The 251,942-nt window shown below is 48.8% G+C and overlaps 5 protein-coding genes across 5 annotated transcripts; 3 read left to right on the top strand and 2 right to left on the bottom strand.

Annotated features, from left to right (window-relative positions):
• Nucleotides 1-35,353: 35,353 nt before the first annotated feature.
• Nucleotides 35,354-37,484, top strand: C1H3orf22 (chromosome 1 C3orf22 homolog). The gene is made up of 3 exons (XM_021695274.1): nt 35,354-35,442; nt 36,165-36,296; nt 37,313-37,484. The coding sequence occupies exons 1-3, from the start codon at nt 35,354-35,356 to the stop codon at nt 37,482-37,484; spliced, it is 393 nt and encodes a 130-aa protein (XP_021550949.1).
• Nucleotides 37,485-43,968: 6,484 nt separating this feature from the next.
• CHST13 (carbohydrate sulfotransferase 13) lies at nt 43,969-67,915 on the bottom strand. Its single transcript, XM_021695127.2, has 3 exons — nt 67,780-67,915; nt 48,871-48,950; nt 43,969-44,880 (listed from the first exon to the last, which is right to left on the bottom strand). Exons 1-3 carry the CDS (start codon nt 67,874-67,876, stop codon nt 44,035-44,037), a joined length of 1,023 nt encoding a protein of 340 aa, XP_021550802.1. The 5' UTR covers nt 67,877-67,915; the 3' UTR covers nt 43,969-44,034.
• A 5,655-nt stretch (nt 67,916-73,570) lies between these two features.
• On the top strand, nt 73,571-116,610 carry UROC1 (urocanate hydratase 1). The gene is given in 21 exon segments (XM_021695073.1): nt 73,571-73,696; nt 82,788-82,817; nt 82,819-82,919; nt 84,039-84,132; nt 85,055-85,114; nt 85,439-85,567; nt 85,693-85,754; nt 89,730-89,796; nt 89,883-90,026; nt 91,992-92,080; nt 94,544-94,606; nt 94,912-95,091; nt 95,390-95,487; nt 96,339-96,411; nt 98,018-98,139; nt 99,801-99,871; nt 103,004-103,102; nt 105,380-105,479; nt 108,730-108,811; nt 115,040-115,139; nt 116,248-116,610. Coding segments are annotated over 21 exon segments (2,031 nt in total). The 3' UTR covers nt 116,389-116,610.
• Nucleotides 116,611-130,942: 14,332 nt separating this feature from the next.
• Nucleotides 130,943-172,227, top strand: ZXDC (ZXD family zinc finger C). The gene is made up of 10 exons (XM_021694934.1): nt 130,943-131,906; nt 134,376-134,528; nt 134,625-134,703; nt 135,652-135,782; nt 140,652-140,822; nt 144,768-145,456; nt 147,332-147,416; nt 166,602-166,771; nt 168,913-169,014; nt 170,584-172,227. The coding sequence occupies exons 1-10, from the start codon at nt 130,943-130,945 to the stop codon at nt 170,668-170,670; spliced, it is 2,631 nt and encodes an 876-aa protein (XP_021550609.1). The 3' UTR covers nt 170,671-172,227.
• Nucleotides 172,228-172,641: 414 nt separating this feature from the next.
• CFAP100 (cilia and flagella associated protein 100) lies at nt 172,642-203,898 on the bottom strand. Its single transcript, XM_021695275.1, has 14 exons — nt 203,803-203,898; nt 200,969-201,161; nt 199,275-199,342; nt 199,028-199,191; nt 198,729-198,809; nt 198,050-198,231; nt 197,671-197,703; nt 197,468-197,594; nt 191,863-191,911; nt 191,626-191,777; nt 175,951-176,086; nt 174,733-174,938; nt 173,641-173,734; nt 172,642-172,755 (listed from the first exon to the last, which is right to left on the bottom strand). The coding sequence occupies exons 1-14, from the start codon at nt 203,896-203,898 to the stop codon at nt 172,642-172,644; spliced, it is 1,695 nt and encodes a 564-aa protein (XP_021550950.1).
• Nucleotides 203,899-251,942: the final 48,044 nt, after the last annotated feature.

The raw sequence follows: 251,942 nt of genomic DNA, 5'->3' as shown, positions 1-251,942 counted from the left end.
TTGCAAGGAAAAATAGACATCCTCTATTATAGTAGAGATTTTAATATTCCTCAGTAATTAGATCAAACACAAGAAAAGTCAGTAAATTACTGAGCCATAGAAAAGAATGAAATCTTGTCATTTGCAACTACATGGATGGAACTGGCGAGTATTATGTTAAGTGAAATAATTCAGTCAGAGAAAGACAAATACCATATGATTTCACTCATATGTGGAATTTGAGAAACAAAACAGATGAACTAGGGGAAGGGAAGGAAAAAAATGAAAACAGGGAGGCAAATTATAAGAGACTCTTAACTCTAGGAAACAAACAGGGTTGCTAGAGTGGAGGTGTGGGGTGGGGGATGGGGTAGTTGGGTGAGGGTATTAAGGAGGGCACATGATGGACTGAGCCCTGGTGTTATATGCAACTGGTGAATCACTAAATTCTACCCCTGAAACAAATAATACAGTATATGTTAACTAAATTGAATTTAAATAAAAAAATTTTTAAAGTCAGTAAAAAAATACAGGTTTGAATAATATAATTAACAAGCTCAGTTTAATGAACTCAGAAGAGCATCACATTCAACATGAAAACTTACTCATTTCAAGCACACGTGGAATATTTACAAACTTCGCCTATGCTAGCTTCAACAAATTTCAGAAGACTGATATCATAAAGGAATGGGTAAAAAGATTTCTGCTGCAGGACTAACACTAAGAAACCAGGAACCTTAAAATCCATACAGTGTGATGGAAAGTGAGGTATGGAGGTAGTGTGAGGTGAGTGAAGGGTTAGAGGGAGATCAAGCTGGAAAGAGCTAGGTTAGAGCCAGGAACCAGTCAACAAGAAGGAGTTCTGGAAAAATCCTAGACTTTGAAGAATGATGACTTGTGAATGCCTGGTCCTGTGACTTATGACATATGACTTATATGACAGAAAAAGTTGCTTAACTTTTCTTATTCTTCATTTATTACGTATGAACAATATTGCTTGTTTCACAGACTTAAACACATTTATTAAGTTCCTTGCATACTGCATATTGGTGTAGGATATCTTGGCTTCTGTGATCATAAATTGGGGCCTTATTAAGGAAAGCTCTTGTAGACGCACAATAGTATAGCCAATAGATAGGCTGATGGGAGAAATATTGACAAATCAGTGCTTTGGCAGACTTCACCGTGGTAGGCAGCCTCCAAGTTGGCTCCCAGGTTGGACTCCCCAGCTGCAGGTAATCACATCCTTGTGTAGTCTCCTCCCACATTGTACCAAGGTTGGTCTCTGTGACCAGTAGCATTTGGCAGAATTGGTGGTATGCACTTCTAAGATTAGGTCATAAAAGGACATGCACTCTCTTGGATCACTTACTCTGGGAGAAGGCAGCTGCCATGTCATGAAAACTCTCAGGAAGCCCATGAAGAGGCCCAGGTGGTGAGGAACTGCAGTTTCCAGCCAACAGCAAGTACCTAAGGTCTGCCATTGTCCATGTGAATGAGCTTGGAAGTGAATGCTTCCCAGGCAATTTTTCCTCCAGCTAGCAGCCTGACTGAAATTTCATTAGCGGTTTTGGGCCACTCCCAGAGTCCTGACCCTCAGGAACTGTGAGATAATAATTATTTTTTAATCCACTAAGTTTTGGAGTAATCTGTTACACAGCAATAGATATCTAATATGGCCACCAAGGAAAATTAGAAGTAGTAGAAATCTATTCAGATAACTAAAATGTTTTGGGGACTTCTTTCCTATGACAAACAAAGCTCATACAGATTTGGGATCTCAACAAAAAGGGAGTGGAGCTCAAACTTAGTACTGAACTGAACTCCTCATCATGGAGAAAGTAACTCCAAATGAGAAAGTTCAAGAGGCCTCAGTGGAGTGCCTTCTGAGTTGGTGGTCTTGGGCTGTGGCTGTGGTGGGTCCCTGCTAAACTTCCTTGGAGCATCCATGATTGTCAAAGCTCACACTGAAAAACAAAACAAAATAACAAAATCCTGGAGAAACCTGTTCATACAAAGGTGGGTTCATCAAACTTAGCAAGGGAGAGCACTACCTTGACAGAGTCTTGGTGTCCTCTCACATGGGAGCTAGGGAAGGGTACCTAGAGGATTTGGGAGGCCAGAGTTAGTTAAGGAGTAGTTACACAATAAAGGTTAGTAAGTGGGTCTGGGCAGGAATTGGCCAGAATTTGTAATTGAGGCTAGCTGCTGGAAAAGTGTCAGTGGTCTTATCTTTTGAATTTGGGATGGAGCTCCTGGGTGGCTCAGTTGATGAAGCATCTGACTCTTGATTTCAGCTCAGGTCATGATCTCAGGGTCATGAACTCAAGTCCCACACCAGGCTCCATGTTTAGGGTGAAGTCTTCTTGAGATTTTCTTTCTTCCTCTCCCTCTGCCCCTCCACCAGTCATGTGCACACTCTCTCTCCAAAATAAAAGTAAAAAAAAAAAAAAGAATTTGAGATATATGAGACCATACAGAGCTACTGTTACTGTAGTCTTCTCTTGGAACATACAGCTCTAAGTGAGTAGTGTTAATACAGCTTGACTTGTATGATGTGGTTTACAACACTTTATCTGTTTTTGAATAGTAGTGCAGTTTTTCAAGTTGTGGTTTATTTCCCAGTGAAGAATCATCCAGTGCTTTTAAGCAGGGTGTGACAGGGAAACCTGTTAGGAATTTAATGCAAGAGATCACCAAGTATTTATGTAGATTTATGCTTCCACCCATGCTACTAGATGTAATAGCCCACCATAAGCAAACTGGAGGAAATATGAAATGACTACACTCAGCCATGGAACAACAGTGTAGGACTATGATCCTTGAGAGAAGGGAAATGTGAAGTGATCCAATTACCCCAAATTTCTGCCAGGAAGTACTTTTCAGACTACAAACACAAGGAAGAACCCAAATCAAAGAAGCCTGGCTATCTTGCTAAAGTGAGGTGGGGGTTGGAGTTCAGGAAGGCTAAGGCAGCTGGAAGTTGCGGGTTGGAGGCTATGCAAAAAAGGGCTCCAGAATTATGCAACAGGATCGCCTTGAGTCTTTGCTGAACACTAAGCTACACATCCTCAGAGTAAAATCTTGAAAGGTAAGGCAAGAAATAATGAGGAGTTGTAAGTTTGCCACAGGTCTTAGAAGATGGAAAATTTAATTGACCAGCAGAGGAGAGTCCTCAATAATACCCCAGGCATTAAGTGGAAACCTTTATGGGGTCATGCCTTAGTGATAAACTGAACTATCCCAGGAGGGAAGTCTACTGTATACCTACCCTAACAGTGTATAAAAATAGACTTTAATGGAATCAAGATGATTTGGAAGTCACTGCCTGCAAAAGAAAGCACAACACTTTCTAGGAAGACAACAAAACATTCAACACTATAACAATAATGTCCAATAGCCAGTCAAAAATTACTAGACATGCCAAGAAGCAGGAAAATACCCATAATAAAAATCTGTGAATGGAAATAGACCCAGAAATGACTACCTGATTGAACTAACACCCAAGCATATTAAAACCACTATTAAAACTATGCACAAGTATTTAAAGGGAAACATGAAAACAATGAAAAAAAAGTGGAAGATATTTAAAAGAACCAAAATAGCTTGTAGAGATGAAAAATATAATACCTGTTTTAGGCATAACAAGTAAATTTAATGTGGTATCCTGGATGGGATTTTGGAATAGAAAAAGACATTGGGTAAAAACTAAAGAAATCTGAATAAAGTATGGACTTTAGTTAATAATAATATATCAGTATTGGTTCATGAATTGTACTGTGTGCCATACTAATAAGGAAACTGGGTGAGGGGGTATATGGGAACTCTACTTTCTTCTCCTCTTCCTTCTCCTTTGTAAATCTAAACTGTTTAAAAGTAGAAACCTTTTTTCTAAATGAAAAAGATCCTGCAGACATTTAAAAAATAGTAGAATATCTTGATCAATGTTATCCCAGTGTATTCAACAAGTTTGAGAAAAATGGACAAGTACCTAAAAAGACACAAAGTACCAAAACTGATTCAAGAAGAAATAGAAAATCTAAAGAGCACTACATTCATTAAATAAATAGAATGTATAACTTAAAGTCTTCCTATGGTGAAAAATCAAGGACTAGATGGGGTTTTTTTTGTTTTTTTTTTAAAGATTTTATTTATTTATTTGACAGAGAGAGACACAGCGAGAGAGGGAACACAAGCAGGGGAGTGGGAGAGGGAGAAGCAGGCTCCCTGCAGAGCAGGGAGCCCGATGCGGGACTCGATCCCAGGACCCTGGGATCATGACCTGAGCTGAAGGCAGTCGCTTAACCAACTGAGCCACCCAGGCGCCCAGGACTAGATGGTTTTGCTGTCAAATTCTATCAAACATTTAAGGAAGAAAAAACAAGTTCTATACAAATGTTTCATAAATAGAAGAGGAGGAACACTTGCAACACTGAGTCCAGTGTAACCCTTGCAACACTGAATCCAGTGTAACCCTGCTACCAAACACTGACAAATATTTTGAAGGAAAGATAGCTATACACCAATATTACTCATGAAAGTCAACTCAACCTTCCTAACAAAATACCACCAAATTGAATCCAGCAACATATAAAATGGATGATACATCATGACCAAGTTTGCTCCAGGAATTCAGGATTGGTTCAAGTTATGGGCTGGGGAGGAGAAAACAATATAGTTATCGCAGTAGATGCAGGAGACAAAATTTAATACCAACTTATGATATAAACTCTCAGCAAACTAGGATGAGAAGAAACCATGCTCAAACTAGTAAAGAGCCTCGACAAAAGGAAACTATAGCCAACAACATACTTAATGGTGTGCCTTGAGAACAAGGCAGGGATGCCAACCTGCACCATTTATATTCAGCACTATAGTGGAGGTCCTAGGCAGTGCAACAATACAAGAAACATAAACAGATTTGAAAGAGAAACATAGACTATCCTTATTTGTAGATGACATGATTGTGTACCTAGAAAATCTTAAGAAATTGGGGCGCCTTGGTGGCATCAGTTGATTGACCAACTCTTGGTTTGAGTTCAGGTCATGATCTTAGGGTCCTTGGATTGAGCCCTGCATCAGGCTCTGTGCTCAGCACGGACTCTGCTGGAGATTATTTCCTTCTCCCTCTGCTTTTCCTCTGCTCACACACACTGTCTCACTCTCTCTCTCTCAAATGAAAAAATAAAATCTTTAAAAAAAAGAAAATCAAGAAATTTACCCAAAAAATCTAGAATTTGTAGGTGAACTTAGGAGTCAAAGAATACAAAATCAATATACAAAATCAATTGTATTTCTAACAACAAAGCATTGTGAATTGAAAATAAAGACTATAACAGCATATAAATATGAAACACTTTGAGATAGATCTAATGAAATATATGTAAGACCTAGAGACTGAAACTATAAAACATTTCTGGGAGAAATTAAAAACCTAAATAAATAGAAAATATACCATTTTCACTATTAGAAGACTCAGTATTAAGTTATTCCTTTCTCCTTAAATTGATTTTTGGATTCCATGCAACTCCAGTCAAAAGTCCCAGCAGATCTGCTGGCAAAAAAAAAAATTTCTTAGGGTATCTCGGTGGCTCAGTCATTTGAGTGTCCAGCTCTTGATTTTGGCTCAGGTCATGATCTCAGGGTCGTGTGATCATGCCCTGCATCAGGCTCTGTGCTCAGCATAGAGTCTGCTTGGGATTCTCTCTCCCACTCTCTCTGCCCCTCCACCACCCCCTCCCTCTCAAATAAATAAACAAATCTTTTTAAAAATTCCCTTTTCTTTCATTGGAGAATGTCTTTATTTCATCTCCATTCCTGATGGATATTTTTGCTGGGTATAGAATTCTGGTTCTTTTTTTCAGCATTTAAGAAATGTGCCAATTCCTTTCGCTTCTGTGGTTCTAATGGCAAATCTGCCATAATTTGAATTGTTGTTCCTCTATAGGTAATATGTTGATTTTTTCTGGCTGCTTTTAAGGCCCATTCTTTGTCTTTAGTTTTTAGTAGTTTGATTATGATGCATTTAGATGTGGATTTCTTTGGTAGATTATTTATTTGGGGTTCACAAAATTTCTTTAATATGTAGGTTTATGTCTTTTGTCAAATTTGGTGAGTTTTCAGCCATTATTTCTTTAAATATGTTTTTATCCCTATACTCTTTCTCCTCTCCTCTGGGATTCTGATGACACAAATGTTCAATCTCTTATCATTACCCCCAGAGTTCCATGGGGCTCTGTTTATTTTTAAAAATCTTTTTTTACCTCTCAGTTGTTTAGACTGGGTAATTTCTAATGATCTCTCTTCAAGTTGACAGACTTCCCTGTTGTCTCTATTTTGCTATTGAGTCCAATAATTTCTTATTGCATTTTTCAGTTCTAAAGTTCCCATTTATTTTTTATGTCTTCTGTTTCTTTCTTGAGACTTCTATCTTTTTATTCATTTCAAGAGTGTTTTCTGTTGTTAGAGATTTTTATAACAGCTGTTTTCACAGCTCTGTCAGCTATGAATGTGTTACCTCAGCATCGCCATCTATTTATTGTCTCTTCTCATGCAAATAGAGATTTTACTGGTTTTTCATAAACCAAATTATTTTGTATTGTATCTCAGATATTTTGGGTATTATGTTATGAGTTTTTTGGTCTTCTTTAAATCTTACAGAGAAAGTTGACATTTTTGTTTTATCAGGCAGTTGAGCTGATTGGGTTCAGTTCACAAGTTTGAGCAAGCATTCTGTGTTGTGAATTCAATGTTGGTTCCTTTTCCACAGTGTCTATTCCCAGTATTCTCTCTGTGATTGGGCTGCCCCATAATTCAATTCTCAACATCAGTAGTATGTTATATGGTCATATCCATGAATATACAGTGTGGGCATTGAGCCCAGAGGTTTACGGACAACTTTATGGTGTCACTTCTCCATGTTCCTCCCTCTCCACGATCTCAGCAGTATTTTTTTGTTCTCTGGGCCCCACAGCTGGGGCTTTATTTACCTCATTCTGCCACACACTTTATGCAACTGTGTCCACATCAGGGGCCCAGTGGTTCCTCTCCCTCAGAGTTTTAGACATCTGTCTTCCTTGCTGTTTCTGCCACCACTGTTGTTGCCATGGGGCAGAGGGAACAGAGAAGAAAACCCACTCTCTCTCTGAGGGTTAAGGGACCCCCATCCCCACTCCTCAAGCCAGAAGTAGAAAGGTTTCAACTCGCTCCTTCTCTGTCCCCACCGATACCCAGTTTAGCATTTCAGGCTACACTGAGTCCAGACTGGGGGCTATGAAATAGAAAATAGATGTTAAACTCACTGCCAATTTAGTGTCCCAATTCTTTTTTATCTTCTTCCCCAGTTCTGCTACTATTTACTTTCCAGCCTCATTGCTATTCTGCATTCTGTCCAGATTTTATAGCTGGGAGAGACAGGATGGAATGTGCTAGCTTTTTCTTATGCAGAACTAGAACCTTCCAGCAGTCTTTTTAAAAAAACTAAATTGTGGGGCGCCTGGGTGGCCCAGTCGTTAAGTGTCTGCTTTCATTTCAGGTCATGATCCCAAGGTCCTGGGATCGAGCCCCGTGTCAGTCTCCCTGCTCAGTGGTAAGCCTGCTTCTCCCTCTCCCACTCTCCCTGTTTGTGTTCCCTCTCTCACTGCCTCTCTCTCTGTCAAATAAAGAAAGAAAAATCTTTAAAAAAATAAATAAAAAATAAATAAATTGTGAAAAAACAAATGCTCCAATTAAAAAATGGGCAGAGGACCTGAATATATATTTTTCCAAAGAAGATATACAGATGGCCAACAGACACATGAAAAGATGTTCAGTATTACTAATCATCAGGGAAATGCAAATAAGAACCATAATGAGATATCACCTTATACCTGTCAGAATAGCTAGTATCAAAAAGACAAGAAATAACTAGTGCTGGTGAGATGTAGAGGAAAGGGAACCCTCATGCACCACTGGTGGGAATGTAAATTGGTGCAGCCACTGGGGAAAACTGTATGGAGATTCCTCAAAAAATTAAAAGTAGAAATACTGTATGATCCAAAAATTCCACTAGTAGGTATTTACCTAAAGAAAACAAAAACACTAATTTGAAAAGATACATGCCCCCCATGTTTATAGCAGCATTATTATTTACAATGGCCAAAATATGGAAGCAGCCCAAGTGTCCATGGACAGAAGAATGGATAAAGAAGATGTGGTATATAATGGAATATTACTCATCCATCAAAAAGAATGAGATCTTGCAATTTGCAACAACATGTATGGACCTAGAGGGTACTGTTCTAAGTGAGATAGGTCATACACAGAAAGACAAATACCATATGATTTCACTTACATGTAGAATGTAAAAAACAAAACAAATGAAAAAACAATCAGAAAGAAACCCATAAATACAGAGAATAAACTGATGGTTGCCAGAGGGGAGGAAGGCAAAAAGGGTTTGGGCAAAATGGGTGAAGGGAGGTGGGAAGTATAGGCTTCCAGTTATGGAATGATAAGTCATGGGGATGAAAGGCACAGCACAAGGAACGTAGTCAATGGTACTGTAGCAGCGTCATATGGGGACAGATGGCAGCTACACTTGTGGTGAACATAGCATAACATGTAGAGTTAGTCACATCACCATGCTGTACACCTGAAACTAATGTGACATTGGGTGTTCACTACACCCCAGTGAAAAATTAAAGACAAAAAAAAACACTGGGTGGCACAGTTGTTTAAGCTCCCTACTCTTGGTTTTGGCTCAGGTCGTGATCTCAGGGTTGTGGGATCGGGCCCTGTGTTGGGCTCCATGCTGAGCACTGAATCTGCTTGGGTTTCTCTCTCCCTCTCCTTCTGCCTCTCTCCCTGCTCGCTCACACACTCTCTCTCTCTCAAATAAATAAATCTTAAAAAAAAAAAACAACAAAGTTCATGCAGATTAAATAGACTTCTGTGTCATGTTTAAAAGATAAATAAATACGAATAAAAATAAATAGTGAAAAACTGAATCTAAAATTTATATGAAGATGTGGTGGATTTCCAGATAGCTAAAACTACATTGGAAAATAGAGGTTTATTTATTTTTTTTATTACTTTATTTCTCTACTTACTATAACACTGCAGTAGCAAAGACAGTGTGGTATTGGCATAAGGCTGGATAAATAGATCATTGGAGCAGAAGCACAGTCCAGAAATAGCCCACCTATATTGGTCTGTTGCTTTGACAAATGTACTGAGGTAAATCTATGACAAAATGATAAACTTTTCAACAAAATGAAAGGTGTTGCTGGAACAAGTGGGTATCCATAAGGGGAAAAGATGAACTTTGGCCTTCTCTAATCACAAACAAAAATCAACTAAAATGGATTATAATAAAACCTAAAACTTCTAGAAGAAATCATAGGTGAAAACTTCATGATTGTGAGGTAGACAGAGATTTCTTAGTATTCAAAAAGTATGAATCATAAAAGAAAAGAGGGATAAATTGTACTTGATCACTTTTTAAAAATTCAATTAGTCAACACATAGTACATCATTAGTTTCACATGTAGTGGTCAGCAATTCGTCAGTTGCTTATAACACCCAGTGCTCATCACATCACATGCCCTCCTTAATGCCCATCACCCGGTTACCCCATTCCCCCCCCACCTCCCCTCCAGCAACCCTCAGCTTGTTTCCCATAGTTAAGTCTCTCATGGTTTGTCTCCCTCTCTGATTAAAACCTCTTTGAAAGACGGCATTTAAAAAGTGAAATGTGAGCCACCAATTAGGAGAAAAATATTTGCAATGCACATATCCAACAGAGGACTTGTAGTCAGAGTATACAGTTTCCAATAAGAAGAGAAACAACCCAATAAAAAATGGGCAAAAGATTTGAGCAGAATTTCTTCACACTTGGCAACAAAAGTACACACTTGACCAAAAAAAGCAACATAAAAACTAGCCCGACATCACTGGGGTAGGGAAATACAAGTGAAAAACACAGCAAGAAACTACTGCACATCCACTAGGATGGCTAAAATTTATACTGACAAAACCAAATGTTGGTGGGGATGTGTAGCAACAGGAACTCTCATACGTTTTTGGTAGGAGTGTGGAATGGTTGAACTACTTTGAAAACAGTTTGGCAGTTCCTAAGTTAGTCACATACTTACCATATGTCCCAGCAAGTCATCTCCTGGGTGTCGCACAAAAACTCATGTGTGAATATTCATAGCAACTTTATTCATAACAGCATAAAATTGTAAAAAACCCAAATGTCCATTGAAAGATGAATGGATGAACAAATTGTGATATATTCATATAATAAAATATTATTCAACAATAAAAAATGAATGAACCACTGGCAAATGCAACAGCATATATAAATTTCAAGATCATTATTTTGAGCAAAAGAAGCCAGGCTAAAAAAACATATACATTCTTGTGTATGTTCATACTTGTGTATGAAATTCTAGAAAAGGCCAATCTACTTTATAGTGATAAAAAGCGATCATTGCTCACCTAGAGGTGAGGGTCAGTGATTGGGAAAGAGGACTTCTTGGATCTTGATTGTGGTGGTGGCTACAGAATTGCATGAATTCATCAACTTATCGATTAATCATAAGTCAAAACGAACACTTAAATGGGTGCAAATTTACAGTATGTAAATTATACTTCAAAATTGATTTTTGGGGCGCCTGGGTGGCTCAGTCGTTAAGCGTCTGCCTTCGGCTCAGGTCATGATCCCAGGGTCCTGGGATCGAGCCCCACATCGGGCTCCCTGCTCTGCGGGAAGTCTGCTTCTCCCTCTCCCACTCCCCCTGCTTGTGTTCCTTCTCTCACTGTGTCTCTCTCTATCAAATAAATAAAATCTTTTAAAAAAATTGATTTTTATTCAATGCTTAAATGTTTATTGAACATTTCCTAAATAGTAGGCCCTGGTTGGGTGAGAAGAATGAATGTAGCAAGAGGAATTGGGGGTGTCTCAAATGTTTGTGGCTGAAGTGGCTGAGAAGAGGATGAATCAAGAGAGATAAGGATCCAGATAGAGGGGTGTGTGTGTGTGTGTGTTTGTGTCTGTGTGTCTGTGTGTGTGTGTGTCTGTGTGTCTGTGTGTGTGATCCTGAGTTGGCATCTGTGACTCAGTGCCTCAGAATTTGCCCATTTGTAGACTGGCAATTTCATGAAGCCCCCTGATCAGTAATGTATTCCATTAGCACTGACGGACTGCCCCAAGGTTTGATTATTTGTTCCCCACTGTGACCAGCATCTAGGAAGGGCCATGTGGCATCAGTGCCCAGGTCTAGTGGCATCATTGTTTCTGTTTGCACTACCTGCTTAGAGCTCCTATGGATTGAACCAGGCTACCTCTACCCCAGTTCACCCAGATTTCTTCAGTCCTTCTACGTTCCCCCTAAATTCAAAGATGATACGTGACTGCCACAGTTTGGGGAGCAATGAACTTGGTTTCAATTCTCTTTTGTTAGATCACCTGCCAAGTAAGTGGGGAAAAAACTGAAATTTATTGTGGCTTTCCCGGGAAGAAGTTTCTACCATGGGGATGAATGCAGGATGGCAGTTTTGTACTTGTTTGCTCGGTGATGTAAATCTTTGGGTGAAATCACGGCTGGATGTTGGCAAAGCTGTGCAGACGGAGTGGGCCGTGCGAGGGAACGCACTCAGTGCACGCACTCATGGCAGACATGCTGCGACTCTATCCCCCCAAATTGCCTTCTTACAACACAACTGATTCCTCAGTATGTTTTCTCTGTGTGATACTAATGACCACAGACTATTGAATCAGCTCTTCCCTGGAGGCTCTCTGATTATACTAGGTGGGGAATGTTCTCTGCACTGCTTAATTGCCTTCATCCCCTTCTAAAGGCAAAAGCCCCCGTCACAGAAAGCTGTGATGACTTTGTAAGGTGGTATGCATGACTCCTTCACCTTAAACTGAACGCCGGTGAACTCATTCACTATCACTGACAGCCGTTAGCTCGTCTGGCGGAACTGCCAGGTGAAGTGAGCGGTGTGACTACTGCAGCGCTGGGAAATCATGCTCGCTCCTTCAGCCTGTGGGGGACACACTGTGCCTTAGACCCAGCCTCGCCTGGGAGTTGTATATGGTCTCTGCCCTCCAAGAGTTTACAGTTGAGTGGGAATACCAGACACAGATAAATAGTCAAGTATACAAATTAGTTTTGTCATCTATAGGGAAGCAAATGACTCTTGAATTCTATCATAAGCCAGACCGATGCTTGGGTCACACATTTATCTAACCCAATCATATCGATTATAAGCACAGATGAGGAAACCATGTCCACAGGAGAGTTACCTGTGCAGCCGGGTTTCACACCTAAGCTTGTCGACTCCAAACGCAATCCTTTTGCATTCTATCACAGCAGCAGGGGAGAATGTTACTAAATTCATGGATCAGGGCTCTGTTTTTGTTTAGTGTGACCAGGACATTTTACCGTTGGTGGGGAGGGACATAACTGGTCTGCCAGCTTCCACTCGTTAAAATTGCCATAAAAGAGGGGCGCCTGGGTGGTTCAGATGGTTAAGCATCTGCCTTCGGCTCGGGTCATGATCCTAGGGTCCTGGGATCGAGCCCCACGTCCAGCTCCGGGCTCAGCGGGGAGCCTGCTGCTTTCTCTGCCTCTCCCTCTGCTCGTGCTCTCTCTCTCTCTCTCTGTATCCCTGTGTCTCGAGTGAATAAATAAAATCTTAAAAAAAAAATTGCCATAAAAGAGAAACACTTCAGTTTGAGAGGCATGTGCATTTAAAGGCAGAGACCCCTCCTCGCTTAGAATCTCTTCTACTGATGGAAATTTGAGCCTCTCAGGGTGATCAGAGACCAGGCTGTGGCTGTTCAAGCGGTTCAGACAAAGTCCTCAGCTGCAATCCCTCAGCCATCCATGCTGCTTGTAGCCATCAACGGGAAGACCCGGGGCTCAGGTTGTTCGCCGGCGAGGATAAATGAGGCTTCTTTGGGACAGGAGGGGTTTGCCTCATCTGCTCTTGAACCATGTCATGCTGCAGGTTGTGTTTGGCTCCATCTGCCTCTCTTGGGAACTCCTGGACCTCAAATTGCTCCCCTGCTCTCCTCCACCTGGCTCCCTGGACCACCTCCGCATCCTCCTCAGGGAAGGCCACACACCTCCAAATCAGGCTCTGGGAATCACATGTACATATTTTGATTTCTAGGAAGTTAAGCCATTTTCCATTTGTCCTGCAAGTGAAAACAAAACAAAACAACTCAGTTTTATCTGTCTTGAGAGCTTGTAGCATTTCTCACAGATCTGCCGGAGACGGATTTCCCCAGCTTTTGTCTCCCTGAAAATGTCTTTATGCCAATATCATTTTTGAGGGATATTTTTGCTGGCCGGAGAAGTCGAGTTTCACATCCCCCAAGCCCCACCCTTCAGCACTTGAAGGGATTCCCACCATCTTCCTGTTTCCCTTGGTGCAGACCCTTGATCAAAGGCCCTTCCCCCTTAGACCTGGCCCCTGGTTTGAGGGAGTGGGAGAGGGTGAAGAGGAGGAGGGTTCTTGGTGACCCCCAGAGCCAGAGGCGCCATGGGAGCAGACCCACAGGTCTGGGTCTAGCCTGTGAAAGGGTGAGCGGGGGTGCAGAGGGGACTAGGGCCCCCCTCCTGGCTTGGTCCCTTCTCTTGGAAGGGCAGTATGTATGACACTCGCTGAGACCACAAGAAGGACTCAGAGAAAGCAATCTGGAAACAGGCCTGTGAACACCTGGAGAGGATGGTCAGGGGCTGGAGTCCTTTCTACAGCTCACTTCCTGCCTCCAGCCCTCAAACTGGACCCTCCTGAAGGCACAGGTGCTCCAGGACCTTCCTGAGCACAGTGATGGGAGTCGCTGGGGACTGACGCTCTGAGGCCCAGCGAAGGCAGCCTTCTCGCCTGCTTTGTGGCGCTGAGTGGCTAAGCTGGCAGGCACCCAGCCTGGGAACCGATTTGTCTGCTTTAACCCCACAACCAGACTGCAAGGCGGTATAGCATATCCCCCATCTCTGTTTGAGGAAACATGTTCTGGGAGATGAAGGACTTGCCCAGGGTCACACAGCTTGTAAGTGGCAGGACAGGAGCAGGCCCGGGCTGGCTAAGCCAGGTCTCGCCCTCCACATGCCCTGTCTGCCAGGGCGCACCCACAGGGAGGCCCAGCTGGCCCTGGGGCTGTAGTTCGTGTTAATTTTTTATTAACCTTGTTAATAAAGCCTTTTGCCTCTGACCATTCCGGGCAGGGAAGTTGCTCCCAGGGCCTCTGAAGAAGATGTGGATGTGGGCTGCCCTTGTAGAGTGGTACTTCCGGCATGGCTAGGGGGTTGGGGAGCAGGGACTAGAGGGTCCAATCCGAGCACACTAACATGGGAGGGGCTAATGGGCTGGTGCTGCGAAGATTGATTTCTGCACTGAAAGGTTGGTGGGTTCAGCTGCAGTGTCAGGAGAAGTGTGTGCTGGGAGTCTAGGACTGCCTGTGTGTAGTGGGGTGGCCCCCAGGCCTGGAGCAATGTTTCTTGCCCGTGGGGAGGGGGAAGGAGGGGATTTTGCCCCCAGGGGACGTTTGGCAATGACTGGAGACATTTTGGTTGTCACAACTGGTGAATGGGGAGCTGCCGCTGACATTTGGTTGACAGAGGACAGGGATGCAGGCAAACAGGGCATTCCCCACAGGAAGGGGTCATGGCCCAAATGTCAGCATTGCTAAGGCTAAAGACCCCCATCCCTCCTGACGCCCTCAGTCCTTGCTGCGCCACCCTTCCCGGACCCTCCATCCCTGCCACGGCCCCCAGAGCACACCTGCCTCGATCACCAGAGCTGAGCCAAGAGCTCTGGCCTCCCCTAGCACTCATCACCTGGGCCCAGTGGCCTAGAACAATTCTTGTCCTACCTGTGTCTGATTCTCTCCCAGGACCCCCATCTCAGCCAATGGCACCCCTACCCGGCCCAAACTCGGATTATCCTAGACATTTCCTTCACCTCCCTCTTCACATCCATCCCTCTTCCACTTCCTAAATCCCTCCTGGCGTGCCCTGCACACTCTACCTGCCCTCCCTGTGTCCATACACCTGACGGTGGGTGGCACTCTCCTGCTTAAAACCTGACAAAGACACCTGCTTCTCCTGGGCCACATAAGAGCAAGCACCACGTACACTACAAGCACTTCCTGTGTGCAAGCACGGGGCGGAGGACCTGGACGTGGTCACTTCGTCCTCCCCACAACTGACCATCACCCCCATTTTACGGAGGAGGAAGCTGAGGCACAGAAAGTGTAAGTAGGAAGTCCACAGTCACCACTACCCTGTCTGTGCCCGAGGCCAGTAGTCTCTGAGGCCACAGGCCAGTCTCCAGCATGCTGCTGGTTTTCTTTGGCTGATTAAGTTAGGGTGTGTTTTAATTTCTAATATTCTGTATTGTCCAAAAGTTCTGCATTGAGGGTCCCTTAAACAAAGAGTTGTGATGACCCTGCTTTGCAGTGTCCCCTTCTGTTGAGGCATGCTGCCACCTGTCGTATCCATGTGCTGTCACCTGCATCTCCCACAGTCTTCCTCCCAGCCCCAAGACACCTGCGCAGGAATCGGCCCTGCTTTGTTATCATCAAATAGACCTTTTAACTTAGGCAAGGTCAAATTCAGATCCAAGCTGATGTTTTTGAAGCAAACAAACATTCCAACAATGTTATTGAGGTATATAATTTACAAGCTGTAAAATTCACCTTGTTTTCAGGGTGGTTTTAAATACATTGACAGAGTTGGGCAACCATCAGTACAATCCAGTGTTAGAACATTTCCATCCCAGAAAGATCCCTCGAGCCCATTGGCAGTCAATCCCTGTTCCCACCTCCACCCAGGCAGCCGCTCAGCTGTTTCCTGGCTACAGAGATTGGCCTATTCTGGACATCATGTATAAATGTGATCATACAATAGGTAGTTTTTATGTATTTGCCTTCTTTCCCTGAACATAATGCCCTCAGGTTTCATCCATGTTGTCAGTACTTCATTCCTTTTTACGGCTGAGTAATATTCCATTATCTGGATAGACCACATTTTATTTATCCACTCATCAGCGAACAGACACTGGGTTGTCTCTACTTTTTGGCTACTATCAATAAGGCTGCTATGAATATTCATACACTAGTCCTCATGGGCACCTGTGTTTCCATTTCTCTTGAAAGAAATGAGAAAAGGAATTGCTGGTCATATGGTCAGTTTATGTTTAACTTTCTAAGAAACTGCCAGCCTGTTTTTCAAAGTGGCTATACCAATTTACGCTCCTACTAACAATGTCTGACATTTTCGGTTTGTCCACATCCTCGCCAATAATTATTATAGCCACCTAGGGGGTGCAAAGTTGTATCTCATTGAGGTTTTAATTTACAGTCTCCTAATGACTAACAATATTGAGACTCTTTTCCTGTGCTTTTAAGCCAATCATATACCTTCTTTGATGAAATATCTATTCAAATCTTTTGTTCATTTTGTAATTGGGTTGTTTTCCTATTATTGGGTTGTAAGAGGTCTTTCACAAACAATGAATCATGGAACACTACATCAAAAACTAATGATGTAATGTATGGTGATTAACATAACAATAAAAAATTTTTAAAAAAGAGTTCTTTATATATTATGGATACGAGTCACTTAGCATATATGTGATTTGAAAATATCTCCTCCCAGTTTGTGCCTCATCTTTTCCTTTTCATGATGATGTCTTTGGAAGTGCAAACATGTGATTTGGATGAAGTCTATTATCTATCAGTCATTCCTCTTATGGCTTGTGATTTTGGAATCTTATTTAAGAATTGTGCTTAACCCAGAATAATGAACATTTTTCTCCTGTTTTTTTTCTAGAATTTTTATAGTTTTAGCTCTCATATTTAGGTGTATGATTTTTTTAAATTTTTGTGTACGATGTGAAGTAAGCATCTTTTGGCCTGTAGATATCCAGTTGTTCCAGCACTATGTGTTGAAAAGACTACCTTTTCCCCATTGAATTGCCTGGCACCTTTGCCAAAAACCAATTGGTCATAAATGTAAGTACAGAAGGACTCTCCTTCTATTCTCTTGTCCTTATGCCAATACCAGACAGTCTGGATTATCGTAGCTTTGTAGGAATTTTGAAAGTAGGAAGAGTGAGTCCTACAACTTTGTTCTTCTTTTTCAAGATTGTTTTGGCTGTTTTGTATCCTTTGCATTTCTATATAAATTTTAGGATCAGCTTATCAGTTTCTGAAAAAAAAATTTTTTTAATCCTGCTGTGGGATTTTGATAGGGATGGTATTGAATATATGGATCACTTTAGAGAGTATTTCCATCATAGAAATAGAGTCTTAGGATCCATAAATATGGGATTTATATAGACCTCTTTAATTTCTCTCAGCAATGTTTTATAGTTTTCAGGGTGTAAGTCTTGTACTTCTTTGGTTAAATTTAGTCCCAAATATTTTATTCTTTTTGATGTTATTGTTAATGGCATTGTTTCCTTAATTTCATTTCTGGATTGTTCATTGCTAGTGTATAGAGGTACAATTGATTTTTTAAAATTGATCTTGTATCCTGAAACCTTGCTGAACTTGTTTATTAGTTCTACAGGCTTTTCTAATGGGTTCTTTAGGACTTTCTGCATATAGGATCATGTTGTCAACAGATAAAGATGGTTTTAGTTCTTCTTTTCCCATCTGGATTTCTTTTTTGCTTCCCCATTGCACTGGCTAGAGCCTCTAGTATAATGTTGAATAGGAGTAGTGAGAACAGACATCCTTCCTGGCCTTCAGGGGAAATCATGTAGTCTCTCGCCATAAAGTATTATGTAAACTGTAGGTTTCTCGTAGCTGCCCTTTATTGGGTTGAGGAAATTTCCTTCTATCCCTAGTTCACGGAGAGATTTTACCATTAAGGAGTGTTGGATTTTGTCAAATGCTTTCCTCTGTCTCTTAAAGTGATAGTGTGACTTTTTCAAAGCAACCAAATTTAAAGATTCAGTTAGGTATGTTTTTTACTTTCCTAATCATTAAAAAAATAATTGAATTTCAGAAATATAAGAAACCCTGAAATTCATTTAGCCGTGTGTTTTCTGAATTTCCATAATTCATGACTCATGTCTCTTTTCACTTGTACGATTTACTCAATAACGTCTTCATAAATCAACTCACATTTAATAAATATGTACTTAAGTATATGTCTTTTAAAAGGAAATTCATATTGCCACTACAAATAGAAACCAGTCTTATTTGCCTTAAACAGAAAGTAATTATAATAGTCAAAGCACTAAAGAAAAGATATTATAGCATAAAAATAAAATGGCTTCCTGGTTAGGATGGTGGGTTGAAAACAAATGTAATAATACTTCCTGTCTCCCTGCTCAAAGCCCTCTCAAGTTGCAGTAAAGGGATGTTTCATTAAAGCTCAGTCTCACCAGGGGTTGGGAGGGGCAGGAGACCCCAGCCCCTGACTGTGGGAGCTGGAGCACCAGAGGACGACTAACTCGGGGACGTGTGGTGGGAGAGGGGTCTCCAGAGTGCCTGGCCAGAGCTGAGAGCTGAGTGACAGAGGCCATGGGGACTCAAAGCCCAGACCGTGCCATGCTGGGACAGGGACCGGGCGTGGAGGGCACTGGGGAAGGCGGGAAGAAGCAGTCACACCCTGGGCTGCCAGCCCCTCTGCCCCCCATCACGGGGAGGTTGAGCGCTGGTCCCCATCAGTGCAGACCTGAGTACTCTGGAGAGTGTGGAACAAAGGCTTCTGGACTAGGGTCCAGCCCCTGGGAAGGGCTGAGAGACTAGTCCAGATGAAAGTGATCAAGGCTGACGACAGGCCCTCTTCAGCTGCCCAGCTCCAGGCCTTTACCCTCCAGCTAGGAGACTGGAAGAGGCCTTCCTGGGGGCCTGAGCAGCTGGGAGGAAAGGCCTGGAGAAGTGATTCGGGCCCTGGAGGAAAGGAAAGGATCAGAAAAGATCATACTTGCTCAGGCAAGTATGATGAGGCAGAGCATTGATTTAACGGAAAGTTGTCACGGAACTACTCTGGGGAGGTGAGAGGGGTGCGGAGGCGGCGTGTCTGGGACAGAGGAGCCCTCATCCCCCGCCACAGACTCAAGAGATGGTCAGTGAAATGGAAGAATCCAGACACTGCACTGTTCCCAAATGGCTTGCAACGCCCTGAGGTAGATATGCTGGAACGGGACAGCTAAAGCAGACAGCAGTCACGGCCTTGGGGGAAAGGGGATGGCTGTCGCCCGAGAAGATGGAGGATGGCAACTGCTGAGAGAGGTCTGGATTTTAGTTTTGAAGGCAGCCAGCGGGGAGAACCCTGCGTCATGTGTGTAAAGGAACAAAGGGCAGGACGTAGCTGCCTCTCCGCTGCTCTGGCAGCCGGTCGAGCCCCGCAAAGCAAGTCCTGCCGCAGAATGATTGTGCTGGGTATTGTGTTTGCACTTCCAGCCTCTTCTCCACCTGCCCTGTGTCCTGGGAGATGATGGGGGCCTCGTCGGTAGGACTAGCTGAGTCCAGCCAGTGGGAGGCACTCAGAAGAGACCCGAGGGGCTGGGAGCCCCGCCCCCCCGTGGGCCCTCCCATAGCTGCGGCCACCCCTCCCTTCCCACTGTGGGTGCAAACAGCTCCCCACCGTGACCCTCGGTCCCCATCACCCTACCCCCTCTTCCGGCACATTCCGCCTGGGACTCTCCCAGCCCCCAGCCCCCGGGAGCAGGCCAGCTAGTGTTTCCTGCGGGAACCTGACGGGTGGGAGGGGAGAGCCTGGGGCTTCGCGGCGTTTTATTTCAAGGAGCCGTCTAGGGCGCGCTCGGGAATCCGCTCCTCCACACACGTCAAGGTCTTCTGTAATGCTGGCCAAGTGATGCGGAGGGATTCCTTGTCCACTTGCCACTGTCGTCCAGTCGGGGAGGAGACTGAGGAAGCCCTGCCAGCAAGCCCCGGGCTCCCCGCGTCGCCCAGGCCCTGCTCTGGGAGCTCGGCTGAGTCCTGGAGCGCGTCGCGGCGGGCGGCGGGGGGTCTTTGCTCTCGCGCACTTGGCTCTCAGCCGCGTGCCTCCCTGCCTGAACCGAGGCGCGGCAGACCGGAGCGCTGAGTCAGGGAGCGCGAGCCGCCAAGGGAAGGGTGTGGCGCGCTGTCAGCCACGGCGGCGCGCTGGGTGCCCTCCTCCCCCCAGCTCCGCAGACGCCCCAGCAAGCAGGGCCCCTGGTGTCCCCACTTTACAGCTGAGGACAGTGCAGGCCCACAGAGCGGGGCCGCGAGCAGCCGGACGGACTGGCGCGTGCTTGGGGCAGGGCGCCGGGGGGCCTCCTCAGCTGCTCGCCGCCGCCCGCCTCACCCCAGACAGCTTGGACGAGCGACCGCGGCTGCGGGCTGGGCTGCTCGGCCACCGCAGCCCCTCTGCGCACCTGCCCCTGCTGCCCGCGCTTCCCGACCGCCGCCGCCACTGCCACCGCGCGGGAGGGGATGGGGGGTGGGGCAAAGACCGCCCCACGGAAAGCCCTGCGGGCATATGCCTCCGCTTCCAGGGCCACCTGACTGTGGTGTTTGGGGAAAGACGTCAGACTTCTGGCTTCTCCCACAGCTACCCGTGGTGCCAGGGCCCCCGCTCTCATGGCCGCTGTCCTGAGAAGACGCGGTCTCTGGGCCACCGTCCGCCCGGGGGGGTGCAACTCCCACCACAGGGCCGGGCCACACCAAGCACTCAGGACGAAGACACAAGTTTTGAGGATTTCACCCAAGTGAAATGTCACCAATATCAAATGTCCTTGCTCTGGCAGTAGCCACAAGCCAGACCCAGGTTTGGGAAGGAGCTCACCCTGCAGTTCCCCCACCCCACAAACACAGCACTCTACTGGCAAAGTTGAATTTGGGTCTCTGTGGTTAACATTATGCAGTTTGGGTTTTCTTTTTAATGGACTCTCGGGCCCCAGGCTCCAATTTTCAGCAGGATTCAAGGTCCCAAGATCTGGGCGTGTCCAGATGGGAGGTGGGAGGGGGAGGGGAGAGTTGCATTATCCCGGAAGAAACCTCATGGCCCAGGCAAAATCCTCGGTCACAATCATAATGTCAGAAAAAAAGAATCGAAAGGAAAAGATGTTGAACAGGACAAGGAGGGTTTTGTCCATACTGGGAATATAAACATCCAGAACCTCTTGGCTGGCTGTGAAGCTCCAGAAACTCTGAGGGCAAATGTGGTTTCAGCTCCTGCTCACCCCTCCAGCCCAGACACGCCGGTCAGAGAGCGCAGGCTTGCTGGGCGCCTGGGGCTGCTTCTCTCCTCTCCCCTCTAACGGAAGTACCGTTCACATACAATATCATATGTTTCAGGTGCACAGCATAGCGATTCAACAATTATATACAACTGACTCTTGAACAACACGGGGGTTAGGGGCGCCCACCACCTGCACAGCTGAAAATGCACAAAAACCCACTTCCGACTCCCCCAAAACTTAACAACTAATAATAGCCTACTGTTGACCAGAAGCCTTACTGATAACATCAACAGTCGGTCAACACGTATTTTGTATGTTGTATGTATGATAAACTGTATTCTTACAATAAAGTAAGCTGGAGAAAAGAAAATGTTATTAAGAAAATCATAAGGAAGAGAAAATACATTTACAGTAGTATACAGTAAAAATCCGCATATAAATGGACCTACGCAGTTCAAACCTGTGTTGTCCAAGGAGTCAACTGTACCTTACGTAATGCTCACCGTGGTAAGTGTAGTTGTCATCTGTAATTCCACTGCTGGGTATTTACCCAAAGAAAATGAAAACACAAATTCAGAAAGATATATGCACCCTTACGTTTATTGCCCTTTCTAGATGCTCAAAATCTCTAAGGCCTGAAAAGTCCCAAAGGGAGTTGGTAAATCTCCAAGGAGCCACTGCTGCTCTTCCCCCCTGTGCCCACACGATGGCACCAGAGAGGCAGTTTCCACCGCTGCAGGGAAAGGGTTGAGCAAGGCCGGTGCAGGGGTGGGGGTGGGGGGCGGAGGTTCTAGGTGAGGAGTGTGCTCTTCCTGCAGACTCCCACAAGCTGCCCTGGCCTTGGGCTCCCAAGACACAGCTCTCAGTCCCTGTGCTGCTTCAGTCCTGTTCTGTCCTGTAGTCCATTTAGGAGGCAGGCAAAATTCTCTTTTAGTCAGGAGTCTCAACCTTGGGTGTCTTCAGGGCCAGGTGCTAAGTCAGAAGGTGCCCAGGCACCAGGGCAGGTTCCAGTCTCCCCCCAGCCCGCTACTGCCCCCTGGTAATGTGGGCCTGTTGGGGGAAGGACCCCCCCCCCCAAAGAGTTCAGAAAAACGAGGAATTCGTGTTTCTAAGTGAATCTCTTTCAAATACAGGCAACTAAGTCCTTTACTATCAGGTTCACTGAGGTCGCCACCTCTGTGATCATCATTCAGAATAATTCCACAGTCCTAAAAAAGTTCCCTTGTGCCCATCTGAAACCAGTCTACTCCTCCCCAGGGCTGACCCCTGGCAACAACCAGTCTGTTCCTGTCACAACCGTTTTGCAAATGGAATCAGAGGGTACTTAGTCTTCAGCGGCTCACTTTATCAGTTAGCCTGATGCATGTGAGACTCTCCCTATTGTTGTGACTATCAGCTGTTCATGCCTTTCTATGGCTGAGTCCCATCAGACTAATGAAACACAGTTGTCCCAATTTGACCAGTTCGAACTAGATCTGTGTCATTTTGATGTATCCTCATTCTTTGATCACTTCCCTTCTGGCAAACAAGATGTTCGAGACTTTCGTGTGTGTGTGTGTGTGTGTGTGTGTTTTAATATCAAGATAAATTCACATAACATGAATTAACCATCTTAAAACATACAGTTCAGTGGCATTTCATACATTAAACAGTAACTCCCAACTCCTGGCTCCTCCCTAGCACCTGGAACTCTTTGTTCTACTTTCTGCCTTGATGCATTTGTCTATTGTAGTTTCCACAAGTGGAATCACACAAGGGCGCCTGGGTGGCTCAGTTGGTTAAGCTTCCAACTCTTGATTTTGGCTCAGCTCACGATCTCAGGGTTGTGAGTTTGAGCCCCGCATCAGGCTCTGTGCTGGGAGTGGAGCCTGCTTAAGACTCTCTCTTTCTCCTCCTTCTGCCCCTCCACTACTTGCACACGTGTGCACTCTCACTCTCTCCCTCTCTAAGAAAAAAAAGTGGAATCACACATATTTGCCCTTTTGTGTCTGGCTTATTTCACTTAGCCTAATGTTTTCAAAGCTTGTGTGGTAGCATGGATCAGAATTTCATTCCTTTTTAAGGCTAAGATTCCAATGTATGGGTATGCCACATTTCGCTTATCCATTCATCTCTTGATGGACACAAGTTGTTTCCACGTTTTGGCTATTGTGAATAACTTTCCAGTGAACCTTCACTGTGAGTATCATTCTAAGTCCCTGTTTTCAATTCTTCGGGGTATCTTAAGAGTGGAATTGCTGGGTCACATGATAACTCTATGTTTAACTTTTTGAGGAGCAGCCAAACTATTTTCCACAGAGGCTGCCCCATTTTACATTCCCACCAGCAATGCACAAGGGTCCTGATTTTTCCACATCCTCACTAACACTTGTTTGTCTTTCTCTTTTTCTTATAATGGCCATCTGAATGGGCCTGAAATGGTATCTCATGTGGTTTTTGTTTGCATTTCCCTGATGTCTGATGATGTTGAGCATTTTTTTATGTGTTAGTTGCCTACTTGTACTTTTGCTTTGGTGAAGCATCTATTCAAGTCCTTTGCCCATTTTTAAATTAATGGTTTGTCTTGTTGTTGAACTCAACAACCATCATGAGATATGTGTTTTGCAACTATTTTCTCCCCTTATATGGATTATTTTTTAATTTTTTGATAGTGTCCTTTGAAGAAAAAAGGTCTTAATTTTGATGGGGTCCAATTTATCTGTTTGTTCTTTGACTGCTTATGCTACTGGTGTCATATTTAAGAAGCCCTTGCCTTATCCATGGTGACAAAGAGCAACACCTATGTTTTTTCTCAGAGTTTTATAGTTTAGAAGATTTTTTTTTAAAAGATTTTATTTATTTATTTGAGAGATAGAGAGAGAACAAGAGTGGGGTAGAGGGGCAGAGGGAGAGGGAGAAGCAGACTCCCCACTGAGCAGGGAGTCTGACTCAGGGCTCGATCCCAGGACCCTGAGATCATGACCTGAGCCAAAGGCAGACGCTTAACCCATTGAGCCACACAGATGCCCCTAGAAGACACTTTATAAGAGTCTTAGATATATTTAGGTTTTGGATTTACTTTGAGTTAATTTTTGTATATCATATGAGGTGTGGGCCCAATTTCATTCCTTTGCATGTGGAACTTCCAGTTGTCCCAGCACCATTTGTTCAAGAGACTATGCTCTTCCCACCAAGTGGTCCTGGCACCCTTGTCAAAATCAATGGACTGTAACTGGGGGTTTGTTTCTGGACTCTCAATTCTATTCCCTTGATCTTTGTCTCTCCCAGGGCCAGTACCACTCTGTTTTGATTACTGTTGCTTTGTAGCAAGTTTTGAAATCAAGAACTATGAGTCTTTCAAGTATGTTTTACTTTCTCAGGATTATTTTGGCTAATTGGGGCCCGTTGAAATTCCATGTGAATTTTAGAATCAGCTTTTTTATTTCTGTACAAATCTGATGGGATTTTGATAGGGGTTGCATTAAGCCTATGGAATATTTTATTGTCATATTAGCAATATTAAATCTTCCATTCCAGGGGCACCTGGGTGGCTCAGTCAGTTAAGCATCTGCCTTCAGCTCAGGTCATGATCCCAGAGTGCTGGGATCAGGCCCCTAATTGGGCTCCCTGCTCAGTGGGGAGCCTGTTTCTCCCTCTCCCTCTGCCGCTCCCCCTGCTTGTGCTCTCTCTCTCACTCAGTCAAATAAATAAATAAATCTTAAAAAAATATCTTCCAGTCCAGAAACAAGGTTGTCTCCTCATTTACTTAGGTATTATTTAATTTCCTTCAGAATAGCAACAGAGGCAAATAAAAATGAAATTTTGGAAAGAAAGCGCATAGATAGGTTTAAGAAAATTTTATAAGCACATAAGGGAAAAGTCAAGAAACCAGCTTGGCTTCTCATCAAAGTCATCAAAGGTTAGTGACACCATGTATGTCTGGAGGGGCTTTGGGGGCCAGCTGACATCAAGCAGGCCAAAAATCCATTTAAGAAATAATGAGGGGCGCCTAGGTGGCTCAGTTGGTTAAGCAACTGCCTTCGGCTCAGGTCATGATTCTGGAGTCCCGGGATCGAGTCCCACATCGGGCTCCCTGCTCAGTGGGGGGTCTGCTTCTCCCTCTGACCCTTCCCCCTCTCATGCTCTCTGTCTCCCATTCTCTCTCTCAGATAAATAAATAAAATCTTTAAAAAAAATAAAAATAAAAATAAAAAAAGAAATAATGAGACTTTCACCTCTGGACACTCTACAGAGCACTTTCTACACACTGGCAAATATCTGGAAGGTTATTTTTTGGAAATGTTTAAAACCAAAGGCCTCTTGACTAGGGGCACTGAGATCAAATGAAGGTGTGCTATCCCAGCACAATATTGAAGTGAGAAAATACATACTGAATCCTACACATCTCCCACTGAGCTCCTGGAACTCTGGCAACCCAGCCCTTTACCCTTCTCTGGCCAGAGGTGGGTAGAGTCTGATTTCTCAGGGGACTCTGACAGCCCATAGAAAAAGACCTAAAGATACTGAATAAGGGTCCCCAAATGAACTTCCCAGTTAGAAAATTGGACAGTGAAGTCCAAATTCAGTAAGCTGTAAACACAAGCTCAGAGCTTTCAAACTTGAAAAGAAAAATTTTAAATTGAGGCATAATTTACTTACAACAAAATGAAGATTTTTTGTTGTTGTTGTTCAAACATTTGTAAAACCACCATTGGAATCAGGATAAAGAACAGTTTCATCATCCCCAAAGTGAAACATCTTTTTAATCTCCAACATTTAACATGAACATACGAATCATACAAAGTACATGGCTTGAAAGAAATGGAGACTGTACATATGCTTAGAGATAATGTATTCCACTCAGGAACAGAGAATAGGAAGGACTTCCCTTCAGAAGTAACATTCTGAGAACCATAGGACACTTGTTAGAAATGCAAAATATGATAGCAGAAATTAAAAACCCATTGGATGGGCATTTATCCCAGAGAAACAAAGACTTCTATTCATCTCCATGTGTACATGATTGTTTATAGCAGCTTTATTCATAATAACCCCAAAATGAAAACAACTGAAATGTCCTACAGTGGGTTAATGGTTAAACAAACAGTGATGCATCCTACTCAGCAACAAAGGTAGATGAACAGGAGTGACATTATGGAAATGGTAGAGTAGGATGCTCCAGGAATCCATCCCTCCACTGAAACAATAATTGAGCTGGCAGGAACTGTCTGAAGCAAGTGTTTGGGAACTCTAGAATCTAATCAAATACCTACAGCATTCAGGGGAGAGCTTGATGAAGAGGCTTATAAATTTTAGTGAATTTCCATGTTTCCGGGCTTCCAGCGGCTAACACCCTGCATCCTCCAGCACCATAGCAGGTAGCCACAGGCACAGGGGCCTGTGTTCATGGTGGGGCTTACTGGGGCAAAAGGACCCTGTCCTTTAAAACTCAGGTTTGTTTTGTTTTGTTTTGACTGCTGGTTGCTGCTACTGACTGCTGAGGGGCTAGCACAGAGGCTGATCATTCAACCCTCACAATCTGAAGCAACTTCCCTACCACAAGAGAATTTAAAGAGACAGTACTTCTTAAATATTTTATTTTATTTTTCCCCCTTTGGAAGCCAGATACTTAAAGAAATCTTTGTCAAGTTACTAGATGACCACAGGAAACAGAAACTCAGTGACCACACACAATAAGGAACACACACTTTCCAAATTGTTTGGAAAAGTCACAAACAGATGGGTCTAGCCTTCAACAAACAAACATCAGCAGATCCTGAGTATGGGAATATGTATTTTCCAGAGTTATCATATATTTAGAATGTCCAGTTCTCAAGAAAAAAAAACAAAAACAAAGATATGTGTTAGTTTGCTAGGGCTGCTGTAGTAACGTACCACAGACTGGGTGGCTTACACAACAGACATTTATTATCTCATAGTTCTGGAGGCTAGAAGTCTGAGATCAAGGTGTCATCAAGGTTGGTTCCTTTTGAGGGTACTGAGTGAGAATATGTTCCATCCCTCTCTGTCAGCTTCTGGTGGTCGCTGGTGATCTCTGGCATTTCTTGGCTTATAAATCTCTGCTTTTATATTCACATGTTATTCTCTCTATGTGTGTGTCTGCATCCAAAATTTTCTCTTTTCATATGGACATAAGTCATGTTGGGTTAGGAGACCACTCTACTCTAGTATGGCCTCATCTTAACTGATTTCATTTGCAATGACCCTATATCCAGATAAACTCACATTCTGGGGTTTTGGACTTCCACATATGAATTTTGAAGGGACACAGTTTAACCTGTAACTTGGAGGTAAGGCAATCAAAATTATCCAGTTTGAAAAATAAAAAAGAAGAATGAAGAAAAATGCCTCAGGCCAAAACCTGAGGTATCAGTGTGATACCATCAAGAATACCAACAGAGGGATGTCTGGCTGGCTCAGTCAATAGAGCATGTGACTCTTGATCTTGGGGTTGTGAGTTCAAGCCCCATGTTGGGTGTAGAAATTACTCAACAAATAAAATCTTAAAAAGAATACCAACTATCTACCAATAGTAGATAAAGAGAAAGGGACAGAAACTATTTGAAGAAATAATGGCTGACAACTTCCCAAATCTGATGAAAAGCATGATGTGATTCGGAAAAGAATATTTGGGGAAAACAACTTTGTTTTTCTGAGTTGGTGCTTAGGCATTTTACCTAGTATGATAACCCTGCACACACCCATACTCTGGATATTTAGATAAGGAATTGAGTTTAGGATGCCCACCATAAGTTCCTGTTTTACTTTTCCCAGGCACCTTTAAAAGTAATCACTTTATTGTTGAGCCCACAAAAAGTGACCTACACCCCAACCATCTTGTAAGTAATAGGTCCTTGCTACCTGCTCTCTATCTCCTGCTTGCTTGTGACCTGGGGAGCTGCCCTCCCTCCACTGGCTCAGTTGCACCTCCTCACATCTGGGATCTCTGAGTAATAATAACTCTGGTAGCTACTTTCTTGTGTGGGTGTATTGAAACTGTGTCTTCAATCAAAATGACTTCATGGGTCTCACTTCCCATCCAGAGGGAACTTGGATGCTGAGGGAGCTACTTGCTGACCCCCATGTGGGTGGCTTGTGCCCTCTCATTCATCAGGTCATAATCTACATATTCTTAATTCAATACAGCAGCTCTGTCTTCCCTACAATATGATAATGCATACCTAATAACCTCAATGAACTCAATGCAGGATAAACTCAAACTGATCCACACCAACACACGATAGTCTTATTGTCAAAACTCAAAGACAAAGAGAGAATCTTGAAAGCAGCAAGAGAGAGGTTACTCATCACATTCAAGGGATTCTTAATAAGGTTAACAGATGATTTCTCATCAGAAGCTAAGGAAGCCAGAAAGCAGAGGGATGACATATTTGTAGACCTGAAAGGAAAAGAAACTCTCAACCAAGATTTCTATATCCGGCGAAAGTATCCTTTGGGAATGAAGGAAAAATTAAGACATTTCCAAATAAACAAAAACAGAGGGAGTTCGTAGACCTGCCCTACAAGAAATGCTAAAGGGGGTCTTTCGGGTGAAATTGAAAGGACATTAGACAGTAACTCAAAGCTATAGGAAGAAATAAGAACAATGCTAATGGCAAGTATATAAGTAAATGTTAAGGTCAATGTGATTGTATTTTGGGTTTATAACCCCTCCTTTTTTCTATATGAAAAGATAAATGCATGATGCAATAATTGCAAATCTGTGTTAATGGTGTGATGGGTGACAATAACAGTATAAAGAGAGGAGAAGACGTATAGGAGCAGAGTGTTTTGTGCACAATTCTAACTCAGTTGCTGTTATTCATACTCAGTTGTTATAAATGTAAGGTTTCCATCATAACTGCCAAAGTAACCACTAAGATAGTAACTGAAAATATATATAGAAAAGGACAGAAAGGAACCAAAGTTGTACATTACCGAATTCAATTAAATACAAAAACAAGAGAGTAATAGAGGAATTGAGGAAAAAGACATATCAGACATAAAAAAAGCAAACACTAAATGGCAGAAGAAAGTCCTTCCTTATCAGTAATTATAGTAAATGTAAATAGATTAAACTCTCCAATTAGTAGGCAGAGATTATTTTAAAATGTATAAAAATAATCCATCTATATGTTGTCTACAAGAAACTCATTTTAGATATAAAACACAGAGAAGTTGAAAGCAAAAGGATGAAAGAAGATATTCCATGAAAATAGTAACCTGAAGAGGGCTGGGTAGCTATATTATTGTTAGACAAAGTACACTCTAAGTCAAAAGATTACAAGAGGCAAAGAACATTAAATATTGATAAAAGGGTCAACCCATCCAGAAGATATAACTATTATTTGTTTATTTTTATTCTGTTTTTTTTAAAGATTTTATTTATTTATTTGACAGAGAGAGAGAGAGAGAGGGAACATAAGCAGGGGGAGTGGGAGAGGGAGAAGCAGGCTCTGCACCGAGCAGGGAGCCTGATGTGGGGCTCGATCCCAGGACCCTGGGATCATGACCTTAGCTGAAGGCAGATGCTTAATGACTGAGCCACCCAGGCACTCCAAGAAGATATAACTATTATAAACATATACACACTTAACAACAGAGCCCAAAAATATATCAAAATTTAACAAAATTGGATAGCAAAGTAGGTCTACTATAATAGAGAAGTCAATACCCTACCTTCAATAATAGATAGAACTAAACAGAAGATCAATAAAGATATGGAGCACTTGAGCAACACTATAAACCAAATGTAGACCTTACAGACATTCAGAAAACTCCACTGAACAATAGCAGAATATACATTTTTCTCAACTGTATCTGGAATATTCTCCAAGATGCATTAGGCCACAAAACAAGTCTTATTAAATTTAATAAGTTTTAAAAAAATTCAAGCCATACAAAATGTATTTTCTGATCACAATGGAATGAAACTAGAAATTGACAGAAAATTGGAAAATTCACAAATAGGTGGCAGCTGAACAACATTTCTTAAACAATCACTGAATCAAAGGAGAAATCACAAGGGAATTTAAGAAATGCCTTCAGATGAATGAAAACAAAATCAAAACATACCACACTTGTAGGATGCAGTGAAAGCAGTGTAAAGAGGGAAATTTATATATCTTCAAAAAGAAGAAAGATCCCCAATTGATAATCTAATTATGTAACTTAAGGAACTAGAAGATGCAGAGCAAATTAATCCAAAGCTAGCAGAAGAAAGGAGACGATAAAGATTAGAATAAACATAAATAAAACACAGAGTAGAAAGTTATGTAGAAAATCAACAAAACCAAAAGTCGATTTTTGAAATAATCAACAAGATTGTGAATCCTTTAGTTAGATTGACTAAGAAAAAAACGTGAAGATTCAAATTACTAAAATCTTTCCTTTTTAAAAAGATTTATTTATTTATTTGACACAGAGAGAGAGACAGCTAGAGAGGGAACACAAGCAGGGGGAGTGGGAGAGGGAGAAGCAGGCTTCCCGCCGAGCAGGGAGCCCGATGTGGGGCTCGATCCCAGGACCCTGGGATCATGACCCAAGCCGAAGGCAGATGCTTAACAGCTGAGCCACCCAGGCATCCCCAAATTACTAAAATCTTAAATGAAAATGGGAACATTACTACTGATTATACAGAATTAAAAGGATTATAAGAGAATACTATGAACAACTGTATGTTAACAAATTGGATAACCTGGATGAAATGGGCAGATTCCCAGAAACACACAACCTACCAAGACTGAATCATGAATAGAAAATCTGAATAGACAAATAAATAAACTAATAAGTATAAATAAGTAAATAAATAAATAAGTAAACTAATTCAGTAATCAAAAACCACCCAACAAAGAAAACCCCTGGAACAGATGGTTTCACTGAATTCTACCAAACATTTAAAGAACTAATATCAATCCTTTCCAAACTTTTCCAAAAAATTGAAGAGGGGGAAACACTTCCCATCTCATTCTATGAAGCCAGCATTTCCCTGATAACAAAGCCAGAAGACACTACAAGAAAAGAAAACTAAGACTGATATCCCTTATGAATATTGATGTAAAAATCTTCAATGAAATACTAGCAAACTGAATTCAGCAGCATATTAAGAGGATTATATGCCATGACCATGTGAGATTTATATCTGGAATGCAAGAATGGTTCAATTTATGAAAGGCAATCAAATATGCCACATTAAAGAAAAATGAAAATAAACCCCACATGATGATCTCAATTGATGTCAAAAAAGCATTTGACAAAATTCAACACACTTTCCTGATTAAAAAAAAACACTCAGCAAACTAGTAATAGAAAAAACCTACCTCAACATAATAAAAACTCCACACTTAATGTCCAACTCAACGGTAAAAAGACTGAAAATTTTCCCACTAGGATCAGGAACAAGGCAAGGATGCCTGCTTTTGCCACTTGTATTCAACATAGTACTAAAAGTTCTATCCAGAGCAATTACAAACCCCTAAGAGTCACACACACACACACACACACACATACACACACACACACAAGCAAAGAAAAGGCCAGGACCAGATGGCTTCACTGGTGAATTCTACCAAACATTTACAAAAAATTAACACCAGTCCTCATCAAAGTTCCCAAAAAATTGAAAAGGAGGGAACGCTTCCAAGCTCATTTTATGAGGTCATGATTACCCTGATAGCAAAGCCAAAAAAAGACACTACAAGACAAGAAAACTTCAGGTCAATGCCCCTTATGAATATAGATTACAAAATCCTTGACAAAATACTATCAAAGTAAATTCGGCAGCATATTAAAAGGATTATGTGTCGTGACTAGGTGGGATTTGTGCCCACAATGCCAAGGTGCTTCTTAATAAGAAAATCAATGTAATGCATCACATTAGTAGAACGAAGGCAGAACAGAGAATGGAGAATGGCTCGGGTGAAATCGCCATAGCACCTCCAGTTCAACTCCTTCACCTTCTCATTCCTCGACTCTTTGTAGTCTGGCATGCGTTCCTCCACAGAAACAGCTCTGCATAAAACGAAACAGCACTAAAACCTAAAGTTACTTCTTTCTTCTCACCTGCTCACAACCATCTGCAGCACTGGCACCACTGACCAGTCTATGCCTCTTGAGCTGGAATCATCCCCTGGCTTCCATGATGCCACTGACTTCGTCCTCTCTGTCCGTGCCTCTGTCTGGGTCACAGGCACTAAATATTTACTTGATCATTAAATACTGAGTATCTTAACACTCAGGCCAATGCCCTCTTCACTTCTTCCACATCGCCTTCCATTCGGATAATTGTCTTCAATGACCACTGATACATCAGTGACACCCAAACATACTTTGTGCCCAGGTCTCACCCCTCTGGATCTCAGACCCAGATGTAGAAGTGTCTAAGTGGAGGGAGGCCTCAGTGTCAGTAAAGAAACCCAGAGTCATTGTTGGCCCTCCCACAGCCTCTGTCACCACTCTGTGTTAACTTGGTCACCTGAAATCTCTCAAATCCACCCCCTTCCCTCCATCTCCATCACTACCTCATTCCAAGGCACCACCACCCCTCATCAGTGTTACTGCCTTTGCTGGTCACCTGGTCTACCCACTGGTCTACCTACTCCTGGCCCTGTTCACTTTGTTCTCCACACTGCCACCAGAGCGATTTTTTCAAAACACATATGCAGTCTGGGACACAGGCACAGAGAGACTGAGCTGCTTGCCTGAGGCCACACAGAAGGTAGTGACCCAGACTGGGAGAAAGTGGCCTTTTGGGCCCTGCCCTAAACTCTCACACTCCCCTGGGCTCAAACCCTCATCCCCATGATTGCTGGGCTGTGGCTAAGGCTCAGGTCAGAGTCAGCCAGGATAACTTTTCTGCAACCAAAGTAAGGTTTTAGCTATTTCTGGGATATCTCTTCTGTTCCCAGAATCTGCATGGGAGAGATCCCTGCTAAGGAATATGTTCAGGTGGATGCTCCACCCAGGGTGCTGAGCGTGGGAATGCCAGCAAGCCCTGGCTTACTCGCTGCCATCTCTACAGCCACTCTGGGCTAGAGGGGCTTCAGGCCAGCTTCTGAGCCACATGGTTCAGCAACTGCAGTGTCACTGATTGTGACTTCAAGGGCTTCTGATGTCACAATGATCCTGTGGGCCTGGCCTGCTGGGGCCCCAGGGCCAGTGCTCCTGTGGCACCATGGCAGCCAGGGCCATGGCCAGCTTCTGCCCTTCTGGCGTCACATAAGTGAGCCCGTGAGTAGCCTGCAGCTTGGATGGTCCACTCACCCACTCCTTTCTGGCTGGAGACTCTGTGTACGCAGGCCTGTGCCTCTCTATATCACTGAACCAAGAGAGTGTTGTAGCCAGCGGGAACCAGGCTTGGGAGGTCAAGGGGCATAGCAGCTCTCATACCTGCTGTCTTCCTGACACTGCCAGGGCACCCTGAGACAAGCCCCCATCATGGTCACTACTAGGATTTAGGGAGGCAGCCTGGGTGGCTGGGAAGGACAGTCCCAGATCAGCTAGGGAAGCAGGAGCAAGATAGCGCCCGGGACAGATGGCCATGGTGTCAGAGTCCTGCCCTGGCCTCTGCAGTGGCCCTTCTGCCCCTGAGGGAGGCAGACTCAGCTGTGTCAGTTTGCAGGGTCACACTGACAGCTTAAGGGGTCTGCAGGTAGGTATGGGGTGGGCCTGAGGGGTGTCCCTTCCCCTGCCTCCTCCAGACCGCTGGGTTCCTGTAGTGGTGCCACTTCCTCAGGTCGATGGCTGGTATAGTCACATCTCCCAGCCCCGTTTGGGACTGTTTGAGGCTGTAGAGCTCAGATGGCCACTCTGGACCCCACCTTGTCCCCTACTCACCACGTGGGTCGGGATGTAGGCAAAGCACCTAACCTTTCAGAGCCTGTTTCCTTCCCTGGAAAACGGGGGTGACCGTCATCTCTGTCAGGTGGAGAACATTAAATGAGGTCACACATGGAGCTTAGCAGACACTTTGCTGAGCCCAGAGACTGTGCCTCCCACTGCAACACAGGCGCCCATCCTGGACCAGGGCCCTCACCTGGCTTCTCAGCAGGAGGAGGACTATAGTCTATAGTGACCTGCCCGGGTTTACATGATAGTGGAGGCTGTGGGGCCAGGCCCATGAAAGGGACCCCAGTGTCCTTATAACAGTCACAGTCCAGGGTCAGAGGCCATGGAGGCCCCCACTAGCCAGCACTGGTGTAGAGAGCTGCACTTTGAACAAACTCTTTGCCAGGTGGGCAAGTATGTGGAAGGTCGGGAAGACTTCCTGGTGGGTCTGAGGGGCCAGGCCACAAGCCAGGGCTGCTGGCATTTCTGGCAGGACCTACGCCCTGACCTACCTGCATCTGCACCAGGTGCTTTAAAAAGACAGTCGCTTGTGTACTGCTGGTGGGCATGGAAAATAGTACGGCTCTTCTGGAAGGTCGTTTGGCGGCTCCTTTTAAAACTAAAAATGGACTTATCATAAGCCAGAGCAATTCACTGTTATATAGTCCAGAGAAACAAAGACTTGTTTTCATGCACAAACTTGCACATGAATATTCATAGCAGCTTTATTCATAATAGCCCCACACCAGGAACTACCCAGATGTAGATTGAACAAAGCATGGCAACAGTTGAGGATTAAACAAAGCATGGCACATCCATCCCATAGAATACTACTCAGCACTGAAAGAAGAGCCACCTGCTGATATGCACAACTGGGCTGGTTCCCGAGGGAATTATGCTGAGAGAAAGAAGCCAGGCTCTAGAAGATACCTCCTGCGTTGTTCCATTGGTATAACACTTGTAAAGTCACATCAGTACAGAGACGAACACAGATTCGTGGTTGCCAGAGCTTGGGACAGGCTGTTCAGTTGAGAACCATTCCAGGTGGTGGTTACACAAAGCTGTACACATAAAATTTCACAGACACACAGACACACACACACTTACACGTGAGAGCGTGTATGACTGGTACAGTGTGGTGAGGCCGGGCATGGGTGATGGGCCAGCATGACCCAGCCCTCATTCAGCCCTGGGGGGCAGGCAGGGGCCCCGTCCTCTGTCCCCCTGCGCGGTCCCGAGGGGAAGCCGAGTGTCTGGTCCAGGTCCAGCCTGGCTGCTCCCATCCCCTTCCCCACTCTGACAGGCCTCCTCTTGCCTTCTAGCCACGGCTGAAAAGTGTGCCACAGCTTAACCTCCTTCCGTGATGAACTCGAAGAACCCCAAGAAGTGCCCCCAGTATAAGAAGAGTAGAGACAAGGCCCAGGAAAAATTTGCCAGGAAGTTTCCGTACAGGTACTAGACCCCGAGGCCCCTAGGGCCAAGTCCTGCCTCCCCTGAGGCCATGCCAAAGTGCATTCCAGGGGTGTATAACGTGGACCTGGGATGAGGTTTCTCATCCACAGGGAGTTGCCTGAGCAGCTCTGTGACAGTCTGGGGTTCATCTTCGCCCCACCCCCATCCCAATCAGAGCTGAGGGCCTCTAGATAGGTGCCCGGGACCCCTGGGGCCATCCCAGAGTCGTAGCCGGCTCTTTCCCTCTGAGTCAGTGGCCTCGTGGGAACCACCTGAGGAGCACATTCATGAACACCTACCCCTGCCAAAGGTGTGATGGGGTCAGACTGGGGTGGGGTGTAGTTTGTAAAGCCCTAGGGCACTTGGAAATCAGTAGAGACCCCCAGACTGGGCAGCACTGGGGCCTCGGCCAGCGGCAGTTACTAAATACTCTGTGTGGCCAGGCTGTGTCCTGGATCCCATCATCAATGCACTGATAGGTCCTGACAAAAAAAAAATGTAGCAACTTTGGAGGACTTCCTAGCTGTGTGACCTTGGGCAGGTCACTTGACCTCTCTGTGCCTTAATTTCCCCATCTATAAATGGTTGTGAGTTGACATACGGGTTAATGTTGATAAAGCACTTAGAATGATGCCTGGCAAGTAGAAAGTTCCAGATGAGCGAGAACTATTCATATGGCTGGTGGCTGCAAGCTCGCTAAAGATGCCAAGTGCCCATTGCAGGTTCTCTTGGCTGACAGAACCTACTGCAGAGTTCCTGAAGCCCTGGGAGGTCACGAAGATGACCACCTCACTGAGGGATCAGCTGCCCCTACAGAAGATGTTGGTGCCAACGAGATCCATTCCAGTCAGAGGGTAAGTCACAGGCCCAGGATGCCAACAGCTGCTGTGGCCCACCAACCACACTCAAGCTGCTGGCCTTGCACCCCAGCTCTGCACAGACACTCACGTGACTCTCCCAGCAGCCTCCACTTCCAAGCTGAGGAAACCGAGGCCCAGAAAGGAGACACTGAAGTCCAGTGGTCCCTCCCACAGCAAAGCAGTTTGTGGGAGAGGCTGCACAGGACCCTCGGGTGGGCAGGCCCTGGCCTCACCTGAACAGGGCCCTGTCCACATGTAGGGAAATAGGCCTGAGCAGGCAGCTTAGCCAACATCCTTCCACACAGCAGAGGCAAAACAGAAGAAGAGCCCGCAAGTTTCTGGTCTCCTTGCAGCCTGCTCTGAGGGTGGAGGCACTGACGGGGGACTTCGCACTGGCCACTTCTAGCCTGACCATGTGCTAACAGATGTACCCCCTACACATGGGCACACACACTGAAACACCCAGACACCCTTGGAAAGATCCCCACACACGAACATTTCACATACTCGCCCTAAACTGGAACTCAGATCCAGGCTGTCCCTGGGCCATCACACACCAGCTGTGACATAATGCAGGGCTTCCGTGACCAGTTGATGGGGAGGGGCATCCACCCCACCTCCCAAGGACCCCAGCTCCACTGTGACTGCCTCAGCCCCTCCCTCCAACTCTAAGGTTGATGTAGCTGTTGGAAAAGACAGACCAGGAGAGGAGCAGTGGCCTCACAGGGGAAGTGGCCATACAATGCTGGTGCACCTGCTGGTGGCCGTCCAGCGACTGGAGGATGACACTCACTCAGTGTCTGTGCAGGCCTGGTGGAGCAAGTCCTGGCCATGTCTGAGGCACGGCGCGGGAACCCTGTTGGGGTTCTGACGTGGACATAGGGGGTGACGGTTGGGAGGGCAGCAGAGGCTCAGTGTGGGGTCCCAGGGCAGGTCTGGGCTGGGAGCAGTCTTGGTCGTGGCTCCAGCCGACGTCTCTGGACCCGTGGGGTTCTGTGTGGCTGTTCTAGGCTTGGGGCCCCAGATTTTACTTCACTGTCCTGCCTGAGCCCTCCGCCACCACCGCCTCTACTGAGCCAACTTTGGGAACTCAAGCTAGTGAGCCGCCGCTTCCCTGGGCCAGGCGCCCCCGCTGTCCCCACAGGCACCTGCGCTGCCCACCCCTCCAGAGGCCTCCTCTAGAGCCCGGCTCCAAACGGCCTCCCTCGCGGCCACAGAGCACTCCCTTCCGGACAGAGGTGAACACAAGTGAGGGGAACCACACTGACGGGGCTCTTCATCTCCTCAGAACCCACGCCATGTGAATAAACTTCACAGGTTCAAAACCTATTTCCGTTTGGACCGAGCGTTTTGCTTTCTGAATGTCCATTTTCTCATCTATAAAATGAAGTGATGGGTGGTGTGAGGTTCAGAGAGAGTAGGAATGTCATTTCCCAAAACTGATCCCAAGGATGCACTCGCACATGTAAGTAAAGATATTTGGACAACAGTATTCATTACAGCGCCATAGCAAAGGATCAGAGACCACCTATACATCCACTACTAGGGGGCTGTTCACTGATATACCACGGCCAGACCCCGAACTACCAGGCAGCCATTGAAATGAGGAATTAGCTCTTTATATACTGGTCTGGAGCAATCTACAATGCATATTCAGATTGTTTTAAAGCACAACAGAAGTGTGTCTGATATACTCCCATCTTGTATACATTAGGAAACAGACTATACGTGTGTGTATGTGTGTGTGCACGTGTGTGTGTGTGTGTGTGTGTGTGTGTGTGTGGTAGGTAACAATTAGTACCTCTGGGTAGAAGAACTGGGGAACCTGGGGACAGGCCTACTATTTTCTGAAAAAAAAATTTTTTTAAATGTTTTATTTATTTATTCATGAGAGTCAGAGAGAGAGAGAGAGAGAGAGGCAGAGGCAGAGGGAGAAGCAGGCTTCCCGCCTAGCAGGGAGCCCGATGCGGGACTCGATCCCAGGACCCTAGGATCATGACCTGAGCCGAAGGCAGACGCTTAACCATCTGAGCCACCCAGGCGCCCCTATTTTCTGAAATTTTAATACATGAACTTAATACCACATTGTTGGTGGATTACAAATTCTTCAGAAAGAAGTAGTATGGAATAAAAATCAGGGACTGTTGTAATTTCTTTGGAATTTGTAATAGCAGCACCCTGTAGGAGGGTGCCTGCAGAAGATGTAAGGGTTTCCCCGCTCTGTTCTACAGAGAGAGGGACCAGAAGGTCATCTTGGAGTCCTTGGCAGGGTAAATAAAATCAGGGACACTAACGATAACCCTCTCGCTAGGAGAGAAGAGTTTGGGGACCCTGAAGATGACTAAGGTGGCTGCACTGAGCAATGTGGGTAAGTGGTCACATTGTTCCAGAAAGAAGGTGGAATGAGGTCCCCCGTGGAATGAGAATTGAAAAGGGGCCCTCCCCAAGCCCTAGGGAAGAACCAGATGGTGGTTCCCAGCCTGCAGGAGGCAGAAGTCAATTCTGCTCTGTGCTCCTGGGGTGTCTGGGGCCTGGGGAAAGGGTGCAGAGGACTGCCACGGGTGGGGGGGTCCCTGGGCCTCTGTCCATCCAGGCCCGGGTGGGGAGCAGGCTGGTTGTACTGTGCACCAGGCAGCATTGGCCTGGTGGCAGAGGGAAGCAGAGACCCCAGGGTCCCCTCCCGTTGTGATCGGAGGCAGGCTGATCTCCATTTGGACTGTGTAAGTCTCAGGACTTTTCCTCCCATGTTCACAGCTATATCGTTCTTGATATTCGCAAAATATAGCACGGTGTGCCTGTGATGCAGTGTAGTGGTGCGGTGACCGATGTGTCCACCTACCTGGGGGCTCCTTCTCCAGCCGCCCCCACCTCCCCCCGCCCCCGTAACCACAGCTCTCTCCTATCCTCCTAACACTAGTATCTCAAAACAATACATTGTTTGCTTTTTTTTGTTAGCGATATAGGATTGTATTATGCTCCATGCAACTCTTTTCCTCAGCAGCAAGTTGCTACGAGTCACCTGATGGTGCATACGGCTCGTTTAATCATTTAGTTAGCATGTATAGTACTCCATGGCTTGTCCATCCTCTTTCCGACAGACACTTGGTTTCTAGTTTTTGCTGTTGTGGATGCAGCTGCTCTGAGCATTGCTACCCCATCCTTGGTGCACATTGTTCCCTGGAGAGGTGTCACTGGCCAGAAGGCTCCCAAACGCCAGCCAACACCACCCTGTTTTCCCTGAGGGGTCCCACTGCCTGTGACCACCAGCAGCTTGTAGAAAGAAGCTCCTCTGGGTCCACCTGTGCGCTACTCTTGCTGTGGCCCCCAAGTATTTAGGATGTAGGTGGGAGGGCATGCAGGGGCTCTTGGAGCACATGGGGCAGAACCAGTCCTGTAGGTGGAAAAAGCTCATACCAGTCACCCAACCAGAGTGAGTCCTAAAATGTGCATGGTCTCCAGTGGTTTCTCCCCTGTGAGGTGATTCTAAAGAATATTTAGGGAGTAAAGAGTTATCTATTGGTCCCGCTGTGTCCTGAGTGTTTCTATGTACACGATGCCCTCAAAGAAGAAAACCAACCCTTCAGGAAGCATGCATCGCAGAAGTCCTCACAGGGAAATGGGCAACCCCTGAATGTCTAGCATATCACAGTGGCCCAGACAGCAAGCCGGGGCTCGCTGCCAGCACTTAAAGTGTGGCCACCTGGGCTCCGACTGTCCTCGTGCCCTGAGCACAGTGACAGTAAAACGTACATCAGCAGATGCTTGAAGCCTCCTGAGGACCAGGCACAGTGAACAATGTGGTCAGGAAGTGGATCTGTCTTCTAGGAATGTAGCCTACGATCACACCCTACACAAGCAGGACCGATGTATGCAGGGACATTCACAGCACTGTAACGCTAAAGGACACAAATTAATCTAATTGCCTATCATTTAGGGACCAATGAAATAAAAGCAGCAAGTCTGCAATGGAATCATGGGTTCCCCTGGAGATAAAAATATGGATGCAAGTAGTTTCAATGGGGGGAGATTTCGGGAAGCCCCCCAGAGATGTGGGGAAGGGAAAGGAAGCAAAGGGTGTGCTCTTGAGCTGGCCACCACTTTGGGCACCTGGGGCTGAATCCCAGGGGAGAACTCTGTAGGTCATGCCTCAGTGTTCTCCCACCTGAGGGGCAAAAGCTGCAGTATTTACCGCCCTGCCCCGCCCCGCCCCCCAGCTTCTAGTGGACATAGGTTGAAGGCTGCTCGGGGACACTGACTCCCTGCACACCCAACATCCCTGTGCTCAGGCCAAGCAGGTCTGGTGGCCAGAGGAGCATCTGCAGATGGAGCAGCTGGGAGCCATGGGGAATGCTACCTGGAAGTGCTTACTGCCACAGGGATGTGGGTTGGGGGGTGCGTATCGTGCCCAGCCTCCCTTGAGGCAGGAGCGTTGCAGGAATGATAGGCTCTGGAATGTATAATCCACGGTCTGTGTCTTCAACATTCTGCTGCCCGGGAAGGGAATGGCTCACTCTCATGCACCACGTGGAGAAGGGCTACATACAGCCTAGGGCTGGAGGAGCCACAGGACAGAAGGCCTGTACCCCCAGTGGCTTCATGGAGCAGTTGTTTGACCACCTCCTGCTACACAAGAGGAACCAGCTGATCCAAGTCATCATTGCTGAGCCTTCGCCACAGACAGCGGAGCCTTCGCCACAGACAGCGGTGCCTTCACCCCGGGAAGAGAGCTCCAGCCCCGTGGGGAAGGGCGGCACCCTGACACCTGGCCCACGGACCTTGTGGGGTGCTGTAGCAGCCCAGCAAGGTGAGCTGGTGCCCGCCCCCAGACCATGCAGCCAGGTGCCGAGGCCAGCAGATACAACCGGCTACAATCCCCAAACTGAATAATGCATGAAGCAGTGTTGTGACAAAGAACCAGGGGTTTGTTCTGGCAGAATTTTAAATCATAGAACTCTGCCTCCCAGGAATCTGCCTGGATGACAAAGCCACAACAGAAAACTGAAAAACAAAACAAAACAAAACAAACCAATGCCATAACTACAAAAGTCCGGGAAACATTTTCCTGACAAAGCCAAAAACAACAGAACACTGAAACGTTTTAAACAAGTCTTTGTAACCCAATCCACTGGTGTCACTTCCTTGCTAGGGAGGCTGCTGGCCAGCACCACTCAGCTCTGAGAGATGGAAAACCATGAAATAGAAGACAGTTGCCAGTAAGCTAAAATGCCAAGTGACCTTCAGTTGGTGTATTTGATTCCTTCAGGAAGTGGGGCAGCCTTTTAACAGAAAAATCACTGAAGGATGCCAGGTTGAGCCCCCTCCCCCGGCACCTTCTTGTCTTGTCCGGCTGTTCACGTGAGACCCTGTCTTCCTCGGGCCATCTGATGACCCAGCTGGGACCTTGCTGTTGAGGGGTGGGCAGTCAGCCTCTGATCTATGAGGACAGACACGTTCTGGCACCAGCCCAAGAGGAAGCAGGTCAGAGGACACCAGAGCAGGAGGAACTCCCCAGGGCCTGCACGAGAGGAAGAGGCGCCTCCAGCAAGCGCGGGCCTGGAGTGTGGCCCTCGTACTCACAACAGAGGGTGTGACATCAAGTGCCATCAGTGGGGGGGTGCGCAGTGGAGTGCCTGCCCGCATGAGGGAGTGTGCGTGCATGTGACAAGCTTCAGGAGGCAGGAGGCATTGAAGGAGATGACAGCAGGCACTGTGACTGCAGAGCCGGAGGGCGACTTCTAGGGTGATGACCTGGAGCAGGGGGAGGGGGGCATCCAGATGGGGGATAACTTCAACAAACAGGTCGCATCAAAGGCTGTGTGGGCACTGAGGGAGCTTGGAACAAAGGTGTGTGCCATCGAAGCACATGGGATGACTGACCATGAGGTGGCACGTGACACAGTGTGCGTAGGTATATGAGGGAGCGTGGGGGCAACGGAGGCCGGGAACAAGCCTCCTGGTGTGTCACAGGCCCAGCCCCTCTCCCCCCCGACCCTGGTAATGGTCCAGGCTCCTGGGCTTTCCATGGCTCTCCGGGGGGGGGTGAGGCTTCATGGGGAGCCCAGCGGCAGCCCCTTCCCAACTCCACAAGGGTTGGCCGTCACTGACCCCTACTGGCAGGGCCCACAGACAGTGTCCGGGAAGGCCTCAGCAGGCTCCTGAGAAGGAGAAGCCCTAGGACTGGCCTGGAATGGGAAAGCATCCATCGCAGGCAGGGGAACAACATCAGCAAAGGCCGAGGCATGAATGTGACTGAGCTGGCAGTCCCTGGCCAGCCTGGCCCCCACAGGCCAGCATGGCCCTGTAACCAGGCTCACGGGCCCTCACCACAGGGTGGGGGAGCACCACAACACAGGTTGGGCCTCTGCCTTGCCAAGCTGCCCTTTCTCGGCTGTGCTCTGATTTCTGTTTCTCAAAACCTCAGGAATACCCTGCCCTGGTCTTCCCAAAGTTCTGGCATTTTGATTTATCATTCAAGGAAACTGAGAAAGGACACCCTATATTCAAACAGTCACTAAGGGGACATTCAGCCCTTCCTAGGGGACTCCCACGGCTGGCTGTCTTCCCAAAGCCAGAAGGGTGGGTCCTCATTGCCAAGCATCCTGACACACACTGCAAATACACACCCACACACCCACATAAGGGTGGGAGGCAGCCCAAGGCACAGGGTTTCACTGAGCTGGTTTCAGCTTTAATCTTTAGCCTAGGCAGAATGAAAAGTCAGATTTCCCCCCGCCCCGAGTCTTCACTGTTACCCCTCCAGCCAGAATTTAGCACCCCTTGCCATGGTGTACCCACTCCTTACCCCACTCCCCATATAGCGCTTCACACCTCTGGGCTGCTGTGAAGGAAACCCAGGCTCTCCATCTCTCTCATCTGATCTTCATGACCACCTGGCATTCTTGCACCATTTGGCAGCAAAGGAAAGCTGAGGCTCAGAGATTTGTTGAGATGCCCAAGATCCGACAGCCCCATGCAGCAGAACAAATGGCAAAATGAAGCAGAGAAACTCCAAAATGTCAGAAGTAAAAAACATTTATTTCAAAAACATAAGCTCCCCGGCTCACAATGGTCCTATAAAACCTGCCACCACATTGCACTCTGGGCTCTGTGGGCACACACGGAAGACTTAGGATCTGGCCAGACCGAGATCAAAGGTGGGGCCAGCCACAGGGAGAGGCAACACGGCTCAGTGACAGGCAGAGTGGAAGGCAACTCAGAGTGGGCTCCATGCCATGCCCACTGACAAGGAAGGCCTTAGCCTGAGCCCGATGACGGAGGGCTTTCCTCCTGGACCACGGCTGTCAACACCAGGGCCGAGGCGGCGAAGAGGCCGCTAGGAGAGGCCACAGACTGCACCGAACCGGCATTCTGCTCTGGTTTGGGGTCAAAGTTGACCCCCCAAAATGGCCTCTCACAAACTAAAAAATACTAGTAATTCAATGCTTCCCCACCCAGCGGTCTGGAGAAGTGCCTGCCAGCTGGCACAGTCAGAGGAAGCAAGCATCAAGTGACAGGCAGGCACACGGGTGTCCAGCCGCCTGAGGTGGGCTGCACCCAAACCTGGCCGGGTGGGATGGAGGCCCGGGCGGGCTGGCCAAGCAGGGAAGGGCCGGGGCAGTGGTGCTCAGAGTGGAGTCCCGGGCAGGCAGCACCAGCATCGGGGTGCGGGGGGCCTGGAGGGGGGGGGCACCAGAAATGCACACCGTCCGGCCGATGTGACAGGCCCCGCCGCCTAGTGCAGCCGCAGGTAGGAAGGGGCAGAGTAGTTGAAGAGCAGGAAGTCCATCCTGTAGAGGTCGAAGAGGCGCCGCTGGTAGAAGGGGCTGATGTCCCGGAAGAGGCGCTCGGCCAGGTCGCGGGCGGCGGCCGCCTTGGCCCGGGGCGGGGGCGCAGGGAAGCGCAGGCCGGGCGCGCCCACCAGGTCCAGCACGAAGGCCGCGTCCTCCGCCAGCGTCTCGAACTTGCCCACCACGTCGTAGCGCAGGCGGCACGGGTGGCAGAGGGCGTGCGCGCGCTCCCAGTGCTCGTTGAAGGGCTCCTCGCGGCGCGTGCGCGGGTCCAGCAGGTAGGCCAGGAACTCGGCGAAGCGCACGTCGTGGCCGCGGGCCAGCGCGTCGGGGTGTGGGCGCGGCCGCAGGCGCCGCACGATGCGCGTGCCGTAGCGCCGCTGGAAGGCCGCGCTGTAGGGCCGCGCGAACTTGTTGCGGTAGGCCGACGCCAGGCGCTCGAAGGGCTCGCGCACGAAGAGGAAGGCCAGGTAGGCGCGCAGCCGGCGGTTGATCTCGGCCGGGCTGAAGTCGGCCAGCGAGGGCAGGCGGCCCGGCGCGTGCGCCTCGTGCGCAGGGATGGCGCGCGGGTCGCCGCGGGCGCGGCCGCTCAGCGCCAGCAGCACGCGCTTCCAGTTGGTGCAGGCCACCTTGGGCACGTAGCAGTAGAGCAGGCCGTGCGCGTCGTCCACCAGCACGTGCCGCAGGTCCTCGGGCCCCAGCAGGCGCTGCCGGCGTGTGTGGCGGCTGCAGGCTCGGCGCAGCAGGTCGCGCCGCTGCCGGTGCACCTCGGCCAGGGCTGAGCGCGGGCCCTGCGGGCGACAGCGGAGGTGGGAGAGCGGGGCGGGGGGGGGGGGGGGCGGCGCTGCGGGCCCTGCGCCCACCGGGCCGTGGCGACGGAACAGGGGATTCGAACCCCAGCACTGCCACCGATCACTGTGATTTGGGACCCAGATCCTAGACCAGAATTTGGGGGGAAAATGACTCTAACCTCACTGAGGCAGGTGGAAGGATGTGACAAGTAGGGTTGGGCCCTCGGGACCAAGGAGGTCCTGATGATGAATATGACCGTGTCAGAGTAAGCCTAATGGAATAAGTATGTCATCAGAGTGGTGAGCGTGGGCACAAATTGAATATCAGGATAGTGTATAAGAACAACAGCTTTAATTCCATATAGAGTTGAAAAATGCAGCCACTTGCAGGCTACTGAGATATTTTTTTGTTCAATAATAAAATTTAGGGGGTGATGAAAGTGTTCTGTAGTTAGAGAGTGGTGATGGTCATGCAGCCTTGGTCACTATAGACCATTGAAGGGTACACTGTAAAAGAGTGAATTTTATGGCATGTGAGTTTTATCCCAGTTACGAAAAGAGCCTTGTGAGTGTTTCCATTTCAGGGAAGGACAAAGCAGCACCTGAAATGGTAGGACACTGGGTCCAGTGCCTGCATAAGAGTATCTGCCATTGCTGGGGGGGGGGGGGAAGAATGGGGGGGGGGGGAGGTGCTTATTTGCGCTTCTCATGCCTTTAAAAGTATCCAGAAATCCAAGCAGAAATCCAAAATACTTCAAGTGATAAAAGCTAAAGTACAGAGCAGGAGTTAACATGTCACATTTTGGGTTTACAAAGGGTGAGGAAGGAAATAAAAAATGTTTCAGAAAGGATAGGTTGTAGGCAGCCTCACATATTTTAATTTATTTTTTTAAAGATTTATTTATTTGCTTCAGAGAAAGAGAGAGTGAGCGAGCATGGGGGGGGGAGGGGCAGAGAGAGAGAGAGAATCCCAAGCAGACAACCCTGCTTAGCTTGGAGCCTGACATGGGGCTCCATCTCACAAACCCGAGATCATGACCTGAGCCAAAATCAAGAGTTGGACACTTAACTGACTGGGCCATCCAGGTGCCCCTGGAGCCTCTCTTTTAGATATATATTGAAATTGTCACATACTAAACAAGGTTGGAATTTGCTTCCAAATAATCCCAAGTAGGAATGGAGGGAGAGGGGTCTGGATGAAACAGGGCAGAGTTGATCACTGTTCAAACTGGGTGATGGGAATGTGGGGGTGCATTGTACATTTTACTTCTGTATATGTTTGAATTTTTCTCAATTAAAACATAAAGCAGAAAAAAAGGACATATATACCTGTAGGTATGATTCTGGAAAAGTGACCTAAGCACATGACAGAGCATTGGACACTACACACATGCCTAGAACATGCCTGGAAGGGCACACAGGGAACGAACTGGTCGCCTCCAGGGGTAACCAGGGCCAGGGTGGGAAGGAGAGGTACTCTTCACTGCATATACTCGTTTGAAGGGTTGAATGCCCTATCATGTGCTTATCTTACTTTTTCAAAATCTCACAGAGGGGTGGCTGCCAATCTCAGAGCAGTGAGGGGCGTGAGAGCACTGAGAGGATCCCTTTCCCTCTAAGGCAGACTCACAGGACTGGCCTCAGAAGCCTGGCTTCACCTGGGTGCCAGGAGAAGGCTGTATCCGGTGGGCCCACAGCCAAGCTCTGCTTTCAGCTTCCAGACATCCCCACATATTTCTTGGGGCAGGGAATGTTGGCCATCCACCCACCTGTCAGTCATCCTCCCTCCTTGCCAGCAGACCCCAGTTGTGGTAGGTCATGTGCCAAGCCTTGGGGAAGAACCAGTCATAGCAGCCTCACACAACTTCATGAAAGCTATGGGTCCTGGGGTGAACATCTGGCTTGGTTTGGGCCAAGGAGATGTACAGGGAAGTCTGCTAGATGGCTCCCAGCAAAGACTTTCCTTCAGCACAAAAAGAGAGGGCTCCTGAAGGAAAAAAAATCTTTGCCTCAGCCCCTCCCTTTCTGCTTGGGGTACCATCCTGTGAGATGTCCGGAGCCCTGGCAGTCATCTTGAAGTCATGAGGCACAAGATGTATCATATGTCAACATTCAGAGTATGATGATGGACAACGTGTTGTTGCTGTACCAAGGGCTGTTGGTTTCTGAGCATCTTGGGAAGTAAACACCGACTGTCCTAATGGCTTAAAGTCAGCTTTTCTGTTGCTTGGAGCCCCATAAATACCAAGATAGATAGTCAATACTATCTCCATAGAAATGAGAAAACTGAGGCTCAATAGAAATGAGTTGCCTACAGCTCTCAAGTAGGGAAGCTGGGACTCCCAACTCAGGTCCCTTAGGACTCAGAAGCTGGGGCTATACCCACTGGTCCAGGAACAAATCCTACAGTTACAACCATCTCTCCCAGCCTGACTGGACTCGGCTGCCTGGATCCTTAGCCTGGCTCCAGTCCTTATGAGCTCTGTAACCTTCTCTGTGTCCTTGGCCTCCCTGTACCTCAGTTTGCTCATCTGTAAACAGGGATAACAACAGGCCTACCTTATAGGCTTGCCATGAGGACTAAATAAGTCCACAGAATTGGAGTATCTGGTACACAGTTAGCCTTTGTTGGCCAGATTATTTTTATTACTCTTATTTCTCCAGCCACAGGTGCTAAGCTCCCAGGGCCTTGACACCCAACCATCAGAGGGACCTCAGGCTGTGAGGGGGCTGAGTCAGCCCCATCTGGCCCTCAGAAGCCTGTGGAACTAGTGGAACCCAGGATCCTGCTGAGAGCCTGGCCTGCCCTCAGCTTGCTGTGTGGCCCAGAGCAAGCCAGTTACCCTCTCTAAACCAAGGCCTCCACACCTGCAACCCAAGGGCGTGGGTCAGATAAGCTCCACAGGCCCCTGTGGCTCAGCCCTCAGGGATTCAGTGAACAGCTACCTACCCAACCTGTCTGATCATTCTCCCCAGCTTAAAACCCTCTATGGTTTCCCTATTGCCCTCGCCCCACCTGCCAGGCACCACCCAAGCTGCTGCCCACTCCTGGCTCACCTCGCACACCCTCTTCTGTTGTCTGTCCACCACCAGGCACTTGGCCCTCTACTCTTTGCTTCTTAACTCCTTCTCTGCAGGTCTCAGCTCCAATGTCCCTTTCTCAGAGAGGATCTCTCTTCCCCATCTAAACTAGGACCCTCCCGGTAGATCTCTTGTCGCACCTTGTACTGCCCTTTTCGATGCAAATCAGCTACAGGCTAGTGCAGGTGGCAATGATGGGATGATATCTTCCTCACCTGGGCATATCAGCTGCCCCAGGTCAGGGATCCAGCTGACCTGCTTGCCACTGGATCAGCAGCAGCCTGAGCACAGCCTGCATACACTAGGTGCTCTACACATGCTGTCTGAATGGGTGCCTCTCCTCGTGCCTGCTGGTGTGTGTGTGAGCCAGGGGCCCGTGGCTCTCGGTGGGGTCTAACTGCGTGTGTGTTTGGGCTGCGCATGGTCCCAGCAGGCCCACAGCGGAAGTGGAGTGCCTGGGCCGGTAAGCCTCCTGGTCCGGGTGCCTAAGAACAGTGTGAGGACAGGGGCTCCCTGCATGTTTCCCTATCGCAGCAGATACTAAAATCTGGGGGGTCACTTAATTCCTGTCTCCCCACTAGACTGTCAACTTCCTGAGGGTCCTTTGCTCTTTTATATCCTCAACACATGGCAGAGTGCCTGGCACAGTGTGGCTTCAGTCTGTTGTTGGGTGGATGATGGATGGGTAGGTGGTGGGTGGGTGGAGACCCCAGGTCTCTCAGCTTGTCCGAAGATTTGCCCTTGTCACAGGCATTCTCCTCTCTGCACAGGGCCTTGATTTGCAGAGGAAGCCTCTTCAAGCCCTACTGTGGGCTCTAGTCCCAAGACAGCAGGTCTACACTAGGGTTCTCAGTTTCCCGTGGCTGGAGGTAGAGGGAGGGATCACTGGGCAGGGGTCTGTCCACCTACCTGGTCCAAGTCATAAAGCATCTGCAGGGGACTCCTCCTCTTCCCACTGAGCCAGCCAGAGCCCAGGCTGTTTTCAAATGCTATGGGGCATAAGGAAAGAGGCATCAGATGGACTGGCTGTAGCCCTTAGGAGACTTGGCCAACTCCCTTGGGCACATTTGATCTACCTCTGGGACTCAGTTTCCCTCTTGTATCTCATCTGCCTTGGTGGGGTGTGGGGCACTGATAGGCCCCCTAATCCACCAGGGCAGCGTCTTTGGTATCGCTCCTGTCCCCATGTCCTACCCTTCAGAGTTGGAGGACGCCAGGCAGGCAGGGATGAGCGGAAAGGTGGTACCCAGCCCACAGCCCTCTGTTAAAGACCTGACCATCCAACCTTATCCATCTCCTCTGCCTTCATTTCATGCTGCGCCCCTACCAGCCCCATGTCCATGGAGCCCTCAGGGGCTCACCAAGCTGGCTGGCGGTCCAGCCTCCCCAGATCCTAGGTGTGGGCAGCCAGAAAGGGCTGGGTAGCAATAGAGGTGGCACAGCCAAGCTGCAGGTTCTCCAGTGGCAGTCCCCCAGGTCACATGACCTCCATGGACTCCTAGAGCAGCCTGTACTTCCCTGGCCAGTGTGTATGCCGCTTCGTGGTAAATGCAGGTTTCACTGTCTCCTAGGCTGGAAGACAGTGTGCAGGGATACAATCCATCTGTCTCAGTGCTGCACTCTTCAATCTTCCTAAAATTACCAAAACTCTGCTTACTAAATTTATTCTTTTACTCTAAATGTGTTTTAAGGAATATCTTCCTATATATTCAATTAATGTGAATAATATTATTAGTAATGTAGTTGATTTAGATAAGCATAGGCTCATGATCTTATGCTTCTTGGTCATATTTTTCTAAAGTATGATTATACTTATTAATAAATGAATAAAGTATAATGCAGTCTTCAAAAAGATCACCAAAATTGGCAAAACTTTAGCTAGACTGACCAAGAAGAATGAAGTCTCAAATTACTAAAAACAGGAATGAAAGGGAAACCATTAGAATGGAATCTTACAGAAATGAGAAAGGCATGAACAATTGTACAAAAGCAAATTAGATAGCCTATACAAAATGGACAAATTCCTAAAAAGATGCAAATTCCTGAAATTGACCAAAAAGAAATAGAAAACCCCAATGACATATAACAATTATATGTATAATGTATATGTATAACAATGTAATATATAATAATATGTATAATGTAATGTATAATAATATGTATAAATACATTGAAGTAGTAATGTAAAAAAAAAAACAATGCCACAGAGAAAAGCCCAGAATCAGATGATATTCACTAGTGAATTTTACCAAAATTTAAAGAAGAATTAACACCAATCTCTTCCAAACTCTTTACCCCCTTCAGAAAAACAAAACAGAATTGTGGGGTGAAAAATACCTTCCAACACATTAGATGAGCCCAGTATTACCCTGATGCCAAAACCAGACAGAGACATCACAAGAAAAGAAAACTACAGAACATTATCTCTTATGAACATAGATTCAAAATCCTCAAAAAAAAAATAATACCAGCAAACTGAATATATAAAACATATAAAAATGGTTATATATAACCAAGTAATATATATCCCAGGAGTGCAAGAGTGGTTCAACATACAAAAATCAATCAAGGTAATACACCATATTAATAGAGTAAAAGAAAAAACCCACAAAATTGTCAATACATGCAGGAAAAGTGTTGCACAATATCCAATACCCTTTCATAATAAAAATACTAAACAAACCAGAACTTGAAGGGAACTTCATCAAATTGATAAAGGCCATCTAGGAGAAAACCCACAGCTAACATATTTAATGGTGAAAAACTGATGCTTCACCTCTAAGATCAGGAACAAAACAAGGGATACCCACTTTTACCACTTCTATTCAACAATGTACTAGAAGTTCTAGCCAGGGTAATTGGGCAAGAAAAACAAAGAAAAGGCATCCAGAATGGAATGGAAAAAGTAAAATTATTCTATTTGTAGATGACATGAATATATATAGAATATATATAGACTATATATAGTATATTTATAGAATCCACCAACTATTAGAGCTAAGAGCTAATAAATGAGTTCAGCAAGGTTGTGGAATAAAAGATCAATATTCAATAGTGAATTGTATTTCTAAGTACTAGTAATGAAAAACCCCAAATTGAAATTACAAAATCATCTCCACTTACAACAGCATAAAAATATTAAGGATTAAATTTAACAAAAGAAGTGTGAGACTTATCACTGAAAACTACAAGACATCACTGAAAGAAATTGAAGACCTGAATGAATGGAAAAATATCCCATGTCCATGGATTGGGAGATTTAATATCATTAAGGTGGCAGTACTCCCCAGATTACACATGCAATGCAATCCCTATAAAAACCCTAGCTGCCTTTTTTGCAGAAATTGACAGGTGTTGACAGTTGACAGTTGATCCTTAAATTAATCAGAAAATTCAAGGGATTGGGGCACCTGGGTGGCTCAGTTGGTTAAGCGTCTGCCTTCGGCTCAGGTCATGATCCCAGGGTCCTGGGATGGAGCCCTGTATCGGGCTCTCTGCTCAGCGGGGAGTCTGCTTCTCCTTCTCCCTCTGCCTGCCTCTCTGGCTACTTGTGCTCTCTGTCTCTGTCAAATAAATAAACAAAATCTTTTAAAATTTTTTGTTAAAAAAAAAATTCAAAGGATTTAGAATGTCTAAAACAATCTTGAAAAGGAACAAACTTGGAGATCTCACACTTCCTAATTTCACTACTTACTACAAAGCCACAGTAATTAAGATGATGTGGTGGTGGGATAGGAGAGACATATTGATTGATGAAATAGAATTCACAGTTCAGAAACAAACCCTTACACTTAAGATCAACTGATTTTTTATTAGGGTTCCAAGACAATTCAATAGGGAAGGAACAGTCTTTATGATAAATTTTGCTGAGAAAATTGGATATCCACATGTAAAAGAATGAAATTGTACCACTACCTCAAACCATATACAAAAACTAACTCAAAATGGATCATAGGCCTAAATGTAAGAGCTAACAAAGACTCATAATGAAAACATAGACATATATCTCCATGATCTTTGAGTTGGCAGTGATTTCTTAGATATGGCATCAAAAAAAACAACAAAAGAAAAAATAGATAAACTGGACTATATCAACAAAAACTTTTCTGCTTCAAAGGACACCATCAAGAAGGTGAAAAGACAACCTACCAACTTGGAGAAAATATTTTCAAACCATATATCTGATAAGGGACTAGTATCCAGAATATATAAAGAATGCCTATAGGGTGCCTGGGTGGCTCAGTTGGTTAAGCGACTACCTTCGGCTCAGGTCATGATCCCGGAGTCCTGGGATCGAGTCCCACATCTGGCTCCCTGCTCAGCGGGGAGTCTGCTTCTTCCTCTGACCCTCTCTCCTCTCATGCTCTCTCACTCTCTCTCTCTCAAATAAATAAAATCTTAAAAAAAAAAAAAGAATGCCTATAACCAAATGATAAAAGACATAACCCAACTTTTCAAGTAGGCAAAGGATATGAATGGACACTTCTCCAATAATATACAAATTGCCAATAACAGATAAAAAGATGCTCAGCATCACTAGCTGTTAGGAAAAGTCAAATCAAAACCTCATTAAGACACAACTTCTCACCCACTAAGATGGCTATAATAAAAAAAGATAAAAACAAGTATTGGTGAGGATGTGGAGAAATTGGAACCCTTATACTTTGATGGTGGGAATGGAGACTAGAGATATTTTGCCACAGAAAACAGTTTGGCAATTCCTTAAAAGCTAAGCCTAGATGATTCTGGAAAGATGACAGACTAGGAACACCAAGAATCTGTCTCTCCACCCAGGCAACAACTGTACTGGCAGAATCTATCAGATACATCAGATAGACCTGGAATTCTGGAGTCCATTGAAGGCTTGCAACTTCCAGGGGAAGGCTTAAATGGTAAATGGTGGTAAATTTCAGTCAGTTTCAGCTCTTTCTTAGCTCAGGGCATCCACTCACCCCCCACCCCAGCCACATGGCAGGCAGCTGTGCATCTGTTCTTGGAGCAGCTTACATAGAGCATGCAAGAGCCAGAATGGGCAAAAAGGATCCTATTCTCCAAATATCAGAGATCTGTGCTTTGATCAGTTATACCTCCCCACATTGTTGCAAGCCCCTCACACTCCACATAAAGTGACTTCCAGGAGACTTAATGAGCTGGTTCCTTTTCCCCACCTATGCAGTTGTTTTGAATGTTTTAGTATTTAATGTCTGGCTCCAAAAAGGGGAAAAGAGAAAAATGAAAGGTGGGGAAAATTAGAAACTGACTGTGAATGCCCAGGAAGAGGCTCAGAAAAGACCTAAGAAGACCTTAAATTTATACCTTGGGCTGAACCTCAGCACAGAGACAGGCTACAACAATCAGAAAGACAAAAACAGAAACTAAAAACAGCAATCACTGAGAAAGAGAATCTGTTTTCCAGAGCTACATTATTAGATTCAAATGTCCAGTGTTCAACAAAAAATTAGAAGTTATACAAAGAAACGGGAAAAGTATGGTCCATTCAAATGAAGAAACCTGTATAAATTCAAAATACAATGTATTATTTTAGGATGTTCAATGTAATCCCCATGGTATCCACAAAAGAAATGAGAAAGGAATTTAAACATTTTACTACAAAAAATAAATTGATTAGGCACAAAAGTAGACAGTAATACAGGAAATGATGGATAAAAAAACTATAAGTCACAGAGAAGACAAATAACAAAATGACAGATGTTCCGCTTTATCAGTAATTACTTTAAATGTCAATGGATTAAACTCTCCAGTCAAAATGCAGAAATTGGCAGAATGGATAAAAATATCTGACCCAACACTATATGCTGTCTACAAGAGACTCACTTGAGATCCAGTGACACAAAGTGGTTGAAAGTGAAAGGATGGAAAAAGATATTCCAAGCAAATAATAACAAAATAGAGCAAAGGTGACTATATTAATATCAGACAAAATAGACTTTGAATCAGAAAAGTTTACAAGAGACAAAGAAGAACTTCCTATATAAATAAAAGTTTTAAAACAGGAAGAAGAACAATTATAAACATTAACTTATCATCAAAGTATATGAAACAAAAATTGACAGAATAGGAGGGAGAAATAGACAGCTCTACAATAATAGTGGAGATTTCAATACACCACTCATAATAATGAACTGAGCAACCAGAGAGAAGATGAGGAGGGAAACAGGGGACTTACATATCACAATAAACCAACTAGATCTAATAGACACATATAAAACACTCTATCCAACAACAACAGCATACACATTCTTCTCTAATGCATATGAAGCATTTCCCAGGATCGTCTATATTTTAGGCCACATAATAAGTCGTGATAGATTTTAAAAGACATATATCATACAAAGTATGTTCTCTGACCACAGCAGGGTGAAGTCAGAAATCAGTAACAGAAGGAAAACTGGAAAAATTCACAAATTTGTAGACATCAAAGAATACACTTATAAAAAACCAGTGGATCAAAGAAGTCACAAGGGAAATTAGAAAATACTTGGAGACAAACAGAAATGAAAACAATATACCAAACTTATGGGATGCAGTGAAAGTGCTTAGGAGAAAATTTATAGTTATATATGCTTACACTAAAAAACAAGAAAGATCTCAAATCAGCAACCTAACTTTACAACTTAAGGAACTAGAAAAAGAAAAAATAAACCCAAAGCTGGAAGAAAGAAGGAAATAATAAAGATTAGAGCAGAGATAAATGAAATAGAGAATAGAAAAAAAGGGAAAATCAATAAAACCAAATGTTGGTTCTTTGGAAAGATCCACAAATTGACTAACCTTAAGCTAGATGGACCAAGAAAAAAAGAAGATACAGCTTACTAAAATCAGAAATGAAAGTGGGACATTACTAGTGACTACAGAAATTAAAAAAAAAAAAAACACAGGAGAATACTATGAACAATTGTATGCCAAAAAAATTGGATAACCTAGATGAAATAGACACATTTCTAAAAACACAAAATGTATTAAGACTAAATCATGAAGTAGTTAGAAAATTTGGAAAGACCTATAACTAGTAAGGAGATCGAATCATTAATCAAAAATTTCCTGACAAATAAAAGCCATGGGCCCGATGGCTTCACTGCTGTGGTCTGTCAAACATTTAAAGAACTAATACAAGTCCTTCTCAAACTTTTCCAAAAACTAAGGAAGAGGGAACACTTCTTAACTCATTCTGTGTGGCCAGTATAACTCTGACTGGGGGAAAAAAGCCAGACAAAGGCACTACAAGAAATGAAAGCTACAGACCAATATCCCTTATGAATATTGATGCAAAAATTCTCCACAAAATACTAGAAAACAGAATTCAACAGCACAATGAAAAGGTTATGCACTATAACCAAGTGGGATTTATTCCTAGAATGCAAGGATAGTTCAACATACAAACACCCATCACTGCAATACATCACATTAAGAGAATGAAGGGGGAAAAACACAATCATCTCACTTGGCACAAAGCATTTGACAAAATTCAACATACTTTCATGATAAAAAAAAAAACACTCAAAAAACAAGGACTAGAAGGAAAGTACTACAACACAATATAAACCATATATGAAAAACCCACAGTGAACATCATACTCAATAGTGAAAGACTAAAAGCTTTTCCTCTACATCAGGAATAAGGCAAGGATGCCCATTTTTGCCACTTCTAATCAATATAATGCTGGAAGTTCTAGTCAGAGCAATTAGACAAGAAAGAGAAAGAAAAGGTATCCAAACTAGAAAGAAGTAATAAAATTATCTCTGTTTGCAGATGATATGTTCTTATATGCAGAAAACCTTAAAGATTCCACACACAAAAACTGTTAGAACTAATAAATGAGTTCACCAAAGTAGCAGGATACAAAGTCAACACACAAAAATCAGTTGCATTTCCATACACACACAATGAACAATATGAAAAGGAAAGTACAAAAACAGTTCCATTTATAATAGTGTAAAAAAGAAGAAAATACTTAGGAATTACTTAACCAAGGAGGTGAAAGACTTGTACAGTGAAAACTACAAAACACTGCTGAAATAAATAAGACACAAAGAAATGGAAACATGTCCCATGTTCATGGATTGGAAAACTTAATATTGTTAAAATGTCAGTACTACCCAAAACAATCTACAGAGTCAATGCAATCTCTGTCAAAATTCCAATGACATTTTTTTGCAGAGATAGAAAACCCCATCCTAAAATTCATATGGGACCCCAAATATATCTTGAAAAAGAACAACAAAACTGGAGGACTCACTCCTCCTAATTTCAAAACTAACTGCAAAGCTATAGTAACAAAACAGTGGGTGGTGTAAGGACAGACATATAAATCAATAGAATAGAATAAAGAGCCCAGAAATAAACCCTTACATATATGGTCAAATGATTTTGACCATCCAAAGGGGAAAGGATACTCCTTTCAACAAATGGTGCTGGGAAGACTGGATATTCACATGCAAAAGAATGAAGTCGGACCCTTATCTCACACCATATACAAAATTTGACTCAAAATGGATCAAAGACCTAAACATAAGACCTAAAACAATAATACTCTTAGAAGAAAGCATACAACAAAATCTTCATGACATTGGATTTGGCAATGATTTCTTGGATATGACCAAAGGCACAGGTAACAAAAGAAAAAATAGGTAAATTGGACTTGATGGAAGTTTAAAAACTTTGTGCACCCATAGTATCCAATATCTATAAAGAACTTATCAAACTCAACACCCAAAAAACAAATAATCCAGTCAAGAAATGGGCAGAAGACACAAACAGACGTTTCTCCAAAGAAGACATAAAATGGCCAGCAGACACATGAAAAAAGGCTCAACATCACTCGGCATCAGGAAAATACAAATCAAAACCACAATGGGATACCACCTCACACCAGTCAGAATGGCTAAAATTAACAAGAAAGGAAACAACAAATGTTGGCAAGGATGTGGAGAAAGGGGAACCCTCCTACACTGTTGGTGGGAATGTAAACTGGTCCAGCCACTCTGGAAAACAGTATGGAGGTTCCTCAAGAAGTTAAAAATAGAGCTACCCTACGACCCAGCAACTGCACTACTAGGTATTTACCCAAAAGATACAAACATAGTGATCCAAAGGGGTACCTGTACCCCAATGTTTACAGCAGCAATGTCCACAATAGCCAAACTACAGAAAGAGCCCAGATGTCCATTGACAGATAAATGGATAAAGAAGATGTAAGATATATATATGTGTATATATATATATATATCTCATTATTATATGTATGTAAAATGGAATATTACTCAGCCATCAAAAAGAATGAACTCTTGCCATTTGCAATGATGTGGATGGAACCAGAAGGTATTATGCTAAGTGAAATAAGTCAGTCAAAGAAAGACAATTATCATATTGTCTTTAGAATTTAAGAAACAAAACAGAGGATCATAGGGGAAGGGAGGGGAAAATAAAATACGACGAATCAGAGAGGGAGACAAACCATACGAGACTCTTAACTCTAGGAAACAAACTGAGGGTTGCTGGAGAGGAGGTGGGTGGGGGGATTGGAGTAACTGGGTAATGGGCATTAAGGAGGGCACATAATGTAATGAGCATTATACATTATACACAACTGATGAATCACTGAACTCTACCTCTGAAACTAATAATATCCTATATGTGAATTAATTGAATTTAAATAAAATTAAACTAAAAAAATTTTTGTGCACCCAAAAACAACACACAGAATAGGAGAAAATATTTATAAATTAGGTATCTGAAAGGGGATATATAGAGAACTCCTAAAATTCAACAACAACAAAAAATAAAGTCAAAACAGGGCAAAGGACTTGAATAGCATTTCTCCAAAGAAAATATACAAATGACCAATAAGCACATGAAAAGACACTCAACATCACTAATCACTGGGGAAATGCAAATCAAAATGATAATGAGATACCACCTCACACCCATTATTATGGCTACTATCAAAAAAAAAAAGAGAACAAGTTTTGTTAATGTGGAGAAGTTGGAACCCTGTGCAGTGTTGGTGGGGAGATAACATGGGGCAGCTGCTATGAAAACAGCATGGAGCTTCCACAGACAATTAAATTTGGAATTACCATACGACCCAGCAATTCCTCTTCTAGGTACTTGAATACTTGAAGGTACTTCTAGGTACCAAAATACTTGAAAAAGCAAGGCGTCTAAGAGATGTTTGCACACCCATGTTTACAGCAGCATTATTCACAACAGCTAAAACATGGAAGCAACCCAAGAGTCCATGAGGAGATGAACAGATAAGCAAAATGGGGCCCATTCCTACAGTGGGTATTAGCCTGGAAAGGAAAGCAAACTGACACACACTACAACATAGATGAGCCTGAGGAGATTATGTTGAGTGAAAAAAGCCAGTCACACAAGGACCAATCATGAATGATTCCACTCGCAGAGTACCTGGAATAGTAAAAACCAATGAGCTAGAGAGCAGGTGATGGTCACTGGGGTGCAGAGGGGAGAACAGGGAGTTATTTAATAGGTGCAGAGTTTCAGTTTTACAAGACGAAAGAGCTCTGGAGAGGATGGTCACACAACACTGTGAACGCATTGATATCACCGAACCGTACACTTAAAAATGATGAAGACAGCAAAATTTATCTTACGTGTATTTTACCACAATAACAAAAATTTGGAAAAAAAAATTAAACATAGAATTAGCCTATGACCCAGCAATTCCACTCCTAGGTACACACGCAGGAGAAATGAAGACACATTCACACAAACACTTATGCACAAATGTTCCCGTCAGCATTATATTTCATAACCAAAACCTTAAATGTCCACCAGCGGATGAATGGATAAATACTGTGGCACATCCATACATATTCATCCATAAAAAGGAAAGGAGTACTGACCCTGGTCTCCACATGGCTGGATCTTGTAACACTGCACTCAGTGAGAGGAACCAGACTCAAAAGGCCACATATTATTTGATGCCATTTACATGAAACATCGCAAATCGACAAATCCATAGAGACAGAAAACAGTGGTTGCCCAGGCCTGGGGGACACGGTGGGGGGGAATCACTGGGAAAGTGGGGAGTGACTGCTAATGGCTAATATTCTGGAATTATATAGAGGTCATATCGCACAGCTTTTAAATACACTAAAAACCACTGAATTGTGTACTTTAAAAAAGTGAATTTTATGGAATGAGAATTAGATCTCAATGAAAATAAAAATACTGATCATAAAAAAAGAATACATGCAAGGGCATTTTATGTAAATCTAGCTTACAAATTTAGTCAATGGCTATCATGATATAATCCTGAATTCCTAAGAATATTGCTTATTCATAAGAAGAGTATCTTCAAGAATTCAGGATCATATGAGAAAAGAATATATTCGTAAGACGGATGAACGTTCCCATGACCCTTGGCTTTCAACAAAATGAAGAGTCTTCAAAATGCTGCCAAGAATACATTAATTGAAAAGATCCAGGCGTTTTCTTTAAGACATGTTTTTGACGAAGAAATAAACTTGGAAAATTTGATTAACTATTGGCAAATTGACCATGAGTAGTGGTTCTCAAATTTTAGCATGCATAGATGAAAACATAGATTACCTGGCCCCACATGCAGAGGTTGTAGCCCCGTAGGGCTGGAGTGGGGCCCAAGAATCTGCATTTCTAACAGCTCCCAGGTCATGCTAATGCTGCTGGTCCAGGAGCACACTTTGAGAACCGTTCTATTAGAGCCATACCTGGCAGAGGTTGGTTGAAGGAATGAATAAACGACGGCTGGATTGACCTCACCTTGGCCTCCAGAACCTTCGGTGTGCATCTGAAGCCCACTGTCCCGGGCCTCCTGGCATGCCTCTGGCAGCCTCAAGCTCCCTCCCCACTCCAGTGTCCTGGGAACAAGGCCTGGGCTCTTCTGTAGCCAGGGTGCCGGGACAAGGCGAGGCCCTCAGGGCCTGCCTGTATCTTGGGATTTATCAATGGTCCTAGGACTTGAACCTCTGTCTCCTGGCAGCTGGACACATCCCAGCAACACCACTGTCATCGGACAATGAGCTGACCGGAGGTGGCAGCAAAGTTGGCCGGCCCCTCAAAGTGCAGTGGAGGCCCCGGGCTCAGGGCTGGCAGGGTGGCCGCCGCTGCTGGCCTAAGTGTAGCCGTAGCTCCCAGGAGAGGCTGGGTCACATGAGCACAGCACCACCCACAGCCGGGGGAGGAGAGGTACCCTCGTCATCATTCTGTGGATGTGTTACTTGTGGCTCAAGGTCACCCACTGAGCTCCCCTCAGGGCCACAGCCTGGGCTTGAGGAAGGGCTGGTACCCACTGAGGGGTTGCGGGGGGGGAGGTGCCCCTAGGACCAGTGAAGCACACCTAGGCCCATTTCTACCCCAAGGCCCCACAACTGGGAGGGAGGCACCCAGCCTTCAGAAACACCAACCCTTGTGTGGGGACTCTCATTTCCTGCTCAGGCTCCAGCCTACAGGAAAGCAGGTCCCATACCAGACCTCAGGGGCCAGTGGGTGAGGGTCAGAGGGAACAGGCACCAGAGTGAGGCCCTATTTATAGAGTAGCTGTGGCCAGTGATTACAGGGCTGGGCTACCCCACCCACTCCACCCCTTCCTGCCACAGAGATCAGAAGAACCTACAGTCTAGTGGGATGGACAGGCTGGCCATGGAGGGGGACAGATGGGTCTAGGAGGGCCAGAAGGGGATTGCCTTGAAGATCCCTGGATCCAGCCCCCCACTCTGGAAAGCTGGGGGCTTGGCTCTGAGGGCAGGGTGGCCCCAAACAGGTTCACACTGAAGCATCCCCCAACCTCTGCTCTGGTTGCCCCAAGCCTCTCTTGGCCTGTGTCCTCCACCCTGCAGCCCCTCCATGAGGCTTCAGGTCCCAGGCTCCCTGCCAAGGGTACCATGGAGCAGACAAGGCAGGGAAAGCCAGGTCTCACAGCCAGGGAGGGGCCTGGGCCAGCCCAGGGCAGCCACAGGCAAAACCGCGGTGGGGTTCTGCTTTGAAAAAGGAGACAAAAATAGAAGGTTATTGGGGGGGGGCAGGGAGGTGGGAGGGACTGGGGGTGCCAAAGATGCAGACAGAGAAAGAGACAGGCTACACACAGTGACAGGGACAGAGGCTGGCAGAAGGAGAAACAGATCACAGTGGGGAAACCGCTGGAGTTTTGAAACAGCTCAAAGCAAAGCAGCTGGGGTGAAGGGAGGAAGCAATGCGGGGTGAGCTGCCCACAGTCTGGGACAGCCCGGTGCCCATGCCCAGAGGGCTCCAGGCCATGGAAACCATGCAGCCCCAGCCTCAGGAGCAGACCACAGTCCCCGTCCAGTAGACCAGTGTGAAGACCAACCCAACACCCTGCAGTGCCCACTGCGTGTGGCCAGGAAGCCCCTAAGAGAGCACGGCAGCTGGCAAAGGAGGCAGCGCTTTGGTGGGGTCAGGGGAGCCAGGGAAGAAGCACCTGGGGCACAGCCTTGGGGTCAGCCAGCACCTGGCACTCTGCTCGGTGCTTTGCACACATGGACACATTTACTCATATCAGGTAGAAACTATTATTATCTGCATTTGACTGGTGGGGAAACTGAGGCTCAAAGAGGAAAAGAAACATGCCTGAGGCCTCAGAGCAAGTAAAGCCCAGAAACGGGATTTGACCCCAGGCCACAGCGCATGTACACATCTGAGGGCACATCTCTTGGGCACCCATTCTGCCCGGCACACAGCCCCGCCCAACCTCACAAAACCTACAGGTAAGTGGGTGAACCGCCATCCAGGCAAACTGAAAGCAGGAACCCAATAAATGGCCCTTCGCACACCCACCCCTAAGGACAGGCTTCCCCTTGGAGCTGGCAGGGCACAAGTTGTTCTGTGGGCCATTTGAAACTTCACCATTTGGGGGGGAAATACTGTTTGGTGATTCCCAGTCCAGCGAGCAAAGATTACATGTGGTTTCAGGTTAATAAGTTCTAGCTGGGCATAGTGTTGCAAGACCAGACAGGCAGGGACAGCCGGGCCCAAACAGCACAGACAGGCCCCAGGGACCTTGATGGGGGAGGGGGAGGGAGGGTTTCCCCAGCCCTCTCAGTCCCCTGGGTGACCTGGGACTTCAGGGCTGACCTGCATGTCCCCGGGTCAGGGACATTCCCTCTGGTAATCAGGCCCATGGAGGAACACATTAACAAGCCCTTCACAAATAAAAAACAATTCCACTTATTTTTTTTTAATTTTTTTTCTGAAGAGAAAGAGATCTTTCCACTTGTATTTAAAATTCAAACTCTATTTGCTGAATTCCACAAACCACCTGGAATGGAACCCCTCTTGGGTGTAGTCTCATCACCTCTGCCTGCAGAATGATCAGGAACTGCCCCTGCCCCCTACCTCCCACCTCCTCCATGGTAGTCAGCTCAGGGCAGCAAGCCCCTTTGGCTCTGTCCAGGATAATCACTGGTCTCCTTATCCAGCTTCTTATTTCTCTTCCTTCTACCTTGGTGATCTTAAAACCTACATGGCTTCCTACTGGCTAACAAATTCCTATTTCTTCCCAGAGCCACCTCCTGGTGCACCTCCCACCTTCCCCCCCCCCCACCCCCCCAGCTCCAGCCACACTGGTCTTTCTGCCAAGCAATAAATACATTAGGTGAATTCCCACCTCAGGGCCTTTGCACTGTTCCTTGGCTGGGATGCTCCTCCAGGAACGCTTATACTTTAGAGTAAATACTTCATGTTCAGATTTCAACTCAGAAGTTCCCTCTGGAAAGAGGGTCTCTCCAATGAGCCACACTCCACACCAGGATCTTTCCCAGTCTCTCCTTTTAATTTATTCATGGCATTTATTACCGCTGAAATAACGTGGTTTGTATATGGGTTGATGTCTGGTTGCCTCTCTGGAAGGTCAGCTCTGTAAGAAGGGGACTGTCTTCTTTTCTTGTAATCCCTGTACCTCACCTAGTGTCAATGAATATTTATTTAAAGACTGATAGCCCCTTATGGCCATAGGGAGAGTACCCCAACTCCTGGCCTGCTATTCAAGGCCACCTATGACCGGCCCGACTTATAGTACTTTTCTGCCTTCCACCCTACCACCTCTTCTCATAAACCCAGAGCTCTGCCCACAGCACAGCCCTTAGCACACCAGGCCTTTCACTCCTCCATGCTTTTGTCTGTGCCATTCCCTCTGCCCCAAATTCCCTTTCTTCATTTTCCCACCTGGTGAACTTCTATGCAGCCTTCAAAGCCCAACCCAAATACCCCTGCAGTGTAGAGTAGAAAGCATAAAGGTTAGGGATTTAGACTAGGATTTAAATCCTGGCCCCCACACTTCCTAGCTGGGTGACCTTGAGCAAATGACTTCCCTTTTCCTGAGCTTAGTCTCTCTGCAAAATGGGATTACTAATGCCTACTCTAGTGAGCCATCCATCTTGCCAGCTAGACTTTTCTCATGGCACTCTCCGGAGGCCTGGAAGGTGCCTCTGTGCCCTGGGCACTCTGGCAGTATCTGAGAATGGACAGCAGGGTGGTGAGCATCTATTTATTTGGTTGCCAGCAGCCACTCCCCCTGCTTTGGCTAGCCCTCTCGATTTCCCTCCAGGAATGAACCTGCTCACGTCCCATGCACGTGGTTCTGATAGGCGTCCTTCTCCCATAGTTGCTGGGATAGGCATGTGACTAGGCCTAGCCAATCAGAGCATTCCATCCCCTTCTGCCACAGCAATTGGCTCAGAGGTGGATACCATGTGACCCAATTCAGGCCAATGAGACACATCCTTGAGACTCTGCCTGGAATTATCAGTAAAAGAGCCCTTCCTTTGGAGTGAGAGAGAAAAGCCAAACCTAGAGCTGGAAACATGGTTTCAGCCCCTGGATCCACGCATTCCTGAAGGCAGCCATATCTGGCTTAAGTTGGCCTGAGTTGAGATGTCCTCACTGAGACACTGTCCTCTGGGTGGCTCCAGTCTCTGGTTCCTCACTTGCCTGTGAGGGACTAGGGGCCAGGACGGAGAGGAGTCAGAGCATGTAGAGTTGGGCATCGGGGCCCCACTGTGCAAGGGAGATGAGGGAGAGTCTATGGGGTGGGGTCCTGCAGGGGGCTCAGGGGGAAGCAAGGGACACAGGGCTGCAGGGGGAAGCCGCCTGCTCCGGCCTCCTCTGGCTACCCCTGCAAAGATCCCTGGCTTCTGCGCTGACGGGCCGCTGCTGGGTCCTAGGGGGCCCTGCTCAGCTCCAAGGCCAGGCCTATGTCAGTCCTCACTGACCCACCTCAGCCCTGGCACTCCGGCTCCCCAGTAGTCGTTGGGCATTTATTTCTGTATTTATTCTGCATAGAACCAAAATACTGGTTTTTCATTAAAAGCAATGGCTGGCTCTAGGGCCGCTAGGCTGCATGACTGCAGGGGCACCCTGACTATCAGGCACCCTGCATTCAGTCTGTACAGTTGTCTCTGTGGCCTGAGTCCCCAGGTGCTGTGGTGCCAAAGAAGGAAGGGGATGGAGAGCGAGGAGGAGAGAGAGTGAGGGTCCCCACCTGAGCTTCCTGGGTCCTTCCCCACCTGGAGACCTTCCAGGAAGGATGGTGGGGGAAATCTCTGTTAGCACAGAGATCACCCTTGGACCTGGAGACCTTCCAGGAAGGATGGTGGGGGAAATCTCTGTTAGCACAGAGATCACCCTTGGACCTCGGACAGGAAGCACTGGACCCCAAGAGAAGGGCTGTGGCCCGGAGGAAAGGAGGGCCACAGTCCAGCCTGCAAGAAAGGGATGGGCTCCCCTGGGAATAAGCCCCCCTCCACCCAACCTCTTCTACACTCTCCCTTCCCTGCCCCCAACCCCAGGTCCCCTAGAAGTGGACAGAGATTCCAACCTCAGGAAAGATGCTCAACCCTTGCAAACCTAGGAAAGGGATCTGGCCCCTCCCAATGCCGCCCCTGTGAACCCCTGTAGCGGATTTAATGTGGTGGCATGGAGACTCTTCCTGGGTGTGCCTCTGGGGATAGAGGATGCAGACTGGAGATTTGGATTTTTAATATTAAAAATATAAGGTCTGCAAGGGCAGGGATATTAGTAAGTTTTGCTGTCAGCCCTAGAAAGGCACCTCGCATGAGCGAGCACGTGCCCAGCAAATATGTGGTCAACAGGGTTACAGTGCCATGCCCAGGCTGGGACACAGAGGAAGCGAAGGGGACAAGAGGTGACAGTGGAGGTGCCACTGGGACCCTGGGGTGAGGGTGGGTGTTGAGGGCAGCAGTATCCTGGGCAGCTGTCCCACCTTGCCCCCAACATCTTCCTCATCCCCAGGACCCTAGGCACTAGGTCAGCATTTGTGGAATCCTGGGGGCCGAGGGGTGCCAGGGTGGGCTGCTCCAGACTTCCCCACTAGTAAATGGGCAACAGGGGCCCCAGGCCTATAGTGGCAGCCTTTCAGGGGTCCCCTGCCCAACGTGTGGCAACACCTTCTGCTTTGGAGAAGGAGGGGACTGTGCCAGACCTACCTGCCTGGAGTAAGGTGCTGACATTCCTCTTGTGCCCCGGAACCCTAGCCCCAGGCCAGGGGCCCACCCCCACCGCACCCCCTTCCAACTTGGAACACAGCTTCAGGGACATGCTCAGAGATGCTGAAGGCCCTATTGAGGCCAGTTTCAGAGACCCTGGACAGCAGGGTCCACCTCCAGCTGGACGGTTGGCAGAAGGCCTTTCCACCTAGCTGTTTCCCTTGGGGTCTGCCAGGTGCCTGTGGGCCCAACATTAGCATGCCCTCACTGGCTTCTGGGGTCAGGGGCTTTAGCTCATGGCTCGGGGGCGGGGGGCGGAGGGGAGAACCAGCAGAGGAGATTGGTAGGTTGGTTTAATTAACCTTCTTTTGTCATGGCCAAGGTATTCACATGGCAGGGAAGCCCAGTGGGACACACAGCCCAGGCAAAGACTAGGAAGGGGGACCACAAGTCCCTCTCTCTAGCTCCTGCTCTCTTGGGTTTTGCATGAGATGGTCAAAAGGAACAAAGCACAGAGAGTGACCAGTACCTTGGCTCATTTCTCTTCTCTCAGACCTGGGTAGAGGAGGAGAGGAGGTAGCAGGAGAGATGTGTCCAGGCAGAGGAGATACGTGCAAGCCCAGAGATACAGACACACAGAAGCCTACCCAAATGTACCGACTCCTCTGTAGATACCCCCCAGACACCCCCCACACCAGGGCCCAGATGCTCTGGCCTTTTCTCTTTCTCACATCCCACCCCAGGGGCTGAGCGTTGGGGCCTGGGAGTCCAGCTCCTGAGTAAACATTTGTCTGTGAATGACTGGGTGGACAGAGACTGTCATGGTCATAGACCATAGGACCACAGCCCACACTGTACTAGGGGACACTCCACTCAGCTAGGACACAGGAGCACCTGCCATGAACCAGGAGCACCACTCCCAGATGGCCTGCCTGCTCACAGAAAGGGGGTGGTGGTAGAAAGACTGACCACATCTCCCTTCCATGGGCTTGGAGAGGTGTCTGGATGGCTGAGTCCAGGCATGGGGGAAACAGTGTGAGTGGCAGGGTGACTGGGTAGAGCTCTGGTGAGCACTAGAGAGGCCCTCTCCAAGCCCTGCTCACCTGGACCCCAGCTAAACCCTGGCCTCCAGCAATATGGGGGTTTGAGGGAAAGCCGGAGGGGGAAGCCCCTCACCCCAGGATGAAGGTAGCACAGTGAAACCCCTAATCATGACAGCTGGCCCTAATCATGACCAACCACTTTCTGTCTGCTGTCTCATTCTCATCTCCCCAGAAGCCCTGTAAGGAAGAACTTGAGCACTCCATGTGATAGATGGGAGTACTGAGGACCTGGGAGGAGAGGGACTAGGTCATCCAGCAGGTAAGGCTGTGGAATGACCCTTATCCACTAATCTAGACCCAGACAGGTGGGTGAGTGTCCCCCCAAAAACAGATTTCTCAGCCTCATCTCTTGGGCCACCTTGACCCCGCTGCCTACAGTCCCTGCCCACCCTGGGGCGTGATTATTTACTCCCTGGGACCCTGCCGGGGGTCACCAAAGATGAGACTCTGAGGATTCTCACAGAGCGCACACAGGGAGAGGGAGGAGAGTGGAGACCTACCCCTTACCCACATATCCCTGCCCCCTACCCCAACACACTCACACCCAGGAAAGGCAAACAGAGCCAGAGATGGGAACACACTGCTGACTGGGCACCTCAACCCCCAGGCGGACTGTGTAGGCTGCAGGTTAGCCATCCACACCTGTTCCTAAATCTCTCTGGCCTTAGTTTCCCACTTTGTGAAATGGGGAGGAGATGAAGTGAATTTAAGACTCAGCACATGCCTGGCCCAGAGCAGCTACTACACCCTGCGGAATCATGGCTAGCTGCCTCAGTTTCCCCAACCAGACCATGCAGTGGGTGCAAAGGAGCCCCAAGTTCTTCCCCGTGGGAACTTAAGGCGGAGCAGGGCGGCAGCGCCTGTGCCACAGAGGGCCCGCCTTCAGGACCAGGCGGCCTGAAGCTTCCCCAGCCCATCCAAGCTTATGCCAAGGGGCTTCGGGGCGCCAAGGGGCTTCGGGGGCAAGGTAAATGAGAATGCCTTCCTGGGTGGGCCCAATGCCCTCTAACACCCACAACTGACCCGGATCCCTGGGCACAGGCTGTGAGGCCCAAAACGGTCACGTCTCCTGGGCGTCGAGAGACCAACTCCCGAGGGGCGCAACACCCTTGCGGGGAGCTGGGGCATGGGCGCGGGTGCCTAGAGCCTTTCTGCCCCCCACCCCCACCCCCTACTCCCAGCCCGGGAGGAGACAGCAGGTGTCCCGTGGAGGGGCCCGACGGGCACTCACCCGGGCGCAGGGCGCGGGGCGCGGCGCCCAGGAGTAGGAGCGCAGCCCCCAGACACGCGGCGGCCAGCGCGCGCCGCCGCCAGCAGCGCCTCCCCATGCTGCGCGGGGCCCGCGGGGCTGCAGTCCGCCTTGTCCCGCGGGGGGCAGCAGTGCCCGGCCGGGGACCCGCCCCGGGACTCGCCCCGCCCGGTCCGGCCCGCCCGGCGGCGCGTACCAAGGCACGGCGCGGGGGTGCGAGAGCCCCGCTGGCGGGCGGCAGGGTGGCGCGGCGGCCGACCGCTGGGGACTGAGGAGGTGGACGACGGCGGGTGGCGAGCCTCGCTCGTCCAGCCTCCACGCCCTACACCCGATCAAGTGGGGCTGCAGTCCAGGGCGCGAAGGGGAGACTGGGTGGAAAGAGCCCTGTCGCCCGGTGAGGCTCCGCCCCTTTCAGTTTGCCCTGGGGGTACTATCCTCCACCCGAGGCCAAGAAGCCTTGTCATCAAAGTGGCAGATCGGTGGGTCGGAAGTGCACTGTGTCCTCTTGTGTTTTTTTGCTGCCTTGCATGCCAGGGGGCCAAGGGCTGGTATGGGGAGCAGCCCTCTGTACATAAGCCCCTCCCGCATCTTCCATCCCCAGCATCAGGCCTAAGAGCACCTCTTACCTCCCCCCAAGGCCAGCCTGTAGCCTTGTTTTCCACAGGTGTCTCCAGGTCTTGCCTGAATTCTGGCTCATGCAGGTCCTGACCAGCTCTGGGAGGAGAGGTGGGAGTTCTCAGTTCCTGCCCTGCTGGGCATCAGGGCCGTTGGGCCTCACCTGGTCCTGGCAAGGGATCCACCCTCCAGGTGAGCACTCAGCTTGCGCAGGACTCCTGTGTGTGAGGGGATGAGAGTGAAGTCCCGCCTTTGAAAGAGAAACATCCAGCTAACCCTGTGGGGTGGGGAGACCAGGAAGCAGGCCTGACCCTCACGCCTTGCTGCCCAGAAGTCAGGCTAACAGGGAACCAAGGGTGCAGCTGATGCCGTGTGCAGGTGTGTGCATGTGCACTTGAGTGAACACTTGGCGGTGTGAGTGTGTGGGAAAGGGTCCTGCAGTAAACTACAGTTTTATAGCTGCTCTTGAAAAATCCGTTTCCAAACCCTGCAGGTGCCACTTAATCACCACGTGAGATTGGGAAATTTGCCTAACCTCTCTGTGCCCCAATTCCCTGTACAACGGATCCGTGAGGGCCATCTAAATCCTAGATGTTAGTGATGAATTAATTTATTTTTACAGTTACTGCCTGTTTCTGGCAAAAGACTGGTTTCTCTTACAGCGGTGATACGAAAGTTCCTTCCTATTACATTTTTTGAAGTTTTAAAGGTCTATTTGAGGAAACATGTTAAGTAAATAATAGTTCTGTTGGCTTAAAGATATGGCTCCAAATGGTGATGATACGTCTCAAATGGCAGAGAAATGGGAAACGCCCCTCACAGATAAAACCAGAAGCTCATTATTATGGCTTTCCAAAGGACCCGACAGAGAGCCTTGGGATGCGTCCCGCTCAGCCCCAGTCGGGCCCTCAGGCAGGGCTGCTGCTGCTCTGGGCCCAGGGCCCAAGGATTTCCAGCCATGTACGTGCCCATTGGGCCCCAAATCTAATCTACACTTGCATTCCAGATCCTACTACCCTCGCCCCACAGTCTCTGTAAGGGGTCCCAGCCTCTGGGGCCTTCGGGCAGGAGTCTTGGTCTCCTGGGCTGCCACCTGGTGGCCAAAGCTGAGAACAATGTCTCAGCCTATCCCTGTGGAGAAAATTCCTGGAGACCTGATCCCTGGAGGCCCATGGGGGGTGCCTCAGTGTGGGGTCTTGGGATGGGGGGGTTGGATATGCCTTGCCAGAGGCCCAGGGCCTCAGTATCTTCCCTGTGAAGACACTTTCTGCAGCCTCTGTCCTCTCAAAGGGGCTCACATTCATTCCTTCAGCAGATACTGAATTACCCACTCTGCTCAGGGGCTCCAGGGGAGAGAACAAGATAGGCTCTTTGCCCTCATGGAATTTACATTATAGAATGGGAAGGGCATAGAAAACAGGAAAAAATATATAAGATCATGCCAGGTGGTAAATGGTGCAATAAAGAGAATAAAGCAGGATAAGGGATGGGAAGTATGTATACCGCACATAAGGAGCGAGGATGGTAGGGGCAGGCCTCGGGGAGGATGTGACACTTGAGCAGATATGAGTCAGGTGAGGAGGAGCCACACAGGTATCTGGAGGAGGACATTTCCAGGCAGAGGACCAGCCCTTGCTGAGGCCTTGATACAATGTGCCAGTAGCTATTACCTAACAAATTGCCCTAAAATTTAGCAGCTTAAAACAACCATTTAAATTTTGCTCACAAGAAAGACAATTATCATATGATTTCACTCTTATGTGGAACTGAAGAAACAAAACAGAGGAACATAGGAGAAGGGAGGGAAAAATAAAATAAGACAAAATCAGAGAGGGAAACAAACCATAAGAGACTCTTAACTCTAGGAAACAAACTGAGGGTTGCTGAAGGGGAGGTCGGTGGGGGGATGGGGTAACTGGGTGATGGACATTAAGGAGGGCACTTGATATCATGAGCACTGGGTGTTCTATGCAACTGAGGAATCACTAAAGTCTACCTCTGAAACTAATAATACACTATATGTTAATTGATTTCAAATAAAATAAAAATTTTTTTTAAATAAATTTTGCTCACCATTTTGTGGGTCAAGATTTGGGGAAGGGGCTGAGTTCGATGCTTCTCCCTGGGGGTCTCATTCTACTGCATCAGATGGCAGCTGGGACTGGCCATCTGGAGGCTGCTGGGGTGGCCATCCCTGATGGCGCTCCCTCATGCGCCAGAACCCAGCTGGGCAGTTGACCTCAGCACCTCCACATGGCACACCCCAGCCTGGGGTCCCGGGGTACTTGGGCTGCTCCATAGAGTCTCAGGCTTCCTTCTGTTGGTTACCCGATAACCACGAAGTTTGGCTCAGACTCAGGCGACAGGACCATACGTCGTACCCTGGCATCACTTGGAAAAGCACCCAAACAAGGATTTGCTGGCATGTTTTAAAACCACCGCTGGTATGAACAAGGGGTCGACGAGAGTGGACGGAGAAGTCAGAGAGGCAGACGGGGAGTCCATATCCCCAGAGTGTCTTGGGCCACAAATGGGTTATTTTAAGTAGTCTGCAGCTGTGTTGCTAATCAACTGGAGGTGGCTGGGAGGAGGTGGGGGACCAGGAGAGAGGCTGGTGCTATCTCTGGGAGAGAAGATGGGCATGGACCAGGGTGGGGTAGTCTCAGGGTCCAGGGTATATTTTCAAGTTAGAGCGGTTGGGTCAGGTGGTTCAGGAGAAGGTGCGCTGGGTGGCAGAGTGGATGGAGGAGAAGGAGGGGAAGCTGGGACCAGGCCGATGGTTCAAGAGACAGAAGTCCTGCCTGGCTCAGGAAGGCCAGCTGGATACTGCAGAGATTGGGGTCCAGTGTGGCCTGGACTGGGGGTGACAGGCAGGCAGGGCTGGTCTATGTGGTGCTGGTCGCCAAGGGTTGCTAGGACGAGAGTCTGGCTAGGACAGAAGCAGCCACTGGGGGCAACCAGTGGGGAAACTAAGGCAGGCACTTGATGACTGGAGAGAGACCCCATCAAGCACCAGGGAGGCACGTACTGAGCGAAACTGGGTTTGGCTTGTAGTGCCTGCCTGCCTTTCTTTACTCCTTATTAGTTTAAATTTTTTAAATTTATAAATAATTAAATTTTTAAAATTATTTTTATATTAATTATTTTTATAAATAAATTAAATTTTATTTAATTTATTATTAAAATTATTTATTTGGTTTGTCCATGGAGCAAAATTCAAAACCACCAGAGGTTTTTTCAATCGAAAAATTCTATTCTATTACGTACCATAGAATTAATCATTTAAAGTGTACAGTTCTGTGGCATTTAGTGCACTGACAATGTTGAAAGCGCCAGAGTTTTACAGTGAAAAGTCTCCTTCCCTCCCTAGTTCTTTGTAGTGTACACACACACACACACACACACACACACACTTTCTCTTTATTTTCTGTACTACATACATTGCTCTGTTCCTTGCTTTTTGATACAGGCAACAATTGGAAAACTAACAATATCTTAGCAGATGTTTATTCTGTAACAGGCAATAAGAACTTTACATGTGTTCTCATTTAATCCTTGGACGTATCCCATGAGGTAGGTACTATTATTACTTTCATTTAACAAATGAGGAAACTGAAGCACAGAAAGGCTGAGTAACTTGTCCAAGGACACACAGCTAGTGAGTGGTAGAGTCAGTCTGGCATATGTAACATCCCTGACCTCCTCATCCTTTTACATAGCTTGTACGATGTTTTAAAATGAACTTATTTATTTTGTGATTCTTGTAGATTCATGTTGTAAGAAACAATCCCATGTGCCCAGTTCTCGGATTGGTAACATCTTGCAAAACTGCAGTGCAGGGTCACAACCAGTTCGTTGATGTTGATAAAATCCACCATCTTGTTCGGCACAATGTTTAAAACCATCTTTTAAATGATTGCAAACATTTCAAAATGAGGAGGCCTCACAAAAAGATTTCTGGCTTACCTTGAGCCATCAGAAGATGAGGTCTGCCAGGGAGACTGCAAGAGTGGCCGGGAGCGTGTATAGAGCCAGAGCTCTGGGTTCTGAGGGTTCAGATTCTAGCACCGCCAATGACCAGCTGGGTGGCCTGAGACAGTTCCCACCACCTCTCTCCACCTCAGCTTCCACATCCATAGAATGGGACAGTGAACTCCACAGGGCCGATGAGGCGACAAAGTGAACTGGATCACGTGATGTGCTCAGAAGCGTTAGCACTCAGAAGATGTTTGTTGTTCTTTACCCCTTGCCTTGTGCAGGTACTGCACTGGGTGCTTACGCAACCCATTTGTGCCTCCTACAGCCTGAGTGGTAAATTACCACCCACTTTTGTAGATTGGGACACAGCCCAAGGCCACAGGGCCGGTCAGCAGCTGAGCTGGATTACCACCCAGATGTGTTGCTTTCCCGGGACCACCAGGATTCTATCGCTGTCGCTTCGGGGCCGTGAGTTAGACCAGGGCCTCAGTTTCCCCATCCGTAGCACAGGACTGATTGGAGCACTTTCTTGCAAAGTTGTTAATGAAATCGAGGATGAGAGCCATCTCCAGGTGGGCCCTTCACAGAGAGCTTTGGGAAGGGGATGAAGCAGTGTGTACCTCATTGGGAGTCAAGGAAGGTACACCTGCTGCTGGGGGTGCTTCTGCCATGCCCTCCACATGGGTGGCAGGGAGGAGGGGTACAAGGAGCACTGCCTGCCTTCTGCACAGACCCTGCATTCTGTGCCAGCTCCAGTATCACATGGCTCCCCATCATCAAGATACCAACCCAACATCGCCTGCCTGGGGTAAGACTGCCAAAGCAAACCCCAACATCAGAGCCCCACCAGCTCTCCAAAGCTGTGTCGTAGAAAACGCAACCCCTTCAAGGCCAACACCCCACTAACAGGACAAACAGACCCCTATGTAGCAGTCTCCCCTGCATGAAGCCTGCCTCTCCCCAGAGCACTGCCCCCACCTCAGGTCAACACTGCAGGCAGCCAGGCTAGGGGCCAATGACCCAATGACCTATACTTGGCTCCTTTTGCAGGCCCTGGGCCCAATGAGGGGCTGGAGGAGGTGGCTCTGGAGCGGGAGGTCCCCGCCCAGCGGGACGATGACTGCCCAGTCTCTGCCTGGCCTCCCCACAGAGCTGGCCTCCGTCTCAGTCTCAGCCAGACATGTCCAGCCTCCAGGCACTATGCTCCGGCCTGCCACTGCAGCCCCTCCCGGAGAACCCGGGCCGCTGGGCTGGGGTGCCCCACGCACCGGTCAGGACCCCCAGCCTCAGCCCCGCGGAGGAGCAGGTAAGAAGTCGGGCCCCATTCCCGCCGGGGTCTTTTGCCCTCTGGGTGCCCTCCAGATGGTCCGGGTGGGCATTTCCTATTCCTGCTGTATCTGCGGGAGCTGCAGCTTCTCAACTCAACTTCCCACCCCTGCCGGCCAGGAGCTCCCGAGGGGGTGTCGACGGGACAGGGGGATCCAACGTGTTCCACCCTCGGCCCACCCACTTCCTCATTCTCTCCCCAACGGCCATCCTTGGGTGCAAGATTAGGGTACCCATTACTGATGTGGGGATCCTGAGGCTCAAGGTCACTCAGCCAGGAAGCAGCGGCTCTGTGGCTGCCTTCAGTCAGAGGAGTGAAGCCGGGGCGAAGTGCCCCAAAAGCATGGCAGCGCGGTGTACCCTCCTGCCCCAGACACGCACACGACTTTGAATCTACGAAGCCAGCTCTTGTCTTCGCCTGTGTCCCTCCCCGCAAATCTTGCAGTGAGTTTGCAGCGGAAGGCTAGAACGGCAGTGGCGGCGCGATGATGCTGGTAGGAACAGGACGGAAGCCAGGTGTCCCCACCGTCGCCCACAGCCCCGAGAGCCCGGCCGGAGACGGCCTGGGACTGGGGGCGCTCCAGCCAGCACCCCGGGCAGGTCTGACCGTCTGGGAGCACACTTGTCTCCCTCGTAAGCTGGGGGCGCGGGGTGGATAATTACACCACCTGGTGGTGGAGGCCCGATGAAATGAAGTAGGTGGCACGGTTATATCAACAGTATTCTCCTTTTTCTTTACTCAGAATTACTAGAGAGTTTCAGGAACAGTGTGTGTGTGGGGGGATAGAAAATATAAGTAAGCACAAACATTAAAAAAGGAATCACACAACCCCACCCCAGACAAAGACTGCTGCGCTTCAGCGGCTGCCCCTAAACTTTCTGCCCAGCGCTGCTCACAAAGTGGGGGCGGGGCGCTGGGGGGCGCTGGGGCGGGGAGGGGGCGGGGCTGGGCGGAGCTGGCACAGGAGAAGGGTGGAGGGGGTGCGGGGGATGAGGGGTGTTGCGCTCAGGGCTCTGGGGCAGGGCTGGGCGGAGCTGGCACAGGAGAAGGGTGGGGCGGGGTGCTGGGGGTGAGGGGTTTTGGGGGGGGGGGCGCGGGGGGGGGGGTGGACGGAGCTGGCGCCAGGGAAGGGTGGGGGCGGGGCGCTGGGCCTGGCTCCACCCCCTTTAAGGGCGGTGCTTATCTCGCCCAGCCCAACTACGTCAAGGTAGTCATTAAAGCTTCCTCCCCCTGGGTCACCTCTCCGCTGGGTGCCAAGGCCTCGACTTTTGACCTTGAGGGCCTGGAGGGCTCTGCCACCTGCCCATCTCGTGATACTTTTTTTTTTTTTAAGATTTTATTTATTTGACAGAGAGAGAGAGAGACAGCCAGAGAGGGAACACAAGCAGGGGGAGTGGAGAGGCAGAAGCAGGCTTCCGGCTGAGCAGGGAGCCCGATTCAGGGCTCGATCCCAGGACCCTGGGAACATGACCTGAGCCGAAGGCAGACGCTTAACGACTGAGCCACCCAGGCGCCCCTCAGGTGATACTTTTATGGCTGTGTGATGGCCTCTTGTGCTGGGAGGAGGGCACCCAGGAGCTGAGGAGCTTGGTCACCTCATCTTTGCCCTGGGTATGTCGCCATTTGCTTGAAGGACACAAAACCCCTGGAGTAGGGGCTACTTGCAGGTCTGGGAGTTTGGACTGTTGAAGCCGCTAAATCTTCCCTGGGGTACCAGGGTCAGTCAGCCTTCCATTGGTGCTTGTGAAACAGTAAGAAAGATGTATGTTGACCTCTGCCCTGACCCCTCGTCCTGCTAATACTTGGTCTTTGACCCCCATTCCTGACACAAAGCTCCTAAATTCTTTGGAATTTCCTGGGTGATAGGAGCCTCTTTTGTTCTAAGGAAGCCACTGTGGGTGGGCTCCTAGATGGGGGCTGGTCACCAAAAAGACCATTCCATGATTAGAAACTTGGAACTTTGGGCCCCACCCCCCATTCTCTGGAGAGGGGAGAGGGGTGAGAAATCAAGTTAATAATCCATCATGCTTTGTGCTGAAGCCTCCATAGAAATCCCTTAACCACAGGGTTCAGAGAGCTGGGTTGCTGAACACACTGAAGTGCTGGGGCAGGTGTGGTGCCCTAAAAGGGCATGGAAGCTCCACGCCCCTTCCCCAGACCTTGCCTTGTGTACCTCTTCGTCTGGTTGTTCATCTATATCCTTTCTCATATGCCTTATTATATAATAAACCAGTCGACATGTTTCTCTGAGTTCTGTGAGCTGCTCTAGCAAATTAGGAACCCAAGGAAGGAGGCTGTGGGAGTCCTGATATGTAGCTAGTTGGTCAGAAGTACAAGTGCAAGCCTGGGATGTGTGACCAGCATCTGAAGTGGGAGGGGCAGGTTTTGGGACTCAGTGTGTTAGCTCCCGGTGTGAGCTGACTCCGCGTAGATGGTGTCAGAACTGAATTGAATCTTAGGTCCCCCAGCTGGTGGGGAGAATTGGTCATGTGGGGAAACCCCTCAAACCAGTCACAGAAGCGTCCTGTGTGAGAACACTCCCCTTAGAGAAGAAACACAAGAGGCAGTCCCAAACCCAGTGACTTCATCAGCAGCTCGCTTTATACTTTTCCTTCAGCTTGTTTTCAATTCTTTCAAAATTTAATGTGTCTCTTTGATTTTTGACATAAACTTTCCAGGTAATTTTGTAAGATAAGGAAGTCAAGTATTATAATCGTGGAAGTTCCCCACTTCTCCTCCTGAGTCACCATGGCCATTTTTTGGCATATCATCCACACACATTCTGTGTACATACAAAATGTGTGTGTGTCCTTCTTAAGAATATAGACACATTCTATACACGTCAGTTTTTTTTAGGTGTTCGTTATTGGTGAGTTTAGAGTTGTCCCATACTTGTAACTGGTGTGCAGTATTTCATTACTTGGGTGCGCTTCACTCTTTGTTCTTCTTTAAGTAGATTTCTCTGTTTAAATATAGAGTATGGTCTGGCTATAATTTTAGTCAGTGTATTCTCAGCACAAACACAGGACAGCTTCTATAGTGCAGAGGGAAATTTTCGTCGCGTCATAGGAGCAGTTGCTCTACTAGAAATGTCTTTAGCACCCCCTGGTGCCATACGCAACTACCCTTAGTGACCTTTTCTCCAAATCCTGCCCCACCTGCGGGGGCTATTCTGGACATCAGATACCCAGACCTGAAGACCTCCCACCTGTGTCCGTGTCCCCATCACTAATAACACACTATGTTGAGCTTCTTGAGAGTGGGGATCTGAGCTTCTTGAGACTTGGGTTAATTCCTGGGTCTTCAGTGACACCAGTACTTGTTTGTTGAATGAACAGGCAAGAGTCTATGCTAAGTGCTCCAACCAAATCCTACAAGAGTTTAGTGGGCAGGAGAAACCTAGGAGGGCCTCTTGGAGGAGGTGGTCATGGCAACATGGTCAAGATTCTTAGACTGGGAAATCCAAAAAGGAAGGCCATTTGGAGACAAAGGGGGGCAGTGAGTGATCATGCAGAGAAGGGCCTGTCCAAAGTATCATGGGGGTGAAGGAGGCCCCGTGTAGGTCCAAGCTGGCTATGGAGCTTGGAGAGTCAGGCCCAGCCAAATTATTGAGGACCCTGAAAGCCAAAAGCAGTGGGGACTTTATCAGATGAGTAATGGGTATCCCTTGAGGGTTTCTGAGTAGGGGCATGACCTGCTGCTTAACAATACTCCCCACAGAGAGTATAAAGGTTTCTACAGATTTCCTAAAAGGGCAGGGTGGGCAAGAGGCCCAACTAGAAGAAAGAATTGGCAGCACGGAGGGCCATGAGTGTGGGAGATGATTATTTTGATGGCTGGCAATCCCATGGTACGTGATTGTGCCAGACTGTTCAGTTAGTCGCCAAGACAGCCTATGACGTGTGTGCTGTTATTGTGCTCATTTTCCAGGAGAGGAGACTGAAGTTCAGGGACGTGAAGGGTGCCCCATAGCCACCCCTCTGGGATAGACGGAGATCTGAAGAGCCAGAGCACTGTAGCTGCAGCCTGGGCAGAGACTGCCCCGCCCGCAGCTAGGAAGCACCTGAGCCACAGTTTAGACCCAGGAGGTCCTGCTCCAGTTCAGGCCAGAGCTGGCCTAATGAAGCCTGAGCAAGAGTGGGTGCGAGGACTGGGGTGATTCAAACAAGGCCACGCCAGGTGGATCATGGCCATGATTTTTGACAGAAAGAGTGAAGTCAAAAACTTACAGGTGCCAGTTAGGACGGAAGGAAGGCCTAAGCCGAGTTCTCTCCCCCTCCCTCTCCTCTCTCTCTCACTGTCTGTCTGTCTGTCTGTCTGTCTGTCTCTCTCTCTCACACACACACACACACACACACACACACACACACACACACACACACTGTTCTGTGAGCTAACCAATGTCGCAGGCTGGTATCCTTTTAGGTGATCAGCCACGACCCAGGAAAGATTTACGTATGGCAGAAGTACCACTGTTCCCAAGACAGGATTCTGTCACTGTCTATTATTTTCCTAGGGCTGCTGTAATAAATCTCCATAAACGGAATGGCTTTAAAACAGCACAAATGTAGTCTCTTACAATTGCGCATGTTAGAAATCTGAAATGGGTTTCCTTGGGCCACAGGCAAGCAACACTAATGTGTATGCAAGGATATTGAAATCATGCTTGTTCTTTTGCTCTCTGATTGAGTCTTGTGATTCCCATTTTCGGGGCGCAAATATTACACATGAGATTGTCCTGGTTTATGTTTACATGTCTCAAAAGTTCGTGATATATTTTCAGTAGCATTAAATATATTGTAAAATATCAAGTTAAAAAATATATGCAGCAGGGCTGCATTCCTTCTGGAGGCTCCGGGGGGTTGGGGGTGGAGTGGGGGTGGATTTCTTTGTTTGCCTTTTCTAGCTTCTAGAGACTGTCTGCAGGTTTTGGCTTGTGGCCTCATCCTGTCTTCCATCTTCAAAGCCACCAGCGTAGCCAATTCAAATCTCTTTTTCTGACTCAGACCCTCCTGCTTCCCTCTTACGAGGACTCTGGTGAATATATAGGGCTGAGCTGGGTAATGCAGGATAATCTCCCATCCTCAAATCCTTAATCTGCAAAATCACATCTGTTTTGCCTTGTAATTTAACATATTCATAGGTTCCAAGGCATAGAGTGCAGACGTCTTTGGGGGCCGTTATTCTGCCCACCACACCATTAGGCATCCAGAATTCTCCAACCTGATGACTAAACCCGGGACATTCTATGAATTAATCCTCTGGCCCTAAGGGAACAGGCCACTGAGTTTGTTAGATTTTCAGGCCTATTGAGGCCAGGTGGGAGTGGGGAGTTGTCTAGAATATTCTCTCCAATTTATGTGTCTTGAATACATCTGATTTTATCAATAAGAACCCACTTAGAACATGTATTATATGATTAATGGGCCATAATTTCACCAATGATAATTCACCTCTGACATTCTTTTTTTTTTAAGGATTTTATTTATTTATTTGACAGAGAGGGAGAGAGAGAGAGGAAGCATGAGCAGGGCGAGGGGCAGAAGGAGAGGAAGAAGCATGTGGGACTTGATCCCAGGACCCTGGGATCATGACCTGAGCTGAAGACAGACACTTAACCGACTGAGCCCCCCAGGCGTCCCGACCTCTGACATTCTATATGCTGCACAGCAGACCCTCTGATGTAGACTGAGATTTGGAGAACTGAAGTACTCGTGGTCACATCCTGTGATTAGCATGCCAGCTGACCACCCAGGACGTGAGTTGCCAAGTAGGGTGCCTGCTGGCTCTCCCCGTGGGTGTTGTGATATCTTAAAATAAACCAAAGACCTCTAAACAAGGAAGCTACAAAGCCGGGTTAGGGAGGAAGCAAGAAATACTCCTTAGGTTCTGGTTTAGGGGTCTTTAAAAGAGCAGGTGAGTGGAGGCGCTGTGTGCTGGACAGTGCGCATTTTCTCCTCTGATCCTTTTGACTACACAGCTGAGTAGGCCATGCCAAGAGATGAGGAGACTGAGGCAGGGATGAGCAATCCAGGGTCACACAGTAGGTGGCAGGGCCAGGGGCAGGCTCAGCTCCGGCTGCTGTTCATGCTTCTCGGGGGGCCGCTGACCCTGTCACTACACCCAGCCTTTCCTCGCTGAGCCTACTCTGCAGAGGTCCCCAAGGTCCCTGGGTACCTGGGCTCCCCCATAGTCCTGCCTCATGCCTGTGGTGGGATCTTGGGCAGATACAACCTGTCTGAGCACCATTTTCTCATCTTAATGCTGAGAGTTGCTCCCAATAAGAGACTTGGAGCATTGAATCCTGGCCAGCAAACAGATCTGCTGCTTTGTGAATTTTTTCACAAGAAATATTTACTGCATGTCTATTACATAACTCTAGACATAGGGGACAAAGTTATCGAACAAAACTATAATAGAAGACAATGTTCCTGAACTAAGTAAAAACATGAAATTGTCGATAAAAAGATACAGTTTATCCTGGAAAGAGAAAAAAATGAAAATCTGATGTAGGATAGTTGACATTAAGACATATCTAGACTAAATTAGTGAATTTCGGGGATAAAGAAAAATTCAATGGTCATAAAATGGAAATCTTATGCAAGGGGAAAATATGGCACCCAGAGATTTTGTGCTGCATTTAGGATTCAGGAACTTGCCAGAATCCCCTTTATGTGTATGGCATACATGCATTCTTCCTTCAGAACAGGCTGAATTTTTTACAGTGTTTAAAGACATTTTGAAGAATGGCCAAGTTATTTCTATCAATTGATACATTTTAAAAATCATAGAATTTGACAAGTTTGAGTCCAGGACCTCGGTAAATTCAAGTGAAGCCGGCCCTGCTGTGAGGACATCGGGTTCCCACTGTGCTGCCCCCTCTTAGCGGGTTGTGAAATCTGTTTAGGGGGTTGCAATCAGTATTTATTAGAAAATGAAATAAAAGAAACTAGAACAGGATAGAATACATTAGGAGCTTTGTAGTAAGGTCAAGTCTTGTGTAGATTTTGTGTGTGTGTGTGTTATGTATTGCTTTTGAAACTTCTCTTTAAATGCTCAGTTTCACTTGAAAAGCTCTTATGAGAAGCTCTACACCAGCTAGAAAACAACAGTAATCTTTGTGTTGAGGTGTACACGCACAGAAAGCAGCCAAAACCACGTGTGCACAGATGTGAATGTCACAGGTGCACAGGGAGAGGGGGACAGACCCGGGCCTTGAAGGGGCCCGCTGTCCTGACGTCTAATGCGTGGTTTGGCCTATCAACAGAGTTATGCAGTGTGTCCCTTAAGTGTGGGCTTCTTTCACTCAACAGCAGGTTGGGAGAGGCTGCCCGGCCGCTGCATGTCGCTGTGGATGGTTTATCCTCGTTGATACCCTGTAGTGGTTCCCAAAATGGGGTCCCCGGGCCAGCAGTGGCAGCACCAGGGAACTGGTCAGAGACGCAGCTCAGAGGCTGCACCAGACCCTCTGGGTGATTCCGACGTCTGCTGGAGTTTGAGACCCTCCTGCTGCAGCATATTCCTAGCCACTCTTCTTGAGGGAGAAACTCCTATTTCTCATCAGTTGTTTTTCCAAGGGAGAAGGGATGATGCGTGTCTTTTCCACATGAAAATTAACGCCCTGAGCTGGGGTTTTCTTTATGGCCTCTCTTGCCATCTGCTGCCTCCTGATTACCCATCTCCTTTCTTTCCTCCTATCTCACCCAGCCCCTAAGGCCCCAGTGACACCCTCGTCCCTCAGTCCTGGGTGTGTCTTACCCATGCAGCGTTGGACCTCTGGGTGCATCGCACAGGTGGTCCTGCTCCTAGCCCTCTGCCCCAGGCACCTGCGCTCCTGGCTGGGCATCCAGTGTCATCTCCCTGGTAGTACTTCTGTCCCTGCCCAAATGCTGGCATACCTAGTCCTGGGCCCTAGCGTCTTCTCCCGTCACCTGCTGCCTCCCCGTGTCCAAAGCCCACCTATCTTCCTCAAGTATCACACCACCTCTTCCCTCAGCAGATAGGCACTGAGTGAATGAGGGAATAAATTCACCACACCCAGCTCCTCATCTCCCCACCCCCAAAGCGCTTTGTGCCCCAGGGTCAGCTGGTTGAAGAAATGGCCTCCACATCCACCCAGACACCAGGCTGTCACCTTGGTCCCCTCTCGCACTTTGCCTGCCTCCAGGCTCTAGTCCAGGTGTTGGAAGGAAGAGTGCTATGAAGGGGTCTGCCAGGACTCCCGCCCTCCTTGAACTTAGCAAGACAGATTGTAAGCGATAAAACAAGCAACCCCTAGAACATCCAACAGTGAAAAGCGTGGGAAGGAGACAGAGGCAGGGGGAGAGCCTGGGAGTCAAGAGGGGAAGGTCAAGGCAGCCCACTGCAGAGCAGGGGCATCTGGACTGAGGCCTGAGTAGAGGAAGAGACCCTCCAAGAGAAGGCAGGGTGGCAGAGTGGGTTTAGGCAGAGGGAAGGGTAAGTGCCAAGGCCCTGCGCCAGGACCAGGACCCTCAGGGACGTCTGGAGGATTGACAAGAGGGTTTGGGAGTTGGTCTGGATGAGAAGCCCTGGGAAGGTTTCTTCTTTCTCTTGGCCTGCTGTCCCTGGCTCCAGGCTCTGCCCCAGGCCTGCCTGGATCTGGAGGGATCTCACTTCCGGAGCTGCAACTGTACAGTTGTGCATTGTCTGAGGCTGGTTGCCAAGCTGGGCGCTGATGCAGTGTTGCTTCTCTACACTTGCACAAGTTGGCCGTGGGCTCCTGGCAGATCTGCTTCCCCACCCTTGAGTCTGCATCTCCCACTGTAGCTGCAAGCCTCAGGGCAGGCCCCTCTCTGGTCCTTGACTGGGATAAACAAATGCAGGGACTAGAGATCTGCCTACATGAAGCGGAGACGACAATCAGGGAAGGCTTCTTGTAGGAGGTGACATTGTAGATGGGCTTGAAGTGAGAACTAGGTAGTCTCTGGGTGGGGGCATAGGTTTCTCAGTGGAGCAGAGGCGAATCTAAGTAGGGAAAGGGGATGGCCTCACAGTGTTTGGCCTGGAGATCGCCTGCCTCCATCTGCCCCTCCCCCTTCTCCTCCCCCAGTTGGCGCTGAGGAATGCCCTGCGCTACTTCCCCCCCGGATGTCCAGGAGCTACTGGCCCCTGAGTTTGCCCAGGAGCTGCGACTGTATGGGCATATCTACATGTACCGGTTCTGCCCTGCCATGAAAATGAGGTCAGTGCTGGGGGGTGCAGCGTCAAAGGGGGCCCAGAGTGGGCAGCTCATGGGAGGGACGGAGCTGGAGGTCAGCCGGGGGGAATCCAGGCTGTCCACACTAGGAGGCCCACAGCTGTGGCAAGCTGAATGGACAGCCCTCACACAGAGAGGGGGTGGTGGCCGTGTTGTCATCTGTGGGGGGGTCTGTAGCCTCGAGCTGGCTACAGCCGCCAGCCTGGCCAGAAGATGAGGGAATCCTTTTCAGACAGGTGTCTCTGACCTACCGTCCTGGGGAGTCAATCCTGAGCAATTCTGGAGCCAAATTGTATATGAAATCCCTTTCCTAAACTTCATGCCTTGTCCTACTGAGAGATGAGGAGAGCTTTAAAGGGATGGCTCTGTCAGTGTCCTCAAACAGCTTAGGTTCCGCATTAGGGGGGTCTCAGGCTGAACGGTGCATGGCACTGGAGGCCTTGTAAAAAAAAGGTAGATGGCTGGGCCTCACCCTACATTGTGGATTCAGCAGTTCTGGGGGGTGGGGGCCCGAGGGTCTGCCATTCTCATGGTTCCCAGACAATGCTGCCCCCACCCAGAGCTCACACTCTAAGCACCACTGTTCTGGAATATGCTGAGGCCCAGACTTGTCTGGAACCACCCCAGGGAATGTCATTCTCCCCATAAAGTAGGAGCCACGTCCCCTCATTCCTGTCAGGGCCTGTCGGCCTGGCATCTGCTCTAGAATTGATGCCCAGGAGCACTGGTGGCATGAAGGAAAGAAGGGATGAATAAACTCCATCTGGAGTAGAGGCTTCTGGAAGGCAGACATCAGCTTTGCTTTGAAGTCCATTTTCTCCCAGTTGGACCTTGCCAAGTGGGGACAAAGGGTGGTGCAGCTGGGTAGGGACCTAACTCCCCATCAGGGGAGGGGAACAACGTGAGCACCAGAGTGGGCTGGCCTGGATGGTTTGGAACTGCCATCTGCTGGCAACTCCCGGGCGATTTCTGCAGGATGCCGTCTGGCTGTCCACACCTGCGTGGCCAGGTGCTGGGCTGTGGCCAGTGTGGGCCTGAGCTTTAGCGGGCAGGGAGCCTGGTGCCCTCCCATCGTCACACCTGGTGGCTGGACTCCCCTTGCAGGGCCTACCCGATCGGGCAGTACCCCTGCCGGACGAGAGCTGCTGCAGCCATCATGCACATGATCATGAACAACCTGGACCCTGCTGTGGCCCAGGTAACAACCGGGGGAAACTGAGGCCTGGGGCCAGCACTGCCCAATAGAAATGTAACTCAAGACATACGTATAATGCTTTTAAGCTTTTGATTTAGAAACAAAGATAGATTCATAGGAAGTTGTAAAGATAGTGGAGAGGGGACCACTAAACCTGCTCCCAGCTTCCCCCAGTGGCTGTATCTTCTGTGACTACCACACAGCATCAACATTGCTATAATGGACACACATGTCATTTTAAATTTTCTAAAAGCCTCATGAAAAAGTAAAAAACAAACAAAACAGATTTACTATTGTATTTTGTTTATCCCAATGTATCAGAAATATTATCATTTTAACCTGTAGTATAAACATTATTGAAATATTTTACAACCTTTTTTCCTACTAAGTCTTTGAAGTCGGGGTGTATTTTACTTTCAGAGCATGTCAGACGAGCTATGGTTCAAGTGTTCGATAGCCACACGTGGATGACCCAGTCTGGCCATGTGTGTCCGGCACGGGCGTCCTTGGGGGCCAGGCTGTACGTCAGATGCCCATTTTGAGAAAGGATAGCCTTTGCAGGGGTGTGTCCAAGTATTAAACTTGAGGGCAATATGGTCCTAGAATTCGAATGTTCCATCTCGAGGCGAGAACTTCCTCAGCCCTGGCCCTGGCCTCAGAACCTGGTCACAGACGGACCCCTGACATTGACCCTGGGCTAAGTTCCCAGAGGGACCCCAGATCCAGGTCTGACCCTCACCTCACACTGAGCTCTTACCTGGTCACAGGTGGGCCAATGTTCCCTGGGCCTCGCCCTTTCTGCCTTCTCTCCCTGCCCTTAACACTCCTTCTTCAAGGGCCATCAGCCACCTTGCCCTCTTGAGCACAGTGCCGAGGTGGGGGCCCTCCCAGGCCCCCATCTCAGATGATACCATGTCTTCTCCAGTTTCCCCAGGAGCTCGTGACCTATGGAGGAAATGGGCAGGTGTTCAGCAACTGGGCTCAGGTACGCTGGACTGTATGGCTTCCCCCCCCCCCACCCCACATCTTCTGGCCTGGTAGGAGCTTACAACCAGGGCTCAGGACTCAGGTCTCTGCCTCCCTGTTGCCTGAGAGGCCAACACTGGAGATACTCAGTTACTGACGGTTCCAAGGTCATGAATGGCAGTATTGGAGGCACCAAGAGCCACTGGAGAGTAATGAAGGCCTGGAGGGATGGGGCACTGGCGGCACCTCTAGGGCTGTGGGAGCTCTCTGGGCCTGGGTGGGGACTTGGGGTGTGGCGTGCCCCCCCCCTTACAGAGCCCTCCATGTTTCCTCTCCCCTGCAGTTCTGGCTGACAATGTCCTACTTGTCGCAGATGACGGAGGAGCAGACCCTGGTCATGTATAGTGGACACCCACTGGGCCTCTTCCCGAGCAGCCCCCAGGCCCCCCGGCTGGTCATCACTAATGGGATGGTGGGTCCTGGGGCAGCTGGGCATTGTCCTGCCTTGGGGTGGGAGAGCCAGGTGCCCCCAACACCTGCCTCCCCATCGTTCCCTCTGTGAGCCCCCAGCCCTTGGCTCCCATCCCTCTTTTCCAGGTCATTCCCAACTACTCCTCCAGGACAGAGTATGAGAAGCTCTTTGCCGTGGGAGTTACAATGTAAGTCCTATCTCACTATTTCAATTTATATAAGGGTGTTTCCACCTCCGCCATGCTTTATTGTAAAACTGTGTAGCAACATTAAAAACAATTTGAAAAACCCTCACAATGGCAGCACCAAAGCACAATTGCCTGTTGACATATTCCCTAGGGGTTTTGTGGATATGCATACTACAGTTTTTATACATTTGCAAGCAAGTGAACAATTTGGATCCTGCTTTTTCCCAACATTTCGTTATGTTATGAACAATTTCAAATAGACAAAACATTGAAAGAATTAACAGTGAACACCGAGATTCTGTGTTTAACACACTACCAAACTCTGTCCCATGTCTATCTATCCATCCCTCTATCCATCTGTCTGACTAACTTGGCTTTTGATGCGTCTCAAAGTAAGCTGTAGATATGATGGCCTGGAATTCAGTATTTGTTTACAGGGTTTTTTTTTTCCTTTTGAAGTAAAATTTACATGAAATGCACACATCCTAGTGCACCATTTGATAAGTTTGACAAATGTGTACACCTTGCAACCCAAACTCCAAGATACAGAGCACAACCATTTCATCTGTCATAAAATTAATGCATGCTCTGAATTGAAAGCTTTTCCCATAAACATTATGAAAAGAGCTACAGTGGAAGGGAAATCCCTCTCCCACCCTATACTCCCCATTTCAGGCGAGTAAAGTCTGTGGCTTTCCAAACATTTCTTGCGCACATGGTTACAGGTTTAGGTAGACCATTGCAGGCCCTCTGCACTAGCCTTTCCACCTTTGACGATATCGTTCCATTTAAGGGAACATGAGAGTCTAATTAACCCTTGTTTTACCTGCAGTGTTCAATTGTAGCATGATTTATTTGACCCCCTTGCCACCTGATTTGGGTTGTTTCCAGTTCTTTGGGCTTATAAAGAATGCTACAGTGAATGTCCTGATCTGTGTATTTTTGTGGATCTCTGGGAGTGTTGCTCTGGACTAATAACCATGTGAAGTTGTTACTGGGACCAACAAAGTGGGTCCACTCCTTGGAGAGCTATAGACAGAGATCACGCCAGGTGGCGTTGCCTCACAAAGTCACTTTATTCGCAGAAATAAGGACATCACAGGGAATAACGTCCAAAGCCACTCTCCCAGCAGGGTCAAGCAGGCCCCTTTTAGTAGGGTTTTTCAGAGGGTGATTTTAATATTATAATGAGGCTGCGGTAACTGTCAGGCACTTTCTGATTCATCTGCACAGGGGGTTGTTCTCAAATGTTTCTTCTCCCATTCCAGTAGTTCCTTCCTTAGTTTCTAAAAGAGGAAATTGACAGTCAGGAGCCTCTAGGCATTTCCTGAGTTCAGGAGTCAGTCCTGAGTTCAGGTGTTTGAGGGGCCTCACCAGTGACCAAGGGTGATCAGGTCTGTCGTATTGGGAGTCAGTTAACCAGGCCTCAGGCTAGTACTTTATAATATAATCATCATAATAGTCACTACCATGTGTCTTAAGATTTATAGATACCTTCACATTTGGTCCTCTACACAAGCCTCAGCACTGGGTGCCCTTCTTAGTCCATTTTGTGCAGGAAGAAACCGAGGCTCAGAAACCCAATTATTTTTCTGGTTAGTCATAAGTAGTTACTGTTATTATTATTTCCTAGGAGGCCCCACTGCCTCTTCTGTGTCAGTGGAAGCAGCCGCCGGGTCAGAGGGGCAGGATCTGTGTCCTGGATCCGCTGCCTCCTAAGTGTGACTTTGGACAAGTTGGTGTGCTTCTGTTTCGTAGGTTCAGGATGGAAGTTTAAAGAGAGTGGAACTGCAGAATCAGACCTGGTCTGCCACACCTGAGGGTTGACCCAGGTGCTGTGAGCAATTGGCTAAATGGATGCAAATTGCCCACAGAGGTGGGAAGAGGTTTACATGTATACGGGATCTGAGAACCTCTAACAGAAGCAAAGCCAGCCTTTTCACTGTCAGGCTGACAAAACAAAGCTACAGAATACAACGAGTACTAGGGAGGATGTGGGAAAACAGGCAGTCACAGATTGTGGGTGGTCTAGGTCAGTACAGCAAGGCTGGGGGTGGCCAGGAGGACTACATCTAGCAGCTGGGGTCAAAGTTCCAAGTGCAGTTAACTTGATCCCACAATTTTACCTCCAGGAGTTATTTTGGGAGCAACATGCAGGGGATAACTTGAGCACAAACGACCGAATCAGAAGGATTTAAAATCAGTTCCCAGCTCTGCTGCATATCCCTGTATAACCTTGGCACTTGGATCCTATCTATAAAGAGGGGATTTAATAGCTCCTGCCTCAAAGAGTTGTGTGAGAATTCATGAAATGATAGAAGGGACACCCTTTTCCACGTGACACAAGGGAGCCCTTGAGCCCTCTGCTTGAGTTGATGTGGGCCCACTAGGGAGCACACCCTGTGGCAGAGGGTAGGGGGCCCATGCAGCCTTGTGGGCGGTTATGATAGTTTCACCCATCTCCCTGGGTGGGTATTTATTATCTTAGCACTGTTTTTTATGTTGTTTAATAGACAACCTTCCAAGGTAAGGATAATGCCTCCCCCTTTTTTGGAAGAAGATGCAGAGGTTCCACATGGCCTGGTGCCTTATCCAAATTATGGGATAGACTTGGCATCAGGCACAGAGCTGCAAGAATCAGGATCCACCATTGATCCAGGAGAGAGGAGGGGCTGGGGAGAGTTGCTGGGGGACAGGAACCCGGTAGAAAAGAGATAGGGAGTTGAAATTGACGAAGGAGAAAAGCAAGCGTCAGTAAGCCCTGGAGCATCTTACCTCAGTGGTCCTCAGGGAAGAGGAAGGTTAAGGCAACAGAAGAATGCAGTCCTTCCCCCATTGCATTGCCAGAAAATCCAAGTGTTTGATAATTATCAAGTGATGGACACAGGCATGCTCATGCATTGCAGGTGACAGTTACTTTGGCATTTGAGAGTATCTATTCATATTTGAAATGTTTGCGCCCGAGGACCCAGCTCTAGTCCTTCCTGATTCCTTCGCTGGGCCTCGGGAGAGGGGGAGCAGGCAGCTCACTGCCACTTCAGTGTTGGTAGTTTGCATAGTGAGACCGCAGGGGGCAGGGGAACATTCTGTGGCTTCTGATATTGCATGCTGCAGAGCCATGAATAGGAAAGAGCAGGATCTGTGTGTGCTGTGGTGGAAAGGACCGCACCGCTGATGTGCCCTGCACGGACACAGTACCGCTACCTACGCAGTGGGGCCGATTATGCAAATAACACTGATACTGATGACAACGGTGACCCACATGCGAACCGTGCTCCCAGGGCCCTTCGCGGCAGTCAGCCTCACCAAGGCACGGCACAGCGGCTCGGTGAGCTTGGATACACGCGTGTGCCGTGCCAGCCCCTCTCTGAAGACACCACCCCTGCCTCCTGCAGCTCCGTGCCGCCCTCCAGCAGGTAGACTCCTCAGTGGAAGGTCACTGAGGGTCATAGGATGGAATCCCACAGAACATACTCTTTCACGTCTGGCTTCTTCACGGAGCCACTTGACACACAGTAGGACTTCGGTTGTTTTCTTTGCCACGTAGCATTTCGTTGTGTTCATACGCTGCCATCACTTCTCTGTCCTCCGTGATGGGTGATCCAACAGTTTCATGGGGTGGCCGCTGTGAATACAGTTGCTGTGAACAGTGGTGTGCATGTCTTTACATGGGTGTGAGCCTGGACCGTGGAAGTGCTGGGTCTCGCTCAGCCTCCGCTGATATGGCCCAATAGTCCCCAAAGTGATTTTACCAATTATAGTACAATTTTGAATAAAACAAAATTTGTTATAAAAGATCCAGGAGGTCAGAGGGGACCAGAATTGGGGGACTGTAGCTTTATCTCTGTTTACTTTTTTTTGAAGGAAAATGTATTAATGCATTTGGGGGTAATTAAAAAGGAATTTTAAGCCATGTAATGTGGAAGCTGTGCCTGGCTCTGGGCTCACCCCTGGCCTTGCCTTGTCTATGGTCAGGTATGGCCAGATGACCGCAGGCAGCTACTGCTACATCGGTCCCCAGGGAATCGTCCACGGCACAGTGGTGAGAAACAGGGCCACACCTGGCTGCAGGGGTGGGAGGCTGATGTGCTGGAGGGGACAGCAAGCGCCTACGTCTTCTCCCGGCAGCTCACCGTGTTGAATGCGGGCCGACAGTACCTGGGTGTCAAGGACCTCGCTGGTAAGGTCTTTGTCACCTCCGGGCTGGGCGGAATGAGTGGCGCTCAGGCCAAAGCCGCAGTCATCGTGGGGTGCATCGGTGTGATAGCAGAGGTGAGCCCGGCAGGAGCCCGGTCCCTGCCCCCGGGCTTCCTCCCTCCATCCAGAGCTGCTCACAGCTCTTTCTTCTCTCGCCACCGCCGCCCCAAAACCTCCCAGTGTGAGTTCCCACGGCAGCGTATGCCCGCTGCCTTCAAAGTGCCCATCACCTTCCATGGTCAATGCCTGCTGATGCTGTCCCGCGAAACTGACCTTCTGTGGGCACTGCTTCCCCTATCCCACCGAATCCCGGGAATTCGGCCGGTGGATAATGAATGTGGATAAATGAGCATAGACTTCCCCACTCAGACAGGTCAGAGTCAGGCATCAGTGGAAGTGTGTGCAGGCGGCTCATGCTCAGCGGCTTTCACGGCTTTCTTGGGGAAAGCCTCCCTTCTGTCCTTGGCACTCCCCAAGAAAGCCGTGAGAGGGGGCTTTCTTTTTTTTTTTTTAAAGATTTTTATTTATTTATTTGAGAGAGAATGAGAGACAGAGAGCATGAGAGGGAAGAGGGTCAGAGGAAGAAGCAGACTCCCTGCCAAGCAGGAAGCCCGATGCGGGACTCGATCCAGGGACTCCAGGATCATGACCTGAGCCGAAGGCAGTCGCTTAACCAACTGAGCCACCCAGGCGCCCGAGAGGGGGCTTTCTGATCCAATGCCCCAACCCTGGGGGCTGCTGATCCAATGGCATTTCCCCCAGGAGAGGAGGCGAGGAGCTTTAAGACAAACCTTGGTTGGGGTCAGGGGTACTTTCTCATGGGAGATGTATTTCCAGCTTTCAGGGGGACAGAGGACGGCCCGAGTGTCCTGGCACAGGTGTCTCTTAAGCAACTTGTATTTAGAATAATCAATATGCCAGAGTGGAACATTTTGGGGAGCCTGCCCTTGGCCCCTACACGGAAAATAAGTTATAGCAACTAATACTAGCTTTCACAGAGCTCATCCCCAGGAATCTGCAGGAAAGCAGCCTGTGTTTTTATTTTTGTTTCTTAAAGATTTTATTTATTTACTTGAGAGAGAGAGCATGAGCAGGGGAGGGGCAGAGGACAGGGAGAAGCAGACTCCCCGCTGAGCAGGGAGCCTGATGCGGGACTTGATCCCAGGACTCAGAGATCATGACCCGAGCTGAAGGCAGCCGCTTAACCGACTGAGCCACCCAGGCGCCCCCAGCCTATGTTTTTAAAAAGCCTTGTCTTCCCCTTGCCTCATCCTCAACGCTCATCCTCATCTACGTTCCCCTGTATCTTCAAAAAGTGTTTGCCACAGAGAGAACACTCAGTAAATATGTGTAATAAAATTCCCAAATAGTAAATAAGTAATCCTAAAGAGAGAGAAAGAGAGAGAAGCCTTGGTGATACGCACTTCTGTGATTCACACTTAGTTGATACTAAGTCTGTGTCATACATTCTTGTACTTCTTAGGAACCCACTTGGCTTCAGGTAACAGAAAATCAAACTATAGCAGCTTCCACAAATAGGGTTTTATTTTTCTCACACAGCCAGCAGTGCTGGCATTGGTCCAGCAGCTCAGTGATGTCAAGGCCAACATCTCTAGATTGTCTTGGGTTTCCTTCATGGATACAAAATGGCTGCTCCAGCCCCAGCCTATCCCATCTCCATTTAAGGCAGGAAGGAGAAGGGAAGTGCCATCTATGACTGAGAAAATACTTAAGAAACCCCTTCTTTTACCTCATTGGTCAGTATTGGATCAAATGGAAGTTCTTACCTAAAAAGGAGGCTGGAGACAGTGGACAGAGTAGTTGTGGTTCGCCTGGACTGGGGCTGAGCACAGTGTCCCCGTGAAAATCCGGGTTCTGTTGATAAGGAAGGCAGGAGGGAGAATAAGTATTGGAAAGCAGCTCACAGCCTCTGCCCTGATACTGCGTTATAAAAGTGGGTGACTTACATGGGGGACGGCATCTTCCTAGTGGAGGCTGGCATGCCCAGTAACTGGGAGACCCTGTGTCTCATGGTCCCAGGTGGATAAAGCCGCCCTCATGAAACGCCACGAGCAAGGTTGGCTGATGGAAGTGACCGACAGCTTGGACCACTGCATTGAAAGACTCAGGTACAGTGCCTGACACGTGAGCATGGGGAAGTGGTTAGACCCCAAGAAGGGGCCTGGAGGCTGGGCTGCTTTACATGGGCCTGTTAAATGCCTGACACTTGGCCACAGGTGGCGCCTCACCAAGTGACCCCACAGAGGTCATACTGTACCAACATCACAGGACCCACCACGGGGTTTGAATCACAACCCCGAGATCAAGAGTTGCATGCTCTACTGACCGAGCCAGCCAGGCGCCCCTTCTAATTCCATTAGAATTTCTCACTAGTCCCTAGGGCTAGGGTGCAGGTAACTCTGGAGTTCCCATACCTGGTGGTCAGACACTTGCTGCTAAATGATTTTCTTGATATTGAGCCACCGTTTTGCAAAGACTACGCCTTGTATTTCTCACTGTTGTGGCCTCAGTGCCCAGCCCAGAGCCTAGCACATAGTAGGTGCTCATCTAATCTGTTGGGGGAAATGAGCCTTTGAAAGATGGAACTGTTCCTCAGCGTGACTCCAGTTTAGGGGTAAGCTGATCTTCCTCCCCGCTCATGCTCTGGTTCTCAGGGTGGGGGACAAGGGGTTGGCAACATTTCCCTCTGGTTTGATGTTTTCTGAGGTATTTTAGCGGGAATGGGGGGAGGACTGCCCTGGGGGCTGCTGATCCAATGCCATTTTGTTTGTTTGTTTTAGAGAGAACACAAGAGGGCAGGGGAAGGGCACAGGGAGAGAGAATCCCAAGCAGACTCCCTGCTGTGCGCAGAGCCCTGCATAGGGCTTGATCTCACGACCCTGAGATCATAACCTGAGCCAAAATCAAGAGTTGGACGCTTCACCTACTGATGCCGATTTTTTGAAGCTTCCTCTTACTTTGCAGAACTGAGCTCTGTTTGGGGAAGACACACTGCACAGTGGTTCTCCAGCTCTGCTATAATTAGATTTGCCCAGGGCTCTTCAAAAGGGGCTTATAGGAAAATGTTCAAGCATATACTGAATTGAGAAATACTCCCATTACCAGGATTGGATACTATTTGACACTGATCTTTTAAAAATACTAGTTTGACCCCATTGCACGCCTGTGTAAAACTCTCGGGTGAGTTTCCATTAAATATAGGAATATAGGAGAAATTCCAGACTTCTAGTGGGACATTGATGGGTCTGGCTCCTAAACCTGTTAATGCTCTTGAGCATCCTGAACACACTCACACACTTGCACACATGTGCATGCACTTGTACACACACACACACACACACACACACCACAGAACCAGGTCAAATCTTTTTAACAGAGTGCCTCAAGCAGCCCGTCGGGTTATACTTCTGCTCCCTGAGCTACGGAAGGCACAGATGGGAGTGGAGTGAGCCTCTGGGAGTGGAGGCCCAGTCCCCGTGCTGGTCTGCAGCTGGGATCCCATCTTCCTTCTCTGCTGGTCACTGCTTCCACGCTCCTCACTGCTCTAGGACTATATGCCTTTTCCTGCTTCATTTTCCTTGCGCTCGGGAAAGGGGCACGTAGGCTCCACTGGCATCTCTGCCAAGCGTGGTGTTCAGTCAAACCGCATCTCTGAGTGGTGCCCAAACTCCTGACGTATTCGTGCTTTCTGACCCCTCTCCTACCTGTGGGGCTTTATGTATTACATCTTCTGTATTTTTTATCTGTATTAAATATGCTATCTTTTTTTTTTTGTCCTTTTATTTCTCCCAATAATGTTTGGAGTCATCTTTTTTTAAGATTTTATTTATTTGAGACAGAGAGAGAGAGAGAGCATGAGAGATGGGGAGGGGAAGAGGGAGAGGGAGAAGCAGACTCCCCGTTGAGCCCGGAGCCCAAGGTGGGACTCAGTCCCAGGGCCCTGAGATCATGACCCGAGCCCAAGTCAGACACTCAATCGACTGAGCCACCCAGGCGCCGCTCATCTTTTTTTTTAAGGTTTATTTATTTTAGAGAGAAAGAGAGAGAGCATGAGCACATGCAAGCAGGGGGAGGGGCAGAGGGAAGGGATCTCAAGCCGACTCCCCACTGAGCACAGAGCCTGAGGCGGGGCCCCTATGTGGGGCTCGAGATCCTGAGATCATGGCCTGAGCCAAAATCAAGTCAGATGCTTAACCGACTGAATCACCCAGGCGCCTTCTGGAATCACCTTTAGTGATGTCTACAATTTTAGGATCACCTCGCATGAGTTCTAGAACAATCCCAATCAGTGCGCTAACAGCAACAGCCCTGATTCTGTGAATCCCCTCAAGAAGGCTTGTCACTGTTGTCATTTCATTTCTCTCATCTGGGGCATTCAAGTCTGCTGTTACAGGTCTGGGTCCTCAAAAGCCACGATGCAGAGGTCCCTGCACCTTGGGCCCTGATGCTGGCACACAGTGCTTGTGGTGACCTCCAGGGTCTTCTGCATTCTTGCCAGCTTGGTGTTGGTGGGGGTGGGCAGCTGCAGGCAGGTGCAATGGGCCATCTGCTCTGCTCTTGTGCCCTTCTAGGGAAGCAAGGAAAAGGAAGGAGGTGCTCAGCCTTGGTTACCATGGCAATGTGGTGGATCTTTGGTAAGTGGGGGATGGGAGTTGGCAGCCTTGGGGACCCTGGGTGAACCTCCCCCTCCAGACAAGGTACTGATGGTGGCCTTGTGCTCCCTGGACACAAAGCTTCCAATGTACTCAGCTTAAGGCTCCGATCCCAGTTTTCAAGGCCCAGATCCTGGCCCGACTTCACAGCAGCCTTCCTACAGATGTTCTTTTGAGAGGGGAGGGCAATCCCCTCCCAGCTGGGCCGTGAACTCAGGCCCCAGAGGGTGCCTACCCTTGACCTGGGCAGGTGCCGCCCGGCATTGATCACCCCATGTCTTTCCCAGGGAGCGTCTGGTCCACGAATTGGACACAACAGGGGAGCTCTTGGTGGACCTGGGGTCAGATCAGACGTCCTGTCACAACCCATTCAATGGTGGTTACTACCCTGTGCAGCTGGGCTTCGCAGAGGCCCAGAGCCTCATGGCCTCCGACCCTGCTGCATTCAAGGGCCTCGTCCAGGAAAGGTGATGATGTCCCAGGGCTACTCCGGGTGTGTGGGGGCGGGGCTGCACACAGCTGGCAGGAGCTTTTGGACTGGGTGGCTCTGGCCTCTGCCTGGTTCTCCAGGGGCTAACTGTGTGGCCTTAGGCGAGAGCTTTAATCTCTCTGAACCTGTATCCTCCTCCGTCAGATGGGATGGAAATAGAGCTGGCTGAGCCCCATGGGGTGCAGTTGAAAGGTGACAGGGGTGAGGCACAGAGGGCCTGCTCTCAGAACCTTACGGGTGGGCAGGGCTGACCACGAACCACCGGCCTCTTGCAGCCTGAGAAGGCAAGTCTCCGCCATCAACAGACTAGCCAAGGAGAACTTCTTCTTTTGGGACTATGGCAATGCCTTCCTCTTGGAGGCCCAAAGAGCAGGTGAGACACAACAAAGGCGAGGTGAGGGGGCCCCAGTCTCCGCAGGCTGGGAGGGGCCAAGAGCCTGGCACTGGGCACTCTCCCTTCTCACCAGCCAGGAGTGGGCCTGGAAGGTGCCCGGGGGGAAGTGGGGACACAGCATGCAGCTTTCACCATGTCCCTGCCCAGGCCTTCTGGGAGCTGGTCCTGCTGGGTCCTTGGCCTCCCTGGGCCTCAGTTTTTCGATTTGCCTTAGGAACGTCAAGTGACACAAAGAGAGTTGGTAGGATGCTCGGATATAAGCTCCAGCGGGGGGCGGGGGGTGGTAGGGAATGCAGCCTAACTTTTCTGTGAGGGAAACTCTTTTTAAAATTTAAATTCAATTAATTAACATCTGGTGTAGTCTTAGTTTCAGAGGTAGAGGTCAGTGATTCATCAGTCTTCTGTAACACCCCGGGCTCATTCCAGCACGTGCCCTCCTTAATGTCTGCGGGAGACTTTTCTGTGGAACAGGTGGCCCGTGCTGGAAGGTAAAGTGCAGAAGGTACAAAACTACAGAGAGGAAGGTGGACCTCCCAGCCCTGCCCCTGGCTCCCCTCCTGGAGTTCAAAGGCTCTGCTGGGCCTGTTGGGGCACCAGTGGACCAGGGGGTAACATGGGTACACCCCCACCCGGCCCCACACCAACAGCAGCACTTGCTGTCTCCCAACCCCAGTGGGGCTTCCCTAGGAAAACAGAGCATGTCCACTGTTTTTCCCTGGCCTCTTTGTTTAAATCCCTTCTGGAGAGCGGCATGAGTCCTCGCCTTGGGGCAGGTGGGCCAGCCCTCATACCCTCCACTGATTGATTCTGTGCGGGTGCTCTGCCCACAGGAGCGGATGTGGAGAAGAAAGGCGCCAACAAGACGGAATTCCGCTACCCCTCGTATGTCCAGCACATCATGGGGTAAGTGATGGGGTCACTTCCAGCCTCTGGGTCCTAGACTCTCAGGTTGGGAAAGTCCTCAGGTAGGGAGAAACAGGAGATAACTGGAGGGAGATCCAACTGAGATGGGGAGGCCTCAAGGTCAAAACAAGCAACACAGGGGCAGGGGATGGGAGGCCTCAGGATGCTTCTGGAAGGTTTGCCAGCCCATTTGTGCGCAAGATGGGACCAGAGAGGGCGGGGAGAAAGGCGATGGTCTCCTTCTCAGGTTCACTGTGGGTGAGGAAGCAGAGGCTCAGGGGCCCGCACTGCCAGGCTACACACGCAGGGGGCTGCTGGGCACTGTCCAGAGAGGAGCGTGGGCCCAGGGGACGGGTGAGGCCAGGGGCCTGGAGGCCACCTAGGAAGGTTGGTTTGCCCAAGGCAAACCTGGCCAAGCCCCCACATTTACTGTTTCTCCCAACTACTTCGATGTAGTTCATTGATTTTCAGGTTGTCTTTGTAACAACACTGAAAAGGAATTTCTGCCTGTCTGTGTCCCAGCTCCCTGCTCCTGCAGCAAGAAATGGTGCAGATCTAAGAGGAGGGACAGAAAACCAGAGGGAGGGGCAACACTGAGGGGAGAGGGGGGCTGAGGGGGAGGGGGTAACACTGAGGGGAGAGGGGGGCTGAGGGGGAGGGGGTAATGATGTAGGAAAGATGTTAGGGTTGGAAGCTGAAGGCCAAAAAGAATTCTTGAGACATCTTTGGTGCAAAAGGTGATTTTATTAAAGCTCGGGGACAGGACCCGTGGGTAGGAAGAGCTGCACCGGGTGATGAGGAACGGCCCATTATATACTTTCAAGTTGGGAGGGGGTTAGGGATGGCGTAGGTCTCTAAGGAATTTGGAAACAAGGTTTCCAGGCCCTTGAGGGGGCTAGCTATTGTTGGGAAAAGGTCATTTATTACCGTCTAATAAAACCTTAGTCATGAGACCCTTCAGATGGGTATCGGTGGGCCATATGCTTGGGGGATGAGTGCCAACAGGTATCTTGGGGGTTTAGAGATAAAGGACATTTCTAAAGGAATTTTTATATGTTAAAGTAGGCTTATAGGATCCGGGGGTGCTGTCAGGCTAGGATTGTCTTTTGCCCTTAGCCAAGTATTAACATGGAGGTAGTTGAGTCCCTAGAGGAATGTCTCTCTGCCTGTTTCAGGGACTTGTCAACGGGCTGTAGGCAGTAAGGAAATTGAATAATTTTTCTTCTGCCATTGTTTCCCATATCATAAATACTGAAGGGAAAGGGGGGCTGAGGGGAAGAGGGGAACAGGGGGGAGGAAGGGGGTTGAGGGGGAGGAGGATACGGGGGAGGGAGGAGGCTGAGGGGGGAGGGCTTCTAAACCTGCGGTCCAGTTAGTGGGTTAGGGGCTTCCAGCAATGATTCTGGACACTGAAGCTCTGACTTCACTAAGTGTGCCCACATGCCACGCCCCCAACACACAACCCAACCAGCATACAACCTTCACCCCCTCTCACTTCTGGAGCATCTGCAGGCCCTCCCTTCTTGGTTCATGGTAGCCCCGCCCCCGTAAGTGGGTGCAGCCAGGCTGGGGAGCCCCAAGGCCAGGAGGCATTTTGTCTTTGCAGGGACATATTCTCCTTGGGATTTGGGCCTTTCCGCTGGGTATGCACGTCAGGGGACCCCCAGGACCTGGCAGTCACAGATGAGCTGGCCACATCTGTGCTAGAGGAGGCCATTGCTGACGGAGGTGAGGCTGTGGCATGGGAGATGCTCACAGGCAGGTGGCCCAGCAAAGGCTCGGGTAGCAGCCCACCACCTGATGCAGCCCCCTTCTCCGCTCATCCCCTGCCTGGCCCCCGCAGGCACGAGAGCATGTGGCCTCGGGTTTATGCCTGTCGACAGTGCTTCCGATTCTTCGCAGCTGTCTGCTGTGCCCCACTCTGCCTTCCCTGTGTCAGAGCTCCTGCCGTGGCCTGTGGTTTCTCCAAGAGAGAGCGTGGCTCTGCCTTCCCACGTGGATGGTGGTGGTTGTCCCCCGACGGACGACCCGCCTCCACCCCTTGTTTAACCTCAGTCCCTTCCTGTGTAGTGGATTTGACATGTTGCTTATCACGTGAAGAGGAGGCAAGTATTTGATGAAACTTCCTCAGCTGTCCTAGCTCCTGCCCCCACTTCTCTGCAGCTTTTCTGCAGGTCGCGGGCGCCTTCTTTCCAGTTCTCTGTGTGGATCCTTCAGCCTTGGCTGCTTGTTTTTAGTCCCCAGGGGCCATTTCACGCTGCTGCCCACATCCAGACTCGGTGGGCTGGGGCGTGTCCAGGTTACCCGGATGCAAGGCCGGCGATACCGGGGGAGGGTGGGCGGGCACCTGTGTGGGAGGAGCCAGGCGGGGTGGGGCGGGGCGGGGCGGGGCGGGGCCGAGGCCTCCTGGGAAGGAGCAGAAATCGCCAGATGTTGTCTGGTGCTAGAGGAGCCGGCAGGATGGTGGGTGTTCACCCAAACGTCCCCGGAAGAAGCTCTGAGCTGTTGCACCTGCTGGTGGCCACGGTGTAAATACTCTCCGGGTGGCTGATTTCTAGCGCGGCTCCACGTGGAGCGGCTGCAGAATTTCCCCCAGGCAGGTAATCTCAAGAGCAGAGAACCTAATAAAAGGTAGTAGAGTATTTAGGCAGTGATGACTTGTGAGCATTGCCTTCAAAATGTTTAAAACTGTGAGTTTATTTAATTGAAATTTTAATGATGTCTGTGTCAACTACTGTGTCACACAATTCCTGAAGATTTAAGTCTGCTCCCATGAGCTGGGAGGAGCAGCTCCCAAGCAACACAGTTACCACCTGACTCTGCACGCCCTCCACACGTTAGCCGACTGGCCCGTCTTACTGGGATAGGCCAAGCTTCTTTCTACCTCAGGGCCTTTGCACTTGGCTGTTCTCTCTGCCTAGAGCACTGTTCCCTCAGATCTTTGTGTAGCTAGTTCCTTAGCATTTAGGATGTAGCTTGACCATTACCTCCGCAGAGAGGCCTTTGGTGCCCCGACCCACCTCCCTAGTGACTACCTTACCACACTTTTATTTCCTTCGTGGCGCACAGCAGTCTCTGTTCCCAGTGCCTGGCACAGCACCTGGCATACAGTGAGGACTCAATAGATGTTTGCTGAGGGAATGAGTGTATCAGGCAGTGGGTTGCACACGTCTGTGCATTAATTCATGTGACTATTGGCATTATGGGTCCCAGAAGTCAGATGGTCTGGTGTGGTGCTGGGGATGGGGGCTTTCTGACCCCATGTCTAGGCTCCATGATGGTTGCAAAACAGGTGTCTGTGCTGAGCAACTGCCAGAGGGAGGGCCTGTGCCTGAGCCCGACAGGACAGGGGCCCCCAGTGCCTGTGACACCCTGCTTTCTCCCTGCAGTGAACCCGGCTGTGAAGATGCAGTATATGGACAACATCCGCTGGATCCGGGAGGCCACCAAGCACCGGCTGGTGAGGGCTTGGCCTGGTGGGAAGCAGGGGTGGGGTGCTGCTTGCCACGCCCAGGCTGGTAGATGTGGGCCCGAGACGGTGCCATCATACCCCGTGAGACTGCTTAGGTGGCAGCCTCCTTGGCCTCATAGGAGGCAGCCGCAGCCACCTCACCCAGCAGGCCACCGGACAGAGAAGCCCAGGGCCTTTCAAAAGGTGCCCTGGGGCCCTGGGGCAGCGACCAGCGTCAGTTAGGTTGTTGCTCACCCAGGTACTCCACAGATAGCTCAAGAGAGTCAGTCCTCCTGGCTTCCCAGCCGTGTGACCTGGGGCGAGTGGCGCAGCCTCTCTGAGCCTCCCGTGTCATCCGCACAGCGGAGATGCTGCGGGCGGTCCGCACGCCCAAGCTGTGGTGGCACGCAGGCTTGGAGCAGGCCCTCTGGGACAGCCTGTGCATGAGGCACGGCCGGGGCCAGGGCTGAGCAGAGGGGCATGCTGCTGCCTCACATCTGGGGGTGTGCTCATGTGCACTAGGGCTTTGGGGGTGGGGAAGCGGCCATGTGACAGTCAGGGGAGGCGGAGGATCAGCCAAAGCACAGGTCCTGAGGCGGCAGCAGGCTTGGTGTACCAAGGACAAACGAAACACGGGCATTTGGCTTGCACGCCTTTGGCCACAGACCTCAGTGGCCAGACACTGCCTGGTGGACACACGTCCGTCCCTGGCCTGGGGGTCCTAGGGCCAGAGGGGGACTCCCTTGAGCACCGCCCCTGCATCCTGGGCTTCAGTGGCCCAACACCACCCACCCAAACTCCTCCTGGGCCAGTGGTTTGCACATGTGTTTCCGCCACAAGCCCTGTGCCAACAGCAGTCTCTGGGACCGCTCGGAATCTGAGAGGACCTCCGGACTGTTGGACTTGAGGATCTGGGCTGCAGGGAGGTTGGGCAGGAGCGGAAATGTGTGGGGCCAGTCCAGAGGTGGCCTGGAGAAGAGAAGGACCCAGCCTCGAGGGAAGGGCTCCCACCAAGCAGGAAGCGGCTGGCGGGAGGATGAGAGGTCAGGGGCGTGGGGAGTGGCCCTCTGGACGCTGCTGCAAGGGTGACGGAGAAGCAGGACTGTCTCTTCTGTGTCTGAGTTGAAGTTTTCTGGAAGTTGTGTTCTCCGTACTTGTTTCACGTTGCTCTTTGCCTTGGGAAAGATGGTGGTCACAGAAGCCCATGCTTTTTAAACATTTTTTTTTTTAAGATTTTATTTATTTATTTGACAGAGAGAGAGACACAGCGAGAGAGGAAACAAGCAGGGGGAGTGGGAGAGGGAGAAGCAGGCTTTCCCACGGAACAGAGAGCCTGATGCGGGGCTCGATCCCAGGACGCTGGGACCATGACCTGAGCCGAAGGCAGACGCTTAACGACTGAGCCACCCAGGCGCCCCGGGATTTTTAAACATTTTAATTGAGTGTAAGGTATACTCTTGATTGAGCTGGCAATCTGATACCAGTTCTTCCTCGATTTTCTTTTTCTGGATCCAAGACATCTGAAAATCTCTGCAGTGGTGACTTCAACTCTAGTCCTTCCCACAGGGCTTTGAGGCAGCTGGTGGGAGTAGAGTCAGGCTGTGGGTTAGCAAGTCATGTGCAAGGAAGAAGCAGCTCCCCTCACCATGCTGGTTGGCGCCGTGGCCCAGAAGAGCTCTCTTTTCAGGCTCACGATCACGGGTGCGGCTAGCTCCATCACCCGCTCCTGAACCTTCCACCCCATTCCAGGACGAGGGGCCGGGCAGCTGAGGGAAAACCTACATCCTCTTTGGAGAATCCAGGGTTTCTCAGTCTTGGCACTACTAATATTTGGGGCCAAATCATTTTTTTTTCAACTATGGCAACATATATATTACCATAAAATTTTCCATTTTAACCATTTTTAAGGTACAGCTCAGTGGCTTTAAGCACACTTACATTGCGTGCAACTGTCACCACCATCTGTCTCCAGACTTCTTCGTCTTCCCAAGCTGAAACTCTGTCCCCATTAAAACATGAACTCCTCATTCCTCTCCCCCAGCCCCTGGCAGCCACCATGCTGCTTTCTGTCTCTGTGTAATTGATGGCTCTAGGGACCTCATGTAGTGGGATCATGCAGTATTTGTCCTTCTGGGACTGGCTTCTTTCACTCACCATGATGTCCTCAAGATTCAAACACACTGTAGCGTGTGTCAGAATTCCCTTCCCTTTCAAGGCTGAAAAATATTCCATTGTCTGCATAGAATATATCTATTTTGCTTATCCATTCATCCGTCAATGGATACCTGGGGTGCTTCCACATTTTAGCTATTGTGAGTAATGCTGCTGTGAACATGGGGGTGCAAATATCTGTGCGAATATCTGGGGGCCAGATACGTTTCTGTTGTGGGGGGCCATTGTGGGATGTTTAGCAGCACTCCTCCCATGCTGGCAGCACCCAAACGTGTCTCCAGGCATTACCCCATGTCATCCTGGCTGAGAACCACTGTGCCAGACAGGGATTCCTTTTTACTTGCTGCAGTTTCTGTTTCCTGGTAGCACTTGTCTTACTCCAGAGGGGCTGCTCCTGGTGTTTCTGTCCACAGGCGCTCGGCCGTGCTGCCTACTGCCCAGGTGGTCGTGGCAAGTGGCTCAGCCTCTGCACCCCAGTTTTCTCATCTGTAAAGTGGAGCCTAGGATGAGAATAATAGCACCTTCCTCATTAACTCACCAGCGAGCGACGTTATGCAGAGTACTTGCGGCTACGCCAGGCACAATCCAAAATTGCATTAGGCGGCATTAATATTATTTTTATTGAAAGGACTCAAGCAGGGGTATGCTCCTAATAGTTAACATCCCTAGAGATGGGCAGGTCAGGGTCTTGGAGACCCCTCCTGGGGTTAAGCCTTGAGGTGTTGGATCACTGAGGGACGTCTGGGGGCCTCGACTGCATGCAGACATGCAGGTGGTTGGCGTGGTGGCCTGGGGGCTGGACCTGAGGGCCCACCTCAGGCCTGCAGACTGTAGAGCTACCACACACCTTGGGGTCCTCCATGACCTCCCTCGAGGGGACTATCTGGCTGCTGGCAGACCTGTCACCCAAGTCTCCCCCTGCGTATCACTAGGTCACCAAGGTTCCTCTTCTCTCCCTTTTCCCCCCAGGTGGTGGGGTCCCAGGCGAGGATCCTGTACTCAGACCAGAAAGGCCGTGTGGCCATCGCTGTGGCCTTCAACCAAGCCATCGCCCATGGGAAGATCAAGGTGATGCGTCCTGTGCTGCAGGCAGGAGGCCTCCCCTAGTTTCCTTCCAATCAGTGCTGGCATGGCCCTGAGGCCCCGGGGTCTATGTTTGTGTTATTTGGGTGGCAGATAACTGGGGACCAGGAATGAAGAGGCCTGTCCTCAAACCCAGGCTCTCACATGTTCCCTGCTGTGTGACCTTGGGCGAGTCAGGTGCCCTCTCTGAGCCTCAGGTTCCATCTTCTGTGAAAAGAGACTAATGTTAACCTCAAAGCCTAGGTGTGAGGATCAAGTGAGTCATCTTTCTTGAATTATCTTCTTTTTTTTAAAAATTATCTTTTTATAAACCATGACAAACTTCCCTGGCTTCCCCCCATTTTCCTCCTAGTCAGCCGGCCCACCATGGAAGACATGGAGCTCTGGGCACACTCATTTGGAGGGCCGTCTTGCTCCCGTTCCATAGGCTCATACGCAGAGTTCTTGCTGGCATCCTGTGTTTGGGAGTGCCAGTATTAATGATCAGATATGAAAGGGAAATCAGGTTGGATGAACGTGATGCCTGTCCCAGTGCACCCACCGGGTGGCAAGGTTTTGGTGGTGGCAAGGACAGCAGCCCCAGCCCATCTCAGGGAGCACTGCCAGAGCACCCTGCTAGCGTGCTCAGGAGGAGGTCTGGGGCAGCTCCGGCAGGACGTCTCTCTAGGCGCACTCACGTCCAGGCTGCCATCGGCCGGTTGGCACGGAGAGCTGGACGTCTTATTCATTCATTCCACATGCGTGATTGAGCGCCTCCTCCATGCCAGGCTCGTTCTAAAGGACTGGGGACCACCTGGCAGAGAGCCAAATAGACAGGGTCCCAACCTCATCCACGCACTGGGGAAGGGAAACTGATGATGTAGGATAAAGGCATAAATTCAGAGGGAACTTCAGATGGTGATGAACATGAGAAGAAAATGAATGGGGGTGATGGGGTGAGGGTGATGGGGTACAAGTGGCAGGGAGGGGGTAAGGGGTGGGAATGAGAGGTGACTTTAGACAGAGTGGTGAGAACAGGCCTTCTGAGTGCTGATGTAGAACTGAGACCTGAATATCTGGAAGGTGCTAGAATCCCTGGGGGTTGGCAGTTCAGAGCAAATGTGAAAAGCAAGCTTGGCCTGTTCAAGGAAAGGAGAGAAGGGTTTCTTAATTCAGAGCAATGGGGAGTTCCGCTTTCAGCAAGATACCTCCTCTTACACAGGGAGCCCGTGAAATCCTATGACCACTGGGGAGGGCTGGGAAGACCAACACTCTTGGGGCCAGCCATAGTTCCTTTGTGAGACACTCAAGAAACTTCCCAGTTTTGGTGTGGGAAGAGCTTGCCTGTTGCAGCTGGGCTGCACTGCCTTCCTCCCTCTGAGGACAGCCGAGAGGAAGGTGCAGCTGGGCTAGACTAGCTCTTACCTCATGCTTGTGGTCATGGAACACTCCCCGTTGCCCCAGCCCCTTCACGTCTACCATGTAATTGTTCCAGTTAGAACTTGTTTTTTATAATGGAACCACCCTGTGCCTGGCACAAAGGAGCCCGGTTGACCTGTCCTTAGCCACGGCCCCACTCAGCCTTCCCCAGGGCTGCAGTGTATTCTGTCATTGGGGTGGAGAGCTGCAGAGCTGCCTGGCAGCACGTCACAGACCCCCAAGCAGCCTGAGATCTTTGGGAAACAGGAAGAGTTGCCAACACATGCATTTGAAAAATCAAACCCCCTGTGCTTTCACCATGTGAAAAGTCTCTGTTCTCACAGAGAATGGCAGCACAGAAAGGATCCTAGTGATTTCCTTGTCCAGAAAACCAAGGCCCAGAGAGGAATCGTCCACCCGGCACCCCTGGGCTATCTGTCTGCCTCTTTCGATAGAGTGCAGGCTCAGGAGAAAGCCCAGACTCTAGTATACTGTGTGTGAATTTAAATCCCAGCCTGGCCACTTACCAGCTCTATGGCATTGGGCAAGTTTCTTCTCCTCGCTGGACCTCAGTTTTCCTGTCTATAAAACAGGCATGGTAACAGGCATACCTATCTGGATAGAGTCGCTGAGACTGCCCATTGAGCCTACACAGGCATAGCACCTGGGGGGCCTGTGCGTGTAGAAAGCACCCAATCTGTGGAATCCATTAGTAGCTACAGGAAAAGCCATCAGAAACATCTATGCTTCCTCTTGTTGAAGAAGGTCTATTCCCAGGGGGAGCGATCCAAAGGGCTTCTGGTGTGTGCCAGGCAGCTATGGTAGACACTGTTAGCTGACATCTCATATCCTTCCCTGCTGCAGGCACCGGTGGTCCTGAGCCGAGACCACCATGATGTGAGTGGCACAGACAGCCCCTTTAGGGAGACCTCCAACATTTATGATGGCTCTGCTTTCTGTGCAGGTGAGGAAGACAAAATTTTTTAAAAATCTTTTTAATGTTGGATTTAATTTTGTTTAAAAATCAATTGATTCATTCAGTCAGTCATAATGCTGCAAAAAATGTTCTGGCATCTGAGAGACTTGGCATAGGGTGACCAGCCCAGCACACCGGGGTTTCTGGGATCTGGGATTTCTGGTTTTAAACTGAGCTAGTGTCGGGCAAAATGGGACAGTTGGATGCCCTAATCTCAGTTGTGCACCTGACCCTGTCACTTGCTAGGTGGCCTTCAGCAAGGCATTTAAAATCTCTGAACCTCAATTTCCTCATCTGTAAAATGGAAATAACAATAGTACCTACTTCAGAGTGTTGTTGTGAAGAATGAGATGAATTAATATGTGTGCAGCATTAGGTCAGTGTCCTGCAGCAAGCGTTCAGTGAAGGTTATCTGCTGCAGCTGCTGCGACTGTTCTGCTTCTAAACCCACTACAATCCTAATCATCACAGAGGCTGGTGGGTTCTAGTCCTGGCATAGCTTGCTCATTCCCAGCACTTGGGGGCTCCTTCCATTATGGATGGGATGCCAAGCAAAGGAGATGGACACTCAGGAACCCCATCTGTATCACTTTTTTGAAGGAGTTGATATATTTCATGTAAGTTATCAAATTTATAGGTATAGAGTTGTATTCCTTTATCTTTTTAATGTCTGTGGGGTCAGTTGTGATGTCTCCTCTGTCATTCCCGATATTGGTCATTTGTGTCTTCTTTCTTTCTTCTTGATCAGTCTGCTTAGAAATTTATCAACTTTATTGATCACCCCAAAAAAAGAAACTTCTAGTTTTATTCATTTTTTTCTATTGCTTTTCTGCTTCCAAGGTCATTGATTTCTTTTTTTTTTTTTTTAAGATTTTATTTATTTGACAGAGAGAGACACAGCGAGAGAAGGAACACAAGCAGGGGGAGTGGGAGAGGGAGAAGTAGGCTTCCCGCTGAGCAGGGAGCCCGATGATGGGGCTCGATCCCAGGACCCCGAGATCATGACCTGAGCTGAAGGCAGCCGCTTAATGACTGAGCCACCCAGGCGCCCCCCAAAGTCATTGATTTCTGCTCTAATCTTTAGTATGTCCTTCCTTCTACTGGCTTTGGGTTTAACTTGCTCTTCTTTCTCTGGCTTCATAAGGCAGAAACTGAGGTTACTGATTTGAAACCTTTTTTTTTTTTTCTAATAGAGGTATTTAATGCTCTAAATTTCCTTCTAAACACTGCTGTAGCTGCATCCTGCAAATTTTTATATATTTTCATTTTCATTCAGTTCAAAATATTTGTTAATTTCCCATAAGACTTCCTCTTGGATCCATTGGTTACTTGAAGTATCTTTTTTAATTAATTAAACATTTTTTAGAGAGACAGTGTGCAAGTGGGGGAGAAGGACAGAGAGAGAGAGAGAGAGAGAGAGAATCTTAAGCAGGCTCCATGCTCAGTGCAGAGCTCAAAACAGGGCTCAATCTCATGACCCTGAGATCATGACCTGAGCCTAGTAGGACGCTTCACTGACTGAGTCACCCTGGCTCCCCTAGAAGTATCTTTTTAAATTTCCAAGTTTTAGGAGACTTTTCAGATACCTTTGTTACTGACTTCATTATATATGCTATATATATATATAATAAATTCATTATATATACTATATTCATTATATATACTGACTTCCATTATAGTCTGAGAACGTACTTTATATTTGTTCTGTTCTTTTAAATTTGTTAAGGGTTGTTTGGTGGCCAGAAAATGGTCTATCTTGGTGCACTTGAGAAGAACATATGTTCTGCTGTTATTTGGTGGGTTCTACAGATATCAGTTAGGTCAGGTTGGTTGATAATGCTGTTCTGGTCATCTGGATCCTTACTGATTTTCTGCCTAATTTTCTGTAAATTACTGAGAGAGAGTGGTGAAGTCTCCACCTGTGCTTGCAGATTTGTCTGTTTCTCCTTTCAAGTCTTTTTTAAAGATTTTTTTTTTTAAATTTATTTATCTGCGAGAGAGAGAATGAGAGACAGAGAGCATGAGAGGGAGGAGGGTCAGAGGGAGAAGCAGACTCCCCGCCGAGCAGGGAGCCCGATGCGGGACTCGATCCCGGGACTCCAGGATCATGACCTGAGCCGAAGGCAGTCGCTCAACCAACTGAGCCACCCAGGCGCCCTCTCCTTTCAAGTCTTAACCATTTTGCTCCAAGTATTTTAAACCTATGCTGTTAGGTGCACACTCATTTCAGTTTCTGATGTCTTCTTGGAGAACTGACATCTTTATCATTATGTAATGTTCTTCTTTGTCCATCATAATATTCCTTGCTCTGAAATTCTGATATTAATATAGTTTATATTCATATCTATGGCCACTCTAACAAGATGCCACAAACTTAATGGCTTAAAACAACACAAATGTATTCTCTCACAGTTCTGAAGGTCGGAAGTCTGAAATCAGATTTGGTGAGCGAAAGCCAAGACATGGCTGGGCCATGGCATCTCAGGAGGCCCTAGAGTTTCCCACCCTTTCTCATGCTCTAGAGCTGCACTTCTTGCATTTCACAGCCCAGTATAAGGAGGAGGGTGTTGTTAGGATTCTCCCTGATCTTCTCTGGGAGCACCCAGCCAGATTTTTGGAGGAAGAGCCTGCGAGGACATGCAAATTCCCTTATATTTGTGTCCCAGAGGCCTCAAGGTTTCAGGCAAGCTCATGCTTGTCCTTTAGCAATTTGTTAGACACACATGTAAGGTGACCAGCCTGGGTTCTGTTTCTCTGTGCAAAGGCCTCTCTCTCCCCAGACTGTAATTAGTTAGTTGCCCTGGGATCTCAGTTCTCTGATAGGGTCAAGGACAGTCATTAATTTGTAGTTGTCCTCCACCCTTATTTTTTGTTGTTGTTGTTTTGTTTTAAGGGGGGGGGAGTGACTCTCTTTGGCTCTCTGCATCCATGAACTAAAATCAGTACCACCACCCTTTAATTCTTTTGTTCTTTCTGCTTCTGGGGCACTATATTTGGCATTCAGTGCTGGAGAGCATAACTATACAGAAGGATAACAGTGGGTACTTGAGCACTTGTCAGTACTCCAGCTTTTTGTGGCTCTGCAAACATAAATTATTGCTGTTTCTAGAGTCTGTGCCTAGTTCCCTATCTGTCCTTCAGGCCCCACTCAGCCCATTGTCGCCCTGTTCAGAGCCTGACCTGGCCCCCCAGCCCGCCTCATTCAGGGAATGATGGGCGGTGGCCTCTGTTTCCGCAGACATGGCTGTGCAGAACTTCGTGGGAGATGCCTTTCGAGGTGCCACCTGGGTCGCTCTTCACAATGGTGGGGGTGTTGGCTGGTAAGGTTTTTGGAGAACTGGGTGCTGTGGGTTTGGGCTGGTGCAGAGGTCTCGGGAATTCCCTTGAGGGTCCTGGGCCCTGCCTCCCCTGAGCTCGCTCTGCTGACAATGTTGCTGTGATGTGTTCCTCATGTGAACAGGAAATCACAGGACATGGCCGAGCCACTCTACCTTTCAGAGTCTCACCTGTCGCACTGGACACAAAAGCTATAAAAGCCATCCCTACAGGGCGCCTGGGTGGCTCAGATGGTTAAGCGTCTGCCTTTGGCTCAGGTCATGATCCTGGGGTCCTGGGATCGAGTCCCGCATCGGGCTCCCTGCTCCTTGGGAGCCTGCTTCTCTCTCTCTCTCTCTCTCTGTCTCTCATGAATAAATAAATAAAATCTTAAAAAAAAAAAAAAAACCATCCCTACACTTATCTTGTCAGTTTCCCCTTTGTTTTCACAGATGTTTTCTCAGGATCTCAGTGCTGTCCTGGCCCGGGCCTTCTCCACTGATGTGCCCTGAGCAGGTGGGCTGGGAGGCGGGAGACCTGGATTCTGGGCTCTCCTGGGTCCCTGGCTCACAGCTGTGCCCTGCCAGGCCTGTTTCCAGTCTGTGCCATGAGGAAATTGGGGTTTGTAAAAGGGTCTTATTCCGGCTGACAGTGGCAGTTCCATCATGAAGAGGTCTGCTATAATTCTGCACCCTAATTCTAGCATGTGGGGGCTTTCCCACACCACTGGGCAGTTCTCCAACACCCCCTGGGTGTCCACAATTCAACTCAATTCTGACACCATCTGCTCAGAGACAGAACCAGATCCCACAGGGTAAGGGCTCAGTCCCACAAGGATGCCACCACCTCAGATGCCGATTGCAAGTCTAGGTTGTCACCTGTGCATCTGACTGACGGGCTACAAATCAGAGGTTCCCACAGTAGCCTCCCTGGGTTCCATTAATGCGCTCGAGCAGCTCACAGAACTCAGGAAACCAGTTTATTACAAGGGATATCAAAGGGTACAAGTGAATAGCCAGATGAAGAGGTACATAGGGAGAGGTCCCAAACAAAAGAGCTTCTGTCCTTGCAGAGTTTGGGGCCTGGCACTGTGGCACATGGAAGTGTTCTGGTTCCCAGCCTAGAACCTCTCCAAACCTGTCCTTTTAGGTATTAATGGAGGCTTCATTATTTAGGCATGATTGACTAAATCATTGACCCCAGATTCAACCTCCAGCCCCTTTCCCCTCACTGGAAGTCTGGGAGGTGGGACTGAAAGTTCCAATCCTGTAGCAGTATGGTTGGTTCCACTGGAAACTAGCACCCCTGCCCCCATTCCTTAGATGCGATCCAAAAGTCACCTCATTCACATAACAAAAGACACTTTACCCGCTCTCAGTGCTTACAAAATTCCAAGTATTTTAAGAGCTCTGTGCCAGAAATGGGACTAAGACCAAATATATATCTTTTATTATAAATCACAATATCAAATCCCCAAAGAATAATGAACAACTAATATTTATTGTACATGGATGGTGTGGCAAGCATTTACTAAACTCTTTGGATCTATGCTCTCACCTAATCGTAGAAGCAAATACATTTTACAGATGAGGAAACAGGCACCAGGAGGTTAATGAGCTGCAGCTGTCCAGCTGTCCCCTCTTCCCAGACCTGGGAAGCTCTCAGGTCTGGGCTCTCCCGCCAAGTTGGACTCCTGGCTCTCCGGGGCAGCAGGGGGCGCTGCCGCTTCAGAGAGGAAGGCAGCTTTCTGGCCAGCCATCTCTGAACTGACCTCTGAGCCCGTTCTGGCCAGACTGAGCCTGGCCTTGCCCTCCACAGCCAAGTCCTTCAGCACTGGAGCTTCCCAGAGCATTCCGATCGGCTGGCTTCGAGGCCAGAATTCCAAGCTGTAGCGCAGTCAGGCGGCTCTAATTAATGGAAAATGTGACGGGAGTATGTGTTTTTTCCAATACACAGGCTAGAGAAAACCAGAACGGAGAGTGCCTGGTTGTGGGGTACCTCGCATTTTGTCACTGGATTTGCTGAATTGGTGCTGGAGGTGAAGAGAATGAGGTTGAGTAACATGAGCTGGTGGTGGAGTCAGGATCTGAACCCAGATCTGTCACCTCCCAGGATCCACCTGTCATTGCCAACTGAGCCACAGGGGGCCGGAGGGATCAGAGCAGAACTGGCCTGAGAAAGCATCCATGACATGAGGGTCTCCTGGCAGGACCCCCTGCAGGGGGAGCTCCCAAGAGAGGGAATGCTCCCTGCCAATTCCCAAGTTGCTCCCACCCTCCGGCTGCCCCCGAGGCTTTGCAGACAGGACTGCATACACCCACATAATTTAATCCATCAGATGCTCCCAAAAGGCTTACTGCAAAATCAGCAGGCAAAAAAATCTGTACTTCAACCATTCCTGCTCCAGGAGGAAATCACTTTCAACTCGTCAGTTAATTTTTTCTTTGTTCTACACAAACCCATTTCTAAGTTATAAGCTCCTTCTGCTATTTCGTGATATGCTCTCAGTATTTATTTGTTTATTTATTTATTTGACAGAGAGAGAGAGTGCGCAAGCAGGAGCAGTGGGGAGGGGCAGGGGGAGCAGGAGAAGAAGGCTCCCCGCTGAGCAGGGAGCCTGACGACGTAGGACTCGATCCCAGGACCCTGAGATGATGACCTGAGCTGAAGGCAGACGCTCAACCAAATGAGCCACCCAGGCACCCCTGCTTTCAGTTTTTATATCATCTACTGTCTCCCTGTTTTGGAGCACTTCCATTTCCAAGACAATCTGCATCATCTGTGTGTCATCTTCCTCTTCCTCTGTCTCCTTGGAGCCCCTCTTTCTGGTTGCTTGCTTGGAGTCTGTGCTCATGCTGTCTGTCCAATGGTCCTTGCTGTCTGCTTGTGTTTCGAGAGGACACCCACAGCCCGGTGTGCACAGGGACCTTTGGACCATAGGAGAGGTCAGTGGTCAGTCTCTGGTTTTAGGCTGGTTGGTCTGCTCAGTAAACACAGGTCTCGTCTCCTGTCCTTATAGGGAGGGTGTGGCCATTAGCCATTCACTATCGAATCTTCACTGCCAGCCTATAAAGCAGTTGCACATCTGGCTTTCAGGTGATGCCGCTTCTGCAGGCCCGAGGACCGCTCTGAGTACCAAGGCTTGCAAGGTTCTCACCCTCTGTGTGCGTAAATCTCCAGTGCAGTGGGGGGTATCTTCGATGTATAGTTCATGGCACAATTGAGAGCATGGATTCTGAAGTTGATTTCTCTGCACAAGTTAAGCTTGTTGAGCTTCGTTTCTCATTGACAAAATGCGCATCATAATAGCAATTGCTATGAACATTAAATAGTGAATGGCTAATGCTCATAGTACTGTGTACAACATGTACAAGGCCTTCTAGATTGACATGCTAGCTCATCTGATTGCTGCAACAGTCCCCTGTAAGAAATAGGTGCTACCCAGGTGGAGAAATAACTTTGCCCAGGTTTCAAAACGAGCTACTTTTGCAGGAGGCCTGGCCCGAATGCATGCGCTAACCTTACTCTGCGAACTACCTGTAAGGGGGCCAGGGCAGGGCCTGGACGTGGCACGCCTCCCATAAATGTTAGCCTTTATCAAGTGCACGCGGTTTGGGACTGCAGGTGAAAACTGTGGGTGTTTTAAACTTTGGTAGCTGTGGTCACATTTCCCTATATAAAAATTCCAGTTTGCATAACCTCAGCACCCTGGGTGTTACCACATGGGATTTGCCAGACTGGTGAGCAAGAAGTGACAAATCCTTGTTGTTTTGATTTGACTTGCTTGCTTCCAGTTTTTGTTTTGAGTTGTGTGATTTTTCTTATTGGTTGGGTGTTCTTAATCCATTCTAGACATTAGATGCATGTCTTGGGTGCACATCCCTTGTGTTTGAATGTCGTGTATTGTATCTGTGCTGGCTGGGTTTTCCAGGAGGCAGAAGCTGGGGCGGAGGTAGAGTGTGTAAAAGGCTTACTGGAAAGACCACCTGAGAAAGGAAGGGGGGTTAGGATTGAGTGGGGGCACCCTCAGTCTCCATGCACACCCGCCAGTCTGGCCGCCTGCGGGGGCTGGGGTTCTGGGGCCAAGGCCATTGAAGGACCTACTTTGGGTGGGCAGAAATGGGCAGGCCCTCGCCATGGTAGTGCTTAGCCTCTGCCCCAAGAAGGACCCTAAGGAGTTATTGTTAGGGGCTGTGAGCTAACCACCTTCTCTGCAGCCAGGCTTTCTGGAAGAGTCCCCTGTGCAGGCCTCCTCTCCTCACAGGGAGCTTTATCTTTATCCAGTAACTTTTCTATTCTGGCTTTTCATTTTTTTAAAAGATTTTATTTATTTTAGAGAGAGAGAGAGAGCGTACGTGTGAGCAGGGAGAGGGGAAAGGGACAGAGTGGGTAGGAGAGCGAAAAGGAAATGGGAGAGAATCCCAGAATCCCAAGCAGACTCCCTGCTCAGCATGGATGATGTGGGGTCTCACAACCCTGAGACCATGACCTGAGCCCGTATCAAGAGTCGGATGCTTAACTGACTAAGCCACCCAGGTGATTCAAGGGCCCTTCATTTTTTAAACATTGCTTTAAAAGACATTCCTCCTCCTTCCCAAGTTAAGAAAAGACATGCTCCTAAACTTTATTTATCATATAATTTTGAATTTTTCCTTCTTTAGTACATCTGGCACCAGTTTTTCTTTATGTGGCATATAGCTCTATTTTTCTGTTTTTCTCAAAGGGACAGTTAGTTGTCCCAACTCCATTTGTGAGCAACCCCCCGTGCTCTGCTGATTGTGGTGCTGCCTTTATTGTCTCATCTTCCTGGGCTCAGTGTGCTGAGGTTGCCTCAGTGGGCAGGGTTTGCTGAGGTCACATGGAGCTGAGCAGCTTTGCTCTCTAGCAGTCTGGGCTTCAGGCTCCCAAAACAGAAGATCAAGTTCTCATCTCCAAAAGCCCTCTCTGGTCAAAGGACACGCTGAAGTCCTTGCTTGGCGACACTGGCTGGCATATGCTTTCCCCTCTGTCACCCAACATCAGCCCCCGACAGGTGACTGATGATGACCTTGAATCCACCCGGAGGCTGGTGGGAGATATGATGGGAGCCCACTGACAGGCACAGGGCTGCCCAGCTCGGGGACACAGGCTGAGGGCAGGGCAGGGGCAGTTGCCCACTCACAGAGGTGCTCGACTTCCACGCTGGGAGTGGGGAGCTCAGCTGGCTCCTGCAACAGAGGGCTCCTCACCTTCTTGGTGGGAACTGGCTGAAATTGTCAGTAGAGCCCAAACGGGGCAGAGAAGCAGGTAAGGCCTGAAGGATCTGAGACTAGAGAAGCTAGGTGCACATTTTGGGTGCAAGAAGGAAGAAGAGCAAATTCACTGGAAGCGGGGACTGAAAGGTTGGAGGCTGTATTGCCAGGTTCGTGTTTGGCAGTAAGGCCCTGGCAAGTGCCAGCAAGAGGGAGGGCATTTCCTATGTGTGTAACAGAAGGGGGTATGAGGGGTATAGTGATGCTAATAGCAGGAAGGGCAGCCAGGCCTTGATCATGATGCTAAGGGTGAGGATGGAGATCCAGGGGTGCCAGGAAGGATAGGGTGCTCCTAGCTGATGGCACAGAACCACAGGGCAAACATGTGGAAAGTCGGATAGCATTAACATGCTTCACTAAGATTCCCACGACACCTACTGAAGAAATGAATGAACACATGAACGTATCACGTCTGTGAGGGGAGGTAGTCCAAACAGTGCTCAGAGAAATCTGGTCATTAGAAAATAAGAAATACAGAAAATAAAGAACTCAGCCTTCAAATCAAGTTATCAGGACCTCAAAATACACCTAAAGCAAGCTGAAAGAAGAGGCAAAGAAAAGTAAGAGCATAAAGAGAAATCAGGAAGAATGACAGTTGAATTGAGCATCACAAGAGCCCCCAAGGAAGCAGGCCTTTATGAGATGCACTCAGAACCACAGAGAAGGAGGTCACCTGTGGGAGGTGACATGGTCAAGAGTCTTGAAGGTGGGTGTGGAGTGCACGGGGTAAAGCACGGAGGTGCAAGTGGGCAGTGCAGAGCCCAGTGACTCCTGCATCCCCTAGGCTGGGGAGAGGGTGCAGACTCCAGGCCGCAGGGGCCAGCCACACTGTCTCCTTGAGCCAGTGCTTCCAAAGGGTTCCCCAAATGTGCGTGCGCTTCTGTCTGCTCCAGGCAGGGGCAGGCCTGGAGAGTGGCCTAGAATCCTCTTTGCCTCTTGCAGGGGTGAGGTCATCAATGGAGGATTTGGCCTCGTGCTGGACGGGACCCAGGAGGCTGAGCAGAAGGCCAAGATGATGCTCAGCTGGGATGTCTCCAATGGAGTAAGTCACATCCAGGCCTTTCCACGGGCCTTCTCTCCAATGGGGGTTCTGCCTCTCCAGATGGCAGACCCGGGAGAGTGTTCTTCTCCCTTCTTCCCCAGGAAACAGTCCCGCCGCTCTTGCTTACTGGTGTCTCCTCTCCCACTGTTGCTGGGTCTCTCCTTGCATCTTTTGGGGCTGTTTCTGAGTCTCTTTTGTCTCTTCCTGCCTCTGGCCCTACCCCTCCAGTCCAGCCTCGATCCCCACAGGGGCCCCCAGCCCTTCCCTCCCAGTGAGAGTACCCCACTGTTAGTGCTGACGACCTCCTTTCTTTCCAGCCTCTCAGAGGGGGCAGCTCTGTCAGGCCGAGCAGCTCTCACCCTCTCTGGCTGTGCACGTGCATGTGTGGCCCTGCAGGGGCGGGGGGTGCCCTCCTGCCCCGTGACCACATCACAGGCCGAGAGAAGGGGTGGTGAGCACAAACAGGGGGCCAGGTGGTCATGGGGAGGATGCATGCTGGCAGGTGTGAGGGGGAAGCGGAGGGGTTCTGCGTGCAGGGGCCCAGACAGCTGGATGTCAGGTGAGGGGGTGAGCGTAAGAGTGGGGTGGAGGGGTCCCTGGAGGGGTGCTAACCAGTAGAGGCGGTGGTCTTCATCCTGAGGGCCACGAAGCAGTGAGGGGAGGGACGGGGGAGGCAAGCATGGCAGCAGGGAGGGCGGGGAAGCCCCGAGGACTGAGGTGGAGAGAACGAAGCCGATTGGAGAGAGATTCTAAGGCGGAGCTGAGATGGATGTGGATTCCCTGAGGATGGTTCCAGGATACCTGGCCTGGTACCCCTGCGTGAATGCAAGGTCTTTCTTGGACATGGGGTAGGCTGGGTAGAAGGATGGTCAGTTTCAGATCAGAGAGGCGGCTAAATACATAGTCCAGCCAAGAGAGTGGGAGGTCTGAGCTAGAGGTGGGGATCGGGCAGACACACAAGACTGCTGGCCCCACACACAGCACAGAGGGGCCCCAAAGTGGGCGAGGGTGGGGATTTGCAGTCCAGCAGCAGTGTGTCCAGAAGGCCCTATTGGGAAGCTGGTGTTGGCACCAACAGCTGCCCTGCTCTCTCCCCATCCTGCCGCAGGTGGCTCGGCGCTGTTGGTCTGGGAACCGGAAGGCCTACGAGATCATCTGCCAGACGATGCAGGACAACAAGGGCTTGGTGGTGACACTCCCGCATGAGGTGGCCGATGAGCACATGCTCCAGCAGGCCCTGCGGCCATGAGGGGAACCCAAGAGCCGGCCTTGGTTCCCTCATCCCCCCTTGGTCCCTGTCCTCACCCTCACAGTCACAGCGCATCTGTCACTACACACCTTTGTCTCCTGGGTTAGCAGTTTCACACACAAGCCCTCACTTGGCCCTCAATGCCCTGGAGGGCATGGCACCACCATCCGCAGTTTACAAACGAGCCAGCCCAAGCAAGAAGAGATGGGACCCTTTGTCCCTTTGGCCCTCGTCCAGGGCCAAATCCTCTAGCCCGCCACAAAGTAGACTCCAGGAACTTTTGGGGGCTGTGCATGCCATGAATACTGGGCGTCAACCAGTCCCTTCAAAGCCCCTGCCATTCTTTCTTCCACCAAGGGAGCAGAGTCTCCTTTGGCCTGGTTTTTATCAATCACTCTGCCTCCTGTCTGCCTTCCATCCATGCATCCAGCTATCTTTCCATCTGCTGGCCTGTCTAGCTGTCCATGACATACTTTCTGTATCTCAGTGCCTCCAGCCATGGGCCCAAAGGAACACGGCCAGGCCCTGGGCTTGAGGGTCCAGGGAGGAAGACAGGGTAATAAAGGATTAGGAAAGAAAGGAAAGAAGCCATGTAAGGTGTCATGGGCAGGATGGCCATGGGTTGGTGGGTTGGCGGCAGGCAAGGTCCTGCCCTAAAGGGTCAACGGTAGTTTGTGGGAAAAAAGGAGAGAAGAGGGGTGCCCCCGATGGCTGGCCCAGTATGAAGTGCAAGAAAATGCAGCACAGTCCCTTTAGAGGGAGGCCCGCTCCAGAACCCTGCTTGCGACCAGGTGTCCTGCAGGAGCCCTGTTGGGCCTGAGGCTGCATTTTCGCACCCCTCCCCCAGATATCTGATCCTGGTAGTGGCTGGACCCATGGCCCAGGCTCAGATGCAAAGCACCCAGGCAAAGGGAGTTAATGTGGCCATGCTTTTCCAGGCCTTCCTTTTGAAGTAGGCACCCTTTTTTTTAGGGATTCCCCTACTTTTAGGGCTCCCTCCTGCCTCCTCGACTCCCGGTTGCCTATTGCCCCCGTCCTCTGGGGTGCTGCAGGCTCTGGGTATGATTGGCTTTCCCCCTGTGACCACCTAGCCCCTGGAGCTGAGATGAAGGCAGGAGGAGGACACAAGGTAGCAGTGGGGTAGGGGTGGGAGAGAGGGGGAAGAAAGACCCCCAAAGGTGGTAGTACCCTCTGATGACAGAGGAGAGCATGCTGTGGCGAGGACATTTGTCTTGTTTGGTTCACACAGTGGGACCCAGGCCAAACCCTTTGCCTTCCTCAGAACAAGCCCGTTTGGGGAGGGGACTTCTAGCTCCTGCCTCTAATCCAGGGCAGACCATGGCCTCACCCTGCTGTGGGACCAGGCCTGGGAGATGGGGGCCTGGGGGACTGCCTCCCTGTCCTTAGCAACCAATGAGCTATCCCCTTTCCTTTATTTGAAATTGAAGTCTAGTTGATGCACAATCTTACAGTAGTAGTTTCAGATGCACAACGCAGTGATTGGACAACACTTCCCCTTTCCTTTGTAATTAATTAGGTTTTAGAAACGAAATGCCAAGACTCTGATAAAACTTTGATCTGTTTAATTTATGTTAATTTATTTATTGGAGAAGGATTATAGAGGCCAAAACTTGCTTTCTGGAGTCCCAATGTGTGGGTATATTTCTTTTATAAAATAAAAATTTCTCCTAAATTAATAGGTGGATGTGGGGGCCCGGGAGTCCTTAGCTTTCTCCTAACCCTGCCTGCCTGCCAGGACCTCAGGGACCTTGGCCTCTCTGAACCTCAGTTTTCTAAGCTGTATAACAGAGTGTAACACCTGCATCTCAGTCAAGGGGTGACTGTGGTTCTGCTTTATTCTCATCCAGGTTATAAAAAGCCAAGTGAAGGGATGAATTTCCTGCCCCTCTTCTTCCACCCTTCCCACCCCACTTACTGACGTTGGGACCTGCTCCCTTCCATGTAAACATCCAGGGCCATGCAGGGAGTCAGGCCGAGCTGGCCCCACCACACTTGCTGGCTGTCCAGGCCAGAAGACCTTCCCCCTCCCCATGACCTCACTGTGCAAAACAGGGCACCTTTGACCATGAACCTCCTTCTCATTATTTCCTAGCCTTAGCTCAGCCCCTGGAGCTCACTGACAAATGACTCACCCTACACACAGAATTGAGAAAGCAATTGGGGGATGGGTGTCTAAGGAGCCACAGAGAACCTGACACCCCTCCCCGTTTACACCTGCAAAGAGGAGGCCAGTCTAGCTGGGGTCTGTGTCTTCAACCACTCAACACTGTTTGTCTCCTCCCTAGTGGCCATTTCCTCCTTTTCCCTTACACAGTCCAAATTTTTCTGGACAGTAGTATGTACATTACCCCATAGTTGATTTTCAGGATTGCTTTGTCATTAGGAGTGACCATTGGCCTAGTTCTGGCCATGAGACGAGGTGGACGTCTACAGGGTAGGACCTCTGGGATAGCTGTTGCTTTTTAAATAAAAGTGGACTGGATTGCTTTTTGTCCTCACCCCTTCCCCCTGCCAGGACCTCAGGTGTGATGCCTGGAAGCATAGCAACCCTGCTGTGACCACAAGGACCACAGAAGCACATGGAGGATGCTCATGGAAAGGCAGAGGTGCCCGGGTTCCTGGCAGCATACAGAGATGCTGTACCAGCCCTGCTGGCCCCACTCCAGCCTCACCTGTTAAAGCCATCCCTGTAGGGCTTCTGTTGCATGCAGCAAGTTCAGTGCTAAATCCTCCCATGGTCCGTCAACAAGTCTCCACGAAAGCACCCTGGTGCCTGTATCTGTGTGAATATTCCCTGTTCCTACGGAGAAACAAAGAGAGTATGTCAATGTTGAGACCAGGACTGCCCTTCTTTTCCCATCCAGCACCTTCCCTTAAGGACAGGCAGGCAGGGTTCAATGGCCAGCTTCAGGCCATGGCTCAGCAGGCGACTAGCCATGTACAAGGGCCTCAGACCCCCTCTTGGCTCCACTGCAAGCCATGCCAGTAAGCAGGCTATGTCTCTGGGCCACAGCGTGTCAGCCTGCTGCCTGCTGCCACCAGGGAGAAGGGATGCCCGACATCCAGAGTGGGGCCCCCATGGGGCTCAGCGGGAGTGGGGACAGCTGACCACAGCCGCGTGGACTGGATGATCAGGATGGCTTGTTTGGTGGTGTCTCAGGCAGACACAGGAACTGGATATTTTTCAAAGGGATTCTGTGTGCAGTTTAGTCTTATTTTTAAGAAAGCAGAGATGTGTAGTCTACTGAGAAATGTTTTCATCAAAATGATTAAAATAGAAACCAGTTGGCCATGACTGGCATCGGCTTCAGTTGCCTTGAAAATTCGATGTTGTGAATGTGTCAGGACCTCTCCCTGGGTAGCCTCTGGCCTGTGTGAACTTGGGGGCTCCCTGGGAATTAGACGCTTTCCTTGCTGGCCAGCCCCGGTCAGTTCAGGAGGGCTCAGCCAAGTGATGAGCTCTGTTGCCCCAGGTTTTTGAGTAGGTTCCTACAAGAGGGCAGGGGGCCAGACTTGACCTGCTGCTGCATTTTGTTTGCCCTCTTTAAAAATGTTTGACTTTGTCACCAATTTTTACAAGTTGGGAGATGTCACTTAAATATCCAGATTTTCAGTGTACTTAAGCCAAGCGATCAGGTGACACTGTGCCCTTGCCACCTCTGCATCAGCAATCAGCTGGAGGCTCTTTGGGGCTGGGCTTGTTTTTTCCAATTTGCCACAGTCCCTACTGATGTGGGAAACAAAGGCAGAAGAAAAATTACAAAATTTCCTTTCTACCTATAGCCCATTGACAAGTCCTTGAAACAGGCAGAGAGACATTCCTCTAGGGACTCAGCTGCCTCTATGTTAATACTTGGCTAAGGGCAAAAGACAATCCTAGCCTGATTCCCTGCCCCCCGCCCCCCAGGATCCTGTAAGTCTACTTTAACATATAAAAATTCCTTTGGAAACGTCCTTTACCTCTAACCCCCCCCCCCAAATACCTGTTGGCACTCATCCTCCAAGCATATGGCCCACCGATATCCATCTGAAGGGTCTCGTGACTAAGGTTTTATTAGACGGTAATAAATGACCTTTTCCCAACAATAGCTAGCCCCCTCAAGGGCCTGGAAACCTTGCTTCCAAATTCCTTAGAGACCTACGCCATCCCTAACCCCCTCCCAAACTGAAAGTATATAATGGGCCGTTCCTCATCAGCCCGGTGCAGCTCTTCCTGCCCACGGGTCCTGTCCCCATGCTTTAATAAAACCACCTTTTGCACCAAAAATGTCTCAAGAATTCTTTCTTGGCCGTCGGCTTTGAACTCTAACATCTTTCCTACATCACCTACCAGTCCTTACTGCCCTCCAGTGGCGAGGCCAAGTGTGCCTATTGTTCCTTCTTGGGCTTGAGATGCTGGTTTCTTACACTGCCTGCTTCCCACTCTGTCACCTGTAGTCTCTGCTGGGATTCAAATATCTGTGTGTTATCATTCTCTAGATAAACAGAACCAGTAGGAGATGTATCTGGACATATATACATATATAATATAGATACCTGTAGATGTCTATATATAGATAGATAGATGTTGTTGCTATATATATCATGGCAGTCCCATGGAACCATAAGCTAGAGGACTGGGAAGGCCAGGGGCATAATTCAGTTCAAGTCCGAAGGCCTGAGAACCAGGGAAGAGATGGTGTAAATCCCCGTCTAAGAGCAGGACAAGATGAAATGAGGTGTCCCAGCTCAGTGGGATATTAAACAGGGAATTCCTCTTCCTCTGCCTTTTGTTCTGTTCAGACCCCAACAGACTGAGACCTCAACAGATTGCAGACGCCTACCTACTTGCAGAAGAGCCACCCATTTAAATGCTAATCCTGTCTGGAATCACCCACAGGGACATACCCAGAAACAATGTTTAAAATGGCCCACTGAAATTGATGGGTAAAATTAACATCACAGAAATCCCTGATGGAGAAGTTTCCTTTCACTCTGTGATATTTTGATTTATAATAAATATATATATATTTGGTCTTCATTCCCATTTCTGGCACAGAGCTCCTTTTAAAACCCTTGGAATTTCCTAACTGGTAAGAGTGATCAAGGTGTTTTGATATTCTGGGTGCCTGGGTGGCTCAGTCGGTTTAAGTATCTGCCCTCGGCTCAGATCATGATCAGAGCCCTTGGATCAAGCCCCACACTGGGCTCCCTGCTCAGTGGGGAGTCTGCTTCTCCCTGTCCTTCCCCCTGCTCATTCTCTCTCCCTCTCTCTCTCTCTCAAATAAATAAAATCATTTTAAAAAAGGTGTTCTGATATTCATAACAAACTTCTTTCAAGTACACCTGAGTTTATGTTAATGAGGTGACTTTTGGAGAACACCTAAGGATGATGGCTGGTTGCAAGGGGAACCAAGGAGTAATGAGAGGGTTGGAACTTTGAGTCCTACCCCATGTCCTCTGGAAAGGGGAGAGGAGCTAGAGGTTGAATCATCAGTGGCCAATGGTTTGATCAGTTATGCCTGAATATTGAAGCCGCGGGGCGCCTGGGTGGCTCAGTCGTTGAGCATCTGCCTTCGGCCCAGGTCATGATCCCAGGGTCCTGGGATTGAGTCCCACATCGGGCTCCCTCCTCGAGGGGAAGCCTGCTTCTCCCTCTCTCACTCCCCCTGCTTGTGTTCCTGCTCTCACTATCTCTGTCTCTGTCAAATAAATAAAATCTTTAAAAAAAAAAAATATTGAAGCCGCCAAAGAAACCGAAAAGGACAGGGCTAGGAGAGTTTTCGTGTTGGGGAACACATGGAGATTTGGGGAGAATGGCATGTTGAGAGGGCATGGAAGCCCTGTGCCCCTTCCCCATACCTTGTCCTATGTGTCTCTTCTATCTGGCTGTTCCTGAGTTATCTCCTTTTATAATAAACTGGTAAGCTGGTAAGTAAAATGTCCCTCTGAGGGGTGCCTGGGTGGCTCAGTTGGTTATGTCTGCCTTCAGCTCAGGTCATGATCCCAGGGTCCTGGGATTGAACCCTGCAGCGGGCTCCCTGCTCAGTGGGGAGTCTGCTTCTCCCTCTGCCTCTGCTCCTCCCTGGCTCGTGCTCACTTTCTCTCTCATTCTCTCTCTTTCACTCAAATAGATAATAGATAAATAAAATCTTTAAAAAAAAAAGTTCCTCTGAGTTCTGTGAGCCACTCTAGCACATGAATCAAACCGAAGGAGGGGGTCATGGGAACCTCCAATCTACTGCCAGTCAATCAGAAGCACAGCTGACTTGAAACTGATCTGTGTGTGGGGCGGGGGGCTGTCTTGTAGGACTGAGCCCATTACCTAGGCAATCTCCAGGTACATAGTGTCAGAATTGGGTTAATTGGTTAGTGGTGATGGAGGCTGGCGAGGTCCGAGGACCCAGAGGGCTTCCTACAGGACCAGCCAAGACGATCCTTGGCTTTATGCTGGATAGAAATCAAATGCGTGGAGAGGAAGTGAGAGCAGGGTTTATCGCAGACATCGAGAGAGCGCATACACACAGAGCATCTAGAAGACTCAGAAAGGAAAAAAGAGTGAGTCTCATCTTTGCTTCGGGTCTGGGGTTTTTATTAAGGGTTGTGGTTCAGCACACGTGTCTTCTCAGGCATCCAGGAACAAAGACAAGTGTTTAGGTGTCCTCCGTAAGTCACTTCTGCCCTGGAGCCAGGGGTCTTGGTGAGTCAGTGGTCTTGGAAAACATTCATAATGACACCACCGGCCACTCCTTAGATGCTACCTGTTGTGCTGGAAGCCTCCAAAGAGATCATTAACTCCTTGACCTTTACAAGGAGGACAAACATTATCTGTTCGATGAGGTGTGTGTAAGGCAGGCATATAGGTCCCAGCAAGAATAGAAGCAAGAAAAGGAGAAAAAAGCAGTTTTTCATTGGGTCCCTTTAGTTTCCCTGTCTCAGTGGTGTTGGAAAGAACACACACGTTGGAACTCCCAACCGCAGCCCATCCCTACTCCTTCCAGAACTTGCGATACCCTGCACATGGACAGTGGCAATTCAAAGGCCACAGGGATGCCATCAGAGTGCTCAAAGCGGACTTCAACTCCCTCCATTTTGACCTCAGTCAGTACTTTCTAATTGATTAAATTCTTCTTTTCATTTTGTTTCTTAATTCAGGCAAAAGACCCTTGCGGCCAAGCAACCCCTAATGGGAATGAAACTACCCCCTGAAGCAATAAGGACTGCCCTGAGCCAGCAAGACCATGCCCAGGATAAAACCTTCACGGCCCACCTGCATGTACCCATCCACCTTTGCCCCACATTTTCCTTATATCAACTGGGTCTATTTTCGGAACTTTGGAGACAGTCTATAAGACACTAGTCCGCAGTCTTCCCGGTGGTGGCCTCAGTAAATTAATTCCTTTGTTTCACCACTGCTCGTTACTGTGCCTTTGGACTTTGTTAGCGGTGAGTGGCCCAACCTGGTCTGTTTGGGACCCCTGGAGTCAGGTATTCTTGCACCCTTTTTCCCCCAGCTATAGTACTGGGCACCCAGCAACATCTGGGCTGGTGGGATTTCTCCCCAGATGCAAACAAGTATGACAAGCACCTTGGGTCTTCTCCCTGGCTGCCCCAAACCACTCCTGACACACACATGCTTGGAGAGATCCTCTCTGACTGAGACACCACTGAACAACAACTATTCAAGCCCAGCACATGAGATCTGCTCCTCACTATAAGCACTATTACTTGCAGTGATGGAGAATCTCAGGCAGTAGGAAGAGTGAGATGAGTCCTTGCCAAATGTTCAATAAAGTTGATTTCACCCATTTTAAAGTGTTATGAAAGATACCAGAAGTATCTTTTTTTAAAAGATTTTATTTTTTTGGAACAGAGAGAGAGAGTAAGCTGGAGTGGGGGGGGGAGGGGGCCAGAGGGAGAGGGAGAAGCAGACTCCCCGCTGAGCAGGGAGCCCAATCCAGGGGTCCATCCGAGGACCCTGAGATCATGACCTGAGCAGAAGGCAGATGCTTAGCCCAGTGAGGCACCCAGGAACCCCTGAAAGTATCTTTTAAAACCTGAAAAATCCAAAAGATGAAACTCACCCATATTCCCACCAAATGTTTTTCATTAAAAATTTTAAAATGGGGGCGCCTGGGTGGCTCAGTTGGTTAAGCGACTGCCTTCGGCTCGGGTCATGATCCTGGAGTCCCGGGATCGAGTCCCGCATCGGGCTCCCTGCTCGGCAGGGAGCCTGCTTCTCCCTCTGACCCTCCCCCTCTCATGTGCTTTCTGTCTCTCTCATTCTCTCTGTCTCAAATAAATAAATAAAATCTTAAAAAAAAAATTTTAAAATGTTCTTTTATTGTGGTAAAATATGCATAACACAATATTTACCACTTTAACCATTTCTAAGAGTGCAGTCCAGCAGCATGAAGTACACTCACACCATTGTGCACCCATTCCCACCATCCGTCTCCAGAACTTTTTCATCTTCCCAGATTGAAACTCCATATCTGTTAAGCCCTGACTCACCCTCCCTCCACCCCAGCCCCTGTGACCACCATCCTACTTTCTGTCTCTATGAATTTGACAACTCTAGGGACCTCATGTAAATAGAATCGTACCGGGTTTATCCTTTTTGTGACTGGCTTATTTCATGTAGCACAATGTCCTCAAGTTTCATCCATGTTGTCACATGCGTCAAAATTTCCTTCCTTTTGAGGACTGAATGATGTCCCGTTGCATACATAAACCACATTTTGTTTAGCTATTTATCCATCTATGGGCACCTGGATTGCTTCCACCTTCTGGCTACTGTGAATAATGCTGCTGGGTATATGGCTTTGTGAATATCTGACTGAGTCCCTGCTTTCAATTCTTTTCAGTATCTACCCAGAAGTGGAATTGTTGGGTCATATGGTAATTCTATGTTCAGTTTTTGAAGAACCACCATACTATTTTCCATAGTGGAAAAAATTATTTAATTATAAAAATTACTTTAAAAACACTCATGATCTTGAGAACTCTGTAGTTACCAATATCTCTGATGAAAATAGAAAAATCCTCAAGAAAATATTAGCAAATTGAATCCAACAATACACTAAAACTATCATTCACCACAATCAAGTAGGATTTATTCTTGAGATGCAAGGGTAATTCAGTATTTGCAAAGCAATCAATATGATACATCACATGAATAAGAGAAAGGATAAAAACCATGTGATCATTTCAATAGATGCAGAAAAAGTACTTGACAAAGTACAATGTCCATCCATGATAAAAACCTTTAACCTTCTCTCTAGAGGGAACATACCTCAACATAATAAAGGCCTTATATGAAAACATCATACTCAATGGGGAAAAACAAAGAGCTTTTCCCCTAAGGTCAGGAACAAGACCAGGATGTCCACTCTCACCACTTGTATTCAACATAGTACTGGGAATTCTGGCCATAGCAATCAGACAATAAAAAGAAATAAAAGGTATCCAAATTGGTAAGGAAGAAGTAAAACTGTCACTGTTTGCAGATGAAAGGATATTATGTATAGAAAACCCCAAAAAACTTCTAGAAAAACTATTAGAACTGATAAATGAATTCAGTGAAGTCGCAGGATACAAACTCAATATGTAGAAATTCATTGCATTGCTGTACACTAATAATGAACTAGATGAAAGACGAATTAAGCCAACAATCCCATTTATAATTGCACCAACAATAATAAAATACCTGGGAATAAACTTAACCAAGGAGGTGAAAGACCTGTACTCTGAAAACTATAAACATTGATGAAAGAAATTGAAGATGACACAGAGAAATGGAAAAACATTCCATGCTCAGGGATTGGGAGGACAAACATAATTTGTATGGAACCACAAAAAAAACCTCAAATAGCCAAAGCAATATTGAAAAAGAAGAACAAAACTGGAGGTACCACAATCCTAAATTTCAAGATAGACTACAAAGCTGTAGTCATCAAAACAGTATGGTACTAGCACAAAAATAGACACATAGATCAATGAATGGAACAGAATAGAGAGCCCAAAAATAAACCTATGATTATATGGTCAATTAACTTTGACAAAGGAGGCAGGAATATCCAATGGGAAAAAGACAGTCTCTTCAACAAATGGTGTTGGGAAAATTGGACAGCTACATGCAAAAGAATGAAACTGGACCACTTTCTTACACCACACACAAAAATAAATTCAAATGGATTAAAGATCTAAATGTGAGACTGAAACCATAAAAATCCTCAAAGAGAGCACAGACAATAATTTCTCTGACATTGACTATAGCAACATTTTTCTAGATATGTCTCCTGAGGCAAGGGGAACAAAAGCAAAATTAATCTATTGGGACTACATCAAAATAAAAAGCTTCTACACAGCCAAGGAAACAATCAAAAAAACTAAAAGGCAACCTATTGAATGGGAGAAGATATTTGCAAATGACATATCTGATAAAGGGTTCGTAGACACAATATATAAAGAACTTATACAACTCAACACCCAAAAACCAAATAATCCAATAAAAGTTGGGCAGAAGACGTGAACAGACATTTCTTCAAAGAAGACGTACAGATGGCTAACAGAGACATAAATAAATACTCACCACTACTCATTGTCAGGGAAATGCAAATCAAAACTATAATGAGATATCACATCACACTTGTCAGAATGGCTATAATCAACAACACAGGAAACAACAGGTCGTTGGCAAAGATGTGGAGAAAGGGGACCCCTTCTGCACTATTGCTGGAATGCAAGCTGGGGCAGCCACTCTGGAAAACAGTATGGAGGTTCCTCAAAAAGTTAAAAATAGAGCTACCCTATAACCCAGCAATTGCACTACTAGGTATTTACCCAAAGAACATGACAACACTAATCTAAGGAATACACACACCCCTATGTTTATAGCAGTATTATTTACAATGGCCAAGATAAGGAAACAGTCCAAGTGTCCATCGACAGATGAATGGATAAAGAAGATGTGGTGTACTCAGCCGTAAAAAAGAATGAAATCTTGCCATTTGCAAAGATCTGGATGGAACTAGAGAGTATAATGCTAAGTGAAATAAGTCAGAGAAAGACAAATACCATCTGATTTCACTCATATGTGGAATTTAAGAAACAAATGGACAAAGAAAAAAAGATGAACAAGAAACTAGACTCTTAAATACAGAGAACAAATTGTTGGTTACCAGAGGGGAGCTGGGAGGGGGAGAATAGGTGAAATAGTGAAGGGGATTAAGAGTACACGTACTGGGCGCCTGGGTGGCTCAGTTGGTTAAGCGACTGCCTTCGGCTCAGGTCATGATCCTGGAGTCCCGGGATCGAGTCCCACATCAGGCTCCCTGCTCGGCAGGGAGTCTGCTTCTCCCTCTGACCCTCCCCCCTCTCGTGTGCTCTCTCTCTCTCTCACTCTCTCAAATAAATGAATAAATAAAATCTAAAAAAAAAAAAGAGTACACGTACTGTGATGAGCACTGAGTAATGTATAGAATTGTTGAATCACTCACTATGTTGTGCCCTGGAAACTAATATAACACTGTATGTTAATTACACTGGAATTAAAATAAAACAACAAAAAATAATCCCACTAATGATCTAAAACAAAAGCAAATAGCGCCAACAGGAGAGAAGTATTTAGTGAAGATGCCCCTCCCCACCTCACTTTAGAAGCAGTCATAAGTACTAGCAGTATCTTGTGTATCTTTCTAGAAACTTTCTAAGGATGTGCAAGCATGTGGATATAGGTATAATTTTCCCTCCTTATACAAATGGGATCCTTCTAAACAATGTTCTGCATTGATTTTTCCCAACAATATATTTTTAGCAGAGCCAATCAGAACATGAAAGTCACTATTTTAAAGTGTACAAGTCAGTGGTTTTTAGTATATTCAACTGTGTTGTGTACCCATCACCACTGTCTAATTCCAGGGCATTTCCATCACTCCCAAAAGAAACACTGTAGCTCTTAGCAGTTATTTCCAATTTGCCCTCCTCTTCTATCCCCTGGCAACCACTAATCTACTCTCTGGCTCTATGGATTTACCTTTTTTGGACATATGAGTGGAATCCTACAGTATGTGGTGTCTTGTGTCTGGCTTTTTCCCCCTTGCATGTTTTCAAGTTTCACTCATGTTGTAACCTTTATCAGTACTTCATTCCATTTTATGGCCCAATAATATTCCACTGTGTGGATATGCTGCATTTTGTCTACCCATTTGTCTATTGATAGATACTTGGTTGTTTCCACTTTTTATTATGTAGCATTATTCATTATTCATAATGCTACATAATAAAAAGGATGTGCAAGCATGTGAACATAGGTATAGTTTTCCCTCCTTATACAAGTGGGATCCTTCTAACCAATGTTCTGCATTGATTTTGCTATGATGACCATTCACAAACAAGTTTTTGTGTGAATGTGTTTTCATTTAAATCTCTTGGGTATATGCCTAAGAGTGGAATTGCTGGGTCATATGGAAATTCTATATTTAACTTTTTGAGGAACTGCCAAACTTTCTTGCACACTGGCCTCACCGTTTTACATTCCCAGCATAAATGAGGGTTACAGTTCTTCCTTCATCCTCACACTCCTTTTTCATCTTAAAAAATTATTGCTAATATTAGTGGATAAGGAATGTTATCTCCTTGTGGTTTTGATTTGCATTTCCCTAATGAGTAATGATGTTGAACATCTCCTCATGTGCTTATTGGCCATCTGTACATCTCTGGGGAGATGTTTATTCAAGTCCTTTGTTTTTAAATTGGCTTGTGTTTTTGCTGTTGAGTCATGGGTTTTTAAAAATATATTCTAGGTAGTAGTTGCTTAGCAGATATAGGATTTGCAAATATTTCTCCCATTCTGTGGGTTGTCTTTTCATTTTCTTTTTGGTGTTCTTTGACCTAAGAGAGTTTTCAGTTTTGGCATAGCCCAATTTGTTTCACTGCTTGTGCTTTTAGTTTCATATCTAGGAAACCATCCCCTAATCCTAGGTCACACAGATATACTGTTTTCTCCTAATAGTTTAAGAGTTTTCCTTCTTATATTTAGGTCCTTGATCCATTTTGAGTTACTTTTTGTGTCTGGTGGGAAGTAGGGGTCCAAATTCATTCTTTCATGTGTGGATATCCAGTTGTCCCAGACCATTTGTTGAAAAGATTGTTCTTTCCTGGGACCAATATGTTTGGGGCATAAATTCATATTTCATATATATGTGTCCTATTCTTTTCAATATTATGTATCTTATTTTTAAAGAACTGTTAATAATAAAGCATTCATCAATAAATATTTACTGAGAGTCTCCACTACTAGCTTCTGAGCATACAGCTGTGAATGAGACCGACACAGTTCCTGTCCTAAATGAGTGTACATTCTAGAGGGGTACACAGACAATGAATTATCCAGGAAAGGGGCCAATAAAACAACAGCAATTGAGAACTATACGAGGTAACAAATCGGAGGGTGGGGTTGAGAATAAGGGGCTGGGTGAGGGTGTACCTGATCAGAACGCCAGTCTTCCCAGAGGAATCAGAGACTAGCTGTGCAGTCTAGCAGAACTAGTTCGGCTTGCTGGAGGAAATGGAAAGAGATAGGGGAGCCCTGGGATTGTAGAGTAAGGGGTGAAGTGGTGAGAAATGCGGGGGAGACCAGCTAGGCAATAAGAGCAATGGAGTGACTGGGGCACAGCTGATTTGCACTTTGGGAAGATCACAAAAGTCGGCTCTATTGAGACTAGATTGGGGGTTGGGCGTGGTGGAGGCTGCGGATCAGCTGCGGTGTTATTTTCCTAAGAAGCTAGGCGTGAAGGAGGGGTTTGGGTCCGTAGGGCAGGGACGTGGAGCCAAGTGGAGGGACTCCAGACTGAATCCGGCTTGAGGGGGTGGGGTGGAAGAGTTCAGGCAACAATGAGTAAAGGCTGAGGCGGTGTGGGACAGTACAAAGTTTAGTAGGAAATGCAATTGGAAGAGCGTAGGCAGGGGTCCCGGTGGAGGGGCTGGGTGGCGGGGAAGGATCTGGGGGCACTTCGCGCAAGGTCTATAAGCCAAAGGCCAGCGGCAGCTGGGCTGTTCGCAGTTCAGTGAGTCCAGCCTGGTGCCCGAACCCTGACTCTCCCAGTTGCCAGCTATGTGATCTCGGGCAAGGGACTCAAGCTATCTGTGCCTCAGTTTCCCCACATTTGTGAGTGTGAAGATAGCTGGCTGCTATTACTAATCCACTACCCAGATGAAAGATACGATTGTTAAGTCAGGCGAGCGTCGTTCCCCATGCAGGGAGTCAGACCGCAGCTGGCGAGGTCGGGGTTGGCCGAAGTCCCCAGGCTCGGCGGCAGGCAGGGCCCGCGGGGCCGCGCCTGGGCGGCGCCGACCATCCCCAGCCCCGCAAGCCTCGCGCGGCGCCCCTCGGCTCACGCGCATGCGCAGTTCCGGGCCGGAGTCCGGTCTTGCTCCGCGCCGGGCTTTGGCGTCGACCCGTCGCGGCGGCCGCACGGCGTCGCGCACGGCTGGGCGGGGCGGACCGCGCTTCCTCTGAGGCGGCGGCTGGGACGCCGCGGCTGGGCCCAAGATGGACCTTCCGAAGCTGCTCGCCGCCCCGACCGCGCGCGGAGCCCAACATGGCGGCGGCGGCCCCGGCCGACTCCGTCGAGGCCCGGGGCCACCGCCTAGCCCGGGCCCCGCGCGCCGCCGCCTGTTACTGCTGCGGGGCCCCGAAGATGGCGGGCCGGGGCCGCTGCGCGGGGAGGCCCGGGCGGCGTCGGCGGCCCCGGGGCCGAGCCCCCCGCCCCCCGAAGACGGTGGCGACTCTTTCGTGGTGCTGCTGGAAGTGGCGCGCGGCGCCGCGGCCGAGGTCCCCGGGCGGCGGGAGGTCGGGCCCGGCGCTGGCGCGAGCCCAGTCCCTTGCCCCCAGCAGGGCCCCAGCGGCGCAGCCGCCGCCCCCGGGTCCGGCGCGGCCCTGGCGGGCACCGTCACCATCAACAGCCAGGACCTGCTGGTGCGCTTCGATCACGGCGTCTTCACGCTGGCCGCCGCGCCGCCGCAACCCGGCCAGCCTCCCCGGGGCCCGCCCGCGCCGCCGGGCGAGGAGGCCGCGAGCCCGGCCGAGGGCCGCCGCGGTCCCCAGGGCCCCGGCTCTGGTGCCCCGGGCTACCGCTGTCCCGAGCCGCAGTGCGCGCTCTCCTTCGCCAAGAAGCACCAGCTCAAGGTGCACCTGCTGACGCACGGTAGCAGCCAGGGCCGGCGGCCCTTCAAGTGCCCCCTGGACGGCTGCGGCTGGGCCTTCACTACCTCCTACAAGCTCAAGCGGCACCTGCAGTCGCACGACAAGCTGCGGCCCTTCGGCTGCCCGGTGGGCGGCTGCGGGAAGAAGTTTACCACCGTGTACAACCTCAAGGCGCACATGAAGGGCCACGAGCAGGAGAACTTGTTCAAGTGCGAGGTGTGCTCCGAACGCTTTCCCACGCACGCCAAACTCAGCTCCCACCAGCGCACCCACTTCGAGCCCGAGCGGCCCTACAAGTGTGACTTTCCCGGTAACCGCGCACCACGGGCCTGCGGGCGGGCTTCGGGGGGCTCCCGGGGCCCCAGGTCCAAATTCAGTCGCCCAGAGTGGGTGCGGCGTCGCCCTGCCTTCGGCTGCTCAGTTGAGCAGGATTTAAATTCCGTGGGCCAAGAGTGAGGGGCGGGAACGGAGCACTCTGGTGTTTGTGTTCCAGTTCTTTTCAGGTGATTTCGATTTGACACTTAACCCTGCATTGCTGTGGGGATTTCGACAAAGGTAGCACTAAGAATTACAGCCTTCCTTTCCCGCGGTGGAGGCAACAGGTCCCTCTTAGAGGTGCTTCAGGTTAATGAAGGTGATAAAGCATCTTCCTAGAGAATTGATTTATGAGTCAGGTGTCTGTTTTCTTAGGTCTCTCATCAGTTAGACATTCAATTATCATATTTAGGTGGCACAGATGAATCTGGCCAGATGCAACACCCTAAGGCCCTGAGGGGATAGTCACAGGTGTGTGGTGCATTGCAGTTTTCTGGCCTTTTATGCTTTTATTTTCTTTGGACTTCACAGTTTTGGGAAGTTCTAAAAATTATCATTTTACAGATGAAGTGTCTGAGGCCCAGTAATGTGGGTAAAATCCAGTGAAGGGTCCTTTCCCCTCTGTCCTTGCCTGCATTAGGGGGGAATGCAGGCTCCAAAACAGTGAACTCCACCAGGAGAGGCAGATTTAGGTGCCTGGGGAGGCACAGGAGGAAGATTCCTGCCTGGGAAGGAGTTGGCTTTCTTGAGCTGGGGTGGAAGGCAGTGTTGGTGGGTGACACAGCAAAGCCAAGGAAGGGAATGCGGGCTGTGGTGGTGGTGTGAGGTGGGGAGTGAAGTTGGAAGGGTGTGGGAGGGTCCAGTAGAGGGCGAGGGACCTTCCGTGTCCTCTTCATTAAAACAGAACCTCAACTGTGTGCCTAGCATGCGCCCTGCGTGTGTATTGATGCATTATATATGTGCAGTGCTCTCATAGTGATGTGTTTGTTAGAAAATACACTTAAATATAGTAGGGATTTTGAAAGGGTGAAATGAAAAACATATTAATAGGTTCTAATATTTTTTTTCCCACATGCTTGTGAACGGTCTTGTGCATCCCTCTTTGTGGAGAATATAGATTTAAACCACTGTTTCAGAACGTTTCTCAGTTGTACTCTATGAATCTGGCTTATAGACTGCTCCCTAGTAAAATGCACAAAGAGCATCATTCCAAGTATAGTACTAGGAAGATCAGCGAGTTTTGGGTTGGATGATCAGTAGTGTTCAGGATGGGTGGGTTCAGGAGAGGGACCAGTGAAGAAGCCCCATTAAATGTTCTAGACCTGAGTTTGCTGAGGCAATGGGAATGGTGAGGGGGTTCCACGTAGGAAAGATTGCAGAGGCAGGATCAAAAGGCTTGACTGTTGGTTGCAGGGAGGGTGGTTCTTGCTAAGGCAGAGCGATTTACCTGTTGGAGTGTGTGAATACACCAAAGCCCAAAATAGGGAATGAGGGGGTGGGAAGGGAGGGCAGTTTTATGCCAAAGAGGAGGAAGAGGATGATTTTCGGGCATTTAGGAAGAGGAGCATTTCCCAGTTGAGTGTTGCAAGGGTAAGTAGGGTTCCTGGGGCTAAGTGCTTTGATGTGCAGTGTGTATCTGCCGGGTGGTGTATAGGCACGATGGTACCATGTTACAGACTCTGGGAAGAGCTGCCACAAAGATACCTAGTCAGCATCTTGCAACCTGGTATTTTCTACTCTAAGCACTGAATCTTTTTGTTAAAGGAGACCTATTGATGTGGAAAGTCTGGGGATTGCTGAGGTAGGCTCTTTTCTGGTGGCTCAACTGGGGTTGAAGATGGGAGTGAAGGAAAAGGCCATGTGAATGAAGACGACCCTGGTAGCCTCCTTTCACAGCAGGGAACCCTGGTGAAATAAGCAAAAGGAAAAGGAGAAGCGAGGTGACAGCGGGGGCTGCTGCCTTTTGCAGAGGATGTCAGGGAGGACATTTGTAATTTTGGAGAACACATTATCACGTGGAGGGGCAAAGTCTCTGATAGAACAATGGTTTATGGCCCTTCCAAGTTCAGCCCTCCCAGACAGAATCCTTGTTCCTTAGTATCTAATATCTTGTTGGATTTTCGTTGGTTTCAGACAGCATTGACATTTGAGTTCACAAAATGTAAGAAAGATCTCTGCTGTGGAAACGGAGAGCACATGGCTGTGATTGGAGGACTTTCCCTTGAACATTCGCTTCCTATCTAAGTCGTATCACAGCAGGTGACCTGCGTGTGCTTATTGGCTGCCCTTAGCCACTATTACAGTAATGGTTGTAACGGTGGTTGTAACTTTCTGGAGGTGCTTCTGACTCATTTTCTTTCTTGTTTGCTTCAGTGTGAATAGTGTCCTGGAGGGGTGACTAGTTTAGCTATGTTATATGATTTTTGTCACACCAGTGAGCAGGGTTTGTGTTTTCTTTGTTCAGGCTGCGAGAAGACATTCATCACAGTGAGTGCTCTGTTTTCCCATAACCGAGCTCACTTCAGGGAACAAGAACTCTTTTCTTGCTCCTTTCCTGGGTGTAGCAAACAATATGACAAAGCCTGTCGCCTGAAAATTCACCTGAGAAGTCATACAGGTAATGAGCTAGAGAATAGAGCATTTGCACCTAAGATTTGTCTTTGTGGTAGCTTGCATTTATGATTATGTGGCGTAATTTTTTTCTTTTTCTAAGGTGAAAGACCTTTTATTTGTGACTCTGACAGTTGTGGCTGGACCTTCACCAGCATGTCTAAACTCCTACGACACAAAAGGTAATCTTTACATTTTGGTTGAATTAGCCGTATAGGAAATGAATGAGTTGTTTGTCAGTAGCAGAAGCCTATGGATTAAATACCTGTCGATTTTTTTAAGTTATAAGAAAGGGAGCCCATTATAGATAGTTTGGAAAGTTCAGAAAGCTGTAAAAAGAAAACCACTCAGAATCTGATCACCTAATGTCAGTTTTTCTAGGTATACTTGTTTTTAAATGTAATTTGCATATTTCATATACAGTTCAATATTTAAAAAAAGTTAACATTGTAGAAGAAGCTTTCATGGTGTCATTAGAAAATTTCCATGCTGATAACGATGTCCTTGGAGGGCTTTGTTTGTGTGCAGGTGATGTTCAGCACTTTACATATGTGTCTCCTTTAACCTTCACAATGACTCTGCCTTTGATGTTCTTACTTTTCCTGGTTTGCATTGGGACACAGAAGGGTTGGGTGGTTTGTCCATGCTTGCACAGCTGGGGATTTGAGGGGTTTTAAGTATAACAGTGGTACTTAGGAAAGAACTGTGTTTATGCAGGGACTTGAGTGGGTCCTTTTAGCATTGCAGTTGATTTTCTGTGCATGTTTCTCTTTGCCCTCTGCAGCTTGGAAACCTTGTTTGTTACCAGAATTTCTAAACATTGAAAGTAGCTTCATCAATACGTTTGGGACCCAGCTGTGTGTTCCTAGATTGAAGCAGCACTAATTGATGTGTTTGAGTCTCAAGTCAGCCTTGTCATTAAAGTAGAATTTCTAATTACAGGGTTAGCTAAATTGCAAACCTGTCCACATGGGTTAGAGAGAATTAAGATTTTCTGAAATGTACTGATCATTTTCTTTAAATGCTAAGAGTTTGTTATTTGCAGAATTTTAAACAAAGAATCACTTCCGAGGTCTGGTATCTCTGGGTTGTGTGAATAATCACTGTTCCCTGTTTTTCTCTTCTGGCAGGAAACATGATGACGACCGGAGGTTTACCTGCCCTGTTGAAGGCTGTGGGAAGTCATTCACGAGAGCAGAGCACCTGAAAGGCCATAGCATCACCCACCTGGGCACAAAGCCATTCGAGTGTCCCGTGGAAGGTAGATTTTAATATATTACTTTGAGCTGTAAACTAGCATGTGTCCATGTTGTTGTAAGTTTAAGTTGTTTAAAGGTAAGTTTTATTTGCTTCAAGACAAGTGAGTGTAAGTTGCAGCATTAGATTTAATTGGCCGGTTTTAGTTAATTGTTTTATCTTGGGAGCAGTGTATTGAAAAGAACAGACTTTAGGATCAGACCTGGTTTGACTCTTGGCTCTGAAGTGCACTCGCCAGATCTGTGGCTCTAGTTACTACCTGTTTAATGTGGTTGTGAGGAGTAGGTGAAATAAACTGTGAAAAATGCCTGTTTTGGCATCTAGCACCTATCATGGATTCAGTAAATGGTAGCTGTGCATGCTGTGATTGGACAGCAGTTAGGTTAGGCTAGCTTTTTAAAAAGGGCATTCAGATGTTTTTTCTCTACATAGCGAAGGCATGATTCATGGGCAGAAGTGTGCTCCGTGGCTCGTGTGTGCTGGCCTATTGTAAGTGCTGCAGGTGTGTGGGAGGGCAGAGCAGGTCAGTGTGTGCTTGTGAGTCTCATTCCTGGCTCCCCCCTCCCTCAGGTGATGATCTCAGGCCACCTTCTCTGGGCCTCAGTTTCCTTATCTGGAAAAGGGATAATAAAGACCAATTTGAAGCCAAGACCGGTTCCTAGAATGTCATGAAGATAATACAGATGGTTTAACCAAGACACAGTTCCTCCTGTCATCAGAGCTCCAGTTGGGGCACACCAGGTAGACCAGTACCTGTAGGGTGCTGTGGGGACACACAGGTCACCCAGACTGCTCCTAGAGCATGGGGGCGTGGGAGTGGTCTCCCAGCTGGCTGAAGAAGGAGGCAGAGCTATCCAGGGGTAGAGGAGGCAGGCGAGGCCAGTGTAGGGGCATTTCCCAGAATGGTGAGAGCAGCAGGCTGGGTGCTCAGGGCAGGGGAGTGATGGGACCATGATTGAGTTTTTAGGCTCAGTCTGGTTTCCTGGGGAGATGATTGGCACCTGCACTGGGGCTTGGCAGTGGGAAGGGAGAGAGGGCACAGATGAGAGAGATAGGAGTTAGACAGTGCACCAGCAGTGCTTGGTGATAGATTTGGGAGTAGGGGTTTTGGGTGAAGCAGTAGTTGGATTCAGCATCTCACTTGAGGTAGGCACACAGGGCTGGTGGTTGGAGGAAGAGAATGTGCTGCATTTTAGGTGCCCACAGGCTTTCCAAGTTCAGATGCTCAGGAGGCAGGGATGTACTGCTTGCTGGGATTGGTGAGGAGGTGGGCTGGGAGTGAGGCAGGCAGCACATGGTGATGATCTAAGCCACGGAAGTGGTTGCAGCGCTCAAGGATTGGTGTACGCTGAAGAGGGGCGGAGGAGTGTGGTGATTGAAGGCCTGAGGCTTCCTGGACCCCAATCCCAAGCCTGCCGCTTAAGTCGCTCTGTAGTCTCTGACAAGTGGCTCAAGCACTCTCTGCCTCTTTTCCCCATCTTTGAAGTGGTCGTAACACAGGGTTGTTTTGAAAGGGCCCTATTATGGCAGTAGCCATTGTTACCATTGCTATTAAACCAAAACCCTGGGGACCGCCACAAACTCAGGTGGAAAAGTAGAAGGGGCGCCCTGGGAGGGGCCTAAGAAGGAATGGGAAGAGTGTAGCCTTGGTAGCACTGAAGCCAAGAGAGGAGGATGTCTGGGAAAGGAGAGGGTCCGTCCTGAGTGCTGAGGGGCGGCAGTTTGGTGAGGACCATGGGCTCCTCCAGCAGGGTCAGTGAGGTCTTGCAGGGTGAGGGTCAAGGTTCGGTGGAGTAGCTCAGGCAGAGTCCTGCTCTAGTGCCTTGAGTGGTGGGGTAGGGTAAGGCAGGAGGTGGCTTGTGAGGGAGGGAAAGAGGAAGGGGGTGGTAGCTGGCTACAGAGGAGGGGTGGTTTCTGCCTTGCAGTAACTGGAAGCTTGAGAACTTTGAGCATGTCGAGCTGGTAGAGGCAGGTGCAGATAGGGTGACCAGTGGTGCTTGGTTGAAGAGCGCGCTTCTCCAGCGAGTGGAGGTGAGGGCAGGAGCCTTGGGAGAGGATCCTAGGACCCTTTTTTGGGTTGGCTGAGAGTTGATGATTCTTTTTTTTTTTTTAATGAGAGTTGATAATTCTTGAGTATGGGTGACTAGACCATTTTTTCTGCTTTTGTAATGTTTGAAATGTTTCATAATAAAAAGTTAAAAACAACAGAAAAATCAAAGAATCATCACCACCCATCTTTTCATAGTAATTGGAGGAGACAGGGAGGGTAGGGCCACACAGTGGTGAGTGTGTATGGGGGAGGGCAGGGTGGTCAAGTGAGGACTGTGCGCGCGCGTGTGTGTGTGTGGTGGTGGCCGCAGCGGTGTCACCTCTCATACGCCGTGGCAGTGTATACAGAGTCAAGGCATACAGAGTAGAGGTTGGAAGATGTGTGTGGTCCTCCTGTAAGTGGTAGATGGGAGTTGAGGAGATTCCCATGGTGTTTGTCATTGATGGGCTGCTTCTGCCCCTCCTCTGGGTGGGGGTAACTTGGTATAAATGTGGGGTGCTAGTATTAATAGTTTTGATTTGTTAAGAATGGATACAAATCTCGGTGTAGATACTGTTGCAGTTAGGAAAAGACAGCCATTAACACACGTGGAAAAATGGTCACATTGCTGGCCATCAAAGGATGTACAAATGAAAATGAAGAATATTTTGTTCTCTGTCGAGTTAGCAAGTATTTTTTAAAATGGAAATCACTGCTGACGAGTGTGGCAGACATCCCTGTTGTGGTTGACCCCTGTCCTCGGCAAAGCAGTTAAGTCTGTGTGGAGGAGTCCCATCAGGAAAGGGGGCCGAGGGACATGGCAGGTACAGAGTACCCCTGGGCACCATATGGAGCAAAGCACACATTGCAGACAGTGCACCTGGGGGTGAGCCTGGAGGCGTGTGTTCTCGTGTGTTTTCCAAATGTTCTCTCATGAGCCTGACCTGGAAACAAGCTGGAAGCTTTGTTTGAAAATGAAATAAGTTCAAAACTCCTCTGAGGCAGCCAAAACCCTTAGTCATCTGGCCATATTCTGTCTTCATAGCCTTTTTTCCTAAAATAGGCCTCCCCCCAGGCCCTAGACTCCAGCAGCTCCACCTCGCCATCCCAAGAAGCTGCCACAAGTGCCGTGATGCTCGCTCCACTTCAGTGGGCACTGTGCGAGCACTCTGTAGGTTGGGATAGTTTACGTGTAGTCTTCATAATCCCTGTGAGGCAGGTGTCATTCCCACTTTACAGAAAAGGAAAAGGAGACCCGGAAAGAATAAATAAGGCACATGGCCAGTAGGGTCTGAGCTAGAGTTGGGCTCCAGAGTCCAAGCTCTGCCCACCCTGCTTCGTGGCCTCCACGCCTTGGATGGCAGTGCCTCGGCCTGCACACCCTCCTGCTCTGCTCTGTGGCCCCTACCATTTGTCAAGACCCAGTCACCTCAAATGCTACCCACCTCTTGAAATCTTTTTTCTCTCCTCTCAAGAGGTACACTGTTTCTTCTGCTTCTAGAACACTCCATGGCACTAGCACTGGTTTTATTTTGCCCTTTGTTAGGACAGCTGATTGTTTACACATCCCTACCAAGTCACAAGCTTGTAGCTGCCTAGAACCGTGCTTCCCCTCTGTGTGTCACTGTGGTGCAGAGTTTCAGTAGTGGGAGGTTAGGCCAAGAGGAAGGTGGTGGTATTTTTTAATTTGTCTTGTTTTCCCACCTGACACATAACGTGCAGGTCTGTGATCTTACTGACTCTGGCTAAGCCGTTGAGTTGTCAGCAAGGCGGTGCCACCTCCAGGCTTCACTTGTGCTCTTGATTTAGGGTCATTTGCTTGGTTCTTTTAGGCCTCAGTTTCTCAGTAGTAAAATGAGAGGAATTGGTTTTGGTGATCTGTTGAGAGAGTTTCCAACTCTAAATGTCATAGGGTTCCAGTTTTATAGTATCTGCTAAGTGCAGATAATTGGTACAAATTTTTAGCAATTGAACTTTTAAGGGGTTGTTTAACACTGAATTTGACTTAGTTTTCCCAGCAACCCTGTGTAGTGGGTGAAGAAACAGGCCCAGAGTTAACTTGTCAAGGTTATGTGTCTTCTACACAACTGATGGGGAACTTGCTGTGTCCTTTTAAATGCAGTTTGCTTTCAAATTTATTTCCTTGTGTCAGGGAGGAAGAACTTTTTTCTGCCCTTCAAGGTTGTTCTAGCTGGACTAAATTAAATTGACATGAGACAGATTAAGAGAAAATAAAATTTAATTTCATATGTATGGAAAAGCCACACAGACATGAGATTCCAGAGACAGGTAAAATGAAGTATATATGTCATCCTGAGCTAAAGAGAAGGGTGGGTAGGGACCTGGGACTTTCAGAGGGAAGGAAAGCATTTCATAGGAAAATGAAAATAAGTAAATGTTTGGTGAACAAGTGTTTGCTGGCCCACAGAAACAATGGGACACAGAGCAGACTTTGATCAAACAGGCCTTGCTAGGTCCTCCCCGTCCCCCATACCTAGTTTGTATCATAATGTAGTTATCTGTGGTGGTAGCTTTTTTCCTGGAGCATGTCCTCCATCTAAATTCTTTTAGACAGTAGGCAGAGGGATGTCAAAGTTTATTCCCGAGTCTTTTGGGCCTTGATTGTTTCCAGCTGGCATAATCTGCCTGCCAGAAAGGCCTGGCTTGGGGGCAGCCTGCCTTGGCCCCTGCATTTGTGATGCTGCCCTAAGGCGTATTGTATTTGTCCCTGGCCAGTGGCCGGAGCATGGGCATGCATTGTCTTATGATTCCAATGGGAGGAAATGTCAGCACTGGGTTCTTGGGAATCCTCAGGTTTACCACTCATCGGTCTTTTTGTTCCAGGGTGCTGTGCCAGGTTCTCTGCCCGTAGCAGCCTCTACATTCACTCCAAGAAACACCTGCAGGACGTGGGTGCTCCGAAAAGCCGTTGCCCGGTGTCCAGCTGTAACAGACTCTTCACCTCCAAGCACAGCATGAAGGCGCATGTGGTCCGACAGCATAGCCGGCGCCCAGGTCTGCTCGGTTTACTTCTCTCTTAGGACACTGCAAAGATGTGTACGCTTGACATGTGTCAGAGAAGCCAAAGCATGTCCTTCCTTCCTCTGCCCTCTTCAGAAGTTGTCTGGTTATAGGTTAAATTAATTGAGCACAGTGAAGTCTTACTGGCCCATAGACCATGGCTGCCAAGCCTAGTGGCATCTTTTGGACTCTTCTGCCACTTCTTGCCTCTGACCCTTAATTCCTCCCTTGTCTCTGAAGTGCTTCCCTTGAGGAGCATTCAGTTATTTGTTTATTTATTTATTTTTAGTGTTTTACTTGGCTTTTCCTAGCATATGTCTCCCAAGTCTGTCTCCTTCTATGACCTTTGTCCTGAATTCTGAGCCTGCCCCTCCCTTATTTCTGTCTTCACTCCTCTCTCTGTCCGGTTGTGCAGAGCAGTGTTTCACCTTGTGAGCGGGGGCGGGGCTTGAGGGCCTGGGTAGGGGAAGGGGGTGAGGGAACCACAGCCGTAGTCTGGAGCGGGGATTCTGGGCACGTGAAGGCCTGGTCATCTGGCTGCATGGTGGCAAGGGACTGACGGTCTGCCTCTTGAGACTGCACGCACAGCCCTATGGGTAGACTGTTGAGGGGTCTGGGTGGCTCTGTGGTGCCTCTGCCTTGGAGCTCGCACCACCCTGCTGTCTGGGGTGCCGTGGGGTTGCTCCTGGCCGGGGAAGTCCTCGCTAGCCTTACGCTTACTTGAGCATGCTGCCTTCCTGCCACCTGGGTGATAGGCAGCACCAGCCCTGGGGGCACAGCTACTTCCCGGCGGGGGGTTCCAGGCGAGCACAGGTCCTCAAGCTTCGGTTTCCTCATCTTTTTTTTTTTTTTTTTTTTTTTAATTTGAGAGTGACAATGAGAGAGAACGCATGAGAGGGGGGAGGGTCAGAGGGAGAAGCAGACTCCCCGCCGAGCAGGGAGCCCGATGTGGGACTTGATCCCGGGACTCCAGGATCATGACCTGAGCCAAAGGCAGTCGCTTAACCACCTGAGCCACCCAGGCGTCCCTTGGTTTCCTCATCTTTAAAACACGGAGTAGAGGGGCACCTGAGTGGCTCAGTTGGTTAAGCGTCTGCCTTCAGCTCAGGTCATGATCCCAGGGTGCTGGGATCAAGCCCCGCATCGGGCTCACTGCTCAGTGGAGAGCCTGCTTCTCCCTCTCCCTCTGCCTGCCACTCTATCTGTGCTCTCTATCTCTCTGTCAAATAAATAAATAAAATCTTTAAAAAAATAATAATAATGGTTAACATTTATAAAAAAAAATAAAAATAAAAAAAAAACTAAAACACGGAGTAGAATTTGTGTAGTTTTCTGAAGGAAATGTCCTTCCTCTGGCTTCTTCCCACCTTGTTATAGATGTGGTCACCTCACTCCTTTGGCTCTAATGTAATTGCCATTTCGCTGGGATTTAAGAAGCTGCCCTTCTGAACTCTAGATGTTATGAGGACTCCTATGAGAGGCTGTCCCCTCAACTCACAGAGTCCAGCCAAGAGCTGTAGGCTGGTGTTGAGAGGCTGTCAGGGGTCAGGTTGCTACTTCTGTCTCTAGAACTTAGCCCTCACCACTCCTGGCTCTGAGCTGGCACTGTGGAATACCGTGCACCTGGGCCTCTTTGCTCTTCTTCCTTTCCTGGCTTGGCTCATTCAGAAGTCAGCGACAGCATCATTCATTCCACAGGAGTTTCCTTAGACTCTGTCTCCATGTGAGAGCCTCTTAGGGGCTCTGTAGTGCCTGTGTTTCCCAGGCCCTGAGTTTATAATGTGCCATTGACTGACTTGTGTGTCAATTCTCCCCTGCTGTGGTCAGAGGTGGATAACTAATGTAGCGTCCCAGCGCTAGCCTCGTGAGAAACGGGTGCTTGGGAACCTGCATTGTTGTGGACTGACGCTGCCAGGGGCTCTGCCAGGCCCTGGATTGGCTGTTGGAGTCCCCTCACGGTGGTCCTGGGGCAGGGGCATGTTCACTGCTCTGTCCCTGATGAAGCTGAGGTGGAAAGGAGAGGGATTTGTCTGAGGTCCCATACACTGAGAAGTGCTGGAGCGAGGTCACGATTGTAACCTTGGTCTAGATGCTCTATTAATTAACATTTAATGATTTCTGAATATCTTGACAATAGCAGGTGTCCAGTAAATATCTGTGATTTCAGCGCTAAATAGGAAATTTGTGACCAAATTGGTATCCACGCCGAGATTATTATTAATTTTTTATCCCTATGAAATTCTCAAGATAGTCAAGGGAATTTTTGGAAGGTTTTGAAAAAGAGACAGTTTTCCATTCTTAATTTTTGAATCTCTGCCATTTTTTTAAGTTGTTTTATTGGTTCTGAGATACTTAGTGAAGAAGCAATAATATATCGATACTATTTTTAAATTTCAAAGTAGTTTGACAGCTAAAGAAGATAATATTTGGGATTTGGTTATTAATTTATTTTGGGAGGGTCTGTAGTGGATTTCTTTCATAGGTTTGCATTAGAACTATTAACAGGCACTCTGAGCTGGTGTCCACCACTGGAAAGTATGAGTTTGGGATTAGCTAACAGTTGGTGTAGAAGGAATAGAGCCAGAGAACTGAGAGAGCCTTTTCCCTCTGGCCGGGCACTGGCATTTTCTAGAAGCTTCAGCTACAAATTTCTTGGGAAGGATTAACTTCAGGGCCTTGTTTGGCTCCCTTACCCAAATACTTTGTATTCTCATCTTCCTGTTTACTTGGTGCTTGAAGAGTCCTAGGATTTGGGATGATTGATTGGGTGTACTGGTGTATAAATCTCTGACTTGAATATTCACTGAAATTTTTTAACATTTTATTTTTAAGTAATTTCTACACCTAACGTGGGCTCGAACTCACAACCCCAACCGAGATCAAGAGTCATGTGCTCCACCAACTGAGGCTGGCACCCCTCAATGAAATTTTGTAAAAGTATGTTAATGCTCATTATTCCTTCAAGGGTAGTCTGTTCACGTTACTTAATTGAATAACAGAGAATCAAATATTAGAAGAGTGATGGGAACAACTGAGGCTGAATGAACAATTAAGACTAAAGAGGGATTTACTAAATTATTTTTGCTATAATCATTAAGTGCTGCTTAGGGGCCAGGCGCCGGTGCCTGGTGCTGAAGGGACATTGTGGGTCAGATAGACTCCCTACCCTCAGGATGATCATGGCCTAGGGGGGGGGAAGGAGTGTTGGAGGTTGCAAATATAGTGGTTGGGGGAGCCCATCAGGAGAAGCTCCATGGAGGGGACACAGCTCCAGAGTGCCTGGGGCCTGATGGTCTTAGTTCTCTGTAGTCCTAGGGTTGGGACCTTGAGCCAGGGCCTTGATCCCAGAGCATGCCAGACAGGACAGTTTTTTTTTTCCCCCCACTGATCATCCCCAGATGACTCAAATTTGTTTTGGAATGGCAGCTAGTTCTGGAGTGGGGCATAGATTTTGATGAGACATGAGCTGACACCAGCCGATTCCAAAAATATCCCAGAGCCAGAGTTCAGCTTGTGTCTGACTTCTGAAGACTTGTGTTCTGTGGAAGGTTTTACGGGCTTCCAAGCGCAGTTCTTGTTGTATAGCAGAAAGAGCATAGGGTTTGAAGCCAGAAAGACATGGATTTAAGTCTTGCTTCTTTCTATTACCAGCTAATGTGACTTTAGGAAATGTTATTTAGACTCTCAGGTCATTTCCTATCTGGAGAAATCCCTGTGAGCTCAAGGATTTGTAATAGTGTCTGTAGAATGCCTGATAGTTATCAAGCAATGCCTTTCTTCAGTGTGTGGCCACCTTTGATGCACCAGGCAGCAGGGGCAGGAGGAGTAGATGTTGATGTTACCTTGAAGGGTTGCTTGCTACATAATGTCTCAGCACAAACAAAACTTCCGAGTCTGCTAAAGTGCATAAAACAACTGGAGTGTTCATTTCTCTTTCAGATCTCTTCCCTCAGCTTGGAGCTCCGAGTTCTCTTACGCACAGCAGTGAGCTTGGCAGCCCAGGCCAAAGTGAGCTCAACAACATAGACCTGGCAGCGCTCTTCTCTGATGCACCCGGTGATGGTGGTAGTGCGGCGGGGGCCTCAGATGAGGCGCTGAACTCTGGAATCCTGACTATTGATGTTACTTCTGTGAGCGCTTCACTCGGAGGGAACCTTCCTGCTAATAATAGTTCCTTGGGGCCCATGGACCCACTGGTGTTGGTGGCCCACAGTGACATCCCTCCAAGCCTGGATAGCCCTCTTGTTCTTGGCACCGCAGCCACAGTTCTTCAGCAGAGCAGCTTCAGTGTGGACGACGTGCCGACTGTAAGCGCAGGAGCATTAGGCTGTCTGGTAGCTCTGCCTGTCAAGAACTTGAGTCCGGATCCACAGGCTTTGACCTCAGGTGGTCATTTAGCAGACAACACCACCACACTGACCTCTCCGAGCCCCCCACCTGGAAACACCGGTGGCCCAGAATTGCTGGCTCCAATCAAAGTGGAACCGGACTCGCCTCCTGGCCCCGACACCGTGAGGCAGCAAGAACGGAGCCGAGGGGCACCCATGTCGGTGTTCTGCAGCCCTGCGGAAAAGCACAGTCCTCAGAAAGACACGGGGCTCAGTGCGGGGACCGGCAACTTTTATTTGGTATGAAGTGCTCTATTCAGTCACCACCGCATAACTCGCTTCTCTTACACTCGGTTTTGAGGATGTTCTGGATTAATCGTTCATGTGCAGACATTTCTTACTGGTTTGCAAAAAGATGGAGCCCTGGACTACAAGTCTGGAAATCTGAATTCTGATCTTGAGTCTGGAACTGACTAGGTTTTACGACCTTGAGGAAATCACTTATCCTGTCTGAGCCTTAAGTTCTCATTTATTTCTAAAATGAGGGGGTTTGGCTAGATGATTTCTAAGGTCCTTTTGAGTTCTGTGATTCTGTGATGATATGTTTCTTTTCTTGAAAAAAAAAAAGGGGGGCGTATTTCATAATGTTGAGATGTTCTGCCTTTGTGCTTTTCACGGAATAACAGGTCCTTAGACTTAGTAATGGCCAGAGGAAGAGGAATCGTGACATCAGGTTTAATGGAAACTTTAAAACCATGCAAAAAAAAAAAAAAAAAAGCATTAAGCATTTTTTTAAAATTAGAATTAACAAGGAAAAAAGGGAGTGGTTTGTGAGCTTTTGTTTCTGGAGGGTTATAAGAGTACTTCTCCAATTTTGAGGCTCGACAGTTAATATACTTTAATTATATTTATGTCAGTTAATACATTTAATATAATTTAATTTAAAATTATTTAATTAAAGATTCTTGGGGGAGAGTCTGATTATTTCCGCAGTCTCAGATGGGAATGATCAAATAGGTTTTTTCTTTGTGGCACAGGTTAAATTTGATGGTGATATTTATATTGTTCAAAATGTTAAATCTTATTTTACCACAGTTTTTTTTTTTTTTTAAAGTTAAATCCTTTGAATTTGAATCAGTTGTGAGGGATGTGGTAACCCATCTACCATGAGCCTTTCAGTCTGAGAGAAGCACAGTCTGTCGTACCTTTTCTGATGGCTCCCCCTTGTCAGTGGCATAGCCATACTTGGCAGCCTTTGCTTAGGTGGCCAGAGGGGGAGATGGCCGAGGCTCAGAGGTCAGTGGGGAGGCAGGGCCTGTGTGGAGGGCCTTGGTGCCTTGGGAAACCATAGTTCCTTGGTGCCACTGCATCTCCAGAGCTATAACTGTGGGTGGAGGCAGGACGAGCCGCCATGACCTTGATCCTGACTCCTTGTTCATTTTCTCGCTAGCTGTGTGACGTTGGGCTGCCTCGATTCTCTGAGCACAGATGGTGTGTGGTGAATGGGTTACAGGTATGCCACAAGCTGTTGAGGGATGTTCTTTTTCTTTTTGTAGTGGTAAGCATTAAGCTATTTTTCTTATCAAACGTTCACAAATTTACAGAAGTGAAGTCCCATTTGAATGGGACTGTTTGGCTCCCTCCGTAACCTTTCTGAATTCAGTAATGTAGTTCTTGTTTTGGTGTATATAACTTTTGAGTCCGGCACCTGCCACCAGAGCAGCCTCTGTAGTGGGTATATGAAATAGGACCTCCCTGGGTCTGCCGTACAAGTGTTGTGTGGCATGTTCTGGAGAATGTTGAGAAGTGCTGCAGTTAATTAATCCTGAACCACCAAGGGAAGGCTGGTTGTTTCAGACAGCAGAGAAGTATGTAACTCCTTTTATAACAGTTTCTGTGTAAGGTATTTTAATATGTTTTAGACTTTGGAGGAATAAACTTTGCTTCTCTGGATAATAAAATTATGTATATTGTTCCAACTCTCATTCTGTTTAGTTGTCACTATAATTGGATGTAACGTTTGATTCTCCGTGAACCTTTGCTGGAGATCCTCAAAGATTATTGGACTCTATCTACTCTGTTCAGGAGGCAGACTTAGTACATTTCCGTAGTTCCCTTGCTACCCTTCCTTTACTATTTGGAACGAGTGACTGACACACTTTTCTTTGGTCTCAGGAAAGTGGGGGCTCAGCAAGAACTGATTCCCGAGCCATTCAACTAGCCAAGAAAAAAAAGCAGAAAGGAACTGGGAGCAACGCAGGTGAGGCTGTGTGTGCTGGGGGATTGAGGGATCTGAGTCACCCTGGGCCTTAATTAAGGACAGAAGAAACACGCAGAATAGGTGTTTCTATGTTCTTTGTGTTACTTTTATGTTCAAAATGCCCTTTATCAACTCCTTAGTTTTATGTGAACTTAAGAAAAAATTACCAGCAAAATTTCCAGCATCAGTATGAACATGTTTTATTTATCTAAAAACAGCTGTGCAAAAGTTAGTGGTCACAGACTTCAATGTCTGCTGCCTAGCAGGCTGCTAGGACAAAGAACAGATTGGCCAGGTGTCAGAAGAGCAGAGGTGCGAACCTGATGCTAACTGGCCACTGGCCCCTGACCTTGGCATTAGGAAGAGCCTGGGGACATGGGTGGCACATGGCATTGTGGATATCCAGTTCCGAGTTCTGTTGAAATCTTGTCATTTTAAAATGTCAGCAATTTTTTGGAATTTTTAAAAAACACTCATTGGACCAAACCAGACCTAGTATGTGGCCTCATGTACCTATCTGTCCGTCCATCCAGAAAGTGGAATAGAGGGATGCAGTGCTTAAAGAGACTGTGGTAATCCTTTTGTAAAGGTAATGGTGATTTCTTCTAATACCATTTTCTGCATATTTCATATGTCTCTTTATCTAAAATTTGTTTGAATAGTATCAAAGGGTAGGGTGCCTGGGTGACTCAGTTGGTTAAGTGTCCGACTCTTGGTTTCAGCTCAGTTCATGAACTCATGGGTGGCGGGATCGAGCCCTGAGTCAGGCAGTGTGCTCAGCAGGGAGTCTGCTGGAGATACTCTCTCTCTTCCTCTCCTTCTGCCCCTCCTCCCACATGCATGTGTGTGCTCACTCTCACACGCTCTCTCTGAAATAATAAATGTTTTTTAAAAAAAATAGTGATTTCTATAATCAGAGAAAATGTACAATGAATTGTACAACACAACGTAGGGTTAGCAGTACAGTTTTATGTCTTTCTGTTCTTAATATCATGGCTTCTTTAACTCCCTCTTTTTTGTTTATCAGTTTTTGTAAAGCAGATATTGCCCTATAATGGATGTCGTTCATGCTCATGTTCACTGTGACGTGAGAAGGGTTCAGGGCAGTTCAGAAAGTGTCCAGATGGCACTTGTAGAGATAATAAAAGAAGGTGTGTGTTGGGGGGAGAGGAGATATGTAGAGTGAAAGAATTCAGCACAGACTAGGCAAAGTCTGTGAAGGAAGCCAGATGCCTTTAACCTGATAGGATAATCTCCATTTGAAGGAAGAACACTGAGCATTCAGGTATATAGGTATATAGTACATGTCGCATTGATTGCATTGCTTTGGGGTGGCCTCTGTAGAGGTGGTTTTATTTATTTTTAATTGTTCTTAGAAATATTTCAGCATTATCTTTTAATAAGGTCACTTAAAAAACATAGTCATATGCTATTATCACTTCTTTAAAAAATAACAGTATTTCCTTAATATCTAGTAAGTGTTATAATTTTCAGTTGTCTCCAGTGCTGTAAATGTTTCTTATAACTCTCTGCTTAAATCAGAATCCAAGTAAGTTCCTCTTGGAACAACTCTTGGTTGATATGTTTCTTAAGTATCTTTAACACGTATAGGTCTCTCCCTCCATTTCTCTCCCATGTATTTGTGGAAGAAACTGGGTGGCTTGTCCTGTCGAGTTCGCCAGTCTAGATTTGCCCGATGTCATCGCTGTGCTGTAGTTTAACAGGTTCCTCTGTCTTCTGTGCTCCCTGTAAATCAGTAGTTACATTTAGAGGCGTGATCTGATTGAACTTTGATCTGGTGGGTCAGCTGTCGGGGGTTGACAAAAGTCATTTGCCAGTGGTGGGGTGCTCTTCCAGAGGTCCCAGACATCTGGTGGTCGGTCTGTCCTGTGTTGTTAGCAGCCATTGATGACCAGTGACTGGATTTATTAATTCCTGAGGGTTTGCAGAAGGATATTTCTCATTACTAGCTAGACTATTTCTGTAAAGAGCAGCTTCTCATCTATCTTTACCTTGAAGTACAGTCATACTGGAATGTCAGGATAAATGTCTGAATCTTTTTCTTTATCAGTTTTCAAAATAATGAACTGGTTTCTTTGCATCCTCCAGTGGTGGTCAGAGTATTTTTATACACTCATTGATTTAAACATTTTATAGGCTTTTAAGAGGAAATAGAAATCTGGAAACTGCCACATCTCCAGCCTCCAAATGTGTATGTAGTAGAAGTATTTTCTTGTATTTGTGAAGGCTTACATCTTTGCCCCCCACATATCTTTCTTGAAAAGCCCTCTTGAAGTCTTGTCATCAGCCAAGAGATAGAGGAATAATCCCTTTTCCAGAATCTTTGGGGCCAACTCTATTCCCCCCCCCCCCCGCCATGCCATTTTATTTTACTAGAATTTCAGACTTTTTCAGACTTGCGGAAAAAATGATTCCCTAGTTGGCCATACTCTGTGAATATTGTTACTTGTTCATGTTTTCCAGCTGTAGAACCCTTCACCCAGTCTCCCCTCATATTACCATCTCCCACAGTCATAGCGTGTTTACCCAAGCTAAGGAGTGATTACTGCCGCAGTCCTAGGGAGTGGACTGCAGACTTTATCTGGATTTGACCAGCACTCCCCACTGGTGTCCTTTTGCTGATCCTGTCTGGGGCCCCAGGCTGCACTTGGTTGTCACAACTCCTTAGTCTCCTACTGTCTGGGTCTGGTCCTCAGCCTTCCTTGCCCTTCATGATACATTTGCAGAGTGCTGGTCCTTTACTGTGCTTGGGCCTATCTGATGCTTTTTTGATTAGGCTGAGGTGATGGATTTTTTTGGAGCCAGAAGTGAGGTACCCATCTCATTGTGTCTTATTGGGGTCCATGCAATAAACATATTACAGGTGATGTTAACCATTGTCACTGGGTTAAGGCGTTATCTGCCAGATTTCTCCATCATGAAGTTCCTGTTTTTCCTTTTACAGTGAATAAATATTTTTTTTGAGGTAGATACTTTGGGGTGGTGTGCAAATCTCAGGGATCTGCAAGATGACCCTGACTTCTGACACCAGCTACAAAAGTTCGAGGGTCTCTGAGACCACTCTTAGGTTCACTAATTCTCTAGGAGGGTTCAGAACTCAGTTATAGATTATTGGAGTGAAAGGATATAGAATAAAGTCAGCCAAGGGAAGAGGAGGGGCATAGGGTAGGCTCCAGGTAAGTTCCTAGTGTGAAACTTCCCATCAGCCTCTCCTTGGAATTGTAGACAATGCTAACTTCTCCCATTGTGTGACAGTATACATGAAGTATTGGCAACCAGGGGAGCTCACCTCGGCCTTCATGTCCAGACATTTATCAGTTGTGATTGCACAGATGGCTGCTTGTCCATGAGGCTGACTTAGTCTTCAGCCCCTCCGAAGGACAAGCTGACACTGTGACCCAAGACCTACACTGGAAGTTACACTGTTAGACTCTCTGGAGTAGCTAAGAACTCCCAGGTAAACAGACACGCTTGCCAGGTAGGACTTTCCAAGGACCTTGTGATTTCTTCTCAGGAGCCAGGGGCAAAGGCCAGACTTGACCTTGGGCAAGGTTAATCTGCCCCTGCATTCTGTGCAAATACCCTGTTTCTCCTTAAATCTCCCACCAATTCAGTGCTTAAGGGTAGATTTTGTTACTGTGATGTGCTAGTGGTGATTTTTTTCCCCCTTATTCTTGTACATTTATTAGACGACTTCTGTAAAGAAAAGATGTCTCTTCTTCCTCATTTATTCAGTTATACCAGTATGGACTCAAAGGTGGTTATCCTTTAGGCTATTATAAGGAATGTTGGACTATAATCAGTATTACCAGTATTTATTTTGCTGTTCAGATTGTTCCAGCTTTCGCCACTGGGAGCTCTTTCGGTTGGATTCTTGTGCCCTTTGACGCACCCATTTCCCTACTTTGTGGCACCATCTGTGTTTTCCCTGCTCCAGCCCAGTATTCAGCCACTCCCCCAAGGAGCGCTGTTCCTTTTATTAGGAAAATGTATTAGAAACCAAGGTCTGGGTGCTCCTTGTGGTGGTTGCTCATTGCTACTCAGCTGTCATTGTGTCTAGGCCCTCCCAGCAGACAGTGCTAGGAAATATCTTCATGTACATTAACATGCTGGCTGTGTTTTGAATTCAAAATATTTTACGTTTTAGAATGGTAATAAGGTAAGCAAGACTAAGATTTGTAACCATACATGTGAGTATTTATATGAAAACTTATTCTATATTTCTTAACACGCCCAGTTACTACATCAGCACTTTTCAGTTAAATATATTCATTTAATATGAGTTCAGGTCAGGTGTTGGCTGGTAATTATTTTTGGCACCAAATTTAGGGGGGGGAAATGTCGGTTTGGGAGCTTTTTGGGTTTCAGGATTAAAAGATTGTTGTGTAGTAAATCTAGGAACAAAGAAGTTGAAGGGAAACGACTTAGTGGAATTAAGTCACTTAAACACAGTTGGGATTTTATCACTGTAGTTAAGTGCAGAGTGCACATATTGATTCTTATAAAATGTGCAATCTGAATGATTTGAAAAATAAGGTATAGGGTCTAAAATTCAAGATTATTCCCATTGGGTTGCTGTTGCATATAGAAAATAAAATTGTGCCAGTTTGTTTATCTTTAGTATTGTGGCTTAGCCCCTCAAAATAAACCAAGAATATTTTCTCAACATAAAAAAGTAAAGAGAAACTTTCATTTTTGAATCTGATAGCGAAACAAACTTTTTTTTTTTTGTAACCAACCATGAATAGATGTGTACCTTTCATGTGTCTAAGAGCTGGGGAAAGGAAAAGAACGGATAGGACTTACAGGAAGACACAGTAAACAGCAAAACCTACTGACTGCCCTTTTTCTTGACTGAGTCAAAAAGGAAAACCCAATTCTGCATTGTCTAAAAGAGGCACACCCTGGATGGAAATATTGAGGAAGGTTAAAATTTAAGACCAGATAAAACAAAAATCACAAGGGGTCAATACTAATGTCATAGGTGTGGAATTCAAAAGAAGCAATTGGGGCAGAGAAGATTTTCCCTGTCTTTGGTTGCTGTTCACATGTAATTAACAGCAAGACTAAGATTTGTAACCATTCATGTGAATATTTATATGAAAACTTATAATATCAAATAGGATAAAGTAAAAACGTGGAAATCTAGGAGAATTGGATAAATGAAAATTTAGCAATATTGGAAATGGGTAATTTAACTCATTTGCAGATTAAGCACAAAAAAATACAGATATGGAAGATGTTTACATAAAATTGATTTAATAGATCCTACTCCATAACCATGGGATGGATATTTATTGAAATTAAACTGAACAAACTAGGCCATTAGGAAAACCGTAACAAAGTCTTAGGGAGGAAAAGAACCCAACCTGGAAGTACATGCTTTTTGACACTAACGTGATAAAATAGAAAGTAAAAATTAGGGACGCTTTGGGGCGCCTGGGTGGCTCAGTCGTTAAGCGTCTGCCTTCGGCTCAGGTCATGGTCCCGGGGTCCTGGGATCGAGCCCCGCATCGGGCTCCCTGCTCAGCGGGAAGCCTGCCTCCCTCTCCCACTCCCCCTGCTTGTGTTCCCTCTCTGGCTGTCTCTCTCTCTCTCAAATAAATTAAAAAAAAAATCTTAAAAAAAAAATTAGGGGCACCTGGGTGGCTCAGTCAGTTAAGTGTCTGCCTTCAGCTCAGGTCATGATCCCAGGGTCCTGGGATTCAGTCCCACATCAGGCTCTCTGCTCAGCGGAGAGTCTCCTTCTCCCTCCCCATGCTCTTGCGCTCTTGCTCTCTCGCTCTCCCTCCCTCTCAAATAATAAAATCTTAAAAGCAAAAAAAAAAGAAAGTAAAAATTACTTGGAAAACAACAGAACCTACTAAACTCTGGTAAAAGAAATAAAAGCTGATTATAGATAGTTATAGAAAAACTGGATCACCATCCAGTTATGAGTGTGAATTGAACAAGCAGCTTCTCTGCTTACTTTCTCCTTTGTAAAATGGTTAATAAAAGCAGCTACTCAGGATTCTTGTGGGAATTAGATGGTACAGGTGAGGTGCTTAAAAGCAGTCAGTGTCAGCTTCTTGTTATGTATGCAGGCAAGGGATGTGACCAGAGCCAGATGGAAGCTAAGAGAGACAAAGAGGCATATTTAGAAAAGTGGGGCGCCTGGGTGGCGCAATCATTCATTAAGTGTCTGCCTTCGGCTCAGGTCATGATCCCAGGGTCCTGGGATCCAGCCCTGCGGTGGGCTCCCTGATCGGCAGGAAGCCTGCTTCTACCTCTCCCACAACCCCCTGCTTGTGTTCCCTCTCTGGCTGTCTCTCTCTCTCTGTCAAATAAATTTTAAAAATCTTAAAAAAAAAAATTTAGGGCCTCCTGGGTGGCTCAGTCAGTTAAGCGTCTGCCTTCAGCTCAGGTCATGATCCCAGGGTACTGGGATCGAGCACCGCATTGGGCTCCCTGCTCAGCAGGAAGCCTGCTTCTCCCTCTCCCACTCCCCCTGCTTATTTTAAGATGGAAAAAGAACATACCTAAGGAGAGTCAGATCCAGATTTTGACACTTGATTGTGCAACCTATTCATGATTAAAAAACATTCTGTGTGGGCCAAACAAGACATCCTTCAGTGGATACAGCCCCTCACCTGTTAGTGTCTCCCTCCATCTGAGTGGTTTTACCAAGAGTAAAAAAGCATAAGTGAATTCCACCGATTGAGTGGAAAGTAAATAGCATGCAAACTGTATGGTAATACATTGGAGTACTTGCAGTAGAATGCATAATTTCCCATAGAAATCACATTATTCAAAAATAAGAGTACAAATAGTTCAGGAACCCCCGAATGAAGTTAGTATTTCAGAGGCTCATGATTACATGATGGTTATACAGAAGATTCTACTCTGCTGTGGAACATGTACATTAAATGGTATTCAAGGGCTCTGTGGAGAAGGGGAAACTCCCCATGATCTGGATACCAAAGCCTGACAAGGATAACCTCTAAAAGGAGAGCTGTAGATTGATGACTTACAAAAATACATGGGGAATGTTCTAAATAAAATACACTTATGATTTGGCAAAATATTTTAACATTCTGACCAAGTGGGGTTTAGTCCTGTAGTTTGAGAGTGATTTAATATTAGGAAGTCTGGTACTTAGGTTATGTTATTTTCTGAGTAGATTTTGTATTTATTGAAAAAATTGGTATCCATTATTGGTAGAAGTAGGAATGTAATAAAGATTCCGTAGCCCAAACTAAGAGCCAACATCGTACTTACTGGTGACTTACTGAAGGCATTCCACATGCGCACCAGAATTGCTTTTATTCTCATTGTTACCCTTGCTGTTTAATATTGCTCTGGAGGTTCTTGCCATTGAAATCAAGAAAAATAAGAACTTGTAGGGAGGAGACAGTAACTTCAGAGATGATTTGACTGCTTATTTGAAAACCCCATAGAATCAACTGAAAACTGGTTAGAACTTAAAAGACATATAACTTAAAAGACATATGTTATAACATAAACATGTAACCATCAGCAGTGTCCTGTGTGGCAGCAGTAGCTAGTTAGGAAATGCAGTGGAGAGAATAGCTCATGCACAGTAGCAAAAAAATTCCAGACCAACTAGGGGGAAATTTCATAAGTGGGCAGGACATAAAGGAGGAGGAGGACACAACAAAACTTGACTGAGAGAGGAGATGATGCTCCCAGATGTCCGGACTCCGTTTTGATAACATCCCTGCTGAGTGCCACGCTGGGACACCACTGCTTGCATTTTGATGTGGGAGTTGGGGCGGGGGCGGAGGGAGCTTTGGATAAACAAAAACAGTAAATCAAATGGTAAATGTGAATAAAACAAGGAAACAGGTCTGTAATGGTTTGTGGTTTTTAATAGGGTAGAGAGAGGCCTCAACAGAGGAGGAGACAACGGAGGTGAGGAAGGGAGACAGATCTGGGCAGAGTCCCTTCGAGCCTGAGGCTAGAAAGTGCTCTCAGCAGAAAGGCCTTTGTTGTCAGAGTGGGGAGGCCCAGGGGCGCCTTTTCAGAAGTGGTCAGAGAGTTGGTGGGAGGCCAGGCTAAGTTTAGGGCTACTTAGGGCCTCGGGTCATTGTTGGAACTTTGGCTTTCACTCCGAGGCAGATGGGGAGACAAAGAGGCATAATTAGAAAAGTGGGGTGCCTGGGTGGCTCAGTCATTCATTAAGTGTCTGGACCTTCAGCTCAGGTCATGATCCCAGGGTCCTGGGATCAAGCCCCCACATTGGGCTCCCTGCTCAGCAGGAAGCCTGCTTCTCCCTCTCCCACTCCCCCTGCTTGTGTTCCATCTCTCACTGTGTCTCTCTCTGTCAAATAAATAAAATCTTTAAAAAAAGAAAAGTGACATGATCTTTTGAAAAGGATCATTCCAGCTCCAGTTCTGAAAATAAACTGTAAGGGGCAAGGAGAGCAGGTAGGGAGTTCTTGTAGTCCCTAGTAGGAAATGACCGTGGCCACGGGCAGATGGTGGCCGCCAGTGGGAAGAGGTGGGTAAATCCTGGATCTGTCTTGAAGATGGAGCCAACAAGATTTGCTGACAGTTGTGGGGTTTGGGAGAGAAAGAGGTCATTATTGTAGACATGCTAACTCTTCCCACAGTATTTCATGCAATTCCATTTGAAATTCTGAGGGGATTTCGGAGCACTTGCGTAGGAACCTGTGGTCAGGGATTCCTGAGGATGCATGGGAAACTAGCCTGGAGGATTTGCCCTGTGTTTGTGGGAACATCTCGCAGGTGACAACCATTGAAAAACTGTGGTGGTGCTGTGCCCCTTAGGCCAGGACACAGGGACGCTCATTGATCGATAGGCCTGAGACCTACACACTCTTCTTTGTGTGCGTCAAGGTGGCTCTTCTGATTATCAGCAAATGAGTAATGGCCTTTTGGGAAAAAGACTAAAATTCCATAAAGGATAAAGAAGATGAGAGGTTTCAGGTTTTTTAAAAGCATGTAAAGCTGTCTGGATAGCCAGCACTCGTTTTGTCCTCATCTGTGTACTTTCCATGGTTTAGCTCGTGTTTCATCTTCACAACAGCTCCCTAAGGTAGAGATTTACCACCAGCCTGCTCTACAGCTGGGCCGCCAGAGCCCTTCCCCCCAGTGCACTCACTGCTCAGAGGGTACTGATGCCGGGAGCGGAGCAGAGGCACAGGCCTTGGAGATCAGTGGACACTGAAAGGTTTTAAATGAGCATACACAGCATGAAATGAGAGGAAAGATGAATGCCTCCATAGAAAAATGGGGACGGGACATGCGCAGGCGCTGTTCAGAAGGCCGCCGACAAGTGAAGCAGAGGGGTGTGTTTGGTGCTCAGAGGCAAGGAAACCCAGAGCCCACATTGGTGCGCGTGGAACGTGGGGATGCAGTGTGACATTTCTGGATGGTCACTTGATACCGTTTGCAAGAGCCAAAAGATACGCGTAATGTTCAATCGTGAAAGGACTGTGTTGTAACATCTCACGGAAATACCCGGGGATCTGCGTAAACAGGCATGCGCCGCTGCTCATTGCCGAACTGTGTATTCCTAAATAGTTATCGCTCATGTCTACCAGGAAAGCTGCACACTTGGTGCATAGTTTTGGTAAGTCCCGCATTCGTGAGAAACGCTGGGTGTGGTGTTGGTAGACACAAATGTGTATTTGCCCAGAAACAAAAATGGTAGAACACATACCCTTGCAGGGTTAGTGGTTTTTTCTGAGTGTTAAGATTGAGTTTTTAAATTATTTTTCATCATCTTTATTTTCTGTGTTTGAACTACGTAATTATAAAATACATATTAACCCCCCATTTAAGTAGTGGGGACCGGAACAGCTGTCCCCTCTGCCCCACCCCCACCCCAGGATGGAGTGTACCAATGGAGGTTTTTGGATTGCACCTGGGGCCCTTGGGTGGGCTCTCCAGCTGCTTCACCTGTAAACTGAGACAGGAATAGTCTGGAATTGGTTTCCCTTCCTAGAAAGGGGTGAAGAGAGCAGCAGGGCACAGGCAGGGGCCAGGCAGCATGGGGTGGGCCCCTCTGTGGCTCCTTTAGCATCGCCAGCTTGTCCAGCACTTAGAAGATGGGCATGCAGATGGAGGGCAAGGCGATAAACCTGCTTGGTGCCACTGGCCGGTCTGTGCCACTGGAATGTTTGACTAACTGGGTTGGATTGAGCCATGAAATTAAGTCAGTGATCTATTTTTTATAAAATGTATATATATATATATTTTTTTTTTAATTTTTTTTCTCATATTAAAGCAAAAATCTTTGGGCATCTCTCACCAGGCTCCTCCCATTTCTTCCTGTTGCTACCATGCTGAGAGCAGAAGGGCCACACTGAGGGAGACAGGAGGGAGGCCCCTGTGCAGGCTGTCTGTTAACTGGGCGGCGGCAGCAGTTGTAACTGTTTTCCTAGAAGAGAATTCTGGGAACATTGACACAGGCACTCCTGAAAGAGTGGAGTATGACCTTGAGTGTCATGAGGCTCCCCAGTGGGGTGGATGGGGAGTTTGGGCCGCAACTGGAGAAGACCCTCCCTGGGTGTGGGAAAATGTGGGGCTTTTTCACCGCCCATGGACTCCGTTTAGGCACCCTGGATGGCAGGTGGGGCCTGTGATGGCGAGCCAAGTGGATTGCAGCCTGTGGGGAGGCCCTTCGTCTTGTCTTTGCTTTAGGTACTAGGTGATTTTGCTCTAGCTGCCCCTGGTAGCTCCCTCTGCGCTGCTGACCTTCACCTGCCCAGGCTTAGCCCCTGCTGGCTAGGGTACACACAGCACGTTTGCCTGGAGCAGCTGTTCATGCCGTGAGCCTCCTGGCGGTACACTCGTGGCCAAGGCCACAGCCATCTCTGGTCATTGCTCCCATGGGGCCGAGTTTCCTTGTGGTCCCCGGACTGGAGCTGTGCTTTTAAGGGCTGGCATAGCCAGAGATCTCCCAAAGCAGGGTACAGGGGCTTGGTGGCGGCCAACTTCCTGGTAGTTGTGCTGCTGGAGAAATGTGACCTCCTATCCCTGAATCCGCTCTGAGTTGAGGTGTCCTGCCCCGGGACAGTGAGCAGGTGATAAGGATTTTCTCCGTCCTGGTCCTCTAGGCCTGCCCTTTCCTGACAAGCCGCTGTCACTTACTTTGGTTTCTGTTAGCTTTATGCCTGCCCGGCGCTGTTCCCTGCTGGAGTGCATGTCTCGCTTCCTTTATGTCTCCTTGGTAGGCGCCTGTTCCCCTGCAGGTCCTCCCACCTCCCTATCAAGTGAGCGTGGAAGTCTGACTCTGGCAGTCTGCTGAGAGCCCTCCCTGGCAGATCCCTAGCCCTGGTGAGGAGGAGGCCTTTGTTCATGAAAGATGTGATTGGCTTGGCCACACATTCGAGAGCTGTGCTGCCACGTGAGGCCATTCGTGGTGACAGTGCCAAGCGGCAGTGTCTGGGGATCGAGCACCAACTCAGGAGTCCGGAATGAGGTTGAGGTCTGCTCCTGTGGTTGTGGTGGCTTTGGGCAAGCGCCTAAACTCTCTGCTGCAGCACCCCCTCTGTTACGGGGGGCAGTACAGGACTTGCCTTTCTAGGGGGTCGTGTGGATAACCCGCAAGGTTCTTGTAAAACAGCCCAGTGCTGATTGGAGGACCCAGTGCTTCGTTTAATTCCATGGAGGTTTTGCTCATCACTACCTTCAGTTAGCCTTTTGTTGGAGCAGTTAGGAAAACAATGGCAGGGCTTTGTGTCTATGTGGTTTCAGGCCCCTGGCTCTTAGAGTTCAGCTGACAGAGGTGGGAACCACACCCCAGGAGCCCAGGCCTGACGTCCTTGGCCAGATGTGTGTGCCCTGGTGGTCCTGAGCTTTGGATGGTGCCCGGGGATGTACTCTGTCCCATAGCCTGTCACCCTGGGACCTCTTGTACAGCCTTTTTCTGTGAAGTCTGAGTCACCCTTCCCAGCTTGCTGGTTTGACCTTCACAGGAACTGTCTTTCCTAGGCTCCCAGCCAGGATTGGCCAGTGGGGGCATTGGGCAGGAGATTAGGTGGAGGGAGGAAGGAGGAGCCAGGACCTTGCTTTCGTCCCACTTTGGTAGGAGTTTTATGACAATGGCTGTGTTTCCCCCATGGTCCCAGTTCTTTCTGGGCAGCCCCTGACATAGTTCTGGGTTACGCGCACTGACCTTTTTCTGGATTCTTGGGCGGGGCGGGGGTGCCTACTTGCCATGCTGACTAGGGTGTTTGCTCCTTAGTGCACCATCACTGACGTGCCCCACTGTCAGCGTGGAATCCCTCTGGGTGCAATATGTAGAGTGTTCCTGGCGCCCTGATGGGACCCTGACAGATCCCCTAATTGTAAATGGTTTCTCCAGGGGCCGTGACTACATTATGGCTGCAGTGTTATCCCAAACCTTTTCCAAGGCCTGTTGCCACCACTGTCCCCCTCTGTTTCTAGGATGCTATAGTGCTTCATCATTGCGTGTTGATTGTAGGCTCCTCTGTATGTCCCTGGGAAACATCTGTACTTAGGACACAGGTGGCCAGTTGTAAGCTTCATGGTAAGGATCACCATTATAGCCCTGTACCCAGTGGAGTAAAGATTCAGTCGATATTTGTTGAAAGAACGATAAAGCATGAATAGATTGCTAATCACTGGACACATTTCAAGCACCAGCCATTCAGTTAACATACCCCAGTGCTCCACCTGACAGAGGTGTAGCATTAATTCAAGCTGGTTGTATACCCAGCATGATTCTGAGGTAGTTCTCACAGCAACCCTATGGAATGCAGGTGCTCAATGCCCTGTTTTCTGGATGAGGAACCTGAGGCACAGAGAGATGAAGTTGATGGGAGCTGCACAGCTGATTGGTGACTGCACTAGGGGTAGAATCCCAGGCTGACAGGCTCCAGAGCCGTCAGCTGTACAACCCACAAGAACAGCGTGTCTCATCTTCAGCGTGTGAGGCAGACGTGGAACTCCCGAGTAAAATACTGGCACCTGGATTTCAGATGATTGGGGCTTGTCCAGGGTTCCAGGTGGGTCAGGGTTAGGCATCTGTCAATATAATTTGCCACATCAGGAAGCCAGAGGAGAACCCTGTTATCTTCACTGATGCGAAGCAAGGCAGTTGAGAAAACATCTTTGCTGATTATTAAAAATAAAAACCTTAACTAGGAACTAAAAAGATTTCCCTAATAAAGAGAGCAAATTAGAATAGCAGTTAGCATTATTTTCAGTGAGGAGATGTGTTCCCATTATAATCGGAAGAGGCAACCAAGCCGACACTGCAATAGTATTGGACATTTTTATGGAAGCTTTAGAGAAAAACAGATAATCAAATAGGAAGATGTGATTACCTATCAATGATGATTACTGGGCTTAGAAAACCCAAGGGAATAGACTCAAATAATTATAAATAAGGATAAGTAGCTAATTGTACAAAAAATGTTTGCATATATCACAGGGGTAGCTTTTCTACTTAGAATAATCAGAAAAACAATAATGGAAAATAGATCTCACTCATGACGGCAGTAAAAGTAGTAAAGTATCTCAGGATCACCAGTGACACACATGCAGGGCCTAGATAAGGCCCTGTTTACAGCTTACTATGTACCTGGATGCAACACTCAATTCTGTTAATTTACATCTTTTATTCAATTCCTTTAAAATCCCAAAGGAACTTTTTAAAAGAAAAAAACCACCTGTCCGTTTTGAGTTCATCTGGAAGAATAACTTCGTTAAAATCTACATGCAGACTTTGATAAGGGGGAGGGAGAGATAAGGGGGCAGGGAGACCACTGTGCTGGTGACCCAGACACTGCTGAGGAGTGTCGGTGATGAAAGTCGGCCAGTGCTCTGGTGGAGAGCAGGCCAGCTAGACAGGTGGGGCCGGCTGGAGCAGAGGCATGCAGGCCGGTAAGCGAAGGATGCACGGTCCAACAGTGGTTCTGGTAATGTTGGTTTACTCTTCAGGAAGACTAATGGTGGATTTCTTACATGCTTTCTCCCCTGTAGGTCCACCACCCAGGGAAAACCACTTCCAGCGTTTTGATGTTAAACATTTTCCCATGTGTATAAACTACACCTGTTACTTATTTTGAAGAAATGATAACACATATATTTTTATCTGCTTTTTGCTATTAAACATGAATATTTTTTCTTGTGAATAAATATGTTTGTGGTTTATCCTTTAATAGCCGTGTAGGACTGAACACATCAGGAACTATAAAAGCGTTAAGCCCCAGTGCCCTCCACCATCCAGGGTATGTAACGGGTCCAGCCTCCCATCCTGAGGAGAGTTGGGGAATAGTAACTCGGATAGTTCACTGTGTTCTGTGGTTCAGTGAGGATCCCCAGCAGAGAAAGCCTGCATGAGCCCAAAGTTATCAGGCCCCCCGACCCCCGATGCACCTGGTGGGGGGGAAGTGACACATCGGAGTCAGTGGTATGCAGGATTGAGAGCTGACCGTATTCAGCGCAGAGCCCTCCTGGGGCGGGGATGCCACGTGCTTGGGTTGGCACTGGGTTCTGTGGCTGTCAGCATAGGGGCATTTTCAGATGGTGTGCGGGCAGAGCTCTCTGCCTGAGCCAGGCTGTGTGCTGCTGGCCCCACCTGTGGGGGTACGCTGTGAGGTGAGGTCACGCTGCAGCACGGTTCACAGATGAGTCGGTGGGGACTCAGGGTGCGCAGTGGCGTACTCCAGCTCACTTGGCTATTCCATGCCCAAATGTCTTTTAGGTCTCCTTCACGGAAGCTGACTTGCTGGCTGGCTTTACGCTTCTTTCCTCTCCCTGCTCTTTCAGGTTATCTAGGCACAATCCAGTGTTTCAGGTAAATGTTGAGATTACTGAAGCAAAATTAAGTTCACTGTGAAGATGACTTGCCCTCTAAGGTTTTCTGGATCTCCACTGTGAGAAAGAAATTTTTTATGTTTCTTGACATTGGTCTATGAGTTAAGTTGGTCATATACATGTAGTGCCATGGCATCTTTTACTAGTGAGGACGGCTGCGTGGCCATCATGGGGTCGCGTGTAGAGACCGTGTGTTGGCTTTAAGCCTTCCAGCATCCGTGGCTTAGTGGGCTTGATAGCTGACTCAGGAAGGGTGTGATTTTCAGCCGTTGTACATGGTGATGGCACACTAGCAGAAGGCCCAGTGTACCGTCTGGGGTCATGTGACCCAGCAGCCTGCCCCGAGGGCACCGGCAGGTCAAGGTGTTTTTTCCCCTGAGCAGGGAGTCTGGAGGCCAGGGGCAGGGCGCTCAGTGCATCAGCTCAGGTTCCCCTCTCTTGGCCCTGCCTTCTCCCCTCGGAGCTTTCTCAGGGTACTGATGGGCAATGTTCAGCCTGGCCTCCAGGACCTTGGGCGGACTAGAAGACTTTGAAGGGGAGGCGAGCATGGTCTTCCATGAAGGGAATCCACCTTCCCGTTGTCATCTTCCATTTGTAATCTTGGAGACCGTGCATTTGGGTCCGGGACTTCTGCAGGCTCTCCTGTCCGCCTTCCCTTCACGACAGTGAGTCCTTCCCCACCACCAAGCTCCCTGTGGCGTAGCACCCTGGGGCGTGTATAAAAGCAGTCTTCCAGAGCCCCAGACCCAGGACACTTCAGAGTGCTGGCTTCAGGGAGGCGCCTTGTATGGATTCATTCATACAGGCATCAAGACCGCCTTGGGGCTCTGCGGCCAGCTTGGCCTTCCTCGTGTACCAGTTTTCCTAGGAGGGCATGTTGAGATGTTCTGAAATGAGATACAGTATAGGGGGGCCTGGGGGAGTCAGCCCTCACCTTTCCCACCCTTCTGCTCTTGTCCTAGCAGGAACTGCTTTTATTTATTTATTTTTAAAGATTTTATTTATTTGTTTGATAGAGAGAGACACAAGAGAGAGAGGGAACACAAGCAGGGGGAGTGGGAGGGAGAAGCAGGCTTCCCGCCGAGCAGGGAGCCCGATGCGGGGCTCGATCCCAGGACCCCAGGATCATGACCTGAGCCGAAGGCAGGCGCTCAACGACTGAGCCACCCAGGCGCCCCAGCAGGAACTGCTTTTAAGGAGAGTCCCACGAGAGCAGCAGTATTCATGTATGTAAGCCTGAGCAGTTCCTTTTAGCGATGAACATTTCACCCCCAGGAAGAGTTGTTAACCGGAGAAGGTGCTAGAGCACTTGCGGTTATGGGGTAGTGATTCTTCTCAGTGTAACTGTGGCATCTGCAGGACTGCCAGGTTGTCAGGTGCCGGATGAAGGGACAGGTTGAAAAGAGAATGTGATGCAGTGTGTGTGCTCATACAGTAATTAGAACCAGTTTAGCTTATGATGTGTTACCAAGTATTCTAACTTCTACCAAGTCCGTCTTACTTCCTGCCTCGTACATCCTTTTAACAAAAATAAATTATATTCTGGTTACTGACTAGTTTTTCAGCAGTGTATACTATTTTTTATGGAAACCTGTAATGCTGCTCTCTGGCAAAATTAAGTGGGTTCTATTTCTGATTTTGATCACATGATTTTTACTTAATTTCCCCGTCGTTTATAGCATATGTGCTAGCACACATGTAGTGAAGGGGCACAAGGCTTTGACCATTCTTGCTTCATGGGTAACAGAGAGTATGATCTACACGGCTTTCATTGAATCATTATGAAATAAATGAGAAATGGCTCAGAATGGTCATTTTTATCTTACAAAGCTAGATAATAAGCATTAGATATACATATTTAAATCTTGCTTTTATAAAAGTAGCTTAAAAAGATACATTACTTGATGCTTTCCTTAGTTGATCTCATAGTGGTTTCCATAATATACCTTGAACCATGTTTCAGTATGTTCATTTGAACTGAAAAATGAAATTGGACCTTTCGTGGGGAAGAAGCGCCGTCCTGACATACAGACTGCCCATGCTCTGTGGGCTCTGTGGCACGGTTCCCCCTAAGCTGCAGCTCAAAGTGCTGTAGTTGTGATGAAATGACATTTAAAGCACACGAGCATTTGCTTGTGCTCTCTCTGACAAATGAATGAATAAAATCTTAAAAAAAAAAATCCTCAAAAAAAATAAAAATAATTTTTTTAATTGGCAAAAAGGTATGAGCTCCATGTCTGAGTCTAGCAATGAGTAGTACTGACCCACCGCCCCACGAGCCTCCTGGAAAACAGGCAGTCCCACTGTTCTCCATGCATTCTCCGTACAGTGTTGCTTTTGATATTTCATTATTATCAAAGTTTCTAATAGGTTTTGTTATTCTGGTTGGGTTTGCATTACTAATAATTGCAACAGTAACTTGATTTTTCACATGAAGATTTCAACCCCTAGAAAAGATATTTCTTAAAACTAGAATTTTAATTTATGTACATGTTTTTATCACAGGGAAGTATGCTAGGGTAATAAAAGACTTCAAAGCATAACAACACATTCAGGTAAAGAGCCAGAGTTGAGCGGAGTAGCGTGCATGTTCAGGGAGAATAGCAAGTGACGTGGAGTTTCTTACTGTTAAAGAAGAGTGAGCGGATCCCGGGCCCTAGCCCCTCACCTTGCTTGCTCACCCTAGTCCTAGCCCTGGTCTGCTGTCCCGAAGCTGCAGAGCGCTGGGGAGAAGCATGGACGACAGCCAGAGCTAATCCAGCAGGAGGGGACTGGGGTCCCTGAGGCAGAGAAGCTGGCAGACGTACTCAAAGCTATAATGGAACTACGTTTCCCTGCAGTGAAGGGGACACCGAATGTGCTCCCTGGAAAACCGAGACTTGCCGCCGAGGTGAAGAACCCCTCAGGCGCCCAGGAAGGAAGTAGCAGGCTGTGGCCTGGCACCGCGGCTTACAGCGCCCCCCAGAGCGGAGTCTGTCAAGTGCCGAGGGTTAAGGAGCCGTGACGCCAGGGTTTCATGGCAGCCAGGCTGTCTGGTGCGTGCTGCGGCCGCGGACAGCCCTGCGTGTGAGTGCTCTCGGGCACGCGGGAGACGCCGCGAGGGCGATGGGCAGGAGCAAGCGGGCAGCGACGCGGGGCGCACACGGAGCACAGCGCACAGCTCGGGAGCGGGGACCTCTAGGCCGGTGTTGGCATCAAGACCGAAGGTGAACTTGCTGTAACAGAGGTGGCTTGTCCGGTGTGTCAGAACCAACCATTCCTGCTTAAAATGGAAACTTCGAGTACAAAAACCTACACAAAGAATGCAGCTTCTCTTTTCCCTTTAACGTTAGGTCATTAGATATTTTCACGAAGACGTATTTTCTAGAAGTTCAACACATCCTTCAGTTTCACTTGTTCCTTTTCATTTTATTCAACAAAAATCAAATGCTTTTATTCAACAAAAATCAAATGCTTTTATTCTCGTCAACTTGTATAATGTTCACTGTAAAATTGTCTTTATGAAGTCATTCACGTATGCATCTCCCGGGCTTTCTGGACACAGCTGTCACAGCTCCTGAAATTCCCTGGCACTTACTAGGACCTAGGCACTGTTCTAAACTTGCGTCACATATCTACTTAATCCTTCCAAAACTTTGAGGTAGGGAGTATTGTTCCCATTTCACGGGGAGGGAACACTGAGGCCAGAACTTAGATTGCTTGTCCAAGGTCAGGTAGCAGAGTCAGGGGTGGAGCCAGGATTTGAATCCAGGCCACTGGTCTTTGGGATTTCGTGCTGCTCACAAACCATGTGACTGTCAGAGAAACCCTTTCTGGGTGTCCGGATTGTTTGTTTCTTCTTTGTACTTCGTTATTTTAGAAAGCATATTTTTATGAAATCAACGAAGTGATGACTTTTGAAGAGGAAGCTGGACAGAAAACAGCCTGAAGGATTTGGCAGCTTATTTAAGCACACGCCGAGGGGCCCAAGGGTGGGATGTGTTGGCCGGTTTCCTTCCCTTGTTCCTTTTCTGCGATTGTGCAGCTCTGCCTGGTAGTTGTGCTCCATGGTGTTGGGGATCTCCTGTGTGCCTCCCATTCTTGGGGTTGCAGGGTAAGGAGGAGCCTCTGCCCCCGTGAAATGGGCACCCGGGGTCTGATCGGTGAATGTCCAGAAGACACGTAGGTAAGTTTGCTACGCTTTCTAATCAAAATCTTGTTTTTTTCCACCTCTTGAGCCCGTGACTCTCCCTGTTGACTAGTTTGAAGTCTGCAGGGCTGTACACAGTGACGGTGGGGAGGCTGTGTCCCGAGTGTGGCCTCGGCGAGGCACGGTACACGGCATGTGTTGGTTTGTCTGTTTCATCGCAGGAGCCTCGGGGTCCGCTCAGAGGACAATGAAAGATGGCAAGGTCAGTCCTACTCACTTCCACACAAGCCAGACTGGCTGGTTGTGTGGGAACCTTGTGGTGCCCAGCGGAGGTCTGCCAGGACCAGCTCCGGCGGCCGGCGTGCAGTGCGTTCAGGTCCAGCTACTGCAGGTAAGAGCCAGCAAGCCCAAAGGATGCTGGTCATGGGGCGGGAGCTGGGGGCTAGGCTTCGGGCCGCGTCTCCCTGAGCCTTCACCCCTCCAGTACTCTTCCTCTTGGGAACTGCCCCCCAACCTGCTTCTGACCATCCCAAGTCCGGGATGATGTCTCTGTCACCCCAGCTCCTTCCTTCCTCCCACCCTGTCCCGCTCTATTTGTCCGAGCTTTCGTCTTTACTAGGATTGACGCTTCCGTGTCCCCATGCCCCCTGTATCTGGTGCCCCGTGAAGTGGAGGTGCCGGGCCCTGCTCCGGCCTCAGGCTGTTCAGGCTGCCCACGGTGAGCCACGGGATGCCTCTCACGGCCCTGCCCCTCCCCAGACCCCAGGGCTCGTTTCAGGGGAGGGGTGAAGGGGTTTGCTCACACGGCTTGGCAGTCCTGTGTCTGGGGAGCGCTCGCAGTGCAGCCGAGGATATAGCCTTTACGTGTTAAAGATGCTGGCTCCCCCCGCCCTTCTTCCCTACAAGATGAGCCCCTTGCAGGCAGGCCAGCCACCTCCTAGACTGTTCCCTGGGGCTCAGCAGATGCGTGCAGCTGGCAGCCACTCCCTGAGCTCGCTCACCAGACACATTGACCACAGCTCTGTGTGCGCCTTTGTTTGCAGTCTCATTTTTGAGGGGCCGGAAGAGGGACAATAAATTGGGACTGTTTGGGGAGAGAAGAGGTGTAGAAACTGAGGATATGTAGCTCTGACCTGGCCTGATCACATGTCACCTCTTCCCTGAGCATCTCCTGGGGCCATAGTGTACCATGTACGTGGGAAGGCACAGAGATATCCGAGGACTTCTGAGTGCCGAGCTGACTCCGAAGAGGAGGGTGGCCAGATCCTTGGGGTCTGCAGTGCTGGGAGAGCCTCATCGAGGAGACAGGACTGAGCTGGCTGTGAAGTCTGAAAGGGGTGGGGAGGGCCTGGGTAGAAGGGCTTGGGGAGGGCCAGGAAGATGGGGCCAGTGAGCAGCCTTGCTCTTACAGAAAACAAGAAGCTAATGTGAGCATTTGGTGGGGGTGGGACCTAGGGAGACTGGTCTGCAGAGGTGAGCAGGAAAGCAGGTCTCTTCTTTCCAGGTGTGGGGCCAGGGGGTTGGAGCAGTAAAGAGGTCAGGGCTCTCCCAAGATGGGGGCTTGTGGAGGTGGGGGTAGGGGCAGCAGAGCCCTTCTGAATGTGGTCACAGCCGGCAGGCGAGACGTGGGGAAGGCAGGACTGGAGGTTCTAACACGGGCACGTCAAGGAAGCTGGTACCCGTGCAGAAAAGGTGCTCATCGGAAGGGGAGAACCTGCTATTTAAGAGACACCTAATTGAAGGCGTGAACTTTGAGGTGGAGGAAACTCACTTTTAATTCTCCACCTTTCCCTGACCAGTTAGTATTGTCTTGGGCAAGTTACTTAAGTACTTTGGGCCTCAGTTTTATTGTCTCTGAAGTGGGAATGATAGTGCTCAGCACAGAAGCTTCTTGAGGCTGGGGAAGGGCTGGGTGATGCTAATGCCAGCGGTGGCACCGGGAGGCGAGTGGCGGCTGTGACCGCCGCGGGCTGGGTGTGCAGATGAAAGCTGAAGTGTTCGATGGTGTCCCTTTTCTTACTTGCATGATTATCAGGGGCCTAGGAGCCTCCCCCTCTCCAGAGACCTGTGATCTCTTGTCCCTTCCAGCTTGACCAGGGGTTGGGGCAGAGGTGGGCCTTCTCTTGCACCGTGAGGTGGCCACTGGAGAGCCAGAGGGCCCTCAACAAGGGCACCGGGAGCCTCTGCCAGAGTTCAGGAACAGCCTACAGGAGGGAAATCAGGGCCTAGGCTGAGGGGAAGTATTGCGTGTGGGGGAGTTCGAGGGAAAGGGCCTGGGAGTGGGGAGCAGCCAGATGGCAGGTGGTGTGGGCCTCAAGCTGGGAACAAAGTGAGAGACTGAGGACCAGGAGGAGGGGTAAACAGCCCCCAGCCCCCGATTCCAGTGACTGCTGGGTCCTCACGCCTCACCTGGCTCCCCGCGTGGCCTCGCCTGGAATCCAGAGGGTGTGTTTCAGAGTAACGAGCACTCCTCAGGCCAAGGTGAGGAATGTTGCTGTGCTTGGTAAATGAAACATGCCATTGCCTCCCCAGGACGACCCCTCAGGTGAAGCAGCCTCGCCATTGGTTCTCAGCCCGCAGCCTTCTGCCCTTCACCCTGTGTTCGCTGTTGATTTGCCCGTCTATGTCCTCCAGGTCTGGACGCCTTACAGCTCTTTGGGTTTGTTAGTAGGACTGTCATGATGCTTTTGGCTTTCTGAGGCTTGTCACTGAGGTGGGGCTCAAGTGGAGACTCGTTGGGTTGGTTGCCAGGATGTTTTGCTGCTTTCTAGAAAAGGTTTTGGGTAAATGACCCAGAAATAAAAGACCAAGAATAAAGCTCAGATTTGCTCCCCATTGTAGCTCCTACTTATGAATCAGGTGAAATTTAATACACTCTTCAAATATTTTATATTTAGAAATTCTAGCCACGGGACACCTGGGTGGTTCAGTCAGTTAAGTGTCTGCCTTCAGCTCAGGTCGTGATCTCAGGGTCCTGGGCTTGAGTCCCACACCGGGCTCCCTGCTCAGTGGGGAGCCTGCTTCTTCCTCTCCCTCTGCCACTTCCCCCTGCTTGTGCTGTCTGACAAATAAGCAAAATCTTTAAAAAATAAAATAAAATGCTCTTTGAAATATATATAAAAAAAAATTCTAGTCACTTTCTCCTGTGGGTAATAGGCTGGCCAGTTTTTGTTTTTAAAGCTTTATTTATTTGGGGCAGGAGGCAGGGGCAGAGGGAGAGGGAGAGGCAGAGAAACCCAAGAAGACTCTGCACTGATCGCAGAGCCCGACACGGGGCTAAGTCTCACAACCCTGAGATCAGACCTGAGTCAAAACCAAGAGTCGGCGCCCCTAGGCCAGCCAAGTTTTTAACCTATGGGAAAACAGACCCAGGAAATTTAGTTTGCTTAAGTAAGCAGATAAACCAAATATAGGTGGCAATGGGTAATTTAGATTTGGCTATAAAATAATAAAGTAGGTAGCTTATCAAATTTCTAACAGTTCAGCCTTGAATATATATTTTTTAAATCCCTACACATAGTAATTTTAGTTTTCTTGTATTCAAATTAGGCTGTTCAACATTTTCCTTAAAACGTCAAAAATAAATATCAAGTAAAGTGCTGGTAGAGGGGTGGGTGGGGCTCACAGATGGCGGCTCACAGATGGCTGGAGCGGGGGCTCCTTCAAATGCAGTTTGGGAACGTGCATTCAGAAAACCTCACGGATGTCGACTCCATTCTGCCTGGTATTCCCACTCATGAGATCGTTCTTAAAGAAATCTGGTAGTGTACAAATAACTGGCCAAAAAGTGTTCGCCATCGCCTTGAATCTAATGCTGTGGGGGTGTTCTTCTAGCAGAAGGAGGTGGCTTAGGTGGGCGGGGGCGTAGCCGCTGATGCTGCCCACAGGCGGTCAGGAACTGGGAGAGGCGCTTCCTCATACCGAACGGGGAAAGGGTTATGAATTAAACAAGGACAGTCACATTTCTGAGGAGACCTGCAACACAGTATCATTAAGTTCACTTTGCCTTTTTTTTGTTTATAGGAAAGTTTCTTTCTTCAAGGAACATATGTGAAGGGAAAAACAAGTTCGCTTTAGGAAAGTGAGAGGTGCCCTGCGGGTTTTGATGCTGGTGTGTGCGGCCGCGGTGCTGCCTTCTGGGAGGTGGTCCTGCGCCGCCCGAGCCCCCAGCTCTGCCGCTCACGACTCTGCTTGGTTTTTCAGGAGGTGCTTCCTACAGCTGGAGGGGCTGCCGGGCCGGAGGAGGTGCAGTGTGCAGGGAGCACCATCAACCTTCGGGACCTGCAGTGACAGCGACCCTCTGCCCCGGGGACAGTTTGTGGCCCCTGGACTCTGTTTCGTGGTCTTATAGGCCTGGGGGGGACCCCACTGGGTTTAAGCTCAGGAGGCTAGCTGAGTTCCTTGGAGACTTTTGGGCATGTTTCTCAAAAATGTTTTTCTTACACTTTATCAGGAACCAGTTTGGGGCAGCATTCGTTGAAATTGCCTTACACGAACGTGAGGCAAGGACTGCCCTCAGGGCAAAGGCACAGGCCTTTTCCGGACTTGGCGGTGCGCAGACATCCCTTGTCCCATTTGATCTAAGCCATGGAGCCCCTGCTGTATTAGAAAAACAGACTTAGGCAGGAAGTAGGGTAGAGTATGGATTCCTTAGTCAAATAGGACTTCAACTGTAGTAAAAGCAAATGGGATCTTTCACCTTCCGTGTTTTAGCGTTTGGCCTGAGAGAGATCTGGAAACTGTTTCCCCTTTCTGAGAGCTGTTTCCCAGCCCCTGGGTGATGGTTGTGGTTGGGCTGATTCTGTCACCCCATAGGGCAGAAGTGATCCTGTTGTCATAGTGAAGACAAATTCGAATCCCTGTTTTGGCAGAGCAGGCGGGCAGCTCGTATGAGGGGAAGGAGATGGGAGTGCAGAGGGGGACACTGGGGCCCTGGTAGCGAGCCCTCCACAGAGAGGCCAAATTTGAAGCTCCTAATTTGGGGATGCTAGAGGTAAAACTTTACATTTTTCTAACTTCTGCATTTGGGCGTTCATGTTTAATAATAATTTGTCCAGGTTCTACAGTCAGGGCCTCAGTACTCTGCGCTACGTGTAGGACAGTGAGAGTGGCTTGTACATGCTCGTCGTGGCCGCAGACGTGCAGGTACTGTGTCACCGTGTATTTTCGCAGAGCACGGTCGGTCCTGCACAGGAGGTGAGCGGATAACCTCACACGTGTTTGTTTGTTGGCGAGACTGGCCACACGGTCACTCAGAAATGCTGTTTTTCGCCTTGTGCCTTTGAGGCTTACATTGATTCAGATGCTCTTTTGGTTCTTGGACTTGGAATTGTCCAAACTCTGCCTGTTCTGTGTTTCTTCATTTCTTGAGTTTTTGGCCTTGGGCTTTTGGAAATGACCCCAGCATTCGGTGGTGAGTCCTCTCTCTTTCCTGCTCTGAGGTGCTGTCTGTCCAGGGTGCTTCTCTACCCAGAGGAACTCGGTCCCCATTTATAAACAGTTTTTACCCACAGAACTCTGTGCTGCATCACAGACTAAAGTTTTGTGTCCACCTGGCCCCTCCGCCTCCAGGTCTCCCAGCCTCCCTACACCAGGAGCCAGTCCGCCTGCCAGGGTGACCATGGGGGCCGGGTGGCCTGGTGGCCACACTGCACTGTCCTGATGGGAGGAGGGGCCGGGCCAGGGAACGATCTCTCCGGGGTGGGTCGCTGGAACTTTCCTCGGAACGTCCCCTGGGAATGTCCACCACCATGATGTGATTGGTACTGGCTGTCAGTTTTCTGGGCACTGGGTTCCCTGGGGGCGTGGGCCCAACTTGTAGTACAAATGAATAAAAGTTTTTGTATAGTCATGTGCTGATGGTGTCGCTTGGCTTTACTTCACGGAAGTGTGTGTAGTGTGGGCGTCATGTTTTGTTTTCAGTCAGTAGTGAGAACTCTCTCATCCTCCTATAACTTGCTGCCTCCTTTTCTTGTGGAATTGGCCTTCGTATCTCAAAGCAGCCACCTTACCTGAGGGCCAGGATGGGCTCCTTCCTCGAGCATGGGCTTGGGGTTCAGGGATTAGAGGGCAGGGTGTGGATGTTGGAACCAGCCTGCTTCCTTAAACAGGCCATCGGGCCACCAATGAGGGGGAGTTTATTTCACGCGAGTACGGAAATGTATAGTGGGAGGCCGGGAGGGGCACGGGGACATGGTGACAGCCGCCACGGGCCAGCTCACCCGGCCCCTGGTTCCTGCTGTTGTCCTCGGCGCCGGAAGCCTAGGTGAAGAACAGCAGCTCCTCCTCCTTGTCCTTGTCTACCACCACGTGCTCAGGCTCCTCCTTTGCTTTGAGAGCTGGGGGCCGGGAGCGACTCACCAGTCTCCTGCCCCTCTGCAGAGCAAGCGGACTCTGTGAGCTGTGCCTGGAAGCTGGTGAGCTGGGGCTGTGGGGCCCCGGGGACGTCCCGGCCTCCCCTGTCAGCCCGCAGGCTCAGGGCTGGAGCTGCCCTGAAATGACTCGGGAGGGAATCTCCCCAGCGTTTCTAGAGCCTGTTCCCTGGGCTGTGGGCCCCTAGATGGATGTGTGTTGTGGGGCGCAGCTGGAAACACGGGGAAGTACCCGGCTAAACAGAGGGAGCCCACTTCCTTCGCTCCAGGGATTTAAGGGGAGACCCTACAGTGTGTGCCGTCCCTGTGGGACAGCGTGGAGAGCGCTGCTCTATTCAGAGAGCAGCCCCGCAGCCTAATCTGTCTGCCAGGGGCTGTATCCAGGCTCGGGCCTGCTGTAGGGAGCACACCTCCTGCTGCCAAGGCCAGAAGGAAGTGACTGTTCTAGCCTGTTCCCTGGGGGGGGCGGTCAGGGGGAGCCCTAGTGATGGGTGATGAGCCGGAGTGATGGGGTCTGGCTGGGGTGTCAGTGGTATGGTGGGACCCTGCGGGGGCTGAGCTGCACCCTACGGGGGCTGGGAGGATGCTAGCCAGGTCAGTCACCCACTGGGAGTGCGTGTGCAGGAGGGCAGGCAGCCCCAGGGGAGGACCAGCAGAGGAAGCAGGTCCTGAGGGGCAGCAGGGCTGGCGGGCCAGGAACAGGAGACCCTGCTCTATCCTGGCCTTACTCGGATGGCCCCATCTTTCTTTCCCCCAGCACCTCAGCAATTAGCACCTGCAAGGGGGGTGAGCCGGGCTTGGCTGCAGGCCCCCAGCCCCTCCCAGCCCCACTGTGCCTGGTCATGGGGCCCTTCCCCAGCCAGTGACTCCCCGGGGCCACCCTGCCCACCTTCTTCTTGATCTCAGCCTGGGCCCGGGCCTGGGCCCGCTGCAGACGCTCCTCCTGCAGCCGCTTCTGCATCAAGACCTTCTCTTCCCGGAGTCTGGGTGCCAGGGGTAGCACAAGACGGATTAAAGACTGGAGGCACCTGGGGAAGCTCCCAGATCTCCTTCCCAGTTCCTCATGTGCAGCCATCAGGCCATGGCCCTCCCTGTAGGAGAAAACTCCCCTCTCCTCTCCACCCTTCCCTGCCAGGCCAGGTTGGCTTCTGCTCTTGTTCTTGGGGGTTCCCGGCTCAGCTCCATCAGCTCCTACCCCTTGGAGGCCCACGTTCCTTGGTCCCCATCCCTGGTCACTGGTCGCCCTGTGTGTCTTCTGGTCATCAAACCTTTGCCCAGTACCTGCTCCCACCTGGGTGTAGGACAGGCAACACAGAGGAAGAGCCCCTGTGCTTGTGGGAGAGGCAAATGGCTCTTTGCAGATGTCTCAGGGCCCTGCATGGAGTGAACCGGGCAGCCCCCAGGTCAGAGGAGCCAGTGGGTCTGTGGGGAGCTCCCTGGGCCTCCCCTAGGAGGATGGGTCCATGCTGCCTGTGTCCAGCATTCTGACACTGCCAAGTGTTCCTGCCTGCCCCTGCCACGAAACTGGGCTTCCTCAGCTTCTCCCCGAGTCTGCATCGTCCCTCCCCTGGGCTCTGGCGGTGCCAGTCTCTCCCTCTCCAATCCAGCAGGGAAAATGGCCATCGATGTCCCTTGTCCTTGGGGTGAGGCCATGCTGTCTCACCCTCACTTTGGCTCCTGGGCTCCCTGAGTCCACATCATCCCTCCCTCCAGGAGAGGGGCTGCCCTCCCTGGGGCTAAGTTTGGTGCCCTCTCTGGAAGACCCCTGGCTTTGTCTCAGCATGGAGCACCAGGGTCCTGTCTTCCTTGGTTTGGGAGCTCTTTGAGGACAGGTCTGTGTCTGACCTCGCCCTCGGGGCCAGCCTGGGCCAGCCCCAAGCAGGAGCAGGGCTGTGGAGGGCGTCCTCGCCCTCAGGGCCCTCCCTACTGTGTAAGGCGTGAGGCGCCTGTTAGACCATGCAGGGTGGGGCAGGGCTCTCACCTCATGCGGCGCTCCTTCTCCTTGGCCTTCTCGGCCTCCTCGATCTTGATCTGGGGTACGCGCTCCAGGTTCTCAAGCAGCTCGTGCAGGTGGTGCTCAATGACGGTCAGCATGTGCACGGTGCCCAGGTTGGACTCCTGCTGGGTGCCGATGCAGTGCTGGTACACATCCAGCACCTTGCGGTTCAGGCTTTCCAGCAGCTTGTCCTGCAAGGGGGGCAGGCCGGCAGAGGGGTCACATGGGCCTCTGGCCGCACCCAGTGCCCTTGCCGTGATGTGGCTGACCTCCCTGAACCCTGCCCAACACACTCAGCAAGCATGGGAAAAGCAGCTTGGACACTTGGATTTTTCTTGGCCAGAGCTGCCCTTGCCCTCCTGTGGTCAGCCAGACCCAGGGTTCCAGCCACCACTGGGGCTCTACCCCAGCTGCCTTGGTGTGTCCATGGGGCCCAGTCACCTCCTCCGGGGGCCCTTTTCTGCCCCTGCACTGACCTCAGCCCCCCACAGGACCCTGTCCTGTGAGCTACTTTCTGTGCGGCCCAGGGCAGATGAACTCCCCTCTCTGAGCCTGTTCTGACATTCAGAAAGCTAACACTCCCTACCACATGGAGTGGGCATGAGGATTGCATGAGGAACAGCAGACAGACAGGCTCAGGCCAGGAGAGGGGCACAGCCAGCGCCCAGTGAGTCTGTCTGTCTGACAGGCGGCAGGCGCGCCGGCCTGCGTGTTGTGGCGTCCTGTGTACCTGGCCCGGCCTGGCACACAGTAGGTGCTCAACAGTAGTTTGAATGAATTAGGAAGCTGGGACCGTACCTATGGCCCCGAGGGCACTGTCAAGAAGGGTGCGCACTGCACCCTGGAACATTCCTGGCCCTCTGTGCCCTCAGAATTCTCTCACTCTTTCAGGCTGTCTTGGGGACATGCCTTTTCCTCCTGGCAGGGTCACCTTCAGACACTTTGTGTTGAAGAAACAGACGTATTTGTTGAATGAAAGAAGGAAGGAAAGGAGGAGGTGTGCTGGGCAGCTGAACGGCCAAGGGGCATAAATACACAGGGTGGCTCCAGTTTGGGGACCAAGGGCCTTCTCCAGCCAGTGCCCTTCAGTCAGGCCTACAGAGCCTGGAAGGTGGTAAGGGGCACTGGGTGCTCCCACATGTGCTCTTATCACCCTCACTCCCTCCATGCCCGCTGCCTACTGGCTGCTGATTGGGGGCCTACCTCTTGAGCGCCCTTGTACTCGCCGAAGTGGAAGACTCGGGCTTTGAGCTCCAGCTCGGCAGCCATCTCCTCCTCCTTGGTGATGGACATCATCAGTGTGGTGACCCACTGCTTCAGCTGGTTGACCTCCCTGTCCCTGGATGGGGGACGGGCAGGGCCCTGCCCACTCAGTACAGCTCTGGGCACTTCAACTCTCTGAGCCTTACTGCCCCGCCACTGTCCTGAGGGCTAAGGGGCCGTGACTGCAAAGTGTCTGCGTGCCCAGGGGCCAGAGATGCTGCTGAGATGTAGGACTAAGATTTAAGATCTTTAAAAATCAACACTACAAAAAAATAAGTAAGCTTTATTGAGGTATAATTCACACACCTATAAAATTCTTTTAAAATGCACAATTCAGGGGGCACCTGGGTGACTCAGTCCGTTAAGCATCAGACTCTTGATTTTGGCTCAGGTCATGATCTCAGGGTCATAAGATCAAGCCCTGCATCGGGCTCCACGCTCAGTGCGGAGTCTGCTTGGGATTCTCTCCCTCTCCCTCTGCCCCTCCCCCTGCTCGTGTGCTCTTTCTCTCTTAAATAAATAAGTAAAAAAAAAAGTACAGTTCAGTAGTTGTCAGGATATTTACACAATTACACAACCATCGCTATCATCTCGTTTTAGAATATTTTCATCATCCAGAGAAACCCGGTCCCCATTAGTAGTCACTCCCCATCCTTCCCTTTCCCCGCATTGTGTGTCTCTCCTGGACATTTCATAATTGTGGAGCCATACAGTGGTGGCCTTTGTGTCTGGCTCCTTCATTCTGTAGAATGTTTTCAAGGTCCGTCCATGTTACGGCATGTGTCAGAACTCCATGCTTTTTTAGGACTGTGTGACAGTCCCCTGTGTTGATGGACCATACTTTGTCGAAATGGACAAAGTGGACAAAAATGGTTGATCCTACCTTTTGACTCTTGGGAATTATGCTGCTGTGAACATTCATAGACAGGTTTCTGTGAGGACATGTTTTCAGTTTTCTTGGACATATATTTATTTTTTTAAAAGATTTTATTTCTTAGCACAGAAGCGGGGGGGACGGGCAGAGGGAGAGGGAGAAGCAGGCTCCCCACTGAGCAGGGAGCCCAATGAGGGACTCGATCCCAGGACCTTGGGATCATGACCTGAGCTGAAAGCAGCTGCTTAACCAACTGAGCCACCCAGGCGCCCTTGGGCATATATTTAGAAATAGAATTCCAACAACCAACTTTTAAGTGAAATAATAAACTTGAAAATAATACTAAATAAAAATCTTTCGCAATAATGGCAGACACTGACCATCATCTGTTGGGATTTCCCGAGCAGGAATCCCTGTTCTTAGGGCTGGCATGGGTCCACCCAGTGTGGGCAGCTACATCTGGTCACTCCACTTGGGAGGCCCAGAGGGGCCCTGCCACCCCCATGGTGATTCTGTGGCTCTTCCTGCATTTGTTGCTAGAACCCACTGACATTTTCCCAACCCTAAGCAAAGCACCGTGGGCTGCTGCTCCTTTGTCCACTGTGGGTCCCATGGCCTGTCACGTGCACAGGGGTGCAGGCCACCCCCCCCCCCTCCAGGAACACTCCAGGCTACACTCCCCTGGCTTTGGGGTGGGGGGCCGAGACCAGAAGCTTGTGAATATGATGGGGGCTGAGGTGGGTGGCCAGAGAGACCACATGCAGCTCACACACAGCCCACCTGCCCAGGTGCTGGTGGGGCTCATGCAGGTCACCTGGGATGACAGCAGAGAGCACTTCCTGGGTGTCAGGACCAACTTCCCTCGAACCACATGTGCCCATTGTAGGGGCAGGTACGTTTAGGGTCAGTGGTACTCATCCTAAAGGATACATGATTGCATTCAGTTTTAACCTTTTTTTTTTTCAATACTTCCTTCACTTTCATTCCCTTAGCTGGTAAGTGTGATCCTACAGCTGGTGCAGTGCTGCTTTGCTTTTGCCCTCCTTTGCTATATGGATGTGGTGGTGCTGGTGGTGGTGGAGGGCTTTCGTTGTTGTTCTATTTCTTATCAGGGTAACTGGGGTAAAAAGATACCCTTTCCCTACTAGTTCTCTTTAGATGTAAAATTGTTGGGTCACAATATTTTCTCCTCAACTAGATCTCGTCAATTTACGGGAATGCAAAATCATGAGGGACATATTGCTCAGCATTGATCCTCAGGCTAGCCTGCATATCACCTGTGTGTTTGTCAGAAATGCGGATTCTAGGGGGGATTCCAGTGCACACAGAGTCTAAGGAGCACTTCAGTGCTGGAAAAGTGACGTGGTTTCTTCAACAACTGGACTGCAGGAGGACAACAAGATGGAGAGGAAACCTATAGAGCAAAAAGGATTTAACAACACAACCAATTGCAGAGCATGATCTAATTTGGATTCTAATTCAAACTAAGTTTAAAAAACTCCAATCACTTATGGATTATGGATATTTAATATTAAGGATTACTGGTTTTTCTAAATGTGATGATGGTATTGTGATTATGTTAAAGAATCCATATCTTTTTAGAGATATCGACTGGCATATTTACAGATGAAATGATACATGCCTGGAATTTGCTTTGAAATAACATGGAAGATGGAGAATTTGGTGGGGTCTAGGTAAAAGGAGATTGGCTATGAGTTGATCACTGCTGAAGCTGGTGATGGGACCTGGGGACTCATGATACTATTCTACTTTTGTACATTTATATGTATGAAATTTTCTTAGAGCTGTTGGGCTGAATTGCAGAAGTTATAACAAGTTTTTGAAAGGTAACAAGATGATCCCTTCATAAATACCTGGGGACATATAGCCAGAAAGCTTACTAGACTGGTATTTTAAAAAAAAGGCAAACACCACCAAATAGGAATAAAGATCATTCAAAAGACCAAGCAAAAGAGAAAGAGTTACCATATTCCTGCAGAAATAGCAGCAAAAAGAACAAAAATTAAAAATTTTGACATAGAGAAAGATGGCAGAGTAGGAGCACCATGCATCTGTCTCCCCCACTAGATAATGATTGCACTGGCAGAACCTGTCTGATACAGCCATTTTAGAACTCTGGAGTCTATTGAAAGCTTGCAATTTCCAGGGGGAAGGCTTGGACAGTAATTGTGGTTAATTTCCACCCATTTTAGCTCTAAGCATAGTAACACTTACCCAGCCATCACTCCCAGCCATGTGGCAGGCAGCTGTTCAGATTTCCTGGAGCAACTAGCACACAGCCTGTTGGAACTAGGGTGGGCAAAAAAGGACCTTGTCCTCCAAATGTTGGAGATCTGATCCCTGATTGGTGCTTCTGACCACAGAGGTACAGACAAATAGGCAGGTGGCCATTGTTTCATCTCCCCTCACTGTTGCAAGCCACCTCCTCTCCTCACCCCCACTTGACTTCCAGGGGATTTAAAGGGCCAGTGCTTTTTCCTCCCTTCATTTTTTGCTTTTTCCCCCTTGGAGAGCCAGACCTTAAAGACCAAGGACATGCAAAAACAACAACATATGGGAAGAATTAGTGACCATGCATGCTCAAGGAAAGTCTCAGAAAAGACCTAAGTTTACACTGCAGGATAATTCTCAACACAGAGACAGGCCACAAGATTCATATAAATAAAGACAATACACAATGGAGTAGAAAAATGAAAAATTCACTAAAGGGATTCAAAGGCTGATCTGAGCAGGGAGAAGAAAGGATCGGTGATCTTGAAGATAGGACAATGGAAACTATCAAGGCTGAAGAACAGAAAGAAAAAGATTGAAAATAGTGAACAGGCCCTAAGGAATTAGTGGGACATCATAAGAAGACTAATATATGCATCATAGGAGTTCCAGAAGGAGAAGAGAAAAGGGGGCAGAGAGAAGATTTGAAGAATAATAAATGAAAGTTCCAAAATTGGATGAAAGACATGAATATAAACATCCAAGAAGCTCAGGGAACTCCAAGTAAGAGGAAATCAAAGAGCCCCACACTGAAACATTATTGTAATCAAACTATCACAGGATAATCAAAAGCCAAAGCCAGAGTATTTTAAAAGCTGCAAGAGAGAAGCAAATCATTACATACAGAGGATCTTCAATAAGATTATCAGCAGATTTCTCATTACAAACTTTGGTGGTCAGAAGACAGTGGGCTGATATAGTCAAAGTGCTCAGAGAAAAAAACTGTTAACCAAGAATTCTGTATCTGGCAAAACTGTCCTTTAAAAGTGAGGGAGAAGATAAGACATTCCCTGATGGCTGGGTGTAATACTGTACCATTTTATCATGTGTAACCACCACTACAGAACTATTTCATCACCAGAAAGTTCTCCATCATGCTGTCCTTTTATAATTAATATTTAGCCTTCTATGGACACCCCTCCCCTCCAATCCCTAAGCCCTGGCAATCACTAATCTCTTCTTCAGCTCTATAATTTTATCATTTTAAATGGAATCATATAGGTAATGACTTTTGGGGATTCCCCCCCACTCAGCATAACTTCCTTGAGATCCATCCAAGTTGTTGTATGTAGCAGTTCCTTTTTATTAAGGAATTGTATTCCCTGGTATTTATGTACCACAGTTTCTGCAGCTATCCACCCATTGTAGGGCATTTTGATTATTTCCAGTTTTTGGCTATTATGAATAAAGCTTCTATGAACCAAAAAAATAAAAAATAAAAAAGACATTCCCCGATGAACAAAAGTGAAGGAGTTTGTCCTATGAGACCTGCCCTGCCAGAAATGCTCAGGGGAGTCCCGCACAGTGAAATGAAAGGAAATCAGACAGTAACTTAAAGCCCTATGACAGAGTAAAAATCTCAATAAAGGTATAATATGGGCAATTTTAAAAGCTAGTAAAAATGTATCACTGGTTTGTAACTGTACTCGTTTTCTACATGATTTAAGAGACTAATACATTTAAAAGAATTTTTAGTTTATGTTTTAGGGCACACAGTGTATGGAGACCTAAGTTTGTGACATCAGCAACCAAACGGATGAAGATAGAACTGTAAGGGAGCAGAGTTATTAAAGTTAAGGTGGTATAGATTCAAATTTGAGTGTTAACAACTTTAGGATATTAAATATAATCCCCATGGTAACCACAAAGAAAACGGCTATAGAATATACACAAAAGGAAATGAGAGAGGAATTTAAACATTTCACTACAAACAATCAACTAAACACAAAGAAAACAGTATTGCAGGATACGAGGGACAAAAACTATAAGGCATACACTAAACAAAAAGTACAATGACAGAAGTCCTACCATATCATTAATTACTTTAAAGGTAAATAGGCTAAACTCTCCAATCAAAAGACTGAGACTGGCAGAATGGATAACACATGATTCAACTATATGCTGTCTACAAGAGCCTCACTTGAGATCCAAAGAAGCAAATGGGTTGAAAGTGAAAGGATGGGGAAAGATATTCCATGCAAATAGTAACCAAAAGAGAGAGCAAGGGTAGCAATACTAGGATCAGACAGAAAAATTTACCAGAGACAAAGAAGGACCTTATATATTAATAAATGTCCAATACAACAAGAAAATATAACAATTATAAACATTTATGCACCTAATGATGGATTACCAAAATATATGAAGCCAAAACTTACAGATGGAAGGGAGAACTAATTCTGTAATAATAGTTAGAGACTTCAATATCCCCCTTGCAATAGTGGAAGACAGCAGACAGAAGATTAGGAAACAGAAGACACCTTAAGCATTGCAATACACCAACTAGATGTAATAGACACACACAGAAAACTCTACCCAACAACAGAAGCATACACTCTCAAGTGCAAATGGGGCATTTTTCAGGATGTCCCAAATATTAGGGCCACAAACTAAGTTTCAATAGATTTTAAAAAGATAGATATTGGGGCGCCTGGGTGGCTCAGTCGTTAAGCGTCTGCCTTCGGCTCAGGTCATGATCCCAGGGTCCTGGGATCGAGTCCCACATCGGGCTCCCTGCTCAGCGGGAAGCCTGCTTCTCCCTCTCCCACTCCCCCTGCTTGTGTTCCTGCTCTCACTATCTCTCTCTCTCTGTCAAATAAATAAAATTAAAAAAAAAAAAAAGATAGATATTATACAAACTTCTCTGTCAACAACTGGATGAAGTTAGGAATTGTTAGCAAAACTGGAAAATTTCACAAAGTTGTAGAAATTAAAGAACACATTTTTTAAAAGATCTTATTTATTTATTTGACAGAGAGACACAGCAAGAGAGGGAACACAAGCAGGGGGAATGGGAGAGGGAGAAGCAGGTTTCCCACGGAGCAGGGAGCCCAATGCAGGGCTCGATCCCAGGACCCTGGGATCATGACCTGAGCCGAAGGCAGATGCTTAATGACTGAGCCACTCAGGCACCCCTAAAGAACACATTTTTAAACAACCAATGGACCAAAGAAGAAATCATAAGGGAAATTAGAAAAAAATAGAGATGAAGAAAACTGAGAACACAACAGAGCAAAACTTATGGGACAAGTGGAGAATTTACGACAATAAAACTTACATTTAAAAAAGAGACCTCAAATTAACAACCCAACTTTACAACTTAAGGAATTTCTAGAAAAAGAACAAATTCAACCCGAAGCTAGTGGAAGGAAGGAATTAATAAATTAGAGGAGTAAAACAAAATAGAGAATAGAAAACAGTTTTTCAAAAAGATCAATAAAATTGACAAACCCTTAGCTTAATGGACTAAGAAAAAAAAAAAAAAACAGAAGTTACTAAAATGACTACTGATCCTACAGAAATAAGAAGGATTAGGAGAGACTACTATCAACTGTGTGCCTCCAAACTGGACAACCTGGATAAAACTGACAAATTCCAAGAATCACAAAATCTACCAAGACTAAATCATGTAGGGGTGCCTGGGTGGCTCAATCGGTTAAGTGTCTGCCTTCAGCTCAGGTCATGATCCCAGGGTCCTGGGATTGAATCCCATATCCGGCTCCCTGCTCAGCGGAGAGTCTGCTTCTCCCTCTCCCACTTCCCCTCCTCCCTAGTTCATGCTCTCTCTCTCTCTCACTCTCCCTCAAATAAATAAATAAAATCTTTTTTTTTAAATTTTAAAAGATTTTATTTATTTTTTGACAGAGTGAGAGAGACAGTGAGAGAGGGAACACAAGCAGGGGGAGTGGGAGAGGGAGAAGCAGGCTTCCCGCTGAGCAGGGCGCCTGATGCAGGTCTCGATCCCAGGACCCTGGGATCATCACCTGAGCTGAAGGCAGATGCTTAACGACTGAGCCACCCAGGCGCCCCAAATAAATAAAATCTTTTTTAAAAAAGACTAAATCATGTAGAAATAGAAAATCTGAATAGGCCTATGCCTAGTAAGATTGAATCAGTACTCAAAAATCTAATACTAAACCTTTTTAAACTTTTCTAAAATATTGAAGAGGAGGGAACACCTCCTAATTCATTATTTGAGAGCAGCATAACCATGATACCAAAAGCAGTCAAAGACACTTACAAGAAAAGAAACTATAGACCAACCTCCCTTATGAACATTCATGCAAAAAAAATCAACAAATGCTCTGCTAGACACTGGCTGGCACTTAGGATTCTGGAGGAAACAGGTGACACACGCTTATTAGCATATGGAATTCAGTCAAATATTAGAAGGATTATACTATACTTATATTAGAAGGATTAGTAGCAAGTGGGACTCATTCCTGGAATGCAAGGATGTATTATCAATCAGGGTAATACACCACATTAACAGAATGAAGGAAAAAGACCACATGATCATCTCAATTGGTACAGAAAAAGGATTTGACAAACATGATAAAACCCTCAGCAAAATAGGGATAGAAGGAAACTACCTCCATATAATAAAAGCTATATATGAAAAGCCCACAGCAAACATCATACTTAGTGGTGAAAGACTGAAAGATTTTCCTCTAAGATCAGATGGTAAGGATGCCTGCATTCACCACTTGTATTCAACATAGTACTGGAAGTTCCAGCCAGAGTGATTAAGTAAGAAAAAGAAAAGGCATCCAAGTTGGAAAAGAAGAATAAAATTAGCTGTTTGCAGATGACATAATCTTCTATGAAGAAAACCCTAAAGACTACAACAAAGCTGTTAGAATTAAATGAATTCAGCAAAGTAGCAGGATACAAGTCAACAAAGTAAAAAAAAAGCTGTTAGAATTAAATGAATTAAGCAAAGTAGCAGGATACAAAGTCAACAAAGTCAACAAAATGCAGTTCTATACATAAATAATGAAAACTCTGAAAAGGAAAATAAAAACAGTCCCATTTACAAATAGCATCCAAACAATTCCATTTGCAATAGCGAACAAAGTTAAAAACAGAAATACTGTATGCTCCAGCAATTTATACTTTTGGGAATATACCCAGAGGAATTGAAAGCAGAGTATTGAAGAAGCATTTGCACACCCATGTTTACAGCAGCATTATTCACAATAGCTAAAATGTGGAAGCAACCCAAGTGTGCATGATGGATGAAAGGAGAAACAAAATGTCTAGACATAAATGGAATATTATCTAACCTTAAAAAGGAAGGGAACTCTGACACATGCTACCACATGAATAAAATTTGAAGGCATTGAGGGAAATAAGCCAGTTATAAAAGTCAAATATTTTATGATCCCACTTCTTTGAGGTACTTGGAGTAGTCAAAACCTTTAGGACAGAAAGCACAGTGGTGTTGCCAGGGACTGAGGGGCAGGAGAATGGAGAGGTATTAGTTACAGGGATAGGGTTTCAGTTTTACAAGGTGAAAAGATCTGGGGGTTTGGATGGTGGGGACGGCTGCACAACAACATAAAGGTACTTAGTACCACTGAACCAGACACAAGTGGTTAAGATGGTAAATTTTGTATTATGTGGATTTTATCACATTAAAAAAGGAAATAAAATGAAATAGAGACCCCTTTTGCCCCCACAAACTCAAAAGCGATGCTCTGCTAGACCCTGGTTGGCATTTAGCATCCTAGAGGAAACAGGTGATACATACTTAGCTCTGGTTCCTATATGGCTACCTGGCTTTTTTTTTTTTTTTTTTTGAGGTGGGGAGGGGCGGGGAGGGGGGAGAGAGAGAGAGAGAGAATCTTAAGCAGGCTCCATGCCCAGACTTGGCAGACTCGGGGCTCAATCTCACAACCCTGAGATCACGACCTGAGCCCAAATTAAGAGTTGGACACTTAACCGAATGAGCCACCCAGGCGCTCCCTTAGTACCTGGTTTTTTGTTCATTTTCCTTGTCTACTTTGGCACTGTGGCTTGTTCTGCTCACTCTTAAACCCTGTGGGAGGTGTGCTGTGTGAGCCTGTCTCCCTGCATGTGGGCCTGGTCTTTGTTTCAGCACAGGGAAATTTTCATCCGTCACTACGCTGGCTTTTGCCCCTCCATTCTGTGTGCGGCCATCTCCTGGAATTCCTTCCACATGAGCCCTGCATGTGGTCTCCCCAGGGTCCTATCACTTCATCTCCCTATCCTTTCCCTCAGAGTTCTGGGAGCTGTCATCAGCTTAATTAACATGGTCACCCTTGCCCACTCAATGGCGGGCTGCATCCAGTCCTCATTGTGGTCTTGACCCCTGTGGGCTTGTCTGCACCCAGGTCTGCCTCTCTAGCGGTAGGGGTGCAGCTTCTTGGGAGGAATTAAGATGTTTGTCCTGATTCTTCAGGATTTACATTTACTTGGATTTCTCACACGCATCCCTTAATGAATGTACTTTCTCATGCTTCTGGTGACATTTTCCTGTTTGTGTGTCCTTTGAGCTGCACGTCGGTGCAAGTCCAATACCAGGGACTTCAGATGAGTTGTGTCATTTTGATCATGTGTCCAGATGGAGCCTGGGCTGGAGGCGGATGTGCAGGCTGGGTTTCCCCTGAGCCGTGGGGACTCATGTCTGAGTGGCAGCCTGGTTGCAAGTGCCTAGCATGGCTGCCAAGCAAGGTTTCGCCTCAGCCAGAGGTAGGCACTGGCATGTGTTTTCTGGAGCTTGTGGTGCCTCTTGTGTGGCTGGCCTTGCTCTGGGGGCCCTGGCTGCTGCAAGACTGATCCTCATCTTCACCTCTGGCTCACTGCAGTGACAGGGTGTCTGAGTTGCTTCCTGCTCATTTTCCGACATACTGGCTGGGCTGGGTTTTCCTGGAGAAAGGTTTGCATGGTTTCCAGGAGGGGATGTAGGCTTAATTTCTCTTTTCTCTTCTTTTAGCCAATGTGGCAGAATCTGAAAGGGGTTCGGTTGGGCTTCATCTCATCTGAGCAGCTCTGCTCATTCTTCTCCTGGGTCCCATCACCTCTCTGGCTGCAGGAAGTGCTGAGCTGATGCTGGTGTTCAGGCTCTGCAGCTTCCCTCAGGCTGTCCTGGGGTCCTTGTGCTCCCTTCTGTATCCAGGGGTCCATCTTCCTGGGCTGGGCTCCCCTTGGCCCTCACTGGAGGGACTGTGGTGTGAGCATCTCAAACAGATCACAGCAAGGCAGGCAGAGAATGGGGCTAGGACCCAGCACACAAAATTCAAGGAAATGCTACCCTTGGGGTCACACATGCACCTCTCTAAATGTTGTGCCCTGGGTACCTCACCCACCTCACCCCAGTCCTCCCTGGCCAAGAATGAATGATGCTGTTCTCTCAACCAAGGAGGCAGGACATGGCTCATCTTATAGCCCTTATGCACCCAGTCAATGTAGAGAGGCAAGTCCTTCAAAAGTCCTAAATTTGCCAAATAATTCTATTATTGAGATTTAATTTACATATCATAAAGTGCACCCATTTTGTGTGCCATTTGATGAGATTTGACAAATTTATACACCTGTGTAAGGACTAGCGTTATCAGGACACAGAACATTTTTATCACCCAAAAATTTCCTCATGCCCCTTTGTATCAACTCCCCCACCCTTCCCCAGCCACAGGCACCCAATGGGCTGATGTCGCCATTTGTTTTTTCCCTTATGAGCAAACCTCTAAGATGGCCCCTAGTGACACCTGCCTTCTCAAAGGTATTCACACCCTGGAATGTGGGCTGAGCCCAGCAGCTTGCTTCTAACCAATGGAATGTGGAATGGGATGTCACTTCTGCAGTTAGGTTACATAAGATCATGACTTCCATCTTGCTAGCAGAACTCACTCTGTTGGCTTTGTGGCTTGTACACTTTGAAGCAGCAACCTGCTGTATCAGAGAGCCCATGTGGCAAGAGACTGAGGGGGGCCTCTGGCCTACAGCCAGCAAGGAATCAAATCCTGCCAACAGCAACGTGAGTGAGCTTGAAATTGGCTCCTGCCCCAAGTGCAGTTATGTGTCTCTAATACAGCCACTCTTCCAATGTTGGAACAGACTTCTCATTTGCTGTTGTATATGTTTTTTAATAGAGACTTCATCTTTAAAAGCAGTTTTAGGTTCATGGCAAAACTGGGCAGAAGGCATAGAGCTTTCCTAAATATTCTGTCCTCCCACCTGCTTTCCCTCACCATCGATATACATTTGTTACAATCAATGAACCTCTACTGACACATCATTATCACCCCAAGTCCATAGTTTCCATGAGGGTCCACTCTTAGTGTTGTGCATTCCATGGATTTTGACAAATGTGTAATGACATGTATCCATCATTAGGGGTATCATACAGAGTCCTTTCATTGCCCTAAAAATCCTCTGTGCTCCACTTACTTATCCCTTCTTCCCCCCAAGCCCTGGCAATCACCGGTCCTTTCATCATCTCCATAGTTTTCCTTTTCCAGGATGTTCTACAGCTGGAATCATACAGTTGTAGCCTTTCTGAAAAACCTTCTTTCACTTAGTAATATGCTTTTAAGATTCCTCCCTGTCTTTCCATGGCTTGATAGCCCATTTCCTTTTAGCACTGAATGATATACCCTCATTGGGTTGTGCCAAGTTTGTTTATCTATTCACCTACTGAAGGACATCTCAGTTGCTTCCAAGTTTTGGTAATTATGAATAAAGCTGCCATAAACATCTATGTGCAGGTTTTGTGTGGACATATGTTTTTGGCTCCTTGGAGTGTAATTGCTGGATCATATGGTAAGAGTATATTTAGCTTTGTAAGAAACTGCCAAACTGTCTTCCAAAGTGGCTGTCCCATTTTGCATTCCCTCCAGCCATGGATGAGAGAGTTCCTGTTGTTCAGCATCCTCACCAGCATTTGGTGCTGTCAGTCTTTTGGATTTGGGCCATTGTAATAGGTGTATATAGTAGTATCTTACTGTTTTAAGTTGCAATTCCTTAATGACATCTGATGTTGAACATCTTTTCATATGTTTATTTGCCATCTGTATATATTCTTTGATCAAGTGTCTGTTCAGATCTTTGGCCCATTTTTAAATAGGTTGTTCAGTTTCTTATTATTAAATTTTAAGGGTTCTTTGTATATTTTGGATAACAGCCCTTTATCAGATACGTATTTCATAGATATTTTCTCCCAGCCTGCAACTTGTCTTCTCATTCTCTTGACTTTCATAAAGCAGAATTGTTAATGTTCATTGAGTCTAGCTTACCAATTCTTTCTTCATGGATTGCCACTTTGGGATTGTGTCTAAACATCACCAGACCCAAGGTCATCTAGATTTGCTCCTATGTTATCTTCTGGGAGTTTTATGGTTTTGCATTTTACACTTAGGTCGATGATGTATTTTGAGCTAGTTTTTAAATGAAAGGCATAAAGTCTGTGTCTAAATTTATTATTTTGCATGTGGATGTCCAGTTGTCCCAGCACCATTTTTTGAAAAGTTTATCTTTGCTCCACTGTATAGACTTTCTCCTTTGTCAGAGATCAGTTGACTATATTTGTGTGAGTCTGCTTCGAGCTCTCTATTCTGTTCCACTGATTTATTTGCCAGTAACACAGGGCTTGATTACTGTAGTTTCTTTGTAAGTCTTGAAGTTGAGTAGTGTCAGTCCTCCAACTTGGCTCTTCTCCTTTAATAATGTATTGGCTATTCTGAGTCTTTTGCCTCTCCGTATAAACTTTAGAATCAGTTTGTCAGTACCCACAAGATAACTTGCTGGGATTTTGATTGGGATTGTGTTAAATCTATAGATCAAGTTGGGAGGAACTGATATCTTGACAATACTGACTCTCCTTACCTATAAACATGAACTAGCTCTGTTTATTTGATTCTTTGATCCATCATCAGAATTTTGTATTTTTCCTCATATAAATCTTGTACATATTATATTAGTTTTCTTTTTTATTTTATTTTATTTTTTAGAAAGAGATTGTACAAGTGGGGCAGGGGGTGGGGAGGGGCAGAGGGATAGGCAGAGAGAATCTTAAGCAGGCTCCATGCTCAGTGGGGAGCCCAACTCGGGGCTCAATCTCATGATCCTGAGATCATGACCTGAGCTGAAATCGAGTCAGATGCCCGACTGACTGAGCCACCCAGGTGCCCCTTGTTAGTTTTATGTGTAAGCATTTCTTTTTTGAGAGTGCTAATGAAAATGGTATTGTGTTTTCAACTTCAAATTCCACTTGTTCATTGCTGGTACATAGGAAATGAAGTTTTGTATTCTGTATTCTGTAACCTTGCTATAATGGCTTACTAGTCCAGGAGTTTTTTGATGATTCTTTGAGATTTTCTATGTAGATGATCATGTCATCCACCAACAAAGTTTTATTTCTTTCTTCCCCGTCTGTATACAGGTATTTCTGCTTTTCTAAACTTCGTATTAGGCCACTTTCCTTTTATAAAAGACCTACATTAGTACCTGCTAACCGAAAGAAAACTAAAGAGGAAGACATCCTTGCTTTTGTTCTTGATCTTAGTGGGAAAACTTTAAGTATGATGTTAGCTGTGAGGTTTTTGTAGATGTTCTTTATCAAGTTCAGGAAGTTCTCTATTCCTAGTTAACTGAGAACTTTTATTATGAATGGGTGTTAGATTTTATCAAATGCTTTTTCTTCATCTATTGATATAATCATGTGATTTTTCTTCTTTAGTTTGTTGATATGAGGGATTACATTAATTGATTTTCAGACATTGAAACAGCCTTGCATACCTGGAAAAAAATCCCACTTGATCATGATGTACAATTCTTTTTATTCATTGTTCAATTCAATTTGCTAATATTTTGTTGAGGCTTTTTACATCTGTGTCCATGAGAAATACTGGTCTGTAGTTTCCTTTTCTTGTAATGTCTTTGCCTGGATTTGGAATTAGGTTAATGCTGGTCTTACAGAATGAGTTAGTAAGTATTCCCTCTGTTTCTATCTTTTGGAATAGATTGTAGAGAATTGGTAAAATTTCTTCCTTAAATATTTGGTAGAATTTGCCAGTAAACCCATCTGGGTCTGGTGCTTTCTGTTTTGAAGGTTATTAATTATTGACTCAATTTCCTTAATAGATACAGGCCTATTCAGATTGACTATTTATTTGCTGCATATATTTTTAAAAGTATATATATATATATGATTTTTTTTCTTTTCTTTTCTTTCTTTTATTCTTTCTTTTCTTTCCTTGCCAAGATAGGGCAGTTGAGTTCATGGCAGTTAATGCATACAGGCCATGACTCTCCTGGAAATAAAAATGAAGTGTTGGTGCTCAGGGATGGCTCAGCTGGCTAAAGACCAGCGACTGGAGCGCATCTCCAGGATTCTGCTATACATGTGTGTATATGTGTGTGTCCTCTTGCCAGGTTCCTGGAATCTGGGAGGCTGCCTGCATCTCCCCAGCTCATCTCTCTCTCTCTCTCTCTCTCTCTCTGAGATGGAAGGGAGTCACCCTGAAAAAGTCAGTGATGGAACCCTCCCCTCCCCCAACCCGGTCAGCCCTGGCAAGAGACCTACATGCAGATCTGGGTATTTTTCAGGGTGACTCCCAGCTTTCTAGGAGACAGAATCTTGCCTGAGAGCGCCGGTGGTTTTGCATCACCTGCAGGAGACTCTGGGCAGAAGATTCTCCATGGCAGGATGTGGGCCAACAAGACATGGGTACTTAAGAACATGACTCCCTAGGGGGCATCAAAGCCTTGGGCTGGCTTCCACCTTAGGTCTTTGCACTTGCTCTCCCTTTGCCTGGAACCCTCTTCCACCAGATCTCTGTGCAGCTTCCCATGCTCACGAAGTGCCCGGGTCAAATGAGGCTTTCTCTTGGAAGCCTGCCCTGCCCCTCCACTTCAGCCTCCTTCTCATATCACTGTCTATTTTCCTCTGGCACATGTCAGTATCTACAAGTCACATCTGTGGGCCAAATGTCAGCTCCATGAGGCAGGGCCTTGCTTATCCTTAAAGAACCTAGACCTGGGCCTGACCCAGAATAGGAGCTCACCCCGTGTTTGGGTGTGAAGGGATGATTCCTTGCTCCTGATGGGCCTCACCTAGTGCCCCAGCCTGACTCGGCCCAGCCCTGCTGGGCCTGGTGTCAGCAGAATGCACCAGGGTGGGAACTCCTTGATGCCTCCTGCTGGCTGAAGGCCGCTCTGGGTGGGGAGGGGACCAGCCCCATGTGGCTCCACCTACCTGACCTCTTCCCAACCCCCCCAGCTCCTCTGCCCAAAAGGACATGCCCTCTCCCCAGAGTCATCCAATAGAGCTTTCCAGAAAAGTGGAAGGTAGCGCAGGGCGAGGGCCCTGGATGGGAGGGTAGGCGGCTGTACCGTTCTGCTCCTGGTGGTTATGGGGGTCCCAGGATGACAGCCAGTGATGGAACCCTCCCCTCCCCCCACCTGGTCAGCCCTGGCAGGAGACCTACATGCGAATCTGGGTGTTTTTCAGGGTGAAGTTCAGATCATCCAGGGCCTCCTCCATCTCCTGTGTGTTCTGGATGAGTGAGAGGTTCTGTTCCTCTAGCTTCATGAAGACGTCCAGGAGCTGCTGGGGCTCTGTGAAATACAGCTCCAGCTCCTGCAAGCAGAGCCACGTGTGCAGGCTGGCTGGGCAGCGCAGGGGGACCAGCTCCTGCAGCCCCTCCCAGAGTGGGGCCACTGACCTCCCCGTCGCTGTCTGGATCCTCATACATAGTGGAGATAGAGCTTGACCTGCAGAGAGATGTGGGGTCAGGGCACTGCTGCCCAGCCTGGGGGCAGAGGTCTGGTGGTCGCCTTACCCCACCCCCAGTGGTGAAGCCTCCCGGCATCACCAGGGCACCTTCCCGTTCCCTGTGCCCTCATCCCCTCCTCCTCCCACCAGCTGACCTGGGGAGGGCACTAGTCCCCCTCTTGGCCCCATAGCTGTCACACAGCAGTCAGGGGAAACGTTCAAAATTCAATTAGTTCATGTCGTTTCAGTTAGAATAAAACTCAGCCTCCTCCCTGGAGCTTATAGGGCCCCTACTGCCCCCTCACTGCCCTCTGCTACCCCTGAAGTTACTCCGCTCCTGTCCTACCAGCTCTCTTTCTGTTTCTCTGGGTGCTGACCCTACCGCAGGACCTTTGCACCCACAGCTCCCACTGCTAGGGTTGTCCCGCCCCATTTACCATTTATTTTTCTAAGAGGGCCTTTTCTGCCCACCTCCCCTATCTAGATTTGCCCTTGGCTCTTGTCCTTGATGGTCCTACTCAGAGCTATCCTGTGATACCTCAGAGCTTTCCTGCAGCTACCTCTGACTGATCCTGAGCACCGCACAGGGGCAGGGACTCCTCTGGGCCGGCCCTCAGGGTTGTGGGAAAAACTGTGAGCTTTGAGCACTCAGCGTGGGGCCCTGGAAGGCCCTGCTGGAGGGGACCTGACCTCAACTGACTTCCAAACCTGCTTTCATCGCCCCTCCTGGCCTCCTTCGGCCTGGGCCCTTGCCCTGGGTGCAGGTTCTGCAGGCTGAGAAGCAGGTGGGGCAGGCTCATAGCCAGAGGCATCTGGGCTCCACTCCTAGGAACCCGGGCTGAGGCCTGCCTGACTCCAGGCTCTGACCTACCTCACAGGGAGAGGTGAGAAGTGCAGGGCTCTGTGGGAGCCCCAAGGGGAAACCCTGGAAGACTTCCCAAAGGAAGGGCCACAGTGACAACCAAAACACTCACCAGGCCTGTGCCTCGTACTGAACACTTGGCAAATGAGGAACATGCAGCTTAGAGAACTGGCTACCCACCCATCCAAGGTCACCTGCAGGACACTGCTGGCCCACAGGTGCCTGAGAATCTGCCCTCCAGATGGACAGTAGTCAGTGGGGTGGGCTGGACTTTAGCCCCCACTTGCTCTCTCAACTGAATGCCTTGTGTAGCCCACAACCTGCCCAACTGTACTCAGTGGCCCTGGTCACATGGCTAATAGATGGAGGGACCCGGGATAGTGTGATCCTAGACCTCTCTTCTGAGGGACTGCCCCAACATGGAGCCTCGAAGGCAATGCAAGCAGGGGAAGCATGCATAGCTAACCTTTTAGAACCTCTGTTCAACAATAAACTGGAAAGGACAGTGCCCACTGGCCAGGGTTGCAGGGATCAAAGTTAACCTGAGGCTTGTGCCTGGCCCACCAATGGTGGCTGGTATTCTCCACAAGGCACGACTATGATGCATAAAGATGAAAGTGAGCTCAGAAACTGGTAGGATTCAGGGCCCCTTTCAGCCCAAGAAGCATCAGTTTGGAACGTGGGAGTTTGGGTGAGGAGAACATCAAAGCGGGGGGCGGTATGCTTACAGGGGCGTGGAGATTAAGAGCAGGTGGGGGACAGAACCATGGGAGAGGGTTGCCAGGCTGTTGTAGAGAAGGAAGGACAGAGGATGGTGCACTTAAGGGATGAGCAGAAGATACAGACCTTGCAAAGGAGAGTGACAGGGAGCTCCTGAGCCCCTGGGCCACCCATTCTCTCCAACCCCTGTGCCTTGTCTAAGCCGATAAACTAGAAAGCTTCCAGAAGAAAACACAGGAGAATATTTCAGTGACTTTGGGATTGGCAAAGATTTCTTAAATAAGACATAATATGCACCAATCATAAAAGCAAAGATTGGCTAATTGGACTCAAAAGAATAACATTGAGAGAGTAATAAGACAAGTCACAGACTGGGCAAAGATATTCATACTACACTTTTACACGAAGGACTGGCATCCAGATATATAAAGAATATAAAGAACTAATAGAAAACCAGAAGCAAAAGACCAATAATCCAATAAAAATGTACAAAAATTGAATAGACACCTCACAAAGGAGGATATCTGAGTGGCCATCATATTTGTCATCATGAAAATGTCATGAAGACCATCATGAGATACTACCCCACCCTTGTATTAATCCTGTCTTTTATTCTCCATGTTCTGATCTTTCCACCCCTGGGGCTGAGCTGACCTCTGACTGGACAGACTGTCCCTCCCAGGGCTAGCCAATTCCTAGAGAGAGTAAAGGACACACCCTCAAATGTGCTTTTCAAGGGCAAACCAACCAATCCAAGCTCTCATAGCTTGGGCCACTATCCCCTTGCCCTGATCGCCAGACAACTGAGGATACCCCTTGGCCCCAGAGCCCTGAAATTATTCAAGCCCATCGATCCTAAATCCATGTACCCTGCCTCATTTGTTCTTTCCTGCAGAAACCGCAAGAGGGGCTCCTGCCCACAGTTACCCCCCTCCCTCTGCCTCCGTAGCCCGCCTGTTGCCTCACCCTGTGGCCCCAGGCTGTGGCGTGTCCCCTCCTCATGGGAACGGAATTAAAAACCACCTTTTCAATGACATCGTCTCCTGATGTGTTGGTCTTACCAAACCTCACATTTTCTATTAAGACACTATTTTCAAACAACCCTGCCAGAATACCGAGACTGACAGGGACTTACAATAGCTGAATCCCACGATCTGACCTGACCGGGTAGGACCTGGGGCTTCTGGAACCCTCTTGCCGGCTGGCCCGAGCAGATAATGCGGCAGCCAGAGCAGGGGTCTGTTTGGCAGAAGCTGCTAATGCTTAACATAGACTCACCTCGTGACCCAGCAATCCCACTCTTATTTCCAACAAAAATAGTGCTCATGCAAAAGAGAGTGCTTATATAGAAAAGTACAGGAATGTTTGCAGCAGTTTTAATCAGAATAGGCAAGAACTGGGAACAACCCAAAAGGCTACCAATCAAAGAGAGGACCCAAAGAATGGGGCTTCTTCACAAGGTGGAACACTAAGCAGCAATGGCCAAGAACAGCCTGCTGCCGCACACAACCACGCAGACACGCAGTGAAGACATGCCGGGCCCAGAGAGCACACTGGCAAGGTGCTCAGTGCACCGAGTTTCAGAACAGGGAGAGTGGCCCAGGGCAACAAAAACCAAAATAGTGTGAACTTACTGGTGTGGGGTCTGACTGAGGAGGGCCTGAGGGAGTTCTGGACACCGGGAATGTTCTATGTGTGGACCTGGGTGTGATTACACGGGTACATATGTGTGTAAAAATTCAAGTGTTGTTCAATTAAGATTTGTTCATCTTGTGATCTCTCGATAGCATCAGTATGAGAGAAAAAAATAAAAGAAGACCTGAGTCTGATCATGTCACTGCTTTGCTGAAGCTTCCTAGCTCCTGTAGGCTCTGGACCTGAGGGTGTCAACTCTACCTGGCTGTGTATGCCCCAGTTTTCTCACCTGCCATGTGGGTACCCTCCAGGAGGTGGTGGGGCTTGGGGTGGCTGACTGGAGTAGCAAGGGGGCAGGGAGCAGGGAAGGAGGCAGGGGGCTGGGGCAGGAGGAGGTCTGTCTCATGGTCACTGGTCATGGCTGAAGAACACTGGTGGGTATATGTGGGGTGCTGGGCACTGCAGGAAGAAATCCAAGAGGTGTGTAAGAGATGTTTGGTGGTCCCAGAGGCAGGTGCTGGAAGGGCTAAGGGGCAAGAGTCCCTGGAGTTGGAACCTGGTCCCAGGAGGAGGCAGGGCCTTCAGCTGGAGCATCCAGGATGACTGAGAGAGCTGTCAGACACTGGAACGACTCTGCATGACCAGCAGACCCACCCCTGTGCCCCCTGGGACAGTGGATTTCATGTCAACTTGCCCAGGTCCAACATTATTCTAGATGTTTCTGTGAAGATGTTTATTAGATGAGATGAACAAATCAGTAGACTTTGAGTAAAGCAGCTGACCCTTCATAATGTGGGTGGGCCTCATCCAATCAGTTGAAGGCCTGAAGAGCAAAAGACTGACCTCCCACAAAGAAGAGGGAATTCTGCCAGTTCACTGCCTTCAGACTCACGCTGCAGCAGCAGCTCTTCTTCCCTGGGTCTCTACCTGCCAGCGACCTGCCTTGGCTCTCCAGTCTTGCTTGCTGGCCTGAGGGGGGCGGTCCAGATTTCATGGGACAGGTGAGCACCCTGGCAGTGGCCCCTGGCGCTGTGAAGGCGAGCACCTGATAGCTATCTGAGGGTGTGGTCAGTGTCCCTTCCCATAATCACATATCATGAATATCGCCCCAACAGCGCCAAAAGGCCAGGGGCTAGCCAGAGGAAGCTGAGAAGGACTGCCTCCGGATGCACCCTGGCTGTGCTGCTAACGGATAGACAGCGAGATGTGCAGGGTCAGCTCTCCAGTAAAAGGAAGGATGGGTGTAAGAAAATCACCTTTGCCTGTATTTAGGTTGAATCATGAGGAAATGCCGGTATTCATTTGAGCTATGGAACAGCAACTTCATACGGTTCAATGTACTGTTAACATAAAAATGGCTGGAAAGGGGCACCTGGGTGGCTCAATGGGTTGAGTGTGGTCATGGGCTCAGGCTCCGTGGGGAGTCTGCTTAGGATTCTCTCTCCCTCTCCTCTGTCCCTGCCCACCCTGCCCTGGCTCACACGCACGTGCTCTCTCTGTCAAATAAATAAATCAATCTTTAAAAAAAAAAACCGCAAACAGCTGGAAGGGTTTGCAGTAGATAACAAATCTCACTGCAGTACCACCTGTGGCTTCTTGGCCCAACAGTCTGGGTGGGGAGGGGCTGGAAGGAGAGGTACCAGGACTGGCGGGGGGGTGGGGGGCGGTAAGACTTCTCAGCTTATACCCTTCTATACAGTTGTGATTTTTCTGAATGTCTTACTTAGAGAACCCCTAAAACTAAACAAATTTTCAGCGAGGGAGGAGGAGAAACTGGGGGTGACCCAGCAGCAAGGGGAGGTGGGGGGTATGGCTCTGGCCTTGTAGGCAGAAGGGTTTTTAAGTGGGGTGGGGACAGGTCTGCATTGGCTCACGGATCTGTTCGGGGTTTCTGTTTGTCCCTCTCACGTTTTTAACAAGATTTGAAAGTAACTGTCACACTTAAATCTGGGTAATTTTTGTAAAAATCCAGACTATGGCTTCTCTCGAAAGGCTCTGGAGCTCTGGCCTCCTTGGCAGGCGGCACGTGCCCTCCCGTTTAGTGCGCCCAACTTGGCTGCCTGCACCCGTTTATATTTGACTGTCCTGTTAGCACCCGAGTGGACCACCTCAGGCATAAGTTGATTGAATTGGACAGAAATAAAACTGTTTAGAAAACATCTTGATTTTGGTGCTTAAGTCCGACTCTATACCCTCCATGTGGGAAACAGCCCCTCCTCATGGTCTCACCCTTCCCGGAGAGGCTGGGCTCGTCCTGGGCCCCCCTGGCCTGGAGTCACTGGGGTGCACTCCCTACCAGGCCCCAGCCACCTCGTTGCCCTACCCTAGACCCACTCACCCTTTGGGGTCTAGCCCGCTACTCATGCTGGGCTGGCTGCTATGCTGGAGGCTCATGGTGCTGGATAGGAGCCGCCCTGGCCGGGCCACCTGCGGGAACTTCCAGGGTTTCTTTGGGCCTTGCCCATCTGGAGGAAGCAGAGGAATTGTTTCCACGCACCCTAGCCCAGGGCAGGACACCTCCAGCTTGGGGCAGCCACGTACCTTTGGAGCTTGTTTTGCCCTTGTTCCCTGGTCCTACAGGAAGCAAGAGAGGGTTCCAGATGGCTTCAGCTAGAGCCAGACCTTCAGAAACACTGCTTGAGGGCACAGGGTTCCCCAGGACCCTCCCAACCCTCTTCCCCTCTTTCAGAAAGACATGCATGGGAGGAAAGCCCCTGGGGTCTGAGTTAGAGCAGGCCCTATCTTCCTCAAGTGGATGTGTGGGCCGAGCCATGAGGCCCTAAGGGGCACCTGCTGCCTCTGGCTGGGGCTTTGCGAGGCCTGGAAGGGGCCCAGCTTGTGGCCTGGACCCTACAAGGCCACTGCCAGCTGGGCTCAGGGTCTAGATGGACCCAGGGACCCACTTTCTCTTTTCTGCTACCTTTGTCCCCTATTGTGGAGAGTAAAATGTTCTCTTTCAGGGGCTTGGTGCCCTCCTTGGTCTTTTTGAGATCCAGGTGCTTCTTCTCCTTTTCTTCCAACCACTCCTTAGGCGACAGCTTGTATAGGAAGTCCTTGTAGATCTTGTAATGCTGCAGAGTGTCTTCAAATTTGGAGATTTCACTAGACCCGGAGAGGGGGTGGTGAGGTCAGGTTCTGCCTCCTGGGACACCCCTCCAGAGGGGACTGCCCCTGAAGCCTGGCCAAGCCTGGCATGCTCCTTGTTCTCCTGGGGACAGGCACAGCAGCACTGTTGTGCCAGGGAGAGGACACTGCCCTTCTGGGGACCAATGTGGGTCACACCTCTACAATTACAGCTCTCCGTGACTTTGGAGTTGCAGTGGACCCTGGGGACCCTCTCTGGGTGCCAAGTGAGCCCTGCCTCCTGGTGTGGCCTTGAGAAAGTCACTGAATCTTTTCTTGGCCTCTGTCACCTCATCTGAAAAATGGGCAGCTGCATCCTGCAGGGCTTTGAGTCCCTAAGCTATTTAGGTTTGAGAGTTGAAGCGATGAGGTTTGTGCTGTGCAGGGGCTCCTTTTGGCTACAGGAGAGGGGCGGAGGGAAGCGGCAGCAGACCAGGCAGCAGATCAGAATTGGCAGGCTTGCCCTTTGAGCTCACCTTTTGATGTTCATGATCTGGGTGGTCAGGTCCCGGATCTCAATGATCTTCTCCACCTTTGCTTTGGTCTCCTTCTCAGCCCTGGGGGTGGGGGTGGGGGTGGGAGCCAATCGCGGACTGTTAAAGGGGGCGTGTACCCTGCGCTGGGAGGGGAGTGGGGAGGTGCCAGGGGCCAGGTCAGGGGAGGGGGCAGAGGGGGGCTGGGCGGATGCAGGCAGGTTGGGCGCAGGTGCACAGTCCCCGGGGGGCACGGGGGTGGGGCGCGGCGGCGCGCCGGCTGCCCCTCCGCGGGGGCTCACACTCTCAGGGCCTGAACGGAGCTGCGGTCATTCTCCCGGAGAAACTCGTCGAACAAGGCTGCGTCCTTCTCCAGGGACTTCTCAGCCTGCTCCAACTGCGCCTCCTCCTTGGCCGCCAGCATCTCTAGCCGCTGGACCTCGCTCCGCTTCCTGTGCAGGGCGTGCTGAGGGCCACCCAAGCGGGGGTCAGGCTCCTGGCTGGGGGAGCCCCCTCCCCGGGCCCCCTGCGCACTGCAGCTGGGCCAACCTGGATAAGGAACATCTGCCGCTTCTGATTAAGGTAGTTGTTCATGTTATCAGATTCCATCTTCCTTTCTGCAAAGAGAGGAGGGAGGTCTCTGGGGGGCGGGGTGGGCAGTGCGAGAGACCCGAGCTGGGCCGAGGACGCCACTCCTGGCGTATGCTCTGCTGGCAGGTCCAGGTTATTACAGGGACTCTGGGAGATGGAGCTCTGTCTCTAGCAAAAGGAGAGAAGGCTCTGTTTATATATTACACTCTGCCTGGCTGGAGACTGGGCCAGGTGGGAAGTCCTTTCCTATGTCTGACTTGAGCCTCTCTTGCTGTAGTACTCTTCTCACCTGGAGTGAGACTCTGGACACCCCCGCCCTGGACATTTCATCCAGCTGGACCTAATAACAAAAGACCTATTAGGCCAGGACCTGCATTGGGGTGGTGAGAGAAAAATGGGGCAGCATGATCTCTCTTTAGGGTACTCTAAGCCCCCAGGATCCAATTTAGGTAGTAGCTAAGTCGACACACCAGGGTTTAAGCCCGGTGGGAGGAAATTAAAGTGGGCATCTGGAACACCTTCTGGAGGGCAAACAGAGAGGCAATGCAGCTGGGGCTAAGGGCCACGGGAGCCTCCTTCCCTTCTCTTTCTGGAGAGAAAGGCCTAGAAGCGCCCTGACTTTGGAGAGGCCAGGAACCTAGGAAAGGGCTGTGGAACCATGTGGCTCTCTGTGTTCTCTCTCAAACCCTCTCCTTTCCGGAAGACCCTGGTGTGGTGCGGGAGTCTTAAGTCTAGAAGCCTGGCAGAGACCCAGCCTGGCCTCTGTCTCCCTGGGCCACCTTGTGGGAAGGCCCTTCCCCCAAGGAGACCCAGCTCCCCACTGCAAGTCAAATCTGGGATATGGACAAGTCTTGTGCCTAAACCCGCTGGGTCCAATCTTCCCCATCTAGATGCAGCCTGCCTCTCCCAGGGTGGGACCAAAGTGACAAATGTGCAGTGCTGCTGTTCCCTCTCATGCAGAGCAGGGCACAAGAAGTGTCAAAGTGAGCTCAGGGCTCTCCACCTAAAACCACGCCATGGGGTCAGGGGTGGAGGCTGGGGGTCTCTTTGATTAATATTCACATTCAGTACACCTGCAGTCCAGTTGGGTTCCAGGACTTTATCATCTGGGCTGGTAGAATATTAATGCATATTCAGTACTTAAGATTTCCTACTGGGTCATAAAATTAATAATAGCTCACACACACCCCCCCACACAGTTCCTTCTCATTATATGTAGCATCTAAAGACATTTAATCACACAACCCACGAGGTCGACACTGTCATTGGCCAGGAGAGGAAACTGCTGTGCAAAGGAGTTGAAGAGCCGGCCCAGGATGGTGAGGTCACTCAATGCTGAAGCTGAGATCTGAACTCGGGGAACTTAGTTCCAGACTGACACCCTTTACCGTCAAGTTAAGGGACTATATTTTACATGTGTGCAGTCTGCATTCACGGGCACGGTAACGTTCGGAACGCGTGCAATACTGGGATTCAAAGGCTTTTAGATTTGCATTCCGTCTGGAATTAATCTGTGTGATGGCCGGAGGCAGGGTCAGACACAGAAAAGACCCCTCCCCCTTCCCCATTGCACCGCAGCCCTGACTCTCCAAGCAATTTAAAAGTGCTGCCCATGCACGAAGGGCAAGACCTGACTCCGGAAAAGGGGGCACCTTTGGTCATGTGGAGCTTCCACGCCGTGTTGTCGTGGAAGGCGCGCAGCCGCTCCGCCTCGGCGCGCATCTCCTGGTCCTGCATCTCGTCCTCCAGCTGCAGCTCCCGACGCAGGCTGGTGTGCTTGGCCGACACTTTGGACGAGTAAGTCATCTTTTGGTGCACCTGCAGGGTCGTCTTCTGCTCCCGCTCCTGGTGGGCGTGCCCAGGCGGAGTTGGGCGGGGCCAGCATCTATTTCTACCCCCTCCCCACCAAGCCTGGGATGAGCCTCCTTCCCTGGGCGTCACCACGCGTCCCAGGGTCGCACGGCCTTGAGGGAATGCACACGCGGAGCGGGGGCCCGAGGTGAGAACCTGGTCCAGGCTGCGCACTCGCTACGCGCAGAGAAGGCTGTGGAGCTGTGTGTGCTTGTGGGAGCGCCCCGGGGTGGGGGGTGGCCTGAGCACAGCTCCCTGGTTGAGAGGAAAGTGGGTAGGAAGCGCTTCCAGACAGCGGGGTGAAGGGGGGGTCACCAGGTGAAGTACAGGATGCCCAGTGAGATGTGCATTCAATAGTGCAGGGACATACTAACAGATGATTCCTCCTTTATCTGAAATTCGCACTTACTGTGATTTGCTAAATCTGACACTCCGAGGTTCAGGGAAACTAGATCTTCTGAGTTTCCAAAAGAAACTCGAAATCCATGGGGCGCCTGGGTGGCTCAGTCAGTTAAGGGTCTGCCTTTGGCTCAGGTCATGATCCCAGGGGCTCCCTGCTCAGTGGCGAGCTTGCTTCTCCCTCTCCCTCTGCCTCTCCCCCCACCCCAGCTCATGCTCTCTCTCTCGCTCTGGCTCTATTTCAAATAAATAAATAAATAAAATCTTAAAAAAAAAAAAAAGAAACTTGAAATCCTGAGTTTGATCTGCAAGCTCAGCAGTCAGTGTTGGCAATGATCGGGTTGCTGGGGATTTGCCCGCACCAGCTCCTCCCCACCCTGCCTGGCCTCCAGTCTGCCTCAGGGTTGCTCCCATTCCCAGCCCTTCACTTGGGAGGATCCTAGGATGGTGTGGGGGTGGGGGCTTTTCTTCCCTGAGGCCTAGTTCAGGTCTTTGGCTGCAGGGGCACCCAGCCCTGCCAGCTGCCAAGCCCTGGGGGTCTCCCCATCCTTCTATGCTAGGCACCCTAGCCCACAGAATCAGATAGGCCTTCATGAATCCTCTTCATTTGGCCTTTCCTGGGGCATTTCTATTTCCTGCTGGCCCTGCCAGGTGCAACAACCCATTCAGCCTCTAAAGGAGGCTGTTTAGGGAAACCTCATCTGTGAGGGGATTCAGCCTGAGGCCACTAGCTTTCATGTCTGTGTAGAAGAACAAAGTGGGGAAATACCACCTGCTAGAATCCCAATGGCAGAAGGTCTGTGCTTAGAAGAAATTGGGCCCCTGCTTGGGGTCAATGTGAGACTGGGGGGTTCTGCTGGGGTGTGGGGAGGGGTATCAGGTTTGTTTGATTTAAGAAGGCAGAGGCGACCCTGGAAGCAGGGCTAGGCTGGGAGAAGAAAATCCAGTCTTACACTGGAGAAAGAGAAAGGTCTCTTAAGTCAATGTCAGAGAAAGTTTTGTGTGTGTCTGCCGTGCTTCCCCACTTAGAGGCCTCTGAGAAGTGTGTGTTGCTCAGTATGGCTTTGAGGCATGAGGGGGTGCACAGCATGGCAGTAAGGTGGGGAAAACACTCATGGTGGCCCACCCAGAGCTTCTAGTGGGGAGGTCTGGGGTGGGGCTGGAAAATGTGCATTTCCTTATGTGTCTTTGTTCACTGGTTGGGTCTCAGTGGGAACCACTTCTCCAAGGAATCCCAGATACTGAGCCCTGAGTTGGGGCAGACAGAGTCAGAGCAAAAGGGAGCCTGGAACACACTGGCCATGCCCGTGCCCCCGAGAGTGTGTCCAGAAACATGGCCCATGCTGACCACTTCTCAGGGAAGATGCTCCCGGGTGAGTCCTCCCTGGGCCTGGCCGCAGGGATGCTTGCTTGCTCTGGCCATGCTGCAGGGGGTGGAAATGGACAGATGGGCTCTTGGATGGGGAGGCAAGACAGACTATGCTGGGGTGCAGACAAGGCATGGGCTAGGGGTTGGGGCTGGCTCCAGGATTCCCATGTATTGCTGAGGGGCATGCGTGTCTGTGTGTGCACGCATGTGTGCTTGGTTGTGTGTGTATCTGGCCTCCAAGAATTCCAGCGAGGGGGACTGTGCACAGCTGGAGCAGTTGCAAGGGCTGTGGTCTCCTGGGGGAGGTATGAGAGTCCCTGGGGTCTGAGATGGGCCTTGCAGGACAGAGAGAGTCTCAGGAGCGGATGGCCTCTCATGCAAGAGAAGCAGAAGCAAAGCCTGGTGCTGAGGCTAGGCCACAGTAGCTTCCAACAGCCCACTCTGACAAGACTCAGGAAGAGTAGGGATAAAACTGTGTAGGAACAGTGGGACAGGTCAGATACTGGAGAGCTAGTCAGGTTTTTGAATTGATTTTTTAAAAAATGGTGAGCCATTGGGGCGCCTGGGTGGCTCAGTCAGTTAAGTGTCCGACTCTTGATTTCAGCTCAAGTCGTGATCTCAGGGTCGTGAGATGGAGCCCCCATCAGGCTCTGTGCTCAACTTAGAGTCTGCTTGAGATTCTTTCTCTCTTTCTCCCTCTGCCCTCCCTTCACTCTCTCTAAATAAATAAACAAAATCTTTAACGAAATAACCACTGACTATTCTAGAGAGAGTGACCCAAAGAAAGTACTCTTCTGAGAAGGGCAATTTGGCTCTGCATGTGTGAGGGAGGGAAGAGTTGTGGGCAGACCAGTCCTAGATACTCACTGCACGAGACTTATTCCGCTCCTGTTCTCTGAGCAAGAAGAAATCCACATCTCCAGACATGTGGAAAGGATTTGCTGAATGGTCAGGAACAATCATGGACACTGGAGAGGGAGATACCTCATTGGAGAGATGAGCCAGCTCTTCCAAACAGTGGCCTGTGCCTCGGGAGTCCTGGCGCCCTCTCCGCCCAGCATGAGGAACTTGAAAGCACAAGCTAGTGGCAAAAGTTCTCTTGGATCCAGCTGTGCCTGAAGTCGAACCCTGGCCCTTCCAACTCCATAAACTCACCTGTCTGGTTTAATCTAGTTGGATGTGGGCTTCTGTCCGTGGCATCTGAAAGAGACCTGGTGAACACAGCCCCACCTGTGTCTCAGACCTCTGGCCCCTCTCATTTAAAGTCTCAGGAACCCCTATTCCTTAGAGGAGAGAAGCAAGAGGGGGGAGGAGATGGGGCCAGCTGGCAGGAGGTTGGCCCACTCCAGAGCAGAGGCACCTGCCTGCAGAGGGCAGTGGGCAGTGGGCACACCGGGTGAACATGCCTGTCTGCAGGATTCTCCAGGAGCCTCCCAGGGGAAGGCTGAGTTTGTGGGCAAGTGAGGCAAAGCACCCGAGGCCTAGGGGGTGGGGGTCAGGCAGGAATTTGGGAGATGGGGGCTGCCAAGGACCCCTGCTCTGCTGCTCCCCCTACCTCTATGGGTAAGGAAGAGGTTCCTGCTGCTCAGCTCAGCAGGGAGAGAACCCAGGAGGTACCAAACTAAGGGCTTAAAAATATGGATGTTTTCTCCCCTTATCCTTGATTTAGAGGAAAAGGGGTTCGTTGTAAGACAGAACAAAACAAAACAAAAAATTCTTGGAAGTAAAAGAGTATGAGAACAAAATAACTCCCCCACTTTGAAACAACTGCTGGTGACATTCTGGGGGTATTTTCTTCTAGTAATTTCCAACACCTATTTTTAATAATTTCGCATCTTTAAAAAAAAACCACTTCACCTTCAGCAAATGCCTGCGAAATTACTAATTCTTTGCGAGCCCTGTACGCAGTTATAACGGGGTGCAGTAAGGCATGGCTTCCCCAGGGCGCCACCATGGGCTGGCTCTTGGCAATTGATTTTCAGAAGGGAGAATGGGCCAGGGGCTGTGAGCATTTCCAAGCTTCAGAGTCTTATGCCGACCTGCCTTCCTGGCGGTCTGTCCCATTTTACACCCTCACCAGTGAAAATCCCCTGCGAAGGGGATTTGAAGTTATGCACCGAGGGTCTCAAAATACCCCCGCACAAGATCCGTACTTATTAATGACCAAGAGTAGAGAAGCTGGCTGACTCCATCCTGCTCAGGCCTTCAGAGTGAACTAGAGCAGAAGCGAGAGGGGTGGGCCTTCTCTGGCCAGTGTGACCCCAGCAGTCACTCAGATGGTCCCGCCAGGATGCTTCGCCTGCACCCATCATGCAGAGGGGGTGGAAAAGCTCCAAGTCTACGACATCTCTGTACTGTTCTTTCAACTTTTCTCTAAGAATTAAATCCTGTCAAAATAGTTTACAAATCTGAGTGAGAAGAGGAAAGAAAGATGATCTACTCCTGGGCACCGCTGAGGAGAGGAAGCCCGCAGGGGCCTCCAGTCAGGTCTCAGCCTGGTTTCTGGAGAGGGGAACATGTGGAAGGAGGCGGCCCAAGACAGGGAGAGGTCACAGGGGTGGTACTGACCCCAGGGCCGTCAGGGACCTGTGGACAGGAGGGACAGAAGTGGGACAGGGCTTGTGCAGGTTGGTTTGAAGCTTAGACTCTCGTTCCATGCCTAACCATGACTTTTTTTTAACACACTGACTTTGCTGCTGATAGAGAGGCTCCAGAAAAGACTGCCAAAGGGCCTCTCTGTCTGCATCAGGAGGCTGGGGAGGCAGGTGCCAATGGTGACCTGGGTACATGGCTTGTCTCCCCCACCAGGCCAACCCCATAGCCCAGAAATGATGTAACGTACATTCAGAGATTGCACACAATTCTGGACAAGAAGGGATGACTCGGGGCAGGGGAGGGGGGAGCTGCCAGGGAGAGTTGGAAGAGGGAAAGCGGTGGGCAGGGATGGGGTGAAGTGGGGAAGTATGGCTCAACCAGGCTGGGTTGTGGGGAGGAAGGTATTCGGGAAGTGACAGCTCTGGGCGCAGAAATGAGGGCCTGAGAGGCCTGGACAGAACTGCCACAGCTCGCCCCCTCCTCATGTCCTCATCCCACTCTCTCTCACTCCCTGTGCTTGTCCAGCAACTCCAGGCAGGGGCCCTAAATTCAGAATAGTGAGGACTGAGCTTGGGTGAGAGAGGCAGGGAAAAGTTAGTCTTGATGTCCCCAAACTACGTGCCAGTAGCATGCGTGGGCTGAATGTCCCATGTCCCCATTGAAGAGATTAATTATGCTAGTTAACAAGAATGAGCACTTACCATGGCCAGACCACGGACTTCGCCTGACTGAATGTTCATAATGACCCTGAGGTGGGAATTGTTGTTACTCCCGGTGAGGAAGAGGGACAGAGAGGTAAGCTGCTCAATCTATAAGTAACAATGTGGAGACTGGCTTCCCAAAACAGAAACTGCATTTGCAGTCTGGTGAGTAGGGAATGTTTCTGAATGGAAATATGTTAATGGGAAGATGAGCCTACAACCAAGACTGGCCATCATTTGAAACAGGTCATTCCAGAAATGCCAAGTTGGTTTCACATTTAGAAACCAATCAATATAATATACCCTATTAACAGAATGAGGGAGAAAATGATACGATCTTTTCAAGGGATACAGTAAAAGTATTTGATACAATCCAAAAGTGATTTTAAATCATAGTCGTAGCAACCTAGGAAAAGGAGGGGGCTTCCCAATCTGATAGAGGGAAGTGTGGTGAGCTCAGCAGTGGCCCCCAAAGATGGCCGCACGCTAAACCCCAAGCCTGTGCCTAGATTCCTTTATATGGTAAAGGAGATTTTGCAGATGGGATGAAGTGAAGGACCTCGAGATGGAAGATGGCCCTGGATTAGACAGAGGGGCCTGATGTAATCACAAGGGTCTTTCTAAGATGGAGGCAGGAGGGCCAGAAGCAGGAGGAGCAGGTGTGACGACAGAAGCAGAGGCTGGAGTGACGTCACAGAAACCGGAGCAGGCTGTGCTGCTGGCTTTGGAGACGGAGGAAGGGGCCAGGAGCCAAGGGTGTAGGCACCTCTAAGCTAGAAAAGGCAAGGAAGCAGATTCTCCCCTGGAGCTTCCGGAAGGAACACAGCCCCGTGGACCCCTTGATTCGAGAGTTCTGTAAGATTCATTTCAGACTTCTGACTTCAGAACTGTAAGATAATATATTTGTGTTGCTTTAAGCCACTGAGTTTGTGACAGCCACCACGGGACATGAGTATCTATAAGAAACTTCTAGGGGAAATATTGCATGTTTCCCCTCCAGGATCAGGAACAAGGCATGGATACCTATCTTTGCACTTCTATGCAATGTTGTAGTTAAGCAAGAAAAAGAAATAAAAAGTACAGGATTGGAAAGGGAGGGCAAATAATGTTATCCCAAGGTGATGTGATTGTAGAGGAGAAAATCCAAAGAATCTACAAAGTGGTTACAATTAGATTAGAGATGATTTGTACGTCTGATTGTAAAGTGAACACAAAACTTGTATAAGATACAGTATCTTCATGACCAGGACACAAAAAGTACCAACCATATGAAAATGATTGGTAAAGGGAACTCCATGAAAATTAGGAACTTTTGTTTATTAAAAAGCACCACCAAGAAAGGAAAAAGCAATCTACCAAGTGAGAGAAGGTATTTGCATACTTAGAACTGGTGAATGATTTGTTTCCAGAATATGTAAAGAGCTCCTAGAAATCATTAAAACAAAAGGACAACCCAATAGAAAAGTGAGCAGAGGCAGGGACAGGCACTTTATAACAGAGTCATCAGTGAACATATAGAAAGGTAATCACCCTCATTGGTCACAGGGAATATGAGATGCTAATACATATCCAGAAGGCCAGGTAATAGTAAAAGCATCGACAGTGTGCCAACTGTTGGAGAGGATGTGAGGCATCTGGAATGCTCACACCTGTTGGTGGTACAATTGTTCTGGAAAACTCATCGGTATCTACTAAGGTTAAACATACTACCAGCAATTCCACTCCTTCATATACACCCAGGAGAAATGAGTGCTTCTTTCCCTAAATGGCATGTACAAGAATGTTCATTGCAGTATTATTTGTAATATCGAAAACCCAGAAACAACCCAAATGTCCATCCACTCCAGAAAGAATAATACATTGTTGACATATGCACACAATAGGATACACACAGCCACAACAAAGAAGGGAGTCCTGTGACTGGCATTCCATAGATGTGATGCTGAGTGAACAGGATCAGGACTGCAAGAGCACAGAATGTGACTCCATTTATACAAGGTTCGAGAATGGATAAAGTGATTCTCTGATGATAGCGGAACAGTGCTGTCTCTTGGGGAAAGGGAATGTCTGGGCAGACGGAAATGTTCTAGATGGTGAATGGGGTGGAAGCTACAAAGTTGTATACATTTATTGAAACTTATCAAACTGTATACTAAGATTTGTGCATTTCACCTTCTATGAATTATACCTTAGAGAAGAAACCAAACCAAACCCAAACCCAGACTCCTCACCCTTAATGTAGCGATCAATTTAAGCATAGGCATCCATGGGTAGAAGAAGCTGTTGGGTGAATGGCTGATGGGAATCTGACAGAGGGCCAGGTGGTCACTACCTGAACCCACTGAGCGTGGCATGGCCACCATTGAGACAGCTGGATGCGTGAGCTTCTTGTGAGAGGTGGTAGGAAGGATTCTCGTGGACAAAATGGAATATCAAGCATGTAGGGTTATGTCCAATTAAAGGAAATATGAGGAACAGAGGAACCGTTTCAATAACAATGACAATGACCAGGAAGCAAACAGACACATACAGAACGGGGGACATTCTACAGGATAATTAACACCATTTCACAGTAAGTCAAGACACAGAAAATGAAAGGACAAAGGACATGTGGGAGGGACTCTGCTAGATTTAAAGAGAGTGAAGATGATCAGATCTCATTTGAATCCTAATTAGAATGAATCTTCTATAGGAAGACATTTCTGAGATAATTGGGAAACTTCATTGTGGCCTTGCAGGGAAACATCCCTATTTTTGAAAAATGAATATTGTGGGATATAAGGATGAAATAACATGCCCGGATTTTACTTTAAAATATTCTGGCAAAGTCTGGAAGCAACCCAACTGTGTGCATTGATAGATGAATGGATAAGGAAGACGTGATACACACACACACACACACACACACAGGAATATTACTTAGCCATAAAAAGAAGGAAATCTTGCCATTTGCAACAATGTGGATGGAGCTAAAAATATGCTAAACGAAATAAGTCAGTCCTAGAAAGAAATACCATATGATCTCACTCATATGTGGAATTGAAGAAATAAAACAGATGAACAAAGGGGGAGAAAAAGGAGGCAAACTAAGAAACAAGTTCTTAACTACAGAGAACACACTGATGGACAGAGTGGAGGGGTGGGGGAATGGGTGAAATAGGTGATGGGGATTAAGGAGGGCACTTATGATGAGCACAGGGTGATGTATGGAAGTGCTGACTCACTATATTGTACACCTGAAACTAATAGAACACTGTATGTTAACTACACTGGAATTAAAATAAAAAAATTAAAATAAAAAAAATATTCTGGCAAAGACAAAAAAAGAAAAAAAAAGCAAAAGGATAGATGCAACAAATGTGGCCAAATCTCTACTGTCCAGTCTGGTGATGGGCACCTGTGTTCACTGCATTTTAGTCTCTACTTCTGGGCAGGTTTGTATTGTCATAATTAAAAGCAAGAGGGAACACAAGGGGGGGAGGCTTGACGGGAGGTGGCTCAGCCTGGGATAGGCAGGCTCAGGGAACATGCTCACATCTGCGCCCCTCTGGAGAAGGATCAGACTGGCTAGCAAGCCTGGGGGGCAGAGCGGGAGTGCAGGGGCTCAGAGGAAGCAGTACGAGCAGCTGGCTGCCTACCCTTCCTCTTCTTAACAGGTGGCAGCCATGTGCCTCGTTGAACAGTTATACTTCTCAGCCTCCCTTACAGATACTGATGGCCACATGACAAATTTCTAGACTATGGAATGTAGGCAGAAATTGCTGGGTGGGGCTTCTGGGAAGGCTCTTTTTCCAGGGAGGGCTGAGTTGACTGGTGGGCAGTTTTGCTCTTCCCTTTACCCCTTCTCCTTGTCTGAACTCCGATGTGATGGCTGGAGCTACAGCAGCCATTTTGTGACCACATGATAACTTTGCAGTTGAAAACCCTAAGGCTAAAACTGGTGGAGCAGAAAGACTTGGAAACCGGTCACCTGAGTGATTTATTAGAACTGCTGATTGTGGAGCCTCATGGAGTTCTGGACTGCCTCCCATATTTCCCATTACTTGAGGAAAAACAAATCCTACTTTGTTCATGTTACTATTATTTCAGGTCTCAGTAATGCATTTCCCTTTGCCACTGACACTAGAGACTACGTTGACGAGGGGAGATGTTTGACTCCCACCATGAGGGCTACGTTTACCTTTTTTCCCATGTTTCTCCTTTTTTTCTTCAATGATTGAAGAACTGTTGTCCGGGGACTCCAGCCTGTTCTCTGGGAAGAGACAAAAGCAAAGCTGTGAACACAGTGTGAGGCTGGGGAGAGGCTCTGGTGCCAGCATCCTCACCTGCCTGCTGAGTGGCCCTGGCAAGTCGCTCAGCTTCTCTGAGCTTCTGTTTCCACATCTGAGTTGATCATGCTGACTTTGCTGGCGAGTTGTGATAACTGTGCAAGAAAAGGGCCCATGTGTACATGTACCTGGCACACAGAACATATTTTGTGCCTTCCCTTTGGCGTCCTTCCATTTGCTCCTTAAGAGGAGTGCAGGACCATTTTATGGGGAAGTCACAGACCCAAACCTGCTGCCTCATGGCTCTGCCCACACTTTTGCTGTGAGCCTTCCAGGGTTTCCCTCAGGACTGCAACAGAAGACTCGGAAACACCCACTTCCTTGGTGTCCTCCCTTCCATGGATACCCACAGGGAAGGGGGGCATTGGAATCCTACTCCAGCTCAGAAATCATCTGTAGCTTGGAGATTCCAGTCTATGCCAGTTGGGGAGGGCAGCCAGCCACGGGCAGAGGGGTAGGGACTGCTGGAGAGCCTGGGGGTGCGCTTTGGTGGGGAGCTCAAGTAGCCAGTCCTTTTGGACCAGCTTGGAGGAGGAGACCTGGGATGATGAGGGGAAGGCAGGGCTCACAAGATGGGGGATGTGATACTGAGGGGCAGACCCTGAGCAGCTGGGTGATGAGGTGTGGAGAGAATGAGGAGGAGAGCTCTCCTGTGGCACTGGCAGGAAGGTCAAGAGCATGGGGCCGAAAACTCTGATGCCTGCAGGTCAAGCCGCATATGTAATGTAAGGAGAGGGGAGGCGGTAGGGAGCGGTGAGGCCTGCGGAGAGTGCAGGAGCACAAGCTGTTCAGTCCGTATTTTCTAACTTAGTAACTCTGGGGTTCAATTTCCAGGTAGCAACATTTAACCAACCATATCATAAAAATCAGAAGATACCACTATTATTTAAATAGACCAAAACCCAAACCAAACAAACCCAAACTCTAATAAAATTCAGCTTTTTTCTTTTTTTTTTTAAGATTTTATTTATTTATTTGACAGAAAGAGACACAGCGAGAGAGGGACCACAAGCAGGGGGAGTGGGAGAGGGAGAAGCAGGCTTCCTGCTGAGCAGGGAGCCCGATGCGGGGCTTGATCCCAGGACGCTGGGATCATGACCTGAGCTGAAGACAGACGCCTAATGACTGAGCCACCCAGTCGCCCCCAGTTTTTTCTTAATTGAAAAAGCAATGCACATACATAGCAGGCATTTTTAACAATGTCGTTTGATGTGTTATGATGAACACTGATATGACATGCTGATATGATGAACAATCCTCACCTGAAGCCCTCACTACCAAATGGATCTTTGTTCACCTAACTAGAGGTATTTTATGCATACACGTTTTGTTTTTTTTTTAAGATTTTATTTATTTATTTGAAAGAGAGAGTGAGAGAGCATAAGCAGGGGGAGCGGCAGGCAGAGGGAGAAGCAGGCTCCCCGCTGAGCAAGGAGCCTGATGCAGGACTCGATCCCAGGCTGAGCCACCCAGGCATCCCATGCCTACACATTCTTAGATGCCCCTTACTTTTTTACTGAACAATGCATCTGCTTTCATGCTACAATATGGATGAACCCTGAGGACACTGTGCTCAGTGAAAGAAGCCGATCACACAAGGACAACTTCTATGAGGTCCTTAGAGTCGTCAAATTCCTACACATAGAAAGTAGGATGGTGGGTGCCAGGGGCTGCGGAAGGGGAGATGGGGAGTTAGTGTTTAATGGGGATTCAGTTTTACAAGGCAAAAAAGTTCTGGAGACAGATGGGGGATGGTTGCACACCAATGTGAATGTACTTACAACTGAACTATCTACTTAAAAATGCTCAAAAGAGTAAATTCTGTTATGTACAGATAGTTGACCACAATTTTTAAAAAGTTAAAAAAAAGAACATATCTGCTCATATCCAAATCTCATTGCTCCTTAGCCAGGTCCCCTGGTGGGCCGTGGGCCCAAATTTCCAGTCTTAATGCAATTTTCAAGCTTATGCAATGGTTACTCTCTAGTACCAAGTTGAGCTGGACTGTGTCTCACACACCTGGAATTTTGTCAGTCTGACAGGTGATAAATGCATCTCAGTTTTAATTTGCACTTCTTAATTACAGAAACTACTGTGTGTATTTTCAGATGTTAATCATCCACTTGCTTCTCTCTGTTGGTATCCTTTGCCCATTTTTCTATTGGGGTGTTATAGTTTTTAAATGATCTTGACCATCTTTATCTATTAGAGGACACTAGCTCATTTGTTTGTCAGAGCTGCTGAAGATATTTTTGCTTCAGCTGATATGACAATTTCCTTTGGATTGTCTATCATGTATTTTCCTTACAGGACATTTTCGTATTTGCTTAGTGAAATGCTTCGGTGTTCTGTGTCTGCTTAGAAAGGAATTCTGCATCTGAAGGTTAAATACATTTTAAAAATTCCTGTTTCCTTCTAGTACTTTAACAGAATTAAATTTTTAAATTAAAAATTTTATAGATTTTATTTATATGACACAGAGAGAAAGCAGCAGAGGGAGAAGCAGGCTCCTCGCTGAGCAGGGAGCCCGACCATGGGGCTCCATCCCAGGACCCTGGGATCATGACCTAAGCCGAAGGCAGATGCTCAACCGACTGAGCCACCCAGGTGCCCCAAATTAAAAAGTTTTAAAAATGTAAGCCTACTTTTAGAAAAATTCTCCAGGAGAAACAAGGGGAGGTGAACTGGGTGCAAAATGTCCTCATAAAAAGTGATAAAATTTGAGCACCCTGTCCCCCAACAATGGAAGCCTGGGTGTGGGCTCTGGCCCATCAGAATATCCTCCTGCTTCCGGCAGCACCCCAGCAGTGAGGCAGGGCGAGGAGAGGCCAGCTCCCTGGGGAAGCCATCGGCTGACCTGCTCCGCTCCAGCCACCTTCTCTGCACTCCAGGTACAAGAGGAATGGGCCACCACCATGGACCCCAGTTCCCGCCATCTCCCTCCTTCACTCTGGGACTCACTCAGCGCCTCCCCAGCACACTGGCAAGCCTGTCCTCCCCGCTGCCAGTCCCCTCCCGCTCCTCCACGGAAGAGGGCTGGTGGCTTCGATGACGGTGTGAGTACAGGGTGGGAGGAGGTGTGGATGCAGTGTTTTTCAGGAGAGCCCTTGGGGCTTGCTGCCTGACTGGATGTGGGCTCAGGAGAGAAGGGAGCACCAGGGATAACTGTGTCCCTTAGGTATAAACACCTTCGCATCAGGTGCTGCTTGCTGAGGTGGCAGAGAAGGGCAGGAGGGGGCTGGGGGGAGCCAGAGGCCTGGAGCTCAGGCAGAGGTGCTGGGTTCAGGCACCCGTGGGAACCGCCAAACTGGGACTCTTAAGGGGCCACTCCTGATGGAGGTCTGGGGACTAGGAGCCTGGAGGACGGAAATGTGTCCCTGGCGAATAGATGGAAACTGAGGCTGTGCTCATAGTCAAGACAGAGGATGGCCTAGGAACCCCGACAGTAGAGGAGCTTGGCAAGGAGCCCTGCAGAGCAGAGGGACAGGCCAGAGAAGACCAGAGCCCTGGGAAGAGGGCGGGAGAAGGAGGGAGTGTCTGAGGGAGGTGCCCTGGGAGAGGCCTTAGCCACGGCCCCAGAGTGAGATTGGCAGCGTGGGGTGATGGGGCAGAAGCCAAGATCCCACAGGGTTAGGGAGGGGAGGCAAGTGGACATGGTAGGTTTGGGCAGCTCTCAAGGGCTGGCTGTGAATGGGGAGCGTTGCACAGGCAGAAGAGACCATGCAGCTGGGGAAGGGCCACCACTGGAATCCCAGCAGGACACAGAAGGTTAACAGAGGGTAAAGCAGAGACACAGTCCAGAACCCAAAGAGGAAGCTGTATGAGGAGTCTTGACCACACTGAACAGCCTGGCAGGCCTTTTTTTTTTTTTTTTTTTTTTTTTTGAGAGAGAGAAAGAGAGAGAGGGGAGGAGCAGAAGAAGAGAGAGAATCCCAAGCAGACTCCATGCCCGGCACAGAGCCCGAGGCAGGGTTCGATCTCACAACCCTGAGATCAGGACCTGAGCCAAAATTAAGAGTTGGAAACTTAACCAACTGAGCCACCCAGACGCCCCTGGGCAGACCATTTTAAAACACAATTCACAAAACCAATCATGTGTTTACATCCTTTGCGACAGCCAGCCCCTAAAGCAGCCCCCAGTGTCACCGGGCTCTAGGCACTCACACCCTTTAGTACCCCCTCCAGCACTGGACTCTGGTTGGTTTGTGTGGCCAGCTGTGGAAGGGACAGTGTGTGACTTCTGAAGCGAGGGCAGAGAGGACATTTGGGCCCTGCCTAGCCTCTCTGGGATCACCTGCTCTGGAGGAGGTCAGCCCCAGCCCATAGCCATATGACTGAGCCTGCTTGGAGCTGATCCTCCAGCCCTGGTCAAGCCTTCAGATGACTTGTGGAGGAGATCCTCTGGGCCAGAATCCCCAAGCCAAGCCCCTCATGAGCTCCTGACCCAAAGAAACTGAACTAATACATGTTTACTATTGTTTGAAGCCACTAAGTTTTGGGGTAATTTGCTACCCAGCAGTAGAGATCCAGCGCATTTTCAGGGGCATCCCAGGTTCGGTAGGTCCAGGACCCCAATCCACAGGGTTTGGGAGACCCTGCATGATCTCACACAGCGACGTCTGCAGCTTCTCATCTTGCTACCAGCCTCACCCCCCTCACTACCCTCTGGCCACTCGAAGACTGTCATGGACCCTCCCACAGGCAATACCACGTGCTATCCCCTTTGCTTTTTTCACCCCACCGGGGTCCAAGCCCCCTCAGCCAACATCTCCCTCGTCTGTTGTTGACCCTGGAAGGCCTCCTGACCCCCTCATCCAGGACAGAGGGGCCCACCTCATGTTCTCCCAGAGATGGCCCTCCCCTCTCTAGCACGTGTCACATCTGCTATTATGTAGGGGTCACCTTCCTTCACAAGATGGGAAACTGCTCCAGGACTGGTGCATTAATGCTGTCTTGTACTTTCTGTACCCGATGCTCTAGCATCTGGGTCTTACTGATCCCATAGGGACCATCCCTACCTCTCCACCCTGGGGTTGGCCAATCCCTAGAGAAAGTAAAGGAGGTTCCCGAGAGCATGCTTTACAAATGCAAACCCACTAATCCAGAGCCCACATGCCCAGCTCCCATCTCCACTGTCAGGCTCTCATACCCAGGGCCACTGGTCCCTTCTCCAATCGCCCAGGGCCAGGTCCCAGACAACTCAGGACAGCCCCATGCCAGAGTCCTGACATACTCAAATCAGTCAACCCTAAGCCCACACACCCTGTGTCACCCGCTCCTTCCCATGGAAGTCACAACAAAGGCTCCTGCTCACAGTTCCCCCACTCCCTCTGCCTCTGACCCAGCCCAGTCCTTCCCTGTGTGGCCCTGCCTCCTGTTTCTAGGGATCTGGGAAGATCACAAACTACCTTTCCAATGGCAGCCATCCCCTTGTCTGCGGATCTTGCCATACCTGAGTAGTAATGAAACCTACATTTTACTTATTTTTTATTTTTTTATTTGTATGTCAATTTTAACATCTATATTATGCCTTTACATTTCAATAGTTCTTTCTCGTTACATTGATCTATCTACGTGATGTATTCATGATTGCTTTTTTTTCTTTTTTTAGTTAACATACAGTGTTATATTAGTTTCAGGTGGACAATACAGTGATTCAACACTTCCACACATCACCCCATGCTCGTGATGACAAGTGCCCTCCTTTATCCCCATCACCTGTGTCACCCATCCCCCACCCATCTCCTGTCTGGTAACTATCAGTGTGTTCTCTATAGTTAAGAACTGACTTCTTGCTTTGTCTTTCTCTCTCTCTCTTTTTCCCCCCTTTGCTTGTTTGTTTTGTTTCTTAAATTCCACGTATGAGTGAAATCCTATGGTATTTGTCTTTCTCTGACTGACATATTTTGCTTTGCATAATGCACTCTAGCTCCATCCATATTGTTGCAAATGGCAAGATTTCATTCTTTTTTACGGCTGAGTAATATTCCATTGTATATACACCACGTCTTTTTTACCTATTCATCAGTCGATGGACACAAGGGCTGCTTCCTTATCTTGGCTATTGTAGATAATGCTGCTATAAACTTCAGGGTGCATGCATCCCTTTGAATTAGTATTTTTGTATTCTTTGGATAAATTCCTAGTAGTGCAATTGCTGGTTCATAGGGTAATTCTATTTTAAACTTTTTGAGGAAACTCCATCCTGTTTTCCACAGTGGCTGCTCCAGTTTGCATTCCCACCAGCAGAGCACGAGTGTTTCTTTTTCTCTACATCCTCACCAACACCTGTTGTTTCTTGCCGATTTTAGCCATTCTGACAGGTGTGAAATGATATCCCATTGTATTGTTGATTTGCATTTCCCTGACGATGAGTGATGATGAGCATCTTTTCATGTGTCTGTTGGCCATCTGTACATCTTTTTTGGAGAAGTGTCTGTTCATGTCTTCTGCCCATTTTTAAATTGGATTATTTGGTTTTTGGGTGTGTTGAGTTTTACAAGTTCTTTATATATTGGATATGAACCCCTTATTGGCTATGTCATTTGCAAATAGCTTCTCCCATTCGTAGGTTGCCTTTAGTTTTGTTGATTGTTTCCTTGGCTGTGCAGAAGCTTTTTATTTTGATGTAGTCCTAATAGTTTTTTGCTTTTGTTTCCCTTGCCTCAGGAGAACTATCTAGAAAAAAGTGAAATCTACATTTTAAAAACAACAGGAACCATGCCTGTCCATCCCCAGCTCCCAGCACCAGATCCACGATGATTATCAAAAAGGCAGCTGGGTCCCTGAGGGCGGGCTTTAGAGCAGTGTCTGGGCTGGTGCTGGGGACTCTTGGGTGGTCTCTGAGAGCTGGCGGGAGTGGGGCGGGGGGAGGACAGGGTGAGACCGTCGCTCACTCAGTGTCTGCTGGCCAGTGTTTGTTGGCATTCTAACTGCGAGGTGCTGCGGTCGGTGCAGGCAAGCCTCCTCAGAGCCTACATTCTAGACAGGTGACAAACACAAATAAGACAGAGTGTTGGGCTTCCAGTAATTTTGTGTGTGTACCCAGACATGGAATTGCTGGAACATATCATTCTATGCATACTTTTCTGAGGGACCACCCTACCATTTTCCGCAGCTGTGTACCTATTTACATTCTCACCAGCAGGGCACACGGGTCCGTTTCTCTACAGCCTTGCCAGCACTTGTTACTTTGGATTTTTTTTAATAGCTATCCTACTAGTGTGATGTGATATCTCATTTTCCTAATGACTGATGATAATGTGAGCATCATGTCATGTACTTACTGGCTCTTTGGAAGATCTTCTTTGGAGAAATGTCTATTAATTCCTTTGCCCGTTTTTAAGTGAGGTTGGTCGTTTTTGTTGTTGTTGAGTTTTAGGAATTCTCTATACATTCTGGGTATTAATCTTTTGTCAAAGATTTCCTTCAATGTCTGGGCCTGGAAAGGCTGAGAGGGAAGGTCCTGTCTCTTTAAATCCCTATTGACAGAGCTGGCTGGGCAGTCACCCCACCTCCCGGGGTTGGAAGCACCGCCACCCTCAGTACTGGCTTCTCAGCAACCAAGCACCCAGCTGGGTTTGGGGAGGAAAAGGCTGTTATGGGGCACTGTGGCACCAGCAAGCCACGCCAGGAATGTGGGCTGCCTGCCCCTTTGTTGCCGGCCTGGAGGCCGCTCCACAAAATGCCACACTTCACCGACATTTCCTAGCCTCTCCCTCAAGCTCTGCCCTGGAAACTGCATGTGTTCATCTAGCTCCAGAGTTCCAATTTTGGAGTCTGAGAGCTCCTGCGAGCTCTGCAGTTGTTAGGTGGGGAGCCTGATTCCCGGAGCTTCCTACTCTAACATCTCCCACGATGCCACCTCATACGTGCGTATTTTCTTCCTTTAGATGTCATTGTAAATGGAGTTGCTTTCTTAATTTCCCCATTGGATTGCACAGTGCTGGTGTGTAGGAACACAACTAATACTGATGTTTTGATCTTGCACCCTGCAACCTGGCTGAATTCATTTATTAGCACTAGTGACTTTCTTGTGGGTTCTGGGGGATTATTTCTATATAGGATCGTGTCATCCATGAATAAGATAGTTTCACTTCTTCCTTTCCAATTTGGATATCTTTTCATTCTTTTTCTTGTCTAAATGCTCTGGCCAGGGATACATGGCTGGCTCAGTCAGTAGAGCGTGTGACTCTTGATCTTGGAATTGTAAGTTTGAGCCCCACGGTGGATATAGAGATTACTTAAAAATAAAATCTTAAATAAATAAATAAATAAATAAATAAATAAATAAATAAATGCTCTGGCTAGAACTTCCAGCACACAGTGTTAAATAGCAGTGAAAACAGACATCCCGGCCTTATTCCTGACCTTCAGGGGAAAGCTTTCAGGCTGACAGAATTTTACTGAGGACCTGTTATATGCCAGGCTCTGGGGAGACAGCAGCACGCAAGACAGACAAACACCCCCACCTGGGTGGAGCTTACATTCTACTGGGAGAGAGAAACAAGGAAGAAACGGTGACGCAGGTGGGAGGTAGAAAGCGATATCAAGACAAATAAAGCAGAGGGTGACATTTGAATAAATCCTAAAGGAGGTGGAGGAGGGAGCCACAGGGAGATCTAGGGGGAGTGCATTCTGGGCAGAGGGACAGCAGTGCCAAGGCACTGAGGGGAGTGTCCCTGGCCTGGCCAAGGAACATGGGCAGCTGAGTGGCAGGTTTGGAGCAGCCCCGAGAGGGGAGCTGTTTATTGCTTTTCTCTCCAACTGTCTGCACGTTCTGTTCCAGCAAACCCCGCCCCACAAGCCCTGACTGGGAAGTCTTGGGTTTAGTCTGGGCTTTCACTGGCTCCTCTTGCCAAGGTCTCTATCAAGTGTCCTCCACCCTCTGCACCAGGGGTGAGGCCTTGCCCAGGTCTCCAGGGAGGCTCTGTGGAACCAGCCCCTCTGCCGTGTCACAGACATTGGCATCTCTACTCATAAAAGTCATCAAACCCAGAAACTGCAACCTCCCTGCTTCAACCCCTCTCAACATCTTAACAGAACTGAATAGTCCTCCCCATGGTCCATAAGGCCCTACCCGAGTGTTTTCAGACTGGCCTTCTGCTCTTGCTCTAGCGCTGCGAGCTCGTACCAGCCTCCGCCTTTGCTGGCCCTTCCCCACTGCCTAGAGTGCCCTTCTCCCTCTTTCATCCTTCAGGATTGTTATGGATAGGCATCAAATGTCACCTCCTCTGAGAGGCCTTCCCTGACTACCTCTCCCATTTAAAGTAAACCCTGCCCCCTGCCCAAAGCTTCCAGTAGGTTTCCTTTCTACTGCTTCTTGGCTGTTGTACATATAGACTGGCTGTTTGCTTTGCAATGCCTGCCTCCCTCGTCACAATGTAAGTCCCACGAGGGGGAGGGTTTTATTTGCCCCTGAATCCCCAGTGCTTAGAACACAAGTGCCACATCCAGCTGGCACTTAATAAGGATTTGTGAATGAAGACCAAACCCAGAGCTCACTTTTCCGATGTCAAATTCCAGCTAAGTCTGCCCAGACCCCTTAACGTCCCCTCCACTTGCGGTCCCCGAGTATCTTCTTCCGAATCGGACTTCACACACTGGGAGACTAGCCAAAACCCTAAAGGTGGGGTGGTGGGTGTCGTAATAGTGAGTGGAGACACTAATAATAGCAGTATCAAAGAGCTGAGCCCTTGACATGTATCTCCCCTTACAGCTCACAGTAGCCTCAGGGAATCGGGATTGCTCCCATTCCACAGATGAGGCAGCTGAGGCCCAGAGAAGTGCTGTACTCCACCATGCATGTCTGACCCCGGCGTTCCCGCCCTCAGCTGGGGCATTCTCGGCTGGGCTCCAGAAACCCTATCCGTACCTGGCCCAGGCTCAGAGCTGTGTCCCCAGGCCCTTCTCCCCCAGGAGGCCCCTCTCCCTCAGAGTCTTTCTGGCCCCTACCTTAGTCCCCAGCTCCTGCAGCTGAACCCAGGATGTCAGGCTCAACTGTTCTCCTGGCCTGAGCCTCTGGCCGATGTGCCCCCATCCAGGCTGACTTCACTTGCCTGCCTCCCAAAGGCACAGAACCCTCAACCCAGACCATGGAGATCAGCTTAGGGGGGCCTCTTGTTTGCATGTCACCGCCAAGGGAAGTGATATACCCAATCTCGAGTGTCACAGGATACCCCCCCCATTAACTATCCTCCTGGTACCACAGGATGAATCAGTATAGTTTATAAAGCCTTCAACCATCTTGTGCCAGTTGCATTGTTTTGTTTATGTGTGTGTGTCTAAAGTTAATTTGTTATCTGCAAACATTTCAAAGCTATTTTTTTTTTTTTGGTAACTCCATTTCAGACTTTCTTCATTTTTCAGTTTGCTCTGGAGCAGAGTGAGTGAGTGCACAATCGCAACAGTGGGGACAAGTGTTGAGAGCAGCACGTGTTTGAAACCAGCTCAGTGCCCACTCACATGGATTGGTTAAGTAAACTATACTACATTCACACTATGGGATCACTGTTCTGCTCACAACACTAAAAGTCTAAGGGAACTTGTGATGTATTGATAAGGAAGAGTCTCCACAATGTCGAGGTTAGTGGAAAAAGGGAGGTGCAGGAAGCCTGTTTCTTGTGTGACCGTTTGTGTGAGAAAAAAACAAACTGTACAAGCCATATCCACATTTGCCTGTGTGCACAGAGCATGTGCGTGGAGCGCGTGGAGCAGGAGGTGAGACACTCGTGCCACTGGCCATCTCGGAGGAGGGGATACTGGGTATTTGGGGACAGGAGGGGCCTTTCAGAAGAGGGGGCTTGGAACACTTTTTGAATGTTGAACCATGGGAATCCTTTACCTATTCAAAACCAAATTAAATTAAAAGCTGACGGCGGTAAGGAGCACCGAGGCACCAGCAGGCAGTACTGCCCAGCCTGCCCGCCTCAGCCCCCACAGCCCCCAGAGGGGCGCCAGCAGCTTCCCTCCATGCTCCGGCGGGGCCACCTGGCTGCAGACATGGCACTTTGGAGGAGGCAGGACGTCTCCCACGAGGGCCTGGGGCCAGCTGCTACTTCCTCTGGGCTCAGCCCAGTGACCTTAGCTGCAGAGAGGCTGAGAGAGACCCACTTACACTGTGGTGCCTTCCACAACGTTATGTGGTGAATTGTGTCCCCCGCGCCCCACCCAATTAACATTTTTGAAGACTTGAAAGCCTAACTTCCAGCACCTCACAAGGTGACCCTGTTAAGAAACAGGGTCATTGCCCCCGTATCTTAGATGAGGTCATGCTTGAGTAGTGTGGGCGCCTAATCCTATATGACTCCTGACCCTAATTAAAAGGGGAAATTTACAACAGGCACGCACACAGGCAGAATGCCATGTGATGATGAAGGCAGAGATAGCAATGACACGTTCCGTCCAAGGAACACCAAAGATTGCCAGCAAACAACCAGAAGCTTCCTAGGAGAGAGCCTGGAACAGACTCTTCCTCTCGGCCCTCAGAAGGAACCAACCCTGTCAATGACACCTATATCTTGGACTTCAGTCTCCAGAACTGTGAGACAATAAATTTTTGATGTTAAAGCCACAACTGGATGGTGGCACTTTATTACAGCGGCCCTAGGAAATAAACCATGGAGTTTCTAGAGAACCTGGCATACCTATGACCTCTGCCTCATGGCCTGATTTGGAATCACCTTAACCCTCAATTAAGTCTGGATGTCACTGTCCCAGGCTCCCGAGGCTGTCTTTGACTCTGAGCCCACACCAGCCCCATACTTACTGTTGTAAGTCATACCCTTGGAGACCACAGTAGACACAATCTTGGACATCTGGGCAGAGGAACAAAGGCTTGTTGCAAAGCTTGATTTTGGCTAAAGGCGATTCCAACCTGAGGAGTGACACAGTGCTTGAGCCAGATGATCCCCAGGCCCTCAGCAACCCTTGCCCCCAGGTGGCTGAGAACACTTGGCATTTACTGAGGGCCTGCCATGTGGCCAACACCCATAGCTCCCTGCCTCCCCCTTCCTTCACCCTCTCTCCCCTCCTTGACTTAGTTCTAGCTGCCCTGCCTAATCTTCCTGTTTCTAGAACATGCCAACCTTGGTCTGCCTCAGAACCTTTGCATATACCACCTCCTTAGCCAAAAAATGTTCACTTACACCCAGCTGGGGAGGAGGGTTCTCTCCCTTCAGCTCTGAGCTCAGGTCACCCACTTCAGAGACACCGTCTCTCACCACTCCATTCCAAAATGGTTTCTTTCTCCCCAACTCCATAGGACCTCACTTTACTTTCTTCTCTGCAATTATCACTCTCTGATTTGTCACTTTAAAAAAAAATCGGTGCATTGCCTATTACCCCCTTGAATGTAAGCTCCAAGAGAACAAGGGTATTTTCTCATTTGGAGCCAATGCGCTCATCAAGGTGCCTGGCATAGCCTTGGAGCTTCTTAAATATTCATTGAATGAATTTTTCATTTTGCAAAGGAGGAAGTAAAGGAGAGATTAAGCGAGGTGTCCAAAGTCATACAGCAAGGAAGGACCATAGCTGGGATTCCAGCCCAAGATTCCTTGACTCCAAAGCCTGCGCCCTTCCAGCAGCATTCTGCTACAACCCAGGCGGAAAGGAATCCTGGTCCTGAAGAGGCACTAGTTAGCAGCGCCCCGTCTCCCAGCGCCCCAACTCGGCGGGGATGCGCCGTGGGCCATACAGCAGGGGTACACAAGGCAAGGAAGGATAGAGGGATGGCTAGGTAGTTAGGTACGTGATAAAGCCAATCTAGCAATGAGTAAGGAAGGGCGGGCAGCCTTGCAAAGGGGCCTTGCAAGGGGCGCCCGAGGAGCCCGCCCCAGGCCTCGCGCACCCCCGACCCGACGTCGCGCGCACCCAGCGGCCCCGCGCGTCCAGGCTACCTCCGAAGCCTCCGCACCGCAGTTCCCGGCTCCCAGCGCCCTGGCGTTCCGTTTACGTCGCCAAGGCAACCATTCTCCCTGCCCGCCAGGGCGGTGACGTCACAAAGCCAAAGCGCCCCGGCTGCGTGGGGGTGGGGCCTGCGGGCGGGTCCCGCCGCTGAGGAGAAGCCGGGAGCCCCGCCGTCCGAGGTCGGGGCGCCTCCTGGACAGCGTCTGGGATGGGGTCTGGGGCACAGGAGTTTCCTTCCTCCGTCATTCCTTATTCCGCACGCCTCCTGCTCTTTTCCTTTCGTTCCCGATTCATTTATTCAGTGCGCACCTCGGGATGCATGTGGTGCAAACACAGACCTGTCCTTTCTGCCGGGTCGACCTCACTTTCTAGAGGGGCCGTTCTTAAAAGTACGGTCCCGGGGCCGGCAGCAGCAGATAATGCCGGGAACTCGTTAGAAAAGCAAAAGTTGTGCCCGCCCTGAAGGAGAAAGTCTGGGGGGCGGAGCCGTGCAAACTGGGTGGTAACCAGCCCTCCTCGTGAATACAATGCTGGCTGAGGCTTGAGGATCACTACTGCAGAGAGTGAATGAGACTATTCTAATAAAGACACAGAATGACAAGGGCTATCAGTAGACAGGGGAGGGACGGGGTGATGAAGAGCAGGGATCCAGTTTAGATAGCCCAGATCCATCAGCTGATGGGGCCATGGGCTGTAGGTTGTGCCCTCTGCCTTCCCAGCTCAGGTCCCTGGCTCCTCCAAAACAGGAGAACCCCTCCCGGGGTTCCCACCATGGTCACCAGATTGTCCCACGCATCTAGGGAATTTGCAGATGGACAAAGCCTGCTTGGAGCTGGGGCACAGTCAGGGCTCTGTCTTTCTAGCGATACTCTGTGCTCTGGAACAGTCTGTAAGCAAGTGAGTGCCGGTGAGAATCCCAGCAGCTCCCGCTCTGCCCAAGGCTGGTGTGGTGGGTAGGAGACCAGTGCCAGGGAATGTGGAGGGGCTCTCTGCGATGGAAGAGGTGGGGATCCCTGAATCAGCACTGGAGGACAGCATCCCACTGGCAATATCTACAGCTGGCTTTGTACAAGGGAGGAAGGACAGTTTTATTATGTCAAAAGCCATATATGTGATTTGTGCATCAGTGTGTTGGCGCGCGCCCAAATGTATGTGGAGGGGACTGCAAACAGCAGCTAGCTGTACCTGAACAGACAAGTGGTTTCCTTTGAGCCCCAGAATAGAGGCTCCTTCCACTGTCATTTAAAGGCCTAAATGTTTTAGCCCCTGCCTGTCTCTGCAGCCGCAGAACAAGGAGCTAGGCATTGATTGGAGTCAGAGATCAGCAAGCACCAGAGGCACTTTATTAATTAATGACCGAGGTAGGAAAGCAAAGAGTTCCAAAATGGTTTATTGCAAATACTTGGAGTTCTAATGAGACTTTTAGGACCCTCAAAAATAGGTGCCCCAAAGAGGGAAAAGCTACTGAGCATACTATCAATTCATTGTTATTAGCAGGTACACTTATGAACTATTGTGAATTATCTGTGAACCTTTACAGAGTGTTTCTGGGTGCCTGGCACTGTTCTCTGTGCCCATTTAATGCAGACTGCCAGTGAAATCGGCCCCTGTTATCACCCCCACTGTCAGTGGGGAGATTGTATCACCGTGAGATTAAGAAACCTGCCCAGCAGAGCCAGGGAGCACCAGAGACAGGGTTTACCCGCAGTGGAATTTTGTCTTTGCTCGTAACCAGACACATACTGGCTCTTACCAGGCATTGTTTCATAATGCTATGCAATTATCCAAAGCAATGATGCATACACTTTGCAAAAGCCCAAAAAGTCCAAAGGTGTGCTTCCTAAAATGGGCCCAGCACGTTCCCGCTTCGTGACTCTGCCCAAAGGTGTACCTCATAATAAAGACACATTCTCTACCTAATGTATGTGTTCCTGTCTTCACTTTGGCTTGTCGGTTATTTTGAAGATTAGAGAACTCCCTAGAAAATGTGGTCTTCTTTTTTAACTTATAATTTTAGCCTAAAAAAACCAACTATAGACACAATTTGTAGATTAAAAGCTAATCTAAAAAAATTAGACACATTGATGGAGACATACATAGATGGATAGGTGATAAAGATGGATAGAGATGGGTTAGTTGTAGAATCTAAGTGGTGGGTATGTGAGTGTTCATTACAAATTTCAATTATTTCTATATGTTGAAGTTTGAAATTTTTCATAATAAAATATTGGGGGAAAATCTGAGGATCTTCTTAAAGGAGAAATTGTATTCCTGATTTCCTACTTCCCTCCTCAAGGGAGTGTATCAGTCAGGGTTCTTGGTATCAGACATCAACTAGAACAGGTTAAAGGAGGAAGGGGAAGAAGAGGGGCTCCTGGAGCCTGCAGGGAACAGGGAACCAGGCAGGGAGATGGTGTGGCCAGCGGAGCCCAAAGCTGGCTGCAGGTGTGTCCTGGTGGAGACACTAAGGCTGTGATTCAGAGTGTGGCTATGGGAGTCTGCCTGTCAGACCTCGGTCACCTGCCAACACCTTCTGTCTCATAGGCAGGAGCCTAAGGGTCCCTGCCTTCACCCTGGCTGAAAGGGAGGCTGGGAGAGAGAGCTTCTATGGTGCGAGGTGGGGGCTTCTAAAGTGGGGAGTCCCCCAACCCAAGAAGGGTGTTTAAAGGTGCAGGTGGCACCTTTAAACTGGAAGGACGAGCACCTGTGTCTGTTCTGCATGGCACCAAGTCTCAGGTTGTCCCCATATCACCAACTCTATGCTTTTTCCCCCCTAACCTTTCCCCTTTTGGGGGGATGTCCTTTATTATGCTGGTAGATTCCTACTCATTTCTCAAGACTCAAGTCAGGTGTTGTCTTCCTGGAAAGCATCCCTGAAACTCGCCAGTGTGGCTTTCTGTGAGGCTACAGCCTACCTCCTCTAGATCCATCCCCAGACATTTTGTGCCTCTGGTGGCTGGGCAGGTCTGGTGGGGAGGAGAGTGGAAGGCAGGAGATATGAGAGAGCCAGGGTATCTGTCCCCTCCCTCTGCTTCCTGTGACTCCTCAGGCTGTGGCTACCTCAGGTGGGCCTGTTGTGGTTCTAGCCCTAGTTGGGAGCCCTGGGTCCTGGGCCCCAAAACACCACCTCCCTCCTCAGCCTGGGGTCCGCTCTTGCTAATTTCTGATGGCCTCACCATTCCCTTTTTGGCACCTATTTACTTCCATCGTGTGTGTAGTCAATTCCCTATATTAAATTCCCTCCCTTTGAAAGCCTTCGAGGGCTTCTGTTTTCTGGACCCATTAAACAGAGGCAGGAGAGAACGGTGGCCAAGAGGAGGGGCTGTGGCCTCAGTCCAGGTGGGGTCCAGATCCTGGCTCTGTTGCTCACTGACTCTGTGGCTTTGGGCAAGTTACTTAGTGCTCTGGGCCTCAGTTTCCTCCTCTAAAAAGTGGGAATGATAATAATGACCTGGGAGAATATTGTGTGGTTAGCACAGAACCTGGCACCTAGTTGGGCCTCAAATAATACTTGTGTGCCAATATTATAGTAGATCTGAAGGCTGTGTCTGACTGAGAAGGTCCATCTACAGGCCTGGTCCTGTGTGCATATAGGGCGTCCTAGCCAGGTTGCTATGATCTCTGTGAGAAAGCTGAGGGTGGGAGACGAGAAGCCATTTGCCCAAGGCTACACAGCCTCTAAGTGGCAGAACTGGGACTCAAACCCAGGCAGTCGGACTCCCTAGCCCAGGCTATGAAGGGCCACCACGTGCCTCTTCCCACTGGCCTGGGAAGAGGCGGCGCTCAGCTGGCTGGGGAGGGCCAGGGCCTGGGGCCTGGGGCTGGGACTGGGGCTGGACTCGGCTGCTTGCTCAGCCAGGCAGCGTCCTGTCCCAGCCTTGCCTGCAGTTGTCTGCCTTGGGTGTTTTGAGCCTGGCCCCAAATAATTCAAGCTGACTTTAGAATCTCTTTCCTAGGCGTGGTGCCACCCACCACAGTCAACAGCTCTAGACAATATGCAGCACATCCACTGATAGCTCTTGCAAGTCTGGAGGCTTACTGTGGTGCAGAAGGGAATACACCTGCAGCAGGTGGAGACACGGGAGGATTTCAGTTGACCTCCCAGCCAGGACTGGGTCCACACCTTAGCCGTAAGATGCCTTACTCGCCTGGGCACCTTGCATCTGGATTTCTTTTTGTTTCTTCCTTCAGCTTCTGACATTGCAGGATCTGGAAAGAGACCGAACTGTGTCTAATCTGCTTCATGGTGTGTCAGCTTCAGCGGGCATGACTGACCGTGTGTGCTGTTTCCACTTTACAAGCTGCAAGAGGCCATCGCCCCAGTTCAGGCTGTGGTCTGCAGGACCTCCATCTGCTGTGTATCAGAAGAAGCTGCCAAGTCCTGGCCAGTGAGTCTGAAGCACCAGGCCACCTCCCTCTTGGGGACCCCTCCTACCCCACTGCCCTCGCCTGCCCTTGGGGTGCTCTGGCCTGGCATGTTTTTTATGTCACGGTCGTCAGACTGCTTTCCTGCCAGCTCAGATGGACAGATGATTTCATTGGCATCTGGGGAGAAAACAGGGTGGACTTGGCATCCACATTTGACTACAGAGTTAAGTGGGATGATAAGGTCTTGAAGCCAAATCTTGAGGGTAAGATTTGGTTGGCTTGAGCATCTTGGAGGGTGTTAAAAAAGAAGAAATGTTCTTGCGTGACTAACAGATTGAAAAGTGTTCATTGGATTTGTCAAATAGCAGACTGTCAGTGGCCTGGGTGAGAGTAGTTTCAGGAAATACTGGACGTTAACTAATGGGTGAGGAAGGAGGAGACACAAGGGTCTTGGCCGAGGCCCTGTCTTGCCTTTTGAGGGCAGGGCTGGCGCTGACCCACAGTGGGACTGGGAGATCTGACCAAGCTCTTCCCTGCAGCTCTGCTGCAGCTGAGGTCATCAGAGGCAGACCCGGTGCCACAGCTCAGGAGTTGGACGGCCAAGGCTCAGGAGAATCTGTGTGCTGGCTGGGAAAGTTGCAACGGCATCATCCTGGATCAAAGATGGTGCTCTAGTGCCTGGTCTTCACAGGCTTTGGGGGTGGGCTGGGGTGCAGGTCCCAGGTGGTCACAGGGATTGTGGTCATCCTGGAAGAGGGGCTGAAACTAGACCAGGCTTGAGGGTGCAGAGGAAGCAAGACAGAGAGAGAGAGGGAGAGGAGAAAGAGGACAAGATGGTGGACCACGGTGCTGAGGAGGTGGGGGCGGTGGTGGTGTGCAGCTAAGGTGGGGGAGGACATTCTTCCTTTGTGACCAGGAGATCTGAGGCAGCAGGGTGTCACTTCCTGGACTGTGCCCCACAAGAGCATGTCATTTATCTTCAGGAGCCCAGGATAAGGAGAGTCTCAGTAATAGTTCCTGACATCATTTAGGTTGCATTTTGCTTCAAGAAACAGAAGGCTCCATGAGAAAATGACTTAATTAAGAAGGCAATATCATTTCACACAATGAGAAGTCCCACATAACACTTGTCACATCTCCTTAGCAAAAAAGATTTTTCACACATGCCTAAAACAGTCCTAGCATGGAAAATGGGAACTCTGTGGGAGATCCCAGCCCTGGGGAAGAGGGCACATGCCTGGACCCCATCAGTTGTGTCAGCAAGGAGATGCGGCGGGGGGGAATTCATCCAGCACCAAGGAGCCCAATGCAGGCTCTCCCATGGATGCACGGGGAGATCTCCATGTATGGCACACATGCCAAAATACCTTCCACCCCCTCTGTTCGGAGCCTACTTGGCTTCCAGGCCCTTACCTCCGTGTCATCCTGTGCCAGGGCACTAGCCGCTGGCCTCCTAGTCCTATCTGCCTGGCTTACCCCTAGCTATTCTTTAAACCTCAACTTAGAAGTCGTTTGTCAGCCCAGCTATCCCTGGTCCCCAAGTCTGGGCTGATACACTCTTACAGTGCCCTTCAAAGCAAAGAGGGTATCTTTTCTGTTGTCCTGTAGTCCCATGAGGACAAGAACTATGCCCTGTGACCGCTTGACCCCAATGCTTTGCACGGTACCTAGCACACAGAAGGTGTTCCATAAATATTTTGTCAAATTTCAATGGATAGTGGATGGTGAGTGGATATGAGTGGAAAAATAAATATTTACATGAAAGAATGAAAATTCTTAGAGATGAATGAGTGGTTGGGTGGATGGATGGAGAGAGAATATATATGTGGCTGAGTTACACATATGGAGGTGGGTGGGTGGGTGGTGTATTGATGGGTGGGTATGCAATGGCTGCGTGGAGGAGTAGAGAGGTGGATGAATGGGTGGGTGGATGGGTGGTATGGAGAGGTGATGATGTATGGTGGGTACATTGTAGGGTGGGTATAGATGGGCAAAAGGAGGAATGGGCAGACGGGTGTGTGCCTGCTGTCCGAGTCTACCACGGGGTGGCGCCCTGCACCAGTTTGAATCCCGGGTCCTGGTGAATGCCCTTTCTGCCCAAAGGGGACTTTCAAAAGAGGAACCTTTTGTCCTAGGTAGTGGTGAAAGGTTCCTGGGTGACGCAGGCTTGTAAACAAGTTGAAAAGATGCTGCCCTGCAGGCTCACGTCAAGCGGGACCGGGCAAACAGTGCCACCGCGACCTTGGCTCGGGTGCCCGAGGCCATGTCCGGCTGTTCCCAGTGCTAGTGTGAGCTGAGCTTGGGGACAGGAGTCCTGCTTCCCGTTCCTGTGCGGTCGCAGACGAGAACGCATCCACCCCTTCCCGGGGCCACAGCGTCCCGGCTGGGGACCCCGAAGACGCCTGCCTTGAATTGCTGCACAAAGTTGCAGGGAGATGTTGGGGCAGGTGGGATGTCTCAAAGCCTATGCAGTTCCTTTTGCCCACATGCGAACACACATTATCCTAAGCCGCCTGACTTCAAACCTAATGGGAAATCTACATCCTAGCAAACTCCGACCCAGCGCCGTTCATCCTAGCCTTGGCTCCATCAGAATCTTAATTTATTCCAGATCCTGATTCAGGCTCACATTTTGATCCTCCCCGCTAACCCAAGGAGTCTTTATCCCACCTTTGCTGGGCCTTTTAGGGCAAACCCCATTCCAAACCCCAAACCCCCACCTTCTGACTAATCAGAGCACCCTTTAAACCAATAGTAATAAAACTTAATATGAACCACCTCCAAAACCCACCATGGATTCATAGATGCTTCAAAACACTGAAGAAATAAGACAAATGCACAATACATTGTCGGTGCCAATTCACTTCCACCCACGTGGTGGTGTAGGAAAGTGCTAGCTACCTCAACATTTACCAATGCCAAGTATATCACTCTTTCTCTTTTTTGTCAATTTGATGGGGAGAAAAATCCCAAGTATTTTAATTTGCATTTTTGAAGGATTTAACTGCAACTTCCCCCAACAACTATTTATTAAATATTAATCGACATTTATTTAAGCCATTTGATAAAAACCAGCACTTCCTTGCCCCATGACACCCCTCCCCTCTTCTCAACTCTTCTGGCTGTTTCTGCTGGTATATGTCTTCATTTTTGTAAATAACGTGTTTAAACTTCAGTCTCTCGATTGAATTGTAGATAAATATCAGTTGACTTCCTGTCATGGAAGGTGGAGATTGAACATCCCATGCAACCTTGGGTTCTGTTCCTCAGCTTCCCAGTGTGGCTGACTGAGGGTTTGAGAACCCATATTTCTTTGTCCTACTATGACCACATTAGTGTTGCTCCCTTCTGACACTTCCCTGTACAATGTTTGCTATTCTCCCTGAAATTAAACACGCTGTTTTCCACCTTCTTAGTTTTATCCATTTTTTAAATTATGGAATACAGGAATCATTTAGAAGAATGCATCATTTTATTTTATTTATTTATTTTTTAAAGATTTATTTATTTGGAGAGAGGGCGGGGGGAGGGGCAGAGGGAGAGAATCTCAAGCAGATTCCCCACTGAGCGTGGAGCCAGATGTGGGCCGATTGCAGGACCCTGAGATCATGACCTGAGCCGAAACCAAGAATCGGATGCCCAACTGACTGAGCCACCAGGCGCCCCAAGAATAATTTTATTTAAAAAAAGAAGAAGAACAAATATCCAGGCTAAGAACCAGAACTTTTCCAGTCTCTTAGAAATACCTGGGGGTCCTCACCCTGACTTCTGTGATGTGCTTCGCCTGGTTTGTTTAGTTTTATCATCCACGTGCATGTCCTTAGACACCAGCTTGTTTAGTCTTGCCTGGTGGTGAACATAGAAATGGGAGCATTTACCCTTGAGGACTTGCTTTTTTGCTCAGCACTGGGAGATTCGTCCACCTTGGCTCACGTGCATGTGGCCCATTCATTTTCATGGGTACACAGTAAGCATTTCATTGTAAGAATATAATGCAGTTGATCTATTTTACTGTTGTGGACATTGGGCTGTGTCTGGTTTTTTTCTTTTACAAACAATGCTTCTAAAACCAATTTGGTCTATGTCTCTTGATGCACAGATAGGAGAGTTTTTCTTGGGTGCACACTGAGGAGTAGAATTGCTGGGTCAGAAGACATGCATTTGTTCCATTTTCCTGGGTAATACCAAATTGTTTTCCAAAGTGGTCGCACCAATTTACACTCCGTGAACAGGGAATTTAAGTTCCTTTTGATGTGTTTCCTTGCCAACACTCTGTATTATCAGGCTTTTAAATTTCTGCCAGTCTGATCCGCACTGTTATCATGGCCAGATAGTATCTGTTTGCACATAGGCCCGTGTTCAGGCTCTATTTTATTCAATTGATCTTTCTGTCATCTCTTCCATTCTATATGTCATGATCACAAACCCTTTGCACTCTAAATATCATTTCCTAATGGACAAACACTCTCTGAGAGAAAGTCACAGGATGTAAACTTTTGAGAATTTCCAGACATTCACCTGATCGATAGTTTTGCTGGGTACAGAATTCTAGGTGGGAATGATTTTTTCCTTCTGGGATGCTGAAGGCATTTTGTAGCTCCTTGCGACAGATAATATTTCCCCAAAATAGCCAGAGCAATATGTCTAGTCCCACATGCACTTCTAGAACCTGGCAACTGTCTATCAGGATACAGACACCATTTCTTACCCCCTGAGCCTGGGGGACTGCGTAGCTGCCTTGACAAATCTGGCCGGAGTAAGCCTGTATGATTTTCCAGGTTCCATTATAAAAGATGATAGGGTTTCTTCCTGGCTCTCTTTTCAGGACGCTCAGCCCTGGAAACCAGCGCCCATGTGCTGAGGAAGTCCTGGCCACATGGAGAAGGCATGTGTGGGTGTCCTGGCTGGTAGCCAGCTAAGACTTCAGCCAAGAATTTGCATCAATTCCCAGCAATATGACGAGTAATCTTTCAGATCATTTCAGCCCCCAGACTTTGAATCACCCCAGCTGATGCCAAGTGGAGCAGAAGTATACTATCCCTACCAAGGCCTACTCAAATTGAAGATTTCTGAGCAAAATAAATGTGGTCATTGTTTTAAGCCACTAAATTTTGGGGTATTTGTTATGTATCCAATGCAACCAGAATTCCTTTCTGTATGCCAGCTCCTGGCTAAGCAGGCCCTGAGGATGAGCAGGCTATTCCCTGCACCTAAGGAGATCATAATATAGTCAGTTCAATTTTAAAAGTTTTAAACTTCATGGAAGAGAGAGTGAGTAACCCACACAACCCCCAGTGCTTTGACATTTGTTCCTGTTTATAGCAGTGTACTCAGACTCGGCAGCACATTGCCCTACCGAAGAGTAGAAGGCCCAGGGGTAAGTCTGCTTCTCCGAGGAAGTTGGACCAGATTTTGCTAGTGACGAGGAGGTGACAAGAAGTTGGAGAGCAATGCACTGCAACACTGTTGCCCGTGCTGGCCCCTCTGCAGTGCGGAGGCCCAGTACACGCCTCCCTCCGTCCACTCCAAGTCTGGCACCCCGGCGGGGCCATAAGCAAGCAGAGCTCTTCCCTCCTAAGCGTGGACTGGAGCAGGAATTTAGGAAAGGTCTGTTTAACTGGGCTAGAGAGCCACGCTCCTAAGACTTCAGGAGGCAGGGTTCCGACATGGGCAGCAGGCAGAGATTCTGGGCTCTGGAACCAGGGCAGCTTAGCGACAGCCAGAAAGGCCATCATTCCCCACAGTCACTCCTGCCACAGATGAAGCAGAAGGGGGAGGTCCCCTTAGGGAAGAGTGTGGCTGCTGTGAAGGGAGCCCTGGTGAAGCCAGAACGGGGCATACGGGCACAGGAGCCCCCCTCCACCTCCCGTCCGGGAGCATGCAGGCATGAGCTGCTGACAGCCGGGGCCTTCTCTGCCCTGGTTGTAGGCGGTGGGTTGGAGCCAGGCAGGTGCTGGTGCTTGGGCTGAGGGTTGAGATGAGGCCTTGGAATGACCCCTGGGGGTGGCCCCAGACTGAGCAGTGTGACATTATTCCTTCAATCATTCAAGAAAAACTTACTGAGCGTTCATCACCGCCAGGCACGATGGGAACGCAGCAAAGAACAAAAGAAGTGAAAATCCCTCCCCTCAAAGAGCTAACCTTCTCATGGAGAAAGAGAGACAATGCATAAGCAGCCCAACAGGCGGCCGGCCACATGGAGAAGAGACAATGGCGAGGAAAAACCCTGGTGAGGGGACTGGGGAGGGCTGGTGGAGGTGGGGAGTTGTTACTTTGTACCGAGTGGTCCTCGGGGGCCTTCCAGGAAAGGGGACTTTGGCACAGCGACCTGCAGACGGTGCTGGCATGAGTCAGCCTCTTCCTGGGAGACCTGAGTCCAGGAGAGGGCCAGTGTGGGCAAACCCTGAGGGGGAGCAGGATGGAGGAGTGGAGGGAGGACTGGCAGTGCTTAGGGTGCAGAGCAAGCGATGGGGAGGGTGGCGGCAGGGCCTTGCAGCTCATTGCCTGGGCTTTCACCTCCCTAGGTGAAGTGGGAAGCCGTTGGTGGGCTCTGGACAGAGGAGGATGTGTGCTGACTCATGCTTTAGGAGAGTCCTTGTGGCTGCTGCATTGGGAAGAGAGAGAGCGGTAGGGTCCTGGATACACTGTGAGCACGTTGCTGGATGCTGGTCATGAGACAGAGAAGCCAGGGAGGATCTGATTTTGGCCTGAGCACCTGGTGAGTGACCTCTGGGTGATGGAGGAGTTCTCACTCGCTGCCTGGGCTGGCCCGGCACTCAGCCACACTGCAGCTCGTCCCGCATTCCCCCCCGAGCCCATATTTACTGCTTTCAGCAGTGCGGGAGAGAAGGCTGACTCAGATGGGAATCATTTGTTCAGTCATTTATTCTCTCAGCAAACATTTATTGAGCTCTTGCTATGTGCCGGACACATGGTAGGAGCTGGAAGTCTGTAGTGGTCTCTGTCCCCATGGAGCGCACAGCCCCTCAGAGCAGAGAGATGTGGATCAGGTGAAGATGGGCACAGGGAGTAAGCAAAGGGCTTCGTGGGACAGGAGAAGCACCAGAGGGAGGCCCCTCCACTCCACCAGGAGGCAGGCCAGTGCGAGCTGGAGAGGATGAGGCTGGGAGGAGGAGGGCAGAGACGTGACAGGGATGACACACCAGGAGGATCAGAGGAGCAGGGACGGGGACACCCGGGAGCTTACACGGAGGGCAGGGCAGTCCAAGCAGCCTTCTTACAGAACAGTTGTTTAAGACCAAGTTGAAAGGCCGAGAAGGAGCCCAGGCGGCAGTTCAGGGTGAAGCAAGACCCAGAGGGGCAGTGGCCTGTGTGAGAGACCAGAGAGACCAGGGTGAAGCAAGACCCAAGCCTGACCAAGTGGCCTGTGTGAGAGGTCAGGAAGGCCCTGGGGAGCTCCAGGAACTACCCTGAAGTGTCAGTCAGCTTTTGCTCTGTAACAAACCACCCTAAAATGTAGTACTTAAAACCACAGCCTCTGATTTTGCTGGTGATTCTGTGGATCAGAAGCTTGGGCTGGGCTCTGCTGAGTGGTCCTCCACCTGCACTTGGCTGGGCTCACTCCTGTGTCTGAGGTCAGCGGGCAGGTTGTTGGAGCCGGGGGCCTTGGGGGGCCCTGGGTGAGAGAGGGCTCCCCACTGCTCCCCTGAGGGCTAGCTTGGGCCTGTCCCATGGCAGCTGGGCAGGGGTGTGAGTGCAAGCTGCAAGGCCTAGGACGCCCAGGCTCAGAGCAGCACAACCTCACTGCTGCCACTTTCTGTGGAACAGGGTGAGTAGCAGCCCAGCCCAGACTCGAAGGATAAAGAAGCACTCCATGTCCGACAGGAGGACCTGGAGGGATGTCGTTGTACCTGCTGTGGTCGGTGGGCTGGACTCAAGAGTGAGGAAGGGTGTGGGGTGGCTGCAGGGGGCAGAGTCTGTGTTGTGCAAGGGGAAACCGCTTAACTAGGGACTTACTCTCATGCACATCTTTCCAAAGTGGGGATGGATTGGAGCAGACAAGAGTAGATGTGGGAAGAGGCCTTGTGGATGAGAGGCAGGTGGTATGGACAAAGTCCCAGGGACTGGGGATGGAGAGGCAGAAAGAGAATCTACAGGACTAAGTGATGGTCAGCCATGGGGCTGGGAAGAGGGTGTTGGGGGTGACCTTTCAGGATCTGGACCCCAGAGTTCCCTGCCCAGATGACTTGGAGCCTGCTCCCAGGCCCGACCCTCCCAAAGGGACACTGCATCACAGGCCCGTTAGGCCTAGGAGGGGAAGAGTGCTGTTTGTGGAGGCGGGCGTGGGTGTGGACAGAGCTTGGGCCCCGGTGTCCATGCATGCATGAGTGCACTAGACCCTGAGACTCGGGATGGAGCCAGGAAGGGAGGAGAAGCAGGTGGATGGTGCCTCCATTTCCCTCTCACCCCAAGTTCCACAAATACTAGGGGTGAGCCTGCTGGGGTCGGGGAGAGGAATAACCGAGGGCTGGTGGTGTCTCAGAGACACTCACGTGGAGATGCAGATAGGTGACTGGATTCAAAAGACCGGAATTCAGGGGAGAGATCCCAGCAGGAGATAGAAATTTGAAAGTCACTGGCAAAAAGATGGAATACAAGCCACACACACAGATGGAATCACTGGGAAAAGGCTGATCCCAGGGCGTAGTATGATTCTGAAGGTTTGTTGAATTTTGATGAGAGGGAAAGAAAAAAGTTCCTCCCCTCAGAATAAATAGGCTGCTTGACACAGGAGTATAAGAAAATGGCTGGTTTCATTGCTGATGAGATAAAGAAGGCCTCAAATCCATGGCCCGTGGGCAAGGAGGATGAAAGGAAAAGAAAAATCTACACAACCAAGCCGTAGTACTGGAACAGCGATGGGATCTGTGGACACGGGAGAGTACTTGACAAGCCTCCAGAAAGCAGGAGTCAGAGGCTTGGCGACCTGTGCACGAACAGCAGAGTTCCTCTTCAGGGCAAGACACATAGCTGCGATACACAAGCCAATGGCCTGGAGCAGAGGAAGAAGCAAGGCAGGATGGAAACCCATGTGGATTAGAGTCTACCCACTAATAAACTAAACTAGACAAACCTGAAAACTCAGCGGCCACATACAGCTGGGACATTTGTATGTAATTGCAGAACCATGCCAAGCCCCCAGAAGCTTCCCGGCCGAAAATAGAAATTACTTAAAAGACTTATGAGCTTCAAAATGTACTCCTGAGAAACAGTCCTGAGTGACAGAAACCCTCCAGGGGGAAGAATTAGACAAAAGGGTTTTATGACCAGCTTGAGCTGCGTCCCGACAGGGAGCTTCTGTGGCCTGCAGCTGTGGTTCTGTCTCAGCCCGCTGCCCCTGGGCCAAGAGGGCTTCTCTTGGCGCTGGCGTTTTCCTTCTCTATTTCACAGGTGAGGAAACTGAGGCCCAGACAGGGCCAGACATGTGAAGGCCACACAACTGGCAGGTCTGTGTGTCTGGGGCCTCGCCCCCTACATCGTTCTGCCTTCCCCAGTGGTCAGTATCCCCTAGAGGCCCTTAATGCAGGCCCCACTCTGTGACCCAGCATCCTTCTGGTGACCACTGCTCTTGGCTCCTGTCAACGGCTCCTCCCAGGCCCTGGGAGCCAGGCTCCCCGTACCTCTGGTCCCCTGTCCAGCCCTGCCTGCCCGCTCTGGTGGGCAGCCGGTTCCACCCCCAGTAGATGACAACGCTTCCACCCCCTCATCGAACCATGCTCTGTGCCAGGTAACTATCGTCATGGCTCCCATTCCTTACAAGGTGGGACGGCGATTCGGGGAAGTCGAGGGCCTTGCTTGAGTTTCCACCTCCAGTGAGGATGCAGGTGGGACTGCCTGGGGTCAGACCCAAGCCTGACCTCTTGCCCATCTGCTGGCTCACCTCTCTGACAAGGGCTCAGTGTTCTATTTTCTTTACAAACATCTTCCTTCAGGGTGAGGGTTGTGACTTTTTTGTCCAAAACATGTGGCTCTTCGAGAGCCTGGGCTCTGGCTTCAGGTGACTTGAATTCAAATCTGGCCTCTGCCATCTTTGAGCTGTGTGACCTGGGGTGAGTTCCTCTACTTCTCTGTGCCTTGGTGTCCTTATCTATCCAACAGGACCATGAGTGCTGCTGCTCTATAAGGCCATGTGAGCATTAAATGGATTAATACTGGCAAAGCACTTGCAACAGAGCCTGGCCCGGGCTAAGCTCTTGGTCCCACTGAGAGTCCTGCTGGCTTCACACGGTGGCTGATGCTCGGCCTCAGACATCCTTATCCAGTTTACAGAAAGAGTCTCCAGGTGGTCTCCTGGCTTCTACCTCACCCAACCTCACCCCTCTCCTTTGACTCTCCCCGTGTTGCTGTGGCCACCTTGATTTCTCAACTACACCAGGCCAGCTGCCTCAGGACCTTTGCACTGTTTCCTCTTCCCTTCACCTTTGAGACTGCTGTCACTTTCTCAACAAGCCCTGGTCCTACTGGCCTGTTCCACATTGCAGCCTGCATCTCTGGCCTGAACACATCACTTGGCTCCACTTCTTATTTCTCCACAGTATATCTCTCTTCTGACCTTCTCTATTATTTTCTGTCTGAGTCTTTCTGCTGTCTGTTTTCTATCTTCCTCCAATAGACTACAAGCTCCTCGAGGACAGAAATCTTTGCCTATGTGTTTGCTGACGTGGCTCAAATGCCCAGAGAGTAGCTGACACCCAGCAGGGATGAGTAATGCTGACAGAACTGGGGATGTTCTTGAGTGTCCTTGCATGGAAGGGGGAGGCCTGCACCTCAGACCCCACACTGCCTGACTGCCATGTGCTCAGACCACAATCCGAATCAGACTTCTGTGGCCCTAGCTGTTCTCGCCCCTGAATTTTCCTGGCTACACGCGCAGTGCTGTATGGGAAACATTTGCTTTTGCAAGAAGTGGCCAGAGGCATGGAAAAAAGCCCCAGCGAGGACCAGGACCAGCTAAAGACCCATTTTCAGGCAGCTGAAGAGGCCTTGATCCTGAGGATGGAGGATGGCCTGAGGTTGGGTGGGGGTAGGTGGGAGAAGAAGATGCCAGAAGATTCGGAGACTGGATGCCCTGGCAGAGGCCTCCAGTTACCCTAAATATAGAGGCCGGGCCCTGTAGGGGTGAGACAGTGATCCCCCCTCCCTGGCCCACAAGAGGAATGGGAGCTGGCAGGGCTGATGGTAGGCAAAAGGGTTAGGAGTCCGTTAACCCAATTTTGCCTTTTTCCCCCCTTTTTTAAATTTAAGTAGGCTCCGTGGCCAGCACGGAGCCCAGCGTGGGGCTTGAACTCACGACCCTGAGATCAAGACCTGAGCCGAGATCAAGAGTCGGAGGTTTAACAGACCGAGCCACCCAGGAGCCCCTGCCTCTTTGATTCTCTTGTCAAAAGTCAATGAGATATGAGATACCTTGCAGATATTAATCCAACTTTTAAAATGCAAATACCCTTAGGGCGCCTGGGTGGCTTGGCTGGTTGAGTGTCTGACTCTTGATTTTGGCTCTGGTGGTGATCTCAGGGTCCTGGGATTGAGCCCTGTGTTGGGGTCCACACTCAGCAGGGAGTCTTGCTTGAGGGTTCTCTCCCTCTGCCCCTCCCGCCTCATGCTCTTTCTCTCTCTAGAATAAATAAAAAAATCTTTTAAAAAAATACAAATACCCTTGACCTGAACCCCCTACTCCCCTTACCCTGCCCAGCCCATTATGCTACAGGAGGGGCTGACCGTGAATGGTGAGTCATATGCACAGTGGAACTGTCTGAGATGTCAGGGAATGTCCCCTGTGTCCATATGGAGCAGCCTCAGGGAGATTATTAAGGAGCATGTGTATGCGTGCGCACGTGTGTGTGTGTGTTAGAATCCACGTTGTATATTAAAGATGGCCATCCTTTTCTGCTGAACGTATCCGTAGAAATGGCCACAGGGTGGCCTCTGGGAAGGGCGCTGTGGGAGGGGGTGGCAGTAGGAGGGACTCTGGATCTTCACTGAACACCATTTTCTACCTCTGGCTTATTTGCTGTGAGCGTAAATTACATAGAAGAATCCGCTACACTGAAAACAAACATAGGTGGCTATGGTCCCAGCAGTGGGCACGCTGGGCACGCTCTCATCCACGGTACCAGACTTCCATTCCCTAGTGCTCTACTCGGGCCTCAGCTCAGGGCGGGCACGTGGTGTGTTCTGTTTTGAACCAGGGAGAGCCCACTCCTAAGTCACTGGGAAGCAGGCTGAGAGAATGCAGCAGTCCTGGGCCACATGAGCCCAGGACCTTGGATCCAGGGCTGATGGCAGGATAGGAAGGGCCCTGCACAACTTCCCACTGCCCTCGGCTGGAAGCAAGTCTTTCCGGCTGGCCTGCTTACCTCCACTTCACTACCTGTGCTCATCATGCTATGTACATACTGGCCTTCTCTCTGTCTCACCTCAGTGCCTTAGCACGTGCCGAGCTCTTGGCTAGCAATGTTCATGTGTGACTCTGAGCCTGGCTGGGCGCTTCCATGTAAATGCCCCAAAGGAAGCCTGTCTTGATATGGCAGTATCACTATACCTCCTGCTCCCCTTTTTTCCTGCCTCCGTCTACGGCTGATTTTCTTCATCCACATTACAGGGAGGCTCCCTTCCTGACAGGTATTTATGTAAGTGCCTGGAGCGTGAGCTATGTGGGTCTTGTCTGCTACCTTCTCCTCAGCACCCAGCACACAGCCTGCACTTGGTAGCTACCACGCACACCTTTTCTTTCCTTTCCCTTTTGATAGTATCCTTTTCTTTGGCTTTTGTTCTTAACAACGCTGATTACACCTTACTGAAAGGATCCCATGACCCGTGACTGGGTTCTAACTTGTAGCTGGACAGAGGGATAAAGATGCCTGCAAACGACCGTGGAGGGAAGGTGTGCCATGCAGGCCTGCCTCTGTCCCTGCCCCTTCCCTCCCCTTCCCTGAGCACGTGCCCCTTCCCTGAGCATATAATCGGAGATAATGGAATGTCACACATCTCCCTTCATCCCGCTGGGTTGAGTTGGACCCCCACCCCAAATGCCATCCCAGGCTGAGCTCTGCCGCCATTGTTGTTTGCCTTCACCTTCAGAATATTCCAGCATGATCCCCCTTAACCGAAATGACACACCTAGGTGGTGACACACCCAGGATGCCCTGGAATGGATGGACCAGCAAGGAAAATATTTAACAGGGGGTGAGCTGCCCTATCCCGACCCCCAGGGGTCCCCTGCTCCCAGCCATGCCTCTGCCCTGGGCTGCCAGTAACAGAGGGAAGCACCTCACACAGCCAGCTCTGCCCCGGCATTCTGACCAGTGGCGGCCTGCACCCTCCAGCGGGCAGATACTCTGAGTGTCCTCCCTGCCCTCAACGCCTGTGTTGAGCAGGGCTCAGCTCCAGGCCTTGTGCCTTGACATCTGCTCTCTCCTCTCCACCCCACCCTGTTCCCTCCACCACAGTTTTTCGTTTGTGTTTTTCCATGAGCCTTCAAAGAGGAAACAAAACCTTTTCCTTACCGGAGCCCAATCCAATCCCTGGCTAGTCCTGAGGTTCCACCACCCTTATTCCTAAAGCCATTTGCATTTCCTCTGCCACTACTTGGTCAGAGCCAGCACCATCTCCCGCCGGGCTCCTCCACTCCCATCTGTCTCCTCCTCAGTGGCCACTCTCCACTCACCACCCCCTTCTCTGCCCTCTGCGGAGTCCTGGAGGCTGACCTTGCACCTCACCGGGGCGCCTGTGCGGTTCGGCCAATAGGAGGCGCTGCAGGCAATGGGAGCCGGGATCGGAGGGGTAAGGAGCTTTCCCCAGCGCCAGGGTTCTGACCTGCTGCTGGCCCCTGTCTTCCCACTCCAGTCCTCCGGCTCCTTCTGGCCTCGGTGGGAGTCACTGTTTGCTGCACTGCCCCTCACCTGCCCCACCTCTGTCAAGAGCCCTATCATTGATTCAAGTATCACCCGTTTGAGTGCATTGTCATGTCCCTCGGGGACACTGGTGGACTGATACGCCCCATACACTCCGTTTTGCATACAACAGCAGAACAGTCTTTTTAAAACCTAAATCTGGTCCAGTCTCTCTCTCCCCTGAGCACTTCAGTGGACTCCCATTGCTCTGAGAATACAAACACAAATCTTTATTACCATCGACAATAGTGCCTGTTAAATTGCCAGTTGCAGGCCCTTAGCGGGTCAGGAGGTTAATTGCATGGGTTGCATTTTTTTTACTTTCTTTTTTCTCCTCGGTTTAATGACATGAGGGCAGAGTAGACCGAGTACAAAACACCAGCGCTCACTGCAGGGAGCCCAGGTTAGGTGATGGTGTGAGACTTTTGGTAACATGCAAGCTGGTTGAGCCAGAAGGTGATGTCTCTCTGTGGGTTGTGGTGCCAAATGTTGGAATCACCGGACTTCCTTCACCTCCTCTCCACGCCTTGGCCTCATCCCCACATCTCCCTGGCTCCCAGCCTCTGCTTCATGTCAGTGCCTCAAACCCACAGGCTCTTTCCTGCCAGGGGCCTTGGCATTTGCTGTTCCTTTGGCCAGGATTGCCCTTCCCTTAGTTCTTCCCAAGAATTCCTTCTCACACCAATGTCACCTCCTCAGAGAGGCCCTCTCAGGTTGGCCCACCTGAAGCAGCTTCCCTCTGTCTGTCGCCATCCTGGGACATGGGTGCATTAGAATCTCCATGAGGACATAAAAAGCTGTTGGGTGAGTATTATTAACTGTTCCCAGCACTTACTCTCATGAGTAGGTATGAGGTCCATTCCCTTGTCTCCTTGCTTATCCCCACTAGAATAGAAGCTCCCAGAAGGTAGGCCCTTGCCTCTTGCTAACTGCTGTATCCCCAGACCAGTGCAAGGCACTCAGTAAGTGCTCAATAAATGCCTGCCAAGTGAATGAATGGATGAACTGCTTCTGTAGCTGAGAACAGGGAGGTTTCAGGGAAGCGTATCCCAGGATGCCTTGCATTTTTGACCACAATGGGTGGTGGCTGGACTCAGAGGAGTGGGTGCAGGTGAGGATGGATGCAGGCCCTTGAGCCTTGGACCTCCAGCCCCTTGCCTGCCCTGGGCCATGCTCATGTCAGCGCTGACAGCCTGGAGGGTCTAACACCGCCCTGATCTAACAGCTAGAGCACCCTACAGGTCCCTGCTCCAGGGGACAGGTCCCTTCATGTGGCAGAAAGCTCGAGGACATGCACCAGGAGAGCCTCCATCCTGCCTCTGCCATTTGCAGGCTGTCACCAGACACCAGACCTCTTTGCAGCCCAGCCCCTCAGCTGAGAAATCAAGATGGGAAGTACTACTTATTGTGAGGACTGAGTGAGGCAATGTGCTCTGCAGCCAGCCCACTGAAAGACTGGTGTGCAGTTTGACCCTGATAATAAATCACTCCAAATTGTGGGCAGAGTGGGTGCCCGCCAGTCTGGCCAGCTGAAGAAGGATCTCCTTGTCCCATGATGGCTACCCATTACATGTCGGTGGTGGTTCCTGAAAGGCCATGGTCTGGGCCCCCCTCACCTGGTACCTTCTTCTGAATCCTCTTCTGTGTAAGCAGATGCCTCTGGGAAAGCTGAGCAATGGCGCTTGGCCTCACAGAAGAGAGTTTTTCTCTTCTTGAAGGTGGGGGTTGTGTAAAAGGCCAGCACAGGACAGGAGAAAGTGCTGAAGCAGGGAGAGCATGCCGGGAAGGACAGGCCTCCAGGGATGGCCGGCCTTGATTTTTAGTCTCAGCACACACCCATCCGAGAAAGTTCCAACTGACCTCAAGAAGCTAATGAGAACATGGAACTGTGGCAGTGCTAGAAGGTGATGCGTCAATATGCAGCAGGATGAAATGTGCCTACGCCATATGGAACCCTGGGAGAGAGGAATTTGCTAAACATGACACCAAAGACTAGAATCTGTAACTGCATTTGGTTACATCAACCTAAACAAATCTTGTAACTCTAAGAACGTGGTTGGCCACATCCATGGTGCACAGAATTCAAGGAAAAGAAAGATCAGTATCACCATATGAAGTGGAGGATAGAAATAGGCACTTCACAAAGACACACAAACCACCAGTAAGATATAAACATAGGAAAAAATTCAACTTCACCAATAATCCAAGAGATACAAATGCAAACAATGGCACTTTTTAAAAACCTGCCACACTGGCAAAAACTGCCCAACATTTTATCACTTTTTATAAAGTGCTAATACTCAGTACTGATGAGAATATGGAAAATGGGGATTGGGATTCACTGATGGCGGGGATCTAGATTAATATAATTTTTGGAGGACAAGTCGGTCAAAAGGTATCAAAACTAAAAATACCCTTTCATTCAGAAATCTCACTTTTCAAATTTATCTTTAAGAAATTGTAGGATAGGGGTCCCTGTGTGGCTCAGTCGGTTAAGCATCTGCCTTCAGTTCAGGTCATGATCTCAGGACTCTGGCTGGGATCGAGCCCCATGTCGGCTCTCTGCTCAGCAGAGACCCTACTTCTCTCTCTCCCCTGCTTCTCCTCTCTCTCGCTAGCTCTCTCTCAAATAAATACATAAAATCTTTAAAAAAAAGAAATAGTAGGATAAGTACACAAAGATGTATTGCAGTTTTGTATATGATAATGAAAAATTGGAGGATTGCTGTCTTGCACACCTGAAACTCATATAACACGTGTCAACTATACTTCAATAAAAAATAAAGATGCATTATTTGTAAAAAATTTTTTTTGCTAAATAAATATAGAGTACTAGGCAACTTGTAAAAGTAACTGCTATTAATCTATCCTTATTGGTACAGAAAGAAGTACACAATCTATTGTTCTGTTTGAAAAAGTCTCCAGAAGCAACCCAGTGTCCATCGATGGATGAATGGATAAGCAAAATGTGATGGAATATGGTTCAGCCTTTAAAAGGAAGGAAAATGTGTCACAGGCTACAACATGGATCAACCTTGAGGACATTACAGTTCCTGAAAGAAGCCAGTCACAAGAGAACAAATCCTGCATGATTCCACTCACATGAGGTCCCTAGAGTCACCAGACTCACAGAGACAGAAAGTAGGGTGGTGGCTGCCAGGGGCTGGGGGAGGGCACTGAGGAGTTTGTGTTTAATGGGGATGGAGTTTCAGTTTGGGGAGATGAGAAATTTTGGAAAGAGACAGGGGGATGGCTGCACAACAGTGTGAATTTACTTAATGCTGCAGAACTAAACACTTAAAGGGTTAGGAGGATCGATTTTATGTTATGGTTTTGTAGCCACAATTTTTAAAAAGTCTGTAAGATAGTATGTATGATGTGTTCCCATTTTTGTAATAAGCAAGAAAATGTTAACAATGATGGGATTATGAGTGACTTTTTTTTTTTATACCTGTCTGTATTTTCTGATTTCGGGGCAGTGAGAACATTTACTATTATACGAATACAAAAACTATGAAAAAATAACATATGAAGAAGCTGCAAATTCAGATCATATTTTTTTCTGGTTATAAAAGTAGTATACGTTCATTGTAGAAAATCTGGAAAAGTAAAAAATAGAATGCTAAAAAAAGATCACTGAGCCTAGAGCCCAATGTGGGGCTTGATCTCAGGACAGAGATCATGATACTGAGGTCATGACCTGAGCCAAAAGCTTAACCATCTGAGTCACCCAGGTGCCCCTAAAAAGAGATCTCTTGTAATCCCATTATTCAATGTAAATACTTTTAAAAATCATGGATGTGAATACTTCTCTATGTATTTCTAATGTTTTCTATAAGCCTGTTTTTCTTTACATAATCATATATAGAATAATTCCCATGTAAATTTTGCATCCGCTTTTCTTTAACTTTTATCAATAGTCTTGTGAAAACCTGATTTAAACTGATAAATAATATTCCACTGCACAGATGGGTTGTAGTTCATTATCACTCTCCTGTGGTTGGACATTCAGTGGTTTCTAAGTTTTCTCAGTTGTAAGCGATGCTGGAAAGAGCAAGCCTGTATATAAATCTGCCTACAGATCTGATCATTTCTTTGTAATCAGTTTCTACAAGTAGATTTACAGACTGAAAAGTGATGTGTATATTGCAAGGTTGCTTTGCTTTCTGCAAATGTACCTCTTTACACCAGTGTTAAAACTTAAAATGTCCTTGTCAGTTGGATGAAAAGGGTATCTTGTTTTAATTTGTGTTTCTTTGATCAGTTGTGAGGTTAGAAATTTCCCTGTGTGTGCACTGGCCACTTGCATGTTCTGTTTATGTCTTTTTCCCACTTGGGTCACCAGTTTCCTTATTGTGTTTTGAAATGAGGAATTTCCCCTTGAATCTGGCAAGTGGCTAGTGTCCGGCTGGTGTGGTGCCAGCCCGCTGCACTCGTGTCCTCATGTTAAGTCCAGGATCCTTGCACAGACTGCCCCCTACCCGTGGAGCCTGCCCAGTGGGTGCCGAGCAGCGGTCACTTCCCTGCCCCACTGCTGTTTCCTTGCTGGTGACAGCTAGTAATGCCCTGGAGAAAGGGGATGGGAACCTCAGGTTCCAGGTTGGCCTGAAAAACACATTAAACCTTGAGGACTTGGGCGCCTGGGTGGCTCAGACGGTTAAGCGTCTGCCTTCGGCTCAGGTCGTGATCCCAGGGTCCTGGGATCGAGTCCCGCATCGGGCTCCCTGCTCCTTGGGAGCCTGCTTCTCTCTCTGCCTTTCTCTCTCGCTCTGTCTCTCATGAATAAAAAAAAAAAAAATCTTAAAAAAAAAAAAACCTTGAGGACTTTAACCAGGTGGGAATGACTCAGTAACTCCCTGTTAGCCATCAACACCAACATCTGCCAGCCAGAGCGAGGGGGGGCCAGATTTCACTGGAAGGTGATCTTGATCGGTCTTCATTTCTGAATGTGAATTCAATTCCTTCCATTGAAACCTTGGCATTGGAATTTTTCTCTTAGAATTTCCATCTGTTGTTTTGGTTTGGTTCTCAGGATGTTCTGCTACTCGGTCTTGGTTGGGTTTTCATGAACACTATTAAGTATTACATTTTCAAACATTCTTTCTTGTTCTCTGAGTGCTCCTTTTTCATAGTGGTTGGTTCTTGTTTCTTGTTCACTATTCCCACGGTGATAACAACAGGGCTTATATCACAGAGACGTTGCATAGCGTAAGTGAAGTAGAAGTTGTAAGGCACTTAAATAGTGCCTGGCATATAGAAAATACTCATAAATGCTAGTCCTTAGCTCCATGCCTGGTATACAACAGGCACTTAATAAAAGTTACCTGATGTACTAGCACTGGTCCGTAGAAGCTTTTCCAAGAAAGCTTGGAAGCTTGGGGGCTGTGCCAATGGCCTGGGGTGCATTGCTTGCCACCCACCTCACAGCACAGTTGAGAGAACTACCCACTGCCCGATTTCACCTTTCCTTCCCCAAGGCTGTGCTCAACTGCCTCAGAAGACTATGGGTTCAGAGTCCTCCTCTCAGGACCCCTCCCAGGTTATTTTGGCTAAACTTTTGGTACAGAGGGAAAAACGGACCCACAGATTGTGGTGACTTGCTCTGATCTCTGCAGCTGGTTAGAGACAGGATGGGACTCCAGGTGTCTGGGTTCCCAGCTCCACTGGCAGAGAGACCCAAACCTGGCCACACAGCTCACGCCCCAACCTTGGTTTCTCCAGTGACCGTAGTCCCCTCTGCGTGGTGGCCTTAAAGGGCAGGGGCAAGCCCCCCCCTTCTTCTTTCCCCCTCCCGTGATCTGGAGCCTGTATGTGCTGTGAGTCGTCACGTGGGAGAGGGTGGTGCCCGGCAGCGGAGGAGCCTGGGCCCCTGGTCCTGAGATGCCTGCTGCAGCAGCCCTGGCAGTCAGCAGCTCGGGCCGGTGTGTGGGCACAAGACGGACTCCTCTCTTATTTACAACACTGCCATTTTGAGTCTCTGAGCCAGCGTCACATCTTTGTCCTGACCACCCTCCCCCCCCACAGTGGGCTGGCATGCTTGGCTCAACCCCAGGCCTGTGCCCACTTGGCTGTTGGTCACAACTTGGACCGCCAGAGCCAGGACCTTTGTTCCTTGCTCCCCTAGGCCTGCGTGCAGCGGGATCTTCCAGAGGTGTAGGTGTAAGGACAGTAAGGACTGAGTGACAGAAGACACTGAAGCGGTCAATGCCAGGGGTCACGCCAGAGGTGTGCTTCAGCCGTTTCCTGCCCCAGGAATTGCTGGGCGCCTCCATGCCCCAACCTATCCCCTACAAGCTCCCACCTCACACCTTGTTAGGGGGCCCTCTCTCCAGGCCCTTCTCCCCATCCCAGGGTCTCAAAGCCTTCTCCGGGAAGCTGAGGATACCTCCCAAATTCCTATTACCTTGTTCTCTTCTGGGTTGGAAGCCGGGCACCACCCCCTGCTGGCTGTGCGATCTCTAGTGAGGGACCTCTCCATGCCTCTGTCTCCCCATCTGTAAAATGGACCTGGAAAGAGGGGAGTGATGGGGATTAAACAAAGTCATCTGTTTAAAGAGATTAGCACAGTGCCGGGCACACTTCCCTGCCCTCCCCTTGCCCACTTGACTTTTGCCCAGGGGGCTCCTGCTCTTTCCAACCAAAGGGCCCATTAAGTTGTACCCTGTGCAGAGTTGCAGGGTGTCCCCAAGAGGAAGTCTTCCTTTTCTCCTGACTTGCTGGGCCAGCAGCCAGCTTGGACAATGATACTTCCCCATTCTGGTGTACAGGCAGCACCAAGAGGTTTGGTGGTCTGGTTAGTACTGCTGATCGCAGGGGCCTGCAGGATGTTGTGAGGTCTGAGATGGGGCCCCATCTCTGCAGCATCCAGCTGTTCTGGCTCCATCCTGTTTCCTTATGGAGAGATCATCTCTGAGTGGTGGGGCTGGCTGAGAGGAGCGGCAGGATGAAGCAGAAATGCATACGGTATCCTGGAGCCGGGCTTAGCAGTCTGGGAGAGAGAAAAAGGGTGAGGTAGGTCTCAATTCTGTTTTGTCTTTGCCACTGCGTTTGCTGTGAACCTTGGGTGAATTGCTCCACCTCTCTGGCCTCAACTTTCTTTTCTGTAAAATGGGAAAAGTCAAGATGTGCAGGCTGTCGTCTGTGTCACAGCACTGTGCAGGGCACGCAGCAGACCCTCCCGTCTTCCATCTGTCTCAGAGTGCGTAGCTGTGAAGTATCCAGCAAGGGCCTGGCACATGGTCACTCCAAGCTCTGTCTCTGCTCGCCTCATTAGCAGCCCGAGACTGGTCAGGCTGCTTGCGATCTCTTGCTATGAGGCAGATACGGTCTTCATCCCCTCATCTGTAGTGGTGGGCGTCAGCAGGAATTGGATGACGGGGGAGGGCTGGCCACTGTGATCGGCCCTGCTTCCACCGTGACATGACTCCTCAATGTGACCCTCACTGAGGGGGCCAAGAGCAGGGGTTCGAAGGCCTCCTCCACCTGCTGGCCTGGCTCGTGTGTCAGGGCTGCGACAAATGTCTACCTGATTTCAGCAGACTGCCAGCCAGTCCATGGCGGGGGTTGGGGGGGGGTGGGGCGGGAGGCATTGCACTACATCCTCTCTACACTCCCTTACAGCTCTGGTGTGCACTGCCCAGGGTGGTGGCCACCAGCCACATGTCCTTATTGGACAACAGGGATACATGGAGCATTTCCTCCATCACAGAAAGTTCTAGTGGATAGTGCTGCTCTAGATTTCTATCCAACTTCACTCCACAAGGTGGGTGCTGCAGAGGGTCACTGAGGAGTCTAAGAAAGGGTCCAGCCCCCAACTCAATCACTTGCTCATCATACATTAATCAAGGACCTTCTAGGTGCCAGGAGGATGTTGTTGTTCCCTGCCTTCACAGAGCTTCCTGTTCCGCAGGTAGAGAAATGTCTGCCTAACAGAGACCCAAAGTAGTATTAGCTTAAACAAGCTGGACTAACTTTGGTTTTCTGTCCTTGAGAGCCCACGCTGGTGAGGCCATTTGGGCCTGTATTCCTTCACCTTGTCCTTGTCCATTGCCTTTGTCTGCCTACCAGCATTCTAGCCAACAGGGAGAAGGGAAGGGAACATGGAAGGAGGCATGCCCCTTCCCTTCACAGGGGAGCTCAGAATTGACAGTCATCACTTCTGCACACATCCCATTGGCCAGCTGCAAAGGAGGCTGCAGAATGCAAGCTTTCTTTGGGGCAATTCTGTGCTCTGCTGAAAACTGGGAGTTCTGGGAAGGGATGGATGAATATCTGAGGACTGGCTATCTTTGCTCCAGAGAGACAAGCATGAAATAAACGAACACACACATAAGTGGATAAACCTTGAAAAATGCTTTGAAGGAGAGGTACACGGTGTAGGGAAAACATATAAAGGAGGTCAGGAAGGTTTCTCTGGGGAAGTAACATCTGAGCTAACAGGAAAGAGGGGTAAGAGTGTTCACAACAAAGGCAGCAGTGGGTGCAAAGGCCCTGTGGTCAGAGGAAGTAGAAAACACTCAAGAAACTTAAGAAGGCTTGGTCTACAAAAGAACACACAGGAATCTTCTATGGATAAGGTGGATGAAGTCCCTGAGAATGGCCCTCATAAGGGAACTACATGGAGGCTGGGAGTTAGAGATATTTACTCTGTTCCAGGCACTTTTCTAAGGTCTTTGTGCGTATTAATCCATTTAACCCTTGAAGAACCTATGAGATAGCTACCTGTACCAGTTCTCAACTTCTGAGAGCAGATGCCAAGAAGGGGTTAGACGTGTAAGAGGCTTGTGGGGAAGTGCTTGTGGAGGATGAGGGGAAGGAGGGAGGAGCAGGATCCAGTGAGGAGAGCCTTAGATCTAGGTCTGGGGCTGGCACCCGGGAAAGGAGAGGGGGAAGGAGGGAGGACTGGAGAGGGAGAGCCTCAGACTGCAGGGCAGCTTGGAGACAACTTGGCCACCTCAGTAGAGAGCCCCAGAGCTCAGACTGCCTGTGGGGAGGCTGGGGGTCATGTAGGAGTGACTGGTTCCAGCACTAACATCCTTGCTTCTGCGTGAAGCTGCGCCAGATCCAGAGGTGGGGTTGCTGGAGGCTGTCAGTCAGCAACGCTCCCCATGGCAGCCCTTTAAGAGGGATGGAGTAGGACACCTTCATGGCTGAGGCACTCCTGCTGTTGTCCCCATATTATAGGTATGGTGGCAAAGGAGAAACAACTCTCATAAAGTTACACAGCTCAGGGGTGGCAGAAGCAAGATTTGATCCCAGACGGGTCAGTCCAGAGTCCTTGCTCTGACCGAGGTGGGGCTGTCCAAGAGAAAGTGTTGCCTTCAGGTGGGACAAGTGGGAGCAAGTAGACACTTGGCAAGAGTTGTGTCACTCAGAGTCTTGAATGCCAGGGTAAGTGAGGGCATGGGTCTTTTACTGCAGTCATGGGGAGCTCTGGCTGGCCATCTGTATCCCGCCACGGGAGAGTGAAGTGGGTGGAGTGGGGACAGTGGCAGCAGGTGACTAGGTGGGAGGTGCTGGACATTGCCCTGGGTGAGGCAAGTTTGGGGATGGGGGGCACGCCGGGGGGTTAGGATGTTATTATACCCCCCCAGTTCATATGTTGAAATCCTAACCCCCCAGTACCTCAGAATATGTACTGTATTTGGAAATAGGGTCTTTAAGAGATAATTAGGGTAAAATGAGGTCATTGGGGTGCATGCTAATTCAATCTGACAGGTGTTCTTATTAAGAAGAGGAGACTAGGCCCCAGACATGCACAGAGGGACGACCATGTGAGGACTCAGGGAGAAGACCACCATCCTTAGAAGGAACCAATCCTGCTGACACCTTGATCTCCGATTTTTGGCCTCCAGAACTGTGAGGAAATCACGTCTGTTGTTTAAGCCTGGCCTGTGTTGTTACAGCAGCCTGGGCTTACTAGTACACCGGGGCAGAGGGGCAGGCTTGATGGGTTTTCCTTGGGATGCTTTTGCTTTGTGATATCTGTGAGGTGCTCATTGGGAGATGTCTGGGGAAGATTTGGAGCTGAGGGGAGGTGGGGGAGGCCAGGGCTGCAGATGCTGTGGTTCAGGGATGTGACTTCTGTGACAACACATAGGGTCTGTGGGGCAGAATGGCAGAATTGGTGAGGCCCACAAGCATGCTCAGGACAGGCCCTGCCATCCGGCTGTGGGTGTCCTGGGCCCTGCCGTGGG

The sequence above is a fragment of the Neomonachus schauinslandi genome, chromosome 1 (assembly GCF_002201575.2).
Source record: "Neomonachus schauinslandi chromosome 1, ASM220157v2, whole genome shotgun sequence".
NCBI classification, from domain to species: domain Eukaryota; kingdom Metazoa; phylum Chordata; class Mammalia; order Carnivora; family Phocidae; genus Neomonachus; species Neomonachus schauinslandi.
The sequence above is the reverse complement of the archived record's forward strand: the minus strand, read 5'-3'. Positions and strand labels throughout refer to the sequence as shown.

Coding starts and splice junctions, on each gene's coding strand:
- CFAP100 (XM_021695275.1), bottom strand. CDS start 203,898: ATGATTGTTCCTGACCATTCAGCAAATCCTTTCCACATGTCTGGAGAT. Junction 191,912..197,467: donor AGCGGGCTAGACCCCAAAGG/GTGAGTGGGTCT, acceptor ATCTCTCTGCAG/GTCAAGCTCTATCTCCACTA. Junction 172,756..173,640: donor AGGCTGAGATCAAGAAGAAG/GTGGGCAGGGTG, acceptor CTTGCTCTGCAG/AGGGGCAGGAGACTGGTGAG.
- CHST13 (XM_021695127.2), bottom strand. CDS start 67,876: ATGGGGAGGCGCTGCTGGCGGCGGCGCGCGCTGGCCGCCGCGTGTCTG. Junction 48,951..67,779: donor GCCCCGCGCCCTGCGCCCGG/GTGAGTGCCCGT, acceptor TATGCCCCATAG/CATTTGAAAACAGCCTGGGC. Junction 44,881..48,870: donor TGCTTTATGACTTGGACCAG/GTAGGTGGACAG, acceptor TGTCGCCCGCAG/GGCCCGCGCTCAGCCCTGGC.
- C1H3orf22 (XM_021695274.1), top strand. CDS start 35,354: ATGAACTCGAAGAACCCCAAGAAGTGCCCCCAGTATAAGAAGAGTAGA. Junction 35,443..36,164: donor GCCAGGAAGTTTCCGTACAG/GTACTAGACCCC, acceptor TGCCCATTGCAG/GTTCTCTTGGCTGACAGAAC. Junction 36,297..37,312: donor AGATCCATTCCAGTCAGAGG/GTAAGTCACAGG, acceptor TGGCTGTTCTAG/GCTTGGGGCCCCAGATTTTA.
- ZXDC (XM_021694934.1), top strand. CDS start 130,943: ATGGACCTTCCGAAGCTGCTCGCCGCCCCGACCGCGCGCGGAGCCCAA. Junction 131,907..134,375: donor CTACAAGTGTGACTTTCCCG/GTAACCGCGCAC, acceptor TTCTTTGTTCAG/GCTGCGAGAAGACATTCATC. Junction 145,457..147,331: donor GGACCGGCAACTTTTATTTG/GTATGAAGTGCT, acceptor CTTTGGTCTCAG/GAAAGTGGGGGCTCAGCAAG.